Here is a 257,194-nt window from a genome sequence, read left to right as displayed (position 1 = left end):
AAATACTACACAAGTCCACAGAACTGGCTCGCGAGATGCACAGTACCAGGCCTAACCTCTTGAGTACCACCAACGAGATATCGCGCAAAACAAACAAAATTCAATTCTAAATTTAAAGTCACACGGTCGTTTTTTGGTTGGCTAAAAACTCCAGGGGTTACGTCATACTGTGCTTACTTACACGGTGTGCCTTCAATGCGGTTTGCGTGATGAGTGGTTCAAACGTTTGTTGTTCTATTTAAAATTATCTTAAAATTAACCAGTTTGCGCGTGTTACGTTTCGATTTGGCGAATCTCAAGTTCAGTCGATTAAGGTCTAAATCGGATAGGGAATCGGGTGGTGTGCGTGCTTGTTGTTAGAAATCGTGCAATAATAACGGTCTGAGGCGAGCTAGCGAAGTCTATTCACAATAAATGTCTGTGGTACTGCTGCGATCCCATACAAGCATGTAAGGAGTGGCATTAAATATAGCCACAGACTTTAAGCAGAGGATAGTCGATTTTTTTACCCGACACGGGCAATCGCGATCAAATACAGTGTTGGCGCAAATATCTGAATATGAGTTGTCTAAAAGCTGAATTAGATGATGTCATTCGATAAGAGCTGGTACAGTGAAGGTATTAAACATCGACATGGTAGTGTTAATATTTACGACCTTATTGCCCATAAATTAAGGTGGTGTGTACATATTTTCAGAACTTAGACCGCGAGCCAGGGACACATTTCCATGACCAGTAGCCCCCCGGGTGAAAATTCGTAAAGTGGTTTAGAGCGATGTGTAATGAATCCTCGTGGACGTCAGCTGCCACTCCGTTGGCGGGTTGAGGAATGGCAGCCACCGAAATACCTAAAAAATATATAAATTGAGTCATCGCCTCCCGATTGTAACTTTGTCAGAAGATTGTTGAGATGTTACTGTGAATTTAAAAAATCGTCAGCCGGTTGTATGGCGGTAGAAAGACCGTCAGCTCGTAGCATGAACACGTAAAAAACACGCGCCGTAACTTTTTATGATAATGATATCAAAATCATGAAACTATGCTTGTAGCATTTTGTAAGGTAGAAACGCCTTACGGAATACACATAAAATGGTCAGGCACGTATTTTTGTATGTTCATGCGACCAGCTGACGGTCTTTCCGCCGCGACACAACCGGCTGACTATTATTTTAATTCATGTTAGCATCTAAACTATGAATGATATAATGTGACAAAGTATGAACCGGGAGGCGATGACTAACGAAATTTGCGCCTGGCCAGCTGCCTATTTGACCGTGTCGATGTTTAATAGCTAATAGTCGGTGCCAGATACTAGCATAAAAAGTGTAAACATGCGTTCGATAAAAAAAATCGTATATCAAAATTACTTAGCTTCGTCGAGATTAGGTTTTTTAGAGTGTTCAGATATTGGCGGAGCGATATTAGATGGCGATTGCCCTAGACTCCGTCTAAGCGTATCCTGCACTGAGTTGGCAGCGAACAAGTGTGACAGCGCCACTATTAACGTCATAATTTCATTGGAGATTGACGATTATATTAGCGCTTCCACACTCGGCTTTCAATGTCTGTGTAGACTTTAGACGGACTCTAACCGTTTTGTAGATGTTATCTACCGCATTTTTGAATCTAGAATCGTGGATGGCCGGTGTATTTTTACGCGTTTTATTTTTATTTAGTGAACAAATCATGTTACCATTCACTATAATGCACTCGACATTTTAAGTGTAACTTAATTTCTGAGTAATTTTAAGTCTTGAAGCTTTTGGCGCATTGAGATGGCTTTGGCCATGTTTATGTAGGAAATGTGACCGTGAATAAATAAATGGAGGCGAAGAGTAGCCGAAGCAGGAGCCTTAGTTTAGAGGTTAGGTGTATCATTATTGTACAAAAGCACTCGACTGTAGGCACATTTGTTATATACTCAAAGACATGGATTTAGCGAACTAGGCGAGTTGATTGCGTGTCTTCGACTATAAATAGGATAAATAACCGAGAGATATAAAATGAAATAAATGCATAAAGTTTTAAAACATATTTTCATACGTTTTTGCACGTAACTTGTGAACGCCGCGGCGTGTAGTTCGTAGTTGACGTTTTGGAAGACGCCATTTTGAATTTGACACTGATTTGAAGTTTTAGATTGTAGCTCCGGAGAGATATTTTAATACTGGTTTTACCTCAATGAATTTTGTGAATCTACTTCCTCATTTAGTGGTATTATAGATAGAGGCGTGCCGCGCGACCGTGCCTTGTCTGTACCTACTGCTGCTGGCTACCTCCTGTATAATACGACCAAATGAAAAAGCGCTTTAACAAAATGGCGTTTCCCCAGAACGCGGCCGCTATTACGATACGATTGTAACGTTAGCGTAATATTTAAGACAATTCACGACCAATAATTGTAATTTAAATGTGAAAACGATACTTGGATAATTTCTTAGTGAAATGATAATAATCGCGACTGAGTGTTTCAACAGTTTGTCTGTATGGGCTTCCAGTATACTAAACAAGTTTTATTTTGACGCCCTTGATTATTTTCTTTCCCTATCCCAATTTTAGAGCGCGATCTATTCTTTTAAAGGATTTCTCTCGATTCGCCGAATAAAGCACTGTTGTTTACTTGGTATTTGTGAATGAAATAGAAGTTTAATGTACGATTCCCACCGAGCGGCTCGAGTCGGGCCGCGCCGGAGAGCAAATTTAATGTGCCTGTAATTGTATGGCAGAAGCGATGGAGTCCGTCTGAAGCCATCCGCGTCCGCGAGGAGCCGACCGGCTTGCGGCCGTATAAATGTGAAATGCCACTCCGCCAGTTCGGTGGGAATCGTACTTAACCTAGCCGATTAGTTCTCACAAAATTCTAGAAAATTTAAAAAAAAAAAGACAGATTGATAATGGCGTCTTTTTTCGGCAAGCGGGAATCCATATTTTAGCAAATGGTTTTAAACAAAAATGTCTATGTCTGATACCAGTGACTTTTTAAAATTTAAGCTTTCGTTCTACGCTGTAAATAATAGATGGAATTTTTTAACGTATAAGTTGCGTAATTAGATGCTAGATATTTATTGTCACACACAGTCACTTATAATAGAGTAAAATATTCGTTATAATTATGCACGTTTCGTCATGTTCATCGTATGGTGCAAAGTAGAATAATTGGTAATCAAAATTTAACCTTGCAAGTGTGTTTTGCCTTTAAAATATTAATGACCGGAATGGTGCTCTCAGCTAATAGATGAACATGACTTTAGGCACAGACACTACGTAACAATTTGAAAAATACATCTTCTGTTACTTTGTCATCTCAACTAGATGGAGCTACAGGGTGCCGCAGAAATTATAGAACAGAAAAATAGATAATATGCGTTTGGCGTAAAACATCATACATAAAAAATTAAAGTAATTAATTACGAGGACACTAAATACACGTCGCTTGGCATACGTCGTCTCATAGACACGGTACTGGTTTTCAGGGCACCTAAGGAAACCTAAAATAGAAAATTGTAACTAAAATATTGTGTATCTATTCGTGTGTATTTATCACAATTATTTTAAAGTTCACTCTATAGAAACTTGTATCGAAACTATAATGTTTAGGCCTTAACTTATCCATTATCCTCATAATACATTCAGGGTGAATTTTTGAAAATATGAATTTTCTAATTAAAAACTCAAGGAAATGATTTGAACGATGATATATTTTGGACGCTACAATCAAATATTTAATGTAATCTATTTCCTTTTTTTTGTAGGGGTTATAATATCCAGCAAAGAGTTGATGTAAAATAAATGTATTAGCGCCATCTAGTTTTCGTGTCAAACAGAAGCTTGCACTCGCACGTGCCTAACCTAGTTGTCTGTGCTGTACGGTCGCTACGTCTTGTTTCTGTTCCTAAGTCTCCAGGGACTCTATTCAAAGCAATAATTCGAGGATGTGACGTTTATTTGAGACCGTCTTACACGGCTTAAGAACCACCCCTTCGCTCAGTGTTCGCTGTTCAGTCCGAGTGATACAATACAAATGTTAGTACGTACATAGTATGTATAGGATATTTAGGGAACGTACATTGCCTGATATTGTGCCCTTTAACGTGTGTGGAGCGTGTGGTAGCATAGCGCGGACCCATCAGCGGGTGTTGTCTAAAAACGTTTGTTTGTTTTCATTTGTTTTACTGTGCGGTTGTAAATTTTTATGTATAGATGGGGAAATTAATATATGTTACGTGTTAAGTACGTTCGGTATATGATTTGCGAGGTCTCGCTGTACATAGATGGCGCCTGCTGTAGGTCGGCATGGACTCCAGTAGGAATGCAAAGCCTTATTGTATTATACAAGCATGAATTGCAAGTGTGTACCATATAATTTTAGTGAACGGACTCTCATAAAGTAGCTCTGTATATTGGGTGTATAGTTATCCTTTTTGTTTTGTTTTTATTTTTCGACTAATGATAGTAATTTATGCCGATAAATCTATATTATACATTTATATATATAGTATGAATAAAAGAGGAATACAAATAGTTTTAACACTATAAATATAGGTTAGGGGTTACACCATTCTTGATATAGCGTATAGTTTTGGTATGTAATATTATATAACTTGTAAATAGATTGCAGAAATAGTAAATAAAAAGAATTGATACAATAAAATGAACTTTGTGTTATTGTAATGTTTTCTAGTTCGCGTTGTTGAGCGCTACCGCGCAATCGATATAGGACAGTGGTAAAAAGCCTGTATATTTTCGTTGCTGGCGATTTCGTAACTGGTCTGTACCCTTCTGTGCATTATTTCTTTGTAAGTTGCGTTCACTGTCATTCTACATTATTTTTAAAATCATATAATTATATTTCATAAAGTACGATGAGTCATGGTGAATTATTATCATATTATTATGAATGAAAAGAAATAAGGAATATTATTGTTCTGCTATTATTAAATTTGTAAAGTTAGTTTATTAATAAATGAATAAAAATATTTTGTTGTTTTACTTGACCCATTTCAGTCTTCAAAATTAATGTAAAGGCAGAGATAACCTGGTTAGTATTATTCGCCAATCGTATTGGAAGTACATTCAAGGTAATAAATATAGACACGGAAAAAGTGCCAAAATTATGTACACACGACCTTAGTGCCTCTGCCTATACATTAAAGGGGTGTGTACATATTTTTGGCACTTTATCCGTGTTGATATTTAATACCTTGACTGTACAAGGTGGCCCAAAAAATGAGCATGTTAAAAAAGAATTCTGTGGAATATTTTTCTGGCGTATTTTATGAAATGTCATTAAAAATGTATACTATAATCATTTACGGTTTGTTTTATAACGTATTATTATTAGTACATATTATAAAATAGAATTTGAAATAGAGGTGGATTGTCAAAAAAATCTTTGTAGCCACAGTAAATTTACTGCCATCTTTCGACATACGATTACACATTTAGAACGCCATTTGACTTTGATCCTTATTATTACACAGATATGTATTAAATTTGTTAAATTCAAGATATTGTCATTAAGCTTTCATAGACAAACGAACATTTCTTCTCTTTCGGTCACACCAAAGTAGCCATTCATAATCTTGGTTGCATCATGATTCATGACCAAAGATGCATTGATTGTATAACGATGTGTACAGCTGCTGTCACAGAGAAATAAGAAGTAAGCATAGAGTGCCCACTCCATACATAAGTTTTGGCACCAAAACGCTTATTATTTTCGTAGTCGACATATAGCATCGAGTAGCGGAATTATCAGTACTGCTATGGTATCAGTACTAATGCATGAACTGTAGGAGGCAACACAGGAGCAGGAGGAGGAGTTTTGGCACGAGACGTAAATGTGAAGTTTATGGTTCCGATGTAGCCCACAAGATGGCAGAACCTACTATGCACAAGTAAACGTACGAGCACGGTAGATGGCAGCACTTGCTTTGGTGTGGGGTGTAAATGTTCATGTTTATGATTCCGAAGGCCAGACTATGGCAGACCCTCTAACGCGCACGGTCCCTATAGTCGATGACGCGCAATTTTGTCAGCTCAACGAGGGGGGGGGGGGGAATGCTAGGGTCGGCAACGCGCATGTGACTCCTCTGGAGTTGCAGGCGTACATAGGCTACGGAGACTGCTTACCATCAGGAGGGTCGTATGCCACCGACGTAGTATAAAAAAAAAACTATCCTTTTATTACATGACAATACGAGTCAAGGCATACGTCTTACGTCTGCTGTCAAACTAGGGAGGACACGATTTTTAGGGTTCCGTACCCAAAGGGTAAAACGGTACCCTATTACTAAGACTCCGCCGTCCCTCCGTCCGTATGTCACCAGGCTGTATCTCATGAACCGTGATAGCTAGACAGTTGAAATTTTCACCGATGATGTATTTCTGTTGCCGCTATAACAACAAATACTAAAAAGTACGGAACCCTCGGTGGGCGAGTCCGACTCGCACTTGTCCGGTTTTTTTTCTTAAAACATATCTCTTATACAATCAATTACTCTTTAATCTTTAATTCTGATTAATCATAAAACCACCACAGGTAGCTGGCCAATTGGTGATAGAGTCAGACCAAGACAAGTCTGCTACGATTTTGATAGCACACGCTGTGTGTTATTTTAGTTGGTCTGTGTTTAACCTTTTGACCGCCAAAGACGTCATGTGACGTGCGCGGCTACAGCCCAATATCAACCTTCATGCATACCGACAAGGTTCACGATTACGCGCCGCGTGCGATAGGGCGTTCAAAAAGTTAAACGTCAAACTTAGCGTTTTCTTTAAAAAAATCAAGGAGAGATCCCATGTTTGATCGCTTAAATAACTGTTATTTTAATAAATTCTAGCTTAATAAGATCTCTATTTCAACGATATATTTTCTTTAATTTCATAGTACTACAGTTAATCTGACACGAACTTATTTGTAGAGCCATAAGAGCTTGTCACGTATATTTGCAGCCTTCGAACAGTAACAGTTCCCGGTGACTACAAGAAATACTATTACTTTTAGATTGCAAAATTAATGGTCCTTAAGCTATAAAAACATTCAGCGAGTCAAATTGCTAGGCCGCAATATGGCAGTAGTATTTGTATATCTTTTTATTATGTCTTCTCTTTCCATTATTGAAGCAATTTCGCGTAAGTTTCTAGAAATATATTAAATTTGTTTATGATGATGTAGGTATGTACCCAGTAGAACGCGATACATCATATTTTAAAATGTAAAGGGCATTGAGATAACTACAAAATTACCCCAATTTTGAAAATAACAAATATCAACACAGTATTTTATTTAAAATCCTTTGATTTTAAGGATGCATTCCCGAGTTTAAATTAAGTTACTTTCTCAAAGACACAGGTATTCTAATATTCTATTTCGGAAATAATCAACATATTATTTTTATCCAATAAGGCGCTTATGAACGTGTACACTTGCCTTAGGGCTTGTTTACAAAGTGTTTAGTATGAGTTTACAAGTAAATTAATTTATACAATTATGTTCAAATATAGCAAAATACTCCGCACGACGGGACGGCCTTGGTGTTAAACCGAAGGGTTCGTCAAATTGTACCCCAGGGGCGTTTTACAAGGGGCATAACTGCGAGCAGTGCTTCTGCACTGACGACAGACTTAAGATATGTACTGTTCCCCTTACGTGCAAGATGGATGATAAAGGTATCTACTTATATGGTAGAGCTAGTTCAAATGCCTACTTTAACCTTTTCGCTGCCACGTCAATGAAGTAATAAAGTGTCATCAACGCCAAGCCAAAAATTACACGTATACAACCCGTACCTATATATGAAGTCGTGGCATGTGGGGCTCGAAACAGTATACAGTCCTGTATACAGTGGCGGCGAAAAGGTTAATATTATTTTTTTATAAGCTTCATAAGGTCCTTAATAATAATAGATTAACCAAGGGATTCGAGTTTGAGTCAGGGATGGATGCTTTCATCCGAGCACATTTAAAAAATCTTTTAGTAAAATTTGAATTCTCAGAAACGCGTAACTTTTCAGGATTGCCATTAGACAAACCTAACCTATCTATAGGATAACCTCACGACAATCCTGAAAAGTTAACGGTTTCAGAATTACGACTAATGATAATCTGACAATCATTACATTATGACCAAAGAGTAAAGTAAGTATATAGGTAATTATGACTTTCAATAATTATGTCAAACAAAGGGATCCGAAAAAGGGTATATGTAATAAATAATGCCTTTCTAGGTGGGCGTGGTAAAGAGAACCTACTTAAGGCTGTATGCTTCTGTTTCCAGTTCCATCATTGGATGAACAAATCCACTTCTTCAACCCATCAAGATTATCCGATCTCCCCAATGTGCACGACACGGTAGCCAGGTGTATACCCGGAAAGTTATACCGCATGGATTGCAACAGATGCATTTGCACTAAATCCGAGAGTCTGTTGTGCGAGAAACTATTGTGTCCAAACTATGAAGATACTTATAAACTTCAGGCTCGGGAAATTTCTGGTAAGATTCAATATAGACTGGTGACCGCAGAGCTGGCGGCTTCCTCGCACAACGTATCAGCATTGCGATACAACGAGGAGATGTCGCCAGCATCCTTGGTACCATGCCTCAAGGGCTAATTATTCATTTAGTCTAGTATGTGTACACTACTGCTATGCCTCTGTATATATCTATTACGAGTATGTATATAGACTTATTCAAAACGTCTTTTGAACCGTGAATCCTTCAATTTCAAAATTAATTTGAACATGATCGGGTAAACCGTTTTTGAGTTATCGTTAAAAGTTATACCTTTTTTAATATACTACGTCGATGGCAAATAAGCATACGGCCCGCCTGATGGTAAGCGGTCTCCGTAGCCTATGTACGCCTGCAGCTCCGGAGGAGTTACATGCGCGTTGCCGATGCTAACACTCGGCACCCTCGTTGAGCTCTGGCAACCTTACTCACCGGCAGGAACACAACACTATGATGGACGGCCACTTATGGTACCCTACACACGAGCTTTCTTTGTTGGTTTTTAATTCAGTTGACTTCGACAATTAGGTACTGTGTGTGGTAAGTAGCATACATCGGAGCCTAATACCTTTATATGTAAGATTCTGTTCAACATTTTCCCTATTTTACGTAGTTCTTTCATGACATAAATCATCTAATCTATTCAGGAAAACCTTGCGAGGACGGTGACATAATGAGACAAGAGTGTGTCGAGTGTGCTTGTCAGAACAGTAAATTTGCCTGTGACGTCAAAAAAGACTGTATCCCATCAGTTCAGCTACTCGGAGAGAAGAAGAAGAAAAAATGTGTTCCGGGTCAGAAGTATCCCAATCTGTGAGTGGCTTTATACAACTCTGTTACTCATTTTTTATACGTCGGTGAAAAACGGGCGTGCAGCCCACCGTATAATTTTCGGAAGGTGATGTCTTTTTAATCGAATTTAAAAGGTAGAAGTTTTCAGTACGTTGGAATCGTTTGTTTTTTTTTCTCCGATTTATCGACGACGATTTTTATTAATTTAAGTAATTATTAAAATTCAGTTTGTCCTTATTGTCACTAAGATCAGACGATGTGATCCTGGGGAAATTAAGGGAATTGTTGTCTGGGAAAAGTTGGACAGCACTACTTGGATTGGAACTGCTGATGAAGACCATAAAATGAGGAAACACGCAATGACATTAATTTATTGGGCTAAATTAATGACGGCTGTGGCCGTCATCGGAAAATCTTGCCAAGGACGCCAAAGACGGCGACAGGTATCAGCTTCGCCAATGCAATAGAGACTTACGCGGGATTCCGTAAAGTTCAATTTCGCTTAAATAATTTCAATCGCCTGGCGTCCGGAGCACAGCATATTCCTTCGCTGTCTGGCGTTCATAAAGAGTTCAAGGAGGACTCGAACTTATCTCTTCTCGAGGACGCGACTCCGGGATACCAGCTCGCTCCTTACCAACTAAACTACCGAGACTTACTCGTTGACAGTGACAGCAAGCGTTCAAGTCTCGCCAAAGCATTTGCCTATCAAGCCGTTTTTGAAGACAGTTTTTTAAAGAATAAAAATAACGGATTATGCCAATTGAGAAGTATATTCATATTTACAGACCCAATAGACCACCATGTATTTGTACGGCAAAGGGCGAGCGTCACTGCTCTTCATCACTAATCCTCATTGGAGCTCCGAAGAAGCGGATAAGGCCTTTTGAGGCAGCGTTCTCCGACCCACACAGCGGGAAGAAGTGTACGCCGGGTGTGGTTTATAAGTACGTAAAACCCTATCGTAATAGGGTTATTCTACAAAAATCTAATTCCTCTGGCCATACCTATTCGAAAATTCCCAGTAAATTCCACCTTATTATGAAACCTTCCTATAAGCAAATCCGAGGTAATGACAATAATACACTTTGGTGCAAAATCATTTATTTTATTCACTTTGATATCCAACAATACTTTTTTAAATTCAACTGTACAAGTCTAAAGTTAGACACGAACTGTCCGTTCCGAGCTGGATCATCGCATTTTATAACTTCAGGTAGCAGTCCCAACTGGTTCTACCTGAGTTAAATGTACTCTCAATACTGACCTATAGTGGAACAATAATCATTTATTGAAATAGAAGGTAGGCGAGTTGTTACAATTAGCATCTTATTTTTGGTCACTGTGAGACTGGTGCGAAGTTCCATCTACAATCAAAACAGATAAGCGGAGCCTCCTGGGAATTAGTGAATAGGTACAGCCAGGGGAATGATATTGCGAATCCTTATAATTGCTCGTAGCAACGCTGAGCCGAACGGAGCCGAGAACGTCCGAACGCTGCAGTTTCTCCCCACTGGTTACTCTCAGAAACATACTATGAGATTTGTCATTTGGTAGAAACCAAACAAGCCAATAGGGTATTTGACTTTATTTAATATAAGTTATTTCACTCTTTGGACGAAATAAAGCACCACAACATTAATAGAGAAATGTAGACAGCAGTTATTTTTAGACACTATTTCTATTTTATAATCCGTATATAACTATAAAGAGTAGGTAACTTGACCGTGACGTCATTTGCTAGTGTTTCATGTAAATTCCACCATAGTAGCAAATCTTTTTGACAGTTCGGAAAAAGAAACTGATTTGACTAGAAGTCAAATACCCTAATTGCGATAGCCATAAAAAAATACCCTAATTTGTTCACTGATTTAGTAGCGACGTATAGTAATAACGCCTCCATAAACGTCATATTTTCATACAAATTTTACATTTAATTTAAGTATAATTAAATACTTATGTATTTATATATATAAGATATTTCTTTACCACTAATAAGATAGACAAATAAAAATAATGCGTTGCTTTATCTGAAACGAAAATATTTTATTTAATCTGTGTTTCTACCATTGAAACCATTTGTAAGAAAATAACTAAAGGAAAACCTACATACCTGAAACGAAAATAAACGACATTAAATGTCTATTCGTCTATCAGCATGTAAACTTAATCACTGATATTACTATTTGATAAATTATTTTAAATAAACGTTTTCTTTCGTACATTTCACATTTTTTATGACATATGTGACATTATCGACAGCCACGCATCCATAGAGTAGGTGGCGGTCAAATAGAAAAAATATAAAAGTATAATTAATACTTTTTACATCTCCCCCCCTAAGGATAGAAAATTTTTCCAATAAAATTTTCGCAGGATCGTGAACTCTCCTCCGTTTCTTCTCCTTCTTCATCTATAATAGGGACTGGAATAAGTTTCGTTATATGGAACAAGTTCGACTCTGCTTTTTTATGACCGACATCTATTCTGTATATAGAGTCTGAAATTTTCTCAGTAATTTTATAGGGTCCAATTTTCAGCTCATCTAATTTCCTTCTGTTTAGCTTGTTTCCATTTTCCACATACACCAAGTCTCCAACATTAAATTTATGATACCTTCGATTTTTGTCAAATATTTTCTTATTGTAGTTGTGCGATTTTAAAGTATTTTCGAGTGCTATCTCTTTATCTATATTCCAATCACTTTGCAGTTCTTGCTTAAGTTCTTTTGGCAAAATTCTATCATCTGTACCATTCATAAGGTAAGATGGGGAAAAACCAGTGACTGAATGTTTTGTTTCATTGTATTTTTTTAGACATTCTTGTGCTATTGTGGCCCAAGCTCGTTTTTTCTCCTCTTTCGTTTATTCTGCATCTTATCTTGTTTACTAATGTTTGATTTAATCTTTCATTTAATCCATTCGAGAAAGCTGTATTTACTGCTGTAAAAACTATGTTTATACTCTTGTTCTGCAAGAAAATCTTAAATTCTTTTGAATTAATTCCAGGGTATTGATCAGTAAGTATCATACCAATGTTGTTTGTTTCTGTTACATTTTTGAGTAGTTTAATAAAATCATCTGCACTTTGGGTTTTGGATGTTAGTATATACGCATATCTGGTGAAGTGGTCTACCAACAAATGCAGATATTTTTTTGTTGATCTCGAACCTCCAAATCCTCCAATCGTGTCTATTGACATAATTTCAAAAGGTTTTGTAGCCGGACCCAAATGAGACATAAGTCCAAATTTGTCTCGTCCTCTTGATTTATTTTTAATACAAATTTCACATGTAGCGCAAACATTTTTGATATTAGTTGTTAAATTTTTAGCCGAATATAACGGACTAATAGTTTTCAGCATTTGTCCAACTCCAATGTGGCAAAACTGTTCATGTATATTTTTCAAAAGTGTTCTGCTAAACCTCTCTGATAGTAGTATTTTCTCTTTTGTCTTCATTTTTCTTAAATAAACGTTATGTTTCTTAATTAAATTCTCCTTTTTATTCTGTATATATTTATTTTGACTCTGATCTTTTAAAATATCTTCAAGTTTTATTAAATTAACAACTTTTAATTGTTCATCTTTATTTTCGTCACATTCTAAAACTGGATTCCTGCTTAAGCAGTCTGCTTCCAAGTTTGTTTTTCCTGGCGCATATTTTATTTGAAAATCATATTGAGACAGATAGTATGTCAAGTCACCCAGTTCTTCATCCGTTCTTGATTTAAGGTTCATATTTTCTAGGGGTTTGTGATCGGAGAAAACTGTGAATGATTTTCCTATCAGCCAGTATTGCCAGTATCTCACAGCCTCCTTAATAGCTAGACATTCCAAGTATATAGCTTTTTTTTTCTTTTGTGCCACATTCAATTTCTTAGAAAAATATGCAACTGGTTTTTCTTTTCCATTAGGCTGCATCTGTTTTAAAATAGCTCCAATGCCTTCCAATGAAGCGTCAGTATAAATATTTATTGGTAAATCTTGATCAAATATTTCCAGTACTGGTTGGGAGCATAGCAGGTTTTTTATTGTTTCGAATGCTTTCTGGCATTCTTCAGACCATACGAATTTTTGATTTTTTCTGAGTAAATTATGTAATGGGTCTAATATCATTGCACTTCTTGGTATATATTCATGATAAAAATTTATCTTCCCTAGAAATTGTCTAATATTTTTCTGGGTTTTTGGGACAGGAAAATTCTTTATAGATATTAAGTTATCTTTTACCGGTTGTATTGAGTTATTTTGGATTATGTGACCTAGATATTTGACCGAGTTTGATGCAAAAATGCACTTCGTAAATTTCAATCTAAACCCTTCAGTCTTTATTGCTTCCAACAATTGTGTCAGGTGATCAATATGCTCTGTGAATGTTCTAGAAAATATGAGAATATCATCTATATAATTAACAGCAAAAGCAGTAAGTTTATGTTTTCTTAATACATTGCTTAGTATCCTCTGAAAGATTGCAGGCGAGGTCTTTAACCCGAACGGCAACACTGTCCACTGAAAATGTCCTTCCTGTGTCACAAAACCAGTTTTCTTCCTGTCTTCGATTCGTAATGGGATAGACCAAAATGCAGAGTTTATATCCAAGGTAGAAAAGTAACTGCAATTCCTCGTTTTAATCATCAGATCATCTATTAATGGAAATGGTTGAGCCTGAGGAACTACTATTTTATTCAGATCCCTGAAGTCTATGCATAGTCTCGATTTTCTATTATCCTCTTTTTTAAATGCTAAAGTAACAGGAGCAGCAAATGGACTGTAAGACTCTTCTATTAGTTTATTGTCTAATAGTTTTGCTATCTGTTGTTCGATCTCTTTTTTATCTTCTTCAGTGCACCTATAGGGCCTCTTACTACAGTATTTGTCAACTAATAAATCTATCCTTGCTTCATATTCATTAACTGTGCCAATATCGAACTTATGTTTTGCAAAAACTGACTTGTATTTATCAATTAATGTATTTATTTTAACTTTTTCTTCTCCATTCAAATGATCTATATTCATTTCAAAATCATCTTCCTTTACATGTTCATTAAAGTTTATTTTGTATTCTGTTTCACCTCGAGTTTCATTCTTTAATACTAAATCGTTAAAAATGTCTACTTTTTTATCATTTATAGGATCTTTGTCATTATTACTTCCTTCTTCTTTTTGAGAGATTTCTAAGTTTTCATCTTGTCTCAGTCTGAATAATTTTATTAGGTCTAATCCAATCAAAAAGTCATCTTTGAATTTTTCATCATCTAGAATATCTATATCTACATTCTTTTCCAGTTCGAAGATTTTTATTTTTAAGTTTGTCAAACCTTTTGTCTTATTAACACCACTAATTGTAATTAAATTTGCTTCGTTCAAACTGTTTCCTTTCCCTTTCAGTCTTAAAAGCTTGGAGTTAATAACAGAAACATTTGAACCTGAATCATAAAGGGCCTTCAATTCAAATTTATCATTTACTTTCAGTTTGACATATATTAATGGTGTTATTATTCGTTTTTTTGGTGCGTTTCATTTAATTCAGCTTCAATAACTGAGTTGTTGACATGTCTCACAACATTCTTTACATTCTTATCTTCGTCTTTTGTTCTAAACCAGCATAAGTTTTCTGGGTGGTAACGGGGTCCTTTATTTAATTTTTCGCAGATTTTACATGCGTTTAGATCTTCATTTTTATTGCTAGTTTTGGAGCTTCCCACTCTTCTCTTAAACACGTAACTTTTTCTATTTACCATGTGTTCCAGCTTGCTGACCTCATTAAATAAATCAACAGTATCATTTAATATTTCCCTGTCAATCTTGTTTATTATATATTCCGGCAAACCAGATGCAATTAAATCCACCAATGTGCCGGCATCAATCGATCTTCTCATATCCAGTAATAATTTCTCTTTTTTAATAGCGTAGTCCAGCAATGAACCGTCTTTATATTTAAAAAACATTGCATTCGTAACTGGGTTCCATCCTTTATTTGCAAAAGAGTCACAGAATTTCTTTTTCCATTTGGACCAATCCGCGTCCATTGTTAATTTTATGATCATTGAACTAAACCAATCTGCGCAACTCTTATCCATGAATAGCCTCAATATTTCAACCTTCTTCTCGTCTGCAATTTGAAAACGCTCACATTCTCTTTCGAAAATGTCTATCCACTGAACAGCGTTTGAATTCTTAGTTGAAAATTTCTCAATAACAAACTTCTCCGCAATATTTTTCAAACTCTGTTGTCGGTTTTCTTGTGTATTCTCTATTAATTTTTCCAATAATTTACCTAAGGCATCCGTATCTTTTTGAGGTTCGGTGGAGGGTTTTTTTTCATTTAATTCTTCTAGGTATTGATCTCCGAATTGTATGTTACCATCCTCGTCTATATAATTTTTCTTAAGTTCTTCGGTCATTGTTATCCAGACTCTTCTTATCTGATATCTCTTAGTTAAACTGTTTTTTACTTTACTATAAGCAGCTGTTTTCAGTATTTCTTTATGATAACCGACTGATTGTAGCTCTTCCGGAATAGCATAGATTTTATTATCACTCGTAGTTATAGAAGTAACACAGTAAATATTTGTCTTTCCATCACTTCCCGGCAATATCGTAAATTCGAAGCGAAGTTTCTCCATTTCCGATCGACTTAATAACAATAATGTCGTTTTATAAGATATTTCTTTACCACTAATAAGATAGACAAATAAAAATAATGCGTTGCTTTATCTGAAACGAAAATATTTTATTTAATCTGTGTTTCTACCATTGAAACCATTTGTAAGAAAATAACTAAAGGAAAACCTACATACCTGAAACGAAAATAAACGACATTAAATGTCTATTCGTCTATCAGCATGTAAACTTAATCACTGATATTACTATTTGATAAATTATTTTAAATAAACGTTTTCTTTCGTACATTTCACATTTTTTATGACATATGTGACATTATCGACAGCCACGCATCCATAGAGTAGGTGGCGGTCAAATAGAAAAAATATAAAAGTATAATTAATACTTTTTACATATATAATTATATTTTACAGAAAAGAATGCAACAAATGCATATGTTCAGCAAAACGACTTCTCCGCTGCACAACAATGACGTGTCTCAGTAACGACGAGATACAAAAACTTTTCTGGAGAACCCGTAGGCCTCGCAGACATCGCCGTCGGCCTCTTCGAGAAAAAACGGTTCGTCCACCAAAGCGCGCTGAAGGGCAGGCACAGGTGAATTTCATTATTATACACCTTATGTTGATTTACCACGATTTTCTCTCATTTCAAACTGTACCCCTAGTGTACATTTATTCGATGGCGTAACATGACGTACGCGTTTGCGTTAAGTCTCATTTTGTATGGGATTTAGAGTTTCCAAAACGTTCAGCTTGTCGCGCTTTTTCTAAATCCTATACTAAATGAGACTTAACGCAAACGCGTACGTCACAGCACAAAATCGAATAAATGTACACTAGGGGCTCTGAAGTACTAAACGTAGGCCAAATAATAAACGTAAGTGAACGTGACTAAGCCATTTTTAAGTTCTATAGTAGATTGTTAACCAAGGGATGAAGTGGTGCCTTTTACCTGAGTTAAACACTCTACTTTTCATTTCGAACACGAGGAAAGTAAAACTTATGTGTATTAAAAAAACGCGGCTAAGTATAAACTTCAGTAGTACTTATTTCTTGAGGGTATTTTAGATTAAGTATTTAGGTAAACATAATTATCGTTATCGTTACCTAGTTATGGAATGGGGAGTTAATTATCAGAAAAGAAATTGTACAACGAATCCATTTACAACCAAAATATTAATCGCTTTTCGTAAAAAAGCGGCCAAGTGCGAGTCGGACTCGCGCATGAAGGGTTCCGTACCATTTAAGACGTATTAAAAAAAAATCTACTTGCTAGATCTTGTTCAACATTTTACCACTTTGGACACACATTTTACCACTTTGGGACTGTCTCTCGCGCAAACTATTCAGTTTAGAAAAAAATGATGTTAGAAACCTAAATATCATTTTTGAAGACCTATCCATAGATACCCCACACGTATGGGTTTGATGAAAAAAAATTTTTTTTTTAATTTATTGACGTATTAAAAAAAAACTATTCACTAGATCTCGTTCAAACCAATTTTCGGTGGAAGTTTGCATGGTAATGTATATCATATATTCTTTTTAGATTTTTCATTCTGTTATTTTAGAAGTTACAGGGGGGGGGGGACACACATTTTTTCACTTTGGAAGTGTCTCTCGCGCAAACTATTCAGTTTAGAAAAAAAATGATATTAGAAACCTAAATATCATTTTTGAAGACCTATCCATAGATACCCCACACGTATGGGTTTGATGAAAAAAATTTTTTTTTTTAATTTTTATGACGTATTAAAAAAAAACTACTTACTAGATCTCGTTCGAACCAATTTTCGGTGGAAGTTTGCATGGCAATATATATCATATATTTTTTTTAGATTTTTCATTCTGTTATTTTAGAAGTTACAGGGGGGGGGACACACATTTTTTCACTTTGGAAGTGTCTCTCGCGCAAACTATTCAGTTTAGAAAAAAATGATATTAGAAACCTAAATATCATTTTTGAAGACCTATCCATAGATACCCCACACGTATGGGTTTGATGAAAAAATTTTTTTTTTTTAATTTTTATGACGTATTAAAAAAAAACTACTTACTAGATCTCGTTCGAACCAATTTTCGGTGGAAGTTTGCATGGCAATGTATATCATATATTTTTTTTTAGATTTTTCATTCTGTTATTTTAGAAGTTACGGGGGGGGGGACACACTTTTTACCACTTTGGAAGTGTCTCTCGCGCAAACTTTTCAGTTTAGAAAAAAATGATATTAGAAACCTCAATATCATTTTTAAAGACCTATCCATAGATACCCCACACGTATGAGTTTGATGAAAAAAGATTTTTTGAGTTTCAGTTCTAAGTATGGGGAACCCCCAAAATTTATTGTTTTTTTTCTATTTTTGTGTGAACATCATAATGCGGTTCATAGAATACATCTACTTACCAAGTTTGAACAGTATAGCTTTTATAGTTTCGGAAAAAAGTGGCTGTGACAGAATCGGACAGACAGACGGACATGACGAATCTATAAGGGTTCCGTTTTTTGCCATTTGGCTACGGAACCCTAAAAAGAGAAAAAAACGTACTAAGAAAGAACAGTGGTCTAGAGCAGAAACGTATCATTTTCTGCACACTTTTTAGAACAACAACGACCCAGTTCAGAGCATGTGAGAAATGAAAAAAATATTATGGACTTTAACGGGACTTAATCGCGTATACTTAAACATTAAAATTATGTCCCACGTTTCGAGGACGGGATTATCTCTGTGCTGCATGGTCTCGGACATACCGACGTCGAAATTTAAAGCTTAAGTAGGTATACGCTATTAAGGGCCTGTTTCACAATGTATAAGTATAAGATAAGTTTATTAAGCTCAAAAGTTTACACCTTATACATAATATCTTATAATATATTACATAGGATTCATTGTCTAAGAGTCTTTCGCTGATACTTAAAATAGGTATAAACCTGTGCTATAAGTAACAGTTACCTTCCATTTGTCTCTATATACTTTACATGTATTATATACAGATGGGTATTATTTATAATCATACCGTAAAGAAAATTATACACAATCTAAGTTAAGATGATGATGAGAAGATGTCCAAGAAAGTATTGGATAGCTAATTAACGAATAAATTAACTGCCAGATAAAACTTCTTGCAAAACTTAGCACTTAAGCTTAAGCTTAGCACTTGCAGTTAAGCTTCTTTGAATATTGTGAAACGCAAACAATGACTTTATTCGTCAGATAAGTGGCAAGTAGAATATTCAGGAGTTTACTTGGACATTGTGAAACAGGCCCTAAGTCCGGTTAAAGTAAATAATACCTATGTAAAAATCGTGACAGATTAAATCTGTGTTTTGACAGGTGACTTTCTCGAGCTCAAGTACCGAGGAGCAACCTAGAACGCGTAGGCCTCGGCCTCTCCAAGAAAAAACGGTTCGTCCTCCAACACGAACTGAAGGGCGGACACCATTCTTGGAGGCAGCTTTCTTGGATTCGAGTGCCGAGGATAAATCTGGTACGAGTAGGCCTCGCAGGCCTCGTCGACCTCTTCAAGAAAAAACGGTTCATCCGCCAATGGACGCCGAGAAGCAAACAGGAATGAATAGGCCTCGAAAATTATCTAACAAGGTCAAAGAATTTGACAAAGCGTTTCTGGATGGCAAGAAGTGTGAACCTGGTGTAGTATATCGGTGAGTAAGAATATTACCTATACCTTCATAAAGGAGAGGAGATTCTACTGACGGAGTAAGGTACTTAATTTACATACACTCCCGAATAAAAATGTTCGTTCACAGTACAGTCCACGGACGTCATTGGACCATATTTAATCGTTGGTATTGGTATGGAAGTCTCACGGAATAGGGTTCTTCTTCCTCCTCGCGTTGTCCCGGCATTTTGCCACGGCTCATGGGTTCCGTTTGACAACTTATCCCAAGATTTGGCGACTGCCATCTGACCTTCCAACCCAGAGGGTAAACTAGGCCTTATTGGGATTAGTCCGGTTTCCTCACGATGTTTTCCTTCACCGAAAAGCGACTGGTAAATATCAAATGATATTTCGTACATTCTAACACACGTTCCCAAAAACTCATTGGTACGAGCCGGGGTTTGAACCCGCGATCTCCAGATTGCAAGGCGCACGCTCTTACCGTTAGGCCACCAGCGCTTTTTCTTTTTGTACGGAACAGAGTTATGTTTTTAAAATAAAATGACGGGCGTTTTTCGGAGCCTTTCAATGACTCACGCTAAAACGGTCCGGGTCTGGGCCGAAGAGCTCGACATAGTTTTCTGTAGAGAGCATCACTTGACCACTGATCACCTACTTATCATACGAGTAGGAAACGAAGTGACGGAATTCGCGACCAGAGGGTCTACCGCGAAAATCGAAATTCGCAAATTGCGGGGATCTTTCTCTTTTACTCTCACTATGACGTAATTAGAGTGACAGAGGAAAATGCCGGTATTTGATGAACTTCGATTTTCGCGGTTATAGCCCAGGATTCGGGCCGTTCCGCGTTCTAACGTAAGTCGTTGTTTAGACTGCGGATATATTTTCTGAAAAACGTGTTATTTTTTTTAGAAAAGAATGCAATAAATGCAGTTGCACTCGAGAACGACATCTCCAATGTACAACCATGACCTGTTCCAATAAATAGATGAACGTACGACTGAACCATGAAATCAATATGAATAAAGATGAATAATCTAGAGAAATTGGATTTGTGTTTTGTTTTCTATCGGTCTACGATTTAACTGAGCTTCTCAGGTAACTGATAAGTTCGCTTCACGCGATTGGTTGCAACTGGTTGCGTCAGAATGCACGATTGGCTCGATTTCGTGAGTGACACCACTGAATTAGCACCATTCTTAGTGCCCGTAAGGCTCGTCCTTAGATTATGTCAATGGCGTCTTCATATTGGGCGCTCCGTTGTGCGAACGGGACATTTCTATATACTCACATAGCGCTGTCACGCTCATACACCTAAGTGTAGTATGAATAAACCTTTTTCTACTCGTCGACTGTAATAGTTGAATTAAGATAACGTATACCAAACTGTTATTGGGTACTTTTTATGTATTGGGCTCCCAACTCATCTAGAATATCCATTACGAAACGGTTTAGTCAACTATAATAAAATTGACCATTCACAGCTCGCCGCGGTCAAGAGGATGAAACGAAACGATAGCTCAAATTAATTATTTATTTTAGGTTGTATTGTAGAAACAATTGCTTCAAAAGTCATAAACGCACATGTGACCATAGATTAGTATATATTATGCATGTGACACACTTAATATAGTAACATCCATAGACTACGAAAAGTATTTTATACAATCGAGATATAATAGAGACCTTTTCAGTCGAGTACCGTGTTTAGGCAACGAAGCTTGTTGAGTTGCCTAATTAAGGTAAGATATTGAAAAGCTTGATATCACTATTGTATTGAACACTTTTTCTACAAGTCATTTAAAATAATTTTTATATTTTCACTATAAAACCTAAATAATTAGTGGAAATTGGTAAGTATCTCAGTAGACAAAAATGTAGACATAAACGCACGACTCCCGCCCCACGCCCATTTGGTATTTTCTATGGGGACGCGGCGGCACGTGATAGGTTATTTTTTTATAGTTGACTACAGCGTATCGAAAGGAATCTTATACTTGAGTCTATACATAAAAAGTACGCAATTATAGTTTAGTATACGAAATCTTAATTCAACCATTACAGCTTAGTCGACGAGTAAAAAATGTTATTTTGTCCCTCTCATCAGCAAAATGTTCTGAAAAAGCAGTAGAAAAAGATAACGCCTTAACCTTCAAAAGAAATAGAATCGATAAAAGCCATTAACTTATTTGTCTTAGATTAAAGAGTTTATGACTTAGAATTAAATAACGTGAACGACTATAAACTTGTAAGTATATACTTTTGTGTTAAAATTAACATTACATGTACAACAATGGCTAGGAAACCACATATTTTAATAATTTTAACTTTGTATTGTTTTTCCTCAACAGAAGCAGTTTTTTGTAAGTAAATTTATAAGTAAAATAATTCTTTATAATTAAATCATGTCAATAAACTATTTTTTATCAATCGAGCGAGCGAAGCGAAGTGAAGTTCTTACATTGGAACACACGGCTGGCTAGGGGCACGTCCCGGCATTTCGATGTTCTGAAGATGAACTATCAGAGCCAGAGAATAGTTTGATGGAGAATAACTTAAGTAAATTTGTTCTATTTTTAGTAAAATTATGTAAACGCGTAGTTGAGGACATAATATTTTAGTCATTAAATTATGAGCCTGCTCGATCAAGGAGTCTTGGAGCTACAAGAGCCCAGAAGGCCAAAAAGCTATTTGTGAGGGGTCTTGCTATTCTGGTCATCTTATTTGCATGAAAGTATGGTTGAGTTTGGTATCAAATGAAAGTGCTCGGTTTACACATTTATAATGTTGTTTTTTAATATACGATTTTAAAATAATTAGCGAGATAAAAACGAAATAAAATAAACAAAATGTAGGTAAGTATATGACAGGAAAGATTACGGTTTACCACAGATACAATGTATTTTAATTTTTAATCTCTATGGTGACTTAAATCTATCAGACCTGGCAATAAGTCGCACGCGGTTTTTGATCCTTTGCCGACTTTTTTTATATACTACGGCGGTGGCAAACAAGCATACGGCCCGCCTGATGGTTAGCAGTCTCCGTAGCCTATGTACGCCTGCAACTCCAGAGGAGTTACATGCGCGTTGCCGACCCTAAGTACATTCAATTGATCTATCTTTTTGGCGAACCGCGAGTTCTCGGGGCGAACTACTAGTTATGTACAGTCAGCGTCAAATACTTTGTAGCAGTCATCGTGTCCAAATAGTTCGGTACACCATACTAAATATATGGTGTACCGAACTATTTGGCTACTTTGGTTGCTACAAAATATTTGACGCTGACTGTACAGCAGTGTTACTGTACATTGTACAGTAACACTGCTTAGTGCTTTATCTACATTATCGAACAAGTGAGCGAAGCAAAGCGAAGTTCTTACATTCAACTTGGAACACACGGCTGGCTAGGAACACATCCCGGCGTATAGTTTGATGGGCAATAACTTGAGTAAATTTGTTCTAATTTAAATTAAATTGAAAATAAAAGAGAAGAGTCGTCGAATGTATGAACCCAATACATTCGACGTCTCTTCTCTTTCCGAACAGACTCTAACTTAACAGTTTTGAATGATTCACGGTTGGTTTCACTACACTTAAATCGACCGGGATATAAACCGTGATTACCTTTCATATTGTTTTGATTGAGCTCCCTATTTCCACACAGTTACATGCATCTTGTTCACGGATAACTGGAGATAGCGGGTGTTAAGTGTAGACTGTAACTTTAGTTAAGAGTTAAACTATAGTTATTGCTTTCAGCTCAAAATAAGAATACTACAACAGAAATCAATGATGGCGAAGCATGCGTCAAAGGACAATTATACAAGAAGGACTGTAATAGTTGTCACTGCATTTTTGGTTCGCATTTAGTGTGTACCAAAATGGGTTGCTTGAGACAATCCGAGGACCAACGGAAGTCTACCAAACATATCTGTGTGCCGGGGAAGTTCTATAGGGATGGGTGTAAAAGATGCTTTTGTAGTGAGGAGGAGCGGCTGCTTTGTGGTCCTGCAGACTGCAATACAGTTAGTAAACGTAAGTGTTTATTTTATAAGCTTTTATTACAATGTAGGTATGTATGTTCGGGTGAAATGTGCGAACCCGTGCAGCTTGGCGACGCCCTTGCTCGGCTTGTACCCAAACCGTTCTAGCATTTGTCATCTTCGAAGCTCAGGTTAGAAAGACGCTATTTTCAAATAACTTTACACATTTTATTGGCTTTGTTACAGTACCAACCACACACGAGGCCATCCATTACCACAGTAAATATTCTCCTTCGCAACAACACAACCTCCCTCTTCTGAAGCACAGATCCTCCGAATGTACCCCCGGATCGTCTTATCGTGTCGACTGCAACACCTGTCTCTGTCTCGCTAATGGGAACCTTCAGTGTGGCCAGCTGCTCTGTCCTAGTCATGATGATGTGCACAGAGTTAAGGCGAAAGCTTTGTCAGGTCGGCAGATTCTGTATTTCTGTTTACACCATGAAATTTTACCGGTGATCAGGAACCAATTTTTCTAATTCAGTCATCGATGGCGATCACATTTAACTATGGAACATATCGTCGTTGCGCTTACCAAATCTGATATGTGCGCGAAACGAATTAATACTTTATGTGTTTTGTTTCTAGGTAACTATTTGTCAATCAAAAATCGAACACATATCAGCTTTGAGAAGCGCAACGACGATATAGTGTCTAGTAGCGGTACTGAAAAATCCGCTACTTGACGCTAGATGTCGACAACGAATATAATAAGATTTTTTGTAAGAATCCTGATGTATGGAGGAAGCACTCCATACTTACTTATTTATTTACAAAGGAAATAGAGAGAAAGAGAATAAAAGTGTTGTATGTAAATCTCTAGTTTATTTGTATTATAATTTCTAGCAACGGAAACTAATACCGGATACCTATATTCCGTGTCTTCAATGTTCATTTCAAAGTTCACTTTATTTTTGAATGTGCTATATAGTTGAAGCGATCATTAGTAAATGGGAAAAGTATCGACAGTTAAATTCATCGATTTAGGAACTCTCTATCTGTTTCTGTTTCAATGGAATTTTGTTCCCTAAATTCCGATGTATGTTGCCATTTTGATCTACAGGCCAACCATGCGACGACCTTGACATTATAGATAAAAATCTGGAGTGCGTGCTATGTCAATGCGTAGGCGGCACCAATGTGTGCCAAGCGAAACCCAACTGTCTGCCAGCCAAGAAGCATGAACCGATCGAGGAGAACTCAGGGAAGGAATGTACCCCAGGGATGATATATAGGTGAGTGTACTTGGTATTATTATGTGCTTGCTATGTCAATACGTGCATGGCACCAATGTGTGCCAAGCGAAACCCAACTGTGTGCCTAAGAAGCATGTACAGATCGAGGAGAAAGGAAAGAATGTATCCCGAGCATGATATACAAGTGAATGTTCAAGGGCCTCAGATTCAACAACTAGTTGCGGTTTTCAACTGGTTTTGATACGACATTTACGATCGTCTTGGTTATTGGAGTGCATCTGTCACAAGACTGTCACTTTAATTCGCATGCACCAGGCGTCAAGCGTTTATGTATACTCTGCGAGGTGAATATGTTTCGACTTTGAACTCTGAAAATCCTAAGATCGTATTTTCGGAAATAGACCTCGTTTAATAATACGTTTCTGGTTTAGAGCACTGTACTTTCTACTTACGTTTCTTTTTTTTTACGACAAGCAATCAAAATTTTGAAGGCGCTGGTGGCCTAGCGGTAAGAGCGTGCGAGTTGTAATCTGGAGGTTGCGAGTTCAAACCCCGGCTTGAACCAATGAATTTTACGGAACTTATAATATCATTTGATATTTACTAGTCGCTCTTCGGTGATGGAAAACATTGTGAGGAAACCGGACTAATCCCAATAAGGTCTAGTTTATCCTTTGGGTTGGAAGGTCAGATGGCAGCCGCTTTCATAAAAGTTTGTGCCTACGCCAATTCTAGCAATTAGTTGCCAAGCAGACCCCAGGCTACCATGAGCCGTGGCAATATGCCGGATAACGGGAGGATGAAGAAGCAATTACAATTTTGATTTTAAATGGATTGGTTCTACGATTTCAATTTTGATAATTAAGTCCCCATTCCATGAATGGAGCATTCCACGGGCTGTCCCGTATGGACACATTTTATTTCCTGTGTTGTGACTTTTTTTCGGCGTTCAAAGCAGGCGACTATTTTTCTGTGCATATTTTTGACCATTAGCCACAGAAAAGAAAACTTTTGTACCAGCAAATCTTCAAAAAATTTACGTTTGTACGGGACCACGGTAGACAATTTGTTGGAATGCTCCAAATAACGATATTTTTTACCTAAATTGGTAACTGAAAGTCTACTGAAGTTTATTTATACTTAGCCGTATTTATTAAAATGCAAATGTATTTTACTTACATCGTATTCGAAATGAAAAATAGTGTTTAACTCACGAGAAAGGCACCATTTCATGCCTTAACAGTCTTCTATTTACCTCCAGGCGATCCTGCAACAAGTGTTTCTGCACAGAAACCCACAGTCTCCGATGCACAATGAAGAGTTGCCTCAACAAAGCGCAAGTCAGCCATTCTCACAGGATACGGAAGCACTGGGTAGACTATACATTGCGAAAGGCAGGAAGGAAAGCTTAATTTTATTCATTTTAAATGTGTATTATTAAGATTTTGTTAATAAATGAGCTTAAGTAGTTTTGAATCTTGGATTACGTCTAATATTAAATTGCTTTTGAAAAAGTGGCCCCACATCTAGTCATCAACGCTATGAAAAATGGTATCACTGCGCTGTTTTTATTTACTGTACGTCGAGCAGCAGCCATAGACCTGGGAGACGCTAGTGTGGGGTGGCCCAGAAGGCCTCACAACACTAGAGTCAGACCAAGATAAGTCTGCAATGATTTTGATAGCACACGTGTGCAAGTGTTATTTATACGTCATAATTTCATAAAAGTTTGACGTTTAAAATGACACTTGCACTGCGTGTGCTATCGAAATCGATGGACACTTGTCTTGGTCTAACTCTAGCGTCTTTTGAGTGTCGGCGTCTATGTCAGCGATATGGAAAATGTTGCGTCCAGCAGCAGCCGTATAGTTCGGGAGACGCTAGCGTGGGGTCTCAAGAGAATCACCCTAAAAAAGAGACAGATCTTACAATTTGAATTTATAACGGCATTATAATTATAAGTCGTATTTTTTCAAAAAGATTTTAGATCTCCCGTCTGAATTTAACAGGGCCGACCAGATAATATACCGGATAAAAATCTAGTTTTTTTGCACTATCACAGATTTTAAATCTACGAAAGACTCGTATACCTACATAAGATAAATGCATCCAGTACAGTATATTGTTAATATTGTGACCTCACATGATACGTGACGCCTATGTGGTGTTGATGTGAAGGTATGCATATTTTGATGCAATTTTACTGTAATCGCAGTCCAGTTGACTCTACATTAAAATAGCCCATTATGAGTTATCGAGCGGGCAATTCGTGAATTATAGTCTAACAGTCATAAAACAGCGGTACTGCAGTAATAAGCGATAATTGCAATTGATTGTGAAACCATGGTGAAGCTAGGACTGGTGGTGGTTGCGGCAATTTGCTGTCTAGCTGTTATTGAGGCTTTGCTGGGTAGGTACCTAAATAATGCATAGGTTCCAGTGCTGAACACGGTCCTGACAATTGACGTCTACCTTAAAAATAAGACGATAAGTATTATTATTCACTGATGCTCGGGACACTTTCTATGTTAACACAGATATGTTGTACTTGCCGCGAAACTAAGTCAACTAATTACCCATTGAATACTCACATAAGTATTAAAATGTGTTATGCAACACATGTTGTATTATTTTATTTACAAATCAAAATTAACGTTACTAGAGTCTGTGCGGAAAGAGAAGAGTCGTGGAATGTATGGGGCCCAATACATTTCACAACTCTTCTCTTTTCGAACAGACTCTAGCGGAAACTAGCCAGATAAACTGTGAACATTCCGCCCACAAAAAAACATAAACGGCACCATATAAAATATATGAACAAAGCGGGGTCAAATTCATATTATTACCTACGTTCTAAGAACATTCCAGCTCACCGCAGGCAAAGCAGGACAAACACTACAAAGAGTCAAGTCCTAGAAGAGGTGAATAACAAATGCACACCGGGAAAGTTCTATAAGAGGGGTTGCAAGAGGTGCTTCTGCGATGACAAGCAGAGGCCCGTATGTGGAAATACTGCGGACTGCAAGTTGGCTAATAAGTGTACGTGGTTTTAGTATATTTAAGAGTAAGGCTGTTTTTTATACTTCGTTCACACCCTTTTTTTCTGACAAGCGATATTGTTTGACTTATGAATAAAAAATCTTCACTGATAAGAAAAATTTGTGGAGGTACCTAAAATAAATATTAATACGTATGTAGACTAAATATGTGGTATACTTATGAAACGTGGGCACTCAGTGATGTGAATCGCATAGGTTCAGCACTAAGCAAAATTGTTGGCAATTTTTGCAGTGACTTTTTAAGCTTTGTCTAAAAAAAAATATTAAATAATATTTTACAGAATTTTAACAATAAACTTTAAATAATCTTAATAATAATAATAATACAGACTACAAATAAATTTGAAGTAAAGGCATAAAAAACATCCCCCAAGTCGCTGCCGACGTGCAGTGTACCCAGAAGGCTGGCCGCATTGCCAGATTTGTCTTCCTGGGCCTATATATAAAGGTTTACCAGCGCGCAGCCGCTAAAAAACCGACCTAGGGTAGTCAAGGTGGTATCTATCCAGATATCCAGATACTACCATGACTTCACTTACTGCAGCAAAAAATATGCTTTCAAATTACACCAATTTGCGTAACAGAACTGGTAGTTAAGAGCAAATAATGTACTTATATCACATAAACCTTCTCAGTCTAACGAAACTTTGCATTGAAAGCTAATTAATAATGTCTTTCGCAGACCCAACAAAACCCAATTTCCTCCGCTCCTACTCTTTCTTAGAGCTCCAGCAACTGCCATCACTACCACATCAGTCAGCCAACTGCACGTCTGGAGTCACTTATCGAGTCGACTGTGACGCATGCATTTGCCTCGCAAATAAGAATCTTATGTGTAACGATCTACTATGTCCAAGCTATGAGGATATTAATAGGATTCTGGCTAAAGATTTGACTGGTAAGTATGAACTCTTTATACTTGAGGATTTTCCGCTTTATTAGTTCCAACACAGAGCTCCAGCAACTACGTACCTTCACTACCTCACCAGTCATCAAACTGCACCCCCGGAGTTTCCTACCCCACTCGGTAGCGATGCTTGCGACTGCCTCGCAAATAAGAACCTGATGTGTAATGATCTTCTGTGCCCTTGCTATGAACATAATATTAATAGGATACTGGCTAAAGATGTAACTGGTGAATATGAAGACTTTATACTAATAATGATTTTCGAGCCAAGCCCAGCTTCTTACGCTCCTACTCTTCTTCTGAACTCCAAAAGTACAATAAATGATAAAACATCATGATCCTGAATAGGGAATACGTCTGGTAAGTGTCCTTTTTACTAGTTGTCACCTTTTATTTTGAAGTGGAGTTGTAACTGTTCAATGTCCGATGATCTGCCATTCATAATTATTAACAAAAACAAACATTTTACGAACTTCATCAACAGTTCCACTTCATCAAATAGTGTTTGCAAAGAAAGAGTTACTATGAAAACCCAAAGCACTAAGTAGGTGTGCCTATAATATTTAAAAAGTTCCCACGATTTCTCTTAGCATCTCATGAACGGGATCTTTGGAAAAAAGGATTTTCCAAATCGATCTCGTCTTCTCCGAGAAATTGAGCGACAATGAACAACATAACATAATGGATAACATAAAAGAGAGTTCCCGACGTATTGACTTTTTCTTTTTGTTTAGGAAATAAATGTGAAGTGGGCAGAAACATGACCCAGGATTGCATCTCATGTTCTTGCATCAAAGGCCTACTTAAGTGTGAAGCCCTGTCTAACTGCACTCCAAACGGGAGGAGAGACATTCAGTATGAAGCACCTCTGGACCTGGATATGAAAGAGAACCGTCAGTGTTCGAAGGGAATGGTCTATAAGTAAGTCCATACACGACAGCATGTGCGACATTAGCTAGGTAGGTAGCTTTATTTGACGTTCATAAGCGCATTGTAATATGCCTACTTGAAAAATAAATATAATCTTTATGAATTTATGACCATTTATCTTTACCATAAGAATAGCATGGTCGAATAAAGGATGACCCATGCTGGAATGTCCGAGGCGTCTGATAGTTTAGTTTTCTATATAAATCATCACGTGCTGACTGACCACCCGTCATAGAAAAAGATGAGTCAGAAGTCAGAAGCCTTGGCCCGGACCCGGACCGTTTCGTGAGTCATCCTCAAACCAAAAAGACGGACAATGTCTATTTAAACAAGATTGGGTTCCTCCGAAATGGAAATTCTATCAGGCGTCAGTAACGCAGACTTCCGTTTTTAGGGTTCCGTAGTCAACTAGGAACCCTTATAGTTTCGCCATGTCCGTCTGTCTGTCTGTCTGTCCGAGGCTTTGCTCCGTGGTCGTTAGTGCTAGAAAGCTGAAATTTGGCATGGATATATAAATCAATATATAAAGCCGACAAAGTCGTACAATAAAATCTAAAAATTTAATTTTTTTTAGGGTACCTCCCTCCCTCTACACGTAAAGTGGGGGTGAAATTTTTTTTTCGCTTCAACCCTAGAGTGTGGGGTATCGTTGGAAAGGTCTTTCAAAACTAATAGGGGTTTTCAAGAAACATTTTTTGATAAAGTGAATATATTCGGAGATAATTGCTCCGATAGAAAAAATAAATGTGTCCCCCCCTCTAACTTTTGAACCGTAGGTCCAAAAAATATGAAAAAAATCGTGGAAGTAGAGCTTAAGAAAGACATTAAATGAAAACTATAGCGGACATGATCAGTTTAGCTGTTTTAGAGTTATCGCAAAAAGTTTTCCCTTCATAGTAAAAAGACTTACTTTAATTAGGTACTGATTATGCAAATTTGCCTATTTGTTTAACTCGGGTGAAAGGTACCGTTTCATCCCTTGGTTAACAATTTACTATACTTTAAGCTCCAGTTTAGCTTATTGTGACGGAAGAGTAACTACGGAACCCTACACTGAGCGTGGCCCGACATGCTCTTGGCCGGTTATTTCCATTTTTGTTTGGTGCCTAGAACTCTGGTCGTACATTTTGTCATGTCATTTGGTCATTACGTCCTGGGTTCGAATCCTGGTAAGGACATTCATTTGTGTGTTTATCACAAACATTTTTTCCTGAGTTATGGATGTTTTCTATGTGTAGTTTTGTTTTGTCTGAGTAGGTACCCACAACACAAGCCTTCTTGAGCTTACTGTGGGACTTAGTTAAGCAGTGTAAGAACGTCCTATAATGGACAATATCCAATATATCCATAAATATGTTCCCAGGCGCGACTGTAACCGCTGCTACTGCCAGAAGGATAACACCCTCCGCTGCACCCTGATGCGGTGCTTGAAGCACACCGAGGTGCAGCGGCTGAAGAAGCTGCGCTCACAACTGGAGAGAGACGGGCTTTGAACGCAACGATTAAACATGTTTAGCAATATATTCGTTATTAAACCGATTAAAGGTTACCTGCTTTGATTTAGTATGAGAACGTTTCGTATATAGTTTTAAAACGAATACGGGACTTAATCGCGTAAACTTACGTTTATTATATGGCCTGACGTTTCGAACGTGACATTACGTTCGTGGTCACAGGCAGACGTTTTGTATATGTTGGGATCAAATATCGATCGCGGCAATTAGAGCCAAAACTTCAAAAATATGGGTTATAATTCGGTCAGGATCCTATTCACACACAGACGAGATTAACTTTACGAGGGCCTTTATTGTATGTAATTTGACTATTTTTACGAGATGTAAAGTAGCTTCTAACTTTCTAATATACTACTTGAATCTGAGAATTTTAGAACCAAGAAAGACATTGCGGTCGGTTGTATTTTGGAAACACTGGAAACTTCTGAAATAAAATAGAAATAAATAAATATTATAGGACATTATTACACAAATTGACTAAGTCCCACAGTAAGCTCAATAAGGCTTGTGTTGAGGGTACTTAGACAACGATATATATAATATATAAATATTTATAAATACTTAAATACATAGAAAACACCCATGACTCAGGAACAAATATCCATGCTCATCACACGAATAAATGCCCTTACCAGGATTTGAACCCGGGACCATCAGCTTCGTAGGCAGGGTCACTACCCACTAGGCCAAACCGGTCGTCAACAATATTATAAATATTATATAACATAGTATGGACTATTAAGATTTCTCTTGATATCCCTCAGTGTTGGTACAAGATTGTAGTCTTCTTTCACTTCTTCTCACCTGGTAACTTTGGTAATAGTTACGAATTGAGGGAAACGTTTTTTCGTATGGGTAACCAATTATTAATTGAGCTATTAGGATAACCTCTAGAGTAATGATGTCAACTTTGCCCTTGCAATATTGCGCTGGACTTAGACCCTGGCAGGGCAACAAATCATGAACTCAACGACCGAACAACAAGAACCTAGTTATTAGGGAATTATGGGTCAAATTCGTATGTCAAAGAAAATATACCAGCTTTTTGCAAATGTATTGGGAACAACGGTCGCATGGATCATAAAATTTTCTGATTCAACTTGTAATTGTCAATATCGTTTATAATCAAAAGCCTTAATTAAAAATTCCAGAAACTTAATGTAGCGGGTAAAATTAAAAATAAATATTTTAGTACCTTTTTATTAGCTTACATGGTGCGTGAAATTTCCTAATTAACTTAACTTTTTAACAGTCTGAAATTTTGGAAGTATTTAGTTAGAAATGTTCAAGATCGTGACATTTCTAACTTTACTGTGTCTTCTTCGGCTCGCAAGATGCAATTTTCGTAAGTGTCTTTCTTTATTCCATTATCTGATTGCCTATTTTCCGTTAATTCTCCATTTTTCCGAAGGCACGTGTGTTCCGAACACGCAGTTTTTTCTGAATGACCGCATATGCTACTGCGACGGTAAAGGCCAGTGGACTGAATCCAGCTGCCACAAGCTCTGCACGCCTGGTCAAACGGTATGGCATGGCTGCAGTCAATGCGTCTGCCAGGACAACGGACAACTCCTCTGCAACAATATCAACTGTTCGGAGGACCAAAAAACAACCCCAGCCACGAAAGCCATTAATTCTATAGGACACTGGTGTACTCCGCTAAGAATATACTACGTCGACTGTAATGTCTGCGTCTGTCCAGAGTCAGGCAGAACCGCCAATGTACACTGCGTCAAAGATAGTTCTTGTACCGCCTTAAGAACTCCCTCCATATCTGACCTATTGGCATCTAACAAAAACACATGCAAACCAAGTGTTTTGTATGTCTTCCACTGTCTCCAATGCTTATGTTCTGACGAAGGAATCTTCAGCCTTAACAATTGTATAGAAACTTGTCCATCCAAACCAAAGCAAAGTTTATCACGTACATGTACACCTCACTCGTTCTACAGAAATGATTGTAACGTATGTCTGTGTCCAAGTAGCGGAGTACATAGTGACTCTTCCTGCACTGAAGAAGTGTGTGATGGCACATTTAGATTTAAGGTTCTTCAAGCGTTAACATCAGAAACAAAAATGTGCATTCCTCACCAATTCACCTTGCCTCAATGTCTATACTGCCATTGTAATCCAGATGGAACGATTAATCAACAAACTTGCTTAGAACTTAACTGTTTAAAGACATATTTCTACGAATACAGCGTGAGGAGCACTTGTAGTCCAGGAGAAATGGTACCGTTCTGCACGGAATGCTTCTGCCTTCGCAACGGTTCAACGCATCATGATTACTGCACAAGAGGTTGTTCATATCGAAACAAAATACTAGCCCTAGAAAAACTTTTCAAAGACTCTAAAAATCATCAACTACTAGACGTGCATGCCTTTGATACAACCTCGAATGCATTGACATGCGAACAGAATTCAATATTTGTAGAAAACGGTAAATTCTGCCTATGTCCCGATAGCCACACTAAAGAGAAATCTTGCTTAGTAGCCGTTAAGAAGTCATTAAACCTCGAAGATCCTGTATTAAAGTTTGATTTTAAAGAGAGTAAAATTAACATAGACTTCAATAAACCTTGTATGCCAAGCACGTTCGTAGAATTTGAATGTAACACTTGCTTCTGCTCAAAAAATGGAACTATTGATCCTGATTGGTGCACCTATGACGACTGCGAAGCCATACGGATAATTCAAGAAGCTCAAAAAGCTCATGGCCCCGTGGCTAAAGAACTACCAACATGCACCCCTGGATCTTTAACCGAAATTAGTTGTAATTTCTGCATCTGTCCCGATAATGGTCTGTCAAAGGATAGAGCATGTACAAAAAACCGTTGCGGTGACGTGGAAGCGGTGACCGCTACAGACAATTTTGACTGCGATCCGTTAGAGTATTACGAGGTCGACTGCAACATTTGCTTATGTCCTAGTGACGGCATCAAGAACGTGGCAAAGTGCACTAAGAATATCTGCGAAGACAATTTCCTCCGAACTGGTGCCTGTGTTCCTGGGAAGCTTTTCAGTGAAGAATGCAACATCTGCATCTGTCCTCCCGACGGCACGAAAAGTGACAGAGTTTGTACTAAACACGATTGTAAAAAGGCTGATACCACGTGGAAGAAGATATACCAGTATTCCAACAGCATTATAGAAGAACTCCCAGATAACGGAGATGTCAGTGAAAAGAAGTTGGACCATTGTTTCCCCGGGGAGCAGTTTACTATCGATGGGCACTTTTGCGTGTGTCCTGAGATGGGTTTTAAAATGTATGCGACATGTTCCAACTCCATTCGTGAAGGAGATGAAAACAAACTGGATAAAAAGTATCGCATTGTGAGTACTTTCGTAATTCGTTAAATTTAATGATCGATTTGATAAAATGATTTAAAATCCTCAACTCCCAATCGAGCTCATCCGAGGGCTCATAAAAATCGTCTAATTTAAATGCAGTCGGCAATAAAGACCAATTGCCAAGCATACCCTTCTTACTAGCGTTATTACAGGCTTACTAGTCTAAAATATAATTTTCAGGATACCCCTACAAACACAAGTTTAGGCATCGGTGACTCTTTCCCGCGTACGCAAAATTCAGAACCTGGAGAAAAATGCTTCATTTACAACAATATGACATCATCAGCGAATGAAACGGCTACAAAATGTACACCAGGATCTCTGTATATTAAAGGGTATGCTAAATACACAGTATAGTTTCGAAAAGTCGTTATTAGAACATAATCGTAAATTACAATTTTAGATGTCGTCAGGTGACAAGCAAAACTCACTAATTATCACCACAAGTTCATTGCAATAATGAACCATATAACTACTCAAATAAGGTTGATTTTTTAAAATTATTTTTTAGTAATTAGTGAGGTTTGCTTGTCACCTGACGATGTCGTCAGAGTTTAGACCAAAATAAGTCGGCAGCGATTTTGATAGCATTCGTAGTGCAAATGTTATTTATACGTCATAATTTCATAGAAGTTTGACGTTTAAAATGACACTTGCCCTGCGTGTGCTATCAAAATCGCTGCAGACTTGTCTTGGTCTAATTCTAAGATGATGGTTGTACTACATGTAGTGCTGAAATACATATAATTTAAGAAACAGAAGACGCAAACTATTATATACTTTAATATAATACATACATACATACACATATTATACAATTAAGTTAAGGCGACAGGTAATGAGATTACAAAGTAAATTTGAAAATGGGATTTAGCAGGTCTGATGTTTTAACGGCAAAGCATTCCACAACCGAACAGCACGAAAAGTAAAAGAGTTGTTATACAGTTTTGATGGTAGAACAACGAGATGTTTCTCCGCACACGGGACACGCGTCGTAACCAGTTACTTACAAACAACTTTGTGTTCTGTTTTGTTTCCAGGTGCCAACAATGCCTGTGTCCTGTCGGGGATGACAAAAGAGAGTACTGCCGATCTTTAAACACGACGCAATGCAATGCTACTGGGTTCTCTTACATGAGAAGCAGCGGAGGTGAGCTTACTTGTTATATGGCCGTTGTGGATCTACAAACCCGGGACCCGGGTACGTCCTTAAACTACGTCCAAAAGAGAGGTATGGGCATTGTGAATGTCATCTGGCCTTGTGTCGTAGGGCACAGCCAGTGGATGTCATTCCAGATCTAGAGCAGAGCCCAACTGGGGAAGTACCTCCACCTTACAGAAAACAGCAGCCAAATAACACTAGACCCTACTCATAGTGTTGTGTTCCTGCCGGTGAGTAAGGTTGCCAGAGCTCATCGAGGGGGGGCGGGTTTAGGGTCGGCAACGCGCATGTAACTCCTCTGGAGTTGCAGGCTTACATAGGCTACGGAGACTGCTTACCATCAGGCGGGCCGTATGCTTGTTTGCCACCGACGTAGTATAAAAAAAAAAAAAAAAAAACAAAGCGGGGGACCCAACATTTTACAATTTACGTCTGTCCAATTCTCTGAAAAGGAATGTGATGGAACTAACTAAAACTGTGATGTTTGGGAAAATTTGTTCTCAATGTTGCTTAAGTATTCGGAAAAGGGCTTGCTCTTTCCTGCTAGGAGACTATCTTTCTCTGAGTACCCACAACAAGCCTGTACCCTGTACCGTGTAGCCTGTACCGTGGGAAATAATCAATTAGTGTAAGAATACTAAGAAAGTATCTATATTTGTTTATTTATCGAAGTGGCACTTTTCTGCTCTTTAACACTATTTTTATTTTTTTGCATACAAAAAAGCGTAAATAATATTTTGAAACAATAATTTTCAGTCGTACATGTGAAAAGCAGTATGTCTCACGTGATAGCAAAATTATTTCCATCTTGGGCGTTAACACTTGACTTCCTCACTACGCTTAGGATTTAATATACGCCCTCGTCGTAAATAGGTAATTTTGCTCCCTTGTGACACGATCTACTATTTAACACTTTATCTCGCAGCCCGCACCACAGTCAACAAGACGGTCGAAAAAATAGCTCTCGCGCCACACCAGCACACTCGCTACAAGTGCGCTACGAACGGGACAGCGAGGGACGTATGCCATATCTGCGAGTGCGAGCAGGACATCATGATTCGCGAGCACTGCTTCAGCAGTACCTCTACAGAATGCGCAGGAGTCGAACCAACGTTTTTGAGAGAAAGAATTTAAAATTACGATTGTTTTTTTACTGTTACTTACAAAGGCAAATGCTATTAAACTCTTTATCCTTGAACAATTAAATTGGGTCGATTTTATATTTTTGACAATTTTATTCTTTTAAAACTAGATAAAATGTGTCTGATTTGAAGAATTTTTCTATCTGGGCGAAAAAAATAAGAAATCTTTTCAGGGACAGAAAAAAATATATGTAATTTTTCGTTGAGTTATGCTTATCTATATTATATAAAGCTGCAGCCCGAACGTTAATCGACACGAATTGTTCTCCCGGAAGGAGGCGCGGGGGGGATTCGAGTTTGGTACGGTCGTACAGGGGGCGGTCCGGTGACCTCCGGAAAAATCCGACATTCGGTCTACCGGATCGGGACAGAAAAATGTTTGACGGCCCGGCTAAACGGTGGGAGATAGTGGGGGGGTGCTCGACCAAATGTCACAGAGGACCCTGGGCAGTTTCGGAGGCCGCCATTTTTTTTTCAAAATGGCGGATTCAAAATGGCGGCCGATTTTCAAGTCGGTCCCGGCGCGCTCAAATTTCGGTCACGGAATCTCGGGGCCCTCTAGATCGGTATGGAAAAAAAAAATTTGCAAAAAATCCAAGATGGCGGACACCATGGCCACTTTTATTTTGTATGGCAACTTTTAAACGGTGACAGATAGGTGGGGGGTGCTCGACCAAATGTCATAGAGGGCCCCGAGACAAACGGAATGGCATTAAAAAAAATTCAAAATGGCCGACTAAAAATGGCGCCGAAATTTCAAAACGGTCCGAGAGCGCCGAGAACCGGCATGTGGGTACATATGGGCCCCCGCGTTCGAAAAAATTTTTTTTTTTTTTTTTTAGCTCGAAAAAAAATTTGTATGGGATTTTTTTTCGAATCCCCCACATGCTAAACGGTGAGAGATAGGTCGGGGGAGCTCGACCAAATGTCATAGAGGGCTCCGAGTGGAATCTGAATAAGAAAAAAAAAAATCAAAATGGCCGACTTTTTTTTTTCTAAAACTTCAAAAAGGTCCGAGCGCTCTGAAATTTTGGTCGCGGTATCTCGGAGCCCCAATGACTCCTATGGGAAAAAAAAAATTTGGAAAAAATCCAAGATGGCGGAAAAATGGCCAGTTTACTTTTGTATGGCAACTCTCAAACGGTGCGTGATAGGTGGGGGGTGCTCGACCAAATGTCATAGAGGGCCACGAGACAAATAAAACTGCATCAAAAAAAAATTCAAAATGGCCGACTTTTTTTTTTTCTTTTTTTAATGTTGGTCCGAGCGCGCTGAGATTTTGCATGCGGCTGAGTCTGGGGGCCAAGATTACCATATGAAAAAAAGTTTTTTGGAAAAATCCAAAATGGCGGCGGACAGGGGCAAAGTCAAATTTCCAAGTAGGTTAAGCGAGCCCGAAGGGCGAGCTTCAGGCTGGGAGGCCGAAGGCCGACCCCGCGGAGGGCCGCCAGGCCCGGAGCTTCACCCCGAGTGGCCAAGCGTCTCCTACTCCCAGTAATTTTGGGCGAGGCCGAAGGCCGAGCTGCGGGCGTGAGGAACAAAGCGAAATCCTATATAAAAACTGTGTTAAGCGAGCCCGAAGGGCGAGCTTCAGACTGGGAGGCCGAAGGCCGACCCCGGCGGAGGGCCGAAGGCCCGGAGCCTTCTCCCCGACCCCCAAGCGTGCAACTCCCAGTAATTTAAAGCGAGGCCGAAGGCCGAGCTGCGTGCACAAGGTGCTCCCAAGCGTTCTACCAAGTCAACTGTCTTGATAAGCGGAGCCGGCGGGCCGCCGCCCCGCCGGCGACGCGTCGAGGCTAGCGAAGGCCGAAGGCCGAGCTCCGCGTAGGGCCGAAGGCCCGAAGCGTCACCTGAGAGGGGGAAGTTGGAGCTTAAACACGACCCAATAGGAAAAGTGTCTTAGACAAGCGAAACGGCGGGCCGAAGGCCCGACGTGAGCTTGTCAAGACACTTTTACTATTGGGCCGTGTTTAAGCTCCAACTTCCCGCACTACTCCCGAAGCGAAACCAACCCTCCCCGAGTATCTTAATAAGCGAAGCGGCGGGCCGAAGGCCCGACGCTGAGCTTCGAAACCCAGCGAAGGCCGAAGGCCGAGCTCCGCGTAGGGCCGAAGGCCCGGAGCGTCCCATTGGATCGCCCAAGCACGCGAGGCCGAAGGCCGAGCTGCGAGAGTGCGGCCCAAAGCGGAAGTACAACCGCATTACATTTCCCCTTTGGAAAACAAATATTCTTTATACTAAAAATAACGGGAAAAGTGCATTTATATAGCGAACCGGTTACAAGTTAATGTCTTAATAAGCGAAGCGGCGGGCCGAAGGCCCGACGCTGAGCTTCGAAGCCCAGCGAAGGCCGAAGGCCGAGCTCCGCGTAGGGCCGAAGGCCCGGAGCGTCCTATTGGATCGTCCAAGCACGCGAGGCCGAAGGCCGAGCTGCGAGAGTGCGGCCCAAATCGGAAGTACAACCGCATTACTTTTCCCCTTTGGAAAACAAATATTCTTTATACTAAAAATAACGGGAAAAGTGCATTTATAGAGCGAACCGGTTACAAGTTAACTGTCTTAATAAGCGAAGCGGCGGGCCGAAGGCCCGACGCTGAGCTTCGAAACCCAGCGAAGGCCGAAGGCCGAGCTCCGCGTAGGGCCGAAGGCCCGGAGCGTCCCATTGGATCGCCCAAGCACGCGAGGCCGAAGGCCGAGCTGCGGGAGTGCGTGCTCGCACGCGGACCATTCCTTGCAAGCAAAAGTACAACTGCTTTACCTTTTCCCTTTGGAAAACAAACTTTTATAACTAAACAACAGCACCAAATACAACAACTCATTAACAACAACATAAACAACATGACAAACAACAAAATAACAAACTACACGACAACCGCGGGGCCCGCGGGCCCCGCGCACCAAGCAAAACGCTAGTTAAAATACTATAGGTATAGTCATTCGATTTGAAGCTGGCCCGAAGCGGCTAATCGTTAACTAGCGCGGGCTAGTCGAACGCTCAAAAAACCAGTGGTGTAGGTGTGCTCTCCGATAACGCGCCTTTGTTAAGCTTATCGAGGACACTTTTTAGACTGGTTCGGTAGCGTTCGACTCGCCGGCACTCAGTAACCGTATAGGGACCACACAAGATACCGCAAATTATTTTTCCATTTGTTCATTTTGAATCTTATTTCAATTACCATAGGAGTTGTAATTAAAAAACCAGTTAAAGTGACCGGGCCCTTTTTTTTCAGGTAGTGGCTCGCGCCCTTTTAGTTAATAATAGACAAAGGATAAGCCGTTGGGGGCCAGCTACAAATCTAACGACTATACTAATTTAGTACCTATCAGTTTTAGAAAATTGTGAGTTAGTACTACTAACTCACAAAGCGCGCACAAGTTTTTTGTAGAAATCGCGAAGCATCTGGTTGACGTCTGGTGACCGAAGAGCTGGCGGCTTCCTCGCACAACATAGGACGCGAAATAACGAGAAAATGCCGCCAGCATCCTTGATACAATGCCACAAAGGCCTATGTTAGATGTAAGCTAGCTATACGAGTAGTATCCTCGTAAATAAAATATTTAATAACGTTATTAGGTTATTACAAACATGGAACATTTATGGGCAGTCATATAAAAAGCGGCCAAGTGCGAGTCGGACTCGCGCATGAAGGGTTCCGTACAATTTAAGACGTATTAAAAAAAAATCTTCTTACTAGATCTTGTTCAACATTTTACCACTTTGGACACACATTTTACCACTTTGGAAGTGTCTCTCGCGCAAACTATTCAGTTTAGAAAAAAATGATATTAGGAACCTAACTATCATTTTTGAAGACCTATCTATACATACCTTACACGTATATGTTTGATGAAAAAAATTTTTTTTAAATTTTATGACGTATTAAAAAAAAAACTACTTACTAGATCTCGTTCAAAACAATTTTCGGTGGAAGTTTGCATGATAATGTATATCATATATTTTTTTTAGATTTTTCATTCTGTTATTTTAGAAGTTACAGGGGGGGGGGACACACTTTTTTTCACTTTGGAAGGTTCTCTCGCGCAAACTATTCAGTTTAGAAAAAAATGATATTAGAAACATTAATATCATTTTTGAAGACCTATCCATAGATACCCCACACGTATGGGTATGATGAAAAAAATTTTTTTTTTTTAATTTCATGACGTATTAAAAAAAACTACTTACTAGATCTCGTTCAAACCAATTTTCGGTGGAAGTTTACATGGCAATGTAAACTTCATATATTTTTTTTAGATTTTTCATTCTGTTATTTTAGAAGTTACGGGGGGGGGGGACACACTTTTTTTCACTTTGGAAGGTTCTCTCGCGCAAACTATTCAGTTTAGAAAAAAATGATATTAGAAACATTAATATCATTTTTGAAGACCTATCCATAGATACCCCACACGTATGGGTATGATGAAAAAATTTTTTTTTTTTTAATTTCATGACGTATTAAAAAAAAACTACTTACTAGATCTCGTTCAAACCAATTTTCGGTGGAAGTTTACATGGCAATGTATATCATATATTTTTTTTAGATTTTTCATTCTGTTATTTTAGAAGTTACGGGGGGGGGGGGGACACATTTTACCACTTTGGAAGTGTCTCTCGCGCAAACTATTCATTTTAGAAAAAAATGATATTAGAAACCTCAATATCATTTTTGAAGACCTATCCATAGATACCCCACACGTATGGGTTTGATGAAAAAAGATTTTTTGAGTTTCAGTTCTAAGTATGGGGAACCCCCAAAATTTATTGTTTTTTTTCTATTTTTGTGTAAAACATCCTAATGCGGTTCATAGAATACATCTACTTACCAAGTTTGAACAGTACAGCTCTTATAGTTTCGGAAAAAAGTGGCTGTGACAGAATCGGACAGACAGACGGACATGACGAATCTATAAAGGTTCCGTTTTTTGCCATTTGGCTACGGAACCCTAAAAATTAGTTCAATCTAAGTCATTTTAAAATAGATTCTCCATTGGGCTCCGCGCAGCTCCTTTGGCTCCAAGGGTTGATGACGGGGCCAGTCGTGACATGACCGGTAGGTACTTACTTGGTTATTGCTATATGTGCTGTTTTAGCTTTCTGTTTTTGTTCCACTAACACAAGTTTTTTTTACCTGTTTCAAGCTTGTCAATCTTATCGCAAGGTCTACAGCTCACAGAGCCACTAGTCTTAATTGTTACTAACCATTATGGACCATTGTTGTCTTTTAAATAAATAAATAGTTTTTTTTAAATACCAATAAATCGATTTAATAAACTGAAATAGATGTCAAATACTAAAAAGTTACCGAGCCCTCGACGGCACTAGAGTGGCCGAGGCTGGTTAGGCTAAAGCTCGCTTTAACTAAAAATGCGAAGCGAAGAGGCCGAAAGCGTAATAGCTTTCGGCCTCTGTCACTGGAGGGGTTGGTGACTTTTTCTTTAGTGTATGTAGTAATAATTTATATATTAGTGTGAATACGTGAAAACACAAATCAAAATAATACAAATAATATATTTAGTCCCCTAGTTGTAGTTACTAGTTTCTTTTTAATTAGTATCGTTGGTGTACTTGAGTGCATGGATGCATGAACCATCTCATTCTCTAATTGGATTTGATTAAAACACGAGTTCAAGTGTCGGAATGGTCTTTTGTAAAATGCTTTATTGTATACTCACACTTATGCTTATATTAGACAATGTCTTCTCGACACATTTCCAAAGTTCTGGTAAGGCAATCATTACAAAATTCATCAATGCGTTTTCTCAATTTTGATGTGAAACCGCTAAAAATAGTGGGTTAGAGTTTAACTTATTAATTATTAAGAAAAAAAACACCACAACAGCTGGTAAAGGCTCTCTTGATTGTTCAAAAACTAAGCAAAAACGGATGAAAAAGTTGCATTTTATCCAAATGTGTGGCCAAGTAATCTGATGCAAATTTTGAGTTGCTTCCTTATGTTGGCTGGTAGCTCCTTTTAGTTTTTGAACATTCAAGAGGGCCTTTATCAGTTGGTGTGTTGAAAATAACTATGTACTCGTATTTCTAAAGTTTATGATTTTCGCAGATAATTTGCTGACTTTGGAATCATGTAACTATGGAGATACCGTCGAAAACTTATGCAGCAAGTGTGTATGTACAACTAAAGGGGTGTACAATTGCAAGGCAAGAGATTGTGATAAAGGTTTGTAATTTTACCCTGCATTTTTTATTTCGTATTCTGATCATCCTTTATTTTATTTAATCAACCGTTATTCCCCAGTGCCAGTTATCTACTTAGAGAAACCAGCAGCATGTCAACCCAATACACTATATATTCAGGGCTACACAAGTTGTATATGCACAGCAGAGGGCCAATGGCCTCACAGAGTCTGTTACGATCTCTTCAGTCATTTGCCAATGGAGTCAACCAAGAAAAAGACATGTGAACCCCAAGGGTACGTCCAAGTTGAGTGCAATATATGCAGATGTAATGACAATGGGGAAGTAGATTCTACACGATGCACTATCAATGAATGCGACGTGGAGAAATCTCACTTCAGGAAGAACAGCGAAGCAAACAAAAATTTATTTGGTCAGTGCATAGTAAAGAACTGGTATTCATTAGCGCCGTGCCAATTCTGTTACTGCGTCGACACCAACAAGCTGATGTGCAGCACCAGTGTTGTACAAGCTAACAGACAAGGTCAAATGAATTTAGGGCCGTCTGCCTTAGTACTGTGTGGACCTGGACTTTTAAAGGAGATTGCTGCCTTGGTCCCAAATCAAAAGAGGTCAAGAAGTATAAAATCATCTAAGGAAGATGAATCTCGGTCGAATGGTGTGGACGCTAAAATTAGAAGAAATACGAAGGTAACTACACAATACGACCGAAATGATATTGAAAAGAAGACAAAGAAAGTTAAAGCATTAGCAGAATATAGATCTGGACCAGTAGATGATCAGCTTCAGATGGCTTATTACGATGTTCCTGAAGCCGACGGTAAAGAAAACAAAATGAACACAGATGAAATGACATTAGATATCGCAGCTACCTTTGATGCCAATAATCGGAGACATAGAAAACAAAACGGAGGACCACCCATGATGTATAATTATGATCCTTTGGTTGCAGCTAGGGATTTTCTAAAAGTGAGACGATCGCTGAAATTAGTTGAAACCGGGAAGTGTAAGCTGGGGACTGCTATTAATGTTAAATGTAATTTATGTCATTGTTTGAAGAATGGCAAAATGCTTTGTACTGACAAGAAATGTGATTGAATAGCGTATTATGTTTTGTACTACCTACTGTCATCCAAAACTCACTAATTACTAGCACAAGTTCAAACCCAGAGTGAACCGTACCAGTAATAAAACACGTTTTTTGTTTATTTGCATTTTTTTTGCAATACTTTTGGTTGTCACCATGTGGTGTGTCCACCACTTCCACCAGCCGCGCCGACAGTGCCGTCATGATGAATGCTGATTCTATCGTTTCAGAATCGCAACTCTATCTTACTTCAGACATAGATAGAGAGAATCTTACTATCTTTATCTTATGCTTTTGATGACTGGTTTGGCCTAGTGGGTAGTGACCCTGCCTACGAAGCCGATGGTCCCGGGTTCAAATCCTGATAAGGGCATATATTCGTGTGACGAGCATGGATATTTGTTCCTGAGTCATGGGTGTTTTCTATATATTTATGTATTTATAAATATTGATATATTATATATATCGTTGTCTAAGTACCCTCAATACAAGCCTTATCGAGCTTACTGCGGGACTTAGTCAATTTGTGTAATAATGTCATATAATATTTATTTATTTATTTATGCTAGTACATATCAGCATCAGCACCCCAAAGAAAGGGATGAGTATAGTTTTCTTTGTATTTATTTTCTGACTGACGAATTTGGTTTGCCAGACTATAATCAGTGAGATACTCATATGTTCCGGAATCCAGGGTTCATACATATCGGAAATTAATGTTCCGAATATTTTTTCTCGTTTACCTACCGTAAAACTATTAATTACCTATTATAAACTTATGGATTTTTCTGGATTTGTGGGGTCTTCAGACTTTTGAGCGGGTTTAAAAAAGCCTTGTGATCCATTTAAAAATGTGGCTATGCTCTAGTCTGAATTATTATATATATATTATGATGGACATGGAATACTTAAAAACTGTGTTGGCATAATGTTGACTCGCATCACGATAAAAAAAAAACAATTCTGTTATCACGTCATGTGTAATCAAAACCAATTAAAATTCTAGCTAGAGGTTTATTTTCCGGGTATTCAATTCCATCCAATTACATACAAGTTAATTACTATTTTAATACATGGATAGACGCGTTACTAAGTGGGTATTCATATCAACGTGTATCTAACGATTGCCAGTTGTTAATTTAAGATGGCGGCCGCAGTTTTGTGGTTAGTTTCCCTGGCTTTTACAATTGTTATTAGTGTAAATGTTGGTAAGTATCCACTCTTATTACTATAATGAACTCTTTATATCCAACATGAAATATTTGTCTTGCAAAATGTGCAAAAAAGCGAATGCTTTAGGTGCACCACATAAGCAACCTTTTCATGAGCCTATTTAGGTGTAACTATTTTTTTGTCGTTTTTATCGCCAGAATTCGTTTAAATTTGGTGAATAGATAGAGTTCCCTATTTTGTACAGTCCCTATTCTGTTATCTCTGAGTTACGAACTCGTATGAAGTTTTCGTAACTCAACGAAAAAATTAAAAATTGTTTGTTGTCCCAAACTAAGACTTCGTATTTATTCCGTCTATAATGAAGAGTTATTCTAACTCACCAACTGCTAACCAAACTTTATAAACATCTGACAAAAAAATTACAATACATTAGAAATCGACCCGTATCATAATTAGTATCTGAATAAATTCAAATAGTGTATATGTCACCCCGTTTTTAGGGTTCCGTAGCCAAATGGCAAAAAACGGAACCCTTATAGATTCGTCATGTCCGTCTGTCTGTCCGATTCTGTCACAGCCACTTTTTTCCGAAACTATAAGAGCTGTACTGTTCAAACTTAGTAAGTGGATGTATTCTATGAACCGCATTAAGATTTTCACACAAAAATAGAAAAAAAACAATAAATTTTGGGGGTTCCCCATACTTAGAACTGAAACTCAAAAAAACTTTTTTCATCAAACCCATACGTGTGGGGTATCTATGGATAGGTCTTCAAAAATGATATTGAGGTTTCTAATATCATTTTTTTCTAAAATGAATAGTTTGCGCGAGAGACACTTCCAAAGTGGTAAAATGTGTGTTCCCCCCCCCGTAACTTCTAAAATAACAGAATGAAAAATCTAAAAAAAATATATGATATACATTGCCATGTAAACTTCCACCGAAAATTGGTTTGAACGAGATCTAGTAAGTAGTTTTTTTTTAATACGTCATGAAATTAAAAAAAAAATTTTTTTTTTCATCAAACCCATACGTGTGGGGTATCTATGGATAGGTCTTCAAAAATGATATTGAGGTTTCTAATATCATTTTTTTCTACACTGAATAGTTTGCGCGAGAGAACCTTCCAAAGTGAAAAAAAGTGTGTCCCCCCCCTGTAACTTCTAAAATAACTGAAAGAAAAATCTAAAAAAAATATATGATATACATTACGATGAAAACTTCCACCGAAAATTGGTTTGAACGAGATCTAGTAAGTAGTTTTTTTAATAAGTCATAAAATAAAAATATTTTTTTTTTCATCAAACCCATACATGTGGGGTATCTATGGATAGGTCTTCAAAAATGATATTTAGGTTCCTAATATCATTTTTTTCTAAACTGAATAGTTTGCGCGAGAGACACTTCCAAAGTGGTAAAATGTGTGTCCAAAGTGGTAAAATGTTGAACAAGATCTAGCAAGTAGATTTTTTTTAATACGTCTTAAATGGTACGGAACCCTTCATGCGCGAGTCCGACTCGCACTTGGCCGCTTTTTTGGATACGTGTCTGAAGAAAATTAACTGATCTATTATGGCTATTGTCCGTATATCACATAGACTTAGGTATTTTCTTAAATACTAGATTCATGGTAAGTGAAGCCCGACCAGAAATATATGATCATTGTCAAGAGGGCGCTGTTATTCTCATGTATAGGGTGACAGTTCGGTTTAGTATGAAAAATTTAGTTCCAATGAAATTCCGCAATATGGCGCGTGATCATATATTGCTGGTCAGACTTTATATTAATATTATGTCACGGTCTTGTTTCGGTGGACAGTTCAGTTCAATCTCCTTCAGTGTTTAATACGAATAATACATACTATCGCGTCGAGTGATGGTCCCCATGAACGTTCCTTCAGATCTCTTTTGCTTAGATTTAATTTAAAAAATCATTGATGGAATACATTTTTACCGTATTTTTATGATTTAAATGATACATTTCTAAATAAATTAATAAGTTAAACTTCAAAAAAAAATCTTCAAACAATTTACGTGACAGCTACTCCATAGAAAAAATGAACTGCCATAGGGACCATCATTCGAAGCGTCAGGTATAGTGTGTGTGTGTGTATAAAATAAAAATATTGTTGATAATAATCAAGACTTCCTGCAGAGCAAAGTGAAGTTATACGCCGCCATCGTTGCCACAAGGGAGACAAGATTCTGAATGACTGCAACTGGTGTCGTTGTAAAAAAAGCGCATACATTTGTGAGGCCCGGAACTGTAATCAAGTCGACATGTTTGGACATTTCAATGGTAAATTATTTTGTTAAATAATTGAATAGCTTGATCAGTGATCACATATACTTGATACCACAGTTAGAACAGCTATCGCCTGCCTTGTTTGACTAAACAATTTCAATTAGACTTGTTTATTAAAAGTTATTACATTACATTTGGCCCACAACACTCTATTTCCTAACCGTGAATTTGACTCCTACCCTACAGAAGGAGTGCCGATTGGCTTCAACATCCACAAATTAATATATGACTGATTATTGATTACATCAATATTTTTACGTAACTTAGTTTCTTTTGATAATCACTTCAACCAATTCCTCTATAGACGCCATAAAAGACATCAACGTAGGCATGGAAGGTCATGGCGCTTGGCGTTCTACCCCCACGGCCTGCGAGCCCCACGTGCACTACCGCCGAGGCTCCGTGCTCTGCGTCTGCGGCGAGGACGGCATCTGGCCCAACCCTGTCTGCCGAGACGTCTTCCAAGTACTCCATGCCGTTGAGATCGCCAAGAAAAAAACCTGCGAGCCTATGAAACTGTATCTCCAAGGATGCAACGTCTGCTTCTGTCCCAGCACGGGACGGTTAGATCCCGAGCTATGTACCAAAAAAGAATGCGACGAAGATGATCCAGTAATGAAAGAACGGTCAGTAGAATTAGAGGAACCTGTAGACGTTTACGCGGAATGTACGGTCGATCAGAAATACCAGCTAGACTGCCAAACCTGCACTTGTCTGAGAAACAATAGGCTTTTGTGCGGAAATTGTACGGACACGAAAGTGGAAGAACGTTATTACTGTACTTCCACGCCTCCTAATAAAATATTTAATATCGATTGCAATTTGTGCTTCTGCGATAATGAAGGTCGAATGGTATGCTCGGCAAAGCGCTGTCTTGGGAATGTAAGCGCCTCAACAAGAAGGCGTCTATTGGACATAGATGAGCGCTATTTTGAGTTAGTAGAGCGCCCAGTGGCACTCCATACTTGCAAGATTGGAACCAAGTATAGAAAAGGCTGCAACACTTGCGTTTGCTTGAAACATGAATCTGGAAAAACCATGTTCGCGTGCACGGTGAGACCTTGCAAGAAGGAAGAGTCTTTACTCAGAACTATAAGGGAGGGCTGCGTTCTGCAGACGTCTTACGAACTGAACTGCTTAAAATGTTCCTGCGTTACGGCTAATGATGAGAAATGGCAATGGTGCGAGACTGAGAGCATATGCTCGAATGTGAAAAGTGAGAGTGTCGAGTTGAGCTCCTTGCACGGTTACTGCGAGCCGTTGCATAATTACATTAATGATTGTAATAATTGCCAATGCCTCTCTGATAGTCAGACGGTAATGTGTTCGGACATGAAATGCGACAAGGCGAGCATATCTGTGGAGATAGTGCCGATGCTGCAGCATGGCTATAACTGCCCAAAAGGAAACGCTTATAAGGTCGACTGTAATATTTGTTACTGTTTGCTCAACGGGAACTCTTTGTGTACAACGCTGGATTGCAAGAAGGAATAAAAAGGTAAGAAAGAATAATTAAACTTAACTTTAAGAATAAAGTTTTCAAATATATGTTTTTTATTTACCTTACTTTTATACAAACTATCCGAATACTAACGTATAAGATTATAAGTTTAGGAAGTCAACGACGTAGGTAAAATTGTATACATGACCAGTCAGCAAAATGATTAGTCTATATTTTCGTTTTGCTGACTGAAGGTACATACAGTAATAAAACTCGCCAATAAGTCTAACAACTATATTTTAAGAAAACATCGATTTAAGACGTGGTTATGCTAAACGATGATTAGGAATATAAATATCTTTAAGTATATAGCGTTTTAAAATAGCCACGCCTTATTTTATCCATCTTTTCATTAGAGTTTACTTAAAAAATAAAACATAAGTCAAAACTAAAATTAGCTTAAAAAATCTTTTGCAACTTGTACTCAGCATTTCAATATTTAACTTGTATATTGTGCATTCTTCATATAATCAACATAAGTACAGTATTAATAAAAGTAATACAACATACGCATAAAAATATATATATTACTCAAATGACATTTCAAAAATAAAGTCTAGCTTTTTCTGACACAGGAAATTAAAGATACAGCAGCATTAACACTCATGTTCAACCAGTTTGACTTAATTTAAAACGATTAAGGGAACGAGATAATTTTGCCTATTAAAAGGGCACCTACATTTATAAAAAATTGACTATTAAAATTACACTTCCTTGCACATATTAACCTGAAAATAATGTGGGTAGGTATATTCACCCACGCACCCATATAAACTTTTGACAGTTACAGACGACTTGATGTCACTAAATTGGAGGTCGTGAGATGTACCATCGTCGACAAATCACATATACACACGCACGCTACGCAGTTTCGTAACTAGTCCGTAACGTGTTAGGAAACTGAGGAAAAGGGAATATGCTAAACGAAACCAACTTTTAGTCTGGTATGAATTGGAAAATATTTTAATAGTAATATTATAATTATAAATTGAACAATGTTAAAATTGCCAGATTATTGGTTTCTTGTTCCTTCTAAATATAATACATGTAATATGTAGGATTACACAAACATTTACGCTGTTATAATATGAATTATCTGAGAATAATAAAGTCTGTAGTGTTCGATTACTTAGTTTATTAAACTCTGAAATGCTTAAAGGACTTTTTTCCTGCAGAAATTTTAGCCCCACCATACACTAGGTATAGGTAAAAAACTTAAGTAAGTCACCTGTTGTATGTAGTTGTGACGTGTTTGAATAGACAATACATGTTTAAAAGACACCCACAAACAAAACAAATGTCTATTCGAACACGTCACAACTACATACAACAGGTGACTTACTTAAGTTTTTTACCTATATCATAATTGATTCTACACAAGGGAAGAGATATTTTCCGCAAGTGGACGGTAAATGCTACTAAAGTCCCTTAGTATTGAAAATATTGAAAGATTTGGAAGCTACTGGGATGGTTAATAATCCAAACATTAATTTTACGAGTATGATGATGCTTTCCTGACCGATTTCGGCCACAGCGACTGTGTGCTCTGGAGTAGTAAATTTTTAGTTCTCATTATTAGAGTGTAGCTGATCCACTCCCTAACATATATTGACATTAATTTTATGGATCAAATAATCCACAAATATTTAAAGATATTTCCTATTTTTTTATAGTTACATTACATAACCTACAAGTACAGATTAAAGCAAGTGCACTTTATTTGTTTCTAGGCTATTTAATTTGTTCTAGCTAGCGAAAATGTTTAGCGATCGTAGAAAGATCGTGAGATAAGTAGATTAAGAGCTTATATAGTCAGTAGGTAAATATGAAAATCTACTACGGCACACATAACGCACAAATACCTACGCGTTATGGAGTATCTATAAGTAACGCACGAATATTGAAATTAGTTACTGTTATTTTCGCACTGATAATTTAATTAAACCTATTAGTTCAAAGTACCTATAAGTAACTTAAGCGTCGTGAACTTAAATCACATTCACCCATAGGTACATATTCGCTCATATGAGTGTTTTTGCGAATGATCACTCTGTTGGCAATTATTACCTATTCTATGTAGTTGTTTGTAACCATTCACTTCAAATTTTCTACCAACATCTATGTATATATTTCAGCAGCCAACATCTAGAAAAAAATAATTTTGAATTTTCATTGCCATTCTATTTATATCTCCAATCTTCTTTGCACCAATTGTAAGTATGTGTCAGCGGTGTGGCGCTGGTTGACTGGTAGAGAATGCCATTTCGCATTAAGTCCGCTATTTGCACATTATTGTATATATTTTGTGGAATAAGGTTTGAATAAATGTGCTATGCGTCATAGTCGATTCCCATTTTATAGTTATAGTATGATTATCCTAGCTCAAGTCCAACTGTTGGGCAAGGCCGCTTAAATAAACTCAAGTGTTAGCACCAGTAGAATAGTAAAAAAATATTTGGCTACGAAATCCTAAAAAAAAACAATCAAAACAGACCTTGTCCAAACACTTACAACACTTAATTTGTGTGAAAAATCATTTTAAGCTACAGCTGTAATCATTCAATTAAATTTAAAATACTCTTTGCATTTATATTTAAACAAATTACAACGAAGTAAGTATGTAAGTACTTGTGTTTGCATTTTTGTGATACATCAATTAGATTGGTTTTCTATCAGAACTAAGCTGGACTATATAAAATCGGCCAAGCTAAGCTAAAAGCTTTGTGTCACTTAAATGTAAGAAAAAATACTTAGCGCAGCTTAGCTTTAATGAAAAACCTTACCACCTGTACAAAGAAGTAAGATATTTAACTCACCAAGTTTAAAATTAAAAGCAAAATTGTCTATGCCCTTGCCAAATTCAGTTAAGTTTCATAGCCTGTTTTGATTAATACATAATGCGTGACAATTTGTAACTGTAAATACAAGATGCACTGATGGTCAGATAAGAGTGTTGCGGTTAAGCTCTGATTTTCTAGAATAGCGGTGCCTTCATATAGCGGCCGTCTCCATACAAAATAATACCTACGGCTAAATATGGATGAGTAGTATTTTGTATGGAGACGTCTATATGACGGCATCGCTGTCCTAGGAAATCAGAGCTTTAGTACATAACGTAAGTACGCATATTTCTGGTCCCATTTCGTAACCAGTTACGAAAAGTCAGTTACGAAATGTGTTTTTTAAATATTTAGACATCTGCCACCGTTGAAGATGAAAAAAACGTAGATAGTTGGCAAGGATCGAGTACTAAGGCCCCATAAATTATGAGAAGGTGTCGTTGACCTGCCGGCTGCAGCGTATGAAGGTGGCGCGGCGCGACAGCTCGCGTAGTTTGGCGGCGCCGACGTACGTGCACGCCGAGCGCAGCCCGCCGAGGATGTCCTTCACGGTGACGCCAACGTCGCCACGGTAGGATACTTCTACGGTTTTACCTGGAAATATAGAGTTATATATTAGATAGCTGGTTCTATTATTAAATAGCTATTGGCTAATCTGCCTGTATTTTTTTTCTGTGAGACCTGGTTTTGGATTTTTTTTCACAATATCTAGAACAACGAAAAATGTCTATTCAGTTTGCTATATACTATTGTTATTACTGGATCTAGGCATCTGGAAACTGTTTATCGGTGGAGGTTTATAAAAGTCTAGTAGTGCCTCAGAATGAGCCAAGGACAGATACAATATTAGACTGTCATAAGATCATATTCTTACCTTCATACAACCTATAGTCCGCAACACCCTCAGAATGCATCTCCATAGCTGTAGCGGACGGCTTACCGTAGCACAGCTTAACTTATCAGGTTTGGTAACTAAGCGCCCCCCCCCCCCCCACCCGTTATGGCCAGTGAACATTCCGTTCGCTATTATGAAGACAGCGCCTAAGATTCTTACCTTCAGAAGACCTATAATCCGCCACACCCCCCGAGTGTTTCTCCATAGCAGTCGCAGAAGCCATCCCGTAGAACAGCTTCACCTTCCTCCCATCAGGTTTGGTGACGACGTCCCCCCCACACTGGTCGTGGCCGGCGAACATTCCGCCCGCCATCACGAAGTCAGCGCCCGCGCCGAAGGCCTTGGCTACGTCGCCGGGGCAGGTGCAGCCGCCGTCCTGATTGGATAGTATATCTTATAATCGACGAATGAAACAAGAAGACTGTCAGTGTCTACAAAAGCAGCGGTCGTTATATCTGCTATATCTACTATTGAAGGGATGTTGAGCTACATTGACAAAGGTATATGCTATGCACCAAACAAAATGGATGGAACTGAGACCTGCTTCGTTAGTGACGCCATGGTATTATGGCTTGGCCTAAATAATGGGGGAATGCTATTTTATCTAAACGTTGTCGGTCTTCTCGTGTCATTCGTCTATATTACTTTTAATTTTCTAAATGTCCTCTTGTGTAATAACAAGCCACATTAGCCACATTTTGAGAGAAGAATATGTATGCCACACTAAATCACTTTTACTAAGTATTTACCCATTCTGACCTTAACAAGTATTTCTCGTCTGCCCAATCAATCGATGGCAATGCTAAAATCAATACCATTACACTAACACTGACTCGTTTTCGTGTGTTATAATTTATAATAGTGTCTGTGCTTGACTGCGTGCTTTCCATACTGACTGAACTTCTCGCTCTCTAACGGCGAATTTCCGACACTTTAGTGCAAAGCGTTTCTCATACCTCTGCCAAAAACAAATCGGATAATCCTCTTTTGGTTAGTCAGTTCCGACCTATTTCCTTACCCCCTTTTCTGTCAAAAATCGCTGAAGTGGTGGCTCATAAACACCTGTCAAGATTTATTTTTTCAAAAAAACTTCTGAGCCCCATCAGTCTGGTTTTCGATCGGGACGCGACCTGTACCGCGCTGCTCAAAGTGACCGAGAACATCAGGTGGAGCATGGAGAACCAAATGATCACAGTACTTATCCTCGTTAACTTATCAAACGCTTTCAACACTGTCGACCATGAAATTCTCCTTGCTCTACTTAAGCACCTCAACGTGTCGCTTTCTGCCTTTCATTGGTTCTCGGCGTATCTTTGTGGACGTCAGAAAGCAGTACGTGTTGATCGCACTTTGTCCGAATGGTGTAACTTAGCCACTGGTGTACCACAAGGAGGATTCTTTCACCCATATTGTTTTCTATCTTTGTCAATTTCATAACTCCGGTCCTACGCTGCTCGTCCCATCTCTACGCCGACGACCTGCAACTCTATGACCGGTGAAAAATAGCTGACCTTACTGCAGTATAGTGATTGATAAGTTAAATCTGGATCTCGTACACATCCAACATTGGTCTGAGAAGTTCGGCCTATTCGTAAACCCCTCCAAGTGTCAGGCCATTATCATAGGTGGCGCTCGACGGCTCCTTAAAGGCGAATTTACACCTCCTGTATACTTTAATGGCTCGCCTATTCCCCACAGCCACAGTGTAAAAGACTTGAGTGTCTTTCTAGAAGTAGTACCCTGAGCTGGAGGACACAGGTAGCGCTCTCTTCATGCTCTCAACAGGCAGGACCCTTTTTGCCTATTAAAACCAAAATATTCCTAGTAGTGCAATAAAGATTACATGAATAAATAAAGTAAACCAACCACGGAATTGTGACAAAAATAAACTTGTGTCTCAACTTTCATACTAAATATCGACACTCTGACCTGATCACTCTGATTAGCCGAAGACAATGGAGCAGCCATTTTTGTTATATTCAAATATGGTCACGAGTCTGGTACAAATCCGTTAAAAATGGGCCGAGTTATAGTGCCCTGGGGCTTGACGCTTCTATAGAGGAAAAGTAGCGCCAGTTCTGTTTTAGACTTACGGAAATGATGTGTCCTTTGAGGCCATGCGCAGCGTCGGCACATTCTATGACGGCGGACAGCTGCGGGTAGCCCACGCCGGTTTTGATGCGGGTAGTGCACACCGAACCAGGACCGATGCCGACCTGGCCAGAAAAGTAAATTAAACTTTTGGGAGAGTGGATTATACCCGCACGAAATAACCAGTCCTTTGCATCGGCAGGATTTTTTTGGGTTTTCTGGTTCAGAGTAAAAGCAATGATTGAGAGGTGTTATGGATGACTGCAGTGTGTTTATTTGGTGTGTAACTTGGATCAATTTATTATGAAAAATAAATTAATATTTTCATTTTGGTAACTTTCCGCAACTTTCACATTTGTTAAAAACTTACACATTGGAAAAATGTAACATTTATGGGGCCCGTTGTCGTGGAATTGAATATTTGTACAATATTTTATAAAAATGAAAATACCTTAATGATATCTGCTCCGGATAAAATTAATTCTTCTACCATCTCTCCAGTTACTACATTGCCGGCCTGTAACAGAATATAAATCATTTACCATACCCCATCTGCATACCTTCACCCCTACATCTATAGACACGGGGTACAAGTACCGAACAAGGTAAATGCCCTAAACACTTACAATAATGGTATGTTTCGAGCTTCACTTACCTTACCTTACATACGCGAAGAAAAGTTGTGAATTGGCAAAGCCCAGACCAATTAATTTGAGATCCTTTGCGTCCAGGATTTCAGTGAGTTACTTTTAAGACGGTTTTTAGTAAAATATTCCATAAACACTTTATTCATAAACGCGTTTCATCGTATTCATAATTGTTTGTCTTTATCTGTCATTTTGACTTATGTAGGTCGTAAGAAAGGGATAAAACATAATTTAACTAAATCAGACCCGTAAAGTTTTATGATTAAGGGGGGTATACGTGTCTCGGATACGCCGCCCGCATTTTCCTCACATACTCGATGAAATGTTGCGAACAACCGTTAGCGACATCCAGGCAGATGAACTCAAAGTTCTCTCTCAGTTAGCAGTTTTAAAGACAAGACGGTTTTTAGCTAAAATATGCCTTAAACACTCACAATAATGGTGTGTTTCGGATACGCCGCCCGCACTTTCCTCACATACTCGACGAAGTGTTGCGAATATCCATTGGCAACGTCCAGACAGATGAATTTGAGGTCCTTTATTGTGTCCAGAATTTCGGTCAGACGGTTGTAGTCTGCTTCGGCAGTGCCCGAGCTGGCGGCTGAATAAGGAAAACAAATTTTAATAATAAAGGAAAAATTGAAAAAATCCACCGCTTCGGGCAAGAATCGAACTAGCGACCTTCAGGACCGCTGTTCCGGTCCAAAAGCGATGAATTAAAAAAAATATATAAATAAATACACATAATTTTACACAGATCGATCTAGCCCCAAACTAAAGCTTGTACTATTCATCCATTGTTTTTTACTAGGCGACGATATATAATTATATATAGCAAACACCCATGAATAAATATCTCAGGAACAAATATCTGTGTATATATCATATCAGTAGCCAGACCAATTGCAGGGGCCCAACCATCCCCCAGACCACATACAGTTTATATTTGTATTTGTGTGAAACTTTATATTGGTCTGGGGGATGGTTGGGCCCCTGCAATTGGTCTGGCTACTTACAAAATGGTTTGTAATAGTTCCCTGAGTATCATATATAAAAATCAAGAGTGAGAATATAAGTAAAGTTACGATATTTTTTTGACAGTTTTAAAGCATCTGGTAATAGTTATCGCCGACGGAAATGGTCGTGCAATATTAATTATCAATTTTTGACAATGTTTTGTAAAACATGAATAAAATTCAGACATGAGGATATTGAGAAAAGTTAGTAATATTTTTACCAACCTTTAGCACCCTGTACCGGACAAATGGCCGTCGGGCCAATATAGCAAGTATGCAGACATTAAAAGTACATACTAACACTATATTATTCCATACATTTTATTCATGAGAAAATAAGTAAGGTCTGGCGGCTCTGGGATCTTGAACTAAATTGATATAACAGCTAAAGTGCCCCTCCAAAAAAATTAATGTAACTTTTTTTGGTGTTCTTTGTGGGGTTATACAACAAAGTAGACCAACAACTAATCTTTAAAAAATATATTAAATCGATATAATAAAAGCGTAACGCAACGTTACCGAACCCTTCGTCAGCGCCGACTTGCACTAGCCAAATTTTTTACTCCTCTTTTTGTAAGAATAAAAAACTTATAGAATCGTGAAAGGGAGGATTAAGTTACTAATATCTCACTCTGCAAGAAAAAAAGACAAAGTGGATTGTAAGATGCTTCTTTACAACGTTATTCAACTATTAGAACAAATTTTAATTTTGTTGTTTATATTTTTCCGTCTGAGACTGCTCACCACCAGGCGGGCCGTATGCTTGTTTGCCACCGACGGTTATATTATAAAAAAACGTGATTAAGTCCCATATTACAATTTTTATAATCTGCAAAAATCGTGAAAGTCATTTATGTATGTATAATATTATATAATTTTGTGTTTTTTTTTTTCATTTACTCTAACTGTATTCTGATCCTGCACCAAATAGATCTTTCGGTTTAGCTCATGGTTGACTGGTAGAGAATGCCTTCTGGCATTAAGTCCGCTTTGAACTCTTCATGTAAATATTGTGCAATAAAGTTTAAATGATAAATTATGTTTGGATCAGTATAGTTGGTTGGTTTTACGGTGCCTATATTTTTGGGTCGTATATATTAAGCTCACGTAATATAATAATAAGTAAAGAAGTACTTCAAATATTTACCCATGTGTTCCAAGCACTCTGCGTGTTCTTCTGCGAATTTCTTCCAGTCATCTATCGAGTAATATTTGTGTATACATGTGAAGAGGCCGTGCTGAAAAAAAGCGGTTTACATTGAATTAAACTGTAATACAAAAAAAAAAGAAAAAAAATCGTTTATTATCAGGCAACATCGGCTCATAGATACCTTACAAACTAACATACATTACATACATTTTATAAACTTTTCCTACTCCTCTACTGTTATCTGTCATTTATACATTCATTAACACGAATAGGGTAAAGGCACCTATTACCGTGGTAGTTAAGGAACTTTTCAAAAGAGATCCAAAAATTAAGGGTATCAATGCTGTCTAACAGCCAGGAATTTTTTTTTTCATCAGAGCATTTAATGAACTTTCCGTTTCACACGTTTTTGGATTCATTTTGGGTTATTATATGTATTAAAATATTTTTTGAAGCCAAAATGACCAAATCTTCTATTACCGTGGCAAGGGACAGGCTGTGATTCTATTATCGCGAATTGAGCTTTCATTACCGAGGGTACAATTGGCATGATTTTTCTGCACTCGTTAACAGAAACCAAACTCAAAATTCGAAACCTAATACCGAGGGTTAAAACAATAATAACGACGTGGGTTCTGTATATTATTTTTGTGTCATTAAGTTTAATAATGACCCAAAAATAAAAAATAAAACTATAGGAGTATGTTTAAAAATAAGAGATATATTCGAAGAGATTATAATTACACTTTGGCACAATCAAATACTATTAAATAGTTAACTTACCAAGTACCCACGAGTACCTGTATAACATAACAAGTTATAAGTTGAATGTTTTACATGTAAAACAACAAAAAATATTGTTAGTAAAGTTTTACTAAGGACGTATATGACAAATAGGCCTGCCTGTTATTAAATAAAGTAATTTTTAAATGCTATAAAAATTGATAAGAGTTTGTCTTACTGACATAATTAGCTGCACAAAAAAAACAAGTAAGTAACATTTTCTCATAAGGCACAGCGTAAATTATAGTCGAAATTTTATAAGCTGGACGTTTACCACCTGAGTGAAAGTTTACCACAGTGAAATGGTAAACGTCCACATTATAAAATTTCGACTATATATAAAAACATGAAAATTTTTAATTTTAATATTTTTGATAAGGTAATTAAGTTAAATAAAGTCTCTCACATATTATGTGTTATAATTTACCCGTTTATAACTAACAAATCACAGTACTTTTCTTATTGCTGATTCTTATAGCTAAAAAAAATCATGTCTGAGATTTTGGACTACTGTATAAATAAAATTATATAAAAAAAAATCTAATCGGAATTGTCCGGCAGTTGGGTACCCTTCCTTGTCTGTCAGAGTAATAACTGAATCAGAAAACAGAAGAATTTAAATCTGATAATGATAACTGAAGTCTAAATTTTATCAACGAAATCTGTACTTGCGGTACCCTAAATGCGATATGTCAATACAATACCAAATAGTCACTCGGTAATAGATAACTCTTTAAGAGCCTATTACCGACCCATTCGATATTTCTCTGGGTCGGTAATAGATTTCTATACATTCTATTACCGAGGGTAATCTGATCATACCATCGGTAATAGGCTTAATTTGGAGTTTAATTAAACCTAATTCCGACCCATAAAAAGAATAAAACACAGATGTTTTTTCAAATCAAATCAAACACGTATATTACAAGCTTCTTGTAAAGACAAAATCACATAACTGGCAAGTAAATTTTAGGTTTTAACTCAAAATAAAAAAAAGTTGACAGATTAAGGGTTCCCATAGAAACAAGGAAATCGGTGCTGAAGTTTTTGTTAAAAATTAAGGGTTAGTTAAATACTTTCCATACCACGGAAATAGCTCTTTAATAGCGTGAATAGATCAAGATTGGAATAAATAAAAGAAATTATAAAATTGATAATTTGTACCAAAACTAAAGAGTAAATAACAAAACTACCACTTTTTCTATTAACGTGGCATACCACGGAATTACTTACCACAGAAGTAATTGGCGCCTATCACCGCTGTATTTTATTTTCAATTTTAAACGTATTTCCCGGTCAAAAACTAAGTTAAAAGTAATTCAAAATCGTGTAGAAAACAATACACAACCTCTTAAAAGGCATTGCACTAGTTTATTTGCCATAACTATTACGTAAAACACTAAGTAAGATTGGAGTGCACTTACCTGTGGAGTCACGCGTCTGTATGGAACAACCGGTTCTTGCGCCGCCGTCGCACAAACTGACGAATCGCGAGTTTTTTGTTACACTCACACAAATGCACACTAATGGGTACGATAGACCAATGAATGAGCTTGTTTTGTGTATGCTTTATTTCTTAGAGAATAGATCTGTTTGCTTGCAAAATGCGTATTTGTAAACACCGCGGTGTTAGACGTCGATTTTGATACCCGCGTTAATAGCCGCCGTTACCCTATAAGAACATACATAAAAGGTTTCAAGAAAAGTCTATATTGTCTATTCCTCATAACAACACTTATGCTTTAAAATCGCTATAACGTTACTGCGATTAATGGCTACCAACCTCACAAAATCAAAACTAATACAATTTCAAACTAAGTGCATTGCTGCCAACTTACAAAATATTCATTTGGTTGCATAGTAGAAAAAATTGCTTCATAAGTCAGAAACATGCATGCATGTGACACCCGTAATATAGCAACACCCATAGACTACGAAGACCGCTTAGCGTTGCTTGTTAGTCTCCATAGCCTACTGTGGCCAAAATCGAGAAAAAAAAACTAACTAACTATTTAGCAAAGAGCAAGTACCAGGGCCTCATGAGTTACGAGGTGTCGCTAACCGGCCGGGCCAGCGCGGGCCGGGCGCATAACAAGGTATGCTCGCGTATCTTAGCTATATGTATACTTTTGCTTTGTTTACCTAAATTAAGATTTATTTTTATTGACTCGTAGGAAAAGTATTGTATGCAACGTTGTATAAGTAGGTCAAACAATTGTCGTGGCGTATTCCTTTACAATGTGAGCCGGAGCTGAAGGCCACGCCACTCACCTTTTTTGACCCTTCTTATATAACTGTTGCATAATAGTACCTATATTACGATACAAGTGCGAGAAATAGGAAATCCGAAACGAGTGGCGATAAATTAAAACACGACCGAAGGGAGTGTTTTAAATCGACACGAGTTGCGAATGACCTATTCGCACATGTATCGTACAACGTTTTACAGTACATATGGCCCTTTAAATATTCGACACAGTAACATAATATGCTAATTTTCGCACTAGTGCTATAAAGTAGCACCATATGTACTGTAAAATACTATAAAAGTAAACACTATTTTCGCGACGAAACTGCGTGGCTCCGTTGAATAGTTTACATCGACACGCAACAATGAACACTGAGGTTTGTATTCGACTAGTTTAATTAATAGCTCGTGACATAAGTAGGCAATATTATTTTTTGGACCAACCCTTATGCTATTGACAACGGAATATACACCATGGGCCAATTAAATCCGACAGATTTTAACCAAGCATTCTTAAGGCCATAAGGAGCAAAAAATATTATAGATGCAAATTTAGAAGCAACGAAAGGGCTTGTAGACGGTTTTATCAGACGGTTTTCTCCATACTTATCTGACTTTTATTTTGCCAAACATGCCACTGAGAAGGCTGCCAAATAAAAAAAATATGTTACTCACCTTCGACAATTCCCTCGCCATTTCAAAAGTCCCGACGGTGTCCATGTTGCTGGCCATGACCGGGACTCCCCGGTACGTCTGTCCGGAATTCCGGAACGTGATCTCCCGGTGGAGATCCACCTGAAAAACGTGGTCAACGTGTTAATTACTTATTCCTTTGGCGTTTTCGGTTATTTAAAAAAATAATCTGTTGTAATTAAGACGAAAGTGGACAACCGCACGTGAGTTTTCCAGTTCATATGGTTAATATCTAGAGTAACACCTAGGAGTTTGAAATGCTCTACTTTTTCAATTTCCGTGTTATCTAGTGATAATTCTAATTGTAGAGGCGCTCTTTGATGAGGATAAAATTGTATTAATTTAGTTTATTTTTTATTTTTTGTTAAATTGTGGTTGCGCATGCATTCATTTATATTATTTAAGGTTTGTGTGAGTTTTACATTAAAATTTTCGGTAAACATTCGATTAAAATCAAAAAGGAGAGAAACGTCATCTGCAAATAAAGTGCATTTGGCATCGATTTCCTTTGGGACATCATTGATGTATAATTTGTAATTGATGTATAAAGAACAAGAAAATTCTGCACAAAAAACCGTTAACGGCCAGAGTCTGTGCTTATCTCAGTTGAATTCACCTGACGCTAACATAACCGACACGGTTATTGTTGACAAATCAATAAGTGAGAATACAACAAATACGTGTAATACGCTTAGTTTTGCGGACGTCGCTCGGAAGGAGGGTCATTTCAAAGACAATAAACAAACTGACGAATGGATTAAAATTCAAAGGAACAGGTTACGAAATCGTTTTATCGGCAATACCGGCAAGGCAATAACGGAACCGGGAGCGAAATTTAAAGCCGCTGACGTTAAAGTGCCGTTATTTATCACTTTTGTAAACAAAGAGTCTACTGACCAAGATATTTCGGACTACATCTTGGAAAAAACTAGTGAGGTGGTTTCAGTGCAAAAAATTACAATGAAAAAGGATCGGCACTATAATTCCTTTAAAATGTACGTGTGTAAACATAACCTACATATGTACTTAAACGATAGTTTATGGCCAAATGGTGTTAGTTGCAGGCGTTTTATACGTTTCAAGAAAACTGACAATGAAGAGGCAAAAGATTGCTCGTAGTCATGAAAAGTGTGTACAACAGGTTTACTCGGTAAATGAAGCAGGATAATAACACCATATTTATTAGTTATAATTGTAAAAATATTAAAAGGAGTTTTCACTGTGTTCGAGAACTATGCAAAATAGCAGACATAGTGGCGCTTCAAGAAACTTGGCTGTACAGTCATGATATAAATATCTTAGGACAAATAGACAACCAATTCTGTTTTACGGGCAAGTCTTCAGTCGATCTCTCCAATGGCGTACTCCGGGGGCGACCGCACGGCGGCGTAGCCATTCTTTGGAGAAGCAGTGCGTTCCGTAACGTATCAGTGTTAAAGTGTACCAGTGAGCGTTTAGTAGCAATAAAAGCCTCAACAGCTGATTCACGTGAAATTATAGTTATGTGCGTTTATATGCCAACTGACGAATCGTGCAACCTTCCACTTTTCACGCAGTGCTTAGGAGAAATGAACGCTATTATTGAGGACAATAACGTCGAAAATGTGTATATGCTGGGGGACTTTAACGCCCATCCGACGGCGTGTTTTGGTGAAGAACTATTCGATTTCTGTCGCGAGAGGAGTTGGATATGTGCGGATGTGGTGCGATTAGGTATAGCGTCTGACACACATACATATGTAAGTGAAGTGCATGGTTGTCATAGATGGCTGGACCACTGTGTGGTAAGTACTTCAGCAATGCCTACTATATTAAATATTGAAGTAGTTGACGATGTATACTGGTCGGACCACTATCCGTTAAAAATTGCGTGTAATTTGAATATTATTAAAAACAAACTAACTTTACAAAACGAATCTCGAAATAACATTATCTGGGGTCTCAGGACTGCTGAGGAATCGGATAAATACCATGAATTATGTAATAATAACCTTAAAAAAATACATTTTCCTTATGAGTTGAATCGATGTGCTGATAGAATGTGCCATAACATAACACATAAACAAGTTATTGATAAGTTATATAGCGACATTATAAGTGCACTAACGCGTGCGTCCGTGGACAGTCGAACACGGCCTCAAAACTCAGCTGTGAAGGGAAAATGTATTTTAGGGTGGAATAAGCACGTAGCCGACGCACATAGGCGGGCCAGACTCGATTATAAAATGTATCTACTTTATGGAAAACCTAAATGTGGGGCAGTGTTTGAAAAGATGTGTTTGAGTCGCAAGGTTTTCAAATCTAGACTAAAATTTTGTCAAAATAATCAGGAGCAAATTCGTTTTGATATACTTGCCTCACAACACTCCAGAAAACAATTTAGTAAGTTTTGGAAAAGTACGAAAAGTTTAAATGGGAGGGTGGGATTGCCTGCGAGTGTCGATGGGCTAAGCGACCAAAAATGTGTAGCCAATGTTTTTAAAGACTATTTTAAAGTACTCTCGCCGCGCTCATCGTCACAGAGTGTGATCGGCGATGTGTTCACCACTAATTATATACCAATTCAAATTACTAGTGAACAGGTTGTGGATGCTATTAAGAATATGAAAAGAGGTAAATCACCTGGCCACGACGGGCTTAGTATTGAGCACCTGCAATATGCAGGTGGTCATATTGCCGGGCTGTTGTCAATGTTATACACCTTATGCATAAGGCACGCGTATTTGCCATCCGATCTCACGAAAACAATAGTTATACCGCTTGTTAAAAATAGTACGGGTGATCTTTCAGATAAAACAAATTACAGGCCGATTTCATTGGCAACGGTGCTGGCAAAAGTTCTTGATAGAATCTTAGACGTGTACTTGAGTCGGCAAATTAAATTAAATGATGCCCAGTTCGGGTTTAGAGAAGGTTTATCGACAGAAAATGCCATTTTAGCGTTGAAACATACTGTTAACTATTATGTCAGTAGGGAAACGCCCATCTTTGCCTGTTTCTTAGATTTATCTAAGGCATTTGATTTGGTGTCTTATGATATACTTTGGGCTAAGTTGAAAGAGATAGGTATTCCGCATGAACTAATAGGTATATTGTCACATTGGTATCAAACTCAAATTAATGTAATTAAGTGGGCCAATGCCTTTTCTGATCCGTATATACTTACTTGTGGTGTAAGGCAAGGGGGGTTAACCTCGCCTAGACTTTTTAATTTATATGTAGACCAGCTGATCGGCAGGCTCAGCAGCATGCATGTCGGATGTAGAATAGATAACACAAGTGTTAATAATATCAGTTACGCTGATGACATGGCGTTGTTGAGCCCGTCGGTGGCTGGTTTACGTAAATTATTGGAAGTGTGCCAAGAATATGCGGTACAACATGGTTTAAAGTATAATGAAAAGAAAAGCGAGTTTATGATAATTAAAGGTAGAAATAAGGGTCCGGCGAATGTGCCTCCTATAATGTTAAATGGAACTGCTTTAAACCGTGTTACCCATTTCAAATACCTAGGTCACGTAGTGACAGAGGATTTAAAAGATGACATGGACATGGAGAGGGAGAGGAGGGCATTATCCGTCCGTGGCGGTATGTTGGCGCACAGGTTCGCTAAGTGTAGCATGGAGGTCAAAATTACTTTATTCCGTGCGTATTGCCAATGTTTTTATACCAGTGGCCTGTGGGCTAATTTTAAGCAGAAATCCTTTGACTCTCTAAGGGTCCAGTATAACAACGTTTTCAGGGCCCTGTTGAGGCTTCCGCGATACTGTAGTGCTTCTGGCATGTTTGCGGACGCACATGTAGATGATTTTTATGCTATTATGCGAAAAAAGAATGCATCAGTGGTACACCGTATACGCGGGAGCACCAACGGGATCCTGAAAATGATAGCCGAGCGGTTAGATTCCGGTATTTTGGGACGATTTATCGAATTGCATGTTCACAAACGTGCAGTTCGGTAAATCGGCCAAGATAACCAACAATCTAAAGTTACCTAATTTAATTTCTATAATTTATTGTGCGGAAGGTAACATAACATAGGTTGTAAGTTGATACTAACAAATATGGACTATATTAATTGTCTGAGAATAAATAATTTTTATTTTTATTTTATTTTATTTATTTATAATAAGAAGAGGAGACAACCTAGAACACTTCCCTGTGGGATAGAGCCTTGTGCTTCTATAATAATTGACCGAATGAATTCTATCTCATTTGTAGACGGATTTAGGTATTCGATTTGGGCGAGCTGCGTTCGCTTCTCTAGGTAAGATTTGATCCAGTCATGAGCTAAACCTCTAATTCCCGGACCGTATAATTTGTTGAGCAATATTTTATGTGAAACTGTGTCATATGCTTTCGTGAGGTCCAAGAGTAATCCATCGGCGTGGTGTTTGTTATTTACGGTGTCCATAATCTCTTGTGTGAAGTTGGTAAGCGCGAGAGCAGTTGACCGATTTTTTTTATACCACGTCGGTGGCAAACAAGCATACGGCCCGCCTGATGGTAAGCAGTCACCGTAGCCTATGGACGCCTGCAACTCCAGAGGTGTTACATGCGCGTTGCCGACCCTTTAAAAACCTGTACACTCCTTTTTTGAAGAACCCCATACTGTGAATACTCTCGGGAAAACCTCGGCAGGGAGCTCATTCCACAGCCGGAGAGTCCGCGGAAGGAAATTCCTCATAAACCGCACAGTGCGCGACCATTTAGGCTCTAGGGTATGAGGATGAACACCCTGCCGACGACGAGCGGTGCGGTGATAGAACCATATAGTTTGTCATCCAGTATCTCATTCTTTTCTAGAAATTTGTAGACTCGGTTGCACATAGCTTTTTCAAATACTTTGGAAAGGGTGGGCAAGAGTGTTATACCTAGGTCGGTAGTTATATGTCATGAGTATCGCCTTTCTTGTGTATAGGTTTAATTATTGATATTTTAAGCTGCTGCGGGAAAACCCCTTCATTACATGACTGATTTATTAGCATGCACAGTGGAGTTGCCAGTTCATTGGTTACCTAATCAAGGTTGAAGGGATATCATCAATTCCTGTGCTATATGTGTTCTTGAGTCCATGTATAATTTTAACCCTTTTCCAGGCTGCACCAATCTACAAGGTTTTCCCAAAAATCCAAATATATTCCAATTAATCCATCTTTGATGATTCATTTGAAGACAAGTAACATTTCTTGAAAGTTTAATCTAATTTAAACCTTAAATTGGAATGCTAAAGTTGAAATTCTAATGGCGCGTATGTGGTCGATAAATCGTACTATGCCTGGAAAAGGGTTAATGTTTTTAAGAAAGATATAAGATAATTTCGATTTAAGATAGAAGATAATTTCGATGTTTTAAGATTAACTATTATAGTATAGGTATAGGCAGACTCTTTCGAATTTATAATATTGTTTTTATTTGTGATATATGAAAAAAATGAGCAGATGCGACTCCTGATGGTAGGTAATTACCATTATTACCATCATCTATGGACACCTGCAACACCGAGGGGTTACAAACTCGTAGCCGGCGTTTAACATGGTAATAAGCTTATTTCTTGAAGGTTAAGTAATGCCGTGAGAGACATTTCATTCCACAGTTTAGCTGTGCAAGGCAGAAAGTTTCTGGAGGAACGTACCTACAGTTGAGGACTGCCAACCATCACATTCAGATTTTTATTCATAAAACAGTATTATACATGTCAAATTAGGTGGGTACATAAAACAATTCATTCCCAGAATATTAGGCACTAGTATACGTTAAATAGGCGTTTAACAGGTACATACATGGTATAAATTAATGTCTGGATGCATTACATTCTAAGCAGGTACAAGATCAAAACACAGGTTTAGGTACTTTAGATTTATAATTTCGGGTCGCTACACGTCTCGAGATTTGTTAGTAAAGTTTTTCGATGAATTGCAAAAGCGATATCGCTCTGTGCTAGTTTTAACTCCACGAGTAATGCGTGCCACCTAAGTGGTGAAGACGGAAATGCTGTAGGTTTACTTAGTAGGAACTCAACTATTTCATTTGTATATATTATGACTAGATCCCTTCCGTCTCCTGTGTTTACTTTATACGAGCATGTTTTGCGTTTCAACACATTCTAGGAACACGAACACTACATCTTTATAGATGAAGGTTGTCCGATAATACTACGCTATGTGGGCAAAATGTTACTTTGTAACACTGCTACAATGGCTCGGGAGCGCTGGTGGCCTAGCGGTAAGAGCGTGCGACTTGCAATCCGGAGGTCGCGGGTTCAAACCTCGACTTGTACCAATGAGTTTTTCGGAACTTATATACGAAATATCATATGATATTTACCAGTCGCTTTTCGGTGAAGGAAAACATCGTGAGGAAACCGGACTAATCCCAACAAGGCCTAGTTTTACCCTCTGGGTTGGAAGGTCAGATGGCAGTCGCTTTCGTAAAAACTAGTGCCTACGCCAAATCCTGGGATTAGTTGTCAAGCGGACCCCAGGCTCCCTTGAGCCGTGGCAAAATGCCGGGACAACGCGAGGAAGAAGATGACCCGACTTACATATGTATGCAAATTTTCAGCTCAATCGGAAACCGGGAAGTGGGTCAAATTTAACTTACAAGAATTGACCCGTACATACATAGGTAAATAGATAATATTGCATTGTCACCCGAATGCAAAATCAGCTCAATCGAAAACCGAGAACGGGGTCAAATTTAGCTTCCAAGATTTGACCCACCACAAACATACATACTAACAGGGCAAGTTAAATAAAAGCTTATAAAAATCGGCTCAAACGCCACCACAATGTATGTGGGACCATGTATGTAAGTGGGACAGACGTTGCACACCTGCCGATCGATTCTAACTGCTCTTCGACGTAGGTAAATACCATTATCTATCGAGGGCCTAGCCAAGTTGCCAATCGTTTGCGCCGTAGCGACCGAAACAGTAATATTCCATATCAAGTGCAACATCGACATCAGCGTTTCGTTCGCTACAGCACAAACGATTGGCATCTTGGCTAGGCCCGCAGGCTGCTACTTACTTTATCCATACATCTACAAGTATAGAACGTGTCATTCACGAAGACGCGTGACTTGACTCGTATATAGTCATGTTCTTAAAGGTGAGATTTGACAAATCTGCGCGTCATCTTTGGTGACACGAACTATACGTAGGTAATTATTGGGAGAGTTTCCTCGGAAACTTAGTTAAATAATAACTTATTTTTTAAACCTGCCGAAATTGAAACTTCGGCGGGACAGTACAAAAAATACAGTTTCGGCGACGCCGAAATGTATGGCCGCTTTTTAAACCAACCCGTCGGCGGATACATGATTTTTATGCCGACACCTACCGAAACCGAAACTTGAGGTCGGACAATATTTGTTTCACCACACCAGCTGGTAAAGCTAAAGGCTCTCTTGGCATTTCAAAAACGGATACGAAAGTTGCATTTTATTCACATGTGTGGCAATAGTTATTTGTACAACAAGAGAGCAAAGTTTGATATTTCTTCGAGTGCTTGTTTTGAGTCCCGTGCAAGCGAAAGATTCTATAATAGATTCACGAGCGTAGCGAGTGAATCTAATTTAGAATCTTGAGCGCAGTAAGGGACTCAAAAGCGCACGAGATGTAAATAACTTTGATCTCGTGTAGTACACAAAAATTTTCACGTCAGTCAGCCATCAAAAAATACAACCTGAAAAAATGTAATCCGTCTTCATCACTATTTCACTCATGTTTTCTGAAGGTATTCTAACAATTAACTTTAATTACCGCAATAAAACAAAACGAAAGAAATTTCAATAAAATGATACGAAAATAATAAATTAATAAATTAACGAACATCAATTGACAGTTAAATCGTCAACTTTTTTTTGTTAAAAAAAACTTTGTAAGATACGGTCCGAATTGCGGATACTACTATTTGTCAACTATAGTAGAGATCGTTAAAAATCGTTAAGTAGAATTATTTACTGCGTAACAATTGCGTAAATTTGTATAAGTATATTGTTTTGATTGTATAATAAAATACGTAAAATATGGGTATTTTTATTAATTTTTAAACTTTTATTTCATTAATTAATTATTACGAATGAAGACTCGTAGGGTGTTTTGGAACGATGCGGTCTGACTTATTTCGGGGTTCTATTATAAACCGTCAATATATCGTTGAATTACGTATGCACTTTTTGTCTCTTTCTTTTTGCTAATGACGTGAAAGGAACAAAGACAATAGAATCAAAAAACTTCGAACTTGTATTAGGCCCCGCACGTTGAAATGACATTCGAATATGAAGGTCACTTGAATGTTATTTTGTCTCACTCAGTGAGCAAAATGCGATTTTGCTCACTGTTTTTAAGCAGCAAATTACCCTTGTTCCAGCTGCTGACGTGAAAAGTAATTTGTTGTTTAGGTACTCATGTTGGCTGATGGAATTGACTTTTACATGATGATTTTGAATGATAAATATTTAATAACTAATAATATTTGATTTTATTTGATGTTTTAGGGTAGGGTGGTATAAGATTGCGCGGGCGATATAATTGCGCATACGTCATAGCAGGACAACGGAGTGAGCTTCGTAGTATGGAGTGTGGAATTAAAAGGAGTGAACTCTCTTATGGTAGAACTGTTGCAAAAGTGTCCAGCTGTCAGCTATAAATAATACTTCCAAATATCACCAGAGTAGCGCTAGAGTAGCTAAGAACCTATTGTTACCGATATTGACGGAGTGAAGTGCGCTGTCTATGATTTGATTTATTTTTCAAGTATTCTAGGTATTGTAGGGCCACCTATTTGAGGTTTTTTGATGACACTTTTTGGTACGTGGAGATTCCATTCCTTACCTCCACCTTCCATACTTCGTAAGCAACCTAAGTTATGTTTTGTTAGCGGTCGTAACCGGCATGTCGGCATGTACTCCCAAAGAAATATCATATATGAGTGGAAAACAAAAGAGGTACGTAAGTACAGTTTTTATTCACTTTTGATCTTATTTTTTGATGAAATGAGTGCATTACTGTACCAAAACTATAAGTAATTTGTTATTATTTTGTCGCGGCAGTATCACTCATGTTTCGACCTGACAGGAAGTAGTTCGAACATTGTCTATGAGATGGCAGTAATATCGCGATGTTTAGAGTGGTATTGCAATGTGTAAAATTGCGCACTTCGGGTGTGTGTACAATTGCGCGCGCAATTTTACACATCCGAATGTTTAGTACAACAACTCACAATTTTCCCCACATGTGGATAAAATGCAACTTTCTTAGTTTTTGAACATTCAAGAGGGCCTTTACCAGTTTGGTGTGGTGAAAATAACTATTTACGTAAAGTCAGAAGTAATCATTATATTTGTATGCAATACGGCTGTAATAAAGTAATATTAACTAGTTCAGTGTGTCATAGAATTCGATAATGTTGCGCGAGCGAGCGCCAGTCTGGCTCCGTCTCAGGCTGTGTGACGTCACACTTGTTTGATGTTTAGATGAGATTAAACAGTGGAATATGTAGACAAGATGCTAATCGCTTTAGCGAAAGCAACGCAACTGTCACTGTCGCACAAATATGGAAGTGATAGAGAGAGATGACTATGCTTCGCCACGGAGCGTTAACGATTGGCACGTTGTCTAAGCACACAGATATACTTACTTAATTTCTGAGAAAGACAGCGAAAATATTCTCTTTCTTAAGAATAAACCGTAGTCTGTATGGCCCCAAAAAGGGCCTCAATAAACTTAATTAAATTGTGTAAATCGAACACATTTCCATGTATGTCTTTATAAGCTCTGTGCTACGAGAGAATCATAATTCCCCGTACAGTCACGTCTGAAAACATCGACACGATCGAAGTGCCAAAAATATAGTATACACGACTTTATGGCCCATATATTAGGGTAGTGTATACATATTTTTGGCACTTTATCCGTATCGATATTCTCAGACGTGACCCTACACGGCGGAAAAGTTGATTACTCGAGGAGATATAAAATTGAAGAAATTTGAACCTTATGGAATTCTATTCAAAGTTCAAATTTCTTCAATTTTATATCTCCAGTTATCAACTTTTCCGCCGTGTACCGAATTATAATGGGGTTGTAACTGCCCGTTACAGTATTTTTCTTGAAGGCGACAGCATAGATTTTATGTTAACGGCACCAATCATGGGACATTTAAGAGAAAATTTGGAGTATTTATGGTATTTCAGACATCTGTAAAATTTCTACCGCTTTATGCTTTAAAAGTTGAATATCCAATTCATCCTTTATGTGTTCTATGTATTTAATAAAAGCTTCTGCAATTGGTTTTAATATTATTAACCATTTAAAACTATGGTTTTTTGCTCCAGTCATGGGGTGTATGGCGCCATTAATTTTACAAAATAACAAATATCAATGAAATATTAAACATATGCAGCTTTTTGGCTCTTGTTTATGGTAAAATGTTGCTACCGATTAAAAACTGATGGTAAATACTTGTTTTACAGGATTTGTCCATACCATCCCATTACTGGTGCCTGTTCCATTATAGGGGTGTTTACAATACCTGACAATCCTACGAATAATGTCAAATACTTATTTTTTTTAAATCCTGGATGCTAGTTCTTTAAGTTAAATAAATAATGAAAAAATAAAATTTGTTTATTTCAGACCATCCGATCCATATTGTTAGTAAATCAAAACACCTTACATCCTATATTAGTACTTACATAATAGTATTTTATGCAACAGTTGTATAAGAAGGGTCAAAAAAGGCGAGTGGCGTGAGTTACAATGTGAGCCGGAGCCGAAGGCGTAGGCGAACATTGTAAAGGAATACGCCACGAGAATTTTTTGACCTACTTATACAACGTTGCATACAATATTTTTCTTACGAGTCAACAAAAATAAATCTTAATTTAGGTAAACAAATTACAGCAAAAGTATATAGCCAAGACGCGCGAGCATACCTTGTTCCGCGCCCAGCCCGCCCCGGGCCGCGGCCGGCCGGTCAGCGACACCTCCTCGTAACTCATGAGGCCCTGGTACTTGCTACTTGCTAAATTAATTTTTTGGACAGTTTTTTCTCAATTTTGGCCACCGTAGCCTACGGAGACGAACAAGCAACGCTAAGCGGTCTTCGTAGTCTATGGGTGTTGCTATAATACGGGTGTCACATGCGTGTTTCTGACTTATGAAGTAATTATTTTTACTATGCAACCAAATGAATATTTTGTACGTTGGCAGCAATGCACTTAGTTTAAAACTGTATTCGTTTTGGTTTTGTTAGGTTGGTAGCCATTAATCGCAGTAACATTATAGCTTATAAAAGCAGTAGAGGAGTAGGAAAAAACACTTATACACAAACACTTATAACTATTTTCCTACTCCTCTACTGTTATCTGTCATTTATGCATTCATTAACACGAATATAAGAACATACATAAAAGATTTCAAGAAAAGTCTATATTGTCTATTCCTCATAACAGCTCTTGTGCTTTTATAAGCTATAACGTTACCGCGATTAATGGCTACCAACCTAACAAAACCAAAACGAATACAGTTTTAAACTAAGTGCATTGCTGCCAACTTACAAAATATTCATTTGGTTGCATAGTAAAAATAATTACTTCATAAGTCAGAAACACGCATGTGACACCCGTAATATAGCAACACCCATAGACTACGAAGACCGCTTAGCGTTGCTTGTTAGTCTCCGTAGGCTACGGTGGCCAAAATTGAGAAAAAACTGTCCAAAATATTAATTTAGCAAGTAGCAAGTACCAGGGCCTCATGAGTTACGAGGAGGTGTCGCCGACCGGCCGGCCGCGGCCCGGGGCGGGCCGGGCGCGTAACAAGGTATGCTCGCGCGTCTTGGCTATATCAGAGGCGTAGCGAGGGGGGGGCTAGGGGGGCCATGGCCCCGGGCGGCACATGAGAGGGGGCGGCAAAAACGGTATTTAAAAAAATATAAAATTAAGAAATCAATATTTTCAAATCAAGCCACGAAACGAACTAACGCACCGCGGGAGCGAACGGCGTGGGGCGGGTGTGCGGGGGCCGTCAATCGCTACCGGAGTGCGGCGTTCCAAACCACCGACGAGCTTACACGCTTGTCCGCTGGTTATAGGTATAACCTTTAACATACCTATAACCCTATATGACGTCACATCAAATTTAACACGGCGCCTTCTGCGTGCGATCTATAGCCGGGCGCCCTCGGCGCCAACATTCGTTCAAAAATAGTTAGGCGCAGCCCTATAAACGTGGCGCGATACGCGCGGTTCAATGCCGGGCTCCTTCGTTGCCCTCATATTGAAAGAGTCGGGCGTAGCTCGACGTACGTGTCGCGCTGCGGGCAATCGAATAACGGGCGCTTTCGGCGCCCTCATGTAAAAGCATCGGGCGTAACCAAATGCATTGGGCGCTTTGCTGCTGTACAGAAGGCGCCCTGCCACAAAAATAATGTAAAATGACTTTAATAGTTATTTTCTGCCCTCCAGGCGGAAAGCGTCAACTTTGCTCCGCTGCGCTAAACGAAGTTGCCGCTTTCCGCCTCAGGCGAGCAGAAAAATTGTATGCGCACCACGGAAGGATGCTCCCTTGGAACACAAATACATTTGTCTATTTTTTGCTGGAGGCGGAAAGCGGCAACTTCGTTTAGCGCAGCGAGAGAAAAGTTGACGCTTTCCGCCCGGAAGGCAGAAAATAATTAAATACGAAATTAAAACCCCATAATTAATTAAATGTAAGGCGGACTACTGAAAATCGCGCTCTAAAACGTATGAAATAAGTAAACATTCTCACCTGAAATAATCATTTACCTTTACCTGAAGAGGGAAGAATAGCTTTGCGATCCTTGCGAAATAATAGTATTTTTTCTATTAAATTACATTTCGGGAGAAAACGTTTTCCAAACTAAAATCTTAACAAATCACTTTGATTTTGATGTCCATCGCTTCAGCATAGTTTATTATAGGTTTCGCTTTTTTTAAGAATTATTTATGTATTTATTGTTTTCAAATTTTGAAAAAAAAGGAAAACCTATAAACTTAGTTTTTTCATTATGTCAATAATAAATAAATAAATAAATAAATATTATAGGACATTATTACACAAATTGACTAAGTCCCACAGTAAGCTCAATAAGGCTTGTGTTGAGGGTACTTAGACAACGATATATATAATATATAAATATTTATAAATACTTAAATACAAAGAAAACACCCATGACTCAGGAACAAATATCCATGCTCATCACACGAATAAATGCCCTTACCTTATTTTATTTATTTATTATTTATTTATTTATATTGAATATACACAATGAGAATCCGACAGATTCAAAGTGTATTCTTGACCGCAAGTTTAGAAACTAAAATGTCATATCAGGTCTTGTTATAAAGATAATGACAATTGTTGTGAAAATTCGTTTTTGTAATAACTTAGTGAAAAACGCCTTTATGGCTGCGACGACACAAGCACTATGTGGCCTTACTAAGAGACATTCATGTTATAAAGGAAACTCGCAAAATTTACCTGCAAATAAAAAAAACTATTTATTCGTTGTAAAGTATTTTTTTGCCAACATGTAAAAATAGATAACGTGTCGTCTGCAGAAAACACATACACACACACACACACTTGTTTTGCCGAATTTGATCAAATTACAAATATTTTTTTTTGCTCCTTAAGACAGGAATTCGTGGTTAAAATCTGACAGGTTTCTCGTTCATACCGTGTAATTGTATACACTGTATAAACGTACATAATTAAGTAAATGTACAATATTTTCTGTGTGATTATTTCAGATGTTTTTTTTTTCTCTTTGCATAATTTTAAGAGCCAAATTTTCAGTAGTTGAGTTTTAGTTTTTGAAGATATTTTTTGATTTTTACCTTTTCCAACTAACTTTGTCTTGTCTATTAACTACTTAGTCAGGTCACAAGTTTTACAAATAAAATGTTATACAAAGCTTTTAATAAATAAAGTTTGCCATGATTTGAAAGCTTGTTTTATTTTATACTGATATAAATGTAATATAATTATTTTAAAATGTAAAGCTCGTCTTTATTTACTACTTATTTATTTTGGAATTGTCGTTAGACGCGAATACACGCGAAATAAAAAATAAAATAAAATATAACTTTTTTTCGAATATTACATATGTTTGAACCCGGATCCGTGTTTAAACTACGTCCAAAAGAGAGGTATGGGCATTGTGAAAGTCATCTCGCTCTGTGTGGTAGGGCACAGAATAGCGGATGTCAATCCAGATCTGAAGCAGGGTCCAACTCGGGAAGTACCTCCACCTTACAGAAAACCGCAACTAAATAACTCTAGACCCTACTCAGGGTGCGGAGTGTCAGGGTCGCCAAAGCACATGTAACTCCTTTAGAGTTGCAGGCGTACATAGGCTACGGAGATTGCTTACCATCAGGTGGGCAGTATGCCTGTTTGTCACCGACGTAATATAAAAAAAATTTGAATACTTAATGCAAAACTGTATCTATTACTTTTTATCAGTAAAAATCTTTGTGACAGAACTTATGACCTGACTAAGTGATACTGATCATAAATTGGGGCGGCAAATTTTTGATCGGCCCCGGGCGGCAAACATATATGCTACGCCGCTGGGCTATATACTTTTGCTGTAATTTGTTTACCTAAATTAAGATTTATTTTTGTTGACTCGTAGGAAAAATATTGTATGCAACGTTGTATAAGTAGGTCAAAAAATTCTCGTGGCGTACCTATTCCTTTACAATGTTCGCCTACGCCTTCGGCTCCGGCTCACATTGTAACTCACGCCACTCGCCTTTTTTAACCCTTCTTATACAACTGTTGCATAAAATACTATTATAACTATTAACCTATTTCTAGTTTATATCTAAGTATGAGTTAAATCTCATATTTAGATATAAGTAAACTAGAAATAGGTAAAAGCTTATGCTGGCGCCATCAATAATAGTTATTTGATTTACAAGGGGGCAAAGTTGTTGTTTATTCGTTTGTGCTAATATTGATACCCGAGCAGGCGAAAGGTTCGAGAAGTGGAATCTTGAGCGTTGCGAGGATTTTAAGGTACGAGGGTTCAACAAACTTTGCCTCCGAGTGAAACGCATAATTTTTCACCACACCAACGCGAGGAAAATACTACCTAACAACGAAATACCACAAAAATCAAACCATATCAAATCCAAATGAACGTAATAAAAATATTAGGTATCATTTTAAATCATTATTTAAAAGTAAGTAAATTCTACCAACTAACATAAGGAAACAACTCAAAATTTGCATCTTTGATTACTTTCTCATTAGTTTTTGAACAATCAAGAGGGCCTTTATTACCAGTTGGAATGGTGAAAAAACATTTGACAGTTGCCAACCCGTTGTATAAGTTTCCCAATTGTAGTTACGGCTGTTACGATAGAGGATGTAACCGTAGATTCCTAAGGTCCGATGACATTGTGCCAGCGCTGGCAACGCGCCCGTAGGAAGCACAGCGGGTAAATAAAGACATCTATTTATATTACGTACGCGGCTATGATACTTTCTCTCTAATGTTACGATTCCCACAGATGTAACAGTTAAATTTCGTAGACTATTGATCACGTCAGAGTGAACGGTCATGATATGGACACTTCATTTATCCTTATATTTGCGTCCGACGACTAATGGGGCAAGTGCAGTGAATATATATATACACTTTTGTCTCAGGCGATGCCGCTTGGCACAATTGTTCCTTAGGTCAAACAAAGCTGATTTAGCACGGCAACCACGCTTCCCGCTTCTACCTCCATTAGGTCATGACATGACCATATGTTGCTATTCTTATAAAGATATTCAAAAAGTAGCCATGTTTTATGTCTGGCTAACCCGTGACATATAATAATGAAAAGTAGTGTTTGACTCAGGTGAAAGGCATCCCTTGGTTAACAATCCAGTATTTTCTGTCATAATGTTGGTTTTTATTAAATATCTGTTTATGCCATTAGTGCTTCAAAATATTTCGGACATATGGGCGCCATGGCTGGCTCAAATGAAGTGTAATTGGGAAGTCCAATTTGCGAGCAGCTGGGATCGTATATCGGCAATAACGCGGCGAATGTTGGCTTCAAAGTAATCCAAAGTCTTTGGGTTCATCTGCGTAGACCTGTGACTTCACATATCCCCAAAGAAAGGTGTGAGATCACATGATCATGGAAGCCCGGTCATCGAACCATTACGCGAAAGTGGTAAGTTTGGTGAACTGAATCATGATTTTCATAAATTTGCGCAAATTGCAAGTGTTGTTCTGAAGTAAGTCTATTCATTGTGAAATGGCAAAAAGTACTGACTACAAATAGGTCACCAACAGTCAAATTGACAATCACTAGAAATAGTTTTGCCAATTTAAAAACCTAAACATGGAAAAATCTCAAATCCATACATAAAAAAAAAATAGTTAAATTTGTACGGAACTCTCGGTGAGCGTGTCCGACTTGCATTTCTCCGGTTTTGTTTTCCTTTTAAGGTACGGAACCCTATAAAAGCACCTTATGCGTTGGCCGTGGATCGACACGACACATTCAAGGACTTATCGATGTTTTTGTTTATGTAATTTTTCCACGTGGAAAATCCCGCAATTTACTTAACTCTGCAGATAAAATGTGTTGATAGTTTAATAATTATATAAATATTTAAAAAACGCAAAACAAATATTTAAAAGACCATAGTGTATAAAATTTTGCACCTTTATATTTAATTAAGGAAACAGTAGGTCTAACTTTTAAAATGCAATGTTTAACTATGACGCACATTATAAATGACCGTTTGTTTCTTAATAAAAGAAAAAAAAATTGAAAATTTCTGATGGCATATTAGCACTTACATCATATCCGACATCAACTTCAAGATGGATTATGAATTGTCATGAGATTTTTTTTTTTTTGGATTAGAACGAAGTCCATCTTAAGTATCGGTGGGCGGATAGAGTGGAGGTATTATAGATCTCCAAGCCGGGTTTTTAGTGTAAGCTGGCGTGAATCCTTTCATTTCAAATATTGTAAAATGGCGTGCTTTTGTGTCGGAGGCCTATACTCATTTCGCGTCATCGCGCCAACCAAGTGAGAATGAAATCCGCAGAAGAAGATAAGCATTAGGATCGCAAATTATATTTTCGTCACAAGACATAAAGTGCCGTGCCATGAACCTTTGTCTTTTATCACTAGACCGTTTATTTCTTTGTATGTATAACTAACACTGACATACATCTACATCACGCATGTTTACAGAACTTTAACCCTGCAACTGGATCTAACCAGCGTGTGCGAACGGCTCGCCGTCTAATTAATGTTGATTATCTACAGTTTTTATACAACAGTTGTGGGTGCTGACTCTCGACCCATGGTAGATATACATACATGTGTATATCTGATATACACAGTCATTTACAAAAACACGAGCGCAGCACGCAATACCCATGTGCAAAATAGATACTTTAGATACTTTTCGGAAATTTTCATAAAAAACTAATAAAAAATTATATTTTCGAAATATGTGAGTAGTTTATCAAATTCGTCCATTGAAAATATGCTCTAGGGAAATAACTGTTAATAATATTGCCTGTTATTTCACTTTTTTAAAGTAAAACTAATCGTTTTAAGAGGTAACTTCTACCCATATATAAATAAAAAAACATTCTTAAAAAAATTGTGAAAACTAGTAACGACAATGTAGAACTTTCACGTTACTTTAAAGGTTGTTGGCGTATAAAGGGTAAAAGGGTTCTTGGAGTTCAAAGGGTTGTAAAACTATACTAAGGCGCACCTACTCACATATGCCCATATGTATATGTAAAATGAGATGAACCATCTTGAACGGTATCGAAGTAGGGCGGAAAGTCTTACAAAGCGTGGTATTGATCTGTATTTGATGACCAAAAGATGGCTTAGGTATTGGTTCCTTCTCAATCATAGAAGGTTACTGGCATCTGATGCTTACAGATAGGTAAACCTACATAATATATTAGGTAAGTATTCACAAATAAGAGAGAGGACTGACTTCATAAAAACAAGGGCGATATTTAGGATGGCTTATGGAAAATTTGTTATTACCTTGTATTCATGTCAGATTTCCTGAAGTACCTGACATTAGAACGTGATTCGGTTTACCCGAATACAGCTTAGATACTATTTTTTTAGAGGCTCAATTAGTCAAGAGCCAGTGTCCCAAAACCGCGAGTTTGAATCTCGGTCAAGGCAGATATCATTCTGTGTCTCAATTGTGGAATAGACACTCTATACATACGTAGAGGAAAGTATAGCTTCATACCGGGTGCGATGTGGCCTGTAACACGAGCACTACTTATAAACTAAACTGTAGGCTGTACCCATAAATAGGTCAGTGGCTGTACCTATCCTGAAACTGATTACTATTTGTTCAACGACTTTAAAAATAACTTGTGTTTTATTTTAAGTACTTACACTTTAAAGTTTATCCTAAGAGACCATGTAACTACCTATTGCGAATTTTGTTATGTTTATAGAGTGACAAGCAACGGATATTATATCGATGATAGCGTACATTGAAAATAATATTTAATATGTATAAAAAAGGGAAAATCGAAATAACTTACTTTTTATTTTTTTAAGTTTTTGAACAAAGTTTTATCGTTTCAAAGTACAAGCCCAGATCATAGAAGGTCTTATATCTATGGGTACAAACTATGTTTTAATATTTTTTTCGTGTTACAGGTGACACCCGTATAATCCTACTACCTACTAAATTGAATTGAATGGGTTTCCTATAATAGCTGTTACGATACGAATATTTATTATTATTAACCATTCATCTCGTGTAATGAAATGATCATTAAGTTCGCATGAATTATATGTACACGTGTCATTTATCTGGGTTATCTTGCGTTAGTGACGTTTCAAATCGTAAACGTATTTAGTCTATTACGTTGTATACCTACCATTTTTTATCTCTTACCATACTCTGAGTGGGGAATATGTACCTATGTAATACTGAAAAACTTTTACTATGGAGCTAATCCCGAAATCGCGAAAAAAATCTACTGAAACATTGGGCATATGATTCGCCAAAATGTCATTTACCTACATATATCTAAGGACGGTCCTTACGGGCAATAAGAATGGGGCCAGTACAGCGGTGTCACGTACACGAATTCGAGCCAATCGTGCAGTCTAACGCCACAACGCGATTGGTCGCAACTAGTTGCGTTAGACTGTACGATTGGCTCGAATTCGTGAGTGACATCACTGAACTAGGACTATTTTTAGTGCCCGTAAGGAGAAGATTTTTTGCGTTCCGTTGTTGCATGGCCCTATAGTAAAAGTTGTTCAGTATGACCTATGTACATAAGTGTTATAGGTATGGGGACACGTATGTCATATACATACATATATACATAGATGAAAGGAGGTAGAGCAAGCGTGCCCTAGCGTGAAGGCATCGTTCTAAAAAACTAGATCACAGACCTCTAACTAGCTGGGAGGATGACATCAGAAATATTGCAAGCTCACTCTGGAGGAGAGAAACAGCCAATCGGGGAGCTTGGAAGAGACTTGGAGAGGCTTATGCCCAACAGTGGGCGCATACTCTCTGACAAAATCACCTATGACCACAAATCCACAAAGTTTTAAATTTTTTACACGGATCAGTAAAACCGAACTATATAGGTATTGGTTACAAATATTCCAACTAAATATGTATATCATATTCCTAAGAATTTCAATTCCAATATAACTCTGTGGTAGGTACCCCATATTCATCAGATGACCAAATTTAATGATTTAGACAAATCGTCACCTCAATTGAAGGAGATCGCGGAATACCGGTTATTTTCGGTTCCTTCCGGTTTCGCGACCTTCCTCAAGGCGAGACGAGAAAAATTTGATGTGACTTTTTAGATATGACACGTCACTCGAACTGTCGTTTGACTCGTCGAAGTGAAGATTTGTTTGAAGCATGGAGATATAAAGATAATCTTATAAGTCCGTGGTTTGAAGATAAAGATGACTCAAAGCTCTTACAGCTCTTTTTACAAGCTTTTATTTAACTTGCAATGTGTGGAACTGTTTGTACGGGTCAAATCTTGCAAGTTAAATTTAATCGACTTCCCGGTTTCCGGTGAAGCTGAAAATTTGTATATATGTATGTCGGGTGACGATGCAATATTATGGCACCATGGTGTCTGATGTCTGGTCTGGTCAGATGATGGAGACAGGAGGTGGACGTAGGAACTTTGTGATAAAACAACGTAACCTAATTGTGTTTAGGATTTTTAGAATTGTCTCTCAATAAAGGACTCTATGAGTATTGTGGAACGAAAAGTGCAGTCAGCGATAAAAGCTGCAAATTTTGCAAATTTTCAGCTCAATCGGAAACCAGGATTTGGATCAAATTTAACTTGCAAGATTTGATTACAGACCGACAGAGAGACAACGGGGCAGGTGAAACTAAATAAAAGCGTGTAAGAGACACGAAGTTGAAGTTTTCTATGGGACGATAACACTTCGCACCAATTTTTTTTTAATTAGCCGCTTTTTGCGACTGACGGAAATGGCTGACTATATTTTGTAAATCATGCAGCAGTAGGAGCTGTACCTAAAATTAGTCTCCGAGTTGCAATTTATTGGAAAATTGACAAGGCCACTATAGCAGGTCGAAAGTTGGGCAAGTATACGTGACCGCTGCATTGGAAACGATAATCAGATCACGCAATATTTTGATACTGCGGTGCTTTGATCTGCACCCGACTTACCACAAGACATGTATAATATTTTTTGGTTTGCTATATCTGACGATACTCTGAGCGTTGAATAGATTTTCCAATGTCCAACGGTTGCCCCTATCCGAAGTGACAATTATGACTAATTGAAAAAATAACGTGGGTTAAAATTGTTTTTTTTTTTACTTTTTATAAGGCCAATCCCTAACACGCAAAAAACACTACTGTCTCAAACATTTCGGCGAATCACATGTCAATGTTTTCTATGGAACTTCCGATTTGTTTTCGCGATTTCGGAGTTGGCTCGGTCTCCTGGTCTGTGGCTGTTTTGCTGTTAATATTGTTCAGTATGACCTATGTATTTTACCCCTCAGAGTATGGTATATTTATTAGCTGTATACATTTAATTGTTATACAAGGGAGCAATTTTGTTGTTTACTTCTCGTGCTTAAGTATAATGAGCAATGCCTCTCGTGTAGTGAAACCCTCGCAACGCTCACAATTCCACTTTGTGATATCTTAAAGGCACGTTCACATTAGGTGAAACATATTGAAAATAAAAATAAAAACTATAATAAGACGCACTTAAGGGCGTATTCTGATTATTTAAAAAGGATTGCAATTTGATTCCTATATCTCAGAGCATCTTTCGCAATGTTACAAAAGTGTAAAAAAGAAGTTTACCCATCGAGATAAGTTTACTGTACAATGAAATAACACTAGCGTTATTATAAATAAACAATGATAATCCTAACATAAGTCAATGGGCATTAAAATACATTACGCTTTATTATGACATGCATTATGCATCAATAAATCGAAGAAATACGATTGCAAATATACACAATGGTTAAAAATGAAAAACTTAAGCAAAATCTTGGCCAATGCGGAATTTTCACGCTAAAAAAAGTTACATCACAGCATACACACTGAAAACTCCAACCTTGATCTTACACACTAATTAGAAAAAAAAAGAAAAACAAACTCACATCGTTCCTGCTTCTGAGCGTGCTTCGCTTAGGCCGAAGGAGTACATCCTTAAAGTCTAATTTAACCTCGTTGATAATGTTGGGCATTTTGAGTGTTTAACCGATATTTGTGCGATGAGTTATTTTGCCGCGAACGCGCGTCCCCTCTCGCGCGCGATATCGACTGACGGTTTTGTGATGAGGGTTGCCAGGGTTCTTTGTAAATTTCTGTAACATTTGCAATGGTTTTAAGCAAAGCGCACTATCAATTTCTAATCGCTTGTTGTGGTAGCACATACATATTTGAAAATCGTCAATAAGTTATAAAATTTATAACTTATAAGACGAAAAAAAATAAGGTTATTTAGGTACTATTCTTCTTCTTCTTTTCCTTTTTCCGTTTTTTTATTTTTATTTATTTATATCACTACAAATTACACAAAGAACTTAAAACTAAGATACACCACTGAAACTTCTTAAAAGAAGTTTATTTGGGTCTCTCCTAGTTATATTTCGCCAGGCTTCTCGTCCTGGGTCATCTCAGGTGGGATTTGGGTTATGTTATTACTATAACATCATTTTATTACATTTATGTTTCAAATGACAGTATATTTCTGAACATAAACTAGTCGTTAATAAACGGACGGAGGTAAACGGGTCAAAATTATTTTCGTTTTTTTGCTTCTGACCACTCTGTCACGCTTGTATCTATGTCTTCTATGAAATAAAAATGAGTCGAGTGCTATATTGCATGTCTCTCTAGCTCAAAAACGATAGCTCTTTATCTCATACAAAAAGCTCCACTCCACCACAATTTTTGGGGTAAAAACATGACAATGTAAAGAATTTTGACCCAAACATGCAAGCCAACTGCAAAAAGGCAAATTCTGAATTTGCATGGGAAGTCGATTGTTCACCGTTCGTGCCAATTTTTTTTTAAATTTGCCGCCTTTTTTGACTTTTGTTTTCATTACGAATCTGATGGCGATAATCTGATGAAGTATAGCAATATAGGTACGTACATATAGTTATCGTGATGCAATCTCCTAAAGAAAAAAACGATGTTGTCAATTTTTCCATAAACATGGCAACATTACAAAAGCGACCAGCGTGACGTCACAAGGGCGCAGCGCCAGAAATACGCTTTCAGCGCTAGGTGAAGGTTGCACATCGGCACGAAAAAACCGGAATCGCTTTTCACGTCACTATTAAGTTTTTTTTTTTCAGTCGGTAATGCAGTTTTATTCGTGCGGTCAGCTGCAGCGCTGCGTCGTTCAATTTGTATAACGTGGTGTTTTTCTCGCCGGCAAAGTAAAGTTTGTTAAACTATTGATATAACAATCAGCTGTTTAAGTTCCATTGCGCAGGCGTAAATTAGCGGGAGGAATTATGGAAAATTAGATCTCAGTGCTACTGTCAATATTAATATTGTGTTAAAGACTAAAAGACTTATTTACTTAAGGGGCTCCCTTAAATAAATAAGTCTGCTTTAAGACTCGACTCAGTTTTTCCGACTCTTATAATTAAGACGAAACTCTTTTAAAATACAAGTTCTTTTCAACTTATTAGGGCCCGAGTCTTTTGTAGAGACTTGAGTCCTTTTCGGAGAACTTGTATTTTTTACTAATAAACTTCGAAATGCGTTGTCTTTATGTAAAATTCATGGATGTACACAACATTAATCATACAATAACGCCTATTTCCTTTACTGTTGTTTAGGTAAAACCTATAAAATTGTTGATTGAGTCTTTATTCGGAGACTTGAGTCCTTTTGAGTTGCGCTTAAAAAAGACTCAAAAAAGGACTCGACTCGGGACTTAGTCAGTCAGTCAGTTGGCTCAGCGATCCAAAAAGAATCTTGGCCTCCGAAACGAGAGAACGCCACCTGTCCCGATCCAACGCGGTTTCCTGCCATGAATTGGCACTCGGCCGACGCAGGTCCGCCTCCACGACATCATACCAGCGGTACCTGGGGCGCCCGATCGGTCGACAGCCGTCGTCACTTCGGACAGGTCCCAGGATCTTCTTGAACACGGGACTTAAAAGACTCAAAAGTATTTTAAACTCTGTCTCGTAAAAACAAGTAGAGTTCTTCAATTTAGACTCAAAGAGTCGAGTTCCTACCAACAATAAGCTCCCTGGCGCCAATGACATTCTATCTGAATCCCTTAGTTTTCTAATATTTTTTATTAGCTTATCAATCTTATCATATTAACAAGAACAGCTTTACGCAATATAGTATCCCGTATTTACTTCAAAGTTCATTGTCTTCGAGAAATTTGGCATCAAAGATGAACAATTTTAGGCCAAAAAACCGATTTTCTGGCCATGACATTTATGTTAATTAGTCTAAAATTAAAATCTCTGGCCAGTTTTTAGAGACGTTAAAGACGAACCCAAATATGTAGATTTCGTATAGGTATGTAAGACCCTTCACAGCCATCGAGTAACGAAGCCAGTGTTTCTTTAGACAATGTTTAAAAATTATATAAAAAACAAGTATCCATTTCATTAAAAATCCGCCACACCAGAATGGAGGTAAAATATTGAAGAACCGATAGCCATTGGTCTTATAATTCTAGCTGTAGTGCAAATGTAGGAGTAACGACTCAAAAAATGTCATAAATCGATGAAAACCGAGAGGAGCCCCTTAATTTATATTTCAATAAAAATCAGCTGAACGCCCAGCATCTCCACCAAAACTCTTAAAATAAAAAAAGTACATACCTTAATTATTATACATATTGTAAAAACATATAGGTACTTACATAAGTGACGACCGGTTTGGTCTAGTGGGTAGTGACCCTGCCTACGAAGCTGATGGTCCCGGGTTCAAATCCTGGTAAGGGCATTTATTCGTGTGATGAGCATGGATATTTGTTCCTGAGTCATGGGTGTTTTCTATGTATTTAAGTATTTATAAATATTTATATATTATATATATCGTTGTATAAGTACCCTCAACACAAGCCTTATTAAGCTTACTGTGGGACTTTTGGACAATTTGTGTAATAATGTCCTATAATATTTATTTATTTATTTATAAGTACGAGTATAGTCTATATCAAAAGTAACGGGTCAGACTACGCGGCAATAGTTATTTACGATACAAGTGCAGAAAATAGGACATTCGCAACGAGTGGTGATAAATTAAAACACCACCGTCCCTTTCGATACTGACTGAGCATACCTAAATAAAATACCAAGTTAATCAAATTATGACTGCGTTCACGAAATAAATGCAAGTACAAAATGGTTTTAGTATTTAATAAACATTTCAATAAAAATTATATGTAAATAACAGTTTAAAATGTGTATTATGACACAATTTAAATAACATGCCCGTAGTCTTCATTACTTACAGTTACCAGTTTTGATTCCCACCGCAATCTCATTCCGCTGAAGTGTCTTCATCTATGACAATAGAGGTAATATTAGTTGTACGAAACGCATATCGGAATTGGTTTACCCAATAGGTAGATGGCGCTGTTACTTCCGTTAAACTAGCGAACTTTAGTTCAACGTAGTTGTTAACTTTTTTGTATTTTTCTGTGGATTTGTGTAGAGAATGTTAGTAAGTATGTAATAAAATAAAAATACGTCTGTTTATAATTAAACACGGTATTTGTTCTAACTTCCCCTTCGAGATATTAGGGCAAAATTGTACATTAGTAAGTAAGTAAGTAAAGTAAATATTCTTTATTGCACCAACAATTATACATTTTACATACATGTAAAACTATAAATGAAGTAATCTATTTTTTCTTCGTACGTACTTTTTAGTATACCGTAGCCAATTAGGAACCCTTATATTTTAGCTAATTTTTTTTTGACAGAAATGTCGTTTTACACTGCTCAGGAGCAGTTACGCTGCTCAAATCCCTTCGGACGCTTGGCGTAACGCTACCCCGCCGCTGGATCGCCTTTGACATCACAGGGCCATCCCACACTAGCGTCTCCCGAGCGTCGGTGTCTAGTCAACACTATAGCTGTTGCTCGACGCAACGTTGGCGCAACTGCGCAGCGACACCATTTTTCATAGCGCTGACTAGACGCCGACGCTCGGGAGACCCTCGCGGGGAGCAGGCCCCCAACAAGTCGTAACTATATGTATATATACACCATGTTTTTATTGATTTCCGTTAACTTCGGGCTATGGGTAAGTATGTTAAGAAACTAAATGGCATAGTTAAAAAAAAATTTTTTTTAAGTAATTAAACGTTGCATATAGCGTAGTTGTAACACGGGCATTACATTTAACTCAAAAAAACAATTTTAAACTGTGGTATATCAATGTCATTTCGAACATCGATCATCCGAAATAGTAGGTACGTTTAGTCTGTTCGGAAAGAGAAGAGTCGTAGAATGTTGTGGGTCCCATAAATTCCACGACTCTTCTCTTTCCGCACAAACTCTAGTAGCAAATGTATAAACTCGTATTAAATGCTCGGGCATTAACAGATAAAAATAAATAATTGCTTATCTCGGAAGTGGAGTTAATTAGAATACCGGTGTCTTTGAGAAAGTTACTTAATTTAAGCACAGGAATTCAAAACACGGTGTATATGTACTTACTGTCGTCGTATTCAGTGTCACTCCACTCGTCAACGTGCGGGGTGAACATGGCCTCCTTATAGTTGCCGAAGCCATCGCACTCCACGCCTGTGTCCAGGCGACATCGTTCCCGAGCACAATCTGCAGGGATATTCAACAATATCATCATATTTATAACAAATCATGGGGCCTAGCCAAGATAACGATCGTTTACCTACGCTACGACAACGAAACGCTATCTCTCGACCCCAGTTGCGTAGCCAACGTTACAATCGTTAACGCTCCGTAGCGTAGCGTAGTCATCTCTCTCTATCTCTCTTCCATATTAGTGAGCCTGTGACAGTTGCATTTCGTTCGCCACGGAGCGTAAACGATAAGCACGTGCGCTACGCGGACTGCAACTCCAACTATTGTAATGTTGGGTACGCGGCCTGGCCGCGGCCGGCGCTAGGCGTGGGCGACCGCCTACGGCCTCGCAGTCCGAGTCCGAGGGGCCTTGCGCCTCAAATACGTAAACTGGGACGCAACGTAAAAATGTATTCGTTTATTCTTGCGCCACCAGAGGGCCTCGTTAAATGTACCTTGCCCACATCAAATTTCGGTCTTGCCCCGCCACTGTCTCTAACGCACTAATATAGAAGAATGATAGAGAGACAGAAAGCGTTTCATCGTAATCGATAGAGATATGGAACTGTTGAAAGCATTAAACGTTAATGCAATTTCAATTGTTTTAATATTTTTTTTCAGTGTACCAATCGCTTTTCGTTGAAGAAACCGGACAAGTCACATTCCCTGGTCTAATAGTTTCCTCTTTTATGTAGTTATGAAGTTAGATGGCATTAGTTAGAATGACTATTACGGCTCTGATCACTCACGGCTCACGGATATCTGGTTGGGCAATATGTACACGGTGTTTTTAAAACCCCGTTAACTTCAGGGTATGGCTTAGTACATTTAAGGAAACTGAATGACATAGTTTTTTTTTCATTAAAGTAATTAATAGCGTTGTTGCAACACAGACATTATAATTTCAATTCACCAAACAATTGAAAACCATATGACATATCAATGACATTTTGAATATAGATCGTATTACTTGTGTTTAGAAGCAAAACTCATACTAAACACTAATAATTATGTAAAAAAAGCCCTAAAGCAAGTGTACACGCTCGAAGGGGCCTTATCAGATAAAAATAAATCTTTGACTATCTCCAAAATAGAGTTAATGAGAATACCAGTTTCTTTTAGAAAGATACTTAATTTAAGTCCATGAATGCACCCTTGAAATTAACGGGCTTAATAAAAACATTGTGTATAGGTTTTATTAACTCACCACAGTTCATGTTGGACACTTCGACCCGGGGCACCTTGATGCCTTCGATGGGCGTTCCGTCTTCCATGGCGCAGTAGCACAGGAAACGACGGCACTGATATAAAATTGTTTAATGAAAATAAGTTGAAAGAAATATATCGCAAAAAGGGCCAGTAAAAATCTGCAGATTCAGGCAAAGAGCCTAATATATAGGGAGCGTGCATGAACTGTAGGAGGCAGCACAGGAGCTGTCAGATTTTTGGCGCGAAGCGTGAATGTGATGTTTATTGTTCCGATGTAGCCCACAAGATGGCAGAACCTACTATGCACAAGAAAACACTTGACGTGTAAATATGCATTTGTATGGTTCCGATTCAGACCACAAGATGGCAGACCCTCCAACGCGCACGGTCCCTATTGATTTCAACAGCGAACCTAACCTAAGCATGGAAGACTAGCTGTCAAGATGTTAAAAGGCACATGATGTTATCTCAAAAAGCGAAATATATGTCTACGGACGAAACTGTTAGCATCTGAGAGGAATTCAAAGGTAAGTGTGAAGTTCTCTAACCCTATGGATGCCCATTGGACGTTACATATATAATAGACAATGATTTAGTCCAGACCAGACTAAGAATACCTGGACGGGAGCATAAAGCCACAGTGGCGTGCACTGAGGCGCTTCGTAGTGCAAATGTCCATCTTCGCCATATTTCTTCTTGAACAGCTTCATTTCGCGTTTACAGGGCTCTGCAACAATATTAGGCTTCATTTCATGTAGGACCCAACCCACCAGGATACAAACCTGTCCTTCTGCCAATAAGAGAGCCTTAAGCGTAAATCGGTTATAAGATATGAATATTAGTATTATTAACATAAGATGGACAAAATATATAACATAGGTAAAAGCATAGAAATAAGACATTGTAATGCCCTCACATGCTACCCATGTACTATTCGTAAGAAATTATATTTAACACTACTTATGTATCTTGATGCATCACTGTATATACAATAAATACAATAAACAATAAGATTTATCCTTATTCGTGACCCTTTCTGAAAAGAGGGACAGAGGAGGTTGTAGAAGTTGAGGTTGGAGGTTGTTGTGGAGGTTGTGTAAGTGCGTTGCCGGCATTTAAGATGGGAGTACGCTCTCTGAAGGTCCGGAAATAGCGTAGATAGCAAAAAGGGTCCAACGACCGTATATGTAGATCTTTTAATTACTCCTTTTCAAAGGTGCCACAGACGTATTGGGACCGTGCGAAGTGCATGGTGGGGGTAAGTAAAGCGATCCCAGTGCATGTAGTGGTAAAAAATAGAACTAACTGCGGATAGCGTCTTTAACATTTCGTACAAGTTATACGGCTCGAAAAGAAACTTTAATTTACGATTACTCCTGAAATATTGATTTAAATTGTATGGTTCAAGGTACCATTGTAATTTGTATAAAATGCTTAATATTTAATTTGATAATAATAAAAAAAATAATAATAATTTATTCAGTAACTTCATAACTTAACAATATGCAGGTTTGGCGTCTCTTTTTAAGTATACAAGATACCTGTGTCAAGAGACACCGCTCTTCCTTACTGGTTTGCTAATTAACAATAACAAAACAATGGTTAAAAGAAACAAAAATTTAACTAAAAAATTAATTAAGTTACATTTAACGTAACAGGAACTTTGAATTTTATTAAATAGAAAGAAGCTAAATAACTAATTGAAGCCACATGTGTGTGTGTGTGTATGTGTGAGTGTGTGTGTATGTGTGTGCGCGCGCGTGTGTATGCGTGAGGTGTATGTGTGGGAGTGGGAGTGTGTGTGTGTGTGTGTGTGTGCGCGTATGCGTGAGGTGTATGTGTTAGCATTAAACTGTAGCATAGAAGATAGTTGGAAAGAATTGGCGAAATATTACGTGATTTTAACTAATAAATCTTCTATTTCTGCGTAGTTCTTAGTTTTAAGCCAGTTTAATATTTTATTTTTACATTCTTTATTTGTAGAGGAATATAGGTCAATGGCATTATCTATAAGGTTATATAGTTTTGCAGATAGAGCGATATACTGTCTTCTAGCATATGCAGACTTTGTTGGAATGGGGATAACATTTCGTTTCCTTTTCCTTGTGGACCTTGTTGACGTATCCTCTCGACAGTACCTAGTATTTTTATGTCTCCGTAAAGTCACATTCCACACATACAGTTTTCTTACCGATAGGAGGTCACTTACTTCATACAGCTTATCAGTTGGGAACCTGTATGGTTTACAGTACATGACCTTGAGTAAAGCTCGTTGAGCTCTCTCTAATTAAAGGAATTTGGTTTTAGTGGCTCCACCCCACACTGAAATGCAATATATAAGAACCGATTGTGCTAAAGAAATGTAAATTTGGTTGAGAAGATTTTTGGTGGCAATGTGTCTTATTCTTTAATAATTATGAATACTGTATCCGTGTAAATAGCTTTGCAAATGCCACATACTATGTGATCTATTTCTAGAAGTTAAGAATGGGTATAGTAAGTTATCCTTAAAAGATATACTTACATTCAACATCGCGGACTTTCTGGTAGTTATATTGTGTTGTTATAGCTTAAACGGATTAGGCAGAGTTTTCGATTAAAGCTAAGCCAGCGTGATTTTTTCCGACAATATCGTTATATTTCAACCAATATACACAAAACCTTAACAAGTTATATACCTAAACCTTCCTCAAGAATCATTCTATTGATAGATGAAAGTCGTATGAAAATCTGTTCAGTAATTTTGAGTTTTGGAGTAGTTTTATAAGATGTAGTGCATTGACGTTTTCCTCTAGACTTGCGGACGCTAGGTTGCGTGACAGTCGTGCACATAGCGAATAGTAGAACACAATATGAACCAATGGAAACGCCAAAATTTCACCGCTCCTCTGCTGTGCTGTTTAGCACCGTTACGAGTAGAACCGTTAATTACACACAGCAACACAGTCTCCAACTTTCCTACCGTAGAGCTCATCTGTTTCTTGGCTGCTCCTCTTGCGGGTGTGCGCGGTGTGCACCGTGTGTTTATCCTGGCAGAACCCCTGCCGGCAGACCAGCCCGCCGTCACACCCTGGCTCCGAGAGTTCGATCTCCACCTACACAAACATCAACAGCTTCTCCAAATCCCCTACCGTAGGGCTCATCAATTTCTTGGCTGCTCCTCTTACGGCTGTGCGCGGTGTGCACCGTGTGGATATCCTGGCAGAACCCCTGCCGGCAGACTAACCCGTCGTCACACCCTGGCTCCAAGAGTTCCTCTTCCACCTTAACAAGCAAAGCAGTTGATTGACTATTGTTAGACTTTACATTATTGCAAAAAAAGGTTACAAATGATCAGTCGGCGATGACAGAGTGCTTTCAACAGCCTGGTGGTTAAGCCCTTTCCTCGATCAATATAAATCGGTTTAGCAGTTTAAGCGTGAAGAAATAACAGACAAACTTACTTTCTTATTACAAGCTTTTATTTTAACTTCACGTGTATGTATCTTTGTTGCTTGCTTCGTATGTAGGTATGTCCTGGAATCCTGCAAGTTAAATTTGACCCACTTCCCGGTTTCCGATTAAGCTGAAAATTTGCATACCTATGTAAGTCGGGTGTATTGCAATGCAATATTATGGTACCATCAAGCTGATCTGATGATGGAGACAGGAGGTAGCCATAGGAACTCTGTGATAAAACAACGCAACCTAATTGTGTTTGGGGTTTTTAGAATTGTTTCGATGAGTAGGGTAAAGGCACCAGTAGTCAGCCTTATAACTCATTTTTAAAGTTTGTACTCCTGACGTTTCTACAGGATTAGTCGGATAAATAAACGCATGACATGGTTAGATCAAGTGTTTATTATAGTTTTGAAATAAAGTATGTCAAAAAATAACAATCCTCTTTATAATATCTATAATTAAGATTAAACAAAAAATGGCACTTTTCTCCAGTAGTCAGCCTCTAAAATCCAGTAAGCAGCCTTTGTGTACCCAGTACTCAGCCTTTATAAACAATATAAACTATTAATAACAATGAAATAAAAAACACTATTATTTGTATTAAAGTTAACACGATACCCGATACGGTATCGTGATGGGTTAGTGTACGATATTATAATATTTATCATTCCTAGGTAGGAAGCTAGAGTATAGGTAGGTCTAGGTACCTATACTCTTATAAGTACAATTCTCATGCCACGAAATTTGTAGGCCATAGGTACTTAAAATTATTCTTGCAAACTAATAAACACTGTATTTATCTTCTTATTTTTTATTATTGAATCTGTTTATTGAATATAATTCATTATTTTTAAAATCGGTTTAAATGCTGGTGAAACCCGTGCAGGGGTCCGTTAGATATTGGAATATTGAATTTCTCAACAAAAGTATGTATACACTTTTGAACCTTATTTAAATGAGTTAAAGTTCATAATATTTGGCAGCGACGTACCAAGGAAGATAATGGCTGAGTACAGGATCCGTGAAACCCAGTGGTCAGCCGCATTAAAACGTTATTTCAAATGCGGCTGACTACTGGGTTTTACTTTAAATTGACTGAGACATGCCTAACTAAATTTGAAAATGTAAATGTAACGGTCCTAACGGTCGCATTGGATCGAAAATTAAAAAAATAACTAATAACCCGAAAGTCAGCCGCGGGAGGCTGGGCACTGGATTTTTTGTAAAAAAGTGGTATCCAGTGGTCAACCTCCTCAATTTATAAGTTAAATATTGATATTTCTATTTAAATATAACGCAATTTAATAGATAAACTAACCAATAAACCCATCATCAACAAAAAACAGTAACTTTTTATATTAAAACATATTTTTTCTCACTCGTTAAAAGAACACCACGTGCAGTAAAAAATATGGCGGACATGACACTCCAGCTCTCGTCAACAAACATCACCTTTATGAACGAGTATATTTCCTATCCCCGATACCTCACCGCACCTGCCGCGTTACGTATTAACGAATAAGGAATCAGAGCTCCTATTTGACTACACGCGATTTGTTTAATCGAATATACCAGATATTTATGACCAATAAACGACTTAAAAGGCTGACTACTGGTCCCTGGCTGGCCACTGGTGCTGTTACCCTATTAGTTGCCTGTGGAAAAAAGATAGTCAGCGAATAAAAGCTTGGACCAAAAATGAAAATTTTGCCAGAAACTAATTTTTATACCTAATATTAGTAGAGATCACTGGTGAGGTCCCTAATCGCTAGTATATACATAGAAATAGATTTCTTATGAAAACATGATCTTACCTCTATTTCACTGCTACCATTTTCAACTGATGACTCTTTAAATTCAGCGCATTTTTGGTTCAATTCTGTAAAAAAAAAACATTGCTATTTTATACGTACGGAACCTCTGCAGTAGGTGATTCATACTTATTTTTACTACTTGATCCTGGCAGCTTTTCAACGATGGAAGTCAGAGTTACAGGTCAGCAAAGGACTTGTAAAATAACTTGAAGGAGATCGTTTATGAGAGCTCTGGATTCTATGTTGTATTACGATTTACGATATGGTAACAATATTTTGGCACTTGAGTGATAGCTTACGAATTTTACGGAAATTTCTCCACATAAAAATGCCGAGGGGACGTTCCCACATAATTTAATATGAATAAAGAAATTTCTATTGCAGATATACCTACACGGTGTTTTTTTTTAAAGTCCGCCAATTTCAAGGGCGCTTAAATTAAGTAACTTTCTCAAAGAAACCGGTATTCTAATAACTAAATTCTAACTCGTTTTTGGAAATAAACAATGTTTAATTTTTATCTGATAAAGCCCCTACGAACGTGTACACTTGCCTTAGGGCCTGTTTACATATTGATTAGTGTTTAGTATGAGTTTATAAATATATTTGCTACTAAACGCAAGTACTATCTCGGACTATCGATATTCGAAATGTCATCGATATGTCAAAGTTTTCAATTGTTTGGTGGATTTAAATTTACTTAATGTCCATGTTACAAAATCTCTATGAACTACTTTTTAAGAAAAATAAAAAAATAATTAAACGTTAACTATGACAATTAGTTTCCTCTTTTAGCCATACCGCGAAGTTAACGGAGTTTAAAAATACACCGTGTAGAAACATCCTCTATTTCTTTAAAAGCTTCCCGGAATTTTCAAGATCGTTGACCAATATTTCCCCTGGCGCACAATATTTGGGAACTTAGGAAACTGACGAAAGTAGGCGCTGCACTGACCGCAGCAGTTGCACTGCCTCCTGTCGGGCACGAACGCGCCCGAGGGACAGTCTGGCTCGTGTTTTATGGTGGGGGGGCAGGTGTAGCCGCGGCAGGAGGGACAGTTGGACACAGGCGAGTAGCTATGCTCCTAGTCCTATGTTTGTAGTTGATATATACTGACGGAAGTAGGCGCTGCACTGCCCGCAGCAGTTGCATTGCCCCCTGTCGGGCACGAACGCGCCCGGGGGACAGTCTGGCTCGTATTTCATGGTGGGGGGGGGGGCAGGTGTAGCCGCGGCAGGAGGGACAGTCGGACACAGGCGAGTAGCTATGCTCCTAGTCCTATGTTTGTAGTTGGTATATACTGACGGAAGTAGGCGCTGCACTGCCCGCAGCAGTTGCACTGCACCCTGTCGGGCACGAACGCGCCCGGGGGACAGTCTGGCTCGTATTTCATGGTGGGGGGGGGGCAGGTGTAGCCGCGGCAGGAGGGACAGTCGGACACAGGCGAGTAGCTATGCTCCTAGTCCTATGTTTGTAGTTGGTATATACTGACGGAAGTAGGCGCTGCACTGCCCGCAGCAGTTGCACTGCCCCCTGTCGGGCACGAACGCGCCCGGGGGACAGTCTGGCTCGTGTTTCATGGAGGGGGGGCAGGTGTAGCCGCGGCAGGAGGGACAGTCGGACACAGGCGAGTAGCTATGCTCCTAGTCCTATGTTTGTAGTTAGTATATACTGACGGAAGTAGGCGCTGCACTGCCCGCAGCAGTTGCACTGCCCCCTGTCGGGCACGAACGCGCCCGGGGGACAGTCTGGCTCGTGTTTCATGGTGGCGGGGCAGGTGTAGCCACGGCAGGAGGGACAGTCGATGTCCACGGGCTCGTAGCGGTAGCTTCGATGGCTGGACACACAATTATAAAAAAATATCGTGCTTTAGCAACGATTTTTTTTGGTCAATAATATGACTAAGTAACATTACATTTTTGTTATTAATATTACATAGCCTTTAGGTAACATTAGTAGACGGAGAGTTTGTCCCGAAGATGGTTCATGATAATTGTGATGCCGTGTACCCTCTGGCCTCCACTGATGAATAGCTGCCAGAGGCCTGGATCTAGCAATAAGGATAATACAGCAAACTAACTGTCTGTTTCGTTACTCTCATTATCATTAACCATTTTCCGGGGTTAGCTCCATAAATTACTTCGATTAATTATATTTAAAGGCATACTTGTACCTTGTGCGCATTACGAATATAACCGTAGTCATGTAGCGATAAAGACAATAAATCAAGAAAAAATTAAGTAAAGCCTGACCAGTAATATATGAGCACGCGCCATATTGTGGAATTTCATTGGAACTAAATTTTTCGTACTATAATTAACTGTCACCCTATACATGAGAATAACAGCGCCCTATTGACAATGATCAGATATTTCTGGTCGGGCTTTATATGTGCTTCGAAGTAGTTTATTTAGGTACTTACACACCAAATGAGCTTTTGGGTAGAGTTGGAACAGTCATCGGAACACCTGTAAAATGAAAGAGAAACATTAGATTTTAAACTACAGTTGAATATAAAATAGGTTTAAGAAGAAAGATTAGTGGCCATTTGTTGTATCTCTATAGGTAGCTATGTATCGAATATTGCATGCAAGTTCTTGATCTGTCTAAATGGCGCTTTGAAGTCAGTTAGCTTACATCTGCGAAGGGTCTTGTCACACCGAAGAGCTCGCGACTCCTGCTCCGGATGTCCCAAGTAAGGATTGCAGCCAGCTCTGAAATCTGTATATGAACAAAATAAAAACGCCACTGTGGTGGCCGGATTGAATGCCATTTGCGAACAGAGCTATAACCGCGAAAATTGAAGTACGCACGGGCATTTTTCTCTGTCACTCTAATTACGCCTTCGTTGGAGTAAAAGAGAAAGATCCCCGCAATTTGCGAATTTCGGTTTTCGCGGTAGCCCCTCAGGGCCTACCTTCGTTCGTTCGTTCTATTTGCGTTTCTATCGATTTAATGAATATTCGCTTAACTTCAAACTTCGATAATTTCTGTTAGGAAATAAACCGTATTAATTTTTCTTACTACCAAAATCTGAGAGTTTGAAGTTAAGGAACTCATATGAAAGAGTTATATGGGATGTATTTTTTTAGGTGCCGTAAAACCACCCAACTATAGTGCAAAGCTCACAACTATGGTCCACAATTAAACTCAATTTTTCTCTTTCAGTACCCCTAGTGTAAATATTTTCGACAGCGAAACGTGACGTACGCGTTTGCGTTAAGTGTCATTTTGTATGAGATTTTTGACTTTCCAAAACGTCCCGCTTGGCGCGCTGTTCAAAAAGCCATACAAAATGAGACTAAACGCAAACGCGTACGTCACGTTTCAAAATCGAATTTATTTACACTAGGGGTACTGGTGTGTATTTTACTATATTTTTGTAGTTCTAAGGCAAAGTATGTTTATAAATGGAAGGTAAAACTAGGAGTAAACCACAAGGAACATTGGTATAAATACTTAATTTCCTTTTGAACTTGTGGACCATAGTTGCAGTATTGGACTATGGTTGGGTGGTTTTACGGTGATACAATACATATACACCGTCGTGGGCTGCATTGATAAGTCCGACAGATTTGAACCACGCATTGCAGTGGTCATAAAGAGGAAAATGTGTTATATGAGTTTTGGTCAAATTCGGCCATTTTATTTGCGTATTCCTCACAGGACACGTTATTTCTTTTTCAATTTATTGTTTATTTATTTCGAAGCTAGGGAGATCCATATAATGTTAGTACAGTAACATTATATTAATTTAGCTTAATGACATACAATTTACAAGTAATTTGATAAACACATGACATGGATAGACAACACAAAAAATATTACAATAAATAATAAAACAAAAGAAATAATGTAAAATAAAATGAACTCTAGACTCTTTTTACATCTTGTGGAAAAAAAAACATTACAACGAATAAGTACTTAATGTTTTATTTTATTTATTATTTACAGATAAATATTTCTAGTTTCCTTTAAAACTTTACCTACTGTCTATCAGTAGGTATGTCTAAACCAAGTCACATAGTGGCAGTGTCGCAGCCAAAGAGGCGTTTTTGACTAAGTTATTACCATAGAGAAATAAGTAAGCCTAGAGTGCTCACTCCATATATCAGTTCTTACCAAAACGCTTTTTATATTCGTAGTCGACATCTAGCGTCAAGTAGCGGATTTATCATTACTGGTACTTGACAATAGACGTCGCGGTAGTAGTCCCTCTGGTTCGTGTTCCGCATTTCGCGCCATCTATTGAACAGAAGAGTTATTTTGAAGCAGGTCTCCGTTTTTTCATCTTATTCATCGCTTAGACTCCTTATCAAAATAACTCTACTTCCGTTAAATAGATGGCGCTGAATTTTATTTATTTATTATCCAACTTATATTGACAGTTAAACCAAACATGCAAATTATTGGTTACAGACATACATAATTAAAACTACATAATTAGACGAAGAATATCACTAATTTACTTAACATTAATTGCTATGGGTGTGGATATTGACTTGGGTTGTTTTGGCTAAGAAATTTGGTTCTGGAATTTATACTTATAATAGAAATTTTTTGAAAATCTTGTCAAATATTGGAGGTACGCGCGCGATTTTGTAAACAGAGATAGAAAACTTACCAATTGTGCTCACTGGGAGAAACTCCTCCGAATCGAAGTCGAATTCGTCATGTACACAGGATTCGTCCAATTCTGTCCAAATCCAAAATATATTTATTTATTAGAAAAGTTGAGTCGAGTGAAATTCGGACGGTAAAATTTTGACGATAAAATATCTAGCCAAGACGCGAATCCCAGTTATAGTTCATGTCATCCGCGATAATGCGCAGATCTGTCAAATCTAACCTTTAAGAGGATACTGGAGGATAGGAGCTGAGATTTAAATATGTTAGTTGAATATATCCGTCTCGCTAACGCAAGCAGCTCCTAAAACTAATGCGATAAGGACAGGTGAAATATCCTGCGTATAAATCACAAAAAACGATGTTTCGTACTCGACTGTTTCCTCCTCCAAAACTTAACCAAATGTAACGAAATTTTGAGATGTGCATGGTAATGAAATTATCTGTCGGACTGTTTTGATTTTTAGGCTTATTAATGTCAGTTTTGAATACCAAAACATGCTTCTGTTTACGGCTCAGTAAATTAGGCCGTTTTTGCAAATATTTGAAGTGCCCTAGCGCCTTAAGAAACCAAAATATCAAAAAAAGCGAAACAGCCCGACAAAGATATTAATAATAATAATCATCTGTGTTAAAAATCATTACTCTAGCTTCAAAAACGACGGAGGAAAGTAGGAAACAGTCGAGTACGTTTGTATGGGGAAATGACCACTCCTGAGGACAATACGACACGACACGATCTATAGGGACCGTGCGCGTTGGTGGGTCTGCCATCTTGTGGCCTGAATCGAAACCATAAACATGCACATGTACACGTCACGTGTTTTCTTGTGCATAGTAGGTTCTGCCATCTTGTGGGCTACATCGGAACAAAAAACATCACATTTACGCCTCGCGCCAAAAATCTGACGGCTCCTGTGCTGCCTCCTACAGTTCATGCACGCTCCCTATACCAACCTCTACGGAACATACTCGTCGCAACAAACTGCGAGTTGTTGGCGTTGTTGCCATACTTGCGATATTAACTAGTCAAACTTGAACCTTACTGCATGGAGATAAGGTCTGTGTTGCTACCGACCTCTATAGAACACGCACTCGTCGCAACATCGGCACTGCGAATAATCAGCCGGTATGAAGATCGACCGCCATTTGCCGTACTTGCGATCGCAGTATGAAAAGTCCGATTTCGGGATTCTTTTCTCCCTAGGAACATTAACAATTTTGTTAGGAAATTATAGGCCTTTGTAGCAAAAATAGTACCTATATTTTTATCAATAATCGCATCGTTAGTTATGTTGCGTAGTGCGTACCGTAAAATGCTGCAACTTTGCCATTTAAGCTCAATTTTGCCTATTTCATTTCAATTACGATCTCTCGAATTTGCTTAGTTTTTTCTTGTTTTTTACCATTTGGTAGTAATTTTCATTATTCTGGCAACACATATTTCATTTTTTTACAATGGTAACTCCATTGTTGCTCCGCCAGTTACGTATCATAAGTCGGCGTGAGAGGCAGCATTTTTTTAGTGTCTCGCAACTTTTGAATTTTTATCTACGAAAAAGGTGTTCTTTGAGAAGTGGTAACGTCCCAGGGTAAGCAAAGACTGTCTATTTCCCGTAAGTTTAATATTTTCAAGAAAAGGACATGATTTCAGCATAATAACGTACTAGGCAATATTGGGCAGTGTTTTGGAAACTTGAATGACACAATTTTGCCTGGGTCTAGGGCTGTCACTGTCAGCTGAATTTTATAAATGTACAGAAAAGAGTAAAAATAAGCTTGTCTAAACTGCTTAATGAGTTTATTTATTACAAGCTTTTTATTAACTTGCAATGTTTATTTAAGTCAAATCTTGCAAGTCGATTTTCACCGACTTTCAGTGTGGGTACCTTTGTAGATCTGCTGACAATGCAATAATAAACTAACGTTAACAAAAAAAGCTTATATTAAAATGAAAATTATAAAAAAAAAACTTATTGCAATCTGTTATTATATTTTTATTGTAGTTACTTGCAATTGTATATTTATTGTATTATAATTATGTTGTATGTTTACTTGTAATTGTCTTTTTGTTCAAAATTTGCAATCTAATTTTCAACCACTTATTAGCGACCAATTGAGGTGTTTGACATACTTATGTAACTTGGGTGACAATGCAATGTGTATGCCATCGAGATGGTCTGATGATGGAGACCGAAAATAGCAACTTCTAAACTACACATAATAAACCCACTGTGTTTAGGCTCATTTGATTTGTCTTGCGGTTATCTTTCTTATCGAAATCTGGGTTGTCAGGTGTCAGGTCGATTACAATTGGAGTTCAAAGGTGATGGGTGACTAGAACTTTACAATGAAATAGAACTTTACACTATAATAATGTATTGAAAATTAGCAAAATAGTGTATCTGCAATGTACTTGTAATAAAAAAAAAAAAAATAAGTTCAAATTATTAAATACTAAAAGAAAAAGAAATCAAACAACATTATATTACATTTGTTTGTTGATTATTTTGTAACTAACAATATAAATAGATTTTTTAAATAATAATAATTTTTTGGCACAACCCTACAGTTAACGATATTTTTGTATAGAAAGTTTGTGGAACCTGCTACAACTTTACCTATTGCATGTGAAAAAAAAAGTATTAAGCTTATGGCAATAATTTGACTGTCAGGGACAAGCATAATGTCTCATGCACAAGAGTAAATATTATTGCAAATAGCAACACCTTATTTATGGAGATATCCGTCTAGGCAAAGTTACGTCTTAGGCCTACAACTTTGCCTGCCACTTTGATTGCTTGTAAATCGGAAATACAGTATGATTAGGTAATGAGATTTGAGTCTTATCTGGTAAGGCATAGGGTATGTTTTCCGACTAATACTCATGAAACCCATAATGAAAAATAGGTTCACAGATATATGAAAAAAACGTCAAAATCCAGGCAAAGTTGCAGCCTTTTACGGTACAAAGTGTACAAACCGGACCCACGAACGCCAACGAAAAGGTTTTACCGGTCTCGTTGCTCCTGTCTGCGTTTGGACGGCTAGCGGAAGCTTAGCTGGCCATAGACACTAGGGTATGCCTGCGCAGTTTTGTCTGTACAGTCCAACTGCACAGTTGAAGTTGGTTAGAAAATTGCACAGTCAATTTTGCCACATAGGTACGCTACTTTTTACCTGTGCAGTTGGCAAAACTGCGCAGGCGTACCCTAGTCAGTGGGGTGACACTCCTCCTTTCAGTCATTCTCGGCTCCGTTCCGCTCAGCATTGCTCCGAGCAATTATTAGGTTTCGCACAACTTAAACTCCCTTTGTGTGCACGACCACAAATAAGATAATGACTTGATTTTTGAAAACCCTAAATAGCCGAAAGGGATAGTGACAGTCATAAGAAATTGTTCCTAACCAAAAGTGTATATGCCATCTCCGCCATATTGACCTTACTTAAAAATAATGAATGACATCGTACTTGCAGGAATCCCGGAAGAGTTCGCATTCTGAGGTGTTGCTGAAATGGGCGCATTGCGGACACAACTGGAAATCTGTACAAAACACAAAAATTCAGCGTTCCTATCTCCAATATATTGACAATATTAGGCCGCTTCGTATGGTTGTCTGACAGGTTGCATGGTTGTCACAGCAGCCATAAAAACCAATAAATGAAGGAAAAAGTTTATCGACTCATTCACTACGTTTTAGAAGGAGGCCTCTTGAGATCTTTCGGCATCGGTATCGGTAGATGAACTTATTCTTTCTTCCGCGGGGGCGGGGACTTTGCATCGAGAATAAGTATCTCACAACTCACGACTGAGAGAGAGAGAGAACCGCTATCTCTGTCTACCACAGCTGTATGCAAGTACCTAATTACGTACCAATACTGCCCTGGTACAGCGCGTGCACGTTCCGGGACCGCACGGGATTCGCGGTAGTGGGGACTTTGCATCAAGAATAGTCCACGAGCTCTTCCCTACTCCGTATGAGGGATAGCAGCTCGGTGGCGCGCCAATATTCGCTAGTGTCGTGCTCTTTGTCTATTAGCGCTAGAGAGAGAGACCCGCTATCTCTGTCTACCAGATCTGTAGGCAAGTACGTACCAATACTGCCCCGGCACAGCGCGCGCACGTTCCGAGCGCTGCTAAAGCGCACGGGGTCCGCGGGGGCGGGGACTTTGCATCGAGAATAGTCCACGAGCTCTTCCCTACTCCGTATGAGGGATAGCAGCTCGGTGGCGCGCCAGTATTCGCTGGTGTCGTGCTCTTTGTCTATTAGCGCTATGAAGGGCAGGTACTGAAAGAGATGAGGAAATTTGGTGAAAAGTGGACACAAATATTCTATAAGCACACTATTTACACCATTTGTTTTTTTTTTGTATAAGTACACTTTTTTATTGTGATGAGTAGGTACAGATATTATCTTAGTGAGTCTTGGGTGTTTTCTATGTATTTTATGTATTTGAATATTACCTATATATATATCGTTGTCTGAGTAGGAAACCACAACACAAGCCTTCTTGAACTTACTGTGGGACTTAGTCAATCTGTGTAAGAATGTCCTATAATATTTATTTATATATGACACCAGAAATAACTCATACCAAGTAGCAACCGCTGATGTCATATTTTCTTTCGACAATGTTCTCATGAAAATCTTGTAAAATAAGTTGAAAAACTGATTGACGACAAGGCATAAAATTCGCCATTTTTATGAGATTATTTTTGTCGACTAATTTATAGGCTATTCTATTGAGTAACGGACGTCACAGAGATGACAATTAATTCGGGCTTTTAGCTTAACTAAGCAAGTATTAGCAAAGTATGGTATTGGTCCCATTAGGCAGAAAGCCAGGTATTAACCGTGGTCCCACCTTTGTACCCAACGAACCTAACCTACCTACCTATTGATTTAGTGTGACGTCCGTGACAATATTATACTCGTACTTCGGGGAAAAAAGCGTAGGTAGGTTAGATTCGTCAGGTAGCTTCAGATGCCCGGAGGGCAAACTGCCCAGAAATAGGAGCCCCAGTCTAGTTAAGAGTCCTTATTCCTACAGACGAGCGTATTTTGTAAAATGCTTCCTTTTTCATTCAAGATTACGACGTAACTATTAGTATTTATTCAAAAACTGGTAACGTACTTAAATAATCGTTTCCTAAACTAGCGGCTCCAACAGTTCAAATTTTCATTTTCTCTTTTAAACCTCTTTTTTAATGAGTTTTTTTGGGAGTCTTTTCCAAATTTTGCAGTGAGATGTGGCGTTTCGGTTCTCAATTTTGCTGTAAACAAGAATCATTTGGTACATGAATGACTACAATTTGATTCAACATATCTCGTACGAGGGGCTGGAATGATGAACAATCGAAGATTCATTTGAAAAAACTGATAAATAACCTTCCGAGTTTTCTTCATTTTTTTGGCGAAAACAGGGTTTTATTATATTTTTTTTCCGCAAATTGTACGCATATTTTGCTTTAAAAATAATATTATAGCAAACTGTAACTTTATGTTAACCTATAAAAAAAAAATCATAACTATGGGACCTACATTGCTGTAAATTTATATTTTTTTAAAACACGTATAAATCACGCAGCAGCGACGCCCCGCTCTCAGTCCGCGCGGAGCGCGCTTAGAGGACGGACCTGTGCTCGATTGTAAGGCATTCGTTACGTTCGTAATCAGCTACGGAGTTCCGAGAAGTGCTATATACTGCGATTAGAAAATCTTAATAATAGTTCATTTTTTACACTATGCTTAACAACAGACTCGCTTATCGATGGATTTTCAGTGGTCCTTTTTTATACTACGTCGGTGGCAAACAAGCTTACGGCCCGCCTGATGGTAAGCAGTATCCGTAGCCTATGTATGCCTGCAACTCCAGAGGAGTTACATGCGCGTTGCCGACCCTAACCCCCTCCCTCCCCTCGTTGAGCTCTGGCAACCTTACTCACCGGCAGGAACACAACACTATGAGTAGGGTTTAGTGTTATTTGGCGGCGATATTCTGAAAAACGCATTTTTACTTGAAATTACGTTAGGGTTTGCATTATTATTTTTGACCCGGATGAAGTCCAAGTTCTCATCATGGAGTCAGGAGTTGGTCACTAGAACTCCTAATCTACTCATTATAATGCCATCGTGTTTGGGCTCAAAAGATTTGCCCTGACGAACACCATCGATCTAGATGAGGTCCAGGGTCTCATGATGGAGTCAGGAGTTGGTCACCAGGACTCTTAATCTACTTATCATAACTCCATCGTGTTTGGGCTCAATAGATTTGCCCTGACGAGCACCATCAAAAGTCCAGGGTCTCATGATGGAGTAAGGAGTTGGTCACTAGAACTCCTAATCTACTCATTATAATTCCATCGTGTTTGGGCTCAAAAGATTTGCCCTGACGAGCACCATAGATCTAGATGAGGTCCAGTGTCTCATGATGGAGTCAGGAGTTGGTCACCAGAACTCCTAAACTACTCATCATAACCTCATCGTGTTTGGGCTCTATAGATTTGCCCTGACGAGCACCATCAATCTAGATAAAGTCCAGGGTCTCATGATGGAGTCAGGAGTTGGTCACTAGAACTCCTAATCTACTCAGTATAATTCCATCTTGTTTGGGCTCAAAAGATTTGCCCTGACGAGCACCATAGATCTAGATGAGGTCCAGGGTCTCATGATGGAGTCAGGAGTTGGTCACCAGAACTCCTAAACTACTCATCATAACCTCATCGTGTTTGGGCTCAATAGATTTGCCCTGACGAGCACCATCAATCTAGATAAAGTCCAGGGTCTCATGATGGAGTCAGGAGTTGGTCACTAGAACTCCTAATCTACTCATTATAATTCCATCGTGTTTGGGCTCAAAAGATTTGCCCTGACGAACACCATAGATCTAGATGAGGTCCAGGGTCTCATGATGGAGTCAGGAGTTGGTCACCAGAACTCCTAAACTACTCATCATAATCTCATCGTGTTTGGGCTCAATAGATTTGCCCTGACGAGCACCATCAATCTAGATAAAGTCCAGGGTCTCATGATGGAGTCAGGAGTTGGTCACTAGAACTCCTAATCTACTCATTATAATTCCATCGTGTTTGGGCTCAAAAGATTTGCCCTGACGAACACCATCGATCTAGATGAGGTCCGGGGTCTCATGCTGGAGTCAGGAGTTGGTCACCAGAACTCCTAATCTACTCATCATAATTCCATCGTGTTTGGGCTCAAAAGATTTGCCCTGACGAGCACCATAGATCTAGATGAGGTCGAGGGTCTCATGATGGAGTCAGGAGTTGGTCATCAGAACTCCTAAACTACTCATCATAACCTCATCGTGTTTGGGCTCAATAGATTTGCCCTGACGAGCACCATCAATCTAGATAAAGTCCAGGGTCTCATGATGGAGTCAGGAGTTGGTCACTAGAACTCCTAATCTACTCATTATAATTCCATCGTGTTTGGGCTCAAAAGATTTGCCCTGACGAGCACCATCGATCTAGATGAGGTCCGGGGTCTCATGCTGGAGTCAGGAGTTGGTCACCAGAACTCCTAATCTACTCATCATAACTCCATCGTGTTTGTCCTGGACCTCATCTAGATTGATGGTGCTCGTCAGGGTAACTCTATTGAGCCCAAACACGATGGAGTTATGATGAGTAGATTAGGAATTATGGTGACCAACTCCTGACTCCATCATAAGACCCTGAACCTCATTTAGATCGATGGTACTCGTCAGGGCAAATCTATTGAGCCCAAACACGATGGAATTATAATGAGTACATTAGGAGTTCTGGTGACCAACTCCTGACTCCATCATGAGACCCTGGACTTCATTTAGATCGATGGTACTCGTCAGGGTAAATCTATTGATCCCAAACACGATGGAATTATAATTAGTAGATTAGGAGTTCTAGTGATCAACTCCTGACTCCATCATGAGACCCTGAACTTCATCTAGATTGATGGTGCTCATCAGGGCAAATCTATTGAGCCCAAACACGATGGAGTTATGATGAGTAGATTAGGAGTTCTGGGGAGTTCTGGTGACCAACTCCTGACTCCGTCATGAGACACTGGACCTCATCTAGATCGATGGTGTTCGTCAGGGCAAATCTTTTGAGCCCAAACACGATGGAATTATAATGAATAGATTAGGAGTTCAGAGGGCCTACCGCGAACCACGTTCGACAAGTTACCTCCCTATCACACTTACGTACGGATTTACAAGTGCGACAGAGAGGCAACACGTCGAACGTGGTTCGCGGTAGGCCTCCTGGTGACCAACTCCTGACTCCATCATGAGAACCTGGATGGACTTCATTCGGGTCAAAAATAATAATACAAACCCTAACGTGATTTCAAATAAAACTGAAACTCTATAGCACTAATGTGCGCAAACGATTGGCATCTTGACTAGGCAGCATGGGTGCGTAGCCACCAGTGGCGGTGCGTCACAAATATTCGTAGGAAACCCGGAGCTAATTTTGCTTTCCTTTTCTCCATAAACCGATCGTGAAAGTACTTAACGGGCTGAAATTAGACAAGCCGGTGGGAATCGAGTTCTTTGAACGATCCGCCACTGGTAGCCACCATGCCAAACGTTTACGATACGACAAGGAAACACTATCTGTCTCTCTATCGCACTAATATGTGCAATCGATTGGCTTCTTGGCTAGGTATCATGGGTGCGTAGCCAACATGCCAATTGTTTATGATACGACAACGAAACACTACTGTCTCTCTATAGCACTAACATGCGCAAACGATGGTCATGTTGGCTAGGCGCCATGGTTGCATAGCCAACATGACAATCTTTTACGTCACGACAACGAAACACTATCTGTCTCTCTATCGCACTAATATACTTTATTTATACCTGTAGTCATTTACTAACTTTTTCATTTTCCATTGGTGTGAAAGAGACAGAATAAAGAGCAAGGGTTATAGTACACTCTGTAGTCTGTACACTTAGTAGTAGTGTACATAAAAAAAACTACTGTGCATATAAAATAAAATAAAGTGTGCCCATATGATATCATATAACACTAAAATTAATGTTGCTTGACATTATATTGAAAACTATCAAGATTATTCTAGTCTGCATTGAAACGCGCGTCGCGTTGCCGGCGCTCGCGTACCGAGCGCCAACGCCATCTATCGAGCGTTATTTCGTGAAATCGGAGAACGCTCCAAGGAATAAGGGCTCTTAAGTTGAGAAGGAAACGTTTTATGAAAAGAAACAGTGCGGTGTGGGACCATGGTTAAAATGAATTATCCGTAGACCCCTGTTTAGAACGGAGGGACAACGGGTAAAAAAAGATACCGGTGGACCCACTGTGGTACAAAGCAGTGAAATTGGCATGCATAAATAAATAGGTACTTAAGTGGAAATAAGTTGTCAAAAGATTGCTTTGTCGAATAAGACTATGCTGCTTGTAAAATTTCTTAGGGTCGTAGCTATTTATAGAGTCTGTGCGAAAAGAGAAAAGTCCTGAAATGTACGAGATCTATCTAATACATTCAACGACTCTTCTCTTTCCGCATAGACTATACTAAATGGGATCATACCGGACGAAAATACTGACCTTTAGATTGGTCTTAGTTTTGTTGGCCGCCAGAACCCTCTTTCTAGGGTCCAATGACAGGACGGGCACCACGCCCTTCTGAACTACGGCCGCCGACACCACGGTCAAACATAGCAGGAACCAGATTGATTTCATTTTGTGTTTTTGTACAATTTATTTTGGTTGTGGTCGCTGACATGTGTCAGCTTTGATTTTGATTCTTGCAGTGTCAGATGTCAGAGCTTAAAGAGCCAGCCGGTAGCCGGCCAGATACGAAATAGTTTGGATATGTTAAAAAGTATTTGTCCGAAAATATTTTATTTTAGTACATGCAAAACCTATACAGCGCTATATAAGTATATCCAGAAATTACGATAGAATTACAAAGCCAATTATACTAGGCCATCTCTCTCACATACTTCTCTCACTTAGAGAAATATACTAAATTATAAAAAGATTTTTTTTATCAATTATGCTTAATCTAGAACTCATCTACACATTCCAAAAGGCTGCTTGGTGGTGAGAGGTGATGTGCCTCCTAGTGAGTATTATATTCTTTGTGATGTGAGATCAACCAATATTAGCATAGGTTGTAAAAAAAGAACAGCGGATCGGAGACGAGATGTGGTATATAAAATACTATTAAACAGCTTTGCTGTCTTCATAATAAAATGAAATAATTTATTCATGCATTGACACTAGATGTCACGGGTGACGCGACTGACAAAAATCGTATTTCTCAACAATTTACAACTAATATCATCATCATTTATTGAATGCCAACCATGGTATTACAAGGTGTTCACATATAATAATAACATTATGAAGTACAGCATAGACCCTGCTAGGGCGAGACAAATCTTAAAAATATAACTAGCAGAAGGAGTTGAAAATAGAGTTCCGGTTAATCCGGTTATAATATTAGCTGAAAAGTGTTGACCATTAGACGTTTCTTTCGATGTCTATTGTCAAGTAGCAGTACTGATAAGTGAAAGCTCTCACCGGGTCACCTTCAAAGAATATAATTGGTCACCTTTGAATGCGGCAGGCAATAAACAGAGAAGCATGACGGGAAACAGCGAAAAAGGCCGTACAACGACCGCAATGACTACGACTACTCTGTCTGACAAGAGTATACGACTAAGAAGAAGAACTAGAAGAAGAGTACTGATAAATTCACTACTTGACGCTAGATGTCGACGACGAAAATAATAAGCGTTTTGGTAACAACTGATGTATGGAGTGAGCACTCTATGATGGGACAGAGTTGCTTTTGTTTTGTTTCATTCAATTTTAAAACTAAACAAATTCAATTCTATTTTCTAATACCTACCATTGATTCAAATTTGACTGTCAATTTTCCTTGTACAGTCAGCGTCAAATACTTTGTACCAACCAAAGTAGCCAAATAGTTCGGTACACCATATATTTACTTATGGTGTACCGAACTATTTGGCCACTTTGACTGCTACAAATTATTTGACGCTGACTGTACGGTGGCCCGCTAAAGGCTAGTGGTCAGGCAGCGTGTCAGTTATCTCTCACTTATGGAGTGTGGATTTAAGAGGATACTCTCACTCTTCTTAATGCGACAGAGACAGAGACAGCGTTTCGTTCGCTATAGAGCGTTACCGATTGGCGTCTTGTCTACGCACCCAGGTCGTTAGGCGCGTGAGCTGAAGACCCCGCGCCGGTTTGATTTCGACCTCAGCCATTTTTTCTTTAAGTATATGGTATCTGTTTTCGTATATGGGAGCGTGCACGACTGTCACGCAACCTAGTGTCCGCAAGTCTAGAGGAAAACGTCAATTCACTACATCTTATAAAACTACTCCAAAACTAAACACTACTGAACGGATTTTCATATGACTTTCATCTATCAATAGAGTGATTCTTGAGGAAGGCTTAAGTATATAACTTGGTAAGGTTTTGTGTAAATTGTTTGAAATATAACGTTTTCGGAAAAAATCACGCTGGCTAGGAGCTTTAATCGAAAACGCTGCCTAATCCGTTTGAGCTATAACAACACAATGTATGGTGGGGTTGTTTCTCATTCATAGGTCTACAAAAAAGTCCGCGATGTTAAATGTCTATCTTTTAAGGATAACTTACTATATCCATTCTTAACTTCTAGAAAAAGATCACGTAATATGTGGCATTTGCAAAGCTATTTACATGGATACATTATTAACAATTATCAAAATAAATACGTTAGTTATATTAAGCATTTCATACAGATTACAATGGTCCCTTACACCATACAATTGAAATGAATATTTCAGGAGTAATCGTAAATCAAAGTTTCATTTCGAGCCATATAATTGTCTGAAATGTTAAAGACGCTATCCGCAGTTAGTTCAAATTTTTACCACTTTATGCGCTGGGATCGCTTTACTTACCCCCACCATGCACTTCGCACGGTCCCAATTGTAAACAAAGACTATGTTATATCTAAAGGATTCATAATCAATAAAACAATAAGCTAAGTTCGATCATTTATTTTATTATACATGTAAATACATACAAAATCGTCTTCGCAAGGTTATATAAGTTACAAGTTAAGTACTGAGAGCCTCTAAAACTCACTCAATGTTAACCCTTTCTAGATAGTTGAAGTCTCACAAAATAAAATAAAAACTTCTTCAATAGAATTCTCCTGACACAATGCAAGGTGCGCAAGGTGCCAGGGGGATTACCCAAAAGGTAATCGTTGATAGGCAAGGCAAAATAGAGAAATAGTGACGTGACTTTTCGTACGAGTAGCATAATCTGTAATCCCAATACATATTTTTTTATCACACTTGCTCGAAAAAGATCTTATTTCATGCAGGGATACTCAAGGACAAAGGCATGTATTGTTCCCGAGGGAGTTATGGATTGTGAAAAAAGGTTGCTTTTTTTAAATTGTCTCACTAATTCATACGAACCAATCAGGTATAAATGATTTTACTTTTAAAATACTGTCGTTTATATTTTATTTCTATTGTTTATCTTAAAAAAATATATTTATTTGAATTAATTTAATGGCCGTTTAAAATATATTTAAAGAATTTTCAATCGTGGCTGAATGCCAGATGCCGGTCTGTGCCTTAGATGTCTCTAATCTGTCAAAGAATGTCAATTTGGCGGACAATGCTCTACCTTCCATATTATTTAAGAATAGGGAGTATTAACTGCAATGTTCTGTCGCCAAAGTGCAGTACTAGCACCATTCATAAACCATAGAGTAACTTATACACCGTGTTTTTTTTTGATTTGCGTTAATTTCGAGGGTGCATTCCTGAGCTTAAATTAAGTAACTTTCTCAAAGATACCGATATTCTAACTAACTCCATTTCGGAGATAATCAATCATAAATTTTTATATTATAAGGCCCTTACGAGCGTGTACACTTGCTTTAGGACCTGTTTACTTATTAGTTAGTGTTTAGTGCGAGTTCATACATTTGCTACTAAACGTACGTACTATCTCGGACGATCGATGTTAGAAATGACATTGATATGTCACATTTTTCAATTGTTTGGTTGAGTTAAATGTAATGCCCGTGTTACAACAACGCTATATGCAACATTTAGTTACTTTTTATAAAAATAAAAATAGTAAAAAAAAACCAAAAAAAAAATATTTTTTTTTGAAAATTAACTATGCCATTTAGTTTCCTTAAACGTACTTACCGAAACCCCGGAGTTAACGCAATTCAATAAAAACACGGTGTATATATTGTGCCTTACACTTTACTTTACCTTACAAGTCATATATTTATTTATTTAATCTTTATTGCACAATACATGAAGGTACAAATGGAGGACATAGTGCCTTAAGGCATTCTCTACCAGTCAACAAATGGGTCAAGTTTCACTGATAATAAAATATGACATTGATGCATCAAAGCGGTTTGCTTACAAAGGGCCTATCAGGAAACGCGAAAATCGAAATTTAGTTATTTGCCTCTTTATAGCTCGAATATGCGAGTGATAGAGAGATTATATAACGAAATTTCGGTTTTCTTGTTTCGCGGTAGACCCTCAGATTTTGGTGGATTGTAGTGGCGGCGCCCCCTACGCAGAGTTTCGCGTATTCCCTATTATTTCGCTTAAAATTTAGTTTTTTTCTTCGCAAGTGTGAAGAAAAACATTGTGTAACTACGAGGATAAAAATTTCGCAACCTCGAGTCTTTAATAATAATAATGCAAGCAAGCCTGCGGCTGTTGTACATCTAAAGACCTCGCTTGCAACATTTCACTTACCCCCCCTTCGGTGCACAATGTATTATTATTTCGTTCCTCGTTGATGTATGATTGTCATCTTGGCCGTTTTTGGTGGCACTTCCATACTATTTTGCTTCGCAAATTGGTGCAGCATTACCTTAGATAGACTACATATTTTTAGGAATTCTCACTCTAAATAAGTAAACACACCGAGCGGCAAATAAAGGGGTAATTTTTACCTCTAATCGATGAAGTCAAGAATGGAGGCTCTCAAGATATTAACAAGGCAAAGTAGGCATAGAGGTAATATCATCAAAGCCCTGGATTATGATAAACTTAGGTACTAGTTCTGCCTCTCCGCTCGCGTGGAAAATTTACTGTCATACTCGTATATCCCCTTGCTTCCCCTAAGGAAAAGATTTTCAATAATTAAGTAGGTAACTAGCCTACTTAATTATTCCTCAGGGCTTTAAAACACACTTTTTTTTTCAATATTACTGACAGGTATACATTTTTTCTCCGTAAAAAGACGAAGATAGACAGAATTACTTACATATTTCAAATGTGAATGACATACAAGGATTTTAGACGATATCCTGGACCGTGTAATTTAAATGGGGGCTCAATGTAAGTACTGTAAGTAGCATTTTCATAAAAAAAAATGTGGCGTATTATTTTAAGATCACTTAGGTTGAGGTGTTGGTTCTGATTTGATACAATACTTTCAAACAATTTAATTAAGGTTACAATTACATTAAAATACTAATAGTAAGATTCCGAGATTTTACGTTAAGTCACAGATTGAGCGTTGTATTTCAATATGCCACAGGTCCAAACAGGAGCTGCCTCGGGAGGTTTCGTGGCCGCACATGCATCCGCCTCGGGTGAAGCATGTCTTTGTACAGGCTGCCTCGCGCGGCAATTACCTATCCGGACAACTCCTTCTGTGTGGACCCGCTTAATATAATTACACATCAATTTAAATTGAGCATGTATGACGTACATATACGTATAAAAGACAAGTGACTGTCATATTGGTCTCCAATGGCCAGCGTGTCATGGTGATGATTTTAACTATCGTCATTTTAGTGACATGCATATATGCCTTATCCTCGTAAGGCCCAAGGTCCTGTCCATAGGACCTATTCATTTTGATGAAATTTAAATCGTATTCAATTGGAACAGAGCTTTTATTTCGTTCAATTTGCAAACTTTGGATTTCGCATTTGTATGGTTGGGCCATAGGAGGATATTAATATGTAGGACCAGTAGATTTACATTTGTGTTTAGACACTAAATATTTGTCAAAATATAGATATTCATACATAGAATTTCTTACTAAAGAATTTAGCCTACACGAATTCAGGTTCATTTGGCAGTGGCATAGGTACAATATAACAGTTTTTCAATTATTTAGCAATTGAGTCTACTTAATCAAAACCGATTGCCTAAAAATCACGAAGAACTTCGAATGTAAGTTTTAGTATTTTTTTACAATTCTTTTGGTTGACAATTAAAAACAATGGTAAATAAGGTATTACATTATTAACCAAGGGGTGAACAGCACTCATTTCAGTAGAGGTATTTTAATAGTCCGACTGAAATAGTGCCTTTCATCCGACATAAACTCTTTACTTTTCATTTCGAATACGAGGAAAGTAAAATACATGCGTTTAAAAAACGTGCCTAAGTACTTATAAACTTTTATAGTATTTCTTGAGAGTGTTTTCATTTAACAATTTAGGCAAAAGTATCGTCGTTATTTATGGAATGAGGAGTAAAATATGGAAATTGTATAATAAATTCAAATTTTAATTGATCATCGTGATAAACATAAAAATAAGACGTACTTGGAGAAACGTATCACTTTCTGCGCACTTCATAGAACAAGAATGACCCAATTACAGAGCATGAGAAATGAAAAAGGTCAAAATGGATACTACCTCGACTCTGGTCTAATGGATCGACATTTGGAATAGCGAAGAACGCTATTCGGTCTAAACACAGTACCTTGAAACTATGGTAAATACATTAAATAATAGTTTCTCTAACTCAGAGTGTTAAAATTAAGATTTTAAGCAGACTACATAAGCAAGTATGATATAATATTTTAACACCCGTAAAGATAATTTATCTCACGTTATATAGGAAGCGACGAGCAGGCTAACGATGTGAATCTTTGGTGTATATTGGTGATAGTTCTTGCCTTGAAGAAACCTATTCTATATTTATTGGTCTGGTTATAATTGTCTGACACTACATACAAATGGTGTGATTGCCATTCTTTATCAATTCAATTTTGAATAATATAGGTATTCCCATACGTAGATGTCCCGTTCTATAGAAAATCGTCAGGATTTTAACAGCACTTCAGACTTATTTGCCAAATATATTTAATATTCTGCCATGAAAACATAACAAATATTAAACGTTAGTTAAGATGCACGTTGTGTGCTATTTGTACATATCTAAGGTGTATAACACTAGATTACAATAATTTGTATACCTACAGGACAAATTATTTTAAGTTGATTTTGTGCTTTCATAGATCTAGTTTTAATATCGAAATTATGACTAGAAATTATCACATCTGAAAAAAATGTTCGGTACATAACTTTAATAAATAATATTAAGACAATTCATGCAAGTATTGAAAAACCTACAGAAATATTTGATGTAGAAAAGAGATTTCATAGAGTGATTATGTGTACTACTACTTTGGAAGGACAGTAGGTTTTGAGCCTATAGCAGTTGCATAGCAATCAAGAAAATAATGCAGGTAGGTTACCTTTTATTCAGGTACCTACTAAATCACATCATATCTTTCACTCCTTAGGCAGGAACAACTCAGTTTCTATCCATGCAATAATCAAAGAGAGCAAAATAACGTTCACTTTAACTTCAGCGACATGTGCTTATAGGGACCGTGCGCGTTGGTGGGTCTGCCATCTTGTGGTCTGAATCGGAACCATAAACAGGCACATTTACACGTCAAGTGTTTTCTTGTGCATAGTAGGTTCTGCCATCTTGTGGGCTCCATCGGAACAAAAAACATCACATTTACGCCTCGCGCCAAAAATCTGACGGCTCCTGTGCTGCCTCCTACAGTTCATGCACGCTCCCTATAAAGTTGATGTTACAAATAATCAGAACAAGAAAATATCAGAACAAGATTTCAAAATTCTCCTACTTTTACAAAATCAATGTTACATTTACACAGTCATGTAAATATCAGAAAAAGTTTTCCAAATTCTTCTAAATCGTCACTTACCGTATGCTAGTACGTAAATCCATCAAAGCACTAGCAGTTATGACTCCATGTCGCTGATTCAATGTCTTACCCACATACCCGTAATCCATATCACCACCTATAGTGACAGTTGAGAACGATGTAGAATTCCTTCTATGAATCATGGAAGGTTTTTTACCGCCGCTTAAATAGCCGGTTTCTGAAGGGCTTTGTCGAGTCACTGGTTGGAAATAATCTCCATGACAGTTGGAGGAATCCATCCAGCTACTTTGACTATCGAATAATTTCGTAGCCCGCAAAGGTCGTGATATAGTCTGCTCCGAACGATGCTCTTTGAGAAGACGTTCCTTGGGTTTCGGTCTGGTCTTCTGGTCTGCTGATATACTGTGTTTGAGGGTGGATTTGGTGGCGGGGTAAGATTTGGAGAGCTCGGAAGTATCGTGGTAGCTTTTGCTCGGTTTCGTTGCGTTGGAAGATAGAGGATGGGTTTTGTTGCTGAAATAAGATAATATCAAATTCATGTTTACGTGAAGGTAAACTTTTTTGGTTTTTTGCTCTAGATTACCTACCTATTATTCTAAATTGATGATCTCGTGCTCAAAAAAAGACACCGAGCTAGTTGGATATACTAACCACCACGTCAACCAGTGGTGGGCAAACTTTCTTCATGGGGGGCCAGAGAGTTTATTTAATTTAAGAGGGCCAGGTAATTGCAGCAAAAATGTATTTTGATTAGCGATTATCGAGTGCCAATGCCATACTATCTCATAGGATCGGCATTGAAAAAAAAACCTTTTGCGAGCCAGAGCTGGCCCGCCACTTTACCCACCACTGACGTAAACCCTCACGTATCGTAATCGTATCGTATTTCCCTCCACTTGTGCCTAAAAATCTCTTAAAAATTAACTACACATCATGACTTTTAATACCTAAAATAATTAATCAAAAGGTCACTTTCTCAGTCGGTATGTTTACTATCGGCATGGTTGTAAAGAACTCCCAGATCTGATCAATACTCATTGTAATACGTGTACATTTATCGACATATACGCAGACGAAGACCCAGGTTTTAAATTTCTTAAAAGTTACCTTGAGTGTTTCTTGGCAGCGGCATGCCCGTTGCCCTTAGCCATAATGCTATATAGCTTATTCCTATAGTCGTCCACGGAGAGCTGCTTGTCGTCGCGGAGAGGGAGGAGTACGTCCGACGGCAGTGTGGGCTCGTCACGCTCGCGATGGAATCTGAAATGGAATTCAATTATGTACGCTTTTGGAGGAATTTATAGAAGTTTCAGGATTGAGTGAAGAATAAGTAGGTTAGTATAACAGTAATTTATACAGCAAGTGCATAAGCCAGTATGTTTAGGCAATTATTGAATCTGAGTTACCGCATTAAGAAAATCCTGCCCTTAAAAGAGTTAGGCTAACTAGACCCCTGGCTAGTATTTTTCATCATTATATAGGTCTCTTTTTGCCTTGGCTCACTGGTTAAATTAGCCTATACTCATAACATAACTAAAAGTAATAGAACTTACTTGGCAACATATTCATGATCCAACGCCTTTTCCGCACTTAATCTCTTGGTAGGATTAAACAGCAACAATCTTTGCACCATGTCAGCTGCATCTTTGGGAGCGCAGGAGAGAAGATTGGTGAGGGTGGGCCCGCTGTTGCTGGAGGCTTGCTCGCGGATGAGGGCGGAGCCGTAGCCGTTGCAAATGGATGCGATATCTGGATAGTTAATCAATCAACTGATCAAAATAAACTATATAACCAACGACAGATGGGCATACCTATCGCTCTGGGTCTCCATGCCTACGAAGACTAACTAAACGACCTTCTTGTAAGGTAAAAATGATTTACATTAGGTATGGCATTCTAAAGTCCTAGAGTTCTAAACTAAAGTTAAATGCCTTGAGGTTGAAGGTAGCCGTGCCCGGAAACAGAGGGCCTTTCAGCATCTCTCCTAGGATACATCAGTTACATCTTGATGCCTTTAGTGTAAGTTATCTTATTGTATAGGCCATGACAACACCGGCATGATACGCTCCACCTGGTTGACGGCATGACGGCGGCGGACGTGCTCGGGAACAGAGGATGGCCTGTCAGCATCATTACCAGGATACATTAGTCACATTTTGATTCCTATAGTGTAAGTTACCTTCCTGTGAAGGCCGTGGCAGGGCCGCCATGATACGCTCCACCTGATTGACGGTAGACGTGCCCGGGAACAAGGGGTGGCCCGTCAGCATCTCCCCTAGGATACAGCCGAGAGACCACATATCGATGCCTTTGGTGTAACTGTAAACATTATATCATATAAAAAGTAATTTAATGTCACTCACACGCCAATATTAAAAGCGCAAGCGAGCCAATGAAAACCTTACTTGAAAATACATACGTCCCGTTTACAGTGTAGGTACGTTACTACACTAATATAAGCGTTCCTGGCACTGTGATAAAAGATAGTCGCTAGAAATTGGTAAATTTGTGCTAATTCTTCCAACCCGTCACACGTCCTATGGGCGATAGTAATTGCTTTGCACGTTTGCCTCCTATACGCTAAAAAAAAATACTTAGCCACAATACCATAAGACTTTGTATTTTAATCAACATTGAAATAAGACTTGACATTTTTTGAATTTTGAGATTATTTAAATAAAAAAATAAAAATCTAAACGGTCTACACTTACTTCCGGCTAGCTATAAGTATCTCGGGCGCCCTGTACCAGCGCGTGGCTACGTAATCAGTCAGACAGGGGTCTGCGCTCTCGCCGCCAGAGTAGAGGCTCGATACTGAGCGGGCCAGCCCGAAGTCTGCTAGTTTCACTCTGCGAGAAAAAAAGTCGGTTCTCATGTGAACCACAAAACACAGACAAATACTGTATTCTCTATAAAAAGTCGGCTCTTATGTGTGCCACAAAACATGGACAAATACTGTATTCTCTATCTATAATTTGCCTCACGAGGCAAGGCCATCTCTGCAAGGCGGCTCATTTAGCCCATTGAACGCCAAGCCCATCGTGTGCGGCGCGTCATCGTGAACCTTGTCGGAATGCATAAAGATTGATATTGGGCTATAGCCGGCGTTAGGTTAACCGTCACACTAGATGAGACGTCCCTACGTTGCTCCAGTTTGGGAGCGGGACAGGAAAGCCTGCAGAATCAGAGGATCTACCGCAAAAATCGTAATTTATTGAATTCGTTATCTGCCTCTCTATTACTCGAATATGAAAGAGTGATATAGAGGCAGATAACGAAATACCGACTTTCAATTTTTGCGGTAAGCAAGTACTTCTCGTAAGTTTACGTACTGTACCATCGTTCATACTGTTAACTATCAATGTGACTTGACTCACCTACAAGCGCTGTCAATAAGCACGTTGCTGGGTTTCTGGTCCCTGTGTATAACGTTCCCGGAGTGTATGTACTTGGTCGCCTTCAACATCTGGTACATGATGTACCGCTTGTGTATGTCCTTGAGGATGTTGCCTCGTTTTATCACGTTGTGCAGGTCCGTTTCCATGTATTCGAAGCCGAGGTAGATGTCGCGGTTGTTTAGAGCTCTGAAAATTTTCTTAGAACTTAATGAATCGACTCGGACTATGACCCGAAAAATAATGGTTTTTAATATCTATACACTTGTAATATCAAGCGTAAACGCTGTACCTAAGCGTCGTCAGCAAAGATTTATTTAAATCTATTCTTGTGCTAATATATCAAGGCCCATAGACTCCGATCACGCTAAGTTTTCACTGTCTTGGCATTATATTATATTGGCATATTCCTTTGGAGCGCCATACTTGACAACAAAATTAACGTGGTGGTCGGACTGCACGAATTTGAGACCCTTTTAAAAATAAGAAAGTTGGGAAAGCTAATTGTTTTCTACGATGCCTTCTATTTATCATGGGTAATCAAATATACTGTTACAGTCTATCCTTCGAGGACCCCTGAGGATGAGGACCCTGGACACAGGCCCCATGTGCCCTTATGGTAAAGACGATATTGCCTTATCGACGTTAACTACGACATTCTGCTACCCAAGCATTTGCCGCGCGAGGCAACTCATTCTGGATGAGGCAGGTCGCATATTTAAGGTACGGTTTATTTGGTACCCCTACATTGGTCGGACTTCGTATACCTAGGGATGAAAATTCCGGAGAACATCAAATAAAATGTTTCTCGGGAATTTTACCAATTTCGTTTTTTTCGGTTTTTTTCCTGTTTTATTCAGAAAAATTAAATACTTCATCGTCATACACTATGCCACTGATGAGTGATGAGTGTCAAATATATAAAATGCCAGAAACTAACACATTAGACGTGCAACCTTATCCTTCCTGTTTAAATGCATATGGAAAGATACAGAAGTTTATTAAACTGGTTTTTTCGGCTTCATTCGTTTTTTTCGGAAGTATTGTAACTGAAATTTGCATTGTTTCTTTCGAAAGAAGCTTGAAAAAACGAGTCGTTTGGAAAAAATTCCGGGTTTTTCTACCCTACGTATACCTACTGTCTTAAATATATACCAACCTGTGTATACTATGTAGCTTCACAATATTCGGATGATTCCTGAATGACTGTAAAAATATAATTTCTCTAAAAGTCCTTTGCGCATCAGTCTGGTTACGAAAAGCATCAAAAATCTTCTTGATTGCCACCACATCCTTACTCTTTTTGTCTATGGCTTTCCATACTATACCATACGCGCCTTTGCCAAGTCTCTTCTTTATTTCAAACCTCTTTAGTATATGCTCGTCTATTTCAGACATATTTTTATCTGGACTCTTCTTTTGTACCGGTTTTTGTATAGTGCCATCCTTTTTCTTATCATCTTTTTTAATTTGGGTTTGGTTCATTGGGATTAATTTGTAAAGTTTGTAAATTCTGCTCCGTTTGTACTGCGAGATTCTAATCTAAAATCGAATTGGAATGTGAACTTCTGGTTAAAGTTACGATTTGGCGAATGTGCAAGACAGACATAAAATACTCAAATTGGTTTGACGATATCCTAATTTGCATATGGAAATCACGAGGACCATCAATTTATGTTTATTGATCACAATACACTAAGCAACCGGAAAGAATCGATAAAATTTTCGCAGATCTAAATTTGTAATTCGAAAATGTAACGGGTAACAATTCAGAATACTCACAAGATAACGCTTTCTAATTTACTTTACGCATCTTATTTTACACTTTCACAATAAAACTTGGTTTTTGCTAGATACGTAAATAATAATGAATTTTTGGTTTGAAATTCTGGCAGCCGAGTTTCATTTGTTTACGGCGCCCAAACAACTGTGGTTACCATGGTAACCAGTTGTCAACTAACGCTAGTAATGGGGTAAATTATGTGTAATCGATAATTTCCCACAATCGAAATCGATTGGACCATGATTAATTGACGTGTTTTATGTCATGAGTAAGCTTATTGGTTTGGAATTAGGACACAGAAGGTCGTATATTTGGACGGTGACCTTCTTGCCATACAATGTTTTTTAGCAATCAACTCTAGCAATATTGTAGGTATGTAAGTTAGATACATTAATGTGGGATTTGGAAACATAATTTGAATATGAGAAAACATTATATTTCCTTTTTAGGGTTCCGTAGTCAACTAGGAACCCTTATAGTTTCGCCATGTCCGTCTGTCTGTCTGTCTGTCTGTCCGAGGCTTTTCTCCGTGGTCGTTAGTGCTAGAAAGCTGAAATTTGGCATGGATATATAAATCAATAAAGCCGACAAAGTCGTACAATAAAATCTAAAAATTTAGTTTTTTTTAGGGTACCTCCCCTACACGTAAAGTGGGGGTGAAATTTTTTTTTCGCTTCAACCGTAGAGTGTGGGGTATCGTTGGAAAGGTCTTTCAAAACTAATAGGGGTTTTCAAGAAACATTTTTTGATAAAGTGAATATATTCGGAGGATCGCTCCGAAAGAAAAAAAATGCCCCCCCCCCCCCCTCTAACTTTTGAACGATAGGTCCAAAAAATATTAAATAAATCGTGGAAGTAGAGCTTAAGAAATATATTAAATGAAAACTATAGCGGACATGATCAGTTTAGCTGTTTTTGAGTTATCGCAAAAAGTTTCCCCTTCATAGTAAGAAGACTTACTTTAATTAGGTACTGATTATGCAAATTTGCCTATTTCTTTAACTCGGGTAAAAGGTACCGTTTCATCCCTTGGTTAACAATTTACTATACTTTTAGCTCCAGTTTAGCTTATTGTGACGGAAGAGTAACTACGGAACCCTACACTGAGCGTGGCCCGACATGATTTTGGGTCGTCTCAGTTATTTATTTCTTTTCAAATGTAACAAGCTGTACATATATATATATATGTACAGCTTCCCAACCCACTCACTTCCGCTTTCAAATTTTCTATGCATTAGTTACTAACTTGTGTTAAATATTACTTGCTAAATCACTTTCTGACACTGCCTTTATTGTTCTGAGTTATCTTCTTGCCCTGGGCTCCACGCAAGACCAGGCCGCGTAGCCAACGTGCAAATCGCTTACGCTCCGTAGCGATCGAAACGCAACTGTCACTGTCGCACTAAAGCGCACATAAAGCGATACGTTGTCGAAGCGATAGCGATTGTCACCTTGGCTAGGCCGGCAGCCGGCCTAGCCAATCGCTATCGCTTCGACAACGAAACGAATATATATATATCGTTACACGAAATATTTATTTATTTAATCTTTAAATGAATCAGCATATCGTTAACAATATTTGAAATGTAAAAATACTTTGTCATTAATTGCCAAAAATGTTCAATGTTTGATATTTTTGCATATGAACCATTTTTTTTTTGCATATTGTAAACGATGTGCTAATATTTGGTGAAATGGAAAAACACTAGCTCGAGCCCAATGTCGGGTCTGATATCAGGCCTGATAAAGTGTGGATGTAATTGGCACTTCAGTCGAGACTCGAACTTACGTTCGAGATACGATAACAACCCGCCACTCTGCCAACGGAACTAGAGTTTATCTAAGCTACCTCTGTAGCAACTTGGCAGCTACAAAGTATGGGAGTGCCACTATAAACGCCATGTTTTCATAGGAATATGAGGTGTATGGTATAGTACGGTCGCCAAATCTCAAAAGCCCTCTAGAAACACGATTTAATTGACTCGGCTCGGCCTTACCCACAACCGGTATCAATGTGTTCGGACAGTTCTCCTGATCACCGTACATGCGGTAGTAAAGCGGAAAAATGGTGGAGGGGATAGTAATGACGTCACAAAGATGGCGGCCGGACCTATTCTTTTTGGCGGTGTATCTCGAAAACCACTTAACCGATTTTAATCATCGAGGTGTCAAATAATAGCTTATATTATGGAGATTATTTCCTTTTCTACAAACATTTACGTGAAACCTATAGGAAAAAAAATAATCACAAAAAACAGTTTTTTTATAAAATTATTATTTTTTATTTTGTAAAAACCTCCGTAAATATTAGCATTTCGCAAATTTTGTTTAATATAAAACATATTGCTTCATTATCAAGGAATATAATGAGCCTTAAAACATACAGATCGAGTAATAAACAATGAAGCTACACTCATTTATTTGCGCATGGGTAACGATAACTGGCTTTTACCGGTCGAAACTGTGGTGACTGTTACGATACGTATTGAATGGAATTTATAGAGTATCGGTTTTAATTACTGAAATTATAATGACAATTATAAAAACCAGACACAATAATGTTACCTTACTTCGACGTTTAGTCTCTTTTTTCGTCTTACTCATAGGTAGGTACATATTTCTTTTTACTTAAAAATTTTATACAGGGTGAACTTTTAACCACCAGTCATACTCTGCGCAGCGACTTTATAGGTCATACTGAACAACTTTTACTATTAGTAGTCCCCAAGCCGCTCCGAGGCCAGATTTAATTGACTCAGCTCGGCCTTACCCACAACCGGTATCAATGTGTTCGGGCGTTTCTCCTGATCACCGTACATGCGGTAGTAAAGCGGAAAAATGGTGGGAGGGGATAGTAATGACGTCACAAAGATGGCGTCCGGACCTATTCTTTTTGGCGGTGTATCTCGAAAACCACTTAACCGATTGTATTCATCGAGGTGTCAACTAATAGCTTATATTATGGAGATTGTCTACACTCACCCTTACCTAGCTGCTGGACGAGAGAGGGGACGGACGCGCGGGAGGAGTACATATGACTTTTTGCATATCATTACGAATCCATCTACGGCACGATCAAGCGCTGCCTTGTACTTAACATTTTAAACATACCAAATTCTGTTATATATACAATTTTGTGGAAGCTTATTATACTTATATCTACTGAGAACCGTCTAATTCATTGACGAGCCCCGAATTGTCGAACAAGTTATGGTGACCCCGACGTGATGGACGTGATGGACTGGATCCGAAGGAAGTATTGCCCATTCCTTTAGTGCTAACCATTTCCTACCTTTCAAAGGTTATTGTTTTCTACTTGTGTAAATATTGTTTGATAATTCTAGTACAATTGTGCGGTTCGTGATTTTAATCTAAGTAGGTAGTACCGTAAAACAGTTAAATCTTCCATAAAATTCAATTTTAAAATTGTGTGTTAACACAGTGTTCCACAGTGTCCAACTTTCGTATTTCTAAATAACTAGGTTTTCTTAAATATATTTGGCCCGCTTAAAAAACAAGTACTTATAGGTAGTTAAACATAATTGCCGACTATTTCAGGAAATATCGGGATATAAGTCGGTGAGAACTAGTGATTTGGTCAACTACACTGCACAGCGGTTTCCAGCGGCGGCGCCGAGTTACACCGTGTCGCGTTGCGTTGACCGCCCGGTACCTATAGTGCACATCTGTTATCAGCGATAAGCTGTTCTACTCATCATTTACGAGGTTGGATTCATTTTAATTACTTTTAACTAACATCTTTTGTTATTTTCGCCTGCATTATGACCGAATTAAAGGACCTTTTAAAACAAAGGGCCACTCTTAGAGGCCGCGTAACATTATTTGAAAAGTTTTTAATGCCTTTAAAGAGTCTAGATAGTGTAACTGAGCGTAATAAATTAATAAACAATGAATTAAGCTTAAGATTATCTAAATTTCAAGAGTTGAGTTACACTTTCGATGAAATTCAAAGTGAAATTGAGGAATTAGACTCCGATACGTCAAAACAGATGGAAGAAAGGGAGCAAACGGAAAACCAGTTCTTCCATTTGATTGGCACCGCTCAAGAGTTTTTAGATGCGTTTAACAATAGCAAATTAAAACAAGGAGACGAGTCTTCATGTCGTGGCAGTTCCACATCAATAAACAATCACGTTAAACTGCCACCCCTGAAAATTCCTCCTTTCAGCGGTGATACAAGCAAATGGCTTATGTTTCGAGACATGTTCTTATCTCTCATTCACAATAATGAGAATTTAGACAACATAAGTAAATTCCATTATTTAAAATCATACTTGGAGGGTTCCGCTCTGGCAGTCATTAATTCGGTCAGCGTTTCGGCAGATAATTATCAAATTGCTTGGTCGTTGCTCTGTGACAGGTACGACAATAAGCGTCTATTAATTAACGAACATATTAAATGTCTATTTTCGATTGAGGCGCTCTCTAAGGAGTCCGACCGGGGCCTACGCAACTTAGTTGATGCAATTTCCAAAAATTTAAGTGCTTTGAAGTTGTTAGGCGAGCCGACTGATAGTTGGAGCACGCTCATTATTTATATAGGCTCATCGAAGTTGGACTCGGTAACCGCGAGAAATTGGGAGGAACATCGAAGCAAATTAGAGACCCATACTTTGGACGATTTTTTCAACTTTCTTCGTCAAAGGGCCACTGTATTAGAAACAGTCTATGCCGCTAAAACTTCAAATAATCAAAGTTCTAACAATAATAATAAGGTTGAAAATCGTCACAATTTTAATAGGTCGAAATCATTTATTTCTTCTTCGCTCGATTCACATCCCCGTGGTTGTTGTTTGGCCTGTAAACAAGATCATAAATTATATGAGTGCAACAAATTTAAATCGATGTCTGTGGAAGAACGAAATGCAAAGGTCTTTCAATGGAAATTATGTAGTAATTGTTTACGTAATGATCACCAATCGTACCAATGCCGGCTCGCAGGTTGCCGTATCTGTAAAAGAAGGCATAATACTTTACTTCATAAAACAAACAACTTGCCCAGCGGTTCGCAGCCGCACCAATTGCAATCATCATCATCATCATCACGACAAGATATACAAAATAACGTAGAATCGTCTGCGTCTACATCCTTGCCTACCACGTCAACTTCTAACGTTGACGTACCTACCAATGCTACTGATAACGCATCTTCTTGCCCGCGTCCGGTAATTACACTGTCTGCTGGCTCCTCAGGCCTGGCTCTTCATTCAACGGCTGTGGTTGAGGTGTCAAACAATGGCAACATAATTAAATTGCGCGCTCTTCTAGATAACGGTTCGCAATCTTCATTCATTACGGAGGCGGCGCAAGCTAAGTTAGGATGCCCTAAAATTAAAAAATACAATTGCGTGTCCGGTCTTAAAAATGCAACTGTAGGCATTGCCGAACACTGCAACGTACAGATAAGGTCTACTTATACCTCATTTACTACAAATGTTAAATGTTATGTCCTACCAATTATAACCGACATTGTTCCTCAAACTGAGATACGGGTTGATGACCTAAATATCCCCGGCCACATCCAACTTGCTGATCCAGACTTCTATCGCCCTGGAGATATAGATATGCTTCTAGGTTTGGATATCTTCTGGGATGTCCTGGGTACTTCTCAAATAAAACTCGGACCAAATAAACCGATCCTTCAAGAAACTGAGCTCGGATGGATCCTTGGTGGCCGCAATGGGGGGAAATGTGCAAAACGTCCTAGCAAAACTTATTGCCATTTCAGTCAGGACATACAACAGCAACTTGTGAAGTTTTGGGAAATAGAAGAGGTTCCTAAAAACAAACCTACGTCAAACAGTGACGAACACTGCGAAACCCTTTTTCAAGAAACCACACAGCGTGAAGAGGATGGCAGATTTTGTGTTCAAATACCTCTTTGCGATTCACCAGATGTCTTAGGCGACTCATTTAAAGTAGCTGAACGGCGACTAAATCAGATGGAACGTAAAATGAAGCAAAACTCAGAATTTAAACAAGAGTATACAAAATTTATGCAAGAGTACGAGCGCCTAGGACATATGAGTGAGGTACCTAAGCCCGAGCGAGGATGCTACCTACCTCATCACGCTGTGATACGTGAATCTAGCGAAACTACGCGCTTGCGCGTAGTCTACGACGCGTCAGCAAAAACGTCATCCGGCGTATCATTCAATGATATCCAACATGTCGGACCTGTCGTCCAGGACGACCTCTTCTCCATATTGCTGCGATTTAGGCAACATAAATATGTAGTGACAGCCGATGTGGAGAAGATGTATCGTCAAATTTTAGTAAAGCCCGAACAACGTTATCTCCAGATGATTTTATGGCGTGAGCAATCAGACCTGCCAATTAAAATATACCAGCTTAACACAATTACATATGGTACATCTTCTGCACCATTTTTAAGTACACGGTGTCTAGTTCAGCTCGCTAATGAGTGCAGTGACGTAAGAGTTGCTGACGTAATTAAGCACGATTTCTATGTAGATGACGTTATTACGGGAAGCAATTCGAAGGAGGACTTGTGCTTCACGATAAACTCAATAACGGAAGTTCTTCATTCAGCGCACTTGCCATTGCGTAAATTCCGTTCTAACGTCGGTTCCGTCCTCCGAGACAATTCCAATGCATTGATACCTAAAGATCTAGATTTCACTTCACAATCAAGTGCATTAGGACTTAAATGGGATCCAAGCACTGATACGTTCTACTTTCCTGTCGATATAAAACATTCGTCAGTAGCCCCAAGCGATCGATTTTATCGAATTCTGCTAGATTGTTCGATCCTCTAGGGTTGTTAAGTTTATGTACAATTGTACCCAAAATTATCTTAAAAAAATTATGGCTTACTAAGTTAGACTGGGATGATCATATTCCTACAGATTTGTCAAAATCATGGTTCAATTTTGTGCAAGGCCTTAAGAGCCTGACCAACTTTCAAATACCTCGATTTGCTCTCGCTGACGATCCCGATGCGATCGTTGAATTGCATACATTTTGCGATGCATCGCAAGATGCGTATGCAGCGTGCGTCTACTTGCGTTCGATTAGTAGCTCAGGTGACGTATCAGTTAACCTGTTATGTGCTAAAACAAAAGTTAGTTCTGTGAAAGCTCAGACCATCCCGCGTCTTGAATTATGCGGAGCTTTATTAGCTGCACGATTAAGCTCGAAAGTAATCGAAGCTTTACGACTTAGAGTCACAAACACTTATTATTGGACAGACTCATCTGTTACTCTAGGATGGATCTGTTCACCCTCACAAAATCTTAAAACGTTTGTAGCCAACCGTGTCGCAGAGATTCAGCAGCTTACAGCAAATGGATCCTGGAGGCACATCCCAGGTGTTCAAAATCCTGCAGACTTAGCATCACGAGGTGTAAGTCCATCACAAGTAGCTGATGCTAACATATGGTGGCATGGCCCCTCCTTCCTATTAGAAGGGCCATCAGCCTGGCCAGAAGTCATTAAACCTAGTGCCAACATACCTGAAATGAAAAATTACAAAACTAATTCTAAACCTAAAATTACTATACCTATAACATGCACTACAACTATACCTACAATTTGTGAAAGGTTGGTCAATTTCGAACATTTCTCTAAATTTACAATATTATTACGAAGCTTGGCTTATGCATTGCGTTTTATCCACAACGTGCGACACTCAAATAATAAAACTACTGGCCACCTAACCACAGACGAACTACAGTTATCATTGCATCATCTTGTTAAACAACACCAAGAGGAATGTTTTGAACATGAACTCTATCTACTAAATAACAAAAAATACTTACCTTCAAAATCGCGAATCCTTTCTCTCAGACCCTTCGTAGATGAGAAGAGTATCCTCCGAGTAGGCGGACGTATTCAGAATTCATCTGAAATATTTAGTAAAAAGCATCCGATTATATTGGACTCTAAAAATCATTTTACCAAATTACTTTTCATACAAGAACACAAAAAATTGTGCCATGGAGGTGCTCAGCTTTTACTGACTAACGTCAGACAATTGTACTGGCCTGTTGCTGGAAGAAGATTAGCGAAATCCACAGTAAACAATTGTAAAATTTGTAAAATACTTAAAGCTAAACCTATTATACCAATAATGGGAAACTTACCCTCCGCTCGAGTCAATCCTAGCTTCGCTTTCGAGGTTACCGGTATAGATTTCGCTGGTCCATTTCCGACTCGTGATCGAAAGGGACGTGGTTGCAAAATAATTAAAAGTTATTTATGTATATTCGTCTGTTTTGCAACCAAAGCGATTCATTTGGAAATTGCATCAGACTTGAGTGCAGAGGCATTTATCATGTGTTTAAATCGTTTTATCTCTCGCAGAGGAAAGCCCAGTGTAATCTATTGTGATAATGGCCGAAATTTTGTGGGCGCAAATAATGAATTTAAAAGATTCTTAGACTCTTGCGGTGAATCCATCTCGTCATATGCTGCCGGTGAATTCATAAATTTCAAGTTCTCACCTGCTTATTCACCGCATTTTAACGGACTTAGCGAAGCCGGTGTAAAGGCTGCCAAACATCATTTAACGCGTATGATAGGGAACACTAACTTCACTTTTGAACAATTATCGTCTTTATTTGCACAAGTCGAGGCAATCCTAAATTCTAGGCCTATTACTCCCCTATCAGCCGATCCTACAGACCTTTATCCTTTGTGTCCCGGGCACTTCCTGATCGGTAAACCGCTCACTTCATTGCCATCGCCCACACTTACCGAAATCAACCCAAATCGTCTAAGAAAATACGAGCAAATTGAGCAGATCCGACAACAGTTTTGGGAGAGATGGCGCACTGAATATTTGAACGAGCTGCAGCAACGATCAAAGTGGCGCATTAACCAGGGAAAACTCGCTGAAGGCGATATGGTGGTACTCAAGGAGGCCAATCTACCACCACTCAAATGGCGTATGGGCCGCATTCATCGACTGTATCCAGGAGCCGATGGTATAGCTCGCGTCGCAGATGTGAATACGTCTAAGGGTCTCATCCGCCGTGCTGTCACAAATCTCTGCCCGCTACCTAATGATGAGCGTGAAGAAGCTACTCGAAAACCCACAGTTTCCGAGGGGGGGAAGATGTCTACACTCACCCTTACCTAGCTGCTGGACGAGAGAGGGGACGGACGCGCGGGAGGAGTACATATGACTTTTTGCATATCATTACGAATCCATCTACGGCACGATCAAGCGCTGCCTTGTACTTAACATTTTAAACATACCAAATTCTGTTATATATACAATTTTGTGGAAGCTTATTATACTTATATCTACTGAGAACCGTCTAATTCATTGACGAGCCCCGAATTGTCGAACAGAGATTATTTCCTTTTTACAAACATTTACGTGAAACCTATAGGAAAATGATAATCACAAAAATCATTTTTTTTTATACATTTGGTTGGTAGGTTTGTCTTATGTTTTAAAGCAGTAAAATCTTTCAAGTCGAAACACAGTATAAATATACATTTTGTTGTCTAATCTAAAAGTATGATGTTCATTGTTTAAGACTGATTAGTGATTACTGAATTAAATAACATGCTATTTGTTATTTTTGTTTTATTTTTTAAATCAGGTATTAATTTATTCACTATGTATCACTATACAGGCAAAATGTGTATCATAGTTGGTCTGTAAGTACTTACTACTTATGTCGAATATAGGTATAAGATGAAATTTTAACCACCAGCCATACTCTGCGCAGTGACTTTACAGGTCATACTGAACAACTTTTATTATGGGACCAATGCCGAATCACGCAAGAAAATTTGGATCTGGAATGACACCCACTGGCTGTGCCCTACCACACAAAGCGAGATGACATTCACAATGCCCATACCTCTCTTTTGGACGTAGTTTAAGGACGTACCCGGGTCCATGACGCATGCTCGCCACACCGCTGCTTAAAATAAGCTGACGCACCGTAAATTGAACTGCGTAAAAATCGCAAAAAATATTACACGGAGATCTTATGGCAGACACCGTACCGGTGACGTAAAAGACGCAACTGTTTTGCGAACAAAAAAGATTCGCGTGAAGCACGTCACTGCGATTCCGTACCGTCACCGTTTTTTAAACAGCGGTGTGGGGAGCATGCGTCAAAAACGGTACGCATACGACGCGTCACTGCGATTCCGTATCGTGACCGTTTTTTAAGCTGCGGTCTGGTCGCACCTTGTATTGTATTGTATTGTATTGTATTCGGGCGACTTTTCCGCAACTCGACGACTTGCGCCTATTTTGCGTGATATGTTGGGGGTGGGCTAGTCCTGCCAGCCCAGCTCCTCGAGGAATCCTATCAAACCTTTAATGTTGAGTAGGACCTCGGGGAGGTCTCTCGGAGATCCGAGATGTTTAGCCCTGTATGGAGTCACTCCGCTGCATTCCAGCACCACGTGAGAGGCTGTTTCTTCTGTCTCCATGCAACCTCGGCACAGGGGACTGTCTGTGACACCTGTTGTGAAAAGATGTTTGTTAAATAGTCCATGACCTGTTATGACACTGGTTACCATACTCAGTCGGACCTTCCCTAGTTGCAGGAGCGCCCTTGTGAGTTTTCTGTTGATGCCAGGCATGGCTTCTTTTGCCTGTCTGCATCCAGTCTGGTTCAGCCAGTGTTCTGTGTGTAGTTTCCCTGTACGTGCCAGCAGCATTGAGCGTACCTTGCTAAATGGTATCGGAAGAATCGGTTCCGGACCAATCGCCCCCGCATTCGATCCTTGCCTGGCAAGCTCGTCCGCAGCATCGTTACCTCGGGATCCACTGTGTCCCTTGATCCATTGTAGGGTGAACTTGTTATTATGACATACCTCCATTAGTCGTTCGTGGCATTCGTGTATAAGTTTGGATGTAACTATATGGCTATTTAGAGCCATTAAGACTGCTCTACTGTCGGAGAGTATGCGGATGGAGGATCCTACTATCTTCCTTGCAGTGATGGCAGCCGCCGCGTTTATGATGCCCATGCACTCAGCTTGGAATACCGAGTTATGGGCTCCTAGCGGAGTGGTGATCGACATGTTCAGGTCTTCTGAGAAGGTTCCAGAGCCCGATCCGCTGTCTGTTTTGGACCCATCAGTGAAGATTCTCAGCTCCCGGGGATTGAGTCCTTCATGATTGTCGTCCTCATATAACTGTATTTTGTACCTTTTATCGAAGATAGCTTGTTTGTGAATCCGGTCCGTGCCTGACCTAAGCACTGGAAATTCATCATACACCTTTTCCAGGCATTTTGTGTGAAGAGCTCCTGTGATGTTAGACCATATCTTGAGGGTTCGCAACCTTACCGCTGAGAGACTGGCCTCTTGCTGTATGTGTAGGTGCAGCGGTGGAAGGTTTAGCATGACCTCCATGGCTGCAGTCGGGGTAGACCTCGTGCAGCCAGTGGTGACCGCGCATGCGAGCCTTTGAAGTCTTTGTAGTTTGTCTCGTACGTTGCCTAGGTTTGTTCTTGGCCACCAAACCAGAGCACCGTAACAGAGTAAGGGGCGGATTATCGTCTTATAGAGCCAGAGGGTAATTTTCGGGTTGAGTCCCCACCTCTTACCAATCATCCTTCTGCACTGCCAGAAGACAACTCCCGCCTTGTCTATCCGTTTGTTGATGTGGTTGTTCCAATTGAGTTTATTGTCGAGAGTTAGTCCTAAGTACTTAACTTCATCGGACAGCTGTAGCTCAGTTTGGAAAAGTGTTGGTCTGGTAAAGTCGGTCGCACCTTTATATGGGACAGTCAAAATTTTTTTCGCGATTTCGGAATTGGTCCCATAGTAAAAGTTGTTAAGTATGACCTATAAAGTCGCTGCGCAGAGTATGAAGATTTTACTGCTTTAAAACATAAGACAAACCTACCAACCAAATGTATAAAAAAAAATGATTTTTGTGATTATCATTTTCCTATAGGTTTCACGTAAATGTTTGGAAAAAGGGAAATAATCTCCATAATATAAGCTATTAGTTGACACCTCGATGAATACAATCGGTTAAGTGGTTTTCGAGATACACCGCCAAAAAGAATAGGTCCGGACGCCATCTTTGTGACGTCATTACTATCCCCTCCCACCATTTTTCCGCTTTACTACCGCATGTACGGTGATCAGGAGAAACGCCCGAACACATTGATACCGGTTGTGGGTAAGGCCGAGCTGAGTCAATTAAATCTGGCCTCGGAGCGGCTTGGGGACTACTAATAGTAAAAGTTGTTCAGTATGACCTATAAAGTCGCTGCGCAGAGTATGACTGGTGGTTAAAAGTTCACCCTGTATAAAATTTTTAAGTAAAAAGAAATATGTACCTACCTATGAGTAAGACGAAAAAAGAGACTAAACGTCGAAGTAAGGTAACATTATTGTGTCTGGTTTTTATAATTGTCATTATAATTTCAGTAATTAAAACCGATACTCTATAAATTCCATTCAATACGTATCGTAACAGTCACCACAGTTTCGACCGGTAAAAGCCAGTTATCGTTACCCATGCGCAAATAAATGAGTGTAGCTTCATTGTTTATTACTCGATCTGTATGTTTTAAGGCTCATTATATTCCTTGATAATGAAGCAATATGTTTTATATTAAACAAAATTTGCGAAATGCTAATATTTACGGAGGTTTTTACAAAATAAAAAATAATAATTTTATAAAAAAACTGTTTTTTGTGATTATTTTTTTTCCTATAGGTTTCACGTAAATGTTTGTAGAAAAGGAAATAATCTCCATAATAGAAGCTATTATTTGACACCTCGATGATTAAAATCGGTTAAGTGGTTTTCGAGATACACCGCCAAAAAAATAGGTCCGGCCACCATCTTTGTGACGTCATTACTATCCCCTCCACCATTTTTCCGCTTTACTACCGCATGTACGGTGATCAGGAGAACTGTCCGAACACATTGATACTGGTTGTGGGTAAGGCCGAGCTGAGTCAATTAAATCTGGCCTCGGAGCGGCTTGGCGACCGTACTAGTATCTGTTCCACACTTTGTCGCTTACTGAGTCAGTGCTTGCTGAGATAGCGTAGCACAGAGTACTTTTATATATAATGTAGCGTAGTGAGCACACGACTCAGCTTAGGACAAAATTAATTTGGAATTGTTACCGATGAATTTTATAATAAGTGAAACTTCGATGGCTAAGGAATATGAATGTAGTAGTCTAAGGGTCGATGTCGCTAGTAAGACGCGTCGTAAGGTATGTGAAGCATAATTATGTTGGAAATTGGAAATGTTCACTGCAGACAGGTAAATCTCGGTAGCTCGGTAAGTAGGTGGAGCGGCGGGCTGGTATCCCATCCGTTTGTCATGCCTGAGGCAATGAATATTTATATTTTTCTTGTTCAAATAACTGTTTTCTTTGATTGTTATGTCATCCTCTCTCTCTCTGTTTTAATAGCGCTATACCCACACGCTCGCCTGCAATTCTTTTAAATTCACTTCTGTTTCACCATTTACGAGTATATTTCCCAGTATTTTTCGTGTAATATTTACATTTTAAGATTACGAGTTAGGGTAAAGGGCATAGCGACTTTATCAATGACTTTATTCATAATTTCTCCATACAATTACGCAGCTCATTGTACATGAACACATAATGACCTACACTTCTATAAATTATTTTAATAACAAACAGTATTAAAAATATAAATTAGAAGAATAGATATAATACTTTAATGGAGATTCATAAGACTTTGAAAGTGTGAAACAACAATAGTTCCTAATATCAACAAATATAAACAACATACAATGAGTGAATGTATATTTATTAGTAAACGTTTACTTACAAGAATATGTACTTATAATTAGGTATTTGTCGTTGAATACTTCATGTTAATTGAGTATCTACTATTAATGTTTATAAATAATCTTATTTGAAACACTTTCGTAGCATAAAGTTTTTATCTTAAAACAGTGTTATAATGCACCATAATAAACGTTATATAATTATTACCTACATAAACAATGTAAACATCAAAACAAAACTGATAAAACTTAACAAAACAAGTTGTAAAACTTAAATGTACTTTATTTATATAAGTAAGTAGGTAATATTGTTTGTAACGAAAAATCAAAATAGCGGTCTACGGAACTTATTACATTTAAAATATTATTTAAGTTACTTTATACTTAACTATGTCGTTCTATTTTTTCCAACTTGGCAGGAGTACCATGCCCTAGATTTGAGCTACACTAAAATGCTAAAAATATATAATTGTAAAAAACGTAAAATCTTTGTGTAAATAACACATAACAAGGCGCCCATGCTCTAAAATGACTAGGTGATTCACAGAAAAAAGTATGTTCCATGAGGTGATTGCTATTAAAAATATAAAATTAAAAAAAAAAAACAATTCATATATTTGTTAAAGTGTCCCCTCAGATAAAGTCACCCACATTAACTTAAGTACCTAATACGAATGACGTCACAATTCCAATCACTTGACAGACTTTCAAATCCATAATTTGTCCTAAATCTCATCATCACCTCGTTGTCTTAAATAACTACCCTAAAAACTTGTTCAAATTTTTAAACATTTCATCACAAATATTAATTTTAATAGAATATAATGTACCTTTATTAGAAAAAAGACGACGAGCCGAGATGTTCCATTTTGGAATTTATGATATCATGCTTGTTTTCTTATAACATCCCAAACATGTTATTGTACTTTGAGTATTCTCAGTTTGGATTACAAATAGGAATGTAGTAACATTTTTGAATTTAAGTACTTTTTCAGAAATATCTAAAATCGTATTATACTGGAAAAATCCATAAATTTGAGTTAATTTACTTTTATATGTGACGTTTTGCGGGTAAAGTTACCGTATGGCCCTTATGGGTCTCTACCTGTAATACTTATGCGGTCCTACGTAACGTAAGCTCCGGGCGGCATCATAAGGTACTGTTACCCGTGGAAAATCACATAATTATATAAACGTTAGAGTTAGACCAAGACAACTCTGTGACAATTTTGATAACACACGCAGTGCGAGTGTTATTTATACTTCATAATTTCATATAAGTTCGACGTTTAAAATAACACTTGCAATGCGTGTGCTATTAAAATCGATGCAGATTTGTCATGGTCTGACTCTATTTAAATTTTAAACATGGCGAATATCGTACAATCGTTAAGATAACATTCAACGAATTTCTATAAATCGTTTTTCAATTATTTCGCTCATTAAATATGAAAAACGTAGATATTCCTAAATAATTTATGGGTATCTCTTAGCTGAGACATTAATTTATAAACGCTTTTTAAACTACAAAGCTAAAGGCACATGCCTGAACATTGAGATTGTTGACGAACAGTTTACAGAAGTGGTGGATGGATTCGTTTTTTCTCCTCCTCATCCTCGCGTCCGATGTCGATGGAAGACGGAGATGGAAGACCGCACGGCCACTCCAGAGACTCGGCTTCATGGGTCATGATGTGTTCAGCTTCCACTATAAAACGTAAAACTAATGTTAATTATATATCAAACAGACCTGTTATTCAAGCTTAACTAAATTTTTACTTAAAACCCTCAAAAATATAAAATGTCCATTGACACCAAAAATATTTCTGAACCCATGATTCGAGACCTTTCGAGACAATCCGTAATACGCGAATATAAACATATTTTTAAATTTTTATTGAAGATGTAGTTAGTTTATGTTTAGTATTTTTAACTGTGCGAGATTTTAAAACAAACACTTATAATCAAAGTTACATGTTTTTAATAACATGGTGGGGCGGCTATTCCAAAGAAAACACATCACATCGCCCACACCATAATGACCTGCTACGCTTTATAACATTATTAAGAGATACATATTACATCATTGACCCCACGGTGCCGCGATCTTCCGTATTAATTAACTTGAACACTTTAGTAACAAAGTAACGTAGAGTCACGTAATATACGTGGAAATTTTCAATTTAATTTTATGATAATTCATATAAGGTATATCAAACTTAACCCGATGACTTTGTTACGCTGACAAATGTTATATTTATTTATTTTAACTTTGACGACCGGTCCGGCCTCGTGGGTAGTGACTCTGCCTATGAAGCTGATGGTCCCGGGTTCATATCCTGGTAAGGGCATTTATTCGTGTGATGAGCATGGTAGTACGGTCGCCAAGCCGCTCCGAGGCCAGATTTAATTGACTCAGCTCGGCCTTACCCACAACCGGTATCAATGTGTTCGGACAGTTCTCCTGATCACCGTACATGCGGTAGTAAAGCGGAAAAATGGTGGAGGGGATAGTAATGACGTCACAAAGATGGCGGCCGGACCTATTCTTTTTGGCGGTGTATCTCGAAAACCACTTAACCGATTTTAATCATCGAGGTGTCAAATAATAGCTTATATTATGGAGATTATTTCCTTTTCTACAAACATTTACGTGAAACCTATAGGAAAAAAAATAATCACAAAAAACAGTTTTTTTATAAAATTATTATTTTTTATTTTGTAAAAATCTCCGTAAATATTAGCATTTCGCAAATTTTGTTTAATATAAAACATATTGCTTCATTATCAAGGAATATAATGAGCCTTAAAACATACAGATCGAGTAATAAACAATGAAGCTACACTCATTTATTTGCGCATGGGTAACGATAACTGGCTTTTACCGGTTGAAACTGTGGTGACTGTTACGATACGTATTGAATGGAATTTATAGAGTATCGGTTTTAATTACTGAAATTATAATTAAAATTATAAAAACCAGACACAATAATGTTACCTTACTTCGACGTTTAGTCTCTTTTTTCGTCTTAATCATAGGTAGGTACATATTTCTTTTTACTTAAAAATTTTATACAGGGTGAACTTTTAACCACCAGTCATACTCTGCGCAGCGACTTTATAGGTCATACTTAACAACTTTTACTATGGGACCAATTCCGAAATCGCGAAAAAAATTTTGACTGTCCCATATAAAGGTGCGACCAACTTTACCAGACCAACACTTTTCCAAACTGAGCTACAGCTGTCCGATGAAGTTAAGTACTTAGGACTAACTCTCGACAATAAACTCAATTGGAACAACCACATCAACAAACGGATAGACAAGGCGGGAGTTGTCTTCTGGCAGTGCAGAAGGATGATTGGTAAGAGGTGGGGACTCAACCCGAAAATTACCCTCTGGCTCTATAAGACGATAATCCGCCCCTTACTCTGTTACGGTGCTCTGGTTTGGTGGCCAAGAACAAACCTAGGCAACGTACGAGACAAACTACAAAGACTTCAAAGGCTCGCATGCGCGGCCACCACTGGCTGCACGAGGTCTACCCCGACTGCAGCCATGGAGGTCATGCTAAACCTTCCACCGCTGCACCTACACATACAGCAAGAGGCCAGTCTCTCAGCGGTAAGGTTGCGAACCCTCAAGATATGGTCTAACATCACAGGAGCTCTTCACACAAAATGCTTGGAAAAGGTGTATGACGAATTTCCAGTGCTTAGGTCAGGCACGGACCGGATTCACAAACAAGCTATCTTCGATAAAAGGTACAAAATACAGTTATATGAGGACGACAATCATGAAGGACTCAATCCCCGGGAGCTGAGAATCTTCACTGATGGGTCCAAAACAGACAGCGGATCGGGCTCTGGAACCTTCTCAGAAGACCTGAACATGTCGATCACCACTCCGCTAGGAGCCCATAACTCGGTATTCCAAGCTGAGTGCATGGGCATCATAAACGCGGCGGCTGCCATCACTGCAAGGAAGGTAGTAGGATCCTCCATCCGCATACTCTCCGACAGTAGAGCAGTCTTAATGGCTCTAAATAGCCATATAGTTACATCCAAACTTATACACGAATGCCACGAACGACTAATGGAGGTATGTCATAATAACAAGATCACCCTACAATGGATCAAGGGACACAGTGGATCCCGAGGTAACGATGCTGCGGACGAGCTTGCCAGGCAAGGATCGAATGCGGGGGCGATTGGTCCGGAACCGATTCTTCCGATACCATTTAGCAAGGTACGCTCAATGCTGCTGGCACGTACAAGGAAACTACACACAGAACACTAGCTGAACCAGACTGGATGCAGACAGGCAAAAGAAGCCATGCCTGGCATCAACGGAAAACTCACAAGGGCGCTCCTGCAACTAGGGAAGGTCCGACTGAGTATGGTAACCAGTGTCATAACAGGTCATGGACTATTTAACAAACATCTTTTCACAACAGGTGTCACAGACAGTCCCCTGTGCCGAGGTTGCATGGAGACAGAAGAAACAGCCTCTCACGTGGTGCTGGAATGCAGCGGAGTGACTCCATACAGGGCTAAACATCTCGGATCTCCGAGAGACCTCCCCGAGGTCCTACTCAACATCAAAGGTTTGATAGGATTCCTCGAGGAGCTGGGCTGGCAGGACTAGCCCACCCCCAACATATCACGCAAAATAGGCGCAAGTCGTCGAGTCGCGGAAAAATCGCCCGAATACAATACAATACAATACAATACAAGGTGCGACCAGACCGCAGCTTAAAAAACGGTCACGATACGGAATCGCAGTGACGCGTCGTATGCGTACCGTTTTTGACGCATGCTCCCCACACCGCTGTTTAAAAAACGGTGACGGTACGGAATCGCAGTGACGTGCTTCACGCGAATCTTTTTTGTTCGCAAAACAGTTGCGTCTTTTACGTCACCGGTACGGTGTCTGCCATAAGATCTCCGTGTAATATTTTTTGCGATTTTTGCGCAGTTCAATTTACGGTGCGTCAGCTTATTTTAAGCAGCGGTGTGGCGAGCATGCGTCATGGACCCGGGTACGTCCTTAAACTACGTCCAAAAGAGAGGTATGGGCATTGTGAATGTCATCTCGCTTTGTGTGGTAGGGCACAGCCAGTGGGTGTCATTCCAGATCCAAATTTTCTTGCGTGATTCGGCATTGGTCCCATAATAAAAGTTGTTCAGTATGACCTGTAAAGTCACTGCCTAGAGTATGGCTGGTGGTTAAAATTTCATCTTATACCTATATTCGACACAAGTAGTAAGTACTTACAGACCAACTATGATACACATTTTGCCTGTATAGTGATACATAGTGAATAAATTTATACCTGATTTAAAAAATAAAACAAAAATAACAAATAGCATGTTATTTAATTCAGTAATCACTAATCAGTCTTAAACAATGAACATCATACTTTTAGATTAGACAACAAAATGTATATTTATACTGTGTTTCGACTTGAAAGATTTTACTGCTTTAAAACATAAGACAAACCTACCAACCAAATGTATAAAAAAAATGTTTTTTGTGATTATTATTTTCCTATAGGTTTCACGTAAATTTTTGTAAAAAGGAAATAATCTCCATAATATAAGCTATTAGTTGACACCTCGATGAATACAATCGGTTAAGTGGTTTTCGAGATACACCGCCAAAAAGAATAGGTCCGGACGCCATCTTTGTGACGTCATTACTATCCCCTCCCACCATTTTTCCGCTTTACTACCGCATGTACGGTGATCAGGAGAAACGCCCGAACACATTGATACCGGTTGTGGGTAAGGCCGAGCTGAGTCAATTAAATCTGGCCTCGGAGCGGCTTGGGGACTACTAATAGTAAAAGTTGTTCAGTATGACCTATAAAGTCGCTGCGCAGAGTATGACTGGTGGTTAAAAGTTCACCCTGTATAAAATTTTTAAGTAAAAAGAAATATGTACCTACCTATGATTAAGACGAAAAAAGAGACTAAACGTCGAAGTAAGGTAACATTATTGTGTCTGGTTTTTATAATTGTCATTATAATTTCAGTAATTAAAACCGATACTCTATAAATTCCATTCAATACGTATCGTAACAGTCACCACAGTTTCGACCGGTAAAAGCCAGTTATCGTTACCCATGCGCAAATAAATGAGTGTAGCTTCATTGTTTATTACTCGATCTGTATGTTTTAAGGCTCATTATATTCCTTGATAATGAAGCAATATGTTTTATATTAAACAAAATTTGCGAAATGCTAATATTTACGGAGATTTTTACAAAATAAAAAAAAATAATTTTATAAAAAAACTGTTTTTAGTGATTATTTTTTTTCCTATAGGTTTCACGTAAATGTTTGTAGAAAAGGAAATAATCTCCATAATATAAGCTATTATTTGACACTTCGATGATTAAAATCGGTTAAGTGGTTTTCGAGATACACCGCCAAAAAGAATAGGTCCGGCCGCCATCTTTGTGACGTCATTACTATCCCCTCCACCATTTTTCCGCTTTACTACCGCATGTACGGTGATCAGGAGAACTGTCCGAACACATTGATACCGGTTGTGGGTAAGGCCGAGCCGAGTCAATTAAATCGTGTTTCTAGAGGGCTTTTGAGATTTGGCGACCGTACTATGGATATTTGTTCATGAGTCATGGGTGTTTTCTATGTATTTATTTAAATATTTATATATTATATATATAGTTGTCTAAGTACCCTCAAAACAAGCCTTATTGAGCTTACTGTGGGACTTAGTCAATTTGTGTAATAATGTCGTATAATATTTATTATTTCTTTATTTATTATTTTATATCACGTCGCTAGCAAACAAGCATATGGCCCACCTGGTGGTAAGTGTGTTATATGCGCGTTGCCGACCATAAAAACTTGTACATTCTTTATTTGAAGAACCCCATTGAACCCCATACTGTAGACTCTCGGGAAAACCTCGGCAGGGAGGGAGCTCATTACACAGCCGGAGTGTCCGCAGGACGAAATTCCTCTTAAACCGCACAGTGCATGACCATTTAGGTTCTAGGGTATGAGGATGAACACCCAGTCGACGATGGCGGTGAGCGGTGCGGTGAGAAAGTGTATGTACAGTCCATTAATTCAAGTGGTAGATCACACACAACACACAAGGAGGCAAAGTCTCTCCTTAGACTTAAAAGTTCAATGCCGCTTGTGAGTTTGGGTTCGTCGACGATTCGTACAATTCATATAGATGATTTATGCAAATAACTTAGTCATTGTCATTACGACGTTTCAAATAAAGGAAATGGATATATCGTTTAACTAGTAAGTACCAGGTAAGCTGACTTAACTGACAATAACAAGTAAGCTTAGGTTGAATCTCTCAGTAAAGATCTAATTTGCTAGGTAACAACCAAACATAGAAGCTACTTACTTCTAATCCTATGGACTTTGTTTCCGTAGGCAAGGTCCCAATAATAAAGGGTCACAAAGGTTAAGGGTATTAGTGGCATCAGAAGGTATGGCCTCTTTGTTCTCCTGAAACTGTTTGGGAGGTAAATATGATTAAGGAATTGGAAGACATGAGTGTACTGAAAGGAAAATGTATTTATTAATCATTATGGCATCACTGCAGGTTAAACATACTTTCCCTACCAGTGATGTCATTATGATTAAGGTATCACTATTTTAATATTGATAGAATAAAAATCCATAGGTAATGTTAAATATTAGACAAATAATGAAACATGCACATGAGCAGTAGAAGTATTAGTAAAATGTAAAGGAATTACATTATCGAATACCTCCTGTGTCTGCAAAAAAATTGAATTATAAATCAGTATAAGTTTTTACTTATTAATTAACTTGTACTCTAGTTAGATACACCTAAATCAACTCTATATACATACAGTGTACTCGACGTTGTAAATATTAAAAATATGTACAATTGTACATACCCTGTGAATAAACCAGTGGCAGCGGTAATGTAAAAAGTTGTCATCCAAAGACAGGTATCTCTATTTTTAGCAATTTGCAATGCCATTTGTCGCTCTTGCATTTGATATTGTAATTGAATCTGTCTTTCCATCTGAAAATTGTAAGTCATGTATTTTGTCATTATCAAAAAAATACCTTACTTAACATTTGACCTAGATTATACAAAATAAACAAAATCATAAAACTGACCTTGATTTTATTAATCGTCTGAATAAATTCCTGATTCTTTTTAAAATTTTCTTCCATGTTTACTGTAAAATAATTACCCATTTTGGTAATAACGAACTTAATTGACTTTAATAGTTAAGTAATAAAACAAGATACGACACAACGCCCTACTTTTACGATCACTACTGACAGTCCGACACAGAATCAAATATTATCAGCTGATTGTTGTCAAAACAAGCGCGTCGGTATTGATTCCCTTTTGTGTCGTTAGTTTTTCTGTTAATCTCAAAATGACAATTAACGACTTATCTACAGCAAAAATTTAAATAAGTTAAATAATTGAATTAGACACTAATTTTGACTTTAAAAACTAAATTACCCATTTTATCGATTTAGACTTCAATCAATCGACGTTTGGTAGCAACACTACTGAAATGTTTTTTTGACGAAACGTCAAAACAATTCCCGCCAAATTTACCAGTTCTGATTCTCATAGCGTATTGTATTGTAGTGCTAGTGAACAGCATTGCATTGTTTTGTATAAATAATTAAGGTTATTTAAAAGCCAAAATGGGTATTCAGGGCTTAACAAAACTTATAGCAGATATAGCTCCGCAGGCCGTAAAGGAAATGGAGATCAAAAACTACTTCGGTACGTTTGTTTTTTCTGTTGTGAAAATAACCTTAATCTGTACACACAAAACTGACGAAATACTTTGGTTTCAGGACGCAAAATCGCTATCGACGCATCTATGAGTCTTTATCAGTTTCTAATAGCAGTAAGAAGCGAAGGTAAGTAACATTTCTCATCGAAATTTAACCAAGATGTTTTGACGAATACAATCAATGTAATCGTCAATTTAGTGGTTTGAAATACAATTCAGTGAATATTTTTGGTGTCTTTAGGTGCTCAACTGACGTCAGTCGACGGAGAGACAACGTCTCATCTGATGGGTACATTCTACCGTACCATCCGCTTGGTAGAAAATGGAATTAAGCCAGTGTATGTGTTTGATGGAAAGCCGCCGGAGTTGAAGTCGCATCAGCTGAATAAGCGAGCTGAGCGCCGAGAGGAGGCTGAGAAAGAGCTGCAAAAGGCTACAGAAGCAGGTACAATACATTAACTTTATTTCATATAGAAATCAATATGAGTTTTTGGTTGAGAAGACTGTGATAGGACAAGAACTCTTATATTTGTATATATACTTTGCTCAGACACAATTAAGAGCTTGGCTTCTGCTCTACCGATCTTCAGTGAGTGCAGTATGTGTACATGACAACCAGTCTGGCCTAGTGGGTAGTGACCCTGTCTATGAAGCCAATGGTGCAGGGTTCAAATCCTAGTAAGGGCATTTATTTGTGTGATGAACACAGATATTTGTTCCTGAGTCATGGAGGTTTTCTATGTATATTGTTATATATATTTCTATGCATGTGTTTTTCGTCACCTAGTACCCATAGTACAAGCTTTGCTTAGTTTGGGGCTAGGTTGATTTGTGTAAGATTGTCCCATATATATATTATATTTTTGTATGTAAGAGTTAGAAGCGATGAAAGAGCTCTAAGGTGGTCTTGACATTGATCTTATTTTATTTTGTAAATCACCAAGGTTGGGGTCACCTCTCTCTGCATCTGACTACATTCTAATATAATAAACTAATCTGTATAAAATATTTGAATACCTTTTAGAATATCAAAAGCCAGATGCATTTAATATTTTGACTCTTTTTAAATCTACATTATAGGACTGATTCACTTAGATTTGACTGCCAAAACACCCATATATAAATATATCCCTTTTAAATATTTTGTTCTCCACCAGGTGACCAAGCATCCATTGAGAAGTTCAACCGTCGGCTGGTGAAGGTGACCAAACAGCATGGAGAAGAGGCCCGCTCTCTCCTGAAGCTCATGGGCATCCCCGTGGTGGAAGCTCCGTGTGAGGCAGAGGCCCAGTGTGCAGCACTTGTAAGTTTAACAGCTGATGACTGTGTCAATTACAGATGGGCTGAATATGGAGCTAGCGTAATACGAATATTTGGCCAAATGTTCGGTTCAAATGGGAACCTGTGCCTGACCTGTGTGTGTTGGTGTACTGCTCAGTTTTGCCACATTAAGAAATCGGCTTCCCACCCTTATTCTCTTGAATAAAAAAATAATTGTTGCATACTTGACTCCAATCACTCACATTGCAACTCAATTATCTATCAAAATTGCCTATTAGGATTATAAATGTTTTTCAGGTTAAGGCCGGCAAAGTATTCGCAACAGCGACAGAAGATATGGACGCGCTCACATTCGGTGCCAACGTGTTGCTTCGCCATCTTACCTTTTCTGAGGCGAGGAAAATGCCCGTCCAGGAGATACATCTAGACCGGGTCCTAGACGGGCTGGAACTTAAGCACAATGAGGTAAAAGTGTAGCAAAGCCAATTAAAAGTGTTTTCATACATATTAACCAGTGTTTAATTTCGGTATTTAATTTTTTTTATGCAGATTTTTGCATTCCATTCAATAATGTCAATAGTGTATAGCCCTTCCTTAATCGCCATTTTAGTAGATCAATGAACTATAGCGAATTTAGGGCGACATTTTGAGTTTTAGAGTCAAACAAAGCTAGTTGGCAGTGATTTTAACAGCCCAGACAGTGCGTTATTTTAAACGTCAAACTTCTAAGAAATTATGACGTTTACTTAACACTTGCAACGTCTGGGCTATATTAGTTTGGGCGTCGAGGTACTGGCTCTGGGGAATATTGATAAATATAGCTGCTAACTTATCTTGGTTTGACTCTAATTATACTGGTAACGAGAGATCGTAGGTAGGAATTATCTCCCGTATTTGGGGTTCAAATTTCTTTGGCTAGTAAAAAGCGAGTTCAGATAGATGTGAATCATACATAATCGGATTTGTTTGCAGTTCATCGACCTCTGCATCTTGTTGGGCTGCGATTACTGCGGCTCCATCCGCGGCGTGGGGCCCAAGCGAGCCATTGAGCTGATCAGACAACACCGTACACTAGATGAGGTAAAAATAAGTAATTTAAAAAAGTTTTTGTCAAAAATTTCATTTTTGGTCCCAGCGATAAACGCTGTCTGTACTTTTTTTCCACAGGCAACTAATACTCGTCGAGACAATTGTAAAAACCCCAAACACAATTAGGTTGCGTTGTTTTATCACAGAGTTCCTATGGCTACCACCTGTCTCCATCATCAGATCAGCTTGATTGTTTTGCATTGTCACCCGACTTACATATGTATGCAAATTTTCAGCTTCATCGGAAACCGGGAAGTGGGTCAAATTTAACTTGCAAGATTTGTCCCATACATACTAACAGCAGGGCCAGTTAAATAAAAGCTTGAAAAATAACTACTTAATTTAAAAAAGTATTTTATAATAAAGTAATATAATAGAGAGCTTGCTGAGTGACCTAAGTAAGGTACGAGATTGAAAAGCTTGATTGTAACACTATTCCATTAGTCTGTTATTGACGACGGGTCTGGCCTAGTGGGTAGTGACCCTGCCTATGAAGCCGATGGTTCGAATAAGGAAAGCCAGTAAGGGGATTTATTTGTGTGATGAACACAGATGTTTGTTCCACCGGGATTCAAACCCAGGACCTTCGGCTTCATAGGCTGGGTCGCTACCCACGAGGCCAGACCGCTCGTCAGATTAAGTTAACATTTGATATGACAGGTTTTGAAAAATATCGACACTACCAAGTACCCTCCTCCAGAGAACTGGGACTACGCGGACGCGAGAAGGCTATTCTTGGAGCCCGAGATCACGGACCCTAAGGATATTGAGGTTAGTATACTTTACTAGTGTTTTTTTAAGTTTGTTAATTTCAAGAGTGCATTCCCGAGCTTAAATTAAGTAATTATCTCTAAGACACCGGTATTAGTTAGTCCATTTTGGAGATAATCAATGATTTATTTTTATTTGATAAGGCTACTACGAGCGTGTACACTTGCCTTAGGGCCTGTTTACATATTGATTACGGTTAGTTTAGTATATAAACTCATACTAAACACTAACCGTAATCAATATTAGGTTTTTTTCTAATGTGAGCCTTCTATTTGTAGATAAAATGGACAGACCCTGATGAGGAAGGTCTTGTAAAGTTCCTCTGCGGAGACAAGCAGTTTAACGAGGAACGAGTCAGGAACGGAGCCAAAAAACTCATGAAGGCGCGCTCCACCACTACACAAGGACGTCTTGATGGCTTCTTCAAGGTATAGTTAGAGAGGGACAGCTGTAGTTAAAGAGAGACAGGCAGTTCAACCAGGAACGAGTCAGGAACGGAGCAAGGAAACTGATGAAGGCACGCTCCACCACCACACAACAACGTCTTGATGGCTTCTTCAAGGTATAGTTAGAGAGAGACAGCTGTAGTTAGAGGGAGACAGGCAGGTCAACCAGCAACGGAGCAAGGAAACCAATTAAGGCGCGTTCCACCACCACACAAGGACGTCTTGATGGCTTCTTCGAGGTATAGTTAGAGAGGGACAGCTGTAGTTAGAGGGAGACAGGCAGTTCAACCAGGAACGGAGCAAGGAAACTGATGAAGGCGCGTTCCACCACCACACAAGAACGTCTTGATGGCTTCTTCGAGGTATAGTTAGAGAGGGACAGCTGTAGTTAGAGGGAGACAGGCAGTTAAACGAGGAACGGAGCAAGGAAACTGATGAAGGCGCGTTCCACCACCACACAAGAACGTCTTGATGGCTTCTTCGAGGTATAGTTAGAGAGGGACAGCTGTAGTTAGAGGGAGACAGGCAGTTAAACCAGGAACGGAGCAAGGAAACTGATGAAGGCGCGTTCCACCACCACACAAGAACGTCTTGATGGCTTCTTCGAGGTATAGTTAGAGAGGGACAGCTGTAGTTAGAGGGAGACAGGCAGTTCAACCAGGAACGGAGCAAGGAAACTGATGAAGGCGCGTTCCACCACCACACAAGAACGTCTTGATGGCTTCTTCGAGGTATAGTTAGAGAGGGACAGCTGTAGTTAGAGGGAGACAGGCAGTTCAACCAGGAACGGAGCAAGGAAACTGATGAAGGCGCGTTCCACCACCACACAAGAACGTCTTGATGGCTTCTTCGAGGTATAGTTAGAGAGGGACAGCTGTAGTTAGAGGGAGACAGGCAGTTCAACCAGGAACGGAGCAAGGAAACTGATGAAGGCGCGCTCCACCACCACACAAGGACGTCTTGATGGCTTCTTCAAGGTATAATTAGAGAGAGAGACAGCTATAGTCGGAGTGAGACAGTTCAACGAGGAACGAGTCAGGAGCGGAGCCGAGAAACTGATGAAGCCGCGCTCCACCACCACACAAGGACGTCTTGATGGCTTCTTCAAGTTGTAGTTAGAGAGGGACAGCTGTAGTTAAAGGGAGACACGCAGTTCAACCAGGAACGAGTCAGGAGCGGAGCCAAGAAACTGATGAAGGCGCGCTCCACCAACACACAAGAACGTCTTGATGGCTTCTTCAAGGTATAATTAGAGAGAGAGACAGCTATAGTGGGAGTGAGACAGTTCAACGAGGAACGAGTCAGGAGGGGAGCCGAGAAACTGATGAAGCCGCGCTCCACCACCACACAAGGACGTCTTGATGGCTTCTTCAAGGTATAATTAGAGAGGGACAGCAGTAGTCAGAGGGAGACAGTTCAATGAGGAATAGCTAATATTATAACCGGATTAACCGGAACTCTATCTTCAACTCCTTCTGCTTGTAATATTAGTTACAAATTGTTGAGCAATACACTTTTCGGCAGTCGCGACACTCGTGACATCTAGTGTCAAGTAGCGGTACTGATGAATCCGCTACTTGCCGCTAGATGTCGACTACGAAAATAATAAGCGTTTTGGTAAGAAAAGTGATGTATGGAGTGAGCACTTTAAACTTATTTATTTCTCTGCGGTAATGTATGTATGGTATGGTATAAGTAAATAAAATAATTTCCCAGGTCTCAACAACGCCCAACCCCAAACGCAAGGCCGAAGAGGAAAAAAAGAATGCAGCTAACAAGAAAGCGAAGACGGGAGGAAGAGGACGGAAGCCGAAATAAAGACATAACTAGTATTTTAATATTGCTAGATGTACCTTGGACCAGAGACGTCATATCACGTTAATGAAGATTAGTGCAACGTCATTTGACGTCAGATGTAAAATCGAATTATGTTGCATTATTGTTTTACTTGTACAATCTCACTAATCGGGTACTAATGCTCACACTGGAAAATTCGGATTACCGGAAGTTAAAACAAATTTGCTTATCTTAAAATAACAATATACATAATGGATATATACAGAGGATTACTATAACTAGCTTATATCTAAAATAGGCCCTTGAGACATTGTACCAAGGATCCTGGCGACATTTCCTCGTTGCATAATTATATTGATGTGTTTTAGCATGTTGAAGCAATTCATTATAATAATATCTTTAATTCAATGAAAATTGTACTGTTATCTGGATTTTAGAAATTTATAAAGATATTCATGTGATAATATAAACGCACATAGTAAATTCGGACATAAAATAATCAACTGCACCCCTATTTTAGTGCCGGATTATTGGGTGTACCGGACCATAGACTGCCGGATTACCGTGATTTTACTGTACTCCTTATGACGCAGCAATACTACGAATTTTCCTATCACGAAAATATCAAATTTTGAATAATAATTGATATACCAGCTGTTTAAAAAAAAAACGAATAATTATTTATTTCTCGATTATTCAGTCGTTACGCGAAGTCGAAAATAAAATGTTTTTTAAACATGCAATTTGTTTTGCATGTTCGTTTTTGTCCTCTGTCAAATCATCTTGTTAATATTGTTTAGCTATTATCAGTCTGGTACTGTTATTTCTTGCATTTAATTTGTATTTTAATGATAAATCATAATCATAAATAACTCTGCGTTTCTTTTATTTATCCCATTGGCATATATCTAAGGACGGGCACTACGAATGGCGCTAGTTCGGCGGTGTCTGACTGCAAGATTGGCTCAAATTCGACTGCGTGACACTGCTATACTGGCCCCATTCACATTGCCCGTAAGGCCCTTCCTTGGATATATGTAAATCATTTATCTCGATTTTGAATGGATAACCCTTCCAGTTAAATAATAATACAAATAAAAATCTTAAACAGTGATTTATTAATATAAATATCAACATACATCAATCTAAGCGACATTCTACATATCTCGTACAATAAAATATATTTAGATCTGATATAAAGTGTCATACACACAATAGCTATACTTAACATAATAGCAACTACGTAATACTTCATTGAAGCGATAAAAGAAACAGAAAAATATATTCAGTATAGTAAAGACATTCACAAAAATAAATAAAGCTTCAAAACAAAAATATATTTAGGTTTTTTTTGGGAAAAGCAAAATGGCAGTAAGTGCAAAATATTGAATGCAACACCTATTCTTAAACGAGAATGCATAGATAATAACTATAATTGCTGCTTGTACCATAAACAAGCTATAAGTACATATTTATTCCATAGCGAGTATTACCATAAACGTTACATAAGCTGCACAATTTTTCTTATTTTTTTTTTAAATTGCGGTTCTTTAAAAACACACAATTTCGTAGACCCCGAAAATGGAACTATTTTAGGCAACATTAGAAACGCTCGGTAAAAATTAGCTAGAATATATTAATATTTTTTTATATTGATTAGTGTCAATAAATTGTACTGTGTAAATATTTTTTAACGAGCGCATGATCCATACAATAATTTTACTCGCCAGCGCCACCTGCTGAAAAGAATATCAAGTAAGAAAACAATATTCCGGATCCCGTTACACTGATATTTAGGATTATTAAGAGTAACTATTGCTTTAAACTAAATTTTAAGAGCCGAAAAGGTGTCCATAGGCAACGGTGATTGCTTACCATCAGGCGTTTCGTCTGTTCATTAGCCTTTGATATCATAAAATAAATGTTGTATTTCTTCGTATTTTTTAAAACTGTTAATTTTTTTAATCTTTCTAATCCCCAATTTCAAGCTACCCTCAATTTCGAACTTAAAATTTGTCTGGCTCGATATGGTACAATTCGTACTAAATTAGTAAAATGAGCGAATCAACTTTTTCTTGTCTTTCGCAAGAATTGCCCTTAATCATTATTAGTTCAACCTTTGTACGTTTCAACATGGTCAAAATGAAAAAAACATACTTAATATATATACAAGATCCGGCAGAAATAAAAATACCGCAAATGATCATTAAAAACATTGGGTCACCCAGTGGACAAACCCTTATTTTCATACAAAAGTGTGGGACAGCTTTGTCCCCTGGGTCACTCTTAAACAAGTTATCAAATCATGATAAAAAATATTGCATTACGTAGCTTGTTTATCTGTTTTTATATAATAAGAAATAAATAATTACATAAAATCCTATTTTTTAAATCAGTTTTAGTCAAAGGAGGTTAAATTTTGCTGACAAAAAAAGGTTGATTCAGCCAAATACATCTAAGCGAAGTTCTGCTTCAAGAAGTTGATGAGCCCGTTGGTGGAGGCGTCATGTGACGTGACGGGCTTGGAGTCCGCGAGTTCAGGCTCGATGGCCTTGGCCAGCTGCTTGCCGAGCTCCACGCCCCACTGGTCGAACGAGTTGATGTCCCAGATCACGCCTTGGGTGAAGATCTTGTGTTCATACATCGCTGGAAGGTAAAAAGGAAGTAGTAAGCGCCCCGTTAGTACAATTGTAAAACTTTTTATCAACACACATATCATAAACCTTCCATGGTGCCTTCAAAATCCGTAAATAATGGCTAATATTAAGATAAATTGTTTTGTTACAACAATTTATCACTATCACTGGTTTAGTTTTTATAGTTGCCCAATTTCACAGTAGATGTCGCTGATCTATCGGCTACTTCACGCTATTAAGATTTTTCTACAGCCCCTTATAAGGTAAATTTGGTTTCGGAATAAATGAGTATTAAGTTGTCAAGTGAAGTGTTTCATTACAAAAGGTAGGAAGTGCAGTGCAGTGTAGTGAGTGAACATTGGTCCTTCGAACCGGATAATCGTGAGTACAGTGACAGTGGAAATGTGAAGTGTCAAAGACTTAGTCAATTTTCGCGGTAACACACACTTAGAATATTTCGTGTGAAAAAAGACATAGTGCAATTTCGAGTGAATTTAGGACTTAGAAAAAAACCGTTGAAAAAACACTTAGAATAATTTGTTTAAATTTTGGACTTAAGTCGATTTTGTGAATTCTTGGACTTAGCGTAATTTCGGTTAAAAAAACACTGAAAAATTGTGTTCAAAAATAAACTTAGAATCAAATAGACTTTGAAATCTGTCATTCAACTTAGCAAATTTTAAACAATAATGGCTAACATAGCATCACAAGAAGAACTTTTTAGTCAGATTAAAAGACTTCACACTAATCACAAGAAAACTTCGTCAACGCGTTATACAGCAAGTTACTTGAAAATACGGATAGAGTCGCTTGAAGAATACTGGAATCAATTCCTTGCTGAACACCGAGAAATTCTTAAGTCTTCAGCAAGCGTTGAAGAGAAAAAGGAACTGAAAGCACTCTATAATGATGTTGAAGATTTCCCCTTAGGTCGCGTGGTCCGATCGACTAGTCCGATCAATCGGAATACGAAGTTTTTTTTTTCCTGTTGGCTCGATTGATCGGACTATAAAGACTTAGAAAATCCTGTCAGTCCTACTATCGGTGTAATGGGATTTTAAAAGTTCGTCTAGTTCGATCGATCGAACCACGAGACCTTGAAAAATCCTCTTAATCCGATCACACAATTTTTATTTTTCCTGTTTGTCCGACCGGTACTTTCATGGTTACTTTTGTAATCTACCAACATCTCAAAAGTGTTTTCTCACTTTAATTAGCCATACACGAACGGTTTTGCCCGTCGGATCGGGCACATCCGTGGCTATATCTCACCACACACCGACGGATTTGCCTGCGGACGGGTGCCCGGCGGGCAGATCCGTATCTATATTTCTCGACACACACGCACGGATGTGCCCGCTGGCGGTACATCTGGCGGGCTGATCCGACGGGCAAAACCGTCCGTGTATGGCTAGCTTTTCGACGCGGAATTATCTACGGTTATTATTAGTCTACGGTTACGTCCGATCAGTCGATGCAACAGGAAAAAAAACGTCCTCGTGGTTCGATCGATCGAACTAGACGAACTTTTAAAATCCCATTACACCGATAGTAGGACTGACAGGATTTTCTAAGTCTTTATAGTCCGATCAATCGAGCCAACAGGAAAAAAAAAACTTCGTATTCCGATTGATCGGACTAGTCGATCGGACCACGCGACCTAAGGGAAGATTTCTATATGGAGTTCAAGACTAGTTTATTGGAACTGACGGAATCTGTCACAATACAAGAAGGTGCCTCACCTCAAGTGCCTCATGCATCTCAACCTCAAGTTGTCACAAAGAGTAAACTCCCACCGATAAACCTCCCTTCATTTTCCGGTGATTACCAAGAATGGATGCACTTCAAGGATTTGTTTATCTCTATGGTACACAATGAGCCAGGTCTGAGTGACATACACAAGCATCATTATTTGAGGTCAAGCTTGAAGGGTGAAGCAGAACAAGTAGTCCGTCATTTCGAACTCACAGCCGCAAATTATGGGAAGGCTTGGAACGCCTTAGTCTGCCGCTACAGCAATGATAGAGTGATAGCTAATACCATACTGAATCGCCTGCTCAATCAGAAGAAACTCACGTACGAATGCTCTAAAGGCCTCAAGGATCTTCTTGATACTACAAACCAGTGTCTCAGTAGTCTAGCAAATTTGCAGATTGATACAACTACTTGGGATTCGATAATCGTGCATATTGTGGTATCCAAGTTAGATAGTGAAACTCACAAAGCTTGGGAGCAATCGCTTGGTTCATCTATAGAGTTACCCACGTATAAGAAGCTCACATCATACTTAGAGGGACGATTCAGAGCGATGGAAATGGTAGAAGCGACACAGAAGAAAGATAAGAAAGAGACCACATTTCAACCACCAGCTACTGCACCTAAAATAAAGAATGTGAGATCTTTCACCGCTGAAGTTGATACGGAATGCACATATTGTAAGAAAAGTCACTACATCTGCCACTGCACGGAATTTGCACAACTCAACATAGATCAACGCAAAGAATTTGTAAGAAACAACAACTTATGCTTCAATTGCCTTGTCAAAGGACATTCCATACGGAATTGTAGACAAGCCACAACATGTAGAACCTGTAATCGCAAACACCATACGCTTTTACACCACCAGAGTATAACTGCGAATACAGTCACTATGGAGAAACCCACAGAACCTGATGACACACAAACCAAGCAACTCACAAGTCTGAAGGTCTCACAAAGAGGAAAACAAGTGATATTAGCCACAGCACAGATATGCTTGAAAGATAGCAGTGGTTCTCTCGTACAACTCAGAGCCCTTATTGACCAAGGCTCACAAGGAACCTTCATTACGGAGTCTGCAGTGCAACTACTGCGACTGAAGAAGACTTTGCAGCCAGCTAATATCACAGGTCTCGAAGATCAAGCGTCATTGCCACGACACGTCGTTAACTTAGATATTTACTCACCGATAGACACTCACTATATAATGCAAGTTAACGCTCACGTACTCTCGAAGATAAATGGTTGGTTACCCTCAAAGGAGTTTGACATCTCAAAATGGCCTGCCCTGTCCCAATTGCAACTAGCGGATCCTCACATGCAATCGCCGGGACCTATTGATGTTCTACTGGGCGCCGAGGTTTATGCATTTATTTTGCTAGACGGACTTCACAAATATAACGATGACAAGCTTATAGCACAAAACTCGAAACTCGGATGGTTTGTCTCTGGAGCGTCTAAATCACGAAGTGATCTGCCACCTCACAATATTGTAGCTCACCACGCACTCATCGAGGTAGATCAACTCCTACGCAAATTCTGGGAGACTGAAGAGTACAAGCCACATGAGAAACCGATAACACATCTTGAAAAACAATGTGAAGAGCACTATAAAGAAACCCACTATAGACAAGATGATGGACGATATGTCGTACGATTACCTTTTAAAGATGATCACGAAAATAACTTAGGCGACTCTCGACAGATCGCACTACAGAGACTAATGCACATGGAGAAAAGATTCGCAAACAAGCCTAAATTTCAGAAGGATTATGCGGACTTCATCGATCAATATCAGAAGCTGAATCATCTAGAAGATGTAGACCCACAACATAAGCCAACTCACAAAGTCTACCATCTCCCCCACCACGCTGTGATAAGAGAATCCAGCAGCACAACAAAGCTTCGCGTGGTCTTTGATGGAACTGCACAGCCGTCAAATGGCTCATCTCTGAACGACGAGTTACTTATTGGACCATCACTATTACAAGACTTGCGAGATCTCATTGTTCGTTGGCGTACTCACAAGATTTGTCTGCTTGCTGACGTAAAGCAAATGTATCGCCAGATACTCGTCGCTAAAGAAGATGTTGACTATCAGCGCATACTGTGGCGCTCATCTCCACAAGATGAAATCGTCGAGAAACGTTTGTTAACTGTGACATATGGTACGTCATGTGCTCCGTTCCTCGCTATTCGCACATTGAAGCAGCTTGCACAAGACGAAAAAGAGCAATTCCCAGACTTAGTTGAAATTATAAGTAATGACTTTTATATGGATGACTTACTCACTGGTGCGAATGACGTGGAACAAGCTACTAAGTTACAGAGTCGTATCACACAAGCTATGGCAAAAGGGAAATTTGTAGTGCATAAATGGGCATCCAACAGTCCTGATGTGTTGAAGAATATTCCTAATTCGGAAAAAACTAATCAACCAAGTGTCGAGATTAAGCTTGATGATACCATCAAAGCTTTAGGTATCAAATGGAACTCACATCACGATGTCTTCGAACTTAAGGTAGATATTTCGGAACCCACAGAACGCTTCACCAAAACGTCAGTACTGTCGGACATAGCTAAATCATATGACCCTTTAGGTTTTTTAGGGCCTGTGATTATCACTGCAAAAATGTTTTTGCAAAAACTTTGGTTGAGTGGTATTGGTTGGACAGATGAACTTCCTCTCGAACTTGCCACAGAGTGGTCAAGCTACAGGGACCAGCTCTGTCACATGCCAATCTTGTATTTAGATCGTTGGGTTCACACACAATTTGACGGCAAGGAAAGAGTGGAAATTCACGGGTTCAGTGATGCCTCTTGTTTAGCTTACGCTGCTGTTGTTTACTTGCGAGTTATCACGCCCCACGGAATCTACGTGTCACTTGTCATTGCTAAAACAAAAGTGGCACCAGTAAAACAAGTCTCCGTCCCACGATTGGAACTGTGTGGCGCGGTATTGCTCTCGAAGTTACTCAAAGATGTTCAGCACAGTCTTCGTTTGCCCGAAGAATCTGTATTTGCGTGGACAGATTCAATGATTGTCTTAGCGTGGCTTCGAAGAAACCCTAGCACTTGGAAAACGTACGTAGCTAATAGAGTCACTGAGATTGTTAATAATGTAAGTAGTGGCCGGTGGCATCACATAAAATCGGCAGAAAACCCTGCAGACGTTGCGTCGCGTGGCATTCGTCCCGATCTGTTTAAAGACTGCGAGTTGTGGTGGCGCGGACCAACTGTACTTCACCAAAAGAATGATTTTGATAACTGTCGCTCACTTTCTCTCGACATACCAACAACACAACTAGAAGCCAAAGAAAATTCGAAAGGAAATGATAGTAAGATAGTAGCACTTCAAGCTGGTGTATCGAATGAGAGTGATGATCGACTTACATATTTGGCTAGATACTCTACTCTGACAAAATTGATTCGCGTTACAGCATACTTACTGCGATTTGTAAAGCTGTGTAAAGCACACATTGATGTAAAAATGAATCAGATAGTTCCTGAGACTTTTCCTCAGCATCTTACAGTTACCGAATTGAGATATGCCACAAAAGTTTGCATTCGACTCTCTCAGGAGTTTTGGTTTCAGGAAGAGTTACGAATGCTGAGAAAAGGCCAAAGGCTTCCGAAATCTGATGTTTTGACCCCACTTGCCCCGTTTATAGACGAAAATGGCATTATTCGAGTTACTGGTCGCATACGTAATGCAAATGTTAATTTTGATACAAAGTCACCTGTCGTTCTAACCTCGAAATGTCACTTAGCTGTTTTGATTGTGAATGATGCTCATATTCATTGTTTGCACGGAGGTCCTCAACTGACTCTGAATGGAATTCGTTGCAAATACTGGATAATCGGTGCTAAAAATTTAGTTAGGAAAGTTGTTCATAAATGCATCCCTTGTTTCAAACAGTCTGCAACACCGATCAATCAATTGATGGGTCAGTTACCTGCGTGTCGTGTAACGCCAGATAAGCCCTTCCGTAAAAGTGGAGTGGATTTTGCTGGTCCAGTCCAGTTAAAATTGTACCCAGGTAGATGTCAACGTACATGTAAAGCCTACATTGCTTTGTTTGTTTGCACCGTGTCCAAGGCCATTCATTTAGAACTTGTGAGTGACTTGTCCACGGCTGCTTTTATTGCCGCATTTCGTCGTTTCACTTCTAGACGCGGTCATTGTAGTGATCTGTGGAGCGACTGTGGTACCAACTTCATCGGAGCGTCTAAAGAGCTTGACACCATGTTTAGGAATAGGAACTCAGAAGTAGTTGGAGAAATATCTGAGATTTTGGCAAATGACCAAACTACATGGCACTTTATTCCTCCTGGCTCACCACATTTTGGTGGACTCTGGGAAGCTGGCGTGAAGTCGATCAAGTCTCACCTTAAGCGTGTAATCGGACAAACTCTTCTCACGTTCGAAGAGTATTCTACACTGTTGACTCAAGTGGAGTCTTGTGTAAATTCTCGGCCACTAACTCCCATCAGTAATTCTATTGATGATGCTTCTCCAATTACACCGGGACATTTTCTTATAGGCGAAGCTCCTATCACTGTTCCGGAAGAAAGTCTCGCCACTGTGCCAGTATCCCGTTTGGATCGGTGGCAATTGCTCCAAAGGATGTTGCAATCGCTTTGGACTCGTTGGAGTTCTGAGTATTTAACAACACTACAAAACCGGTATAAATGGACCGTTACTAATCCTGATCCTGATATTGGAACAGTAGTTTTGGTCAAGGATGAAAGACTCCCTCCCGGAAAGTGGTTGTTAGGTCGTATAATAGATAAGCATCCTGGTAGAGATGGTTTAACACGAGTGGTTACGTTGAAATTAAAGAATGGTACTTTTCGAAGACCCATTGCTAAAATTTGCCCTCTACCTCTGGATCCTTAACTATCTGTTAAGAAGTTTAATGTGTTGTAGTTTTCAAGAATAGCTCTATTTGAGTTTCACTATGTAATTTAACCTTATTATTATTGATTCATGTTTTCACGTGCTGTTTACTTCACTATTCTTGGTTTGTTTTATTTACATGGATCTTTATGAAGGACAAGTCGTCCTTGGGGGCCGATAATGTTAAATGTAGTATGTTTAGTTTTTATAGTTGCCCAATTTCACAGTAGATGTCGCTGATCTATCGGCTACTTCACGCTATTAAGATTTTTCTACAGCCCCTTATAAGGTAAATTTGGTTTCGGAATAAATGAGTATTAAGTTGTCAAGTGAAGTGTTTCATTACAAAAGGTAGGAAGTGCAGTGCAGTGTAGTGAGTGAACAATTTCTTATCTGTGAAAATGTTCTAATTGCTTCATAGTTACATCAATCAATTTTTCGTGTTATGCCTCCATCAAGGTGTTGATGATTCTGCCAATGTCGAGGTTGGATAAGACACGGCTAGTATATGAATCTTATCAATTATCATATTACGGTCATAGACATCAAAATCGATTTGGTAATGACATTTAAATTTCGAACATCTGAAAAAAAAGCAATTCGTTTTGACATCTATTCTAATATCAGCCGAGATGCCTTTTTGTTCGAAATTAAATGTCAATTGCATATAATTTTGACAAATCTCGCATGTTAGTTTGTATCGAACGAAGTTTTCGTTTACCGCCGTTTGGCGTAGTTTTATTTTTTAATTCGTTTTAAGTATAATTTTTTTTTCGTTTTTAAAGTAACTATAGCAAAAGTTCCGTTTAAACAGAGCGATAAAGATATTTGGGAGACACCACCACATATCCGCGAGTTCCGCCAAGAGAGTAACGATGCCCCAATGTGGACTGTAATTTGGGTTAGTGAATAAATCATAGAATTTTTATAATATGTGTGTAGATAAAATAGTGTATGAACTCCACATAATTAGACATTCAAACTCTCTCATTACTCTCTCTCTCTCTCTCTCACTTCGTTCGTTTCTTTAACCCACAATCGTATTTTAACTTTAATATTAGAGTTACCAATGAGAGCTCCGAGCACGAAGGGCGGGACTTCCTACAAGAAGAGTTGGTGGGGCGGTTACCCTTGAACATCTTGTGGGGTAAGATCTTGGCCACTTCTGGGGCCTTGCCGGGCTTTAGTATTAGACTCACCAATGAGAGCTCCAAGAATGAAGGGTGTGTCAAGAGTTGGTAGGGCGGTTTCCCTTGAATACCTTGTGGGGTACGATCTTGGCTACTTCTGGGGCCATGCCGGAGTTTAATATTAGACTCACCAATGAGAGCTCCGAGAACGAAGGGCGTGACTTTCTTCACAACGATGGAGTTGGTGGGGCGGTTACCCTTGAACACTTTGTGGGGTAAGATCTTGGCCACCGCTTCTGGAGCCATCCCGGACTTCTCTAACTCTGCCTTAGCCTGTGAACAAGATAATTAATTAAAGTTTCACATATAAAGCAATTATAATATCTTTTTAAAGGTAAACCTTGTATTTGTTCTGCAAATATAATTTGGTGATGTAAAACTGACGATGACGTCATGATGTCAAATACTGTTTTATGAACTCAGTATTTAGTGTTTTTTTTATTTTATTTATATGAACTTTGGCTAAGAATAGGTAATTATATACCTCTTCCGCTGTTTTGCCCTTCATGAGCGCCTCGGTTTGGGCCAAGAAGTTTGCCAGCAAGATCTTATGATGCTGCCCGCCGGCGATCGGGTTGTGGGTCTGCGCTGGGGCGATGAAATCACACGGGATCAACCTGACAAAACATACCGAACGGATATAGTATTATATATACATACCTACTTGGTTATTTATGTGTGGTGTGCAACTCTTAGTTAATACATGCATTTATATGAATTTAAAACTTTTATATCTTACCTAGCGCCCTAGGAGTGCCTCAGTGTTCTATATTAGGCCCATCTTTTACTTTACCTACCTAGTCCCCTGGTGTGAGCTGGTAGGACACGTGCTGTCTGCTAGTCTCCGGTTCTCCCCACACGATGGGGCCGGTGGAGTAGTTAATTTATTGTAGTAAATAGAGTGCCGCAGGGTTCTATATTAGAACCACTTTTATATCATACCAAGTGCTCTAGGAGTGCCTCAGGGTTCTATATTAGGCTCATTATTGTATCTCACCTAGTGCCCTGGTGTATGAGCTGGTAGAACGCGTGCTGCCCATTTGTCCCCGGTTCTCCCCACACGATGGGGCCGGTGGAGTAGTTGACTTGTTGTCCGCTCCGAGTTACGTATTTTCCGTTGCTCTCCATGTCGCCTTGTTGGAAGTAGGCAGCGAATCTATTTAAAATTAAGTTTTTGTTTTTAATTATGATGCTTGTATTAAGGTGGTTCGACTAGGTTACCCAAAGCTTAAACCACACTAGATGGCGCCACAATTGCAAATTTTGAGTTTTAATTTTTTTGTGGAGTAGTCTTGGTATTTCTATTCTGTAAATTATGTTTAGCGCACTCTTTAAATAAATATTGAACTATTACAACAAACATTGAACACTTCATTGTACAAAAACTACCCCTTAATGTCGACAGAATGTTTCTTGACTCTATTTCTAAGTATCACTCACACATTCAAACAGTCTTACTGGGATCCTTGTAGTAGACAATTTGGCACAGCGTGAGTAGGCTTCAATAGCGTTGTGGTATGTACGTGGAAATACATGCAAGAGGATGTGGGTTCGAGACTCATTATTTTTTTTTTTGTTATCAGTATTATCAAGTATCTATTATTAATAAATTATTTTATGAGAAATATGAGCGTTTTCCATAAAAATATTAAAAATCTGATTCTCACACATCATGATATTTTTGGGTTCTTCCAACTCAGAATCACTAGCATAATCAATCCTCGTGCTAAAAAAACCCGAAAATTTGTATTGAAATTTTAGTTTTACATTGAAATTTCTTTCACACTAAAATGTGACGTAATGGTATGGATATTTTAGGATATCTTTCAAGTACCTCAAGCACCAGGGCGGCTACCGGGAAAATCGAAATTCGTCAATTTCGGGCATTTTTCTCTGTCACTCTAATTACGTCTTAGTGAGAGTAAAAGAGAAAGATCCCCGCAATTTGCGAATTTAGGTTTTCGCGGTAGGCCCCCAGGTCCTGTCAAGTTTCAGCAGTGTTGCCAGGTGAGCGGAAGAGAATTATCGTACTTGAGTGTCAATATTATTGTACCGTTGAAAAAAATATCGTACGCCAATCAAAAAGGCAGCCCCTAAAAATGTCTTGCAAAATAAGCTTAAACTTCCAATTAATAATAAAAAAAAAGACAATTTTCGTCTAAATTGCGCAAAAAATCTGTTTATGTTTGTGTATTTTTGGGATAGACTCAAACGGTATACAGGAAATTGTGACATTTTAAACTTTAAACTTACACCAAGGAGCCGAACACCCAAAAGATACTAATTTTAGCCTATTTCTGAGAGAAAGTGTCATATTTTGCTTCAAATTACTAGACTTTTAAGGTGGCATCATCCAAGGGCTGAAATTATAGTACTTTAGTGTACGATAATGCTCTTTGGAACATTACGTCATACCGGGGCCCAAATTATCGTACATGTACGACAATTATCGTAGGCCTGGTCACACTGAGTGTCAGTGTCGACAGAGTCAGCTAAAAACGCGTCAAACATCGCAACGTCGCGCCGATGCATGGAGTGGCAACGCCGCAATGTATTTGTACACGACATTTGTCACACACACATGAGTAAAATTTATAAAAATATAACGTTGATTATTGCATGATTTCTGTATGAAACAAAGTTTTTCTATTAATTTAGCGCAAATGAATATTCGAAAGTAGATAGATGCGCAACTATTTATGTAATAATATTGTGTAATTAATTAATAAATAGCGATTATTTTTTGTATGAAAATCGAACCACCTTAACTGCAGACATTATTAAAAACTGTAAGCTCGAGTAATGAATAAACTGACCTCTATTGCTTCTGCGTAAGTGTAAGGCCTGAGTGGACGCTCGGCGCGGCGTGCAGCGTGGCGGCGGGCTCACGCGCTGTGAGCAGCGTGCAGTGCGGCCGCTTCTATACGTTTGCATTTGTTTAATATGTACGCCGCACGCCCCGCCCCGCTGCACTCACACGTCGAGCGGACGCCAAACGCTCTGAGTGAACACTCAGGCCTTACACTAACGATTTTACGCGTGTCATTTTTATTACATAATGAAATTAATGAATTAAAAAAATACATAGCCACAATAAAACGGAAGTTGCCTGTTCTATTTATAAAAGTGAAGGATACTCGTTAAAGGACGAGTATCCTATCGCTTCATTGTAGATTGTGACATATAACTACCAAAATCACACCCGACGGGCGTGTATTCTGTACCAAAATTGTGGTCATTAGTTTCACCAAATTAGGTCTAACTTTTGGGATCAGTAAAAACAAATTAGAATAGTAGTTATATACGAAATAAATGTCACGTACAAAGGAAAAAAATACCAAAGCATCCAGTGCCCAGGGCTGACATCGAACCAACGTCCTCCGTTTACGCGACAGATGCCTGAAACGCTCGGCCACCTGGGCTCGGTGGCTTGGGTCGAAATTTCCAAGTATATATCAATTTCCGAAGGCTTGTGGCGTCCCCTGGTCATCCCTAAGGTTCGACCTCCTAACCGAGTTAACTCAGGTCATTTCTTATAAAGATATTGATACCTGATATATGATATTTTCATAGAAAGTAATTTAATTTGTTCTTAGAGAATATTAGTTACCTATGTAAATACTGGTCGTAGGGCAGGAGGGCGTGAGTCTCGGCGCCGTGGAAGTTGCTGTACCAAATACCCAGCAGCGCCAGAATCACGGGCGCCTGTTCAACAGATAATTCCATAATCAGACTCACAGCTCGGACATCGCAAAACAATTATAAATTATAACTCATAAAAATAACCGTTTAGGTTTAGAAGTCAAAACGCCATTCAAAATATTTCTTTGTGTCAAAAAGAAGTACCTACTTAGTATGGAAGGTGGAGGTAAGGAAAGGAATCTCCATATACCAAAAAGTGTCATCAAAAAACCTTAAATAGGTGGCGCTTCAATACCTAGAGTACTTGAACAAAAAATCAAATCATAGACAGCGCAATTCACTCCGTCAATAACGCCTAGGGTCTTAGCTACTCTAGCGCTACTCTGGAGAGATTTGAAACTATTATTTATAGCTGACAGCTGGACACTTTTGCAACAGTTCTACCATAAGAGATGCCACTCCTCTTAATTCCACACTCCATACTACTTAGGGCAGCACGTTGCAACCTTGAGGTACAGAGCATTACGGCCCGAAGAATCTGGAATTTCCTGGATTCAACGGGCTTTAGTAATCAACTTTAAAGAGCCGCTACAATAGATCAATACCTGGTCAATATGGCACTAAAAGGTCCACTAACACTACAATAATAAAGAGCCTAGTTAAAACACAAGTTACACGAGTCCAAACAAGATCTTCTGTAATGAGAATCAACTTAGTTTTGAAGGAAAATTGCCCGCCGCCCGGATTATCATTTGGAACTAAAGCAACTTAGTTCGACGCACATTACAGAAGGTCTTGTTTGGACTCGTGTAACATGTGAAATGTTTTAACTAGGGCTATAATTTTGATGTCAACTTTTAGCTGATATCCTGGACTATCATTTAATAATAAAAAAATACAGGTCAACGACCTCGCTTTCGAAAACAAAGATAAATTAAAAAAAATTTTTTGAAGACAATTTTTGTCTTTGTATAATAATTCTCGAGTACTAGTGGACAATCCTCTGTGACAATTATGCTTCAAATGTATGCCCTAATTCATTAGCTATCGCATGATTAATATTTTTTAAATGTGCGATAGATAAACGGACAGATAATGGTACATTAACAAAGTGCAGTAGTTTGGCAGCATACAACTTTGAAAGGGTGCATTTTTAAAATGGTTGAGAAAAAACATAGGTATGGGGGGTGATTTGTCGATAAAATTAATCTTACTATACGTGGTTAACGTCTCCACTATACGTAGACAAACACATGGTATATTACATACAAGAATTACTCGTTGAAAAGTATAAGATTTGAAACTGTGAGGCAAACGTAAGGCAAGGTAAACAAAAAAAAACCGGCCAAGTGCGAGTGGGACTCGCGCACGAAGGGTTCCGTACCATTATTTAAAGAAACGGCAAAAAAAATCGTTTGTTGTATGGGAGGCCCCTTAATTATTTATATTATTCTGTTTTTCAGTATTTGTTGTTATAGCGGCAACAGAAATACATCATCTGTGAAAATTTCAACTGTCTATCACAGTTCATGAAATACAGCCTGGTGACGGACGGACGGACAGCGGAGTCTTAATAATAGGGTCCCGTTTTACCCTTCGGGTACGGAACCCTAAAACTTGATCCACACAACGCAACTCACGTTCTTATCCAACGGCGCGGTAGTGAAATGGTCGTCCATGTAGCTCGCCCCGTCTAGTAGCTGCTCGAAGTTGTCGTAGCCGACGTACAGCGAGATGGACAGGCCGATCGCGGACCACAGTGAGTACCTGAATTCATTATAATTATAGGGTATTTTCGGTAACATGACTAACATGTTACTTCGAAATATGTTTTCCCGATATACCGAACCGATACATGGACGTTTAACCGAACGCGTTTTTTTTTTAAACCTTTTGAAAAAGGCATCCTGTAGAAGCCATTGAGTTATTAGGTTAGATTCGTGACCCTTTTAAAAATTCATCGGTTTTTGGGAAAAACACGTTCGGTGAAATAAAAATTTCAGGGTTTTAATAATCGAATTTAAATTTTCGGAGATGAGATAGGTAACCGGTATTTTCTACAAATTAGTGCGGACGTCATTCTTCCGAATGGTGTTGTAGGGTACAAGTGTAGGAGAGAAGCGCTGGTGGCCTAGCGGTAAGAGCGTGCGACTTGCAATCCGGAGGTCGCGGGTTCAAACCCCGGCTCGTACCAATGAGTTTTTCGGAACTTATGTACGAAATATCATTTGATATTTACCAGTCGCTTTTCGGTGAAGGAAAACATCGTGAGGAAACCGGACTAATCCCAACAAGGCCTAATTTACCCTCTGGGTTGGAAGGGCAGATGGCAGTCGCTTTCGTAAAAACTAGTGCCTACGCCAAATCTTGGGATTAGTTGTCAAGCGGACCCCAGGCTCCCATGAGCCGTGGCAAAATGCCGGGACAACGCGAGGAAGAAGAAGTGTAGAAGAGATAAAGCATAGACGCTAGTTGCGGCATCTGTTGTAGAGTGGGCGAACTTCAGTATCTGTAGCTCGGCTACTTGCCGCCAGATGGCAGTATATTAAAAGTAAAACGCGTAATGTAATTTCGACAGTATTACCTTAGCTATAATGTTCAAATTATCGTAACAGACAAGGGCTCATAAACTATTTTGAAATAAGACAATATGGCCAATCATCTCTCAGAAAGCATTGTGTTTGTAGAAGTGTGCGTTTTGCCGACAACGGTTCTCATAGATAGCGGCTTATTTCGCTTCTTCTCTTTTTTTAGTTTTCTGTGCAAACATAAACCATAGACTACAGTTTTTTTGGGTTCTTGGCAGTTGTAACCATTTGTAATCTGTATTTTAATAGTTTTTTTCTTACCTGCCGCCGACCCAGTCCCAGAATCCGAACATGTTCTTAGGGTCGATGCCGAAGGCGGTGACTTTCTCGCCGTTCGTGGACAGAGCCACGAAGTGCTTCGCCACTGCTGACGGCTGTCGACAAATTATTTGTTTTAAATAAATAAATTCATTTATTCACGACCAATTTCGATCATTTTGTGTTAGCGACAATTTTTACAAGCTTTTATTTAATTTGCCCTGTTAGTATGTATGGGACAAATCTTGCAAGTTAAATTTGACCCACTTCCCACTTTCCGATGAAGCTGAAAATTTGCATACATATGTAAGTTGGGTGACAATGCAATATTATGGTACCATCAAGCTGATCTGATGATGGAGACAGGAGGTAGCCATAGGAACTCTGTGATAAAACAACGCAACCTAATTGTGTTTGGGGTTTTTAGAATTGTCTCGATGAGTATTAGTTGCCTGTGGAAAAAAAAGTACAGTCAGCGATAATGCTTGTACCAAAAATGAAATTTTTGCCAAAAACTTATTACAAGCTTTTATTTAACTTGCAATGTACCTATGTATGTACGGGTCAAATCTTTCACCCATTTTCCGGTTTCCGATGAAGCTGAAAATTTGCATACATATGTAAATCAGGTGACAATGCAATATTATGGTACCATCGAGCTGATCTGATGATGGAGATAAGAGTTGGGAATAGGAACTCTATGTAAAACAACACTACCTAATGGTATTTGGGGTTTTTAGAATTGTCTCTATGAATATTAGTTGCCCGTAGAAAAAAAATTGCAGTCAGCGATAAAAGCTTGTACCAAAAATGTTTTTTTTGCCAAAAACTTATTATCTTAAAGCTAATGTTAGTATACATAAGTATTTAATTATAGCTAGCTCCATTGATTGCTGGCAAACCTTCAACTTGGACTTCTGACTCTCGGTGAGCGACCACGTTTGGGCACCGTAGGTTTGGGTACATGTGAAATGCAATAAAGACCGTCTTCCCGTATAGTAAAGAGAATTTGAAATAGATGTTGATTGTCAAAGAAAACTTTGTAGCCACAGTAAATTTACTGCCATCTTTCGACACATGATTAAAACTTTTAGAACGCTATTTGACTTTGATTCTTATTCTTTCACTGATACGTGTTAAATTTGTTAAACATCTAAAAGTGGCGCCATCTAATAGATCAAAGGTATCGTTTCGAGCGATGACGCCAAAACCTTTAGCCGATGCCCGGTAAGATGGCGCCGTTTTTTGATATTTAACAAAATTTAACACATATCAGCGGAGGAATAAGGATCAAAGTCAAATGGCGTTCTAATCATGTGTTGAAAGATGGCAGTAAATTTACTGTGGCTACAAAGTTTTCTTTGACAATCCACCTCTATTTCAAATTCAATTTGCTTATAGACAGTCTTACCTACATTGACCTTACCTTGAAAAACATTCGTTAAATGTAGAATTAGGTAAACTTACATCCTTGGCAGCTTCAAGGAACCAGTTCTTAGCGGAGGTGGCGTTGGTGATGGTCTCCTGCGTGGTGAAGGTCTTGGAGGCAACGATGAAGAGCGCCGTTTCGGGGTCGAGGCGCTTCAGCACCTCGGCCAGGTGGGTGCCGTCGATGTTGGATACGAAGTGGACCTGGTGGAAGAAAGTGTTTTAATAACTAAGTGGCTCTGTGAGTTGTAGACCTCGCGATAAGATTGATATAGATCGTTTCACGAACACGCGTGCCTTGATAAAGATAGTTTATTATTCAAGTAGGCATATTACAATGCGCTTATGAACGTCATATAAAGCTACACCGGCTCTAACCCTACACCTCTGATACGAGAAGATTTAAATCCCCCGTCAATTGGAGGAGGGTATCCCAATATGGACCGGCAAGAATAATCTTATAATTAACATGCAATAAGAAAAAAATACAATTTAGATTACTATAGAAATCATACACTTTTCTTTATAGAAATTTGATTAGGAAATATATATGTACATCAAATTATACAAATACGTAGCTCTTTCAGAAAACATATCGAATTCTTACAAAAGGAAAAGAAAATAAAATTAATAAAGAAATGATAATATACATTATATAAATGATGACCACCGGTTTGGCCTAGTGGGTAGTGACCCTGCCTACGAAGCTGATGGTCCCGGGTTCAAATCCTGGTAAGGGCATTTATTCGTGTGATGAGCATGGATATTTGTTCCTGAGTCATGGGTGTTTTCTATGTATTTAAGTATTTATAAATATTTATATATTATATATATCGCTGTCTAAGTACCCTCAACACAAGCCTTATTGAGCTTACTGTGGGACTTAGTCAATTTGTGTAATAATGTCCTATAATATTTATTTATCTCGTGACTCGTACTGTCATATAATTAAAGGTTAGATTCAACAAATCTGCGCATCATCGTGGATGACACATAAAATAAAAAAATACTTATTTCGTTGAGTCATTATCACAGCTTACTCACAATGATCTTAAGTGCCATAGACTCTAATGGCACTTAAGTCCTTTATGCCAATTTCTATCATTTTCAAAAAATTTAACGACGGTAAAATTCTATCTTGAACCTGCTCACAAAATTTCGCGAGAATCGATTGAGAAATGCGATCTGCAGAGAACATTCGGACATACAAAAACAGATTCCTCGAGTCAAAGCGGAGACCTTCACTAACGCTTCGGTCAATTAACTAAATAAATAGGAGTGAGATCTTTCAAAATTTATATTTTGAGTAAAAAATGAGATGCATTTATTTCAAAAACACAATTTGTATTGTTTTATTTGATAGTATTTGGAGGGTTGCGACAAATTCGCCATAGTTTAATCTAGAAACATGTTTTAATATAATTTTACTTTACAATTACACAATTTTTTACCAGAAAAAAAGACTTTTTTTTTATACTACGTCCGTGGCAAACAAGCATACGGCCCGCCTGATGGTAAGCAGTCTCCGTAGCCTATGTACGCCTGCGACTCTAGAGGAGTTACATGCGCGTTGCCGACCCTAAACCCACCCACCCTCGTTGAGCTCTGGCAACCTTACTCACCGGCAGGAACACAACACTATGAGTAGGGTCTAGTGTTATTTGGCTGCTGTTTTCTGTAAGGTGGAGGTACTTCCCCAGTTGTGCTCTGCTCTAGATCTGGAATGACATCCGCTGTGCTGTGCCCTACCACACAAAGCGAGATGACATTCACAATGCCCATACCTCTCTTTTGGACGTAGTTTAAGGACGTACCCGGGTCCGAGACTAAACCCACCCACCCTCGTTGAGCTCTGGCAACCTTACTCACCGGCAGGAACACAACACTATGAGTAGGGTCTAGTGTTATTTGGCTGCTGTTTTCTGTAAGGTGGAGGTACTTCCCCAGTTGTGCTCTGCTCTAGATCTGGAATGACATCCGCTGTGCTGTGCCCTACCACACAAAGCGAGATGACATTCACAATGCCCATACCTCTCTTTTGGACGTAGTTTAAGGACGTACCCGGGTCCGAGACGTGATATTTGCCGAGACCAATTTTATAAGTATTTGAAGCATTCATTATGAACCTTAACATGGTTGGTGTATGGCTTCGGTGACGGTGAATGTTGGCCACGTCGGTAATCGCCTTGCCAGAGCGGCGTGCAGAGTGGCCATTTACTATAAGACTATAAAATTATTTTCTGATGATACTAACCTTAAGATGGTTGGCGTAGGGCTTCAGGGCTTCGGTGACCATCAAAGGGCCGAGGTCTGAGCCGCCGATGCCAATGTTGACCACGTCGGTGATCGCTTTGCCGGTGTACCTGTTAAACAATATATTCATATAAGTAGGTCGCGAAAACTGGCGAAAATGTACAGCTCTAAGAATTTATCTATACTTAGGACTTGTTTCATAATGTCCAAGTAAAGTATTGGATAGCTAATTGACAAACAAATTAACTGCCAGATTAAATTTCCTACAAAACTTAGCACTTTATCTACCAGTTATATAAGCTTATTTGAAGATTGTGAAACGCCAACGATGACTCTATTCGTCAGATAAGTGGCAAGTAGCTTATTCAGGACTTTACTTGGACATTGTGAAACAGGTCCTTAGGTTAATTAAAAATGAATAACAATTTAAAACTGAATTAGCAATGTTTTTTAATGTGGAACGGTGCCTTTAAAAAACGATTTTTTTTATGATAGAGGAGGCAAACGAGCAGGCGGATCACCTGATGGTAACCGATTACCGCCGCCCATGGACACCTGCAACACCAGAGGGGTTGTAAGTGCGTTGCCGGCCTTTAAGATTTATTATTTATTTCTATCTCTTCTTTTATTTTAGACCATTTGCGATCCATATAGTCGTGTCAACCACATCAAATGTAACCTCTAATAACATGACAATACGAGTCAAGGCACGCGTCTTCGTGAATGCCACGATCTATAGTGGTGTTATTTACAAAATAAAAATACAGGATTGAAAACTGAGTTAGTAAATACCAATACCTAAAGTTTACTACATAAAAGGAAAAGAAATTTAGGGTCAGTTGTAGCTGAAGCGCAAGTAGTTTTATTTCGTTCTGCCAATAACTAATATCCCCATCCAGTATTTACTTGACCAGGCTAAGTGTAAGGCCTTAGTGGACACTCGAAGCGTTTACACCAGCACGCCGCTCACGCCAGCTAAGCTACCGGTCGGCTTCACCGCGGCCCCGAAACCTGGCCCCGCTCAAACGGTATCGCCAGGTTAGGGGTCGTGGGGTTGGATAACGATCGGTAGCGAAGAGCTGGCCCACACCAGCCACACACACCGTCCCCCAAATGACGGCCATTTGACCACCCCACCGGTCGGTGGGGAAGCGACCCGCGACAGCCGCCGCAGCCGAAAGGCGGTAGCGGCCCCTCATACCCCCCTGACGGAGGGTATCGACAGATTTCCAGTCCACTCGTAGCGGAGCGTCCGGTGGGGCGTGCAGCGTAGCGTCGGGCTCACAAGTGATGTGAGTAGCGTGCACTAAGGCTGCTTTGAATTTGTTTAACATGCACGCCTCACGCTCCGCCCCGCTGCACGCACAACTCGTGCGTCCACTCAGGCATTACACTAGGGGCCACCCGCGGTTGTAATGCTTCAGATGAGTATTTAGTGAGCGGGCAGTCGAGGCGCTCGACTAAAACCTTTAAGCGCCTCCATAAGTGACGGAAAGATTCACTTGAGTCGAGCAAGCTTCACGATTTTTTTCTCAACTTGTTCGTTAGTCTACACAAGTTACTATAAAAATCGCTATAGGTGTTACTAAAACAGTCGCCATCAGATATATCGGTGCGGCCAAGATGTTCACAAATATTTGAACAATGTCTCTATTATCAGGACGTTAAAGTCCTTGTTCAGATATTTTTGAACACATCGGCCGCTTCGATATATCTGATGGCAACTGTACGTATGATATTTACATCAGCTTCGTTCACTATACAGTTCACTATACAGGGTGATTCATGAGACGTGAGCTGGACTAAGCCTAAACAATCAGTAAATGCTAATGAATCGTTCACCATCATATTTAAGTAAAACAATCACGCTTTTTAACTGTTATTTAACTTTTTGTTAAGGACAAATTTGATTATCTACAATCATGGACACCCTACAACACTTAATTAACAAAGATAAAACCTCTTTAACCGTTATGACAGCAGTTTGATTATGAAGAAAATAAAATGTCACACTTGAGTGAGATATGATTTTATAAAAGTAACCACACTCCGATGACATTCAATTTGTCACTTATTATGGATAAAACAAAGAGGGTGACCGTAAATATCGTAAATAAAATAAAACTCTTTTTTTTGAACAGTAAAAATTAAATTAACGTTAATCTCACAAATACTGGTACGAAACAGTTGCTGATAATTTACTGAATATGCAGGCTTGATCCTGCTCACGTCTCCTGAATCATCCTGTATATATATTGTTGATATAACCGAAAACTTAAACTAGACGTAGGGTTAGTGCTATAAAACGATTCTGTAACATTATTTTAATTAAGTCTTAACTACCAGAGCATAATTAATTTTTGAATTTTTTTCGAGCAGCAATGTATTTTGTACAACATCATAGCTATAGTCAGTTGTGACATAGGGACCGTGCGCGTTGGAGGGTCTGCCATCTTGTGGCCTGAATCGGAACCATAAACATGCACATGTACATACACGTCACGTGTTTTCTTGTGAATAGTAAGTTCTGCCATCTTGTGGGCTGCATCGGAACAAAAAACATCACATTTACGCCTCGCGCCAAAAATCTGACGGCTCCTGTGCTGCCTCCTACAGTTCATGCACGCTCCCTATAGCGTCAGTAAATGCGACGTTTTGAGTTAAAACAAAGTATTTATACATTGCTTGCTGAATTATTTAATATGGACAAAAAAAAATTTCCTGATTATTATTTAGGGACTTACATGAGTACACTTACACATACACATGAGTTACACTTTAGGGAGTTACATGATTATGCCAGCCCCATCGTACCTTATTCTAGTATTCTTACACGTCTAGTTATGGGACGTTTACCTTTTAAAATAATCTAGTACATATAAAAATATATTTTTAGCCTCTTCTGATGTCGGTACAGCTAAGATGCTCTGAAAAGCACCTATATCCAATCTATTTACCTTAAGGGCAATTAGTAACGCTTGTCTATCGTTTTCATTCCGTGCACATTAAGTCAAAATATGTTGCACAATGGATGGACAAATTATAGTCGTCTGTTTTTTATAAAACCTATGAAAGTGTGTTAATTAAAACTAACTAGTAACTACCCTTTGGTAATGCGGTCGTATCAAAAATACACGCTGTACAGCGTCCATACCACTGTCAATCTGTCCACAAAATTCATATGTGCCAAGACTGCAATGACGTGTCTGGCGTGACATCGGCACCGTCAACTAAAATGGGTCGAGTCTATTTTGACACTTAGCTGCACTGCACATATAGGTATCGAAATTCTAATTCACCATATATTATCAGACCACATATGGAGTACTGCTGTCCGATTTGGGAAGCCTGGATACCAGGTCAACCCTTCGATTCAGTCCAAACGCGCGCTGTATGAATCGTCGACGATCCCAAACTCACAAGCGACATTGAACCTTTAAGTCTAAGGAGAGACTTTGCGTCCTTGGGTGTGTTCTACCGCTTGTACAATGGGCTGTCCTCTGAAGAATGGTTTGACATGATGCCAACGGCCGCTTTCCAGCAACGCACTGCTCGCCGTCGGCAGGGTGTTCACACAGTGCGGTTTAAGAGAAATTTCCTCCCGCGGACGCTCCCCGGGTGGAATGAGCTCCATGGCGAGGTTTGCGCGCATGTAATACCCCTGCAGTTGCATGCGTCCATAGGCTACAATGACCGCTTACATGATTATAGCTTGTTAGCCACCGACGTGTTGACAGTTTCTTAGCCCTTCTACTGTTCACGGATGATTAGTCAGAGAGTCCCTCATATGTACGTTTGACATCAGCTACATGCAATTTGTTGTCTGTACTGTACTGCACTTTCTTGCTGTACAATCATCAAACTCTTCACTTAACCCAATAAGGACCTGTCGCAAAATCTTGATAGCGCGATGCAGCCGACAGAACGGCGACATCTACCGTGAAATTTGGTAACTCCATTAGCGTCCGTCCGTAACTTAACTTACCCCTTCCACTGCCCACTGATCACTTGTCCAGAGAACTCCTTCATATGCGCCAAAACTGCGTTGACGTCTGGCGTGACATCGGCTCCGTCTACTAAGATTTGCCTGTTCTTGCGGTTACGAAGGGCGATGTGAAGTACTGCACGGTTTTCGGTGAAGTTGATCTTTTCGCCTGAAAATAAGAATTTCTTCAGTTTTAGGTCAGAGCCCCTTCCCCCTGCTTGCCACACCTGGTCACATTTGGTAGCAAGCCCCCTCCCCCGTGATGTGACGTCACATATTTGTAAAAAAAAAACAATAACATCAGCAATTCCTATTAAGTATTTTAATAATACCAATATAAGAAATTTTATGCCTTAAGGTATTAAGTCCGCCATTTGTACCTTCATGTATTGTGCACTAAAGATTAAATAAATAAGAAATTTTATGACACTAAACCGATTATGAAAAAATTAAACGAATAAAAACAATTTATAATTGTAAAAACTTGTTATTTAACTGTACAGCGAATACAAAAAAATCTAAACAAATTTCGATTACAGATGAAGTTAAAGTGATATCACAAAGTTTGTAACTTCCCCCTCTCCCTTGACACAACATGTCACAACTTATTGATCCCCTCCCACCCCCTAAACCTTAGACGTAATTAATGGATGACCCCTAACGTCCAAATATGTCAACAAGAAAATTACCTTGACTTCTTAAATTAACAATTAAATTTTGATATAATTTCGGACGCGATATCACGTCTGCACGACGCAAGCTATTACCTACGTTCATTTATTTGATTTCCATTTTTTTTTAGTTTAATCTTTAATATTATAAATTGTTCTGTTGATGAATCGTTTTTAACAGAAGTCTTGTCTGTCAAAATGGTTCTTTGATTTGTTTGGTAAAAAATTGTTAGGTTTTTTATTACTTTAATTTATATTAATATTAGTTACCTACATCTGGTTACCCAGAAAATCAATGCCTTGTCAAATATCAACATTCAGAAATCGCAGACTAAAAAAGTCGTAGCACTTTTTTTGAATGACAATACCGCTGCCATAAATTTAATTAACAATCTTGGGGATGTTCTCGAGGGACTGTATCGCTTCGAATCCTGAGTTTATGACTTCCGATAGAAAAAAATCATGAAAAAATCTAAAATGCATTTTAAAAATTCGTAACATATGCACAAAAAATTATGAAAATTGCTTCTAAAATCGGCAATATTTGAAAAAATAAATTAGGAAAATATTTGAGGGAAAATATCGATAACTTTTTTTTCTCACGCTCCCGGGCACGCACTTGCATCTCGCTCACCCTTAACACTCAGTGAAAGTAAGAGAAGGACACAAACTTACTGGGCTTTAACCAAAAAGGCAGTTGCTGTCGTAAAAACCAGTAAGCCCTGAGGACCTACCGCGAACCATGTTCGACGTGTTCCCTCTCTGTCGCACTTGTGAATTCGTACGTGACAGGGAGGCAACACGTCGAACGTGGTTCGCGGTAGGCCCTCTGGGCTCCTTTCGGATTTAACCAGGAAATAACTATGATGAATGGTGTACCTGCAAACATAGCATCTCGAGCCTTCTCCACGCCGCGGGTGCGGGCCAGGTTCAGGAGGAGCGCCATGACAGCGTTGTCCACTCGGTTCTTAGAGTAGTCAAGCAGGATCTCACCATCGTTGGGTGTGGGCAGGCGGAGACTGGTAATAATCATATGGTCATATTATGTATACTTATTTAGCTTAACTCATCAATAGCGTACGGACATATGGTGGCAATCTAACAGAGAAGAAAATAGTCATTATCCACAAACATTTTATGATTGAATGAGTAAATTAAAAAATTTATATGACATTACTGATAAAATCCAATACTAGGTCCATTTAACAGTTTTGAATGATTCCAGGTTAGTTTCGTTAGACTTAGACTTAAGGTAATCACAGTCCAAATCCCGGTCAATTTAGGACTAGGTACATATGTCGGAAATGTTATGTTACATGTGATATTCTATTTCGTATGATCTACATTCTAATCAAAATACTTAGTAACCATACTGCATTACGGACTAAAAAAGCTCAAATGGGAGTGGGCAGGGCACATAATAAGATACAATAACAACAGATGGACCCAGAAAGCCACGTCCTGGACTCAAGAAATATTGCGAGAGCTCATGCAGAAATGACCGAGGACCCGATGGTGTGACGAGCTGGCTGACTTCTCGGGATTAACATGGAACAGACAGGCTACTGACAAACGGAATTGGAATAAGATGGCTTTGCCCAACAATGGGATTCTTTGTAATACCTTTGTATTACTAGGCTAAATAACTAAATAATTAATTACTGACTAAAAGCTTCTAAAATTATAGATATGCAAATATAATGTGACTTTGTCAATTTAGACAACTGTTTATTATATTAGTAGTTGTTATATGTTGGTTATTAAATTGACAAATAGTATATTTAAAAAAAAAAAACAATATTTACATTCCAAAAGCACTGGCACTATTTGAATAAGAAGCTTATGTTTTAGAGAGAACAATCATTTAATTGTTATGCATTCAATCATAAAATAAACCTAGGCAACTCCATTGCCCTCTCTGTCCATAATGCCACTACCTGTCCATACATTACTAATCAATTAACTGTACATGTATGGAATTGAAATATTCCCTCAAATCATAAGGTCATTAAATTATTTATTAAATGTATTTTCCACTTAATATAAAATTATTTCCATTATCAACAACATATGACTGTGATATGTACCTATGAATAAATATGTTTTTTAGTTTACTATAGCTTATAAATCATAAAGAAATATATTAAAATAAAACTTTACGAGTTTCAATTTAAACTGAAATTGACATGTTATAGAATAGACTTCAAAAAGTCCAGTACAAAGTACATTGCACCATGTTTAGCCATTTAAGCAATTCAGTTTCATTGAGGGCAACGAAGGTCAATTTTGAGGTACGAAAAGCTTGTCATTGAGTTGAAAGCTATGACCTTCGAAGTTGAAGGAACTTATATCTAAAGTTGTATAAGAATATAGCTTTTCTAATTGCTGTTATACAACTTTACATAAGTATGAAGGTTAAACAAAAGGATGTTCAAAAAACAAATATTATGTCAAGGACATTCAGGGCTAATTATGCATGAGTCCTTACCTAACTTTTATAATTAAATAACATGAATTTACCTGAATTTTTCAAACCGCTGTGGGTCCTGTTGGAATAGTTGTTGAATATTAATTTTATCATGGTTCAAACAGTAGAAACTTTGTAGAGTCTGATACGCCGGGTCATCTTTGAGGCTAATTTTCGGTTCCATGGTGGCAAGAGAAAGTACACGGGTGTTCAGAGAGCGGCGCGGCCGAAACTGTTGTCCTATCAGTGATAACGAAAGTCGTGTTGACATGTCAATGACGTATGAAGGTTAATTGCGTTTCGATTCTGCTATTTTCTATGCAAAGAAATTTTGTTTTCCTCCACATGTGCTATTAACCATAAAATTGAATGGAAATTATGTAACAATCTCTTTAAGAATAAAAGCAAGTAGATCTTACTCTATGCAATGCTACAAAACAATTAGTAGCGGCATTTCATTTCGTGTAAAAGTGAATACAATATACCGGTTTTTGGTACATCCCTGCTTTGTAGACAAATAGTTCGTTCCGTTCTTTGATGAATCATTTTCAATCCGTTCTTTTGTTCAATGACATAGTTTTGTTTGACAGCTAGTTCGTCGTATTTGTTTCGATACTACCCAACGAAAAGTACCTTTGTTTTGTGCAAATACACATTGAATCCCATGCAGGATTGAAATTAGCAATGACGCTGGGTCAATTTGAGAACGTAGGAGCCTTTATACGCAGGTGCAATGGGGCTACGTTGCGCTACGACCAAGCATGTCTGGAAATCATTACAACGGAGCCAATAAGCTTTATGAGCCAGTATGAAGAATGCCAGGGCTGTGTGTTACTGCCGACTGAGCCCCTCGCAAACTCTTCGTCTTACTTGTTAAAGACCTTAAGTCCCGTGCACTACACTATCGAGAATGGACGTGGCCAGATATGCAATGGTAAGTACTTTAATGAGATCAGGTTACGTAGGGGGGCAGCTAACCAGCTATTGTTCTCAAATGCATTTTGTTGCAATAACACGGTCAATGCGGCCTTTGTAAACATCTTTCAACACTAATTCAAGTTTTTAGTTCCACCTCAATCAATGTAATTATATTTTCAATTTGGCTTTTGTTCTTTGTTGTGTTGTCTATACATAGTTTTTTAGGGTTCCGTAACCAAACAAAAAAAGGGACCCTATTAATAAGACTCCGCTGTCCGTCCCTCCGTCCGTCTGTCACCAGGCTGTATCTCATGAACCGTTATAGCTAGAAAGTTGAATTTTTTACAGATGATGTATTTCTGCTGCCGTTATAACAATAAAATACTAAAAAGTACGGAACCCTCGGTAAGCGAGTCTGACTCGCACTTGTCCGGTTTTTCATATTTAACAAATTGAACACATATCTATATATAATCTAAATATCACTAGAAGTTTTCTTTGACAATACACCTTTATTCTCTCTGCTGGTGACTCAATGAATTTATCTTATTTTGTAGAAAGCTAATAAGATAAGATATATAAGTAGGTAATCAATTTTTTTGCAATACAGCAGTGTGTTTCGACCTTTTTTTTGACACATCCCTAATGGTATGTAAACAAAAATTCGCAAATGAATTGATTTATGGCTGGCAGAGACATATGTGGATGACAACTACGGTACCAAGATTCTGTTACCTACTAAATAAACCTGAAAGGTCCTCAGCAAGCTTGTCTGAATTTCATCTTCCCATACAAACGGTGTTTCATTCTCATTTTAAAACTATGTGTTGGATTGTAATGAAATTTTGCGCATATAATGCCAGAGATATATCTATGCCTGTAATTAGTTTATATGGCTCCAGCTTATAAAACAAACAAAATAGAGCAAAAACAAGTTTGTATGAAATATACAAATCCTATTGTAAATTTGCTGTATGTTTTTAACCATGGTATCTGAAGATGCATAAACTAATTACAGGACTAGATATACCTTATCCTATTGTAAGTACAAAGTTAGAGTTATGTAGGTAGTTGTTTTAAAATGAGAGCATAACTGTTTGTTTGTATGGAGGACAGAGCTTGCTGCAGACTCTTAACATAAAAAATGTAACCTTCATGGTAGGATGATTACAAACATAGTGTTTTCCAATTTACAGATTTCTGTATAATAGTTATAAGAATCTAGTGTATTTATAATTGGGTTAAATTTCATTTATTCAAAAATGAAATCCTGCTTTGTTTGCTTTTATGAAAGTTGATATTCCATTAAAACAGAGTGTACATCATAATATACATTGGGTGGTACAAGGTTAAAAAGAAATCGTTTTATTTTTATATAAATGTTGACACCAGCTCAAGCCAATGTCAATGGCGCCATAACCTTTATGTTATGCTCCATAAGATGACGCCACTTTTTGATATTTAACAAATTGAACACATATCTATAATTATAATCTAAATATCACTAAAAGTTTTCTTTGACAATACACCTTTATTTCAAATTCTCTTCGGTAAAGACAGTTGGGATGTGGTAAAACAGTAAAAGTATCTTAATCGCAAACTATTGAAATGCAATAAAAATAATTAGGCAAGTAAAGACAAGTGTGTTGCCACCAATATACTTGCATATTGGATTACCAACCAGGAATAGCATGCTTGCCATAATTCAATTATGAACTTTATCTTATAACCTCGGGGTCATGACTCATACAGCTTTACATATAAATATCTACATCACTGTTAATGTTAAAATGACATATATATCATATTCTAATTAATCCATATATTACATTTTAAACAAGTATATTATTCCTTGAGTAATAGTAGTTGACAAGGACTCTAATGCTTTAATGTAAAGGTTATTTTACTATGGCATACTTATGACATTTCATGTTTAATGCTTTGTTTTTATTATTATGCAATTTGTATACAATTAGAGACATTGTATTGAGAGTGTTATAGCTTTATATAATAAATATTATGATTAACACAACATTAACATTACATTAAATCATATGAATGGAACCATGGAAATTAGATCCCAAATCAATTTGGTTACAGCTATAAATATTTATTGTAATCTAGTTTAGAATTCTACCATTACCTTTCTAAATCAAATGATACATAACATATTTTAAGTGAATTGTGTTACAAGCAAGGATGTTATAGACAATAGCCCAAGTCCTCTCAGACATGAGAGGAGCCCTATGCCCAGTGGGACATATATGTATAGGCTAAGCTATTATATTATTATACTTTTCTTTTCAACTTCAACAATATAAACTGAAAATAGTTAAAAACTGGTGGAATGGTGATGGATAAAAACTACCCTATGCCCTTCTCTCCTCTAATACAAATTTGATCTGAAAAGAAAGAAAAAAAAGGATTAATGAGGCAAAAAAGCATTATTATTATTTTGACGACCGGTTTGGCCTAGTGGGTAGTGACCCTTCCTACGACGCTGATAGTCCCGGGTTCAAATCCTGGTAAGGGCATGTATTCGTGTGATGAGCATGGATATTTGTTCCTGAGTCATGGGTGTTTTCCATGTATTTAAGTATTTATAAATATTTATATATTATATATATTGTTGTCTAAGTACCCTCAACACAAGCCTTATTGAGCTTACTGTGGGACTTAGTCAATTTGTGTAATAATGTCCTATAATATTTATTTATTTACATGAAAAAAAATTACAGTGGTCCCCAATCTATAACTCTGTATCTTTAGGTATTTAATTAAAATAAAACAATATCTACCCTCAAATGGCTCCTTAAGCCAGTAAGGGTAGATGAAAACATTACATGATCAAATAATGTAGGTTAAAGTGAGGTCGTTCAGTGACAGATCCAGGCGGTTTTGTATTTGGTTGGTTAACCAATAAATGTTATAACTACCCGAAAATATACAAATTATTTGTTTACTTTTATTTAAATACCTAAAGACACAGAGTTATAGGTCGAGCCTGTATCTTAGAAACCATAAATCTAAATCACTTTACCGTTTAAGTGTGATAAAGTAACAGACAAACAGAGTTGCTTAAAGAAATTTGTTACTTAGATTGGACCATAAAGACCTTAGGATGATGGAGGAAATGTTCCTGCTTTTAAAGATATCTTATTGCTCTTTGTAGTTTAATCACATGATAGGATGAGTCACAAGTAACATGTAAACATCGCATATCAACTGAATAGTTTATTAGAGGTTATATGCAAATTCATATTTACGAGTAAATACAGCTAATATACCACATGTCTTGAGGTTTCATAGTTAATGGCTCCTCTACACGATGGCCCAGCGCAGGCCAGTCCAAGGGACGCATTTAAGCGTTAGAGGGAGTAAGTGATATTGCTATCTCATTCCACCCCATAGCTGCGTCCCTTAGACTGGCCTACGCTGGGCCATGGTGTAGAGGAGCCCTAATAGGCTATTACACTAACAAGTCTAATAAAACGGCTACTCTTTATGAAACGTCAAAACGTTTTTTACAAGTTTTTATTTAACTTGCCCTACTATGTAAGTTTGTTAGTTAGTGTGTTAAATACTAATCCGAACGAATACAATAAACTGTCTAAGTTTATTTGCTCCAGGCTCCTACCAGTTTCTCGAGTTTGGGCAGTACAGCATCAATCTCACCGATGTGACCAAGCAGCAATGCCAGCCCCGGATGACAGCGGAGCCGGATGCAGCCTCGCTGCCAATCCTCACCGCTGTACTAATCCTGCTGTCCATGGCCACGCTGTGGTATGTCGTCAAGGGCATCGGCAAGAGGATCATCGCTGGGAGACTGTATGCCAGATACTTTGCTAGGTAGGGCATGCCTGCCTCATTTTGGTTACTGCCTCGACCTAGCCTCAAATTGTAGGTACTGGAGGCCTACCATCAAAATCGAATGTCGTTATCTGCCTCTCTAATACTCTTGAATCTCTTTCTTGCTTGCTCGTTCTACCTGTGTAAACTTGTAATTGGCTTACTGGTTCTATTTCGCAACCTATTTTGTTACTCTAGCTGCAAGTTTTCCTCAAAAAAAATATTCGAGCCATAGAGATGCAGATAGACTCAGTTTGCACCGACTTCAATATAACAAAGTGAAGGGTGTCATTATGAACGTCATATTTTCATAGAAATTGGATATTAAGAATGCCATTGCCACACTTTGTTATTGGAAATGCTACGCAGATATTTGATTCATCGGACAATATACCCTGTATCTTTAGGTATTTAAATAAAAGTAAACAAAATCTACCCTCTAATGGCTCCTTAAGCCAGTTGAGATTAGATGAAAACATTACATGATTAAATAATGTAGGTTGAAATCGGGTCGTTCAGTGACAGATCAAGACGGTTTTGTATTTGGTCGGTTAACCAATAGGCGGGTACACACCGAGCAAGCATACGCACGAGGCCATTTCCTCGCGCACAAAACGGCCAGTGAAGACGTGCCTCGGTTGAGGCGGCGCGCTCAATAAATGTTATAGCAACCCGAAATTGTTTGTTTACTTTTAAATACCTAAAGATACAGAGTATACACACTAACGAGTTTCGTTTTTTGGATGCTGGCGGCACATTAAACAGAATATTAATGAAAGTATTGCTTTGCACAGAAAATTCACCATTCTTTCTTCTCGCTCAACCGGACAGAGATCAGAGTACCAACTGGGCAGCGCAGGGTAGGGAGGCATGACATCTGTATTTTTAGTCATGACTCCATACTGCTACCTGGCTAAACTGTGCTCAAAATGTTAAGTCTTCTACTGAAAGTGGCTTTTAAGTGCCTATGCATGAATATCATCTCATCGACGCTTTTTCAAGTTTTTAAAACGCGGGCAACATAAACGCCATTTATTTATTCGTATGGCATAATTGTTCAGTCGTTCATACATACACTTAGGCGCAAAACTGTCGCAATAGTAGCATCTTAGTAGAATGTGGAGAAGTTGATGTCGATCAAGGGGAGGGGCTCATGATTAATACATGACAGTACTCCTTACATTTTTCTACAATCGGCCTAACGTATGATGTACTTGGCGATTATTTTGTTATTTAGAATCGAAAAGTAGAAAACAAACATATTTATTTTTTCCTATATTTTTGTTTCCTCCTATGGAAACTCCAAATAGGGAACCATACATGATTAAGAAACTCTGCGTTTATAAAATCATCGTGAAATTGTTTTCATAGGACATCTTTTTGAAGTTACTTAAGTGACTTATATTAGTTCGGTGCAAAAGTGTACCATTAAAAACAGCCATAGAAAGTGTACCATACTACAAAACTTTGTTCATGATTCAAACAGTTGATACCTCATTCTATAGAGGCTGAATTTCTCATAATTCTTATTGAGGCTGAATATCATGTGTTAGGCCGATTTGTAGGAAATTTCAAGGAGTACTGTTATGTATTAATCATGTGCCCCTCCCCATGGTCGACATCAACTTCTCCACATTCTACTAATATGCTACTATTGGGACAGTTTAACGCCTAACCTCCTTATTCATAAACGTCTACTAAAGTTGCGATGCCGCTAATAATCGTTTGTCCCTTTCCATCTTACCAATACGTCGGAAAAGGACAAACGATTATTAGCGGCAACTAACTTTACGTACGTAACTTTAGTATACATTTATGAATAAGGGGGTTAGTGTATATTTTAAAGTTCTGTATCCATTGAATTACGTCACTGTCGAGGGCTTAACGCCATTAAAATGAATATGATGATTAAATCTTTAAAAAAATCCATTGAAAACAAAATCATATCTCAACACTACATGATATTGTTAACAACTTTCGCTTATGACTCTATCGTTCGTACTGTTGGTTAAGACTCGAGTCCTTTGAGTCCTCTGCTTTAAGACTCGACTCAGTTTTTCAGACTCTCATAATTAAGGCGAAACTCGAGTTCTTTTCGACTTATTAGAGTCCCGAGTCTTGTAGAGACTTGATGAGTCCTTTTCGGAGAACTTGTAATTTTTTACAAATAACTTCGAAATGCGTTGTCTTTATGTAAAATTCATGGATCAATAACGCCTATTTCCTTTACTGGAGTTTAGGTAAAACCTATAAAAATTTTGACTGAGTCTTTATTCGGAGACTCGAGTCCTTTTGAGTTGCGCTTAAAAGACTCAGAAGTTTTTTAAGCTCCGAGTCTCGTAAAAACGAGTCGAGTTCTTCAATTTAGACTCAAAAGACTTGAGTTCCTACCAACACTAATAGTTCGTGACGTCCACGATGACGCGCAGATTTCTCGAATCTAACCTTTAATGAAATGACATTACGTGTCAAGGGACGTGTCTTCGTGAATAACACGATCTATACATAAGTATTTATTGCAGGGAAGACAACGAGTTGGGCTCCGAAACGCGCGTTCTGACTACAGAAGCGAGCGTGCCCCGCTCTCCTACTCGCTCGCGTTTGCGTTCGCTTGACATCTTCCGCGGCGCTTCTATCGCTCTGATGGTAAGCCATATCATCACACATGCTCGAAAAAGATCTTGTTTCATGCAGTTGTACTGAAGGACAAAGGCATATATTGTTCCCTCGGGCGCCGATGCTCAAAAGACGCTAGTATGGTGATGGTGTGGCTCTAAACGGTCAAAGTGTTAAATATATGTGTTTACAGATCTTCGTGAACGCTGGCGGCGGTGGTTACGCCATCTTCTCGCACTCGGTGTGGAATGGTTTGACGGTGGCTGATGTCGTGTTCCCCTGGTTCGCTTTCGCCATGGGGCAGGCGTTGGTGCTGTCCTTGAATGCGAGGCTGAGGACTTCTCTGCCCAGGATCACAGCCCTGCAGCAGGTATAGTAGATATGTCGTCTTTCAAGGATGATATTAGGGTACTAACTTCTGATATCTATCATGGCCTCACACTCGGAGGCCGACGTCGTGTTCCCCTGGTTCACTTTCGCCATGGGGCAGGCGTTGGTGCTGTCCCTAAAGGCTGTTGTTCCTCTGCCCAGGATCACAGCCCTGAATGAATGAATGAAAGTTTATTCACAAGAACATAAACAACAACTAACATACATAACATAACATATAGAACTGCAGCAGGTATAGTAGTTATGTGGTCTCTCAAGGATGATATTCGGAACCCAACTGTTAGTTACATGTACAGATCTCAACTTCTGATAGGTACCGGAGAAGTGGAATCTTGAGCGTTGCGAGGGTTTAAAGGCACGAGGGTTAAATAAACTGCCTACTATATATACTAACTATGAAATACCAAAAAACGCAAACCAAATTAAATCCAAATGAACGTAATAAAATAGTTATCATTAAAAAAAATTTTTAAAGTCAATTTTACCAGCTAACATAAGGAAACAACTCAAAATTTGCATCTGATTACTTTGCCCCACATGTGGATAAAATGCAACTTTCTCATTAGTTTTTGATCAATCAAGAGGACCTTTACCAGTTGGTGTGGTGAAAATATATTTAATATGCGTTTTCCCTATGAAAAAGGGAGACAGTGACATCATATGAATCCATCACCTTTGAGTAAGATTTTGTTGTGTTTAAAATAATAGTTAATCCAAAAAAACTTCTTTTTGAGTGATGATGAGTGATAAAGACCATGAACCAGTGTTTACACTGAATCTATCCCTAGTAAACTAATTATACTCCGGCACAGCGACCTTGTCAGTAGAAAAAGGCGGCAAATTTAGAAAATGTAGGTGCGAAATTCAAATTTTCTTTGCGAAGTTCTGGAAAGTGTTGACTTCCCTTTTTCTACTGACAAGTTAGATGTGTTTTAGTATATTGCATATTTTCGTCAGGTGGCCCTCCGATCCCTTTTAATGGGCATGGCGGGCGTGGTGCTCGGGTCCGTGAGCACGTCGTGGGCCGGGGCGCGGCTGCCGGGCGTGCTGCAGCGCCTCGCCGCCATGTACCTCCTCGTGGGGGCTCTGGAGTGCGCTTTCATGAGGACCAGCCAGAATATTACACCTGGTGAGAAACATCCTATTAACATTAACAAAAATTATACGTGTTGTTTTTCGTTAATATCAAGGGTGAATTCCTGGGCTTAAATTAAGTAACTTTCTCAAATCCATCGGTATTGTAATTAACTCAATTTCAGAGATAATCAATAATTTATTTTTATCTGATAAGGTCCTTACGAGCGTGTACACTTGTCTTAGGGCCTGTTTACATATTGAGTAGTGTTTAGTACGAGTTAATACATTTGCTACTAAACGTAAGTACTATCTCGGACGATCGATGTTCGAAAAGACATTGATATGTCACAGTTTTCAATTGTTTAGTTTTACTTTTTATTTAATTAAAATTATATATATATATTTTTAAATTAACTATGCCATTTAGTTTTCTTAAACATATTTCCCCATACCCCGAAGTTAACAGAATTTAATAAAAACACGGTGTATATTTCTCCAAAATTAATGTCCTAAAATTAAATGGCTATTTCCGAGGGCAAATGCTCGAGGTAGTATGAAAAATAGCCAAATCTCAATAGATCTATCTATAACCAAAGATATATTGATTGAGTAAGATGCCTAAAATCTAAGACTATTTCGTGCATCGGATTTGACAGGTAAACGAGATGGCGCTGTACAGCTCCATACATTTTGCGGTAACTCTGTCAAAAGTTGACGTTTGACAATTCAGTGACCGCAAAACATATGGCGCAGTACAGCGCCATCTGTTTTGTATGTCAAACTAAGGTGCATGTTTTTGTCTCAGACTCTCTATTATAATCAATTCTCTTTGCTATAACTTAAAAGGATGCCAATACCTAAAACGCGCACACTATTTGTTGCATCGGAGTAAATGAGATAGCATGCTACTGCGACTGGGCAAGGGAATAATAAGAAAAATATTGAAATAATATTGAATTTAAATAATGTTCTCCATCTTGTATGTATAAGCATGTAGTAATATGTATTAGTTTATCTTTGGTATGTCATATAAGTAATAGTATTTGATCATAGTTTTGTAGGTTTACTTTTATTATGTTTAAATGTATGTATAATATTTTGTTTTTCGGTTAAATAATTTATGAATATCTTCTGCACCAACATATATGTCTCTGATTGACCCAATGGTTGACTGGTAGAGAATGTCTTTTGGCATTAAGTCCGCCATTTGTACATTTTTCTTTGTGCAATAAAGTTTAAATAAATAAATAAATGTGGATTATTTGTGTAATATTACTCGTTAGCGGTTTAGGTATAAATGTTTTGCAGACCCATAAGTCAAAAAAATTAAGACAGAACCTTTTAATGGTGACTTTGAGACCAATGTTTGCAATTATTTTCTGTCTAGCCGATTTCGTTCAATCATGTATCGAGTACGGCCACGGTCTTTGAAATATAATTAATATTAACACTTTTTTTTTGCTTATCTAAAATAAATGGTTTTAAAAAACTGCTTAAGTAACATCAATTTCAAGGACATTGAATGCTGACAGCCTCTTAAAATACCGTTATTAGATATAAGGTCTTTATAAGCATTTGCACACTAAATAATCAACCGCAATAATTTAGAGGAGGAGCAAATTTCATGACTTACCTGTATCCAAAGAAAATTTTAAATAGAGGTGGATTGTCAAAGAAAATTTTGTAGCCACAGTAAGTCTACAGCCATCTTTCGACACAGGATTAAAACTTTTAGAACGCCACTTGACTTTGATCTTTGTTCTTTCAATGATATGTTTTAAATCTGTTAAATATCAAAAAGTGGCGCCATCTTCCCGGGCATCGGGTAAAGGTTGTGGCGCCATCGCTCAAAACGATGCCGCCATACTTTTGGTCTTTGATTCTATTAGATGGCGCCACTTTTCTGGCGTTCTAAAAGTTTTAATCCTGCGTCGAAAGATGACAGTAAATGTACTTTGGCTACTCTCTTCATTTTCTTTGACAATCCACCTCTATTTCATTTTCTCTTTGCCTGTATCTATATTAGTTATAATTGAACTAATATATATTTTTGTACACAGGACGTTCTCTGTTCCGCGACATCGCGGCCGGCTGGCAGCAGTGGCTCGCTACTCTCTTGCTAGTAGCAGTGCAGGTATGTAGAAAAGTCTAAAACATACATTAATAAAATATACATATAATCGCATTTAAAATTAAAACAAAAATATTACTTTGCTAATCCGCGAAAAGATAACGTGCTGATCAATCAGTGCAATTTTTCATTTCATTCACACTTGCACAGTAGAGGGAGTGGTCAAGGTATAAATATGGCCGACCATTCTAGACAGCTCGTTCGGTTGTCGGACGTCAGACCGTTAACATCTCCTGAGGATGCCTCGAGAGGTCGAAACACGTGTCGAGTTTTTTAGTTTTAATGGTGGTTTCTTATATTTATTTTGAGAGGGTGGGAACATTAGTTGCATGTAAAAATACGCAAGTAAGTATAACGGGTTAGCACTGATTGAGCACGTTATCTTTTCGCGGATTAGCAAAGTAATATTTTTGTTTTAATTAGTATGGATTTCCACAAAGTAACGCCTGATTCTATTCATTACCAAATCGCATTCAAATATTTTTTTTTTCATACTACGTCGGTGGCAAACAAGCATACGGCCCGCCTGATGGTAAGCAGTCTCCGTAGCCTATGCACGCTTGCAACTCCAGAGGAGTTAGTTACATGCGCGTTGCCGACCCTAAACCCCTAAATATTGTTAGGTATGTAGAGAGGAAAATGGGGACCAACTGCGTCTTAAAGGTAAACGTTGTTGCAGATCTGCGTGACGCTGACGGTGGCGGCGCCGGGCTGCCCGCGCGGCTACGCCGGGCCCGGCGGCCTGCACCGCTCCGCCGAGGGCAGGGACCTCGCCAACTGCACCGGCGGCATCGCCGGCCACATCGACCGGTGAGCCTCATAACCAGGGGTCGGACAAAAAGTGCGGATGACGTAAAAATGACGTACTTAATCTTGCACACAGGATGATGTTTGAGTTTGTATTTAAACTTCCGTGTGACATGTAGTAACAAAGTAGTATTAATGAAGTAACAAAATAATCGTAAATAAATCCATGGAATTAATAATACAGGTGGTAGGGTGATGTAGTGAATAAAATAAATTTCACGAAACTTGTTACCATAAGGTATAATTATTTAAAATTAGTTAGAACAAGTCTGTGGGATCCTCAGATAAATAGGTTTAATAGTCAAAAGTGGGAACAGTAGGTAAAATTAGCAGTATACGTGTTTGTCACGTACCTCCAAAAACGGAAAATTGCCACAATATTCGAGTAAAGATGACATTTTAGAGCGTTTTCTTATATATTAGTAAATATAAATTTTAGCTAAATATAATCGTGAAGATACAATAGCTAAACAATAACGAAGTCAATTTATTGTTCAGTCAGCGTCAAATACTTCGTAGCAGTCAAAGTAGCCAAATAGTTCGGTACACCATATATTTAGTATGGTGTACCGAACTATTTGGCCACTTTGACTGCTACGAAGTATTTGACGCTGACTGTTCATCTGATTGACAATGTGTCAGTCAAAAACGTACTTACTCATTTCAAGTGGCGATATCGTTTAATAAAGAGGTCAATAAAGAGATTGATAAATGATACGTGATAATTGTTTATGAAAATCAAAAATACTATTTGAAATCATCCTATAAGTGGTTTGACGTCATTCGCACTTTTTGTCCGACCCCTGCTCATAACATAAGCTTTTGCCAAAAATTTCAACAAAAGAAAACCTTATAGTAAAATAACCGGCCAAGAGCATGTCGGGCCACGCTCAGTGTAGGGTTCCGTAGTTACTCTTACGTCACAATAAGCTAAACTGGAGCTTAAAGTATAGTAAATTGTTAACCAAGGGATGAAACGGTACCTTTCACCCGAGTTAAACAAATAGGCAAATTTGCATAATCAGTACCTAATTAAAGTAAGTCTTTTTACTATGAAAGGAAAACTTTTTGCGATAACTCAAAAACAGCTAAACTGATCATGTCCGCTATAGTTTTCATTTAATGTCTTTCTTAAGCTCTACTTCCACGATTTTTTTCATATTTTTTGGACCTATGGTTCAAAAGTTAGAGGGGGGGGGGGACACAATTTTTTTTTCTTTCGGAGCGATTATCTCCGAATATATTCACTTTATCAAAAAATGTTTCTTGAAAACCCCTATTAGTTTTGAAAGACCTTTCCAACGATACCCCACACTCTAGGGTTGAAGCGAAAAAAAAATTTCACCCCCACTTTACGTGTAGGGGAGGTACCCTAAAAAAAATTAAATTTTTAGATTTTATTGTACGACTTTGTCGGCTTTATTGATTTATATATCCATGCCAAATTTCAGCTTTCTAGCACTAACGACCACGGAGCAAAGCCTCGGACAGACAGACAGACAGACAGACAGACAGACAGACAGACAGACGGACATGGCGAAACTATAAGGGTTCCGTTTTATGCCATTTGGCTACGGAACCCTAAAAAGGCGGACTTAATGCCATGAGGCATTCTCTACCAGTCAACCTTTACATAGTTAAAAAAAAAAAAAAAAAGATAGTAAAGTATACGAATAAAAGTTGCATCACTTTCCGCCAAATGATAGTATTTAAATTAACTTTGTTCACAGAATGGTGTTCGGCGAAGCCCACCTCTACAAATACGGTACCTTCCACGACATATACCGCACCACCGTGCGCCACGACCCCGAGGGGCTGCTGGGCATCCTGTCCGGGCTGCTCGTGGTCCAAGCCGGAGCCCACGCCACCAGGATCATGCTGGCTTACAACCATGCCAGGTCAGTGACTATTGGCACAGAATAAGTAAACATACTACCGTACAGAAAATAAACTTCCTACAAAACCGAAGTTTGACAGCGATTCAGGGACTAATCATGTTGTACCTTTCTTATGTATGGTTATCCCTTTCGGCAATTTAGGGTTGTCAAAATTCAAGGCATTATCTTATCTGTGGTGGTACACGAACAGGGACAAGTTGCGCCAACCCTAATTGCTCGGAGCACTGCTGAGTTGTATTTCCGAAAACATCTCGTTTTCAAAGTTACCCAATTTCACCTTACCTGCTATCAAAGACAATTTGAAATAGAAGTGGATTCTCAAAGAAAATTTTGTAGCCTCGGTAAATTTACTGCCATCTTTCGACACATTATTAAAACTTTTAGGACGCCATTTGACTGATCCTTATAGGGAGCGTGCATGAACTGTAGGAGGCAGCACAGGAGCCGTCAGATTTTTGGCGCGAGGCTGTGATGTTTTTTGTTCCGATGTAGCCCACAAGATGGCAGAACCTACTATGCACAAGAAAACACGTGACGTGTAAATGTGCATGTTTATGGTTCCGATTCAGGCCACAAGATGGCAGACCCTCCAACGCGCACGGTCCCTATTCTTTCACCGATATGTGTTCAATTTGTTAAATATCTAAAGAGGCGCCATCTTACCGCCCTTACCGGGCATCGGCTAAAGGTTGTGGTGCAATCGCTTGAAACGGTGCCGCCATACCTTTGACCTTTGATCTATTAGATGGCGCCACTTTTTGATATTTAACAAATTTAACACATATCGTTGAAAGAATAAGGATCAAAGTCAAATGGCGTTCTAAAAGTTTTAATCATGTGTTGAAATATGGCAGTAAATTTACTGTGACTACAAAGTTTTCCTTGACAATCCACCTATATTTCAAATACGCGGCATCTAGTGAAAACCGCATGAAAATCCGTTCTTTTCTGGTCGATTGTTAAAGTTTTTTTTGACAATTTTATTTCATACAGTAGAATGAAATGATTATCACATAACTGGATGGCATTTGCTCACTTTCCAACTTTTTTTTCTCAGGGCCCGCATAATGCGCTGGGTATTCTGGTCCCTAGTCTTCGGAGTTACCGGTGGCGCCCTCTGCATGTTCTCCAAAAACGACGGCCCGATTCCTATCAACAAGAACCTATGGAGCGTCTCCTTCTGTCTGGTGACGGCTGCTATGGGGTTCATGGCGCAGGCCGTTCTCTATTACGTCGTGGATCTGAAGATGAAGTGGGGCGGCCGTCCGTTGTATTACGCCGGTGAGTTTTACTATTACTACAATGGGACCACCTTTAGTCATTACTAACTGTGCTTAAGCGACAAAATGACAGAGTGTAGAATTGACACCATGAACTTCAAATTCCTATGAAACTATTACTGTGGTAGTACTACACACTTTATTGCTACACAGTCGGTTGGTATAGGATAGGATTATCATAGGGACCATTATTCGATGCAAGAGGTATATTGAGATCACATCATGGGGCGGCTTGCAGTTGGTTGGGTGAGATTTGGTGGGCTATATGATTGCCTTGAACGTCGGGGCATGCGAGTATGACTTGACGACGAGTCCGCGCGTTTACTGTATCTAAAGATCGGTTACACCAAACCGTCTGTGACCGTTAAAGCTTTCGCTAGATTGTATTGTATGGGAAGTTTCATATATCACTGCTGTGGGACGTTGATCAGTTCCCTAATTGTGATTGATGCAAATGGCCGTAAATGATACAGCTCTTTATAAACATTTATTATTTCTCTCAGAAATGTTACATTTACCGGTTGTTTCCAATTTCTCGCGACCAAATGCTGGAATGATATCCCTCCACCTGTAAGACGGCTCAAAAATAAGAAAACTTATAAACACCATTTTAAAAGAGATACTGTTTGAACACGAAAAACAGGGATATCATGTGGCTTTTTGTTGCAGATTTTAGGAAGGTGTGATTTTTTAGGAACTAATTGGTATTTCGGAGGTATTCTAGGGAATTTTTAACCAAACCGAAGTGTATAGCTGAGTCGGAACCCTTTAGTTTTTGCTGCAATGCCCACAGCGTACAGCAAGTAAATTAATTTCTCGTGTTTAGTGATATTATTTTTACTGTTAATTAAATAGTGTACTTTAGTTTTATTCTGTTTGTAATGTTAGCTAATGTATTTGTAAATTGTGTGTTTCTGCACCCTCATGAGCAGGTCTTCTAAAAAGCAAAATGCCTATAACGAAAGAGGGGTAGGCATAGACCACGGATTTCCACTTGCTACGATCCTGACATACCTCTTTCGCTTCCTTCACTTTCATAACATTTCTCATACACGCTCGTCAGTTTAGGATGATCTTGACCTGGCCCAGGATTTACCCGATTTGATCAGAGAAAGTCCGCCGAGGTCTACCCCTTCCAGAAGAATATCCCTATAATATTGTTTTATGTATGTATTTATCTATAATTTCAGGTCAAAACGCGCTGTTCCTCTACCTAGGCTCCGAGTTACTGAAGAAGCACTTCCCGCTCCACATCCACGTGGCCGCCGCCACGCACGCCCAGCTGCTGGCCGCGCACGCCTTCGCCACGCTCGTGTGGATCGCCGTCGCTATAGCGCTGCACAGGAAGAGGATCTTTATCACGCTCTAATAAGGTTCGGATTGGCAATGTTGGTTGGTTTTCAGTTTTATTATAGGGGAATCATTTGTGGCTCATGGAAAGTTGTTTATATTGCGTTTACCCTTTGAACGCTACGCCTGTCGTGCGCGGCGCGTCGTTTGACGTATTTGGCGCGCAAAGGGTTAATAAGGTTGGAAGTTGATAAAAAAAAAAATACCGGCCATGTTTACTTTTTTTTTGATAAATACTTTAGTTATAAAATGAAATGTTTTTGTATAAAATTGCAAAAAGCCAATGAAAATATTGATTATACTGAAAACTATCTTTTTAAGTAAACATCCCAATATTTGACACCCCAATTCCAATGACGACCAATTTTATACCCTGAAGGTGCCAACAACTGGGACAGTCGGTCGAACATTGGGACATTATTGAGAGGTTAAAATTACCAAGCTAAGTCATTTTGAATCTTAATAGTCATAAAACGCCTCTAGTGGATTTTCTCACAAAATAGACTGGGTATATTAGATATCCCTTGCACATGAAATTAATCTTTAGTTAACTGTAATAAAATGCTTTATTACTTGTACTGAAACTGGTAAATACAAAGATTTGGGTTACCGGACGGTCAAATGTTAGTTTAAGGGCGTCCGCTAGATGGTGCGGGTGCACAGAGCGCACGCACGCATGCCGATGCAATTGTAGGTAAAATCCAACTAGACTATTTTTCATTAAGACGAAAGTGCGCGAAATATCCTTTCCTTACAAGCAGTCCTCATTTTGCTCTTTGGACATAAACATTATTGAAAATATTTTGACACAATTTTTTGTATATCGATCGCAGCTGTGATATATATATATATAATTTGAAAAAAAATCTATCGAAGGGGGTTAGATATTTTTCAAATTTTTAATTATTATTAGAGTTGGAAGCATTTAAAAATAAAAATTAGTATGAAACCTGTTTTTCGTTCCTAATTTTTACAATAATAAAAAGTAAAACAAGGAGCATAGCTATGGTTAATATACATCAAATTATGTAAAAATATTTTCCATAATGTCAATATTCAAAAAGGAAAATTGGGACTACGTTTGTATGGAGAAACGACCGTCCCCTTTCGTCCGCTCCGTGCAACCGCGCTAACTAGCGGACGACCTTATTTAAGGACATGTTGCATATATGGACGTTACTATTATGAGTATCCAATTATTGACCGTTTATACCGACAGAAACCCAGGCACAGAAACCGAGCCGGCGCCATATTGTATCCGTGAGGCTTTTTGGCGGTGGGGTGTGAATTTATAAATACCCATATGTGCAACTGGATGTATAACTGAAATATAAAAGCGTACTAACCTATATAACCATATCAATCTATGAATTATATTGACTTAGTGTTTATAATTTTGATTTGCATCTTTTCACCAAATAATGTATTTTAGAAAATATGAAATTTGTGATATTGATATGTAACTCGATTATTATTAAATTTATCAATTATTGTTACTGTAAAAATGCTAAAATGATCTTCTAAATCGTATACATATAAACGAGCAATTCTTGTATATGTTTATATATTTCGGGGATTTCGGAAACGACTTTAACGATTTGGATGAAATATGTTATATGGGGGGTTTCCCAGGACAAAAAATCGATCTAGTTAGGTCTTATAAACTCGCATTATTGAGTTTTTATATGTCGGTCGATATTATACATATATTATACATTAAAGTGCTTAGATAAATAAACACATTTTTTAAACTGCATTTGCATTTAAAACTTATCCAGTGACCGATATTTTTTTAACTTTCATAGAATGCTTGCGCTTATAATTGAATAAAGCATGCAAAGCATGTAAATGCATGCTGCAAGCATGTAAAAAATTTGATGTTTTTTTATAAGTACTTATAAATGATTCGGCCAAGTTATGTTCTAATGCATGGGAAAGACAAACAAATTATATCCAGCTTGAAACGAATGTAGTATGATACCTTTGGGTATGGTGCTTTACGCACTAGCGCCCCCCCCCCCCCTACCTGACGCAACCCCCCTTTTAGCATGAAATATGTCCAGGTTGACAGTATATTTTAATTTTTGCGAAAAGTATTAGTTAGGAAAAAAAGTGTCTATTTAAGAAATAATCCTTAATAAATTCTTAACAAATAAGGTTATATAATTTTTTTGATATGATGCACCATTTTTATGTTATGCTGCTAGATGAACTTCGACAAAATTTAGCCGTTGAACAGGCTGGTTCTCCCTATACGATTTCTTTCAGTACTATGTTATATTCTAGTTCATCTGGCTGTAACATGAAAATGATACATGTTACAGCTAATACATAACATTTCCAAAAAAACATAATTTGACCGAATCAAAAGAACATAAAGGAATTTGGCCTCCAGTAGAATTGAGATTAAAAAAGCGCTAGGAAACATTCGTTGACTTTATTAGATGCCTTGACTTACGAATGCCGTTCTAAGCAAAAAATTTGATTTGATATGAAATATAATTTTGAAAGCAGATGTATGAAAATATGTTTATACTTAACAAAACATTACTTATTTAGTTTGAAATAAAAGTAACACTATAGTGATTTGGAAAATAAAATTTGAACCTTTATATACGCGTGTGTATTGTCAAAGAGCACTGATTGTAATAGAGAGGTAAAGTCTAAGAAAAAAATGTGCTCCTTATTTTGACACCCAAAACAGATGGCGATGTTTGCGGTCACTGAATTGTCAAATGTCAACTCTTGACAATCAGAGTTACCCCAAAATATATGGAGAATGCATGTCAAATTCGAAGCACGATATTGTCTTAGATTTTACGCATCTTAATCAATTTATCTTTGATATTGTCTAGACACTCTTAGACATTAATAATTTGCTTATTGATCCCGAAACTACTACACGTATCCATGAAACGAGTAAAAATTTTTTTTCCATAAACACATACTCAAAATACGCGTACGCCCCCTCCCCTCACCCCCTTATTCGTCAATCGGGCAATAAAAACCTCTCATAGCGGTCTGTGTTACGCAGAGATAGCATCAAATGTATGATGGCAACCAACGTGGCCAAATATAATAGTGGCTATTCGGGCAGCAGCGGATTTTCCTGGGGTCCGGATTAGCGAGTTTCTACTGTGTTTCGGAAATATCGTAGTCAAAGAAAATTAAAAATAGAGGTGGATTGTCAAACAATACTTTGTAGCCACAGTAAATGTCTGGCATCCTTCGACCCATGATTAAAACTTTTAGAACGCCATTTGACTTTGATCCTTATTCTTTCACTGATATGTGTTACATTTGTTAAATATCAAACAAGAGGGCCATCTTACCGAGCATCGGCTAAAGGTTGTGGCGCCATTGCTCAAAACCGTGTCGCCATACCTTTGGCCTTTGATCTATTAGATAGCGCCACTTTTTGATATTTAACACACATCAGTGAAAGTATAAGGATCAAAGTCAAATGGCGTTCTAAAAGTTTTAATCATGTGTTGAAAGATGGCAGTAAATTTACTGTGGCTACAAAGTTTTCTTTGACAATCCACCTCTATTTCAAATTCTCTTTGATCGTAATACACCTTTGATACTAACATAAACATAATTTATTTATAAACACATATTCTATGGTTACATTCATAAAAAACAAAGATTAAAAAAATAGCGATGGTTTACATGTGCCTGAACTGTGATTCCCTGTGTTTCAGGCGAGAAATATGGCAAACATTGTTTATGAAAATTAATTTTCATTTATAAAATATACTGTTTTGTTACAAGTGAATTCTCAAGTATATCAGCAGCTTTAGAAATAAGGATATATTCTGGTATATTTGGCTACTTTGGCCGCCACTGTCTTTTTGATACTTTCACAGTTGGCGATATAAGTTAACCATTCGTAAGCCTTATTACCATGTCATAAGGTATACTACTGGGTAAATATTTCGCGGGTTCGTTTGTATTATTTGGGCATTTTTCAATCCGCTCACATTGCTCGCATGTGTGCGTAGCATACGCCGCAGTGGATTATAATAGATAGAACATCACGCATGATGCAAAGAAAAATTGAAATAGAGGTGGTTTGTAGCCACAGTAAATTTACTGCCATCTTTCGACACATCATTACAATTTTTAGACCGCCATTTGACTTTGATCCTTATTCTTACACTGATATGTGTTAAATATCAAAAAGTGGCGCCATCTTACCGGGCATCGGCTAAAGGTTGTGTCGGGATAGCTCGAAACGATGCCGCCTTACTTTTGGCCTTTGATCTATTAGACGGCGCCACTTTTCAGTTTCATTTAACACATATCAGTGAAAGAATAAGGATCAAAGTCAAATGGCGTTTTAAAAATTGTAATTATGTGTCAAAAGATGGCAGTACTGTGGTTACAAAGTTTTCTTTGACAATCCACCCCTATTTCAAATTCTCTTTGATAGTAGGTAACGTGAAATTGGGTAACTTAGAATACGAGATGATTTCGGAAATACAACTCACAATTTGACTTAATCATAAAGAAGTGGTCATGCACGTATATTTCATCAATTATCGCACTTTGGCAATAGATACCCACTTACCTTAGAACGTATTGGTAAACGTTGCTTGTGTACATAAGTAGTGCTTCTTAGTTGAGTATATATTTTCGAAATTAACCCATGCACCACGTCGTCGGGGTCACATAAGTTACATAAAAATTGCTCATATTTAGGATAGCGGTCCCTATCTAGTGATAACACAATTTATTTCATGTAATATGTATAGAGAAAGTTAAATGTAATTATATCCTCCAATTAATGTGGTTATCAGGTCTCACCGCCCATGACCACTATAATTGTAAGGTACAGTCGCCATCAGATATATAAGCGGCCTAGATGCTCACAAATATATCAACACTGTTTAGATATTTTTATGCGCCTCAGCCGCTCCGATATATCTGATGGCGACTGTAAGGTTATAAGGTTTATTTTCGTTATTTGCTTGGCGTTTATAATGGATTACTAATTTTGCGCCAACGTATTGGTGAAAGACAAGATATATGATCCTATGTTTATGTATAGTTTTTTCATGTTATTTTTTATACGTCTAATATAAAAATAGGTATGTCCGCTTAGATATTAACTAAAAAGCAAATAAAACTTATAGATTCAGATATATAAATGTGATATTTGCTAATGATTCGGTCAAATTATGTTTTTAGAAAAACAGATTATATCCAAATTGAAACTAATGCAATATGATACCTTTGGGTGTAGTAATATAACCACACTGGCATCCCGTCTGCTTCCCCCCTGACGCAACCCCCCTTTTAGCATGAAATATATCCCAGTTGACAGTTTTTTTTTATTTTTTGGGTAAAGTGTACATTTTAGGAATAAAGTGTCAATGAAATAAATAATCCTTATTAAATTCTTAACGAAAAGCTATTTTTTTATATGATGCACCATTTTCATTTCATACCTAGAGGCTAGATGAAGTTCAATAAAATTTAGCCTTTGCACAAGCTGGTTCTCCCTATACAATATCTTTCAGTACTATTTTATATTGAACTTCAACAAGTTAATACATGAATATAGTGAATCTTACCAAAAAATGCATATATTAAATAGAATAGAATAGAAAAACGTTTATTGCAAAACCATCTGCAAACATCACCACATTAGAAAACAAAAAAAAGTAAGAAAGAAGATCTAATACACTAAACAGTTATAACTACTTGTAACTTATACTAACATTTTAACATGCCCAGGGCAAGAAGATAGCTCAGAACAGTAAAGGCAGCGTCACACAGTGATTTAGCAAGTATTTTCAGGATATTCAGGACTATTTATTACTTTGACACTGTTTTCGTAACTCTAATACTTTTTTCAAAAATGAATAACCGTCAACCGAAACATATTTCATGCTAGAAGAGGGGTTGCGTCGGGGGGGGGGGGGGGGTAATTACGTACGCTAGATGTAATTTGTTTGTCATCCCCATACATTTGAACATAACTTGACCGAATCATAAATGAGGCATTATCTATGAAAAGAGACCTTATTGTCGATGGCGCTTACGTCGCACTGCGTCGCGCAGCGTTGTATTTGTATCGGAGCATCGTTTATGACGGCGGAAGCGCCATCGACAATAAGGTCCCTTTTCATAGATAACGTCACAAATGAAAGTCACATGATCTATACATATAGTTGAAAATCTAAGCGAACACACTAGTTTTGGACAAAATAATGTTTATTTTCTTTTATTTTTCAATTAGATAATGTTAAAGATTGAGTTAACATTAATCTTAGAACTTACACATTGTAATTGTAATAAAATGTTTATTTTCCATTTACTTTCAATAAATGATTTAATTTGTATTGTTGTTTTGATATATTAATCCAATTTTTATTTCGTGACACAGACCCGTACTCCTTCATCCCGACCATAGAGAAAGCGAGCCATCCCTAGCATAGTGCTCATTCCATACATCAGTTTTGTTAACAAAACGCTCATTTTCGTAGTAGACATCTAGCGTCAAGTACCAGATTTATCAGTACCGCTACTTGACAATAGATGTCGCGATGAACCTAGTCTGCTCAACCATTTTCAGCTAATATTATAACCGGATTAACCGGAACTCTATTTTCAACTCCTGCTTGTAATATTAGTTGTATATTGTTGAGAAATACGATTTTTGTTAGTCGCGTCACCAGAGACATCTAGTGTAAAGTAGCAGTACTGATAATCCCTGTACTCGATGCTAGATGTCGACTACGAAAATAATAAGCGCAACCTGCAATCCCGCGCAACGAGGCTCCGTCGACTCAGGGAACGAGACAATGATTTTCACGATTCACGATGCCTAGGAATTTCATGATCTGCCTGATTTTACGATCGGCCGCCGACATATATATATTACATCTTCACGCTTAATAAATAATAATCAATAGATAAATAAATTTCTTTATTTCGGTCAAATATTGTATCCATATAGTGTTAGTAGAGTCAAGTGCAAAAATATGTATAGAAAAAACGTCTCGTAAATATGGTACCACGCTCTTATTACACTGCAATAAGATGCTATGGGACATATTTTTGAGTAAGATGTGTACACCCATATTTTTACACTTGACTGTACAACAAGAAAATATCTTATCTTAACCTAGTGTTAGTATTTATAAATAGAATTTAAACATGATGTGCTAATGTATAATATATACCTACACTACCGCAGCGTATATCTATATTATAAATTGCTCTACACTTTTCATTTAACTTAACACATTGAGTGCCGGGAACCTGCTCGGCGAGTTCTCTATTCGTAGTCGCTTTCCTCTACAAAGCGGGAAAACGCTGGGATCGGCTAAGAGCGTAGCGCTACGAAAACGTTGGCTATGAATGTGTTCGCTGAACCGATTTAGATGAAATATGGGGACATAGGATAGCTCGTCATCATCCCGCGCAGACGAATTTTCAGGCAGAAACTACCTAGTTTCATATATTTTGGAATGAAACGCAGAGGAGTTAAGAAAGAAAAGTTATTTTGTAGATTAGGTATTTTTATTATGGAATCGTCTTTTGTCGTCTATTAAGATTTCGTAGGTACGTCAAACTATAATCGCGTATTTTTCATGCATAGGCTCCCAACTCAACTATAATATTAATTTCGATACGCTGTAATTAACTAAAAAGAATTGACCAATAACGAAAAGCCCAATCGCATGCCGCCGCGCTCCCATAGAAAAGACATAGACGGGCAGCTATTTCATGAGCATATTCATTCAATGCGTGTGTCAATGTCTATTGAGATTCTTACCAATTTTCATTAATTATTTAGGTTTTATAGCAAAATTGTATTATTTTACATGATTTTGAAGAAAAATTATTGTACACAATAGTGATATAATCAAGCTTTTCAATTTCGTACCTTACTTAGGCAACTCAGCAATCTTCGTCGCGACTACGTACGACTGAAAAGCTCTATTATATCACGATTGTATAAAATACTAACTATATTTAAACTGGAAAACTCAAAAACATAGTCAACAAATGAAAGAGAGCATTATAAAACTCGCCGGTCACATCTTTAGGAACATCGACGTATGGTCCGATTGCGTCTTTTTGTACTTCGTGCTCTTCGTAGAACCATTCGGGGAACAGAGAGGAAGGGCCAATGATGTAGTGCCACTGTCTCCCTTCCGCACGGACTATTAGTGAGGTGTGGGTGCCTTTGAAGTATAACTGGAATTAAAAAGGTACAATATGAACGCGAATATCACTTAAAAGCGTTGTGATGTGAGTTTTAGGGGATATTCTGTATCTTTAGGTATTTTAGGTCAGACCCCTGCCCTACCCTTCTGCCCTTTGGGCAGAAGCACCTGGGTGCCAGCTTGGATCCTTCGACTCAGTCCAAAGGCGCGCTGTACGAATCGTCGACGATCCCAAACTCACAAGCGGCACTGAACCATTAAGTCTAAGGAGAGACTTTGCCTCCTTGTGTGTGTTCTACCGCTTGTACAATGGGCTGTGCTCTGAAGAATTGTTTGACATGATGCCAACGGCCACTTTCTATCACCGCACCGTCGCCGTGTTCATCCTCATACCCTCGAACCTAAATGGTCGCGCACTGTGCGGTTTAAGAGGAACTTCCTCCCGCGGACGCTTCGGCTGTGGAATGAGCTCCCTGCCGAGGTTTTCCCGAGGGTATACAGTATGGGGTTCTTCAAAAAAGGAGTGTACAGGTTTTTAAAGGGTCGGCAACGCGCATGTAACTCCTCTAGAGTTCCAGGCGTCCATAGGCTACGGTGAATGGTTACCATCAGGCGGGCCGTATGCTTGTTTGCCACCGACGTGGTATAAAAAATATATAAATAAAAGTAAACAAAATCTACCCTCAAGTGGCTCCTTAAGCATTACGTGATAACATAATGTAGGTTAAAGTTAGGTCGTTCAGTGACTGATCCAGGCGTTTTTGTATTTGGTTGGTTAACCCTTTACCAGGCTAAGGGAGATATATTTCCCACATACGGCACTTCAAACTTGTGTTCTATTTTCGATGAGTAAGACTGACATTCAATTTTCATTTTTGAACTGTCAGCCTGATAAAGGGCTAACCAATAAATGTTATAACTACCCGAAAATTTACAAATAGTTTGTTTACTTTTATTTAAATACCTAAACAGTTAGAAAACGCCAAACGATACTTAAATAATGTTAATTAATATATAACACAGTCCCGTGACTTTTCGTACCCGCTGTATGAATACATTTTTCACCACACCAACTGGTAAAGGCCCTCTTGATTGTTCAATAACTAATGAGAAATTTTATCCACATGTGGGGCAAAGTAATCAGATGCAAATTTTAAGTTGTTTCTTTGTGTTAACTGGTAGAATGGAGTTTAATATATATTTTTTTATTATATTCATTTGGATTTGATTTGGTTTGATCTTTTTGGTATTTCATAGTTAATATTTCCCTCGCGTTGGTGTGGTGAAAAATGTTGTGTTTCACTCGGAGAAAAAGTTTGTTTAACCCTCGTATCTTAAAACACTCGCAACGCTAAAGATTCCACTTCTCGAACCACTCGCTAAACTCGAGGTTCAATTTTGTAATCTTTCGCTTGCTCGGGTATCTATATTAGCATGAGCGGTTAAACAAGTTTGCCTCCTTGTAAAACAAATAACTATTTACGTTTCGGTAGGTACGATTGTCATCTTGGATCATTGACATATATACAATATATATATATAAGGACGGGCCTTACGGGCACTAAGAATGGCGCTAGTTCAGTGGTGTCACTCACGAGTTCGAGCCAATCGTGTAGTCTAACGGAACTAGTTGCGAAAAATCGCGCGCGTGATGCGAACTCATCAACCAATCGCGTTGCGTCGTTATGGCTCCTCTTCACGATGGCCCAGCGCTGGCCCAGCGAGATGGCCATGCGATGGCTGACACGCCACTACACGATGGCGACATTCAGTTGCGATCTATTCGTTTTCCAAGATGGACGTGGAAGCATTAGCCGCTGCAGCAATTTATTTATACGCCACGTACCAACCTTTTCTTAATCTGCACAATAATAAAGTAATTAAAAAGAAATGACATAGAAGATTATGGTGGATGTTATCTATCCATCGCAATAAATAAATAAATAAACTACTTATTATATTATGGGACAGTATTACACAAATTGACTAAGTCCCACGGAAAGCTCAATAAGGCTTGTGTTGTGGGTACTTAGACAACGATATACATATATTATATACATATGTATAAATACTTAAATACATAGAAGACATCCATGACTCCGGAACGAATATCCATGCTCATCACACGAAGAAATGCCCTTACCAGGATTTGAACCCGGGACCATCGGCTTCATAGGCAGGGTCACTACCCACTAGGCCAGACAGGTTGTCACCTAAGTCAATTTAAATTTGTGCAATAAACTCTTCAAACCTTTGAAACCCTACTAAAAATCATTACTTGTCTCTTCCTTAATGTGCCGCTGTGTAGGTATATATTGTGCATATATATAATTTATGTATGTACATATATTTAGATATGTAGGTATCTAATATTAATTTCTTTTATTATTGGTATATTTATTTATTTAAATTGTGAATGTATTGTATATACAGATGTCTGCGTAATGTATAAGTAATTTTCCTAATCCTCTAATTAATTCGTGCACTATTTGTTATAATTTTTTTTTTTTAAATATCCTGCTACCTTATTTCTATAGTTTTGGTCTTTATGTTTGGGGTTCCATGTTACGCTTTCTCCCCGATATAACTCTAAAAACTTTATTCTTTCGTGATGCGGCCACATACTCGTCATTTTTAATCAAAATAATACACAGCACGAACGTCCTCACTCGACCGCGTTCGAGCACGCACTGAGGGATGGGCCACGTGTAGATGCGGACAGCCATCGCTGGCCCACTGCCTTTGATGTGCGGACGAAAAACCGACACCGCGGCCATCCCATCGCCATCCCGCGCGCCATAAGCCATCCGACACCACTACCCTCTCTACACGCTGGCCCAGCTTAGTGGGCCACTATGATGGTCCATCGTGTAGAGGAGCCATTAGACTGCACGAATGGCTCGAATTCGAGTGCGTGACACCGCTATACTGGCCCCATTCTTATTGTCCGTATGGCCCGTCCTTAGATATTTTCAATGTCTTGGATAGTCTGTAGTCATGGTGGTCACTGTTTTAAGTATTGATATAAACTGCTTTACTCTATGGATAGAAACAAATAAAACTGACGAGTAAAAACCTATCTACCTTTATCGAAGAGAGGCCTCTGTCTGCATCGTCTATATTCACTTCTGCTTCATCTCCTGTAGTCAGACTGTAATAAAAATGGTTAATTAGTGACCTCAATTAATTGAATAAAATAATCATTTATTGCAGAATTAAATTTCCATATTATATTAGTAACTTATTCATATACTAAACCTATGTTTATAACCATTTTATAATCTACTTAGGGGTCATCCATTATAATTACATCACACGTTTAGGGCGAGGGAGGGGGTCAAGAAAATGTGACATGTTGTGACAAGGGGGAGAGAGGTGTCACAAACTATGACGTCACTTTAACTTCATCAGTAACCGATTTTTTTTTTGCTGTACAGGTAAGTAACAACTTTTTGGAACGATAGTTTAATTTTCTTTCCTAATCAGTTTTGGGTTATAAAATTACTAATATTTCTTTTTTTCGAAAATATTTTGATAAAATATGAATGATACCATGATACCTAATTCGATTTCCCGATTTTCTTGAAAACAAAATTGCTAAAAGTGTGACGTCACACCACGGGGGGAGGGGCTTGCCAAATGTGACTAAGTGTGACAAGGGAGGGAGGAGTCATAAAACCTAGAAATTCGTGTGATGTAGTAAATTTACTTTACTGCCATCTTTCTGCTCGATTGGCTCGATATCGTGTGCATGACACCGCTGTCCTGGCCCCATTCTTATTGCCCGTTAGGCACGTCCTATAAGAAAAAAAAGTTAATATACTTACGCGAATTTGTTAATAACTCTCATAATTTCAGCAAGCATAGCATTTTCATCGACTGTAGGCATAGCTCTCGACGACTTTTTAGCTTCTTTGTTCTTCCTCGGTTGACGATGACTTGAACTGAAAACAGAGTAATTTAACAAAATCGAGGACTAAGAAATATTGGTACCTATTAATACTTATATAGAAGAATTTAAGTCTAAGAGAAAGTAAATACAGATATATCGTGTCATTCACAAAGACGCCTGCCTTGACTCTTATTCTCATATTTTTAAAGGTTAGATTTGACAAATCTGCGCGTCATCGTGGATGACACGAACTATATAGAAGTGCTTAGAGTTTAGCGACTGAAGTAGGTGACAGTACGATGTTTTGTGTTCGTAGCACAAATTATTCTCAGCATAGACTTTACAAGTTTGAAACTCTTCTTCCCTTAAAGTATGCCTGTGGAAGTTTAAAAAAAAAATTGGTGCCGAGAATTGAACAAGCCTTTTGATCGCGCCGACAGTAATCGGCCAACTACTAAAACTAATGAATAGGCTCCACAACTCCATCGTGATACGCGACAGCTTCGTGAGTCATTGATGAAACTTTTCGCCGTGATCAGGTAAGCCTCGGTACTCGGTATCGGGAAAGCACGGCGAGTTCGAATCGAATCAACTTTTTCCTTTGCTAAAAATTATGCTAGCAGGTTGGCTTTAGTCTAGGGTCCCGTAGAAAAGAAATAGACAACGGAACCCTATAAACAGTAAAATAATATAGAAATACTCACCCATCATTTAACTGTCCACCAAATACTTCCCGCACTTCTTCCCCTGAAACTTGTCTAAGTCTCAACGTGTCCACATCTCGATTTAAGCTCAAAACCCAAGCATTCACATTCGGCGAAACCACTCTTCTCCATTTGGGAATCTCTTGCAAACTGTTAAATCTCTCATGAAAAATATAGTCATGCTTTGGATTATCTAATTTCGCGAAAACCGTTGAAAAGAAGAGAAATGCGATTTTGAACATGACTGGTCGGTGGTAGAATGAGTAATGGTACACATATGGACAAGATAATGATACCAACTAAATCAATAAAATGTTTTTCTTTTTCTGTAGCGATTCGTTGTGGTGTATTAGATACGCTCTGGTATGTCTTTATTACTCATTGAAATATATGACGCATTCAATGTGCTGCTTCCTTAACTTCTTTACGTGCTTGGACATCAATGGAAAGCCCTCTGCGGTACATGAATGCAAGCACTGAGGTCATACACTAGGTATACCTGATAATTAATAAAAATTAATGAATATGTAAAATATCGGCTTTAGAGTTGAGATCACGCACACAACATGTCAAGTAATAACAGAAGAATTTTGAAATGTGTTCTTTTTTCATACCTTCCGTTAGCAAGTTCAAAAGTCAAAAAAAAGGAGAAAATCAAATAATATAGCAATTTAAAAAAACTTGCTATATTAAAAAAAGGCTTATTTAATGTAAATAAATTAATAATATATTTATTTCAACAAATTGGCATTACAAGTGATTATAAGAATATGATACTTGCAATATCAAATATCTCGATGAATAAGTTTTTGGCAAAAAAAATATTTTTTGTACAAGCTTTTGTCGCTGACTGTACTTTTCTTACCACGTGCAACTAATACTCATCGAGACAATTCTAACAACCCCAAACACAATTAGGTCGCGTTGTTTCATCACAGAGCTCCTATGGCCAGCTCCCATTTCCATCAACAGATCAGCTCGATGTTACCATAATATTGCATTGTCACCTGACTTACATATGTATACAAATTTTCAGCTTCATCGGAAATCGGGTAGTATTAAATTTAGCTTCCAAGATTTGACACTAACAAACGGAGCAAGTAAAATAGAACCTTGTAAAAATACACACTTAATATTGTAACAAAATCTTTATTTATATACATCTATATCTATGTACATTATCATAATTTCGTAATAATAATAAAACTCGCTCGTTCGCCCGCTACACGCTCCGCTCACCGCTTGCCCATCGGCCGCGGCCTTATCTTATGGAATGTAAGAATAACGTCAGCGACCCAATTACTCTTCAAATTATGCACATAAATTATTTCATTGTACACAACATTGGTTATTTTCATGTTTCTAGAACACTTGATTCAAATGTTTTTGGGCCACATATGGATGTTATATTGCGGGTACAGTGCCCCTGGAAAGTTACCAAAATTACGAAATTTCTAAAAAGAAATAACATAAACTCATATTTTGAATATTGAAGCTTTCCCGTTTGTGAGAACATTTCCAACTTTCAGGAATTTTTTCCCAAGTTGCACTGTACTGGCCATTTAAAGCCAGGGATACACTAGGGTAAAAATGTCCTGCGACACAATTTAAAGGGCCATATGTACTGCAAAACGTTCGATACACGTGCGAATAGGTACCTAATTCGCACCTTGTGTCGATTTGTGATTCCCTTCGGTTGTGTTTTAATTAATCGCCACTCGTTGCGAGTTCTCTGCTTTTCGCACGTGTATCGTATTGTACAATTTCTATGATTTTAGGATCTGTCGCTCGGCGGTATAAGCTGTATGTCGTGAGATACATAGTCAATTTTTTGAAATTATACTTCATCTACATTCTTATTGCTCCTACGACAAATAGTCTTAGTTTACGATTGGGTAAAATTGTCGTTTAACAGCTCGTGCTAATATTGATACCAGAGCATGCGAAAGATTCCAAAATTGAACCACAGCGTAGCAACTACTGGTTCGCGAAGTGGAATCTTGAGCGGTGCGAGGATTTCAAGGCACGAGCGTTAAATAAATTTTGCCTCCGAGTGAAACAAAAATTTTCACCACCCCAACGCGAGGAAAATACTAACTGTGAAATATCAAACAAAATCCAAATGAACGTTATTCAATATTTATTATTTAAAATCAACATTTAAAAGTGAATTCTACCAGCCAACATAAGGCAACGACTCAAAATTTGCATCAGATTACTTTGCCACACATGTGGATAAAATGCAACTTTCTCATCTGTTTGAACAATCAAGAGAGCCTTTACCAGCTGGTGTGGTGAAAATAAAATTTAAATATAACGCCATACAAAAACGCGATTACCTCTAAGAGCCAGCCGCAACAACCACAATTAACAGACCGTAGTTATAGATCGTGTCATTCACGAAGACGCTTGCCTTGACTCGTATTGTCGTAAAGTGATCCTGTGTTTACCAAGAAACTTAAAGCGCTGCTGATCGCACAGGCATGCTACAGCGTTGACGAGTTTCTTCGTGGAGTTCATAACTAACGCGTAAAAATAGTGTCATCTTAATGCTTGATTAATTATACATATAAGATTTAGTTGTAAATGTTATAATTTGTAAATATTATTAGTTATTTAATCTTATTATGTAAATATTTAATGTAATCCTGACTTGTAAAACAACGATTTTACCAATAAATAAATCAATCAATCAATCAATGTCATGCTATTAAAGGTTGAATTTGACAAATATGCGCGTTATCGTGAATGGCACGAACTTATACAATACAACGTACCTACTTACTGAGCAGAGAACTATAAGACTTCCCACAAACTGAAATTGGGTACTTGACACATGTTGAATATTATAACAAATTTTGTTAAATGGATAGAAAATAAGCCATCCATTATAAAAAAGTGGAATTCAATTTTTTTTATTGAGATTATAAAAGAATACAAGGCTCCAAAGTAGAAAAATAAAAGTTTTTTTTTGTCTTTCAAAAATAGATTTAAATAACCGGCCAAGAGCATGTCGGGCCACGCTCAGTGTAGGGTTCCGTAGTTACTCTTCCGTCACAATAAGCTAAACTGGAGCTTAAAGTGTAGTAAATGGTACCTTTCACCCGAGTTAAACAAATAGGCAAATTTGCATAATCAGTACCTAATTAAAGTAAGTCTTTTTACTATGAAGGGAAAACATTTTGCGATAACTCAAAAACAGCTAAACTGATCATGTCCGCTATAGTTTTCATTTAATGTCTTTCTTAAGCTCTACTTCCACGATTTTTTTCATATTTTTTGGACCTATGGTTCAAAAGTTAGAGGGGGGGGGGGACACATTTTTTTTTCTTTCGGAGCGATTATCTCCGAATATATTCACTTTATCAAAAAATGTCTCTTGAAAACCCCTATTAGTTTTGAAAGACCTTTCCAACGATACCCCACACTCTAGGGTTGAAGCGAAAAAAAAAAATCACCCCCACTTTACGTGTAGGGGAGGTACCCTAAAAAAATTAAATTTTTAGATTTTATTGTACGACTTTGTCGGCTTTATTGATTTATATATCCATGCCAAATTTCAGCTTTCTAGCACTAACGACCACGGAGCAAAGCCTCGGACAGACAGACAGACAGTCAGACGGACATGGCGAAACTATAAGGGTTCCTAGTTGACTACGGAACCCTAAAAATGGTACCATACCATTCCATACATTTTATTGAAAAATAAATTGTATGACAACTATACACATAAACGCAATATTTCAGGGTCAAAATGGCAATTTCCTTGATCTTCCATACATTTAGGACAGACTTATATGATGTGACGTCACATCACCTTATCATTTTGCTAGAGGCGTTTCAATCGTCGAGTGCGAGCGTCAGACTTTAACTCTCATTTCTGATATTTGTGTTGCTTAAATGCCATGAGTCCTATATAGACATTTGATCCCCAGGAAAATCAAGATCGTTTGACATTATTTACAAAAAACTGTCAAGTAGCCAATTTACGAACGTTTTGACGGAGACGATTCGGTGTAAGTTAGTTATAAAACCCTATTAACCTCGTAAAGCCCAACATACAAAAAAAAAAATCCTAGTTTTAATTTGAACCTTGTTATATAACATTGGGATGAAATTCGTTTGGTTGAGAAAGTAATGAAACTGAAGAAATGTTAGGTTATTTAGTTTATGAACGGTTTTAATGAAATTAAAAAAGAGCGTAATTGTAACTAGCGACCCGCCTGGCTTCGCACGGGTAAACATTAACAAATTATACATCAAGAATCACTTTATTGATAGATGGAAACCGCATGAAGATCCGTTCATCCGTTTTATAAGATTTAGTGATGCACATGGGGCCATATGAGTAGAGGCCGGAATTCTCGTGGCATTTTTGAACTGTTTTAGTGACTTTTAATATGTTCTACAATATATCGATATTTATGTATATCGGAAGTCGATAAAAACGTTAAAAAATTAGTCCCCCATGGCAGTTCAAAAACGCCACAATAATTCCGGCATTTGCTTATGAGAATTAACAACATTATATAGTTTTGTTCCAAAAGATTCCCCCCCCCCCCCCCCCCCATTCTCACAGTAAAATCACGTGGTGGCGAACAGATATAGCAGGGCCTTAGCAAACTGCACGATCTCGGAGCCTCCGAGCTTGGACTCTCCATACACGCGGTCCACGAACGTTATTGGGACCTCGCCGATTGTGTAGTCTAGTTGACGTGCTCTGTGGACAAGTTGATATATGTGATTTTAATAGGGAGTATTATTGCAATTTTTTGCCGCCAGAGTGCAGCACTAGCGACTTTAGTAAACCAAGAGTAACTATTTTATTTTATTTTATTTTTATTTATTTATTATTATTATTTTATGATAGAGGAGGCAAACGAGCAGACGGATCACCTGATGGTAAGCGATTACCGCCGCCCATGGACACCCGCAACACCAGAGGGGTTGTTAGTGCGTTGCCGGCCTTTAAGAGGGAGTACGCTCTTTTCTTGAAGGTTTGAAGGTCGTATCGGTCCGGAAATACCGCAGGCGACAGTTCATTCCACAGTTTAGCTGTGCGAGGCAGAAAGTATATTTGCATATTCGAGCGATAAAAAGGCAGATAACTAAATTTCGTTTTGCGTTTCCCGGTAGACTACAACAACTACATAAATAAAATTAATAAAAATTTAACCTATATACGTCCCACTGCTGGGCACAGGGCTCCCTTCATGCACGAGAGGGCTTGGGCTATAGTCCCCACGCTGGTCACAGTGGGTCCCCAGAATTAATATACACTTTTGAATTGCTTTGCAGATTTATGCAGGTTTCCTCACATCGTCCTCCTTTACCAAAAAGCTAGTGTGGTAAATATGAAATGAAATTCCATACATAAGTTCCGAAAAACTCATTGTTATAAGCCAGGATGTGAACCAGTGACCCGTGACACAGATAAGTGGTTGAAAACCCCGGTAGGGCTAAGATGGTCGGCTCTTTATCATTTGTCACCATGCCTGTCACGTTCTAACAAGCATGTAAGCGCGAAAGTGACGGGCATAGTGACAAGTTATAAAAATGGAACCATGCTGCCACCGCTGGTCTAACAAATATTTTAAGTTCATTGTAAATAATTAAGTTAATCTTTTATTCGGGAGTGCTGTCTTGATTTTAAAGAGAGGTCATTAGATAGGTATTTGTATGGACTCAAAGCGTTCTATGGGCACAAAGCGGAATTCCATTGCAGAACTGAGATTTTTGTATTTTAGTCAAAATGTCATCACCCTTACTGCCTCGCTAATAGAGTCCAAGAAAGTAAATTAATTGCTGCGGGGTAGATGTTCACACACCGTTCGGTGCGGTCGCCCAGCGGTGGACTCTATTACCTAGGTAATAAGGGTGATGCCATATTGACTTTGTACTGATTAAAATGGAATTCCGCTTGGTACCCACTGAACAAAATGAAGTACATAGAAAGACCTCAGTTGGTTATTGTACTATTTTCATTTTGACACATAGTCCTTTTATCTTAGAGATAAGAGTTACCTGATAATCATTTCCATTTGGAACACATAACCCTTGGACACACAGCTGTCTATGAGTTTCTGCAAGATGTCCTTCTTGTACAATCTGCAATAAAACATTTCATTTTAAAAAATCTACTCGTTGACTGTGATGGTTGAATTAAGATTTCGTATACCAAACTATAATTGCGTATAGGCAACTATAAGATGACCAAAACCCTCCATCCAAAATAGACACTAGAAACTGCATAAACAATAAAGAGGAAGGAAATTCAACCCAATCATGTGGACAAATAATACAAACACAAAATATGCAACAAATTTCAACATCAAACAAAAATAAAAATAATAATATGAATAGAAATAATGATATTTATGCAAACAAAAGCAAGAGTATAAAGTTAAGAAAAGAACAAGGCCTTAAAATATGCACATTTAACGTGAGATCCCTATCAACAAAAGAAAGATTTTTAGAACTAAACAATGCAATAGATGAAATAAAATGGGATATAATAGGACTTGCAGAAGTCAAAAAGTTAGGATATACCATTGAAGAACACAAGGAGTACATATTTTGCTATATCGGAGAGACAAGAGGACTTCATGGCGTAGGCTTCCTAATAAAGAAATCTCTAAAAGCCAATATATTGAGTTTTCTGGGAATATCGGAAAGAGTGGCTTTGCTTAAATTGAACTTCAAAAAGGGACCACTATCGCTAATCCAAGTATACTCTCCTACTGAAAGTTCCAGCGAAGAAGAAATCACGAAATTCTACAATGATTTAACAAGAGCACAAGAACTGTCTGATAAAAACAGGCTAATTATCGGTGATTTCAATGCTAAAATTGGACAACCTAAACCTCATGAAAACCTAATAATGGGCAAATATGGTTATGGCAAACGGAACGCCCGAGGCGAACGCCTCATACAATATGTGCAAGAGAACAAACTGGCAGTGATGAACACATATTTCAAAAAGAAAAGTTCCAAAAAATGGACATGGCTATCGCCAGATCATAAAATAAAAAATGAAATTGACTTTATATTGAGCACCAACCCAAAATCTGTAACAAATGTAGAAGTTCTGAACAAGACAAGCTTTCCATCTGACCACAGGATTGTAAGATGCTCTATAAATATTCAAAAACCAAAAATTAGCCGAGGATCATTCAAAACCATGCCCAACAAATTGAAATCCACACATGAGAAAAACAACTACATCCAAAACCTAAAAAAGAATCTACCAGAAATGCGAGAATTTTTAAAAAATAAGACGGTACAATCCTTAAGTGACAAACTGGAAGAAGCAATCACAAACAGCCTCAAAATGGACATAAAAGAAAACATTAAATACAAGGAAAAGATCATTAGTGAACAATCACAAAAATTAATCTGTAGAAGAACAGAACTTAAGTTTACAAAGAACAAGACCAAAGAAATGAGAGAGGAACTAAAGAATTTGTTTAAACAAACCAATAAATCAATCAAGAGAGACTATGCTAACTACAGAAAATATATTATAGAAAAGAATATGTTGACATACCGAAGTTCAAAAAGAGCCTATAAAGAACTATCCACACACAAAAATTGGATACAAAGTTTAAACAGCGAAAAGGGCGAAAACAAAGATAGAACAGGTATAATAAAATGTGCCACGGCTTTTTACACTTCTCTTTATGGAAAACCACCACATGATATGACACAAGATGTTGAAAAAGATAATAGTAATAAAGATATGGCGGGAACACCAGTAGACCCAATAACGGAAAGAGAAATAATGACTCAAATTAAACAACTAAAACCCGAGAAGAGCCCAGGTGACGATAACATCACAAACGAAGCCCTAAAAATTGGAGCGCCAATCCTCGCTGCATATCTAGCAGAACTCTTCAACTTAGTACTGGAAAATGAAAAAGTACCACTGCAATGGAGTAAATCAAATATAGTATTACTGTACAAAAAAGGGAACCCGCTTGACATCAGTAACTACAGGCCTATCAGCTTACTATCAACAATATACAAACTATTTTCATCTATCATCCTAAGAAGAATAGCACCTAATATTGACAGGAATCAACCGATAGAACAAGCTGGTTTCCGGCCGAAATATTCAACAATAGACCACATTCACACGATAGAACAAATTATAGAAAAGTTTAAGGAATTCAATAAACCACTTTACATAGCTTTTGTGGATTATTCCAAGGCAAGGCATTCGACAGTATAGTACACCCATCCATATGGACAGCACTAAGAAATAATGACATAAACAAAACATATATAAATATCATAAAAAACATATATTCAAAGAGTGTAAGTAGAGTGCAACTTGAAAAACAAGGGGAAGAGTTCACAATTGGAAGAGGGGTGCGGCAGGGAGACCCACTATCTTCAAAATTATTCATAGCTGTACTTGATGAGATTTTCAAAAACATTAATTGGAAGAATAAAGGCTTATGGATACTTGATAAAAAACTAACACACCTAAGGTTCGCGGATGACATTGTTCTATTTAGTGAATCAGCGACAGACTTAGAATCAATGCTACAGAGCTTAAACTCTGAAAGCAAAAAAATTGGTCTACACATGAATGCCTCCAAAACTAAAATTATGACAAATAGTCAAAAGAAAACAATAAATGTAGAGGAAAAGCCAATAGAATACGCTCAGGAATATAATTACCTAGGTAAATTGGTGTCGTTTGATGCCCATAGTAATGAAAAGGAAATAGACAGACGAATAAGTATAGCTTGGAAGAAATACTGGGCCCAAAAAGAAATTCTTAAAGGGAACTATAGTCTCAATATAAAAAAGACTATAATGGACTCATCCATTCTTCCAAGCTTAACTTACGCTAGCCAGACATGGGTCTACACAGAAAAACTAAAAAAATAAAATTTTATCTTGTCAACATGCTATGGAACGAAGTATACTGAGGCTGAGAAAAATACAAAAAACCAGAAACGCAGACATCCGCATGAAAACTAAATTGACAGATGCCCTTGAATTTAGTTTAAAACAGAAATGGAACTGGGCCGGGCACTTGTCAAGATACGAAGACAGGAGATGGAGTTACCAAATAACTAAATGGCCGGGCCCAACAGGCAAAAGAAAATGGGGAAGACAAAAGAAAAGATGGGCCGATGATATAATAACCACAGCAGGAAAATGTTGAATGCATATAGCAAAGGACAGAGGAAGGTGGAAAGGAATGGAGGAGGCTTTTACCCTCAGAGGGGCCACATAACAAAGATGGAAGAAATAGTTGTAAATTAAAAATACATTGCAAAACTTGTTAAGTGGAAAAAAAGCTTTAATAATAATAATAATAATAACTATAAGATTTATTTCGATATCCTGTAGTCACCTATAAAAGAAATTGACCAATCACGTGCCGCCGCGCTCCCGTATAAAAGCCTAAACGGGCGCATGGCGCGGGGCGGGAGTCGCGAATTGATGTCTACATTTTTGTCTACTGCTAAATTTTCATTATTTTAGATGACTCACAGAAAAAGCATTGTTTACAATAGTGATATAATTAAGCTTTTCAATCTCGTACCTTACTTGGGCAACTCAGCAATTATATATTATATTATATGCAACTAGAATAGTAGGTTCATAACCAAAGGATGAAATGATGCCTTTTTCATTTCGAATATGACATGTGTTTATGTGGAAAGTAAAATGTTCTCGTGCAGAAATGTATTACTTTCTGCACACTTTTTAGAACTAAACTCTTTCAGAGCATGAGAAATGAAAACTTTTTATGAAGAACCCCACAAAGTTGTCTTAATTGACAGAAAATGTCACAAATGTTTCTATTATATTAGCATCAAGGATGAACTTTACTATAAGTAGTGGCTTACTCTTAGGAAAATAATATTATATTGAAACAATTAACAATAACCTCTAGTGTTCCAGGATCCTAATATTAGTACAAATTACCTCTAATGAAATTTAAATCATTAATGAATGGAGTAGAGTTGCATTTGTATTATAAATCAATAATAATAAATATTTGGGATCAGCCTTACACAGATCGACCTAAGCCCAAACTAGCTTGTACTGTGGGTACTAGGCGACAATATACATATGTACATAGCTAAATACATACTTAGGAATAAATATCTATGTTAATCACACAAATAAATTCCCTTACTGGGATCAGAACCCATCCGCTTCATAGGCATGATTACTACTCACTAGGCCTCACCGGTCATATTGTCTTGTTCAATTTTAAAATCCTATTTTCTAGCCACCTTAGTTCATATTTGGCTGACAATTTAACTTGTATTTTGGGCTGCTAGAGGTGAAACATACAATTAAATACTTTTCGATTAATTTCACGCGATGGAGTCAAGTCTCTTACCTAAATGACCCTGTCAAGTCAGAAGCCCCTGGTCTCAGCAGCATCTGTGTGACAAAGTTGGCACCGCGGGAGATGAGCTTACGCTTGAAGTCCCAGCCATAGACTCCGCCACCATCCTTATAACGAGTACCGGATACAACATCAAAGTCCTGCTTGCGTTGTAGCTCTATCATCTTAGGGATGAATTTAGGCTGCAAAGTAATAGAATAATTATAATAAAAATTCAAAGTTTTATCACATAATAAGGGAATGTTAGAATAAAGAAAAGTATTGTCTGTTTAAAACTAAACTTTAATAGCAATCAATAGAATTGAAAATGGGCTGCGCATGCGGTAAGGGGTTAAATAGATCATTTTATTTAATTTTATTTAATATATATAATATAAGTAACATATAGACTACCTAGCTTACATATTATAGGTGCTTTGTCTGCCAACAAACCACTCTGTGGTTTGGCACAAGTATATTGTAAATATTTAAAAGGCATGAAACGTGAATAAACGTTTATTTATTTTTTTACATTTCACGAAAACTTGAAGTCAAATACGGAGCCAGTAAAGTTAAAGCTAAAAATAAAATAAAAATATGTGCAATAATTAACTACCAAACTACCTTTTTTAAACTATTATCCCTAATAAAATAAAAAAAGTTAAAAATGACCCACCTTAATCAATAATTCAATATGTAAACTAAATTGGAGTTACTTAGGATACCTGTGTTTAGAGACATTAACTTAAACTCAGGAATGCTCCCTTGAAAATAATGGAGTCTAAAACCAGGGATCATTAGCGGTATTCTGACTACCAGTTTGAAATTAGGTATAACCGGTTATAGTTGCATTTCGCTATTTATATCTCTAAAGCTTTGATTACCGGTATAATCAATAACGGTATTCATGACATCTGACATTGACATCTTAACTTTCAAGTGCAATGAATAGTGGTATTGAATAAAGGTATTTAATATTGTAAATAGTCTATATGTAAATCAAAACAATACCTCTAATAGGAATATAGGTATTCTTTTTTGAAGTGGTAATAGTTTGACAATTTATTTTCAGGTATTAAATAAAACCGGTTGCACAATCCCTGTTTAAAACAAACATGGTGTATAAAAAAGACTTTGGCAGGTAGAATCACCATAACCTGTTTCAAATTTGTGTTACAGAAATACTTACGTGATGACTAAGGTCAGCGTCCATAATAATGATAAAGTTGCCCGTGGCGTGTTTTATTCCGTGCATGTATGCTGTGCCTAAACCTAATTTCTTCTCCCGCGGGCGCAAAACAATTTTACTGGAACCATACAGCTTTTGTAGCTGTTTCGCCACATCCAGGGTACCGTCGGGACTTCCATCATCAATTATTATCACTTCAAAATCGTAGTCGCTACAATAAAACGGCAAAAAAGGATCATAAACAAATGAAAACTTTAGCGACGTATTTTGTCTGAAGTCTTTTTTTTTATGTGTTTTTGGTGCTTACCTTTTCTCCAAGTGTTTCATAATAAGCCATATTATTATGGGCAAGTTTTCTCTTTCATTGTATGTCGGCAATAATATCGAATATTTATCGCTTTTCATGATTTCAGAATCCAAAGCCGTGGCAGCCATGCTGTCAAACGTCATTATAAAACTCAAGCTTGTTTAGGACATAGATATATGACCAAAAATATTAATCAGTCGATCGTTTTTAACATGACCTTAAATGATATTGCCTTAAGAAAGCTTATAAAAAAACCGGTGTTATACGGTTTTTGTCAGTCACTGCTTGAATCTTGCCAGTCAGCTGTCTGTCACTGTCAAGTCGGTGAAGTCGGCAGTCAGCTTAAAAAACAACGTAAAACAACACAAAAAATTTAATTAAAAGCCTCGGTATTTACAAACCTCAAAGTCGTTTACTATAAAAATTAGTGGTATAAAATTTTACAAGTTTTTTTCATAGCAAGATGTCGCAAGCCCGGTTCACATCATGCATTCCTTTACCGTTGGAACATAAGACGCTGGTAGCAGTTATAGAGAAGGCCAAGGACTGGGCTCTCATGCATGGAGTAGGCATGAGAGACAAGAAGAACTTCACCAAGGATGCTATCCAGGTAATCAACTTTATATTTCCTTGTTAGTCATATTGTCCTTTGTTGTAGGCTAGCTTCATATAGCCCACTTTATTTACTTTGATATAATATAAAAATACAATGCTATGAACAACTTACCTCTTCCATCGAAATTTATGTTTATATCATGCTGCACTAAAAAACCCTGGTTATAAATTAAACACTATAAGTTGTTAATAATTACATATTATAATATATAATATTTAAAATAATTAAAATACTTTGTCCTGTAGTGTTAAAATGTTTAAGAATCTGTAACTATTTCCATGTCTGCACATTTAAAAGTGTCTCTTTATTTAATACACCAAATATAAAAAAAAGGAAAATGCAATTTTAATAAAATATTAAAATTGTTGATGCTGGAAATTTAAATTGTGTTTTGTAAATGTTAAATTAATGTACTGTTTTATTCTTATTGTGTTTTATGTTTGATAGGCTATTTACTTGGTCTCATTTTCTAGATTGCACCCTTTGTATTGCTGCCATCTCCGTTCCCTCGGACCGAGTTCAACAAGGCTGTAGAGCTGCAGCAGGTTCTGAATGAGCTCATGCATAAGGTAAGCTTTAACTCATTAGCACCTTCGCTGCGGCAATTAGTGTAATTAACCTTACTTGCCACTGGTTCTTTCGACCCCCTCTAGCAGTGAACATGTTCATTTTTATTTTTCATCTGAATACATTCGCGGATGGTATGTGATGTCATGTGTCATAGGCCAAAGGAAACAAAAAACTATGTGAATGCTATAGCATTCGTGTCCATGAATGTGTTAAATGGTTTATCTTGGATTCAATCTCAGTCAGTTACTGGTCAGCTCCCATGTCTGCTTTCTGAGTTTTCCTCCTCATCCTCCATTGTATGAGCCATTGGTTTTGCAAGAATTTAATATAAGCATTGGCACCATTGAAATTTGTGTAGAGCAGTGTTGGCCGAACGTTAATTGCAATTTACCATTATAAATTGAACCGTAACAGTTACAGTTTACGGTTCATTTTATAATGGTTAATGGCCAATAATTTTTAATTGCATTAACGTTTCAGCCAACACTGGTGTGGAGGCTAATTCAAAGCTAAGTATTTACCAGATACTAAAATGAGAGTTTGCTTGCCCAATCTAACAGGTTTTGTACTAAAAGACTGTTGGCAAATTGGGTAGAATGGGTACTAGAGTGGCTGATCAAGTAAATATAAAAACATAGTTTAGAATTGGGTATGCAAAACTAGATTGTGGAAATTAAAAATAAATTAAATACATTCTTCACTGCTTATACTGTATCCTATCTATTTTCATAAAGATTGTTCCAAGTATCCCTATTTATAAGTATAAAATTATATTAACTACTAAAGATTGAAATACATACTTAGTTAATTAATGAATATCTTGGAGACAGAGCCTTGCTCGGAAAACATATAAATACTCAAAAATGTGCGTATTCCCAGAGATACGACCTAGCTACATCGATTTTTCGCCACTGAAATCCCCCATATAGAATCTTTTATTTAAATCGTTTTTAGCATTTATCTAAATCGTAAGAGCCGTTTCCAAGATCCCCGAAATATATAAATAGAAAGTCAGACCAAGGCAAGTCTGCAACAATGAAAATTGTTGCAGACTTGTCGTGGTCTGACTATATATATATATATATATATATATATATATATATATATATACATATACTTATACTTATTCTTATTCTTAAATTACGTCATTTTTACGTCAACGGCATGAAATGTACGGGCCCTGGTAATTAGTCAATTCAAAGCTTGATTTATGAATGACTCCAGGAAAACCCATTGTATCGTAATGACTAGTAACTCATAAAATGATTACCTATTTACTCATTATGCATGTAATGTGACTGTTAATTAAGTACCTATGTTTTTACTATTACCTCGTATGAATAATATGAGGATTTGTCGTTATGTTAATCCCTTATAGCAAAGGTAATAATATTCATTAGTTAATGAATAAGCAAAATGTCTTATTTTTGCTTATGACTCGACAGAACATCTCTAAGGATATTCCTGTGTAAACAGGGACTTCCCATTCCTCATGGCAGAGTTAACTCCTGAAGCAAGAAGGAGGGTGTTCATAGATATCTATGACGGTGTTATAAGTTGAATATGAGTATATATGTGCTTATATGGATATTTTAGCTCTTACACAGATGAGCCGGTTCGAACGCGTTTTTTTATTACATTATTACTCAATCTGCCATGATCACGATCAGATCTGACCGTCTAGCATGACTTGCGTTCTCGCTCGCGGCTCCATATATCCAACGCGACTTCAAGTATGGAGTCGCGGTCGACAGCGCAGGTCATCCACTTGTGAATTCTTCTTAAAGACATTTAAAAAAAAAACCTCACTGAAATCGACTTTTATACTACGTTGGTGGCCAGCCTGATGGTAAGCAGTCTCCGTAGGCTATGTACGCCTGCAAATCCAGAGGAGTCACATGCGCGTTGCCGACCCTAGCATTGCCGCCCCCCTCTCGTTGAGCTCTTGCGGCATAGACCAATGCCGTCTCTGCCAGAGTTAACATCTGATCAAAGATTAAGTCTAAGGGCCCGCCACGAAAAACGAAAATCTAAATTTCTTTATACTGCCTCTCTATCGCTCGAATAATGAAGAGCAACAGAGACGCAGATAACGAAATTTCCTTTCCTTTTCCGCGGTATTATATTATTTATTCAGAGATTAAACCTCGGACACCTTTTTAATTATCTAAATACTACCTAGGTTGCCCATGACGACGATTTTCTGGAACATACGCTGCAAAACGCACTTCAAGTCGACGAGTTCACGGCCAACCTCTACGACATATGGGTCAAAGTCCGGAAGGAGGGCATCGCTCAAGTATGTACTATTTATTGAGGTTACAACATGGTTACAAACTTATTGAATAATAAAGCCTAGCAGATGAGTACGGGCGTCCATAGTAAAGCTGATAAAGACGTAAAACCTCGCGTTAACTATGCCGCACTGAGCCGCAAGACAGGCCGCCTATCGTGGTGTCTAGCCTTTAATATTCTTAGGCCCAAGAATAGCAGAGCTAGTACAAGTTTTATTTTCACGCTTTCCAGTGTAAAACAGTACTATCTTTCTATTAACCGACAGTCAGAGTACCATCATATGAGTTGCGAATTGAGAACCTTTTTTTCAATTAATTTATTTACTAAAGATAACATAATTGTCAAAATATTGTCAGTTTTTACTTAATATCCATGTTAAGTTAATTAAAACTAGAACTGATTTGGCCCCGTGGCTTATTTCCACATAAGAGGGCAATCTCACTTATTGGCTATCATGTTTTTCACACTGAACTGTAAAAAAACATGCAGTGTTGTCCAGAGAACTAATTAGCAGAGCAAATCATATATTTCTCTTGTCTCAACAAAAGAAATATGCAAGTGACAGGCCCTTAATTCAGTCCAGATACTTATCAAATCACTGCCTATTTTACTTCAGAAGGACTCTGTGGCTTTTCCTACACTATAAAAAATAATGGGATTGGTACTATTGGTGATTAATTTATAGAACTTTTTATAGAACATAAAATACTATGCTACTGAAATTTAATTATCTAGAGATAAGCGGGAAAATAAAACTTTTGCTGAAGTTATCCTGCGTATTTCTCATAATGATAAGAGCGAAGTCTCATTTTTTTATACGTAAAGTATTCAAGACATAAATATTTGTCTATGACGTGTTCGGTTCTGATTAATATGATTTAAAAGGAAATACTAATGAACATTGTGATAATACGCAAGGACACATCACCATAAAGCGTTATGATTTTTATGCTGACCAATGCTTAAGAACTCCCTGTATGTATGTCTATTAGGTCGTCTGAAGGTAGATTCCTTCTATTAATATGCCTGAATAAAGCTGAAAAATAACTATACCTTTGTGTAACTAGTGGCTCTGTGAGCTGTAGACCTCGCGTTGTGATTCATAAGTTTGAAAAATGTAAAATCTAAATATACTTTCTTCTTTGAGTCATTATGATTTTAAGCGCCATAGACGCTATTAGCACTTAAGTCCTTTATGCCAACATATTTTTTGAACTTTCCAAAAAATGAAACGACATAAATTCTATTTTATTTAAATACCTACTAAAGCGACTCATAAAATTTCACGAGAATCCGTTGAGAATTGCGACCTGTAGAGGAGAACATCCGGACTTACGAAAACAGTTTGCCGGAGTCAAAGCGCTTACCTTCGCTAACATTTCGGCCAACCATACCTTTGTCCATCCTGATTGGTATATTCTTTATACACTCCTAAGCTCCTTAAGAGAGGGCTGATGCAAAATTATAATTTTTATAATAAAATTTTGCACATTTTTATGTACGAGAAATGCAATGAAAAAATCACACGGAAACTAGACTTTTGAAAGGCCAGACTTCAACCGAAAACATACAAGGCATTGACATATATCTAAGAGCGGGCCTTACCGGCACTAAGAATGGTGCCAGTTCAGTGGTGTCACTCACGAATTCGAGCCAATCGTGCAGTCCAACGCAATTAGTTACGACCAATCGCGCGCGTGATGCAAACTCATCAACCAAACGAGTTGTGGCGTCTTATTGCCCGTAAGGCCTGTCCTTAGATATATGTCAATGTTAGAAGTTTAAAGTTGACTCGATAGAAATAATCACGAAAATATGTCCAATTTTCATCTATTTTCAGTTGTATATCTTTACTCTGCATATCAATATTAGTATAATTTTAGTATAAAATAGCTAGTGATATTGCCAAGGGAACTGACGAGCAAATTTTCAAACCAAAGTAGGTATATTTTCAGAATTATTGAAATTGAGAGAAATTGCGACGGAAGATATGGCCACCTTTTGCCATATTGTACTCTATTACTTATTTCCCAAAAGTTTTCATGAATTCTTCAACTAATTACATACAGGGCGTTTTTAAACAGTAGTCAGATTCGGGTGTTTCCTGTAACACGAGCAAATAAATAAACCATATATTGTACTCCTATCTCTAGATTTAATCTTTTTTTATATTATTTTCAATGTACGCTGACATCAGTGTGTTTGACGTTGCTTGTCACGCTTTAAACGTAATAAAATTCGCAATACAATGCGTCTTAGAATTAACTTCAATGTGTAATAAAAATCAAAACATAAGTTATTTTTCAAAGTTGTTGAACAAATGTTGGTTAGTTTGAGGAGTACAGCCTACAGTTTAATTTATTGCTCCTGTTACAGGAAACACCCGGTATAGCACTACATTTTATTTTAAAGTTCACTGCACACTTTTTCATCCGTCTATGTTACTATGTCATTTGGTTTACGTATAGTTTTTTCATAACAATTGGCATAATTATTCCAAATTATATCTATCAATAAGAAAATTGTACTTAGGGCTTGTTTCACAAAGTTCGACTTCGAGTAAAGCATTGGATAGCTAATTAACAAATAAATTAACTACCACATAAAACTACCTTAAGAGAGAAGTACACCACGTGGTTATGGTAGACCACGAGAGAAAACGTTTTTCCATTTTTTTTTCATAACTCACAGACAAGGGATATGAAAAAAGATTAAAAAGAAAAGACATCTTCCCTCATACACAGATTGGAAAAAAAGTAGAAGCTAAATGAGTAAAAGCCCTCACTGGAGGACTCGCTCGTCACGATATTAAGCATTCAACCAATCTGATTATAGTCTGACTGATCGCAGATATAAATAAAGAAAAAAAATTCTACAAAGCGAAACCTGTAGAGCTAGATAAACTATATTAAATATGCTGAAGCGATCGACATTAAAATCAAAGTGATTTGTTAAGATTGAGTTAGTGGAAACCGTTTTCACAAATGGAATTTCATTGAAAAATTACCGTTATTTCGTTAGATTCGAAAAGCTATTCTTCCCTCTTAAGTGTCTTGTTATTATTGGCCGTTAATCTATTCGGTTATGTAAGTGGTCTGCCATTTTGAAATTCATCAACAATAATGTAAGTTTTATTATAAATGTGCAACGCAGTGGAACACTTTCCAATCGTTTTTATTCCAACTAAGATTACTACAATTTACGTAAGCTCGAAATTGCGAATAAGGTTGTGTTTTATTTATTTAAATAGAATTTTTAGTCTTCGAACATCATCTTTATTGCAAGGTTATACAGGGCTCAAATAACGGTAACGTGGGATAGAATTTTATTCCCATATCTCACGATATTTTTTTACTTGAATATTGCTGTCTAGTTCTGTGAAATATACCATGACCTCCATAGACACTATATTAGCTGAAATTAATTTATGCCCTATTCGCTAGACAGTTACCTGTTTTCGAAATTAGGTGGCTTATTATTAAAAGTATAAGATGTGTTAAGTCGAATTTTATAGCTGAAGTATTAAGTCGCGGATTGCTGTGTGCTTCCAAATTTGGTTTCAAAAAATTGTCAATTCAGTTACCATAAAACATGGCGACGTATACCGCCATCTGGTGACATATCAGGTCAGACTAGACGTCAATACATGTACCTTGCGCAGCCGGTATCGCTAGGCATGCTGCGCTCCGACATTATGCTGGAGTCGCGCTGCCCGCACACGGAGAACCAGTGCGCGAAGCACACGCCCTACTGCTCCTGGAAGCAGGTCGAGATCAACAGCATCGCGTCCGGGTTCGGCCATCTTGGGCCCGTGTCCAGGGAGATTCAGAGGTGATTATGGGTGTACGCAGTGTCGCATGGATTCTTGAAGCGTTTGCAACGCCTTACTTGATGAGAAAACTGCTGAGATGAGAATAAAAATGTTCATAATGCAAGAAATCCGGCACCTATTTCACCAGCTTGACTATTGTTAGTTGACAATGACAATTTCCTGTACATTTCTGGTTCTGTATTGACGCGTAGCGTTTACTTTTGTGAACAGTCATTGTCAGGTGACAATTGACGGCGTAGTTGTGACAGGTGCTGCTCAGGAATCGGGCATTTTAAACGCTTTGAGAATTATCCTCAAATGTTTTTTTCTGTTCCCGAAAAGAGAGGTCAATAGCATAATTTGATTGATCTTGACTTTCATGATATAATAATAATAATAAATAACTCGAAAATCGAGTGGCAATTGGCAGTGTCAGACGATAATTGTCAAATTTGTGTAATAGCGAAAGACAAATTATCAATGTCTTCCATTGTTGGTTCAAAAATTTTTTCAGCACTATTTTCCTGTGTTCACGCGAAACGGAACGGTTAACATGATTACCGGACGAGTAGAGCTACGTCACGGACCAAGTGTCAAAATAACTCCACATCATCGTATATCTGTCAATACCTACTCATATCTCTACAACGGAACTTTGCGTGTCATACACACTTTGTATTTTTTTATAATTTTAATTAAATATCTGAAAGTTTAAACTACGACTTCTTATTGTTTGTCCTTTCGTGGACAAATCTGGCGACCGTTTACAAGACAAGAACCACAAAATTCACTGCATCGGACAACGGCGAGCAGCAGGTCAAAGGGCACTCGCAAATGAATTACCAACCAAGTCTACAAAGGCCCAGTCTACCACCCTGCTCACCCTGCATACACGAAGACCGATCGAGCTACGAGGCAAACATCGAGTTTTTTCAATTTCGGAGGACTACAAGGACAACTTGGACTCACCAGGACCAGCCGGCCAGCAACGGATTACCAGCACCGCAGCATTGGTTCACCTAAATAAAAAGTGAGACCGTTCCACTTCTTTCCTTCCCTTTAACTGTTACTTCGATCTGACTAGAATCGAGAACATAGTTCTTTGCACTAGCTTTGGGCTGCCAAATTTATTTTCATGCAATCAGCCACTTCATTTACGTTTTCTAGCATTTTATCTATCCATTTTAGCCATTATCACTTATATAAATTCAATATTTAACAAATATTCCTATTATTAAACACGCAAAGTCAATATATACCGTTATAGATCATAGTAAACACTACGCGCCTATATAGCTAAGCAATACGCGTACAAACGATAATTAAGAGATAACTTGCTATAAACAATTGCACTGCTACACTTCATACCTTAATTATTTGCTTTTCGCTGTATTTATAGTGCATTTAAAGTGTAATTTCACATAGTCACTCACTAATCCTGCCTTTCGCACATACTAGGCACATAACGCCACCTAGATACTTATATATTTTCAACAATCTATTCCAGCATTACTGCACTGCTATTTCCCTATCATCGAGCGCTCGCGCAGCGTGCATCTCTCGTCACCGACCGCCTGCTACTAAGGGCCAGTTTCGCTTACCACAGCCAGACTGCAGCATCAGCAGATCGGGGATCGAGCGTATGCCTATTATTCATTTCAAGTAAACAACTTTTTTTTGCAAGTACTACTTTGCTAATAACTTGTTACTATGAGCGAGTTAAAAGAATTATTGATAAAACGTAGTTCAATTAAAGGACGTTTAACTAAATTTAAGAATTACCTAACTACATTACCGCTTGACGATACTATTTCACCAGTGGAAATTGGCAAATTAGCTTGCAAATTAAATAATTTTGAAGCGTTATTTAAGGACTTTGAGGCATTGCAAGATGATGTCGAATTATTAAATGAAGCCACATTAAACACGGAGTTGACTGAACGGGATTAATCGAACAAGATTTCTACCATTGTATTGCCACGGCCCGGGATATTTTAGACAAACATAAGCGTAATAACCCCGATCGTGATAATGAGTACAACTCAACCGTGACCAACCCTCATAACGCTGACCAGGATCTTATGGGTTTTCGTCTCCCTGTTATAAAAATTCCCACTTTTGACGGAACTTATTACCGCTGGTTAGAATTCCGGGAAAGTTTCCACTCCTTAATACACAATAACGAAAAAATTAAAAATATACATAAATTCTATTATTTAAATTCGTATTTAGAGGGCGAGGCAGCTCGAGTGATTTGTAATTTAGAGGTTTCTGACGAAAATTATCCCGAAGCGTGGAAATTGTTGCGCGAACGATATGACAACAAACGTCAATTAGTCAACAATCATTTAAAATCATTATTTAATTTGGAACCTATCACGCGTGAGTCTGATAAGAGTCTTAGGTATATTGTTGACCACGTTTGTAAGAACTTGCGTGCTCTCAAGACTTTAGGTCAGCCCGTAGATCAATGGGACACCTTGATCATTTTTATGATGACGTCAAAATTGGACAGCACCACGTCTGTAAAATGGGAAGAAGCACAAAAATTCTCTCGCGGACATGCCTACGCTAGACTAATTTTCATTCCTTTCTAAAAGGTCGTGCAGACGTCCTTGAAACCGTTCAGCGGAACAAGCAGGACAAGTCATTTAAGCGCCAATCAGACGCACCTGTTTTACCGCAGCGGTCTAAGCCCAGTCAGCCTAGTGTCAAAGCCTTCGTTGCTCACACCAGTGAACCTTCCAGTTCCAAACAACTTCACTGCGTGATTTGTGATGGAGAACATCGTATTTTTGACTGTGCGTCTTTCAAGGCCAAATCACCTGAGGACAGGCTAGCTCAGGCAACTACTTTAAAATTATGTCACAACTGTCTAAGAGTAGGGCATGAAGTGCGACGTTGTAGGTTGCCAGGAACCTGTCGTTTATGTAAACAACGTCACAACACTCTCTTGCACAAAGAAACCGAGGCTAGTGATGATGCTATTCAAGCTAACCTTTCTAAGCTGAATGTGCCAACCCAGTCTAAGGGTCTACTAGCAACGGCTTTGGTCAATTTGGTAAACCCGACTTCAAAAAAGGTAGTCACCGCGCGCTGCCTACTTGATAACGGCAGCGAGTCGTCGTTTATCACTCAGGACATTAAGCAAAGGTTAGGCTTGACTTCTCTCACACCTAGCAATCTCACCCAGAAGCTAGAAGGTGTATGTGACATTGAAGTTAGTATCAAGGTCGATCGTTGCATTGTCGAAATTCAATCTCAGCGAAGTTCGTTCAGTGCTATATTAACATGCACAGTCTTGCCACAGATAACTAAACCTATACCCAAGGTCAACTTTGACATCAGCCATCTCAACCTAGCTCCCTTTGAACTTGCGGATCCTAGCTTTAACAAATCGTCCCAAATCGACATGCTCATAGGTTCTGACCTCTTTTGGGATATACTAGGATCTCAGCAACAATCTTTAGGTCAAGGCAACCCTATTTTGCGGAGCACTAAATTAGGATGGATAGTCGTAGGTCCCAAGCAGCAGTTTAATACTCAATCTAATTCCACGATTCGTTGCAACTTTGCTCGCACAAGCGACCTTCATGACGAACTCGCTAAATTCTGGGAATTAGAGAGTCTACCTCAGAAAAAACAACCTTTGACCGAGCAGGAACGTTTGTGCGAACAAAGCTTTGTCGCAACCACCGAACGTTCAGACGACGGGCGCTTTATTGTCAAACTTCCCCTAAAAGACGAGCCCGACTGCTTGGGCGATTCTTACAATGCAGCTAAGAAAAGGTTTTTTCATCTAGAACGACGTTTTAGGAAGCAGCCAGAAGTCAAGGAACGTTATTCCAAGTTCATTCACGAATATGAAGAACTTGGCCATCTTTCTCCTTCGACCATTCCAAAGCCTACTAATGCGTTTTTTCTCCCCCACCATCCTATTATCAAGGAAAAAAGCGAGTCTACAAAGCTGCGCGTTGTCTTTGACGGTTCGGCGCGCACTTCCTCTGGACTCTCTATAAATGACCTACAAATGGTGGGGCCTACGATACAAGACTCACTCTTCAACATTCTCATTCGTTTTCGGCAATATCGCTTTGTGCTTTCCGGGGACATTGAAAAAATGTACCGCCAGGTCTTGGTGCACGAGTCCCAACGCAATCTGCAGCTCATACTATGGCGTGATGACGAGTCGCAACCATTGCGAACTCTAAGACTTAATACAGTTACATATGGGTTCGCTAGCGCTAGTTTCCTTAGTACTCGGTGCATCTGGCAGCTTGGTGAGGAGTGTCAAGATCCTTTAGTAAAGACCATCATCCAAAAGGATTTCTACGTCGATGATCTCCTGACCGGGCATGATGATGAAGAGCAACTTCGCTTTATTCAGAAGTGTGTCTCTCAAAGCTTAGCCGCAGGAGGGTTTCCTTTAAGAAAATATAGGTCCAATTTACTTTCTATACTCACTGCGGAAGCCAACAACACCGAGGGCAACCTGATGCTCAGTGCTGCCACTGACACCCTTGGTCTTGACTGGGATCCATCAGAGGACGTTCTACGGTTCACCATTGAAATGGACCCAGTTGAAGCTCTAACTAAGCGGAGTATACTTTCCTCGACCTTTAAAATATTTGACCCGCTTGGTCTCCTCTCACCTTGCACAATCATACCAAAGCTCATCATTCAAGGTCTGTGGTCTTTGGGGCTAAATTGGGACGATCCTGCTCCTCAAGACATACAGTCAACTTGGCAGAAGTTTGCTGATAAAATCAATAGCATTTCTGATTTGTCAATCCCCAGGCGAGTCTTGATTGACAACTACGTATCCGTGGAAATGCACGTCTTCTGTGACGCCTCTCAAAAGGCGTACGGTGCGGCTGTCTACCTCCGATCTATAGATGCTGAGGGTAGAATTTTAGTGCGCCTTCTGTGCGCTAAAAGTCGAGTCGCTCCCTTAAAACCTGTCACTATCCCGCGTATGGAATTATGCGGCGCCCTTCTTGCAGCCCAATTGAGCGTCACAGTGACTGACGCCCTCCGCTGCCAAATATCGCGTCATGTCTATTGGACTGACTCAAGCGTCGTATTATCGTGGCTAAACACAAGCTCAAACAAATTAAAAACGTTTGTTGCTAACAGGGTTAGCGAGATAGGAGAACTAACTGACGTGTCTGCTTGGCGCCACGTTCCCACTTTAGAAAACCCAGCAGATCTTCTATCTCGTGGCTTTGATCCGAATCGCATCGGCGGCTGCTCCGCTTGGTGGCAAGGACCTACCTTTCTACAAGGCCCTGAAGTATCCTGGCCATCGCTGAACTCCACCCCCAAGCAGGACCCGCACGAGCTGCCAGAATTGAAGGTTCATACAGTCACAATCACAGAACCTTTAATTCAATTCTCAAATTATTCAAAACTCTGCCGATTACAACGAGCTCTGGCTTTTGTCTACAGGTTCATCCACAATTGCAGAGAGCCTAATTACAAACTATCTGGTCCCCTCCAAGTTGATGAACTAAATAAGTCATTTGACTCTTTAGTCAAGTCTTCTCAAAATGAATCCTTTGGTAATGAGATAAGGCTATTAGAGAACAAAAAGACTCTTAATCGCAAATCCAATGTTATCTCTCTTGATCCCTTTCTCGATACTCAGGGAATCCTTAGAGTTGGTGGTCGCTTGGCAGGTGCTTCAGTATATACCTTCGATAAAAAGCACCCTATAATTTTACACGCGAACCACCCCTTTACTAAGCTGCTCTTTCAACAAGAGCATCAGCTATTATTTCACGCTGCACCACAATTATTGTTAGGTGCCATAAAGGATCGCATATGGCCTATAGGCGGAAGAAATTTAGCGAGGCGTACTTATCACCTTTGTTTTGTCTGCAGGCGTTTCAGAGGCAAAACTCTAACAAATAAAATGGGCAATTTGCCCGCTGAGAGAGTTACTCCCGACTACCCATTTTACACGACTGGAACTGACTTTGCTGGGCCATTCTTAATTACCGATCGTAAAGGCCGAGGATGCAGGATAACGAAAGCATATCTTTGCATTTTCATTTGCTTCCGATACAAATGCATTCATCTTGAAGCAGTCAGTCAGCTGTCTAAAGACGCTTTTACCTTGTGCCTCCAAAGGTTTGTATCCCGTCGCGGCAAACCTAAACAAATCTTTTGCGACAATGGTAGGAATTTTGTTGCTACTGCAAGGGAAATTAACGATTTCTTAAAACTTAATACGGATGACATCATCGATTTTGCAGCCAATAAAGGCATTGAATTTCGCTTCTCTCCAGCATACGCTCCTAACTTCGGTGGGCTGTGGGAAGCCGGTGTTAAAGCCGCCAAGTATCACTTGAATAGGGTCCTAGGCAATGCCCATTTAACGTTTGAGGAACTATCATCCCTATTCAGTCAGATCGAGGCCATTCTAAACAGCCGTCCCCTTTGTCCTTTGAGCTCATCACCCCAAGATTTCGCTCCTCTCACCCCGGGACACTTTTTGATAGGTAGGCCACTCACTGCATTACCGTCGCCGTGCTTACTAGACTCCAACACAAATCGGCTCGACAGATTCCAGCGACTTGAACAGATTCGACAACATTTTTGGAAGCGCTGGAGCTCAGAATACGTCCCCGAATTGCAGCAGCGTACAAAGTGGAAGCTCAGATGCAAGGACCTTAAACCAAATGACCTTGTTCTGCTGAAGGAGGATCTCACACCGCCACTCAACTGGCGCCTCGGCAGGGTCGAACGAATCTTCCCAGGCACTGATGGCATCCCTCGAGTCGCTGACATTTCCACAGTTCGAGGCACCGTTCGTCGGGCCATCAACCGCATCTGTCTACTCCCGTCCCCAGATGACGCAGAGTCTTGAAAGCTTCAGGAGCTTTCAAGGGCGGGGAGAATGTTCACGCGAAACGGAACGGTTAACATGATTACCGGACGAGTAGAGCTACGTCACGGACCAAGTGTCAAAATAACTCCACATCATCGTATATCTGTCAATACCTACTCATATCTCTACAACGGAACTTTGCGTGTCATACACACTTTGTATTTTTTTATAATTTTAATTAAATATCTGAAAGTTTAAACTACGACTTCTTATTGTTTGTCCTTTCGTGGACATCCTGGATGATTTGATTTATAATTGGAAAATCTAGTCCGCTAGTAGGACACCCTAAAACAGTATTGTATATCAACTAATTGATAAAATATAATTTCTTATTTAACAGAATACTCGATGTAATTTATCTTATATTATAATACATATCGCGAGCGACTCTATGCTAAATCTTATTTCGGGAAGATAAAATACATAAGAATCTGACTTCTGCGTATCGCCCTAATGCGACATTGTCAACCTGTAAACCATATGTACCTATTTCTGTACCTCAAAGTGATCCAAGTCCAGTTTATTACCCGTGATTAGACTTGTTACTGCTTAAAGTTATTAAATTCCTGAATGTCGTATTGACGTGGATTTAGGTCACTTATGGTCTACTACAATATTGTTCAAACGTGAAAAGCGAAAGGAGATAGTGATAATTCGCTGTGTATTACCGTGAGCAACGTGCCTAACGTTTTGCTGTCACCTGTCGTTTGTCACGTTAATAGTGTTGAGGTACGATGAAATGTTACATGTATGAATCACTAGTTGTGATGGGTTTAGATATAGTTAGACTGATCACGATTATGATGTAAGTTTTGTAAATAACTATAGACAACATTCGGTTAAATATTAAAGTTGGTTAAGGCCCAGTGTAAGTCACATTGATTAGTGTTAGGAGCGAGTTTATACATTTGCTACTAAACGCAAAGCAAATGTATGAACTCGCACTTAAAACTAATCGTCCCTAAATTACAGAAAATTCATTATAAGGTACCTATTTTAAATATTATATTATAGAGTCCCTCTAAGCTAAATTCCTCTGAGAGCGTAAAATTTTTGGCATTCGCGTTCCAAATCAGTGTAGACTTAAGTGCTACGCACAATAACTGACGACAGGGACGCACCTATACAATAGACACTGTAGAAATAGATCTCCATCTCCCTTCTACGTATTAGTGCGTCCGGCCTTCAGTCACTGAATTAAGTAAGGTGTGTGAAGCGCCTTAGCTTATACGAACTCTAACAATTTCTTATCTAAATACAAGTCGGAAGTAATCAACTCTTATATTTACTCGTAATGTTATCTGTAAATATTTAAAGATGACTGGCATAAAATACTCGTACTTATTTGAGATGAGTAATGCACTTGAAATTGCCTTATGGCCTTACGCAACGATCAGTCACAACTCTTTTTTAAAACGTTTGTGTCATCCAATTTGACGCAAATCTAATAACCTTTAATAATATGATATTATAAGTCAAGGCACGCGTCTTCGTGAATGACACGATCTATAGCGTCAGTCGTAAAGTAAATTCAAGTGAATATCTAACTTTTTAATTTGCTTTTATAATGTAACTGTACATAATGATTGTAGATTATACTATGTGTAGACTAAATTATAGATAAGACAAATATAGAAACTAATTGTATATGTCCCTGTAACAGAATGACTAATATTTAACAACTTTAACACAAAAGTGAAAAATATTAACTTTACTATTTATAACTGAAAATGATTACTCCTATTTTTTTCAACATGACAATTGTCATTTGACATTGAAATGTTTCTAGGGTTAGCTACCGGCAACTACAATTGACAATTGTTGAACTAGAAATGTTTGTGTCTACAACGAATTATTGGTGTCTGGTGACAATTGTTAAGTAAGGGAAATAGTTTTACCCCTATTTCACTTACTTGACGATTGTCATGTGACAATGAAAATTCGCTCTACATTTCTGGGTCGGCTTTGCATAGTAACCCAGAAATGCAGCGGGTAAATTAAAGGTTATGACGGTAGATTATTTTACGGTCTTGGATGTAACTATTAGTGGGTAAAAGGTTACAAGCAATGCTTCTAATGTGTAATGGAAATAGTAGTGAGAAAAACAAATTGTTACGGTTTAGGTAATTATTGGTTTAGGGCTTAAGGCGCGGTTGCGGTATTTTTATATTATTATTATTATGAGAAGACACCAAACACACATTTGAGACGCTTTAATGGTACTGCACACTAGTTAAAGTACTTAGTTATATTTTTACACCATTTAAACTAATTCCACCTAATTATATGTAATGTATTTTTTTCAGTTACTGCCAATTTTTTAAGGTTATTTAAACTATTCTTGTGTAAAATGTCATAACTATTATTGTTACGATATTATAACTTTAAAACTCGACACAGCAAACCCGGCGAAGGCTGGACAATGATGACCTTCAACATTTCAGACCCTCAGCCTGGGGCTGTTCCGCTCGGACTACCTGATGCAGCAGCCGGACTGCAATAAGATAAAACAAGTGGAGTTTAACACGATCGCGTCGAGTTTCGGCGCCATCTCCTCGAACCTTCCCGCCATGAATCGGTACAGATGCGCTAGTGGTCGCTGCTTGACCGGTTGGCCAACTTTGAAAAAATAAACTTTGGATGCCATGTTTTTCAGACAACTTTAAACTGAAAGATTACAATTTGTGTGATCAATAAAAATATGTCGTTTACGCAATCAAAAGGTAACATGATTAGATAGAACATCTTTAGGAATTAACAATTCCTAGATAGACAAATTGATTCTGTATAATCAAATAACGGTTACTGTTTTTTTACTGCAAGTATGAGTTTATTTTCCAAAATTGGCCAAAATACAGGGAATCTGGATACTTTAATGTGTTAACTGGGTGATACGACTATTTCGCGTTTGTGTGAATTTGCAAGTGGTGAAGCCAGGACAAAGCTGAAATCATAATGTTGTCTTTTCTATCTTTTTTCTAAGGGCCGTAACAGATGAACTGCAATCCTATTCCTACTGAATATAAACTTCAAAACCGTAACTTCCCTAAATATACGTAAACTGTGAAATTTGTGTCTTTAGTTTCCAAGAACTAACTGAAGATTATAAAAGCTTCTGTAGCTGGCTATTCCTTTTCCAATAGCAGTCTATATAAAATAATGTGAGTCGTCTGCTTCGCCTCTAAGAAATGCTTAATTTATATGTATGTCTTTTTAGATGTAATTTCATCACTCTCATCTGACTGGCTACACCAAACGCCCATAAATTTTGTCTTGTCTATGTTCACTCGATGTGTTCACAATTTCCTTTGAGCACAAACCAATGTTTTCAAAGTATATGTTTCATTTTTTTCCCCCATCATCAATATAGGGTTCAAATAATAAAGGGCTTGGGTATTGCAACATTAAGTAAAACGATATATTTAATATTAAGTATAAATTAAAAACTGCATGCTTGGAGTATTACGGGAATTATCTATGGGAAAGTTTTTAAAAACTTGTTTGGGTTTAAGTCCAAGCATGGGCAAAAAGAATGCCTGCATACGGCATGTAACAGACGCGATAATATCTCGTCGATATTGAGAATTGGGATTAAAAATAAGTTCTAACACATTAATGTATCCACGCCTTTACACGTTTAAGCAGCGAATAGTCGACATCTCTCATGTGGCTGTCTCTTTCTCTCTTCAATGCACGCTATCCATTCATTTCACTCTGGAGCTCGCTTGTGTTCATGCCTTTATTTTTGTACCGTTTGCTTGGCTTGGAAGTGTTTTTTTTTTATTTGTGTATTCTTTTGTAGATTAAGTTATAGTTGTTATGTTTGCGTGCATGTATTTTAGTGCTTTGTTGAGTTGGCAACACTTGAGAGATGTTACCTGCCACGCCCGCACTGTCCGTGACGTGCAATAACATGTACACACATAACGTCTCTATTTACGGGTAATATTCAACCTACTTTGTACAGGAGGCTCTTGTTGCAGTGGGCTACAATTTTGCCAATTGTATGTTTAAATTTACAGATAAGGCTGTTTGCATCACGCGTTGTTAAAGTTTTCAAACAAATTTTAACGAATTTCAAACTGGTGCAATCGACCTATCTTTTCCATGATTATACATGTGTCAATGAGATAACAAAGGACGTCTAAGATATTCGGCATGAACGTGATTCCAGCCGTAACTGATTCTCATTCCACTAACTTTACAATTGCGGTAAGACATTTACAATTCACCACCCATTTCTGGCAAATAACGACACCTAACGATAACTATCGCGTGACAGAAATGTAGGGCAATTTGTCATTGTCAGATGGTAATGGTCAAGTTGGTGAAATAAACGTTAAGTAACGCCACGTGTCAATATATTTAATAGTTACAGACTACAAAATGGACGACGTTCAGGTACGGCTGAAAGTCCTAAATAAACAAATAATTTTCCATAAAACAGATTTTATATTTTACAAATTAAAACTTCCCGCAATATACATAATGTTATATTATACCTTAAGCAACAGGCGATCAACAAAAACGCCTGAGAAAACTAGAGGAAAGTTATTATCGCATAATTTGTTAAAATGTACATGTTATTGCATGACAATGAATTAACCGATTGTCACTTTTCCGTTGTCCAGTCATTGCCGGGTTGGTTAGGGTACACATCTTTCAAAGATTCATTTAACCGACTTCAAAAGTGAAAGATAAATCGATCGATGCAACCAAATCATCATATTAACTTAAGGGAAGGCAAGAATAGATTATTGAACCTAACAGAAATTTAATTATGGAACAGGAAATCAAAATATTTTGACCTACTGAATAATTTAATAACTAAAATTATTTTTGCCATGCAGCTCTTCGTTAATAATTAAAAATCGAATTGAAATGAAGAGTCCTTCTCATTTTGATGTCGGTTAAACATCACCTGTACATGCTCTGACAAAGACAAATCTGAACATTGCATCATTTCATACAGACTGTTTCAGGTTTTCTTAGAAGTTTTGGATTTCTCTGACGTACCAACCACTTGATGTCACGTATGTATTTGTGTATATAATATATGTGTGTATCAACAGAAAAATCAGGCGCAATTTTAAATGTCTCGATGTACAACAGTAACTATTAAAATAAATACGCCTTAAGACAAAGTGTTTGAAAACACAATTCCCACTAATATACTGTTTTAATGAGATGTGCGTAGCAGGAATAATGAGCAATCTTCAATTTCCTATTTTGCCACGCTGACAATTGTCGCCTGACAATGACAATTTACCATACATTGCTGGTCTAACAAGGAAACATTGACGCTATTAACCGTCGGTCCTCGGACTTACTGCCCCAAGAAAGTATAGACATTTGTCAGTATCAGGTGACAATTGTCAAGTTGGTGAAATGGGTGCCATGAAAATTATTACCTGTCATTGTCACTTTATCGCACATCTGGGTCGTCAACAAAAATGGTGAATAGTCATTGTCAGATTCTCAGTTTAGTTACAAAATGTAACACAATCTCAAAACAAACGAAACTCTTATCGATTCCAGTTTTAAAATGTGTGACGTCAATAAAAAAATCATGGAACATCGTAGATATTAGTGATGAAAAAAAAAGAATACATCCAAGACTTTGAAACAGATACTTAAAATGTCTAAGTTAGATGATAGGTACCTAACACCGAATACCCAATGTGACAAACGTTAAACTAAACTGACTTATACATGAAATGCATGTATGGGACGTAGACTAGTCTGCATCTTCGCTTTTAGAATTTCAACCTTGTAACGAATGTAATAGAGTTTATTTTAGCATTTAGTTTGAGAATAGCATTTTGTAAACATAGGATATTGTCACTGGCATGTTCACATTAATCGAGCTAAAACATAACAGCTTAAGTCAATTACGTTAAATGCAGTTATCAATCTTGGCACTTAGATTTAAGGTTCATAATTCAATGGATTTTAGTGGTCATTATTTTTGTTTTGAAAATGTAGTTAGTAAATCATATCGTTGTTGCTATGTTTACTTTACTATCCATTGTGAACCGACACAGTGATACGTAGAGACTAGAGGTAGTAGGTAAATATTCAACACTGTTAATTTACATACTGAGTTTTCTTTTTCTTCGAAGTTAATATTTAGCAATGATAATTTGAAATAGAGGTGGATTGTTAAAGTAAACTTTGTAGCCACAGTAAATTTACTGCTATCTTTCGACACATGATTAAAACTTTTAGAACAGAATAGGCCAAAGGTTATGGCGCCATCGCTCGAAAAGATGCCGCCATACCTTTGGCTTATGCACTAGTAGATGGCGCCACTTTTTGATATATAACAAATTTAAAACATATCAGTGAAAGAATAAGGATCGAAGTCAAATGGCATTCTAAAAGTTTTAATCATGTGTCGAAAGATGGCAGTAAATTTACGGTAGCTACAAAATTTACTTTGACAATCCACTTCTATTTCAAATTCTCTTAGGTACTAGGTTTTTACAAAATTAAACTCACAATGTTTTTTGTTAGTTTAAGTCAAACATTGTATTTTATTGGCATGATTGTATTTATTGTCATTTAGAGTTATTATAGCTCAGTTTGTGAACATGCTTGGTCCATGACAAATATTCTTAGAACCTAAGTTCATTATTGCATAGACTTGATCACTTTATCATAAAATATTACTTTCTTTCCTATTTTGCTTGTATGTTTGATTGTTATTGTATTTTCCTTGTATATGTCATGTATTTCTCTGTCATTATTTTTCAATTCATCATGGTAGATGCAGGTTTATAGTTGTTTTGCACGGAGTTTTTTATTGTTTGTATTTGTTGCATGAATTTCTAACATTAGTATTTATTACTTACGATATACGATATTATTATTAGTACAGTCATTATATCCAAAAAACCGACCCTACCCGTGAATAATCAGTTCTTGGATTTTTTTTTCGTAGGTCCCTCGGGGGGGTCACTGGAAGTGTAAATTCAAAAAGTAGACTGAATAAGGCTCCTGTGTATATTCGAAAAACGGTTTTTCTTGAATAACTCGGCCATTTTTAGGGTTCCGTAGTCAACTAGGAACCCTTATAGTTTCGCCATGTCCGTCTGTCTGTCTGTCTGTCCGAGGCTTTGCTCCGTGGTCGTTAGTGCTAGAAAGCTGAAATTTGGCATGGATATATAAATCAATAAAGCCGACAAAGTCGTACAATAAAATCTAAAAATTTAATTTTTTTTACGGTACCTCCCCTACACGTAAAGTGGAGGTGATATTTTTTTTTGCTTCAACCCTACAGTGTGGGATATCGTTGGAAAGGTCTTTCAAAACTAATAGGGGTCTTAAACAAACATTTCTTGATAAAGTGAATATATTCGGAGATAATTGCTCGGAAAAAAAAAATGTGTCCCCCCTCTCTAACTTTTGAAGCATACGTCCAAAAAAGATGAAAAAAATCTAGAGCTTAAGAAAGACATTAAATGAAAACTATAGCGGATATGATCAGTTTAGCTGTTTTTGAGTTATCGCAAAAAGTTTCCCCTTCATAGTAAAAAGACGTACACCCACAGTTCATCCCTTGGTTAACAATCTACCATACTTTAAGCTCCAGTTTAGCTTATTGTGACGGAAGAGTAACTACGGAACCCTACTCTGAGCATGGCCTGACATGCTCTTGGCCGGTTTTTGATTTTACAGTAAAACCGTGAGGTCTAAAATTGTAGAAAGATTACGACTACGAAAAAAAAATCCAAGATTGACTGGTTATTCACGGGTAGGGTCGGTTTTTTGGATATAATGACTGTACTATATACTGTTCTTTTCATAACAACTGTAAATTACATTCGAAAACTCCATCAATTGTTTATTTACCGTATTTTTAGCTGATTTTCCAATGTCATGGTTCTTTTGTGTAGTGAGACAGCTTTGTGAACCTACTCCGAGTATAGATCGTGTCATTCACGAAGACACGTGCCTTAACTCGTAATGTCATGTAATTAAAGGTTAGATTTGACAAATCTGCGCGTCATCGTGGATGACACGAAATATAAGATGCATTAAAAATAAATTTAATAAGACATCTTTCATAAATGTTTACATTTAAAATACAAATAAAAATACTACATAGGTAAGGTGTATTCGGGTAGTTCGGAATGTCTAAAACTGTTGGATTATACCGAAAAGGGACTCTTATTATGATGGAATTTTGGGTGATTTTCGGAATTATCCGACATAAGAAATCACCCGAATACATCCTACGTAATTGTTTGCTCGGAATACGTACACATAGTGCCTTCTTAAAAATGCTTTTTATTATTTCCTTTTTTAATAATTCTTTACTTACAGCTACATCTTGCGGCAGTTGGGATTCGGTGAACTTATAAAGAACGTAAGTATAATTTACTAGTGGCTTTGTGAGCTGTACTTGTAATGTGTAACACCGCCCATAAAAAATAAAACAAAATTGGATAGACAAAAAAAAATTATCATCGAGCCTGCTTACAAAATTTCACGAGAATCGGTTGAGGATTGCGCACCTGTAGAGGAGAACATCCGAACATACGAAATATTTTTTGGCTAGTATTTAACTGATCACCAGATTTAGTAAAAATTTTCTTCAAATAACTAAATCGTTTTTACCACGAAAAATAATAAATGATCACCAAAATTAAAACAAAAATCAGAACTCCATTTTAACGTGCAATTATACTCAAAATTTTAAATTTTGTTATCTTGTTACAGAGAATGACTCCAAACTAATAATTTTAAACCCAAAAATAGTAAATGATCACCAAATTTAGAACTCCATTTTAATGTAAAATGATAACCATAATTTCAAATCTTCTTATCCTAAAAAAGCAATAATCATTAAACCCAAAATTTTAATTTCGTTTCTGTAACGGTCGCAGTTCTAACCCAACTTAACGCGCTTTTCTAGTAGCATTTTGTTTCTGTAAGGGTCACAGTTCTAATCTAACCTAACCCACTTTTCTAGTGGCATTTATTTTCTGTAAGGGTCGCAGTTCTAACCTAACCCACTGTTCTGATGGCAGTTCGATTCTGTGAGTATCGCAGTTGTAACATAACCTAACCCTCTCTTCTATAGTCTGTATCTTTAGGTATTTAAAAAAAGGTAAACAAACAATTTGTACATTTTCGGGTAGTTTTAATATTTATCGGTTAACCAACCAAATACAAAACCGCCTGGATCTGTCACTGAACGACCTGACTTTAAACCTACATTATTTGATCATGTAATGTTTTCATCTACCCTCAGCTGCCTTAAGGAGCCATTTGAGGGTAGATTTTGTTTACCTTTTTTTAAATACCTAAAGATACAGACTATAGTAGCATTTCGTTTCTGTGAGGATCGCAGTTCTAATCTAATCTAATAATTTTTTTTTGGTAATCATAGTAGTTTATTTAGATCAAAATATCGCATTAATTTGGTCTTCATAATTTGGTGATCATTAATTATATTTGGTGCTCATTCATTATAGTTATTTGGTGTTCGAATGCAATTTGAAGTGCTGTTTCAAGAATTTTATCCTAAGCATCACATAAAAAGCGCCATCCACGAGACTCACACTAATCTTTACCTTCCCAGATGCCAGAAAACAAGGCCCTCTCGGGCCTCTGCTCCGGCATTATAGAGGCCTACGATCTATTCGGGGTACCCGGTTCAGTAGCCTTGTTTGTGGTCGAAGAAGTGTCCTACAACATCTGCGACCAGCGCTTTCACGAGTTCGAGATATCGGAGACACGGCCCGACATTATAGTGAGTTAATAGTATCTACATACCTAATTTAAGTATCTACCCGGCGTTATAGAGTCATGCCACCTTTTGTTCGAGGAGATGCCATACATCTGCGACAAACGTTTCCATGGGTTGCAGATATCGGAGACACGATCCGACATTGTAGTAAGTTAATAGTAGTAATTAAACTGTGTATCCGGCATCATATAGGCCTACTACCTATTCGGGGTGCCCGGTCCAGTGGCGTTGTTTGCGGTAGAAGAAGTCTCCAACAACATTTGCGACCAACGCTTCCATATGTTCGAGATATCAGAGATTAGGCCCGACATTATAGTGAGTTCATAATAGTAACTCAAGTACGAGTATCTACCCGGCATTATAGAGGATTGCGACCTGTTTGGTCGAGATGTCATACAACATCTGCGACCAACTCCACGAGTTCGAGATATCGGATACACGGTAGATTATTATTTAATCTTTCTAATTCAAGTCTAACTATTCTGCTCCGTTTTACGAATTTCTCTTAGACACATCTAACAAAATCGAAGAATATTTTGTGTTAAGTAAATGTCTGGAAATAGGAAAACAAAACAGCTGTTCGAAATAGTTTATCATCCAAAGAACATAACCCGATTGTAGTAGTATACGTGAGTAGAAAATTAATGAATCATTGTGTTGTTTTCAGATATACAGAAAAACACTGAATGAAATATTCGAAGAAACGTCACTTAACGACAAAAAACAATTAATGCTGTAAGTACCTACTGTTTACGAGTATAATAAACTTTTTCGTTTGTCTTTTTTTTACCCAAGTGGGTGAGAAATCCCCCCTTTTTACAATTTGCTTCTTAATGCTAAGAAAACCAAATGTATTACAGTTTCTTTGCCGAATGTAAAACCAATCGAGACTAAGATACTTTTGAATAATGAATGCTTAGAGATGGCAGATAAAACACTGTTTCTTGGTTTAACATTGGACAAAAATCTACAATGGAGTCCTCATATAAGAACGCTAGCAAACAAATTAAGTTCGGCCGCTTACGCCGTTAGGAGAATAAGACAATTGACCAACGTTGAGACGGCTCGCCTTATTTATTATAGTTATTTTCATAGTGTAATGTCATATGGTATTCTGGTTTGGGGCAAAGCAGCTGACATACAGACTATATTTTACTTACAAAAGAGAGCCATTCGTTCTATATATAACTTAAGAACTTTTTAAAGAAATTAATATTTCTCAATACATCTAAGATAGTATTATTTATGTTGTCAAGAATCCGGACTCCTACACTAAGAATTCTTATGTCCATAATTATAACATAAGAAATAAAAATAACCTTGCTATCAGAAAGTTTCGTGTCCGCAAAGTACAAAAGTCATTCGTTGGGCAATACATTCATTTTTATAACAAGTTTTAAGATTATCCTGACGATGCTTTAAGATTACCCTTGCTAGCTCTTAAGAATTACTTACTTAAAACTCAAAAAAGTCATTGATGTTGAAGGCTTATTACAGAGTCGAGGACTACATATTTGACAGACAAATATACATGGTCCAAACCAGAAACTGTAATGAAAACAAGTACCTACTTAGCAATTAAATAATTGTATTATGTGTAGAGTTATAGGTGACACAGCTCCGGTAAGAAAGCACATCAAATATTTTATGTACGTATTTCATAGCAATGTAGGTATATTCTCATTTCTTTATTAATTTTATTTTATTTTCCTTTTGTAAGAATTCGATGTGTTTTCTGAAAGAGTATTTGTAGGGTTAGAGCTGTTGTAGCTTTATTTGACGTTCATAAGCGCATTGTAATAAGCCTACTTGAATAATAAACTATCTTTACGTATCTATAACAGCTCAGGAACACGCGTAAATCTTAATTTTTGGAAATATTTTAAATTTACACAAATACGAGTACTGTTCATAAGTATGGGGGCAACTGATCTGGACATAATTGGTCGCGCTCCCTTACTAAACAGTACTGTACGGATGGACCTATGTGTGGTGACCAGAGGCCAGAATTCTCTTGGCAGTGTGATTTGTCATTAGGGACTTCTCATTTGCCGACTTTCGAGATACGTATATCGATACAATCGATACAGTGTAGATTAAAAGTAGAGGTAAAGAACAAGCGATCTTATCGCTAAAGAGCGATCTCTTCTAGATAACTTATAAGCAGTTGAAAATGTGAAATAGAGATGTGCAATAAAAACAATGAAAACTTAATAATTTCGCATTTAATTAGTTCTAGGGCTAAGATGGTCTTCTCTTTATCATTTATCACCATGCCTGTGACGTTCTAACAAGTATATAAGTGCGAAAGTGACGGTCATAGTGACAAGTGATAAAAATGGAACCATGCTGCCACCGCTGTTCCGTGTTTTTTTTTTTACAATTTCACGTTCAAAGTATGTATTAGTGCTAACAGATATTCCAAGTCATCTTTTTTCCATATTATCTGCTTAAATTACTTATTTTTACATTCAAATATCCATTAACTATTATAACTTTATAATAAATATTTTGTGTTCTACATTGTATCGATATATGTGTATCGGAACTCGATAAATGAGAACTCCCGATGACGGTTTAAGAATGCCACAATAATTTCGGTCTCTAGTGGTGACCTCGATTGTCTTATGTGCTACTATTGTAAATCAAAATCAACGTGCCGACAGGGCAATAAAAATAAAGTGAGAAAGTTGCAACACATATCGCTAGAGACCGCGAGTACGAGTGAGACGACTGGATAATGATGATTTACGACTATTCACCATGTTGGTTGAGATGGTATCTGCTTATTAATTGTACCTGTTTGTTTCAGAGACGATAAAGTGGTCGCCGTTGTGTACTACAGATCTGGGTATGAACCGGCGCAGTATCCATCTCAAAAGGAATGGGATGCGAGGCTCAGAGTAGAACGATCCACGTGAGTATTTCCAAAGAGAATTTCGCCGCTCGAAACGATGGGATGCGAGGCTCAGAGTAGAAAGATCCACGTGAGTATTTTCACAGAGAATTTCGCCGCTCGAAACGATGGGATGCGAGGCTCAGAGTAGAACGATCCACGTGAGTATTTTCAAAGAGAATTTCGCCGCTCGAAACGATGGGATGCGAGGCTCAGAGTAGAAAGATCCACGTGAGTATTTCCAAAGAGAATTTCGCCGCTCGAAACGATGGGATGCGAGGCTCAGAGTAGAACGATCCACGTGAGTATTTTCACAGAGAATTTCGCCGCTCGAAACGATGGGATGCGAGGCTCAGAGTAGAAAGATCCACGTGAGTATTTTCACAGAGAATTTCGCCGCTCGAAACGATGGGATGCGAGGCTCAGAGTAGAACGATCCACGTGAGTATTTCCAAAGAGAATTTCGCCGCTCGAAACGATGCCGCCGTACCAATGCTCTATTAGATGGCGCCACTTTTTGACATTTAACAAATTCAACACATATCAGAAAAATAATAAGGATCTAAGTCAAATGGCGTTCTAAAGATGGCAGTAAATTTACTGTGGCTACGAAGTTTACTTTGACAATCCACCTCTATTTCAAATTATCTTTGCTATTTCTAAACCTGTACTGTGGTATTTTGAATTCATTGTAATCTGTTTCAATTATTTTATTTCATGAATAATCATGTGTAGATTATTAATGTTACAAGATTGTGTTTTCGGTAGTTTTTGACAGAAGTTTTGGTTTCGGCAGGTATCAGCATAAAAATCATTTGGCCTAAACTAGAGTAAGGTTTCGGTTTCGGCGAAAAATCCGGTTGCGTTCGGACACTAATGATTATACATATTTTTGTTCGGTGGTCGTCAAGTTAGCTCTTGTTCACAGGGCCATCAAATGTCCGTCCATCCACTACCAGCTGGCTGGTACGAAGAAGGTACAGCAGGCGCTAGCGGCTCCCGGTGCGCTCGAACAATTCCTAGGTAAAGTTAATATAATATACCACACGTATCACGTATATAATGTACCCTCTAATGTCCGTCCATACCATACACTAGTAATAGTAGGAGAACTAAGTGCAGAAATGTGTGGAGCTGTATGCACTTTTGTTTCAGGCGATGCCGCTTGGCACGATTATTCCTTGGATCGCACTAATCTGATCAAATACGATTAACTACAGTTAATCAGTAGATCAGTGTACAGCAGTTTGGCAGATTAGTAGTTTAAGGCTTCTTGTAATCTTCTTTTGATTCAAATAAATAAATAAAAAAAACTCTTGGCTACCTCCAAAGGGGGTAAAGGTGGCTCCGGTAGTTAATTTCGCGCTCTGTTGTAGCTATGAGGTCAAGTTTGGTATCATTTTTGTATAAATTACGGGCGAGGAATTTGTTTATGAAATAATACTAATACCTTTTCATACAAAAATAGGATTTTTGCACAAAAAATGAAAATTTTCAAATTTTTTGTAGGCGCTGGCGCTATTTCGGGCCGAGTAAGGGATATTTTCACTGGACTGTACTCGTTGGACTTCGACGACAGCGGAGAGCGAGCGGTCGAGATGGCTCTAGAAGATGCTGAACGGTTAGTTAATTGTCCCTCGATTGTTTCATCTTCATTTAATAGGGAGTATTACTGCCATGTTCTGCCGCCAGAGTGCAGCACTAGCACCTTAGTAAACCATAGAGTAACTTATACATACTGCGCCTTAAGAGGCCGTTATCGATTTTAATTGCTAAAATGTCAAATTGACCGATTTAGCGCATGAAATTGTACACCTTTTGTTAACTATTAGAAATAACAAGTACTGGTTTCTATTAGCACGTCTTGTTATCTTTCATTTTAATAAATCAATTTTTTGAAAACAGACTCACTTAATTAGTAATGATTTTTTTTTTTGATGAATGTTTAGGTAAACGCGCGTAAAGCAGTGATTTTGTCGATCTTATTTGTAAATTTCGTAAAGTTTGGTCTGCTAAAAATGGTAATTTTGTATTACACATATCCTGTACTTCAACTTTAATAAACTACATTTTTGTTATTATATATTTGAAGTAGTGTAAATGAAAGTTAGACGATATCAATTTTCTCCAGAAATTACTTCAAAACAAGTGACAATTTTTCTGGAAATTGACTTAATTTTAACGTAATTTTGATACTTAAACAATCTACAACATTTGCTACCACCATAATTTTTTGATGAATTTTTAAAAATGTCCCTTCTCGTCACCTATTACCGAGGACGCACACTTGCGACCTCATTATTAAAAGGCAAGATGAAAAAACGTGCTAATAGAAACCAATACTTGTTATTTAGATATTACGTAACAAAAGGTGTACAATTTCAACGACTAAATCTATCAATTTAAAATTTTTGTTCTAAAATCTTAAACTGTTTTTTGAAAAGTTTTGACAGATAATAAAATATGACATTAATACATCAAGGCGGTTTGTTAACAAAGGGCCTACCGTGAAACGCGAAAATGGAAATTCAGTTATCTACCTCTTTATCGCTCGAATTTGCTAAAGTGATAGAGAGGTTAGGTAACGAAATTTGAATTTTCTTGTTTCGCGGTAGACCCTCAGATTTTGATGGATTGTGGTAGTGGCGCCCCTTACGCAGAGTATCTCGTAATATTCCCTATTTTCAAACCCAATAAACTGAGACAATCCAAAGACAGAGACTTTATACATTGATTATAATCCGTCAAACCACGTAAAAAATTAAACATGTGTTAATAAACTAAAATACATCGAATTTTCTTTTCCGTTGATTTCAAGGTTGCATTCTTGAGCTTAAATTAAGTAACTTTCTCAAAGACACCGATTTCAAAGATAATCAATAATTTATTTTTATCTGGTAATGCCGATAAATCACCTTAATGTGTGCTCGATACATCATATTTTTTTTAGTGCAGAAAGAGATGTGCAGCATCATTCAATCCGTTTCATTGCAGTTGCTTTTTACAGACGTTAGGATTTATTACCCCATCTTCTCGTTTTCCTTTGCCTTTATCCCATTATTTGGGGTCGGCTCACCTCGTTCTCATGCGGCAGGTTCGTCTGTCCTGGGTTGTCTGTGGATTTAATTGGGCTCGTTCTAAATCCTTTGACACGGTGGACCACCAGGTAGCAGGCCGGCCCTGGTCCTCTTTTGGTCTCCTGGACGGCCAGCGCCTTTTTCACGACATGGTCAACGTCGCGTCTCATAATATGTCTCAGCTTCTATTCGGTGAGTTTCTCAGTGATTTATTACCCCTATAACACTGCTTATATTTGTGCACAGGTTCGTGCTGAAACCCCAGCGAGAGGGAGGCGGCAACAATTTATATGGAGCTGACGTCCGCGAAGCGTTACTTCGAATGAGACACAGTCGCGAACGGGCCGCATACATCCTCATGGAGCGGATATTACCACCGCTGGTTAGTTTACACATTTCACAGGGAAAAATTAGCCTCACGTGTATTCCCTTTCACTTATAATTCTATGTACGAAACGTCCCATATTACACTTCATTATATCGATATCCATACGTAATCACATTTTTCGAGTCCTAAGCGTCGCTGGCGGACAGGCGGAAATGGCTAAACTATACTTATTGAGCTCCTTGCTACTCATCTTAGGGTTTTTTTACTTACTTTTTGACGGAGCTCGGAGTTCGCTTTAATAAAAAAACTGATCCCAAAAATAATAAATTACTAGATTAGGCTTGTTGACTACAGAGGGTGTACCGTGAACCGCGAATGATGTTCTGTCGCACTTGACAACATTTCATTTTTATAAAACCATAAATTGTACATATGATTCGAAAGAATTTGCTTTCTGAATACTGCAAAAATTTAAAAAATCGCTTATTCAAAAAATACAAAAGAATAAAAAAATGGGTTTTTACCAATTCTACGGCACAATAGGTGAAATGCCATTGCCATTCATCACGAGAAAAAAATAGCTGTCATAATATTGGATTTGACATTGTCAATTAAATACGACGTATTGATTGGAATTCGAAACAAACAAAAATGTATTTTCGTAATTAAATCACTATCCACTAATAGTTTTTAAAGTGGACAAAGCCTTAGGGGTCGATGAGGTATATACTCCTCTAAAGTATACCAAATATTGTTTCGTCCCTTACCTACTTAAATGATTTGTCGAAGACATCGGACAACGTAGCATAAAAAAAAAAAAAAAAAAACAAACATTTAATTACATTACTTACATGTTTATCCGTCGATCCGTTGTATCCGAATGAAAGCCTGGTATCGTATTTATTTATCATTATCCGTTATTATATCCAAATCTTCGTAAAAATCTGATATTTTATCAATAATGATTTAAAACAACAATGGCAATGACAACGTCAAATTAATAATGAATTCATGTTTTTTTTTTCAATAGAGACAAGACTAGCTTCTAGCGTAGAATTGGAAATACGCCATTTTAGAACAAGTACACTTAAAAAAAATACAAGCCCTAGTGAGAAAAATAAACTATCAGCGTATTCCTCGTTTCAATTAAAATGTAGAGAACTAATATTAATCCTGATACTAATTGATTTTAATTTTGATCTCATTGTTAATTTTATGTATATTTTGATCCTGATTTTAATTTCTGATCTCAATTTTAAATGTAAATAGGCTGTTTTAATTTTTCTTGTAATTCTAATTTTAAGTCAGTAACTTTAATTTAGTAGTAATTTGTTTTGACATGTAAATTGACTTTATGAATAAATAAGTATGAGTATGAGTAATTTTTGTGTCAGAAATATAAAATGTTGTCAATTCGCAGAAGTGTAGAAATGGCGTGTTTGCAGGTATCCGGTTACGTGGTGCGGCCGGGCGGGCCGGTGCCGCCGCCGCTCGCCGACCTGGTGTCCGAGCTCGGCATCTTCGGTGTTATCATCGGGTAACTATTATTTGGGCCAGGACTGTCTCATTTCAAACATGGAGAGAATAATACTGTATTTTACTAGCACCCTGACTATTACTGACTGACAAGGTTGCCAGACTATAAATACGCTTAGCTTTTTGCATGGGAGTTGCATTAATGAGCGAACGCGAGTTTAATCAGAAAACCTACCTTTTTTTTACTAGCCTTCATTATAACCTCGATCAATTTCTGTTTTTGAAGTGAAAACTTCTTTAGCGGCGCTGTGCACTATTTGTGATGGGGAAAAAATGTTAAACTCGCGTCAGGTGTCACGTGACCGTCCGATTGAAAAATTTTTTTTTTATACTGCGTCGGTGGCAAACAAGCATACGGCCTGCCTGATGGTAAGCAGTATCCGTAGCCTATGTACGCCTGCAACTCCAGAGATTTTTTATTATATAACGATTAAAGAGGTTTAATCTTTGTTAATTGTGTTGTATTGTATCTTTGTGTTGTTGGGTGTCCATGATTGTAGATACTCAAATTTTTCCTTACCAAAAAGTTAAATAACAGAAAAGAAGGTGATTGTTTTACTTAATATGATGGTGAACGATTCATTAACATTTACTGATTGTGTAGGCTGTACTCTGTTATATATGTTAAAATTCGCATTTCAAAATATCTTCCACACTCAAATTTATTTACGTAGGCATAATAGAGAATTATTTCTTTTTATAAAACTGCTACTCAATTTCTCCAAAATATCAAAAATGCACAACGTTAATATTCAAGTTTTCACTTTTGCCGGCACTCCCGGAGTGCAACCCGTTGTTTTTAGGGTTCCGTAGCCAAATGGCAAAAAAAAGGTAACCCTTATAGATATGTCATGTCCGTCTGTTTGTCTGATTATGTCACAGCCACTTTTTTCCGAAACTATAAGAACTATACTGTTCAAACTTGGTAATTAGATGTATTCTATGAACGCATTAAGATTTTTACACAAAAAAAGAAAAAAAAAAACAATAATTTTTGGGGGTTCAAACAAAACATTTTTTTCAAACCCATACGTGTGGGGTATCTATGGATAGGTCTTCAAAAATGATATTGAGGTTTCTAATATCATTTTTTTCTAACCTTTTAAACGCCACGTCTATCGTACGCGGCGCGTAATCGTGAACCTTGTCGGTACGCATGACGGTTGATATTGGGCTGTAGCCGCGCGCGTCATAAGACGTCTTTGGCGGTCAAAAGGCTAAACTGACTGAATAGTTTGCGCGAGAGACACTTCCAAAGTGGAAAAATGTGTGTGCCCCCCCCCCCCTGTAACTTCTAAAATAAGAGAATGATAAACCTAAAAAAAATATATGATGTACATTACCATGCAAACTTCCACGGATAATTGGTTTGAATGAGATCTAGTAAGTAGTTTTTTTTTAATATGTCATAAATGGTACGGAATCCTTCTCCTTCATGGGCGAGTCCGACTCGCACTTGGCCGCTTTTTCGCTAAAAAATCATGGAGAATGTAAAATATTTAGAAGTGTAAAAACATGATCTCTTTTTTATGGATGAATACATGCTATTATACTTCAGTCTTAATTGTTTGCATTATTTCCAAATCAAAAGACAAAATCTTTTACTTCACTCTTAATTGTTTGCATTTTTTCCAGATCAAAAGACAAAATCTACAGCAACCGACAAGTAGGCCACATGCTGCGTACTAAGCTCGCGGACGCGAACGAGGGCGGCGTCGCGGCCGGCCTCGGGGCTCTCGACTCGCCCTACCTACTCGACCTCTAACCTAAGAGAATTTATTGTAATCGAGAGGTAAAGTCTAAGAAAAACATGCCCCTTAGTTTGACATCCAAAACAGATGGCGCTGTACCGCGCCTTATGGTCACTGAATTGTCAAACGTCAACTATTGACAATCAGAGCTTCCGCAAAATTATGGAAGGTGGAGGTAAGGAATAGAATCTCCATGTACGAAAGAGTGCCATCAAAAAACCTTAAATAGGTGGCGCTACAATACCTAGAATACTTGAAAAAAAAAAACAAATCATAGACAGCGCACTTAGCTACTCTAGCGCTACTCTGGAGAGATTTGGAACTATTATTTATAGCTGACAGCTGGACACTTTTGCAAGAGTTCTACCAGAAGAGATTTTACTCCTTTTAATTTCACACTCCATACGCATAATGTATGGAGCTGTACACAGTTGTATGTCGTCTGTTAGTTATTTAGTGATAATTTGTGTTTCTTTGCAGATTGATCGGATACTCCACCGAACACTGTCTATGATCGTAATATGATAACAATCATACTAGCCGTGTCTTATCCGACCTCGACATTGGCAGTATCATCAACACCTTGATGGAGCCATAAAACGAAAAATGTATTGATAGATGGAGCTGAACAGCGCCATCTCCTGTCAATTTGAAGCACGAAATTGTTTTAGATTTTACGCATCTTGTTCGACCAATCTGTCTTTGCTGTAACTCACAGCTACTCGATATACTCGCCTTGTTACCCGTCCGTACAGTGCCATCATCAGACATATCGGAGCGAGATGTTGACAAATATCTGAACCAAACCTCTTGGCAGGGGATAAGTTATAAGGAATATCAGCCCGTTATAAGGAAGGTTGTTTAGTAAAATTGAAATCTGCAACTATAATTAGAAATTTATAGCATTGCTTGCGACCTTGTTCGATTTGGTTATATTTTTTTATGGATAAGTCAAGTTAATATATTCTTTATTCAAATAGGCCTAGCAACAAGTACTTTTAAATCGTCAAATTTTACAAATATCATCTTAATCTAAATATCAGAGCGATTTATTGATGCAGTTATTATTGTTCTAAAAAAACATTGAATTATTATAGATATGGTAAACTTAATAATAAGAATTTCACAAAAGGATCGTCAAACACCAAAATCGTATAAAAATACTAGTCTAGAAACTTTCTAGAATAAAATCTAAATGTCAAAAAATACGGTATTATCAATTTCATCATTATTAACATAACAATATAAAAAAAAACTTTTGTTTTATTTAATCGTATGTTATATAAAATGAAAGCTTATTTTATATATAATCTGACTGTAATAGGTTGCCTTATTAAAAAGTTGGTCGAATCCATGGTTGCCTAGATTGACCGATTTTTATCTAAAACAAAATAAGCTTTCATTTGATATAATATACAATTATATAACAAAAAAAATTGTCCGTAAGCAATTTAACTAGGCAACCTATTTCCGATGTGTCAATGTGTTATAACGTATCTTAGACCATCTACTTTCAAGACGTCAAGTGCATGTTCAGATATTTTTGAACGCTTTCTGAGGTGGCTCCGATAGATCTGATGGCGATGTAACTAGTGGCCTTACTTAGGTACCCGACTTGTAACACTTTGTACCGCTAGAGTTCACACTCGAAGGCCGAGAAATCGAGGAACCTGCACTCGAAATTGCTCCGATTTCGAGCGTTGGCAACAATACAAGGTGTAAAAAAAGTGGGGACACGATTAACTTATATTTGGTATTCTAATTAGGAAAATGTGGGAGAAAATACTTTTTTGACCCGAACAATGTTTGGCCTTTTGTATGAAGAGTTGGTCGACTTGGACGACATGCCATAGAAAAAGTTTTTTTTTTGTCAAAAAATTATTTTAATACTTTTTTGTGCTCAGCGAACACTTTAACGGATCCCCAGTTTTTGTTGCATCTTGTATATTTATGTTCTTGCAGAAAGCGAAACGAAGTTGCCGCTTTCCGGTTCCGTCGAACAGAAAAATAGTATACACACCTCGACCAGTAAATAAAGCCTCAGATAACATGTTTGTCGAGACATTTCTTACTTTAATGCTCTAGGTACATAAAATAGTATTGTCAAGTAACAACCAAAAGTCACTAATAGAGTAATAGCAAAAGAGTGACCATATAAAAATCAACCTTATTTTGCTACTTGTAAGGTTCACGATGGCTCTGTATTCATGGGCGCAGGCAGGTACAGGCAGTGGGGGCAGCCGCCCCCCTCCCACTCCTGGAGCTAAATTTTTTATACTTTTATGCTCCTCTTCGGCGTCTCCCCTCCCGATAGCCCTCTGGCGATAGCAACTTGCCCCCCCGCTCCTACTTCACTCTTACTTCAATCAACCTTATTTTAATGAACCATGGGGTACATGGGCTATGAACTTGTGGTGGTAATTATAGTGAGTTTTGCTTATCACCTGACGATATTGTAATTTTATTGAGTTTTCGTTGTGACCTTCTAGTTCGTGTCATCCACAATGACGCGTAGATTTGTCAAATTTAACCTTGAATTACATGACATAACGGGTCAAAGCACGCGTCTTCGTGAATGACACGATCTATAAGATTTATAACCGAATTATATGTTTAAAACAAATTTATATTAAAGTAAATTCACTTATTGAAGTAGAGTCGTGTGCAGATCATTTTGAACACTTTTTTCGTGTGAATATTTCTGTTGCCCGGTGCGCAGTGAAACATAATTAAGAATAAATAAGTCAAATAGAAGCAAAGTCAGTAACATCCTCTTCAACTAACACTTAAGACTTATAAGTTTGGGATTATCTATATATTATGTCACAGCAACAAGGGGAGGAGGGGGTCATGCCAAATAGAGATCATGAGATAGAAAAAAGCGTGGATAGGGGGGTGAAGAACTGGAAATGGATGACGCCTTTGCAATAGAGAGTATTACTGCAATGAGCTGCCGCCGGAGTGCTGCACTAGCATCTTTCGTAAACCATAGAGTAACTTATACATACTGTGCCTTAAACTGTTTTTTGACAAGTTTTCACAGATAATAAAATATGACCTTGTTGCATCAAGGCGGTTTGTTTACAAAGGGCCTACCGGGAAACGCGAAAATCGAAATTTAGTTATCTACCTCGTTATCGCTCGAATATGCAAGAGTGATAGAGAGGTTAGATAACGAAATTTCGATTTTCTTGTTTCGCGGTAGACCCTCAGATTGTGATGGATTGTGAAAGTGGCGCCCCCTAAGTAGAGTTTCGCGTAATATTCCCTGTTAAATATTTCTTCTGTTGAAGTAGACGGTGCTGATTTCGCTTCTTTATGACTCGTATCTTGTAAATTGATTGCAATATGATTTGAGGTTCATTGCACATACATAAATGATCTCCGTTGCACTTTTAATATCAAATGTAAGTATTATGAAAGTTATATATAACCTAATTTACGAGTATATACACTTAATAGCAAACTTAAACAGGTCATGTCGTAAAGAAACTTGTTGGAAAATGGATCATATAAACGATCCAATGCCCTCAAATGTATGTATAATATTTATAGATAGCAAATAGTTTGCTAAACTTAACGACAAAATCGCACACATTTCGCCAGTTGACTTCGAAAAATTGGGAATAAAATGTGGCGAAGACCGTCTATAAGGGAAGACCGTTTACAAGCTATTTCGTCGCTTTTATGCGTTTGTACACATACTCCACTTACAAAAGGTCAGTATAGTAGAGAGCAGATAGAGTAAATGAGTAAAGCTTTTCCTTTCTGTGTGTGCGATGTACGTATACAAATACGAGATGTCTTGCCGTATAACGGTCTTACCTGCTATGAATTTTATAAGGTGCGGCTTTACGGGCGCATTTTTATCACTTGTCACTATGCCTGTCACTTTCGCACTTACATACTTGTTAGAACGTGAGAGGCATGGCGACAAGCGATAAAAATGCGTCCGTGCTACCGCCGCTGGTCTGCCTCACATTGACCTATATTACAATTTACCGATCTCGCAATTCTTATTTTAGATTCCGAATTTATTAAAGTATTTCTATGACTTGAGCATACTATTATATTTTTTTTATTTACTAGATTTACATTCCAAAGAATTTATTATTACTATTTTCATGAAATAATTCCATTGGGTTTGTACAGTAACTTGGTGTAAATAACTAAATGAACAAATCAGAAAACTTCTACTGGTCCTTTTATATCTTCAAAAATAATAATTAATTTATTGAAATTCTTGAAACCCTTGAAATTGAAATTCTTGAAACTCTTGAAATTGAAATTCTTGAAAAGTTTTATTGGAACATAAGTATAGAAGTATTTTGATTTGTTATTTAATTGGTGCTGCTGTATAGGCTATGATATATCATACATGTAATGAAATATGTTTTTTACTATTTTGACTACCAAATAAACACAATAAATGAATGGATATATTTTATTTGGCATATTTTTAGGGTTCCGTACCCAAGGGGTAAAAACAGGACCTTATTACTAAGACTCCACTGTCCGTCTGTCTGTCACTAGGCTGTATCTCATGAACCGTGATAGCTGGACAGATGAAGGTGTGACAGATGATGTATTTCTATTGCCGCAAAAACAAAAAATACTAAAAACAATGAAATAAATATTTAAATGGGCTCCTATACAACAAACATGATTTTTTACCGTTTCTTGCGTAATGGTACGGAAACCTCCGTGCGCAAGTCCGTGTCAGACTTTTTTTTGTACATATTCTATGAACAATTTGTACAAAGAGTCTGTCCTGATAATAGCTGCTGAAGTTTGTTAAAATAGGGTACTTGTCAAATGGTAATTAATGGTATCAGTTGATCAGGTTTGTGAGGTTTGTTTTGACTCGGGTCTCTATTGTTACCCATAAAGTTTTAAGTCATAATGTATTGTTTGTCCGCATTTTCGTTAACCATAATTTGTTTTTTTCTCAGAAACATAACTTTTCAGGATTGCCATAAAACAAACCTAACCTAACCTACCCTATCTATAGGATAACCTAAGGAAATTCCTGAAAAGTTAACGCTTTCAGAGTTATGACTAATGATAATATGACTATCATTACATTATGACTTTCGATAATTATGCGAAAGAAAGGGATCCGTTTTGAGGATCAAATGTATGTATGGGACCCATTGCCTTAAGCAATACAAGTCACAAGTGATAGTCAAAGTCTGGGAATCGCACTTTACTGACGAAACGCTCCCAACAAAATGGCAATACATCGTGACGTCATGTAACGTTACTATTGCTTAGAAGCCGTTTCGATGTATGGAAAACAAGGCAATTGCGATTTTGTCGGTGAAATAGAATTATAATACAAGGACGGGCCTATGGGATGGGCCCAGGCAACCTTGCAATGGTTTTGAGATGAAGGGGCCCTAAATTCCGTAGTACCTAGGGGCCCTAGATCTCTCTGAATCCGGGCCCCTACCGGAGTTCCAGTCATATTGGAAATTCACCAGTAACGATGCGCTATAATATAAATTAATTTAGAGCAATTAGGCACTTCATCAACACTTCGAATTGTAAGTATTAACGTCATTAGACCCGTTAGTTAGTTAATTACGTCGCGTTATGGCCAAAATTTGCTCCGAGATTCGAAATTTAATTTAAATTTTAAAATTATTATATTGTAATAGCTAGCTTACTCTTCGACTGTAATGGTTGAATTAAGATTTAGTATACCAAACTGTAATTGGGTACTTTTGATGTATAGGCTCTCAACTCCACTATAATATTCATTTAGAAACGGTTTAGTCAACTATAATGAAATTGACCAATCACAGCTCGCCGCGGTCATGAGGAGGAAACAAGACGATAGCTCAAATTAATTATTTATTGTTAGGTTGTTTAGTAGAAACAATTGCTTCATAAGTCATAAACGCTCATGTGACACAC

At 38.1% G+C, this 257,194-nt stretch overlaps 17 protein-coding genes and 1 long non-coding RNA gene across 22 annotated transcripts; 9 read left to right on the top strand and 9 right to left on the bottom strand.

The window, feature by feature from the left end:
* The first annotated feature begins 6,987 nt into the window (after window positions 1–6,987).
* On the top strand, window positions 6,988–20,616 carry LOC133529977 (uncharacterized). Its single transcript, XM_061867770.1, has 8 exons — window positions 6,988–7,134; window positions 7,507–7,671; window positions 8,279–8,494; window positions 9,160–9,325; window positions 10,093–10,251; window positions 16,342–16,525; window positions 19,264–19,592; window positions 20,483–20,616. The coding sequence occupies exons 1-8, from the start codon at window positions 7,071–7,073 to the stop codon at window positions 20,556–20,558; spliced, it is 1,359 nt and encodes a 452-aa protein (XP_061723754.1). The 5' UTR covers window positions 6,988–7,070; the 3' UTR covers window positions 20,559–20,616.
* LOC133529978 (uncharacterized) lies at window positions 14,749–16,328 on the bottom strand. Its single transcript, XM_061867771.1, has 2 exons — window positions 16,105–16,328; window positions 14,749–16,021 (listed from the first exon to the last, which is right to left on the bottom strand). The coding sequence occupies exon 2, from the start codon at window positions 15,928–15,930 to the stop codon at window positions 14,800–14,802; it is 1,131 nt and encodes a 376-aa protein (XP_061723755.1). The 5' UTR covers window positions 15,931–16,021; window positions 16,105–16,328; the 3' UTR covers window positions 14,749–14,799.
* Window positions 20,617–21,839: 1,223 nt separating the features above from the next.
* On the top strand, window positions 21,840–31,256 carry LOC133530408 (uncharacterized). Its single transcript, XM_061868317.1, has 11 exons — window positions 21,840–21,933; window positions 23,332–23,607; window positions 23,802–24,026; window positions 24,679–24,850; window positions 26,073–26,217; window positions 26,614–26,674; window positions 27,129–27,221; window positions 27,680–27,850; window positions 28,553–28,768; window positions 29,512–29,698; window positions 31,071–31,256. The coding sequence occupies exons 1-11, from the start codon at window positions 21,864–21,866 to the stop codon at window positions 31,198–31,200; spliced, it is 1,746 nt and encodes a 581-aa protein (XP_061724301.1). The 5' UTR covers window positions 21,840–21,863; the 3' UTR covers window positions 31,201–31,256.
* Window positions 31,257–31,975: 719 nt separating this feature from the next.
* On the top strand, window positions 31,976–36,956 carry LOC133529976 (protein psiQ-like). The gene is made up of 5 exons (XM_061867768.1): window positions 31,976–32,566; window positions 32,633–34,554; window positions 34,753–34,907; window positions 35,613–35,722; window positions 36,660–36,956. The coding sequence occupies exons 1-5, from the start codon at window positions 32,503–32,505 to the stop codon at window positions 36,866–36,868; spliced, it is 2,460 nt and encodes an 819-aa protein (XP_061723752.1). The 5' UTR covers window positions 31,976–32,502; the 3' UTR covers window positions 36,869–36,956.
* A 5,456-nt stretch (window positions 36,957–42,412) lies between these two features.
* On the top strand, window positions 42,413–44,239 carry LOC133530201 (uncharacterized). Its single transcript, XM_061868058.1, has 3 exons — window positions 42,413–42,599; window positions 42,939–43,055; window positions 43,134–44,239. The coding sequence occupies exons 1-3, from the start codon at window positions 42,515–42,517 to the stop codon at window positions 44,129–44,131; spliced, it is 1,200 nt and encodes a 399-aa protein (XP_061724042.1). The 5' UTR covers window positions 42,413–42,514; the 3' UTR covers window positions 44,132–44,239.
* Window positions 44,240–45,235: 996 nt separating this feature from the next.
* LOC133530200 (uncharacterized) lies at window positions 45,236–49,147 on the top strand. The gene is made up of 3 exons (XM_061868057.1): window positions 45,236–45,328; window positions 47,450–47,593; window positions 47,904–49,147. Exons 1-3 carry the CDS (start codon window positions 45,265–45,267, stop codon window positions 49,091–49,093), a joined length of 1,398 nt encoding a protein of 465 aa, XP_061724041.1. The 5' UTR covers window positions 45,236–45,264; the 3' UTR covers window positions 49,094–49,147.
* Window positions 49,148–49,320: 173 nt separating this feature from the next.
* LOC133530202 (GMP reductase 1-like) lies at window positions 49,321–83,361 on the bottom strand. The gene is made up of 8 exons (XM_061868059.1): window positions 83,164–83,361; window positions 61,446–61,565; window positions 57,737–57,827; window positions 56,008–56,174; window positions 55,378–55,443; window positions 54,929–55,051; window positions 52,995–53,211; window positions 49,321–52,534 (listed from the first exon to the last, which is right to left on the bottom strand). Exons 1-8 carry the CDS (start codon window positions 83,248–83,250, stop codon window positions 52,365–52,367), a joined length of 1,041 nt encoding a protein of 346 aa, XP_061724043.1. The 5' UTR covers window positions 83,251–83,361; the 3' UTR covers window positions 49,321–52,364.
* Window positions 83,362–86,394: 3,033 nt separating this feature from the next.
* LOC133530359 (uncharacterized) lies at window positions 86,395–109,182 on the bottom strand. The gene is made up of 14 exons (XM_061868269.1): window positions 108,491–109,182; window positions 103,010–103,202; window positions 102,385–102,457; window positions 99,992–100,116; window positions 98,912–98,983; window positions 96,925–97,008; window positions 96,710–96,755; window positions 95,964–96,124; window positions 94,287–94,351; window positions 92,163–92,295; window positions 89,649–89,758; window positions 89,030–89,123; window positions 87,718–87,837; window positions 86,395–86,556 (listed from the first exon to the last, which is right to left on the bottom strand). The coding sequence occupies exons 1-14, from the start codon at window positions 108,623–108,625 to the stop codon at window positions 86,534–86,536; spliced, it is 1,434 nt and encodes a 477-aa protein (XP_061724253.1). The 5' UTR covers window positions 108,626–109,182; the 3' UTR covers window positions 86,395–86,533.
* Window positions 109,183–115,806: 6,624 nt separating this feature from the next.
* Window positions 115,807–121,681, bottom strand: LOC133530037 (mitogen-activated protein kinase 15). 2 transcript variants are annotated; one of them, XM_061867845.1, is made up of 8 exons: window positions 121,087–121,681; window positions 120,464–120,846; window positions 119,287–119,493; window positions 118,621–118,758; window positions 118,089–118,228; window positions 117,463–117,658; window positions 117,017–117,169; window positions 115,807–116,422 (listed from the first exon to the last, which is right to left on the bottom strand). In XM_061867845.1, the coding sequence occupies exons 2-8, from the start codon at window positions 120,787–120,789 to the stop codon at window positions 115,945–115,947; spliced, it is 1,638 nt and encodes a 545-aa protein (XP_061723829.1). In that variant the 5' UTR covers window positions 120,790–120,846; window positions 121,087–121,681; the 3' UTR covers window positions 115,807–115,944. The 2 variants fall into 2 exon arrangements, with proteins under 2 accessions (XP_061723829.1, XP_061723830.1); XM_061867846.1 differs by lacking the exon at window positions 118,621–118,758.
* An 8,819-nt stretch (window positions 121,682–130,500) lies between these two features.
* LOC133530324 (uncharacterized) lies at window positions 130,501–133,438 on the bottom strand. Its single transcript, XM_061868217.1, has 2 exons — window positions 133,318–133,438; window positions 130,501–132,895 (listed from the first exon to the last, which is right to left on the bottom strand). The coding sequence occupies exon 2, from the start codon at window positions 132,659–132,661 to the stop codon at window positions 131,372–131,374; it is 1,290 nt and encodes a 429-aa protein (XP_061724201.1). The 5' UTR covers window positions 132,662–132,895; window positions 133,318–133,438; the 3' UTR covers window positions 130,501–131,371.
* A 1,405-nt stretch (window positions 133,439–134,843) lies between these two features.
* Window positions 134,844–143,416, bottom strand: LOC133529969 (plasminogen receptor (KT)). Of its 2 annotated transcripts, XM_061867761.1 has the most exons (5): window positions 142,992–143,204; window positions 142,763–142,893; window positions 142,598–142,618; window positions 142,240–142,349; window positions 134,844–136,548 (listed from the first exon to the last, which is right to left on the bottom strand). In XM_061867761.1, the coding sequence occupies exons 1-5, from the start codon at window positions 143,070–143,072 to the stop codon at window positions 136,415–136,417; spliced, it is 477 nt and encodes a 158-aa protein (XP_061723745.1). In that variant the 5' UTR covers window positions 143,073–143,204; the 3' UTR covers window positions 134,844–136,414. The 2 variants fall into 2 exon arrangements, with proteins under 2 accessions (XP_061723745.1, XP_061723746.1); XM_061867762.1 differs by lacking the exon at window positions 142,598–142,618 and having other exon boundaries at window positions 142,992–143,416.
* LOC133529968 (flap endonuclease 1) lies at window positions 143,417–149,881 on the top strand. Its single transcript, XM_061867760.1, has 9 exons — window positions 143,417–143,622; window positions 143,697–143,762; window positions 143,877–144,080; window positions 144,793–144,938; window positions 145,214–145,381; window positions 145,889–145,996; window positions 146,666–146,776; window positions 147,055–147,204; window positions 148,939–149,881. The coding sequence occupies exons 1-9, from the start codon at window positions 143,541–143,543 to the stop codon at window positions 149,038–149,040; spliced, it is 1,137 nt and encodes a 378-aa protein (XP_061723744.1). The 5' UTR covers window positions 143,417–143,540; the 3' UTR covers window positions 149,041–149,881.
* A 235-nt stretch (window positions 149,882–150,116) lies between these two features.
* LOC133530347 (glucose-6-phosphate isomerase) lies at window positions 150,117–177,082 on the bottom strand. Its single transcript, XM_061868254.1, has 12 exons — window positions 176,849–177,082; window positions 175,208–175,347; window positions 173,658–173,826; window positions 169,674–169,782; window positions 167,459–167,623; window positions 165,995–166,107; window positions 164,786–164,912; window positions 163,114–163,208; window positions 160,501–160,659; window positions 159,988–160,120; window positions 159,635–159,776; window positions 150,117–151,665 (listed from the first exon to the last, which is right to left on the bottom strand). The coding sequence occupies exons 1-12, from the start codon at window positions 177,064–177,066 to the stop codon at window positions 151,475–151,477; spliced, it is 1,761 nt and encodes a 586-aa protein (XP_061724238.1). The 5' UTR covers window positions 177,067–177,082; the 3' UTR covers window positions 150,117–151,474.
* Window positions 177,083–177,343: 261 nt separating this feature from the next.
* LOC133530348 (heparan-alpha-glucosaminide N-acetyltransferase-like) lies at window positions 177,344–199,461 on the top strand. The gene is made up of 10 exons (XM_061868255.1): window positions 177,344–177,729; window positions 181,343–181,562; window positions 184,085–184,208; window positions 184,372–184,548; window positions 185,526–185,697; window positions 187,706–187,779; window positions 188,456–188,586; window positions 190,314–190,481; window positions 191,539–191,762; window positions 192,952–199,461. The coding sequence occupies exons 1-10, from the start codon at window positions 177,480–177,482 to the stop codon at window positions 193,128–193,130; spliced, it is 1,719 nt and encodes a 572-aa protein (XP_061724239.1). The 5' UTR covers window positions 177,344–177,479; the 3' UTR covers window positions 193,131–199,461.
* Window positions 199,462–200,035: 574 nt separating this feature from the next.
* On the bottom strand, window positions 200,036–204,681 carry LOC133530360 (uncharacterized). The gene is made up of 2 exons (XR_009801299.1): window positions 204,379–204,681; window positions 200,036–201,325 (listed from the first exon to the last, which is right to left on the bottom strand). It is a non-coding gene; the product is annotated as an uncharacterized LOC133530360 (long non-coding RNA).
* Window positions 204,682–207,023: 2,342 nt separating this feature from the next.
* Window positions 207,024–217,907, bottom strand: LOC133530357 (dolichol-phosphate mannosyltransferase subunit 1). Its single transcript, XM_061868266.1, has 5 exons — window positions 217,747–217,907; window positions 217,440–217,650; window positions 216,263–216,453; window positions 211,915–211,998; window positions 207,024–210,610 (listed from the first exon to the last, which is right to left on the bottom strand). Exons 1-5 carry the CDS (start codon window positions 217,887–217,889, stop codon window positions 210,475–210,477), a joined length of 765 nt encoding a protein of 254 aa, XP_061724250.1. The 5' UTR covers window positions 217,890–217,907; the 3' UTR covers window positions 207,024–210,474.
* A 141-nt stretch (window positions 217,908–218,048) lies between these two features.
* On the top strand, window positions 218,049–255,709 carry LOC133530350 (glutathione synthetase-like). 3 transcript variants are annotated; one of them, XM_061868259.1, is made up of 15 exons: window positions 218,049–218,356; window positions 218,836–218,931; window positions 221,115–221,231; window positions 224,889–225,038; window positions 234,375–234,508; window positions 240,259–240,301; window positions 241,520–241,690; window positions 242,355–242,422; window positions 244,500–244,604; window positions 245,512–245,606; window positions 246,093–246,204; window positions 247,907–248,042; window positions 249,434–249,525; window positions 251,160–251,316; window positions 251,756–255,709. In XM_061868259.1, exons 1-14 carry the CDS (start codon window positions 218,210–218,212, stop codon window positions 251,287–251,289), a joined length of 1,596 nt encoding a protein of 531 aa, XP_061724243.1. In that variant the 5' UTR covers window positions 218,049–218,209; the 3' UTR covers window positions 251,290–251,316; window positions 251,756–255,709. The 3 variants fall into 3 exon arrangements, with proteins under 3 accessions (XP_061724243.1, XP_061724241.1, XP_061724242.1); XM_061868257.1 differs by lacking the exon at window positions 234,375–234,508 and having other exon boundaries at window positions 218,050–218,356; window positions 224,889–225,058; XM_061868258.1 differs by lacking the exon at window positions 224,889–225,038 and having other exon boundaries at window positions 218,051–218,356.
* Window positions 227,599–232,129, top strand: LOC133530344 (uncharacterized). The gene has a single exon (XM_061868251.1). It carries the CDS (start codon window positions 228,451–228,453, stop codon window positions 231,907–231,909), a length of 3,459 nt encoding a protein of 1,152 aa, XP_061724235.1. The 5' UTR covers window positions 227,599–228,450; the 3' UTR covers window positions 231,910–232,129.
* Window positions 255,710–257,194: the final 1,485 nt, after the last annotated feature.

This window comes from Cydia pomonella, chromosome 22 (assembly GCF_033807575.1).
Source record: "Cydia pomonella isolate Wapato2018A chromosome 22, ilCydPomo1, whole genome shotgun sequence".
In the NCBI taxonomy this organism is placed as follows: domain Eukaryota; kingdom Metazoa; phylum Arthropoda; class Insecta; order Lepidoptera; family Tortricidae; genus Cydia; species Cydia pomonella.
The sequence above is the reverse complement of the archived record's forward strand: the minus strand, read 5'-3'. Positions and strand labels throughout refer to the sequence as shown.

Excerpts from the sequence above, each read along its gene's own strand:
- LOC133529977 (XM_061867770.1), top strand. The coding sequence starts at position 7,071 with ATGGCAGTAGTATTTGTATATCTTTTTATTATGTCTTCTCTTTCCATT. Across the intron at positions 7,135-7,506 it reads CATTATTGAAGCAATTTCGC|CAAAATACTCCGCACGACGG; the intron begins GTAAGTTTCTAG and ends GTTCAAATATAG. Across the intron at positions 7,672-8,278 it reads GTGCAAGATGGATGATAAAG|TTCCATCATTGGATGAACAA; the intron begins GTATCTACTTAT and ends TTCTGTTTCCAG.
- LOC133529976 (XM_061867768.1), top strand. The coding sequence starts at position 32,503 with ATGTTCAAGATCGTGACATTTCTAACTTTACTGTGTCTTCTTCGGCTC. Across the intron at positions 34,908-35,612 it reads GGATCTCTGTATATTAAAGG|GTGCCAACAATGCCTGTGTC; the intron begins GTATGCTAAATA and ends TTTTGTTTCCAG. Across the intron at positions 35,723-36,659 it reads TTACATGAGAAGCAGCGGAG|CCCGCACCACAGTCAACAAG; the intron begins GTGAGCTTACTT and ends TTTATCTCGCAG.
- LOC133530201 (XM_061868058.1), top strand. The coding sequence starts at position 42,515 with ATGGTCTTTTGTAAAATGCTTTATTGTATACTCACACTTATGCTTATA. Across the intron at positions 42,600-42,938 it reads GACACATTTCCAAAGTTCTG|ATAATTTGCTGACTTTGGAA; the intron begins GTAAGGCAATCA and ends TGATTTTCGCAG. Across the intron at positions 43,056-43,133 it reads GGCAAGAGATTGTGATAAAG|TGCCAGTTATCTACTTAGAG; the intron begins GTTTGTAATTTT and ends GTTATTCCCCAG.
- LOC133530408 (XM_061868317.1), top strand. The coding sequence starts at position 21,864 with ATGGCTAGGAAACCACATATTTTAATAATTTTAACTTTGTATTGTTTT. Across the intron at positions 21,934-23,331 it reads CTCAACAGAAGCAGTTTTTT|CTCAAAATAAGAATACTACA; the intron begins GTAAGTAAATTT and ends TATTGCTTTCAG. Across the intron at positions 29,699-31,070 it reads TCGAAGGGAATGGTCTATAA|GCGCGACTGTAACCGCTGCT; the intron begins GTAAGTCCATAC and ends ATATGTTCCCAG.
- LOC133529969 (XM_061867761.1), bottom strand. The coding sequence starts at position 143,072 with ATGGGTAATTATTTTACAGTAAACATGGAAGAAAATTTTAAAAAGAAT. Across the intron at positions 142,350-142,597 it reads CACAGGAGGTATTCGATAAT|TTTCAGGAGAACAAAGAGGC; the intron begins GTAATTCCTTTA and ends CCTCCCAAACAG. Across the intron at positions 136,549-142,239 it reads CAAAGTCCATAGGATTAGAA|TGGAAGCTGAACACATCATG; the intron begins GTAAGTAGCTTC and ends TACGTTTTATAG.
- LOC133530324 (XM_061868217.1), bottom strand. The coding sequence starts at position 132,661 with ATGATTGGTAAGAGGTGGGGACTCAACCCGAAAATTACCCTCTGGCTC.
- LOC133530200 (XM_061868057.1), top strand. The coding sequence starts at position 45,265 with ATGGCGGCCGCAGTTTTGTGGTTAGTTTCCCTGGCTTTTACAATTGTT. Across the intron at positions 45,329-47,449 it reads TGTTATTAGTGTAAATGTTG|AGCAAAGTGAAGTTATACGC; the intron begins GTAAGTATCCAC and ends GACTTCCTGCAG. Across the intron at positions 47,594-47,903 it reads CATGTTTGGACATTTCAATG|ACGCCATAAAAGACATCAAC; the intron begins GTAAATTATTTT and ends ATTCCTCTATAG.
- LOC133529968 (XM_061867760.1), top strand. The coding sequence starts at position 143,541 with ATGGGTATTCAGGGCTTAACAAAACTTATAGCAGATATAGCTCCGCAG. Across the intron at positions 143,623-143,696 it reads GGAGATCAAAAACTACTTCG|GACGCAAAATCGCTATCGAC; the intron begins GTACGTTTGTTT and ends CTTTGGTTTCAG. Across the intron at positions 145,382-145,888 it reads TGGAACTTAAGCACAATGAG|TTCATCGACCTCTGCATCTT; the intron begins GTAAAAGTGTAG and ends ATTTGTTTGCAG.
- LOC133530348 (XM_061868255.1), top strand. The coding sequence starts at position 177,480 with ATGACGCTGGGTCAATTTGAGAACGTAGGAGCCTTTATACGCAGGTGC. Across the intron at positions 187,780-188,455 it reads TCTTGCTAGTAGCAGTGCAG|ATCTGCGTGACGCTGACGGT; the intron begins GTATGTAGAAAA and ends ACGTTGTTGCAG. Across the intron at positions 191,763-192,951 it reads CCGTCCGTTGTATTACGCCG|GTCAAAACGCGCTGTTCCTC; the intron begins GTGAGTTTTACT and ends CTATAATTTCAG.
- LOC133530202 (XM_061868059.1), bottom strand. The coding sequence starts at position 83,250 with ATGCCCAACATTATCAACGAGGTTAAATTAGACTTTAAGGATGTACTC. Across the intron at positions 57,828-61,445 it reads TGGCGAGGGAATTGTCGAAG|CACGGCCTCTTCACATGTAT; the intron begins GTGAGTAACATA and ends GCTTTTTTTCAG. Across the intron at positions 55,052-55,377 it reads CCGGAGCAGATATCATTAAG|GTCGGCATCGGTCCTGGTTC; the intron begins GTATTTTCATTT and ends TTTTCTGGCCAG.
- LOC133530037 (XM_061867845.1), bottom strand. The coding sequence starts at position 120,789 with ATGAACCAAACCCAAATTAAAAAAGATGATAAGAAAAAGGATGGCACT. Across the intron at positions 118,759-119,286 it reads CTTATTGACAGCGCTTGTAG|AGTGAAACTAGCAGACTTCG; the intron begins GTGAGTCAAGTC and ends TTTTTCTCGCAG. Across the intron at positions 117,170-117,462 it reads GATCATGAATATGTTGCCAA|ATTCCATCGCGAGCGTGACG; the intron begins GTAAGTTCTATT and ends ATTCCATTTCAG.
- LOC133530344 (XM_061868251.1), top strand. The coding sequence starts at position 228,451 with ATGCTCATAGGTTCTGACCTCTTTTGGGATATACTAGGATCTCAGCAA.
- LOC133530357 (XM_061868266.1), bottom strand. The coding sequence starts at position 217,889 with ATGACGTTTGACAGCATGGCTGCCACGGCTTTGGATTCTGAAATCATG. Across the intron at positions 211,999-216,262 it reads GACTTGACAGGGTCATTTAG|ATTGTACAAGAAGGACATCT; the intron begins GTAAGAGACTTG and ends GTTTTATTGCAG. Across the intron at positions 210,611-211,914 it reads CAAATGGAAATGATTATCAG|AGCACGTCAACTAGACTACA; the intron begins GTAACTCTTATC and ends ACTTGTCCACAG.
- LOC133530347 (XM_061868254.1), bottom strand. The coding sequence starts at position 177,066 with ATGTCAACACGACTTTCGTTATCACTGATAGGACAACAGTTTCGGCCG. Across the intron at positions 175,348-176,848 it reads CAGCGGTTTGAAAAATTCAG|TCTCCGCCTGCCCACACCCA; the intron begins GTAAATTCATGT and ends GATTATTACCAG. Across the intron at positions 163,209-164,785 it reads CCGCGCCGTTGGATAAGAAC|GCGCCCGTGATTCTGGCGCT; the intron begins GTGAGTTGCGTT and ends TCTGTTGAACAG.
- LOC133530359 (XM_061868269.1), bottom strand. The coding sequence starts at position 108,625 with ATGAAATCAATCTGGTTCCTGCTATGTTTGACCGTGGTGTCGGCGGCC. Across the intron at positions 100,117-102,384 it reads CTCTTCCGGGATTCCTGCAA|GGAGAAAAGAATCCCGAAAT; the intron begins GTACGATGTCAT and ends TAATGTTCCTAG. Across the intron at positions 97,009-98,911 it reads TCTCCCAGTGAGCACAATTG|ATTTCAGAGCTGGCTGCAAT; the intron begins GTAAGTTTTCTA and ends GTTCATATACAG.
- LOC133530350 (XM_061868259.1), top strand. The coding sequence starts at position 218,210 with ATGTCGCAAGCCCGGTTCACATCATGCATTCCTTTACCGTTGGAACAT. Across the intron at positions 225,039-234,374 it reads GGTTCGGCCATCTTGGGCCC|ACCCTCAGCCTGGGGCTGTT; the intron begins GTGTCCAGGGAG and ends TCAACATTTCAG. Across the intron at positions 234,509-240,258 it reads AACCTTCCCGCCATGAATCG|CTACATCTTGCGGCAGTTGG; the intron begins GTACAGATGCGC and ends CTTTACTTACAG.
- LOC133529978 (XM_061867771.1), bottom strand. The coding sequence starts at position 15,930 with ATGGAGAAACTTCGCTTCGAATTTACGATATTGCCGGGAAGTGATGGA.